General features: G+C 35.6%; 2 protein-coding genes and 1 pseudogene across 4 annotated transcripts; 1 reads left to right on the top strand and 2 right to left on the bottom strand.

Annotated features, from left to right (window-relative positions):
• Positions 1 to 66,008: 66,008 nt before the first annotated feature.
• Rdx (radixin) lies at positions 66,009 to 148,416 on the top strand. The gene is made up of 16 exons (XM_026392610.2): positions 66,009 to 66,472; positions 82,749 to 82,824; positions 89,821 to 89,904; positions 94,143 to 94,238; positions 94,764 to 95,038; positions 102,066 to 102,149; positions 102,356 to 102,502; positions 105,065 to 105,161; positions 105,871 to 106,034; positions 111,413 to 111,543; positions 123,292 to 123,452; positions 124,357 to 124,449; positions 127,294 to 127,536; positions 128,149 to 128,309; positions 145,898 to 145,987; positions 147,830 to 148,416. The coding sequence occupies exons 2-15, from the start codon at positions 82,813 to 82,815 to the stop codon at positions 145,962 to 145,964; spliced, it is 1,815 nt and encodes a 604-aa protein (XP_026248395.2). The 5' UTR covers positions 66,009 to 66,472; positions 82,749 to 82,812; the 3' UTR covers positions 145,965 to 145,987; positions 147,830 to 148,416.
• On the bottom strand, positions 117,810 to 118,412 carry LOC144254689 (small acidic protein pseudogene; annotated as a pseudogene).
• Positions 148,417 to 163,078: 14,662 nt separating the features above from the next.
• On the bottom strand, positions 163,079 to 227,543 carry Zc3h12c (zinc finger CCCH-type containing 12C). Of its 3 annotated transcripts, none has more exons than XM_026392539.2 (6): positions 227,423 to 227,543; positions 192,918 to 193,669; positions 174,632 to 174,771; positions 169,794 to 170,028; positions 167,664 to 167,770; positions 163,079 to 167,034 (listed from the first exon to the last, which is right to left on the bottom strand). In XM_026392539.2, exons 1-6 carry the CDS (start codon positions 227,444 to 227,446, stop codon positions 165,638 to 165,640), a joined length of 2,655 nt encoding a protein of 884 aa, XP_026248324.1. In that variant the 5' UTR covers positions 227,447 to 227,543; the 3' UTR covers positions 163,079 to 165,637. The 3 variants fall into 3 exon arrangements, with proteins under 3 accessions (XP_026248324.1, XP_026248326.1, XP_026248325.1); XM_026392541.2 differs by lacking the exon at positions 227,423 to 227,543 and adding an exon at positions 227,216 to 227,295; XM_026392540.2 differs by lacking the exon at positions 227,423 to 227,543 and adding an exon at positions 198,669 to 198,692.
• Positions 227,544 to 264,528: the final 36,985 nt, after the last annotated feature.

Genomic DNA, 264,528 nt, shown 5'->3' with positions numbered 1-264,528 from the left:
ACCATGAATTACATGGGCCCCACGACTAAAGATTCTATGATCATGGGCTGGGGTTTTGGCTCACTGGTAGAGTGCTCACCTAGCATGTACGAGGCACTAGGTTCAATCCTCAGCACCACATAAAAATAAAACAAAGTTATTGTGTCCAACTATGACTTTAAAAATATGTTTTTTTAAAAAAAATCTATGGTCATAAGAAACTTCTTACTCACAAAAGAAATGTACAATGATAGGTAATACTTATTGAGTGCTTACTCTGAGCCAAGCATTCTTCAAGGTGCTTTAAAAGTTTTGATTTATTTAATTTTTCACAAAACCCTTATAAAGTGGATATCTGCATCATTACCATTTTGCTGTTGAATAAACTGATGCATAGTATATATTTAAATGAATTTTAGTGCTACTAAAAGAAATAATATTAAATAGCTTTTGATATAGTAGTTTTATTAACATGCAATCAGCAGACATAATACTATTTTATATAGCATTCTACCAAAAAAATAGATTTATTCACCTTTAGATTCGAGAGGACAATGGAATAGAATCTACACTTTTCCTTTTCTATTTCCAATCCTTTGAGTCTTAAATACTTCTGCTGATGTATGTTTATGAAAAAAGAGAGAGGGTATTTATGTTTGTGATCTTGTTTCTGCCATTTTGCTCTAAGAAATATATATATATATATATATATATATATATATATATATATATATATCCTTTAGACTTGATTAATATGACTTATTGGTTTGGAGTTATTAAAATGCAAGCCAGATAAGAGCCCAACAATAAAGAAAATTCAGTTAAGGATTGCTGTGAGATAGTCAAGGACAGTCCTCAGGAATGCCATATTGATCCCTCTGGTTTAAGATTAAGCAACTAGAGAACAGTTGCCAAGTTTCCTTGAACTTGGCTGATAAAAAGCTTTGGCTTTTGGAAAAATAGTTTATTCTGTTCTAATGTCCTTTGTTACAGATGAGAGTTTCTAAATATTAGTTAACTGCAGAACCTCAGACTTTGAAGATGCTCTAAAGAAAGCATCTCTATCAAAACTGATTTGTTTGTTTTTTTCTTTTTTTCTAGTACTGGAGATTGAACCCACTGCCTCACTCAGACCAGGGAAGTGCTATACCACTGAGCGGCTTCCCCAAAGCTTACCCTAAATTTTGATGGGCATTTCAAATTTCCCAATTCTTTTTCAGAACCTTCTTCATGTAAATTAAAGTCACTCTGCATACATTTGGCCTATTAAGTTATTAAAAAGTTCAGCATTTGACAAAACCTTGTGTTGGTGAAACTGTGAGGAAATAGACACTCTGATACATTTCTAGTCAATATGCAAAACAGTCCAACTTCTTTTTAAAACAATACTCTTTTATTTTTACTTTTTTTAATTTGTTCTTTTTAAATATACATGACAGTAGAGTGTATTTTTTGAGAGAGAGAGAGAGAGTTTTTTAATATTTATTTTTCAGTTTTCAGAGGACACTACATCTTTATTTTATTTTTATGTGGTGCTGAGGATTGAACCCAGCGCCCCACGCATGCCAGGCGAGTGTGTTACCCCTTGAGCCACATCCCCATCCCTAGAGTGTATTTTTATATATTATACATACTTGGAGTATAACTTCATATTCTTGTGATTGTATATGATGTGGAGTTACACTGGTCATATCATCATATATGAATATAGGAAATTTACATCTGATACGTTCCACTGTCTTTCCTATTCCCACCTCTCCCTTCTCTTTATGTCCATTATTTTAATAAATGGTCCAACTTCTGTTGAGGGCAACATGAGAATATTTTTTAATATTCACTTGCCCTTTAACCCAGGAGTTCCACTTCTGAGAATTTATCCTGTGAATATCCACATAGGTGTTCTGTAACAACAACAACAAAAAAAAAATGATGTCTGCACAGTGCTACTTGCCTAGGACAGTCCTCCAGCTCTAAGGATGTATCTTTTTCTGTAATAGCAAAATATTGGAAAGACAATTCAATTGTTTTTTACTTTGTCATATTGCATGGTTCTATCATATTAAATCTAGAGCCAGCAAAAATTAAATCTTATCTGCGGTTGCCTAGAGTTGAGGGTGAGAGAATACAGACAGCAAAACACAGGAGGGAACTTCTTGGTGTGATGACAATGTCCTGCACAGAGATTGTAGTGATGGTGACTAGCATGTACACATTTGTTAGAACTGGTAGAAGAGTATGCTTAAACCATGAGCATTTTATTGTATGCAAATTATGCCTCAATGAAACTGATTTTAAAAATACATTTTCTTAATGCCATATCACCCTCCAGCTACTGCTCTATTTTCTATCCCTGTTTACAGAGAAACTCAGAGGAGTGAAATATCCTTTGTCTTCCATTTGGACTTTGTCATCATCACTTCTCTGAAGTTGCCCCAGTCATGGTCATTGTTGACATCTGCAGAGCAAATGTCATGGTCAGGTTTCTGGTCCTTGTCTCACTTCATGTCGCTTACAAATGCCATGCTTTGTTCATGAGCACCATTCCTAGTTCCACTGCAGTCTTGGTCGTTGCTCCTTCTCTGTCTCCTTTGCTGGTTTATCTTCATGTCCCCAGCCCTTCATGTTGAAATGTCTCAGAGATCAATCCTCAATTTTCTATTTTTCCCTATTTCTGTTGGGGGAATCTCATGCAGACTCTTGATTTTAAAAATCATGTCTATATACCTTCTGTTTACCTATGTGTTGCTGAAACATAAATTTATATCTCTAGCTCAGGCCTCTACTCTAAATTCCAAATATGATTTTCCAGCTGCCCATTCAACATCTCCATTTGGATTTCTAATAGGCATCTCAAATTAATATGTGAAAATGAAATGACTGATCTCCTCAAAAAAATAGAAACCTTTCTTCTCTCATAATCATCTCCATTTCACCTCCTGCCTCCATTCTCTTAAGTTTTGTGTTGTTGTTCCTGTTGTTTTGTTTGTTGGCTGGTGCTAGAGAATGAAACCAGGGTCCCACACATGCACTTGGGCTACCACTGAGCAACACCCTCAGCCCCAGTTGTCTGGCTTTCTTAGGTTGAAAATCTAGAAGTCATGCTTGAGAGCTCTCTTTATTTCTTATTCCAAACCCAATCAATCCATCAGCAAGTCCTGTCAGTTCTCTCCTCAGGCTATATTAAAATCAGACCACTTCTTACCCTCCATCTGCTCTCACCCTCTAAGTCGCTATTCACTTTTGCCTGGATGATTGCAATAGGCTTTTATTTTCCTCTCTCCACTCCTAGTATAATTTCTTCTCAACAGCCACAATAAACTTGTTATTAGGTTATTTAAAAATACAGCATTTGACAATGCATTGTGTTTGGTGAAGTTATGAGGAAGCAGACCCTCTGATATATTCCTGGTCAGGGTGCAAAATGGTCCAAATTCTGTTGAGGGTGATATGATATTTTTTTAAAATTACACATTTACTTACCACTTCTGGGAATTTCATCCTGCAGATGTCCACACAGGTGTCAGATCATGTCCCTCCTCTGTTTAAGGGGCTCAGTGGATTCCCATCTAACACAATGCAGAGGTAAGTTCTTAAAGACTGACAGGGCCCCGCATGATGAGCTCCCTCCTGCCTTTCCATCCTATTCCCCAGTCCTCACTGCTCCTAGCTGCTCAGGCCTTCTACCCCAGGCTTTTTCACTGCCTTCCTTTTGCCTGCAATGCTTTCCACCTGCATAGCCACAGGCTTCACTTCCTCACTTTTTGTTTGTTTTGTGTTGAGTTTACTTAGAATCCAAAACCCAGCTCCATTTCTGTGATCCTATTAAAAGTAAAAATTAATGGAAGGTCTTTCAGAAAGGCAGTTTTTGTACATCCAAGACAGCAACTGAGGATCAGTGACATGAATGGAAAGCTAGTCCTTGCTAGCCCACATAATTACTATTAAGGGACACTGGAACTTTCTTTCGAGAAAGAAATTGTGTCTAGGAGGATGATAAAAAGCCATGTAATGGAAAACATTGGGCTAAGTTAAATAAGCCAGACTGAGAAAATCAAGGTTCTCTCACATGTGGAAGCTAGAGAAAAATAAGGAAAAGCAGGGGAAAGGAATCAGATATCATAAAGACACAGGGAAAATGAGTGAAATAGAAGGAGACTGAGAGGCAGGGAAGAGGGATGGGAAAGGGGAGGAAATGCAGAATAAAGTTAACAAAGTCACACTATGTGCACATATAAATATACCACAGGGAACTTCACCTATAGGTGTGTGTGGGAAGCACCAATCAAGGATGAATAAATGGATGAGCACATGGAGGATTAGTGGAGTGAAGCAGGGGAGGGAGGGGACTGAAATGAAGTGGTTCAGATTCTATGCGTATTTGATTTTGTCAGGATGAGCCCAGCTACTATGTATAACTGTAATGACCTAATAAAAAATAAATATAACAAAAACAACAGTTATTAAAAGATTTTTATAGAGGAAAAAAGCCACTTAAACTCTTTGTATACAAGAACAGAGCATAAGGTTTCAAAGAGGCAAGTTAAGTATACATGCCATAAATTGAATGTGCCCTATCTTCCCCAACCCCCATTCATATATTGAAATCCTACCTCAAGTTGATAATATTGGAAGTGTCTCTGAGAGGTCTTGAAGTCTTGAGGGCAGAACTCTGTGAATTAAATTGGTGCTCTTATAGAAGAGACCCTTATAGGAGCTCCTTTGCTCCTTCTGCTATGTGAAAATAGAGCTAGAAGATGCCATCTATGAGAAAGCTTGCCCTCACCAGGCACAGAATCTCTTGGCATCTTGATCTTGGACTTCCCAGCCTGAAGAACTGTGAGAAAAATAATTCTGTTGTTATATGCTGTCTAACTTGTGACATTTTATTATAGTATCTTGAAGACCAAGGCAAAAATTTTAAAGGAAAATATATTAGAAGATATATTACCCAATTTGAAGATTGCAAACAAAAGCCATAATGAAGAAATACAGCAGCACTGGTCATTTTGCCCACTAGGTGGCGCAAGAGTAGAAAGAAAATAGACCCTAGCAGATACCAAAATTGCACAAAGGGGAATTCAAACTGTAAATCCACTGTGGCTTCCAAACCAGAAAAGTCCATTAGGCAGCCTGCCAGAATTTTCCCCAGTTGGTTGGAATCAGGGGAGGAGAATGAGCCTGAAATGAACCAATAAAGTAAACAGCAGGGTAAAGCAACATGCGATAGAACAACAAATCTGATTTTAATCTGAACCCAAAAGATTTGCTTTGGCAAATGTGCAAAATTTTGAACCTTAAGAAATAAGGTCGGTTGAGGGTAGATTTGTGATACTCTATTAGAAATAAAAGGTTAATAATTAATTATTTTAAGATTAAAGCTGAAAGACCATGGTTTTATGGTGAGCAAGTGTATACTTGAGGGAAAGAAAAAAATATTTAAGAGGTCTATAATTCCTTAAATAGCTGTGACTAATAATCAGATACATGAAGTAATTGAAATTTCTGCAAAATTTGATTGTTGTGATGCTAATAAAATGGATTGAATTAAATAAGTGGGATTATCATTCATGGAAAATCCTATTACCCTACCACTTTAAAAATGTTTTCTTATAATCATCATCAGAGAGAATCTCAGAGACAGAAATTGATGATTGCCCTTCAACTAATAAAAAAATGCTCATGTCTTGGGCTGGGATATAGTTTGGTTGGTAGAGTGCTTGCCTCCTTGCATACATAAGGCCCTGGGTTCAGTCCCCTGCACCACAAAGGTCATGTCTTAAGTACCCCTACCCCTTTGTTGTAAGCTTCTGTCAGCCACCAAGAGTCACCTGTCCCCTTTGTTTGAAAAGGTGGGTTGATTGTATTCTAGGTGGATAGAGTGTGGCAGAAAGGGGAGCTGAGGCTTGGTTGCCAGGAGAGGAAAAGCTAGGGTCATGATGCTCTGGAGAGCATCCTCGAATCCAGAGAGAGGGATGAGAAAGACTAAGGAAGCTCCTGAGATGGCTAAGCAGCATAAGGATCTCTGTGACTTTAAAATGGGACTCATTGTCTTAGCCCTTTCAGGCTATTATAGTAAAATACCTTAGACTGGGTAATTTACATAGAAATATATTGCTTTCAGTTCTGGAGTTTGGAGAGTCCAAGATCAAGGCAGCAGCAATTTGATATGGCCCTACTTTTCTTTCTTTTTTTTCTCCCCCAGTGCTGGGTATCAAACCCACGGCCTGGTACATGTGCTGTGTACCAGAAAAGCACTATACTACTGTGCTACATCCCAAACCCTAGATGGTGCCTCTTGCTGCATCCTCACATAGCCTAACGACAGAATCGAGGAAAACATGCTTTATTTGAGATCTTTTATAAATGAATTAATTCTATTTCTGAGGAAAGAACCTCCATGACTTAATCATTTCCCCCAAAGACCCCACATCTTACTACTGATACAGAAGGAACTAATTTTCAACATAAAAACCAACATTCAGGATACCAACATTCAGAACAAAGTCATAGGCTATTCTTCTACTGTGGTCCTTGGATGGAGAAGGAGAGCAGACTGGAGAGCTGGGTTTAACCAGGGTTGGGGCCTGGTTCCATGAGATGGACAAAAGAGTGTAATGTGTTCAAGGAGAGGAGTATGATTGATCATTGAATTCAGGTTGAATAAGGAAGTTGCCTGTTCCCAGTGCCAGGACTACAGAAGGACAAGGTCTTAAGAAGATAAGGTGGAACCTTGTACTGCTGGCCTCGGACAGCAAGCAGAAACTAATCTCTAAGTCAGTGACCCAATTTCCTCTGCCTTAAATAGTGCTTGGTGCAGCAGGCTCATTCTCGTTCTTCAGACATCCCTGATATCAAGTGCTGCCTGCATGATACATGATAGTAAGATTTATATGTACATTTTCTCATTTATCTCTCATGAGAGAAACATTTAATATGGAAAAAATAAATCTTATGAGGGTTAAATAATTTGTCCAAGGTCACATAGCCACATCAAGATTTAAAACCAGGTCTTTCTGATTCTAAATCCCCTCTTTTCACCTTAGCAACTTTTGGAAACATAAAATTTCATGAACTGAACAACAGTGCATTATGCTAAAGTTTTTGCAAGGAAGCCAAGGAAAAAAAGAAGAGATGCAATAAAAGTGGCTGTAGCCCTAGCTGTTGTTACTACTCTGTCATTTGTTGATGTATTTGTTAATGATTCCATATAATTCAGAATCAAATGTGCTTTTTGACACTAGGTTCAAATCTTAAAAGATCTTTCTTTAAGAGCCACTACCTTTCCTCTTCATATCTCCCTTTTTTTAAAAAATATTTTTTTAGTTGTAAATGGACACAATACCTTTATTTTATTCATTTTTATGTGGTGCTGGGGATTGAACCCTGTGCTTCACGAGTGCTAGGCAAGCGCTCTGCCACCGAGCCACAACCCCAGCACCCCCTCCTTCCCTTTTCTTCTTACTTTGTCCACAGATTCCTTTTCACTCATGGTCTCCTCACTTCTATCTTTGGCACACTCAAAACAAAGAATTAGAACCAAGTTATTATACCAGCACAAGAAGGAAGAATTGGCGTTGGACAAGCATAAGAGAGTCAAAGAAGGATGCTAGAAAAGTAACAGAATAGAACCCATAAGCATCCAGCGCACTCCTAAAGAGAGCCCCATATCAGAGACGTATGTATATGTGAGCAGGAGGTGGGGAAGCAAAGCCAGGATTGGAGAGGAAAGCCAAACAATAGTGATCCATACATAAAAGAAATGGAGTGTTGTGAAATTGAGAAACAGCTTGGGACCAAAAATAAAAATGTGATTAAAATTCTTTCATTCTGTTTTTGTTGTTTGTTTTTTGTTTCCTTTGCATCACTGAGGATTAAACCCAGGGTCCTCTACCACTAAGCTGCATCCCCAACTCTTTTATATTTACTTTGAGAAACAGTCTTGGTAAATTGTTGAGACTGGCCTTGAAATTGTGATCCTCCTTCCTCAGCCTCCTGAATCACTGGTATCACAGATGTGTGCCACCATGCCTTGCTCTGTCATTCTTTTAATAATATGAATGTTATAATTAATATTAAAGGTTGCATGTGCCTGTAATCTGAGCTAGTTGGGAGGTAGAAGGATTGCTTAAGCCCAAGAGTTTGAGGCCAGCCTGACAACATGTCAAGACTTCATATTAAAAAGAGAAAAACACCAAAGAGAAGACCCAAACCAATAAAAGAATAGAAATAAAAGATCCAGCTTGAAATCTCAAGTTTTCAGAAATGTTCTATTTGCATCTCTTTGCACTGCTACATAAGTGACTCACACACAAGAGGTCCAGAAAGGAACTAAATTACAGTGCTTAAAGAACAATTACCCTGGCCCCGTTCTAAATTGTCCTTAAATGAGAAGAAAGAAGGCTGGGATGGGAAAACCCTTATTCAGTCTGCATAGAAACTCCCATGAAAACAATTGGCTATGGCTTTGCCTATGCCAGAAACAGGGGGAAACTTGAACATTTTGCATTCTTTCAGGTTCAGTTTGAGGAGTCGTCAGGCCTGTGGACCCTGGGAAGTGTGATTAAGGACGCTTGCTTTGTCTTCTTACCACCCACTGCATGCATTGCAGTGACAGGCCTTGACATGTGTCACTCCTCCCAAGGCCAGGGAGGGCCAGAAAGAGTGCAAGGGTATCATTCCCTAGCCCACACAGTCCTCCCACTGCTATTTGTCTGTAGGACTAATGTGAAGTACTCGAAAATGCCAGCCTGTGCCTGGGGCTCCCTCTTGTCATCAGAGGAGGAGTGACACTGCAGAAGGGGCTTTCCTTCTCCCTGCACACGCAGGCCAGCTTCTCACTCTCCAGAACCCAGTGAGCAAAGGCAGTCTCTCAAAATTATATACATATTTTACTTATTTTAAAAAATAAATTTTGTACTTGATATAAGAAAATAAATGTATTTTCTTTTAAGAGTTAGGCACCTTTATTTCATCTAGATGGGGGAAAGCCAAAATATTTAATAATTGGTATTTAGGGAAAGAGGGAAGCTTCATTCCAAAAGAAAATCTAGCTGGTTCAAAGATTTAAATGCATATAAAGAAATCTAAAGGTACTAGAAGAAAACAGGGAAAGGATGCCCATGTATTATGTTAAACTAACCAAATGTGTGGGAGACCAACCTTGCACGTGACTGGGTCACACTCCCCGGATGGGTGCTGAGGCGCTCAGTCACAGAAACATGGCAGAGCTGCTCAGTCACAGAAACGTGGCAGAGCTTTCCCCACCCTTCTTGGGTTTGAGGTCGGTGTCTCCTGCATGGGTGTGTCTTGCTACAGCCCCATGGGTGGAGCTATGCTCACCTGTTCCTTTGTAATATAACCCCTTGCCCTGTTTAGGATAGAATCTTCCATGGAAGTGCCTTGTGTGCGTCCCCTTCTTTTACTGTGCCCTTGGGTGTGGCCTACCCAGGTGTCAGTCAACCTGCTGACAGTGGACATCATGAAGATAGACTCAGCCCCCTGAAACCTGACCCCTTGCCTCATTTGAATAGCTTCTCCTCAATAAAAGGGGTCAGCGCGTGCTCTTGCTCTCTCTCTTCCTTCGGACCCTTAAGGTCAGAGGAGCCGTCACAGTGACCCCAAAGAAAAAGGTATTTGTGTCTCTTGTGTGGTTATTTCGTGCAGCCCAGTTAGCCCAGTTCAACTGGAGTGACCCCTGAGCCTTTTAGATGCGAGAACAGAAACCCAGCACAAATGCTTTTCTTTTCCTTTCCTGTGGTAAACAAAATATGGCTCCCAAAGATGTGTCTACATCCTAATCCCCAGAACCTGTGGATGTTATCTTATATGGCAGACTTCGAATATGTGGCCAAATTAAGGATCTTGAGATGAAGATATTACTCTGGATAATCTGAGTGGCTCTAAGTACAGTCACAAGTAGCCTATAGGGCGGGAGGCAGAGAGGTGAACCCAGACTGGACAGCAGGAAGCACTGTGACCATGGAGGCAGAAACTAGAGTGATGCAGCCACATACCAAGGAATGCCATCAGCCACCAGAAGTGGAAGAGGCCAAAGCCTCAGAGAGAATGTGGCCCTGCCAACATCTTGATTTGGGACTAGTGAAACTAATTTTGGACTTCTGGCTTCCAGAACTCTGAGAGAATAAATTTGTCACTTTCCGACACTAATTTTGTGCTGATTTTCTCTAACAGCCCTAGTAAACTGATATACTCCTGGATTTACCCAAGCTCCACCAGAGTAACAGTTAAAGGCAAGAGAATGGTATGATTCATAAGAATAAAGAGAATAGCAGAAAAGGATTTTGATAAATATTTGGAAGATGGAAATTGAGTGAGAAGAAACTTACTTATCAGAGACTATTACAATCTGTGATCCTGGAGTAGGGGATATGGAGAGGACCTGAGTCACTTCACCCCAGAAACAGGTACAGGGGCACCAAGCAGGGGACGAGCGAGTCGTGGGACTGAACCTGGGGATGGAGTGGAAGTATAAACATGGGCCTTGGCTCCCCTGTCTCTGGCTCCTTCTCTGGTACTGGTCTGACATGAGCTAAGGGTGTTCTGAACCCTGTCCCCAGTCAGTGCCCTCAGCCCCACCACCCCTGCCTGAGCCTACATAAGTCACTGGGTTCACATCCTTCCTGGATGCAAGGGGCCAGAGAAAAGCCATGCAGGACCAGCACAGGCTTCTTGGCAACCATTCCTCATTTTGGAAGGAAGGTGTGCCTTCTGATGGTCTAACAGCGGTCTCTGCCAGACACTGCAAAGTACATCATCCTAAAATTTCCAAACAGTGGGAATAAAAACAAATAACTGAAAGTTTCCAAAATGAAAAACCAGGTCACATTGTGCCTGAGGATCAGCAGTCTTACTGGCATCAGACTTTTCGACAGCAATACAGAATTCTAAATAGAATAACACTCAAAATTCTGAGAGATATTATCTTGCAACCCAAATGTGATAATTGAGCTGAAAATTAATGTACTGGAGAATTTGAGGGAAAATTAAGAGTTTACCAAATTTGTTAGATTTCTTGGGGAAAATATAGTGATTGTGTGTAGAAAAAAACTAAGCAATTGGCCAATGGTAATGGGAATTAGCAATTATTTTATTTTTTAATTTTATAATTGTAAATTGATAAATTATAGTTGTGTATATTTCTGGGATAAAAAATGATATTATGTTCTAGGAATACAATGTGGAATAATTAAATCAAACAATTAACTGTCACCTCAAATGCTTATCATTTCTTTCTTTCCCTCCAAATCCTCCCAATACGTGGGATTGAACCACTGAACTATATCTCCAGCCCTTTTTATTTTATATTTTGAGCAGGATCTCCCCAAGTTGCCCAGGAGGATCTTGAACCTGTGATCTTCCTGCCTCAGCCTCCTGAGTTGCTGGAATTATAGGTGTACATTGATATGCCTAGCAAATAATGATCGTTTTTTTATGGTAAAAACATTTGAAATTTATTTTCCTACTGGTTTTGAAATTCCCAGCCCATTATTATTCTCTTTATTCATCACACTGTACAATATATCTCAAAGTTTTTAAAACAATGTATTCCTTTTATTTGTGACTTCGTACACTTTGATCATTACCTACCTATTCCCCTCACCATGGATTAGCAATTATTAATGTTAAAAAAGCACATGTTTCTATAAGAAAGAAAATATTATTATTATATCCTATTTGATTCAGTAGTAAATAAAATTTGGTAGATTCAACAATATAAATATCAGACTTGATTTAACTAAATATTTGATATAACTGCATTGGAGAAATGTGAGGCGGATTATAGTTGGATAAGAAATCAGAAGCCCCCCAAATTCCTTTCTAGGGTCATAATCTATGTGTATTTTTGATGTGTATGTGTGAAGATCATTGTACAAAGAAGGTTGTCACAGCATTGAACAAGAAATAGCAAAAATGGAGATAATTTCAAAATATCAATTGAGACTGGTTAGATAGATGGTGGTCAGATGGAATAAAAATGCAAGCATTTTTTAAAAGGCAGCCAGATCTGCTGACGTGAACTACCCCCAGTACTGAAAACAATCAAAAACAAAGTATAGATTCCTGGGACCAGTACACTGCCACTTGTGGGGAGAAAACAAATATATGAATTGGTACAAACACACACACCCACAAAAAAAAAAGATGCGTGCGAGCTCGCGCGCGCACACACACACACACACACACACACACACAAGCATTGAGTTTCATGTCTGCACAGACTCTGGAAAGATCCATAAGGAACTACTTGTAGTGAGTGACATCTGCAGAGGGCAACCTTGGTGAGCATGTCCGAAGGAGGTAGGGAACCTTCTTTCACCATGTACTACTTTGCCACGTAATGCTAGTGAACCTATTACCGATTTATTCAAATGCATATTTTAAAGGAAGGAAAGAAAAAACTTGATAAAATAAAAAAATGAAAAACAAAACATAGAATTAGCACCCTTTGTATCTCAGTATAATATACCAATCTTCTCAAAATGCCATTTCTAGCACCTTTCCTTTAGGTGGCAGCACGTGCTTGGTTTTATAATACCTAGCAGACTAGCCTTTAGTATCACATCAACAACTGTGTTTAGATGTCTTATTTTTCCTTTTCATCAGGAAAATTTTCTCAAAATATCAAAATATACATTTACAAAATTCATGGCCCAGAAATATTCCAAGTATGGTAATACAAAAACAAAACAAGAAAATAAAGTATACATTTTTATGATTATAAAACAGACAAATTGTTGACAGTGATTATCACTGGGTGGCAGGACAATTAACAGGTGAATTTGTTTTGCATTTTATATGCCACATTCTACAAGAAACGTGGTATTTTTGAGCACCTTATCTTCAAGTTCTAATCTTCACCATTGGAGCCTTCTTGGGTCCTGGAAAGATGGAATGGACTTAGGTGTTATCTGGCACTCAAATATTTCCAACATCACCATGCCTTTTAATTTCTTAACTGTGGAGTGAAAATAATGGGAAAAATTGAAGGTACACAAAAGGACTGACTATTGAGGGAGAGGTTTGATGGATGAAGGATCTTTTCAATAACCCTCAAATCCAAAAACAGATTTACCAAGACACAAATAAAGCTTACAATTCAGGATGCTTCCCACCACTTGCTCTAAACATTTTTCTAATTTTTTTTTGTACTATATCATTAAGCCCAGTGGTATCTTACCATTGAGCTATATTTCTGGCTCTTTTCTTTTTTATTTTTGAGACAGAGTTTATTTCTGGCTAGATGAATTGCTGAGGCTGGTCTAGAATTTGTGATCCTCTTGCCTCAACCTCATTGGGATTACAGGTGTGCACCACCAAACCCAGAAATTCTTTAAATATTCTTTTGTGAGATACTCTATTCCATGATTTGAGGGGGTTCTGAAGGTATACCCAAAAGCTCTCCATGGAACTAAATTTCCCAGCTCATGTTTTGTTCCCCAGACAGCGTACTTTGGATGTTCAAACTATTGTAGAATTGTTGACTAGAAGTAGGTTTTATGGAGAGGTAAAAACCCTCCCTGTTTCTTTACTCATAGAGTAGTTGAGGGCAAATTCTTTAGAGCTATTTCTGGTGGCTAGCAAAAAGTGTATTCTTATCTTATGTAGAGACCACAAAAAAAGTCCTCTTGTCCCCAGAAAGCTCCTGGGACAGGTAAGCAGATCCTGCCAGATCATCACATGGTGCATTGCAAGTTGGCTGTGTGCTGGACTGAAGAAAAAGAATTTGACTCCCCTCTGAAAAGATGCATCAGCATATTTATCTGTAAAACTGAGAAGACAACAAATAAGATACATGATATTTTAGTCAGCTTTTTTGCTGCTGTGACTAAAGGACCTGATCAGAACAACAGTAGAGGAGGAAAAGTTTATTTAGGGGCTCACTGTTTCAGAGGTCTCAATCCATAGACAGCAGGCTCCATTCTTTGGGGCCCGAGGTGAGGCTAAACAACAAGGAGGAACAGTGTGGCAGAGGGAAGCAGCTCACACGATGATCAGAAAGCAGAGAGAGGTCTCCCAAAGCCATACCCCCAATTCCCACCTCCTCCAGCCACACCCTGCTACTTCAGTTACCACTTAGTTAATCCTTATGCCAGGGGATTAATTCATTGATTGAGTTAAGACTCTCACAATCCAATCATTTCTTCTCTGAACCTTCTTGCATTGTCTTACAGGTGAACTTTTGGGGGACACCTCCCAACCAAACCAACACATGGTTTATAAATCCCTCACACAAAAATGCACAGAAATCCCAAACACAAAAATGCAAAACCAAATGAAAAGAATGAAACTTGAAAAAATAAGTCCTATATGATGTAGCAATTCCACTTCTGGGTATGCACCATAAAGATGAGACTTGAACAGATATTTCTACACCCATGTTCATAGAAGCATCATTTACAATATTCACAATAGCCAAAGGTGGAAGCAACCAAGTACACGTGGGATGGATGACTGGAAAAGCAATATGTGGCATATTCACATAATGGAATATTACTCAGTCTTAAAAAATGAATGAAATTCTGACACATGCAAGAAGAATCTTGAAGACATTACACCAAGTGAAATAAGACTGTCACAATAGAACAAATACAATATGATTCCACATATATGAGTTATCTAGAGTAGGCAGATTCATAAAGACAGGAAGTAGAGTGGTGGCTGCCAGTGGCTGTGGGCAGGAAGAAACAGGGAGACATTGTTTAAAGGACACAGAGATAGACAGTGGTGATGGTTGCACAACACTGTGAATGTATGTAATGTCATTGAACTTTACACCTAAAAATGGTTAACGTGGTAAGTATTGTATTATCTCACTATTATAAAAAGGGTGCCCCCAAAAGACTATCCAGACGGAATCAGGAAGAAAGGAACATTTCCCTTTGTTTTACCAATGTCTTAACAAGACAGGATTGAATGCTTATTCTAGAATCATTCTATAATATAGATGTTGATTACTTGTGGATATTGATAATAATTTTAAACATCTCTTAAAGAGACCCTTACTATGTTCGAGGGACCGTGCTAAATTAATTTTCAGAACCATCCTATGAAATAGATATTATTATGGTCATTCTAAGGTTCAATAAACTGAGGCTTAAAACATTTAAAACACATGCCTGAAGTTTGAGTGTGATTGAGCCCAATTTGTCTTTAGATTCATTTCAGAATTTGGTTCCTTTTTTTAAAATAAAAATTTTTGTGGTTGCTTTTGCCTTAAGCAAGATGCTTCTTTAAGAAATGTCTAATGATAGAAATCTGAATGAGAAGCATCTAAAGGACACTTAGGAGCTAGGATATAGCTCAGTGGTAGAGTTTGTGCTTAGCACAAGCAAGAACCTGCATCTAGATGTGAGTGATGGACAGCATGTCTTACAAAATAGTGCCTAAAACAAGGCCTTGGCAGGTAGGCCTTTATATTTTCCTCTGGAATTGTGTTGCTCAAGTCTAAATCCCAAGGTAGAACAAGAAAAGCACTAGTAACAGTGACAAGTCTTTCTCTTCATGTACAAATAATTATAAAACTTTTTTTTTTCCTTTGCAGTACTAAGGATTGAATGCAGGGTGCTCTACCACATTCCCAGTCCTTTTTGTGTTTTATTTTGAGACAGGGCCTGGCTAAATTGCCCAGGCCAGCCTTGAATTTGGGATCCTCCGACCTCAGCTCCTTCAAGTAGCAGGGATTACAGGTATGAGCCACCACACCCAGCCCTATAAAATACTTTTAAGTGCCCACTTGAGATGACTTTATAATGGTAATTCCTGACATTGTCCAATACTTTTTAATAATCATAAACTGGGCAAAACACAGATTTATTGATAATTTACAGGAATCCATCTTCTCCCAAAACAATTAATGGTATGCATTATGGCATTTACATTTCAAATATGTGTGCACATGAATTTATATGCATACACACACTCACACACACACACACACACACACACACCTCAGATTGTGATTGAGCACATGCATTTACCTCTCCTGCCTCCCACACTCCCATCAAAGTGACACAAAAGATTCTTTAAAGAAAATGAGATAAGAACAGCAATAGGAAATAAGAAAAAGTAACATCATCACACAAGAAGTTTTTGAGAAATTTCTGAAAGATACAAAGCACATGGATGGATGGATGTACAAGTACAAAAGAAGCTGCAGGCCAGGGCACAAGAAGTGAGAGTGTGTCTCCCAAGGGAGCCCAGAAAGTCTCCACGCTCCATCTATGCAGTGATGAGCTGTGGGGCAATCATCAGTGGCCTCATTACAAACTGGATTCAGTGCCTTGGGACAGCTGGGGTCTCTTTCCTTTGACCTGTGTACACAGAGCTCGGCAGCTGAGACTTTTGCCCTCAGGCTGAAAGCCAGGGCACTGCCCTTTAGAAAGCAAGCAATCCGTTCAGAGACGGTTCCCAGTGAAGGTCTTGTGGCCTAAGAAGAGACTTTAAAGAAACTGAATTTCTATCATAAACTCAGAAGGAAAACAAACTCAAAATGCATCTTTACCTCTCCTACTTAGGAACCTCAGGGTTCCCCAGCCTGCTTGCGTGCTCTTTTTTTTCCCCCCTTTTCTTTTTAACTGACACATACTCATTGTACATATTTTTGGGGAACAGGGTGATGATTCCACTCTTGTAAACAGTGTACAATGAACAAATCAGGATAATTATCCAACCTCAGTCTATACTCCTTCCCCTATCCTTCTTACCCTCTAGCAATCACTAATCTGCTCTCTTTGAGATGAACTTCTTTTGCCCACAGGAAACCCTCCAGGGAAGCCTTTCTGTTCACAAGCCCCACCCACTTGTCAGTCATTCCATTCACAGAAGAAGCTTCTGGGAGACATAGACCTAAACAACTGAAGAGGAAACCCACGGATCCAGTTATGCTAAATTAAGTTATCTATTTAGTTTTCAATTCATTGATAGAGATGGACAACAGTGGACATGGATTTGTAAGAACAAATACAAAAGTGAAAGCGTTAGACAAAACAACTTGATCATCCAAATATAGGAAGAAAACTATTTTGTAAAAAACCTAATCAACATACACAGAAATCAGTGACATGCCCAACATTTATACTAGCTCATTAAGAAAATGAACATTTAAAGTTATACAGTAAAATAAGGGCTAATTAGGATCATCAGAGGACTTTATAACTTACTACATTCTTAAAACAATTACAGTTTACCATGAAAAGCAGCAATCATGGGAGAACACAAGAGTTCTTGGAAACTAAAAATAAAAAGATCAAAGGAATTGCTAAATAATAGTTTAGACACAACTGAAGATCTATTTGGTAACCTGGAAGACAAAGAAAAGGAAGTAAAATGACAGAAAATATGAGAGAAAATTAAGACTCATAGAAATTAGTTCTAATATTATAAAAACATGGTCTTAGAAGATATAAGGGACAAAATAGGGGGAAAAATCCAGAAATAATAAACTAAAATTTTCCTATGGCAAAGAGCTTCCAGATTGAATATTCCCACCAATTACTAAGCAGAGGGAGAGGAAAAATAAACACACACATGTATATATCTAAAGTCATCCAAAAGAAAATCCTAGGGGATTAAAAAAGAACAATATTCACATTGCCATCCAATTATGTTTTAGCAACTCTAATCACTAAAAGACAATTCATTTATTAAACTAATATATATCAAATTTATGTTGTGTGCTAGACATTGTTTTAGGTCTTTGGAATACAAAAACAGAATATTCTGTGAATCAAACAGATAGAAATCTTGCCCTCACAGATCTTACATTCTTTTGTCAGAATGTCTTCAAAGTTTTAAGGGAAAAAAACGGATCTTGGAATTCTAAGCCTGGTCAAACTAATAGTCAAATGTGAGGATGAAATAAAGACATATTTAAACTTTCAAAAATTCAGAAAGTTCTTATACAAAAATAAAAGGGCCAGGTGTAGCTCAGTGGAAGAGCTCTTGCCTAGAATATGTGAGGTCCTAAATTCAATCCCCAGTATGGAAAAAATTTTTTCAAAGAAATAGTTCAACAAATTAAAAGCAATCTCAGAAAGCAAACAAGAAATTGCCATTTGAATATATCTCAGAAAAAGTCTAGAAATCCAGAAAAGGAGGATAAAAGGAAAAGTAGGAGACAGGAAAGGTGGGGAGGAAGAAAAGAAGGGAAGACCTTGAAGCCTAGAAGAATCTCATTTGAGCTGCAAATTTCCGATTAAATAACAGTACATTTTCTTCCAAATGGGGTTTATCCACACCACTCATTCAATAATTACATCTGGCAGTTATAGAAGACATATGTGTGAAACATTATGCTGAATTCTTTCTATGGATTATCAGTTTTAATTCTCAGAGGATGTGATTATAATGACAGCAGAATGTGAACAGACAAATCATGAATGTATATACATAAATGCACACACAGACATACATATGTAAAATTGAGAGGTGGACCCTCTTACACAGACAGGAATCAACAGATTCTACTATGAGCATAAATCCAGAAATAGAAGTTTTGGTGCCTTGTTTAAAGTTATAAAGAATAATTTATAATTTTTTTAAAAATTAAAACTAACAGATTAGAAGATGAAAGGGAACAGAGAAGTTGAGGGGAAGTACACACATAAGAAATTCTTTATCTTTTATAGATGGAAGTTAGTAGATGCTTTTTAAAGTTGATTAATTAAAAATGGAGCTGTAGGCATATTATTTTAAATTATGATGGTAACTGCTGTACCATCTAACAGCGGAAGCCACAGAAGTATATGTTTATGGAAAGTGGGCCTGGACTGGAATGGAATGGAAAATTTTCTTTTGTTTTTTTTTTTAAAGAGAGAGTGAGAGAGGAGAGAGAGAGAGAGAGAGAGAGAGAGAATTTTTAATATTTATTTTTTAGTTCTCGGCGGACACAACATCTTTGTTGGTATGTGGTGCTGAGGATCGAACCCGGGCCGCATGCATGCCAGGCGAGCGCGCTACCGCTTGAGCCACATCCCCAGCCCCTGGAAAATTTTCATTTTTAACCCTTCTGTACTGATTAATCTTCTTTATCATGTGCATATATAACATCTATAAAATAACAACAAAATAATAATAAACAACCTTAGTAGTGATAAATACATGTGTAAATTATGAATATTAAATAATAATTAAAGAGTGAAGACACATCCAATGATCTTTCCCAGAAACATACTAATGTTGAAAAAGGTGAGTTGCTTGTTCATAGCTTCTACCCATCCTCAATATTTCGCCAAAGACTCATGTTTTTTAGGAAATACATCTTAGATCAAAGAGAATTTATTTAATGTATTAATATTCTACATTTGAAACTAAAAAGACAATGTAAAGTTCTCCAGTTTTTCTGATTTAAAATTTGGGGAAAGCTGAAAATATTGTGTCCTAACCTTTTTGACTCTAAATGACTCAAAACGACTTAACTGAACACTTTGGACTTTTCAGAAAAGGAATTTATCATTGAGGATTACTCATCTGTCAGACTAGAATAAAATGTAGTTTTGTACCAGGCGACCTTCTTTAGCGGTTAATATTTATTAAGCCTGGGAAGGCGCAGCATTGAGGACAGAGTGCGGGTCAGAAAGCCTTTCTGACCCAGCACTGTCTCCAGCTAGCCGAGTGACCCAAGATTAATCACTTAATCTTTAAGTTCCTTCATTTGTAGAACGGGGATAAAGGAACTTCCCTCACCACTTCATGTTGTTTCTGAAGATCAGAAAGAATAAATCAAACCAAAGTCTTTTGAAATATTACAAAGTAGTATGAGATTACAGTGTACAATTATTTAGATCATAGATTTCAAAGTTGGAAGGAACTTGGAAACAGTCAAATTTCTTTAATTCACAGATTCTTTTTCCTAGTCTCTTTCTTACTAATTAGAGCTATTCCATGTACTATTTTTATTATAATTCTCACAATAGATATTGATTTAAAATTATATTCTTCAGGACTATGTTCTCTTCTAAAGTTATAAAGAATCACAGACTACTAAGGCTGCAGGGGACTTTGCCAGACATTTCATCTAATCCCCTTGTTTCAAACATGAAGCAATAGCAGTGCAAAGAGGGTGACTGGCCTAAGATAAATACGGGACAATGAACTCAGACCTTGGATTAGAACCTGGATACTCAGGTCCCCAGGAAAATAATCCTTTCCCATGTCACTGCTGAAGTAAGAGAGCAGCTGTTTGTAAATACACATACTCAATACTGCCCTGACAAGATTATACTAATTATTCCAACCATTTTTTGTATATTCAAAAGATCTTTCTTCCTTCTGAAAGCAATTATACAAGATCAATTAAACAAAAATATATTTTAAAAAGAAAAAACTTTTTAAATTAAAAAAGGAAAAAGGCTTGAAAATAAGTGTAAACACATACTCTAATATATTCTCTAAATAAAATTTCATATTGTATTGTAATAATTAGGCAGTCAAATTAATTACCAATATTTTAGTAAAATGTAATATCATTTAGTCCTTAATACAAACCCTTGGAAGAGAGTCAGATGTGCCTAAATGCTTAAGAATGCAGGATTTTAAATCAAATAGACTTGGGTTCAAATTCCAACTCAGCCATTTACTAGATATGTAAATTTTGAAAATGTATTCAACCTCCTAAACCTCAATTTCGTCAGCTATATTATGGGAATAGTAATAACAATTATTTCATAAGGTTGTTAAGAAAATAGAAAGTAATTCACATAATTCTATAAATAGGACCGCTCATTGTTATCACTTGGCGATTTTACTAATAGAGAAACTACCACCCATAGTGATTATTTAAGATTGCTCAGCTCATAAGTGGTAGAGCCAAAACTGGTATCCAGGTTTTCTGACTGTGCTATTTTCCCCTCACTACATGACCTTCCTACCCAGCACTTCATTAGCTCATCTTCACATTACCCTCCACCCTTCACCCCCTCCAGGGGTAAGATGCAGCTCAGGTATAGATCATTTGCCTAGCTTGTGGGAAATCCTGGGCTCAACCCCCAAGACCACAAAAGAACAAAAATACAAACAGGTAACCACGATCTCAGGAAAGATTAAAATATGTAAAACAAATCCTCCCCTACCCTGCACCCAGCTTTATGAAAAGTTCTAGCTCTTTCCACTACCAAAAGAGAGAGAGATTCTTTACTAAGTTGGACATCAGGACAGCTCTTTCAGTTGGTTTCAGATGATATGTCCTCTAAAAGCCCATGTCTCTTTTGGCCTGCCAAAGGTAGTCACTTGACTCCTAAATGCACAGATCCCATCCCATGTGCTGGGCCCATGCTGAGGGGTGGCCACCTCTCTGTGCTACACAACCCTCTATTGTGCTCTTATCCCTCCTTGCTGCCCCTGAGGAGTCCCATGAGAAGGCACATGCCTTCCTTCCCTTCCCCCAGCTCAGCTTTTCCGGCCAGGACTGGGGAAGCCTTTATCTTTTTTTCATCCTGGTGTCTGAGTACTGACCCTTCATGACTCAAATCCCCCTCAAGAACCATTGAGTTTTCCCTGAGAGGTATCATGCGAGTTTGATCCTGTCTTTTTTTGAATTCCTCAAAGCCAAGCATGAGTTGATATATTAGCAGTACTCCATAAATGTTTGCTGAAAAGAAGTGGTCAGGAAAGAAGGAGGGAAGCAAGCAAGAGAGGGAGAGAGGGAAAAAGGAGAGAGTAAGAGAGGAATTGATGGTTTTACTCATCATTGTAGAGTTCCTAAAACAGATCTAACAATGAGATCAGCTCCAAAAACATCTCAAAGGTATTCATACATTTATCTACCTATCGCTATCTGGAAGTTGGTCCCAGAAAACACATTTAAGATTTAGGATTAAGATTTAGGAGTGTGTGTGTGTGTGTGTGTGTGTGAGTGTGTGTGTGTGTGAGAGAGAGAGAGAGTGAGAGAGAGAAAGAGAGAGAATGTATGTTGAGTTTGAACCACAAAAGTCAAATTGCAACATGAAAGAAATCCAATATAGGGATGTGGAAAATTTTTATTTTAAATGTTTTATGTCAACTTGACTGAGCTAAGGAATGCCCAAAAGGACTGATGAAACATTTCTGAGTGTATCTATGAGGGTGTTTCTGAAGGGATTAGCATTTGAATCAGAGGTTGAGTAAAGAAGGTTGCACTCAGCAATATATGTGGGCACCATCCAATTATTTGAGGGCAGAGATGTAACAAAAAAACACAAAAAATGTGAATTTGCTCTCTCCTGCTGTTGTGGGCCATCGGGGATCCTGGTTCCCAGGCTATCAGATTCATTGGACTTACCCCACTGGCTTTCCTGGTTCTCAGGCTTGTGGATGGTATATATGGTGAGACTTCTCAGCCTCCACAACCACATCAGTCAACCCCCATAATAAATCTCATATATATATCATGTAGGCATCCCTTGGTGTTCATGGAGGATTGATTCCAGGACACTTCTCAACCCCCAAATGTTCAAGTCCTTTTTATAAAATGGCATAATATTTGCATATAAGCTATGCACATTTTTCTGTGAAGTTGTTGTTGTTTTTGTTTTTTAATAAAGCAAGGTTTATTTAAAAAGGGGTAACATAGACTTCTCCCAGGAAGGAGAAGGGGCCATAGCTGGTATCCTGATATTTTCCTGTGAAGTTTAAATAATCTCAAGAATACTTATGATACCTCATACAATGCAAATAGTTGTCATACTGCCCGGTTAAGGGATGTCCATGTTCAGTACAGACACAAATTTTTTTTCAAATATTTTACTTGGATGAATCTATAAATATGCAACTTCTGGATACAGGACACTGACTATAAATGCTATTGGTTCTGTTTCTCTGGATAATCCTAACATGGAGATTAAAGTCCTAATTTTTTTTAAATAGTAGTGACCAAGTTGCTATGTGATCCTGGGTAAATTGCTCTTGGGACTGTCAAAGTGGAGGTAATTCTAAAGGTTGTCATTCTTAAAGGCGTTGTGGACAATAATTATAATGATGCATGTATGTATGTATGTATGTATTTATGTTTGGCACTGAGGATTGAACCCACTGGTGTTTTATGACTGAGTGATGTCTTCAGTCCTTTTCATTTCATTTGTTTGTTTGTTTGTTTGTTTTGTGATAGGGTTCTTGCTAAGTTGCTGAGACTGGCCTTGAACTTGCATTCCTCCTGCCTCAATATATCAAGTGTCTGTGAACACAGATGTGAGCCATTTCACCTAACCATAATGCCTTTTAAATCATCAATTTCTTAAATGATCCCTAAAAGTGGCTGCTGTACTATCTGAATTTTCAAATTTTTACAAACTTTGAAATCCAAATTCTCTTATCATTTGAATTCTTTCTATTTGAACCTTCTTCCTAGCCTCAACTAGTATCTCCAGAATTCATAACTTTTAGTTATACGACCATCAATTCCCAATACTTCTATTTCTGAAATGGCTTTGAATCTGTTCCTGGCTTCTCTGTTCCTACTATGATGCCTTCACTTTCACTAATTCTCACTTAAGTTCAATAACCTCCTAACACTTAATACTTACCTCGCCAGCCAATCATTCTCCATTATGTCTGCTGAATCCTCAGACACTGAAGTTCAGACTATCCATGCCATCTATTCATGAGAGTATTTAAAAGTTCAGCTTTGGGCTACAGCTATCTTGGCTATATTCAATGTTCTTTCATCTCCAATGTCTTGGCTTTCTATTCAATTCCTAATACCAGTTGCAGACTCACCTTGTTTTAATTACCTGGGTAGACAAGCAACTCTTTTATGCTCTGCATTCTCTCTGACTTAACAACATTCTTGTTCATAAACTCCCCGTATCTGCAACTGTGGGTAAAAGATACCTTAAAAGGGGGGGCGGTTCCTGCAGGAATTAATCAGGAATAGAGTATTTGCCTAGCATGCCTAAGCCCTGGATTTGCCTCATTCTGGCCAGGATTGACTTGATCTAGATTACTAGCCACTCACCATGAGGAGACTGAGCAAAATTTGTCATTAAAGAGATGGTTCCAAAACTCAAATTATAACACGGCAGCCTCTAATTCCAGTGCCAACAGCAAAATATCATTGTGGTTATTAAGATTTTGTGATTTGAGTGGGTATGCAACATAGAGACTCTTCAGCAATAGAAAGCTAGTAGAAGGAAACCAAAAGCCTAGTCATTAAGAACATCCACCACTGGAATAGAAGGTGGGCTGGAAAGAATTGACCAAGCTATACGAGCAGCAATGGAGAAGATTATTTGGTGAGTCAAAGGCAGGAAGCCTAGACAGTCTCAATTGCTGATCCAGAAGTTGCTGGTACTGCCTTGGAGGTAGCTGAGGTAGTAGAAAGCCAGATTAGCAGCAAATTACACTCTTCAAGTTTTTACCTTAAAAAGCATGAATGCTCAGTGATAGAGTGCTTGCCTAGGATGCACAAGACCCTAGATTCCATTTCTAGCACATGCCCCCTGCCCAAAGCATACATATATATCCTTGTTGACAACTCCATTTGTTCCTTTAATAAATCATTAGGCATCAGCAATATGCCAGGCACAGTGTTAGTCACTGGGTACACAATGGAAAAGCAAAGCAGGCATGCCGACCTTCTCAGCAAGCTTTGTTAAATAACTTGGCATGTACCATTCTTCTTTATTGTCTTGTCAATATTAAAATAGGTTTTCAGACCAGCAGATGTGGCTTCTAGCCAGTACTTTTATGCAAACAATTCTCAGATGTGCCATGAATATGCGGCCAAGAGAACATTATAGCCTCCCTTCCTGCTCAAGAATAATGACACAATTTTTCAATAAATGACATCCTTCAAAGGCAAATTGCACACATTGGTAGTTTCTGGATGCTTTAAATTTGATAAGCAGTGTTTTTTAAAAAATTTTTTCAATTAATCATCCTTATATGGTCAGTTCAAAACAGATTGGAGTGTCAATCACCACAACACAGTATTCAGAAATATACCATGGATTTATACTATTAAGAGTCTTTGGTGGCCCAAAATGAAGTGATTATATTTTGTTGTACTTGCTTCTCACAGCAGGATTAGTAACAAAAATGTCTCTGAAAAAAAAAAAAACTTGTTCTTATCACTAAGAGTCAGTGTCCATCGAGACAGAACAATTACATAAATAAAAAGGCATGTCATTTTCTTGGCTTAGAAGACATGCATTGTTAATATGCCAGTTTTCCCTGAAACTAATTGGAAATTTATCACAGCTCAATAAAAATTCTCACAAAATTCTTTTGAAACTTGGAAAAAAGTTTAGAAGTTTGTCTGGAAGAATAAAAAATGCAATTGATAACCAAGGAGATACTAATATATAAGATTATGAGGGAGACCTTTGCCTGTTACTATTTTCTGCTTGTACACTCCTGCAAGAGTAGGCAGATGATCAATAAAACAAAATATTGAGTACAGAAGTACCTCCAAATATGAATGGGATTGGATTATATAATAAAGTGTTAAAAATAAATGTGTTATTCAGACAACTGGCTAGTCACTTGGAAAAAGAATAAAATTGGATGACTGACTACCCTGAACTTACAGATGGAGTAAAGATTTAAATATTTTGAAAAATCACATAGTACCAAAACCTTTTAGATGAATTTTTTTTTTATGATCTTTAAGTGAAGGAGGATTTGAAACCAGACAGTTGGCTATCCAGGCATGTGATCCTCTGCCTCCAATGGAAGGATTCCCACTGCAAGGGGTCTTGGTGTGACAGGGTGCACTGTGTCCTACCCGGGAAGCTGCAGGAGATCCCTTCCCCACGCTGCCCGTCCCCCCCACCCCAGAGCCTACACTGATGGCCTTGTGGGGAGCTCCCATGAGACTGGCTAACTAAAGAAGAAAATGTTCCAGACTGGACTCTTCCCCCATATACAGACACTAGCACAGTCACAATAGGGACTACTGTTGCATGTTCCTCCCACTGAGGGGAGGCTGTCAAGGACAATTGAGAAGGAAATGCTTCCAAGAGGCAGAACTCTAAATATCTTTTTGTTTACTTTCCTGGAAGGAGAAACAACCTTCAGATTTAGAATTCAAGTTGGGGAAGGTTTCAGTCAAGGGACATGTTAAAGATCCCACTGAATTGGAACATGAAACACATACTTTGCTGTCTCTTGGCAAGTAGAAAACAAAGTTTGAGTGTAGGCTGAGTGATTCATTCTGACTATAAAAGAGCAAGAGGGGTGGTATAGCAGCCTAACAGGGGCAGAGAGGTGATGCCCAGATGCGTTTTGCACTCCATGATGGTGTTCAAGTCAGTAGAAGACACTAGAGACAATGCAGGTAGTACCACTCAGGGCTCAGATCCCTTGGAAATGAAAATTTGGGTCACATCAGCAAATAAATAAGGCAGACCAGCAAAAGAACAAAGTGAGAGCCAAGAATCATTTTTGATGTGGCAAAGATAATAGCAATGTATTTTGGCTTACGAATTCCAGACTGGAATCAGGAAGCAGACTGACTAATTTTAACTTGCCAATATATCCCCATTTTAAGCACAAAGTCTGTTCACATTTCAGAGAAAATAGATCTTCTTGCCTGCTAATAGTTATACAGAGAAAGTTTATATCATCTGCTATTTTTTATTTTATTTTTTTTAAATCTTGTTCTCTCATCCTCTGCCTCTTGGCTCTGAAAGAGAAAGTTCTCTCTGTAACTCCCTCTGCAACTCTAGGATACGCCATCCTCCTATACCTGGAACACTTCCTTTCCCACCTGCTTCCATGACTATTTACCTACTGCTATTTGAGATTCAGCCTAACATACTGTCTAAGCCTCAACAGCATATTTCCATCAAAACTGACCACTTCCTCCTTACTTGCATCAGATGATAGCCAACTCTTCATATGCACAGAGTCAATCAATGGGGAATCAAAAAATATTTTTAACTGCATCTGTATTGATCATGTACAGAGTTTTTTCTTGTTATTATTCACTAAACAATACAACGATTTATATAGCTTTTATATCGTATTGGGTATTAAAAGTAATCTAGAGGTGATTTAAAGTATATGGGAGAATATGTATCATATATAGCACATCACTTTATATGAGAACTTGAACGTCCATGGATACAAAGGAATAACTGTACTTATAATATTAAATCCATAGTGGCAATGAAATATTTTTCATTTCATTCACATTCATCTCTGTTTAACAAATTTCCCTTTAACATTTCAGAACTTAGCACATAGGAGGTATTCAGTGATGCCTGTGGACTAAACCAATGAATTACCAGCGTTAGAAGCAGCAATATGTTCAGAATGAGAAAACTTTCAGTCATAAAACCAAATGAAACAAATATTCCTCTAGTTTCACCTTATCCTAAAAGCTTGTATTCACAAGTACTTAAAAGGAGCCAGAGCTAATTCTGTCCTTTGGAACATGTAAAATGCTTTTCAGACCCAATATTTAAGTAGGAAGGTCAGGTCAGCTTCCAGGCGTGTGGGTTCATAAAGATCAGAATAACAACCAATCATCCCTTTTCTACCTTTGGCCCTGGTCCATCTGACTCTCCCTTTCCTGTTCAAAGGGCAAGAGGAAGATGTATGCACACACAGCAGTAGTCTCTAGTGCATTTTTCGGGATCTGTAGCTACAGCAATAATTAAGGCTTGGAGGAGTTCAGTACTACTGCTCTATTTCAGTTTCCATTTGGGGTATAAACTTCAGTCATTCACAGACCAAATTCTTCTTCTTTTCCCTTGGTATAGTAAGTTGCTTGGTAAATACACTATACATTAATAGCATGTAAACTTCTGGGAGATTTCCATTTCCCTTCTTTTTCCTCAAAGTTACTTTTTATTCAGGAGGCCCATGCCCATTTTTATTCACCACCATTATCAGGAGTACATTGAACTTGACAGGAGTTTTGTGACTACACAAGTAGGATCACTGAGGGCTCAGATCCCTTGGAAATTTAAGTTTGAGTAAAGAACCCCAAGCAGCTAAAGAACAAGTCCCTATTTCAAATGGTCCTTAATTTTTCTATGTGTGATGGAAAGAGTGTATCCCAATTATCTTTGTACTTAACTGGCCAAATTTTAATTATTATTCCACTGTGCGTGGGACTACTCACATCTAGCTTTTTGTTCTATGTAGTTACTAATTGAACCAGATTTTCAATTCACATACTCAGGGAAACTCAGAGGTACTATTGGGAAGCTACATTAAAGCCTTTGGGATAGTGAAAGCTATTTTATGCACTAAAGAAGTAATGTTCCTTAGTGATCTGAGAAAAAAATTGCCATATTTTTCATGGTATTTAATTTGATTCCAGGAAGTTAGGTAAAGGGAGGGCCAGAGCTAATGTGAACAAATAGGGAATCTTAGACCTTTACCTTCCCTAAAATCAATACTGTTGCCTAATTGAGCAAGCACAGGAAATGCACTCAAAGTCAGAGAGACCCAGCTCTCAAAACACTGAAATGCTTTATTTTATCTCTCTCTCAAGGAAATAACCTACAGGAAAAATTCTGTTTTCCCCTCATGGCTTCTCTCAAAGTTAATTCTTCTCATAACAAATAATAGTTATAACGTGCTTGTATTTCTAAATTTCAGGTTACCCAATATCAACTATTTATTGTATATGTTTACATGGCAATTATGAAACACATTCACCATTTGAAACAGTAGTCATGAAACACATTTTTTGAATCTTGGAAAATCGATATTGATCAAAATGAAAGAGTGATCCTTTAATGACTTTCTAAATCACTTTCTCACTCCCTCAAAATCACTATTAAATCCTCAGATACCCTACAACCTCAAGGGAAATCTTCACAACAATAAATAATATGAACAGAATGGAATATTCTACAACTATGGAGCATTTGCTACGTGCAAGGCTCTGGGCCAAACACAGAAAATGGTGACTAAAAAAGACATCAACCTTACTCTTATGAAATTTACAACCCAGAAGAAGAGATTGACATGCAAATCTTTACATCATACATGTCTGACTGAAACTCAGAGTTTGATCTCATTCTGTTCTGAATCCATTTTTTGTCAAATTCCCTGCAGACCTTCATATGGCTGAATTCAATGTACAGTTTTGGGCCAATCTTAGTTCTCAAAATCGCTTGATACAGTTTACCACACGCTCCTTTTCTAAGCATTTCTTCAACCGATTTCACATTCTGTGATTTTCTAAATTCATATAGTTAACTGAGCCACTTTTCTAAATTTGTCACTTCTGTATCAATCTCCCTACTATAACGTTCTCTCTCTGAGAGTTAATGGGCTCCTCAAATTAAACATGTCCCAAACCAAATCCTGAATTCTCGTCTCCACTTCTCACACATCTGCCTTCCTGCTAGTTTTCTATATTTTACTAAATGAGATTCCTATTAATTTAGTTAATCAGGCCAAAAATCTTGGAATTATCCATAATCTTTTTCTTTTTCGATAAGTACATTTGACATACCAGGTAATCCTTTGGATTTACTTTCAACCTACATCACAAACTTACCATCTCCCGTCATCTTCACCACTACTATGTCAGATCACGACACCATCTTCTACCATCAGGATCTCTCCCAATGGATCTTTTTGTTTCTACTCTTTTGTCTTATTCACTGTGTGGCAGAGAGCCTCGCCCATCAGATCATGTCATTTCCTTATTTATACTTTTTCAGTGACTTTCCATAACACATAGAGTAAAATCTTCACCATGGCATACAAGATTCTACATGATCTGGTCTTTACCTGCTTCTCAGCTCAACTTCTCTTCTATTCATCAAACTATTTCTTGTATTTTCTCTGCATATTTCCATTTCAGGACCTTGGCTTTTGTTTTCCTCTGCCCAGGGTGTTGTTCACTGTATATTATCATGGATCTCTTCTTCATTTCATGCATGTCTCTGATCAAATGTCAGCTTTTCAGAGAGGCCAATCTGAAACAGCATTCCCTCTCCATCTATTTGTCCTCCTCATCTGCCTTGTTTTCTTTTTAGTTCTTAATGCCCCTTGACACTTTGTGTCGGGGGTTGTATAAATACGGTTATTTGTTCATTATGTGTCTCTCCTATAAGGACGTAAAATTCAAGAGCAGGGGAAACTTTGCCTCATTCATTCTTGTGCCCCCAGAGACTTTGGACAATGAGTGCCTGGTACATTGTAGATATTCATCAGATGTAATTTGCATAAACGAATGTAATAATAGTGTAAAGGGAAGTTGCAATAAGATACCACACATAGAACTAAGTTGTATTGGTATCAGTAAGGGCAGTGAAGAACACCAACATGCACTGTGGTAAGTGTCTATAAATTAAGATGTCAGCTACACAAATATAGGTAAGAGAGTTCTGTAACACTCTCTGGACAGTTGCACACCATTCTCCCTGAGTTGACCATTGGTGATAGGCATAAAAGCTCTATAGAATAAAAATGTTTTTTACATGGATAGCTTGTTTTTTTTTCCCCAGAGAAATGTGATCAGCAATATCTCATTTATCTGTGTAACAGATCTCTTAGGTAGTTGGACAAGAGAGATGAAAGGAGAAGGAAAAAGAAAGGAATAATACCAGTTTTGTCTCAGTAAAAAAGGCAATGAAACAGAGCAGTCTTGTGACAGATCCAGCATGATAGTGATAGAGCTAGACATGTAATTGATCTTCCTAATTTATTACTGATCTCTGCTTCTGGGACCTGAGATGGGAGGAAAAAAAGAGAAGTGTCTGCACATAAGAAGTTTCTTTCATATCTCCTCAACCCTGACTACCGCCTATAATTTTGGTCATGGCTCAAAATCTGCAAGGTAAAGAGGAGGAAATATGTAGAAGGAAAGGGTCAGTGCTCTATAAGTATTTATTGAATGGATAAATTAGTTGGTAAGAGAAAGGGGAACAAGAAAGGTTTTGTTGTGTGTGTGTGTGTGTGTGTGTGTGTGTATGCATATATCACACGCACACACACGTACAATTATAATAAGGGGCCATGTGAAAAAAATAGGATTTTTAATGAGTAGCATAGAACTGGAATATGGACTTTAGTGGAGAATTTGTCTCCATTTCTCGGGTCTCTGTGACTTTATTCTCAGTGACATTTACCTCATACTGATTTATGTAAAGTATGGTTTTTTCCCCCCAAAGGTATAAAGAAATACAAATATCATCTCACTCCAGTCAGAATGGCAATCATTAAGAATACAAACAACAATAAGTGTTGGCGAGGATGTGGGGAAAAAGGCACACTCATACATTGCTGGTGGGACTGCAAACTGGTGCAGGTAATATGGAAAGCAGTATGGAGATTCCTTGGAAATCTGGGAATGGAACCACCATTTGAATCAGCTATCCCTTTATTCACATTATACCCAAAGGACTTAAAAACAGCATACTACAAGGACATAGCCACATCATTGTTTATAGCAGCACAATTCACCATAGCTAAACTGTGGAGCCAACCTAGATGCCCTTCAGTGGATGAATGGATAAAAAAAAATGAGGCATATATACATAATGGAATTTTACTCAGCAATAAAAGAGAATAAAATAATGGCATTTGCAGGTAAATGGATGGTGTTGGAGAAGACAATGCTAAGTGAAGTTAGCCAATCCCCAAAAAACAAATGCTGAATGTTTTCTCTGATATAAGGAGGCTGACTCATAGTCGGGTAGGGAGGGAGAACATGGGAAGAATAGATGAATTCTAGATAGGGCAGAGGGGTGGGAGGGAAAGGGAGGGAGCAGGGGATTAGCAAGTATGGTGGAATGTGATGGACATCATTATCGAAAGTACATGTATGAAGACTTGAATTGGGTGTCAATCTACTTTATATACAAACAGAGATATGAAAAATCATGGTATATATGTATAATAAGAATTGTAATGCAAAAAAAACCCCAAAGTACATGTATAAAGACATGAATTGTCATGAGCATACTTTATATACAAATATATGAAAAATTGTGCTCTATATGTGTAATAAGAATTGTAATGGATTTCATAGTTGTGTATTTTAAAAAAATAAATAAATAAAAAGAAATACAAATATGGATATCATATCAGATGCAATTGTGTAACTTGTGCTTTCCCACTCCAGTCCAGGCAGATGCTAAGACTAAACTGACAGAAACCAAGCAGCATCCATTTGACTTGGTCCTCATAATTCCTTAAATGCAAAGGATGTTCTTGGGTGCTCACAAATGTTGTGCCCCGGGCTGCAGCACTCTGGGAGTTTCTTCCCCTTTGGTAGGGACCTGGGTTCCGTGGGTCCTGGTGCTCAGGTTGTTGCTTGTTTATTCTTTTCTACCTCAACCTCTCCATCTTCCTCCCAAGTTCACTCCCATCTCTTCCACCCTTCTGGTCCCCTGTCACTTTTCCCTATTTTTCATGCATAGCATGTCCAGCTTTCTCTTCTGTGACCTTTGGAAGTACTGTGGTTCTTTTCTGCAGTGTCTGGACATATTTATGTGATAAATTGCTATGACACAAGTACCAGGATATTGTGTTTGAAAAATTAACTTTGCCTTATTTTCTACTCATCGGGAAGGAATAAAGGATTGTGGAAGACAATGTGGAATGGCTATCAAAAGCTATTGCCAAATCTTTTATCCATTTATGCCTTCCCACTGTTCAGCCTGAAAAGCAGAATGCTTGTTTTTTTTTTTTTTTTCATTTCCCTTGCATATAGAGATGTCCCTGGGACCCATTTCTGGCACACAGGACATAATTGAGGCCTGTTGGTTGGGGAGAAGGGAATCTGGAAAATCTCCTCTCCTCTGAAAAAAGAAAAAAATGTAAGGCTGCTTTTTCGTCTTCCCCTCTATTCCCATTTTTCTCTCTTAAATGTAGAATTGATGGCTGGATCTGCAGTGCCATTTTTTTTTTTAACCTTGAGAGAAAAGTCAGGAGAGAAACATATACATGGTCTCTGATACCAACAAATTAAAGAACCAAAACCAGCAACCATGTAAAGACAGACTTCTTGTTAAGTGAGAAAACATAAACTTCTATTTGTTCAAGCACTCAGGGATGGCTTTTTCCTGTTATTTTTAGCTGTATTAACTGATGTATAGGTACATTCTTACCACCATACCACAGCTCAAAGAGAGAAGCCACAGCTTCCCAGATTAGTAGAGCTTCTTGGTCACTATTAGAGTGAAGATGCATTTATTTTTTAATTGAGACTAAGAGGAGGATAGAGCTGATCATCCTTCCCAGAGTATAAAATGCTGGAAAAGATGAGGAGTTATTTGATTCTACAAATAGTGGGGCTTTGAGTGGCTCCTATATAGTGCCATAGAGGGGCTAGGACCTCCATCGGGTGTTACCTGTCATTAAATGCTTAGCCCTGAGCAATAGAAAGATTCTATAGCTGCGTCTAAGATCAGTACAGGAAGTCATGGTAAAGGGCATCTCTCTACCTGAAAAGTGCAGTATTGCTCAAAGACATCTGAGGAGCAATTAGGAAATGGTCTCATGGGCCAATGAAAGGAACAAGCGAGACTCTGGCAGGACTATGTGTCCTGCTTACTTGGATGCAATTTTGTGCAATCTAATCATGGATGGAGAAGGGATGGCAATAGTTCTGAGATTGAATTTTTGCCTCTGCTAATAAATAACTGGTTACATTAGATTTAATTATCTAAATGTTTATGTTTTTTTATTTAAAGTGTTATTTTTTCCCCCATTGCTGGGAATTCAACCCAGGGCCTCATGCATGCTAAGGCAAGCACTTTATCACTGAACTACATGCTAAATCCTTCAATTTTGTCATTTTCTTGTAAATAAAAATTTCTGTTATTTAACTGGTATATTTAGACTACTTTTACTCCATTAATTATTGATGTAGATGAATTAAAATCTACCATCCTTTATACATATATAAATATTTATATATTTGTAGTTGGACACAATAACTTTATTTTTTTATATTTATGTGGTGCTGAGGATTGAACCCAGGGCTTCACATGTGCTAGACAAGCACTCTACCCCTGAGCTACAACCCCAGCCCTAAAGTCCACCGTCTTATACCTATGTTCTATTTGTTCCACCTTTCCTTTGATTCTTTTTTCTTCCATTCTGCATTCTTTTGGATTATTGGGAGTATTGTGACTCCATTTTATCTGCATTATTGGTTTACTACTTAAGCCTCATTTCCAAAAATATTTAGTGCTTACCCTAGAGCTTAAAATATACAGTTTAAGTCATCACAATCCTCCTTCAGATAACATTATTCCACTTCTTGTGTTGCACGAGGACCTCGGAGTCATGCATTTCCAATTCTACCCTTCTGTCCTTTGTGCTGTGGTTAGCGTATATTTTATTTTTACATATGCTGTAAGAACAAAATACATTGATACAACTGACTTCTGTTTTAAATAATTAATTATCTTTTAGAGCAGTTAAAAATAAGGGGAAAAGAGCCTAGTATCATGGCACAGTTTTTTAACCCAAGAGACTTGGAGGCTGAGGCAGAAGAATTGCAAGTTCAAGGCCAGCCTCAGCAATTTAGCAAGATCCTGTCTTTAAAAAAAAATGAAAATAAAAAGAGTTGGGGATGTAGGTCAGTGGTAGAATATTCCTGGGTTCAATTCCTGTACAAAAAAAAAAAAAAGGAAAAAAGAATTTAAATTTACCATAATTCATGCCAGAGCTCTTTCTTTTATTTATGTAATTCCAAATATGAGACAGTATAATTTTAGAATTAATCAGAGTATTTTCTTAAAATTGTATGATAAAAATTATTACATCATCCAAGGAATTCTTTAAAAGATAAAAACTGATAATGAATTTTCTCCTTTTCAATGTATGCATATATTAAATGATAGTGCATAGTAGAGCATTTTTCTTCTTTAAAAAAACTTGAATATTTTCACACCTGTAAATATATGCATGAAATTTATATGACATATTCATGGCATTTATAGTCAAGTATTTATATTAAATTATTAAGTTGTATTTTTTTAAATATCATTTTTATTGTTGTTGTTTATTTTTTATGTGGTGATGGGGACTGAACTCAGGACCTCATGCGTGCTAGGCAGGCACTTTACCACTGAGCTATCTCCCCAGCCCCAGTTGTATTTTTGTTGTTGTTGTTATTGTTGTTGTTGTTTTGGCACTAGGGATTAAACCCAAGGGCATTCTACCACCAAGCTATACCCCCAGCACTTTTTACTTTTTGGAGGCAGACTCTCTCTAAATTGCCAAGGTTAGCTTCAAATTTTGTAATCCTTTTCCCTCAGCCTCCTGAGTTGCTGGAATACAGGTGTGTGCCACCACACCTGGCCATAAAGTTCAAATTTTAAGACCCCTTTGGATTGCATGTTATCACTAACACCAACTGAAAAAAATGATTCAAAACAAATTACTTTGATGCTTTATATTGATTAGGCTCTTTAATTGTGGCCTACTTATATGGTATTATTAAATTCCACGAAAATAGCCTATGCGTTAAACTAAGTCAGTTAAACTGTCAAAAGCATTTTAAGAGTCCTGAACATCTGTAATTTCAGTGGCTCAGGAAAATGAGGTAGGAGGATCTCAAATTCAAGGCCAGCCTGGGAAATTTAAACCTGTCTCAAAATAAAATAAAAAAGGCTCAGAGGTAGAGTGTCCCTGGGTTCAATATCTAGTGCAGGGGGTAAGAGAGGGCTAAAAGTCTGAATAAGTGTTAAGACACTTGGCAAATGAAATACTTTGACATTACTTCCAAATTTATAGCACTTGTTTTTTGAATTCCCAACAAGCCCAATGGGAAAAACGTGATGGTGCTTCTAAGGGAGGCCAGTGATCTGTCATAACTGATCTCTAATTTTTACATGACATACTTAGGAGGGCTATATTTCAACTAATGAAATTCTGCAACCTAAGCTTTGTGTTTGATTTTCAACAACATCAGTTCCATGGCTACAAAAACTGAGATTATTTTAAACATGCCAGAGAAGTTCTGTGATCCTAAGACCATGATTTTATCTAGGAGTTAAAGAACTTGAGTTTGTCATTTTTGTTTCTTTGTGTCAGTGCTCCCAAACACTTGGAAGAGTCTGTAAAGCTTGAGTGCAGCAGCTGCATGGACTCCCACAATATTTGCTTAATTGTCATTTAAATGCAATTAACCACAGGCGGGAATGTAATTGTAAAGCTGCTGCATGCATGAGTTATTAGCATCTAATTCCCATTGGCAAGGAGCTCAACATTTCACTCAATTCCCAAAACCCATCCCTTAGTGTCTGTTTCCAGGGGCAATTTTAGATACCAATTTTATAGCAGTCGGGGTCCAGTCAGGAAACAAAAATCACACCAATAATTTGAAGAGGAGAAATTCAAACATCCTGCCTGCTGCAAAGGAACTTGACACAGGGTCTAAGCCAGAGCTAGTCTACAAAAGAGGTTCACCAGTGCTGAAGAGCAGATGGAGCAGAGATGGTCTATAAAAAGAGGGCCAGGAAGAATAGATTTGGGGCTGTTGATGACTGTCACTTTTAAAAATAAATACATTCAACAGGCATGGCACATGCCTGTTATCCCAGTGGCTCTGGAGCCTGAGGCAGGAGAATCCCAAGTTCAAAGCCAGCCTCAGCAATTTAGTGAGGCTCTAAGTAACTCAGTGAGACCCTGTCTCAAAATTTAAAAAAATAAAACAGGCTGCGGATATGGCTCAGTGGTTAAGTATCCCTGGGTTCAATTCCTGTTACAAAAATATTAAATAAATACATAAATAAATTCATGTATTCTTTTCCAAGTTCCTGGTGAGTTACAACATAAGCTGCAACCATTTTAAAATCAGTTTTTGCTATCACCTGGCCTTAAGTTCAGGAATTCAGATCGGTCCAGTACCAATGACAAAACAACCCCACATGAGAGAGTGATCACCCTTAACTTACAGTAATTAATTTTTCCTTGTTATTCTTTCTCATAAAAAAACTGATAGTTAGATAACAAATGTGGGACATGGAAAATGTGTCCACCTTGAAGAGGAAAAAAAAAATCATTGACCCAAAATAGATATGAGGGAAAAGTGTTTTATACAAATACTTGTAATGAGTATTGTGGTGGCTTTAAAGTATGTCATTAAATTATTCAACAGTCTTCAAATGGTGGAGCCTAATTCCCTGATTTCTAATGTATGCTGGACTTCATTTTTTTCCAGAAATAGTACATGATAGAAGGCACAGTGTGTGATTTCCTATGTAAAGTCACAAAAAGGCATTGCCACTTCTACCACTTGCTTTTTGGGCCACTCACTTTGAGGGAAGCCAGCCAGCATGTCATGAGGACACCTAAGAAGTTGGCGGAGAAGTCCATGTGAAAAGCTCCTGGGTTCAGTCCCTAGTACCACAAAAAAGAAAACAAAAACAAAAACAAAAGCACACCAAGGAAATTATCTACTGAAAGCTCTTAGATCACAAATGAAGCAGCTTCGGACAATAATTTTTATATAAATGATTTATTATCGATAGATTCTTGCAAAACATTGGCTCTTTCCAGTTAGGAAGATTTGAATTAGGCTATGCAAAAGTATCTGTCAATAATAGGACACCAGAGATCCAGTCTTGGTAAATGATGTTTCTTCATTCCCCTCTTCAGGGAATAAGAATGGCTGAATAACACCCCAGAGTTCAGGATTTGGTCATCACTAAAATTAATAATCTTTTTCTTTAAATTCTTCAGACTTCCCAGCTACTCAGGATGCCGAGGCAACAGGATTGCAAGTTCAAGGCTAACCCGAGTAATTTAGCAAGACCCTGTCTCAAAATAAAAAGGAGTGGGTTGTAGCTTAGTAATAGAGCACACCTGGCTTTAATCCCCAGTGTACCCTGTACAGAAACACACATAAACACACACACACACACACACACACACACACACACACACACACAGACTTGATGAAGAATGAGTTCTAAAGAAATAGCTAATTAGAAGATTTACATGTAGCTGAAGGACTTCTCAATGGATGTGCCATATATTAGGTTGAGAAGGGGTGCAGTTTCTTCTTTGGGCAGCTTCCTTGATATATCAACATATAAATATCCTTTTTGTTTTTCAGATGCTGATTGGTTTTGTAAGAAATCCTCCAATCTTTGGTCCAATGGTATATCATAAGCTCCTGTCGGAATTATGGGAGATCTCACTACTTATCTTTTTTAAAAATTTATTTATTTATTCCCCACTATTTATCTTTAAGAATAATTTGATCTCCCCAACCCCTTCCAGCATGGTATTACCTCATCTCCACTATGCCTAGTATTCCAGAATTCAAAGCCTCTTTGGTTCAACTTCTCCTGAGAGTGAACTTTGCTCCGGGTTTCTGCAGAGATAAGTAAGGGAGAGGTCAGAGGATAGGGGAGGAAATCTATGCAGACCAACTGCTCCTGTTCTCAGCTCAGCCCTGTACCACATTCTTCAAAGGTTACTGAGGGCCATATGCCTAAACCTGGAGCTTAGAACAGAAGCTTTTTTCCTTCCTGTTACCTTCTCCTTGTAGGTGCTTAGGTAATTGTTTAAGGTAGGATTTAGGTAGAAGAAAAAGATAATGCATACATTCAGCCCATCATATTTACAACAAATCTTTACTTTTTAAATTTCATCTTTTTTTGTCTCAAATATTTTTTGGTGTGCAAAGAGAGATGAGAATTTAAGCTGCATCTCACTCTGTACCAGATCTAACCAAAGACACACTATTTATTGAATGTGCTTTCTTTTCCCCTTGTTTGTTTTTGTGAATCAGAAATTGCATCACAAAAGTTAAAACATTTCCTCTGGGCCTAAGATGAGGCATGAAGATATCCAGAGGGAAGTTATTGAGGCATTGGAAATGATATGTGGGAGTGTATGGAAACATGAAAATGGATGGGAAGTGGAAAATGAGGCTGATAAAAAAAAATACTGGGTCAGGTCTTAAAGGATATTTTACACCATATGGAAAAATCAGACCTTATATGTAGGACAACCACATGATAATTATGACAAGTTAAGCCCAACATTTTAAAAGATACATATGAACCATGTCGTTACTAATTGATTAATCGACTTCCTTCTGGTACCCTTTTCAGCATTTATTTTTTCAGCTTTTGTTTTCCCAAGTACACTTTTTTATGATTCCATCAATGATTCATGCCTCTATGGTTTTCATTTCTTTTTGCATCTGAATGTGACCCCATTAAAGAGTTACTCATCTAAGTTATGCTAAGTAAGTTCTGTTTACATCCCTGGCTGACTAGGAAACTAGGCAGGGTATACACAGACTCAAAAGTATATAAGGGACACAAAGGTGAACCCTAGAGGCTGAAAAAAAAAAAGAATTAAAATATCAGAAGACACAGCCACAGCTGCATAATGCAGGGAAGACAGATTCTACACCTTAAAAAAGTTAAAATTTCTGAGCTATGGATGCAGCTCAGGGGTCAAGCACTTGCTTAGGATGTGGGAAGAGTGCTGATTCATGAAGCATGAAGGCGCTGGCTGATTCCCTAGCATCTCCCCCATGAAGAAAAGTTCAAGATGCCAAAACAACTCAGAAAAAATGTATAGTAGTTAATACTTACTACAATGTATTAGACACATGTCCTATTTTTGTAAATATGCAATGAAATAAGAAAGTATGACCTGTGCTCAGGAGAAAAAAGTGGTTAATAAAAACTGACTTCAGTGGACCCAGATATTGGATTATTGGAAAAAGACTTCAAAACAACTATTATAAATAAGTTCAAAGAATTAAAGAAAAGTATCATAATAAACTAGAGAATATCAATGAAGAAAATGAAACTACATAATTTTTAAAAATTATTATTTTAATTGTACAAATTTGTGGGGTATAGTGTGATAGTTCTATATAAAGTTCTATACATTATACAGAGTATAGTGATTGAATCAGGGTAGGTGACATTCTAAAGGTCTAAAACTAAAATCTATGAGATGGGCTTAAGATTTGAGATGCAAAAGGAGGCATCACTGAACTTGAAATAGAGCAATAGGAAACATTCAATGCAAACAACAGAGTGAAATAAGCAAGAAGAAAAATAAACAGAGCTTCAAATATTCAAAGTATAAGCCTATAGATCCAAGAAGACAAAGAGAAAATCTTGAAAAAGCAAGAAAAAATGGACAAGATTTTTTTCTTGTCTTAGTATCTAAGTGTGCTTACTTTTCTGATGCACTGTAGATTCAAAACTCAGAATGAAGAGAGATATAAAGTGACTCGTAGCTATATAGTGGTTTAAGTGACTAAATCAGTCAAAATAAACTTTTAAGAAAAAGATTTCTAGGGACAAAGGACAATCACAATTGACACACATCTAAAACAGCCCCAAAATACATGAAGCACAAACTGACCTACTTGAAAAGAGAAACATAATTAAACAATCACAGATGGAGTTTTCAGGACTCCTCTCATTAGAAATTGATAAAACAATTAGACAGAAAATAAGTAAAAATATAGAAGACATAAATAGAATCACAAACCACGTTGGCCTTTTTAATATACAAGAGCATTCTACCCCCAAATTACTAGAGTAAGTGGTATTTTCAAGCACACGTGGAACATTCTCTAGTAGAAACTATAAGACAAGAATATAAAGCAAGTCTTGGGCTGGGGATGTAGCTCAGTGGCAGATTACTTACCTAGCATGTGTGAGGCACTGGGTTCCATCCTCAGCACCACATAAAAAAAATAAATAAATGAAATAAAGGCTTGCTGTCCATCTACAACTATAAAAAAATTTAAAAAATATAAAGCAAGTCTTAATAAACTGAAAACGAATTAAAATCATGCAAACTATATTCCTTTGCCCACAATGGAATCAAATTTTAAATCAAAAACAAACAAACAACAAAGGACTCTCCAAATATTTGGAAATTAAACAAACATTTTAAATAACTATGACTCAAAGAAGAAATCACAAAAACATTAGAAAATATATTGAATTGAATAATGAAAATACAGCATGTCATTTAAATGCTTTTTATTTTTAGCACATTATAGTTATACATAATAGTGGGTTTCATTTAACATATTCATAAATGCAAAATAGCATAGTTTTCTCCCTTTCAATCCCCAGTAGTACTTCCCTCTCTCTACCCATCCTTCCCTCTGATCACCTTACTCTACTCTATTGGTCTTCCGTTTATTTATTTATTTTCAAATTGGTGCATTATAGTTGCATGTAAAATTGGAATGCATTGTGGTACATTCATATGTGCATCTAGTATAATTTGGTCCATTTTATTCCCTAGTTCTTCTAGTCTACTGATCTCCCTTATAATTACTTTTTAAAAAACTTTTATTAATGCTTATAATTGCACATAATAGTGGAATTTATTATGGCATATTTGTACATTCACTTAACATAATTGGATCTATCTCATTCCCCAGTTCTTCCATAGCTATGCCCTCCCCCTTTCCCCCTGATCTGCTTGCTCTGCTGTGCTGGTCTACCTTCCATTATGATTATTATTAATTCAATTAGTATGTTATAATTATATATAAAAACAGAATTTATTGTGGTATATTCATACATGGACATAGCATAATTTGGTAGATTTCATTCCCCAATACTTCCCTATCCACGCCCCTTCTCTCTCTCTCTTGATCTCCTTCCTTTATTCTATTGGTCTCTGTTGTATTTTAATGAGATTAGATTCCCCTTTTAAAAATTCCTCCCCCACACCCCATCCCCGCCACCTCTTTCTGTTACTTCCACATACAAAACATTCAATGCTTAACTTTCTGAGTCTGGCTTATATCACTTAGCATGACATTCTCCAGTTCCATCCACTTACCAGCAAATGGCATAATTTCATTCTTTATGGCCAAGTATTATGCATATATACCACATTTTTTTATCCATTCATCTGTTTATGGGCATCCAGGCTGGTTCCATAACTTGGCTATTGTGAATTGAGCTGCTATAATCACTGTTATGAACAACATGTCAATATGTATGAGGTGCAGCTAAGACAGGTTTACAAGGTGATTAGCTTTATATATGTCTATCAAAAAGGAAAGAAAGTCTAAACTTGGTAATGTAAGTATTCCCCTTAAGAAGCTAGAAAACTAAGGGTAAACCAAACCCAACGTATAGAAGGAAGAAAATAATAAGGATCAAAGAGCAGAAATAAATGAAATAGAAAAATAAAAAGGCAATAGGAAAAAGTCAACATAATCAAAAGTAGTTTCTTTGAAAACATCAACAAAATGAATAAATCTTCAGTTAGACTGGCCAAAAATAAAAGAGAGGACACAAATTACTTAAATTAGGAATTAGGAAAAACAAATCACAAATTATCATTATAACCTTTATAATAATAATAACCATTATACTACAAAAATTAAAAGAAATAGTTTAATTTCATGCCAATAAAACTGTTTCAAAAAAGAAACAGAATTTTTAAAAAATCTATAACATAGAGGAAAGTAACCAAGGAGTGGAACTGAGGAGGAGGGAGGGGGGAAAATGGCCAAATTATTTTGTTATATTGTGTATGGTGTGCATGTACGAATATATAACAACAAATCCCAGCACAATAATGCACAAATTAAAACTATAATAACTATAATTCACAAATAAAAAATAGGGAGAAAAAAATCTACATCAAGCAAAGAAATTGAATTTTCAATTAAAATCCTTTCAAACAGAAAATCCCAGACCCAACAGGCTTCACTCATTAATACTAACAAATGTGTGGTAGAAATAATACTATTCCAATTGAAAATAGAGAAGGAGAAAATATTCATTCCAATTATTATTATTGTTATTATTACTATTATTTCTTTTTAGTTGTAGATGAACTCAACACCTTTATTTATTTATTTTTATTTGATGCTGAGGATCAAACCCAGTGCCTCATGTGTTCAAGGCAAGTGCTCCCCACTGAGCCACAAACCTAGTCCTCCTTTCAATTATTTTATGAATAGTATTGATTTATCAATATTCCTCAATGCTAAATCTATATCACAAGAAAATTACAGACCAATATCCTTCATGAACATAGACACAAAAAGCCTTAATAGGATATTGGTAAACAGAATCCAGCAATGTAAAATTGTTTTAACATTCAGAAATCAATTATGCAATATTTCATATTAATAGAATAAAGGACAAAATTTATGCAATCCTTTCAACAGACACAAAAAAGCAACCAACTAAGCTCAGGATGCTTCTAGTAATAAACTCCTGGACAAATTAGGACCAGAAGAGAATTGCCTTAATTTAAGGAAGAGCATTTATGAAGTACCTATAACTAACATGATAAATGGTGAAAGACTGAATACTTTGATCCTAAAATCCACAAGTTTATTAATATGAAGGAAGAAGCAAGGGGAAGGAGGAAAGAATAAAAGAAACTTAAAAAGAACAGAAATGAAAGTGGGGATGGGCAGGGCACAAAATCCTTTAGACAAATCTAATACCTTTTTTAAAAATGATGGTGAGTAAGGTGGCTTAAGGGGGTGAAACACCTTCAACATTTGTAACCCCAAGCTCTATGCTGAGGCTCTGGGAAATAGAGCAGGGTAAATATGAGGACAGAAGTCAATGAGCAAAAAACAAAACAAATGTTCATTTGCATATTTCCACTTTTCCACATGGAAGCCTCATTTATTGTTTGTATGTTTAAAGTAGTTTCTACAATGAGCAATGCTCTGATTCTGTGCTGTTATGTGTCTTTCACTACATTCTGGTTGGAATGTGTGTATTGGAACATGCCCAGCACCATTATTAATTGCATTAGAGCATACTATACTAAGCCAGGACCTTTCTCATTTGGGTTTTGGTAATGACTGGTGTCTTACGAATAATCTTGATGGAGCATATATTTGGATTTGATTTGGAGGGAAGTAAGACTACCATCTGATCTATCCCATAAGAAGGGTTATTATTAGGTCTCTTATAATAGGTGTTCTTGGAACCTCTTAATTAACATTTTAATCAGGGCCCTAGGAGATATAATAGCCCAGCAATTTATAACCAGCTGATACTAAACAAGAGTCCTGTGCCATATGAGATGTCATCTGAATTCATAGCAAGCTTGGAGAATTGGAGAACTAGTCATAAACAGAAGTAACTTTGGTGAATACCTTCCTAGAGGGGTAAATACTAGCACAAATACAAAATGTGGCTGGAAGTGTGGCTCATTTTTGTACCCTGTAGCAGAAACACATTGTTAACATTTCAAATAATGATCCTTTCACATAGTCCATCTTGTTCATTGACCTTACTCAACCATTATTGCAGGGAGCATTGGAGTTATCTTTAATCTCTAAATTTTATTTCCAATCCTACTGCTAAAACCACTGTACCAACTTTTTAAACGTATTAATCCATGAGAAAGACAGGGATACAAAAAGGAATTGGAGTGCCAGTACTCAGTATGATTGCTTGAAGATCACCGTAGGATCCTTGCAGAGCAGAGAGGAAAATCTTTTATTATTATTATTACTTAGAAATAAATTTGATTCAAAATGAGTCACGAGTCTGTGGGAAGGAAAAATCAATTGAGTCCCCAGCTAGAACTGATGATCTGAGGGCTAATTCCAGAGAACAGACACATAAGTTCTAGAAGGAATGAAAAATCCTTCCTGAGATTCCACTAAAATCATTTGCTTCAAAGTAACATGGATCAGAAATCTGAGGAGCTGAGTCTAGCTTCTGGCCCATCTGCCCAGACAGTGTGGAGGCCAAGAAAAATAATTGGAACTGGGTACTTCACAAACTGCCAATTCAACTAGGCTAAAACTAGATTTTGGTGATATTAGGATACAAATTAAAAATCCGGGTTTTGTAAACCTATCCATTTCCAAGATCTCATATTTGCTTCCTTTTTTTTTTCAGTGTTTTATTTTATTTTATTCCAACCAAGTCCCAGCTGAATCAAGAGGAAAACCAATGTAACACACCTAAATTGGGATAAATAATGGAAATACTCCAGAGGCAGATAAGGTGGGATAGAGCCAAAGAATATGAGACTGAGAGAAAAGTGAGGAAGTAGGATGAGGCAGGGCTGTGAGCAGCAGGCCATGCTAACACCTTCCTTCCTAGGGATTCTTACCTTATCTTTATGCTCTTCCTTGAAGTTGTGCTTGCACAGTGGCCTTGGGTCAGAGGTGAAAGAGCTTTGTGATTTCCCATTGTCAGGGCAGGAGGAACAAATAAAGAATCGCCTCTGCGGAATTGTGGAATGTTTATTATCCTAAGAAAAGCATTTGTCTTCTCTCCAAGGGGACATCCTGTCATCTTATCTTAGAACTGCCCATGAAATAGTCTCAATTGTCTTTAATATTAGAGAAAACCAGGAGCACAGGACCCAATCAGGCAACCTGTCTGTGGGCACTCATCCAGCAGCAGTGGCTAAGTTCAAAAATCAAACCCTACACTATTCAGGCAATTAAAATGACCCTGAAACCAAGCACTCTTACCTGATCCCAACCCCAGTTCCTGCCCTGTCCTTTCCTCCTCCACCCTTCCCAGGCAGCAGCATGTCAGATGCTACATCCTTGAATAGAGTATCAGAGGTCAACTCTAGAGATGAGAAATGAAACTCATGGACTAATTTTTACTGTGAATTCCTAGTACATTCAAGTGGTACAACCCCACTTGCCTTAGAGTTCACTTTTTTTTTTTTTTTTTTTTTTTTTTGCTTTTCTGGCATCCAGTGCCTGGATTCCCTAATGGGACATATAGCTGCTTCCACAACTCTGAAATTGCCAGTGATTGATGATCTTTGAAAAAAAATCTGTTCTTATTTCTTTTTAAACTACACTTTCTTCCTTTGAGTTAGGATTTTAGCATTGTCTTTCTTTAATCTCTTCTGCAGAATCTGCAAATAAATATAAAATTAATGAAATTTCATTACTATCTTCTGTGACCAAGTAAATACTGTACAATCATACTTCTGGTCTTTTTCTTCTTTCCTTCCAATTTTTGATACTTACTTTGCAGAATAGCTTTCCAAAATAGCTTTCTAAAATGAATTTGGAAATGAAGTGCATATTTTATGTCTTTATCTCCCTGTTTTCACTAGTTCTTTGCAGTCTTGTCTGTAATAAACTCATGCTTTCAAACCAAAAGAAAACACACTCATAGAATTATATAGGATAATGTCTGAGCTGATGTTATCTTTATTTCATTAACTCATATTTGGAAGTTTGAAAAATGGCAATTTAATAGCTGTAGAGTCTAACTGACAAAATATTTCCCAGTTCACAAAGGACAGAACTAGAGGATTTTGTAATTAAAGTGCAAAAAAAAAAAAATTTGCAAAAGAACTTTTTAACCCTATGTGGATGGAAATTAAATAGTGAAAAGAAGTCCAAAAAACACAATGATATCTTCATCTCTAGCACAGATATTATATAAAAATTTATTCTTAAATTAAATAAGGTCTGTTTTTTTGGCTTTAACATTATGTAATTTTGTAACACTCTCACTGTATGCAGAAGATCATTAGCATATGTTTTATCAAATATGATACAACATAATTTTATGTTTTAAATAAACAGAAGATTCCTATTTCAATGACTTCTAAGAAGATTCATTGTTGGGGCTGGAGTTGTAGCTCAGCAGTGAAATGCTTGCCTCAAAGGTGTGAGGCACTGGGTTGATTCTCAGCACCACAGATAAACAAGTAAATAAAATAAAGGTCCATCAACAACTAAAAATAATATATATATATTTTTTAAAAAAGATTCATTGTTAAGTCAAAGACTAGGGAAAATGGCTACTACAAAAATCATTTTACTGATTGTGTCATTTTTCCTAACATAATATAGTTATACACACTTCTTTAATTTACAAATAGTGGAAGTTTACCAATCACATGTGAACCTTGGAAATTCTGTCTAATGTGTGCATAATAAACAAACGAATTGTTGTTTTAGACAAATACAGGGAGACTTTTAAGCCTCAGACTTTTGATAAATGGCAGAAGCCCACATAACTGCCGAGGACCAGTTGGACAGGAATTGGCAGCGATAACAAACAGAACAATGAAGGTCCATTATCATAGAGTTCACAGAAGAATGACTTGGCACCTGGCCAGATGTATAATCAGTCTTTTTCAGTCTTTATCACACAAGCCAATGGGTTTTTCCAAATAATAGTAAATTAGGCGAGGCTCTTACCCTTTTTTTTTTTTTTTTAAACTAAGAGGATTTCCTGACAATCTGTCTAGAAGTTCTGATAATATCTTTCTTTAAATGGTACATCGTGTATCTAAGATAAAATAATGATATTTGGTAGCAGCTTTTCAATTTGGGGATGTTTGGGGAATTTTATTTTCAATTGATTCTATTGACTTTTTTGTTAGTCTACATTGAAGTTGACCTTACCTTAGTCCAAATTCCCAAATGTGTGTGCTTTGTTCTAATAAATGAGAGCCATATTGTCATATGGCAGTCATCCATTCCATGATGACAACCACTGCTACCCAAATGTCACTTCCGCCTACAACTCCAGGTAGGACACGTGTCTTTGTAACCAAATACCTCTATTTATTAACACACTGAAGTTATTGCTGCTGCTTAATTAACACACCTCCAGTTTTAACTGTCCTAATTGTCATGATTTATCACAACTAAATTGGGAAAATAGTCCTCAAACGTAGATCATCTAAGGCTCTATTTATTATTAAATCTTATAAAGAAGTACATTTTTTATTTTTTATATTTATTTTTAGTTGTAGTTGGACACAATACCTTTATTTTATTTATTTATTTTTATGTGGTGCGGAGGATCAAACCCAGGGCCTCACATGTACTAGGCAAGCACACTACTGCTGAGCCACAACCCCAGCCTATATACTTTCATTTTTAATATTGCTAAAGAAATTATTTTTTAAATAATTTTAACAGACATTTTACTTTTCCTTTTTTAATAACTTTATTTTATTTATTTATTCATTTTTATGTGGTACTGAGGATCGAACCCAGGGCCTTGCATGTGCGAGGAGAGTGCTCTACTGCTGAGCCATAACTCCAGTCCCATAAAGAAATTCTTAATTTTTAATTCATTTTATATGTTCTTTGTAATTAAGAGTATAAAATATTTAGGAATAAATTTGACAAAACATGTTAAGACTTACATGTTGAAAACTATAAAACATGTTGATAAAATTTTTTTAAAAAATTAATGGAGAGATGCAATGTGTTCAGAAGTTAGAAGACAGTGTTATTAGGAATGGAATATAGCTCCATGGTAGAGAGCCTGCCTAGCATGCATGAAGCTCTGGATTTGAGCTCCAGTACCACAAAAACAAACAAAACCAGTGTTGTTTAAATTTCAGTTCTTCCCAAACCGATGTATATCTATTCAGTAAAATTCCAATCAAAAGTTTAACATTCTTTTTTTCTGGGGTGATTCATTGGATTATTCTAGAATTGATATGAAAATGAAAAGTACCTGGGATAGTCAAAACAATTTTTAAAATGAAGAACAAAATTGGAAGGCATATATTGCCTGATTCCAAAATTACAATAAATCTACAGTATTAAAATTGTGTGAAATAGGCATAAAGTAGCATCTCAGATCAACAGAATTGAAGAGAAGTAGGCTTGAATAGTTTTCCATAAAAGCACCAAGGCATTTCTTTGGAGAAATAAACATCTTTTCAATAAATGGTGCTGGAAAAACTAGAAAGATGGACTGCCCCCCCAAACACACCCCTCTCCCCCAAAAAATAAAGAAAAGAAACTCAACAATTACTTCACATCAGATGCAAAAATTAACTTCATCAGCTGAGGATGCATCTCAGTGGCAGAGTGCTTGCCTAGCATGCTCAAAGCCCTGGATTCAAGCTCCAGCACTAAAAGAAAAGGAAAAAAGTTGAAATGTATTATAGACTCAATGTAAAAGATAAAGTATAATAGCTCTAGAAAAAGACATAGAAGAAAATCTTAATGACTTTTGGTTTGTTAAAGAAGCCTTAAATAAGACTTGTAAAGCATGAAATAAAACAAACAAATAAATAAAAGGATCCAATAAATTGGACTTCATTGAGATTAAAACAAAAACAAAAAACAAAATTTGCTCCTTGAAAGACACTTAGGAAAATAAAATGTCAAGCAGGGCATGATGGTACACAATCCCAGCAACTCAGATGTTGAGGCAGGAGGATCCCAAGTTGGAGGCCAGCCTCAGCAGCTTAAGGAAACCATAAATAAATAAATAAATAAATAAATAAATAAATAAATAAATAGGCCTGGGGGTGTAACTTGGTGGTAGAACCCTCTTGGGTTTAGTCCCCAGTACTGGGTTTTGTGGGGTGGGGAGAAAAAAATCTTTGCAATACTTTAATAGACAAAGTTTTTTTTTTCTCTTAGAATAGAAAAATATCTCTTGTAAACCAATAAGGAGTCCAGTCTTTACTGATATGGGCAAATAATTGAAAAAACCTTTCATTAAAGAAGATATATAGTGGGGAGGCTGGGGTTGTGGCTCAGTGGTAGAGTGCTTGCCTAGCATGTTCAAGGCCCTGGGTTCTATCCTCAGCACTACATGAAAATAAATAAATAAAATAAAGGTATTGTGTCCAACTACAATTAAAAAATAAATATTTAAAAAAAGACAAATGAGCATATGAAAAGTTTGTCACTGGTTACTAGAGAAATACAAATTAAAATTACAATGAGATATGACTCATCTTCCAGAATGGCTAGAATTAAAAAGAATGAAAATATCAAGTGTTGGTGAGGATATAAAGCAACTAGAATTCTTTATATGTTGCTGGTGTGTATATACAGTGGACCAATCATTTTGAAAACCAATTTGGCAGTTTCTTAAAGTTGGACTTAAAATTTGACCCAACCATTCCATTCCTGGGTATTTATTCCAGAGAAATGAAAGCAGGAAGATCACAAGTTCAAGACCAACCTCAGAAACTTTGCAAGGACCTAAACAACTTAGGGAGACTATCTCAAGATAAAATAAAAAGGGCTGGAAATAAGGCTCAATCATAAAATACCCCTGGGTTTAATCCCTAGTATCAGAAAAAAAAAGTGCTTAAGTGTGGTTTAATAATATTTTATCATTAAAGCTTATTTTAGAGAATTGTGAAAAATAAAGAAAAATATTGAGCATGTTTCTTATCACTTGGGAACAAGAGCTGTTACTTTCATTTTCAGACTTTTTCATGTAAATATAAACAAAATAACTTGTTAAGATGGGATGATATTATATTTGTTTATATCATGATTTTAATTTAACATTATATAATGAACATTTTTTTCCCTTTTTCTTTGTATTTGTGTGTGTGTGTATGTGTATGTATGTGTGTGCGCGCGCTGCGGACTGAACCCAGAATCTTATGCATATCAGGTAAGCACTCTGCCAGAGAATTGGTTCCATGACATGCCCCATACCAAAACCCACTAGTGATCAAATCCTTTACATAGGATTGTGTGGTACTTGCATATAACATAGATACATCTTTTGGTATGCTTTAAACCAACTCTAGATTACTTATAATACCTAATACAATGTAAATAGTTGTTAGATTGTGTTAGTTAGGGAATGATGAAAAGAAAAAAGTCTGTTGTGTTCAGTATAGATGCAATTTTACCCCCAATTATTTTCCATGTGTGGTTGGTTAAATCCATAGTTGTGAAACCCACAGAAACAGAGGGTCAACTGTAAATTGTAAATCATAATTTATATAACATTTCTTGTTTGTGGATATTTAGGTTGTTCTCAAGTTTGCACTTATATGTAATAAACATCTTTGTAAATATGTATTAAACCATGTCCTTTTTTTTTCTTTTTTTAAAAAGTTTTTTTAGATATTGATGGACATTTATTTTATTGATTTATTTATATGTGGTGCTGAGCATTGAATCCAGTGCCTCACACATGCTAGGCAAGCACTCTACCACTGAGCTCCAGCCTCAGCCCCCATGTCCTTATTTTCTTATGTATTCTTAGAAATGGACAGATGATCCAGGAGTATGAATGTATTTAGGACTCCTAATTATATTCAGTTTGACACATGATGTCTAATTGTATTTTAGGATTATTTTACCAACTTAACAATGCTTTTATTCAAAGTGTATAAAGGTACATGAGAGAAACTATCTTACTATATTCTCCCAAGTATTGAATGTCTTGGAACTTTTAAATTCTAATACCATTTTTCTTTCTGTTTAAGGAAATTGCTTGAAAGAAATTATTTTTTTAGTGTGACATCTTATTCAAAAGATATGAGTCATCTTTTCAGAAAAATGAAAACCAAAGTATCACTTTTATGAGACAAGTAATGCCATAGTCATTAACATTGCATTAAACCGTAAGTCATATATTTCTTTTCTACTCTCATGAGCATGTTAATAATAATTTTATCTTTTGCTAATATACAAATTCTCTAGTATAAATAGTCTCTGATTCTGATACACAAACAAGTAAAAATTTTGTAAGATTTTGAAGGCATAGTGTGTGAAATGATCTATTCATTTTTTTAGTTTAATATTTTAAGCTCAAAAGTTAAAAAATATTAAGGTTTGCAGGTTTCCAGTAAAAAATGTCACTTGGTTCAAAGTAGTAATTACTTAGCCACATAGCAAGTATGATTTTATATAAATGAACAGTTAAAACTATGAAGAGTCACTCTGTTTAGAATCTAGATAGTTTTCTTGTTTTCAATTTTGTTATATCAGAGATAAAACAGAGACACAGTTTGAGTATATCTTCATTTTTATGTGTATCCTTCAGAATACTGAATCTTCTGGTTCTTTGATGATTCTGACCTCTTGCAAGGAATGGGATATATCCCTGCTGGTCAAAAGCCGTTGAATATTTAATTTCATATAGTCTGTGATGCTGGAGAGCCCTTGATTCTTAAGAGAATTCAAGTAGGAACAAGGTCCATGAGTCCAATCTCAGATCAGCTTTCAATGGGGATAGTTGGAAAAATAAATAGTAAAGAAGTAGACAATAAGTTACAATATTTGAAGTCAAAGACTGAGTAAATACACTATGGATGAAGTCTAGAGGCACTTGGTCAGAAAGAAAGAACCCAAAATGTGATTTAGAAGTAAATGATGTAACTATGGCATTTACAGGTAAATGGATGGAGTTAGGGAATATCATGCTAAGAGAAATAAGCCAATCCCCCCAAAAACAAAGAATGAATTTTTTTTGATATGTGGATACTAATTCACAATGGGGGGTGGCTAGGGAAAAATAGAAGTACTTTGGATTAGGCAAAGGGGAGTGAAGGGAAGGGAGGGGGTTATGGGAGTAGGAAGGTTAGTAGAATGAATTGGACATTATTACCCTTTGTGCATATGGTTACATGACTGGTGTGTTTCTACATTATGTACAACCAGACAAACGAAAAGTTATACTCCATTTATGTGTGATGTGTTAAAATACATTCTACTGTCATGTATAACTAATTAGAACAAATTTTTAAAAAAGGAAGTAAATGATGTAGCAAGGCATGGTAACACACATTATAATCACAGTGACTAAGGAGGCTGTGGCACAAGATCACAAATTCAAGGCCAGCCTCATCAACTTAGTGAGAACCTATCATAAAATAAAAAATAAAATGGGCTAGGGATGTGGTTCAGCGATAGAGCACTCCTGGGTTCTCCCCAGTCCTGAAAACTAAAAAAAGAAAGAAAGTTTTAAAAGGAGGAGGAAGAGGTAGTGGAAAGCATGTAGCTGGTGTATAGCTCAGTGGTATAGTGCTTACCTAGTATGCTCAAGGCCCTAGGTTCAGTCCTCAGTACTGCATTAAAAAAAGAAGCAACAAATGATATATGCATTCATTAGATATCACAATTTTTTTAAAGAGAGAGTGAGAGAGGATAGAGAGAGAGAGAGAATTTTTAATATTTATTTTTTAGTTCTCGGCGGACACAACATCTTTGTTGGTATGTGGTGCTGAGGATCGAACCTGGGCCGCACGCACGCCAGGCGAGCGCGCTACCGCTTGAGCCACATCCCCAGCCCTAGATATCACAATTTTTTATGAAATTGTGTTGAAGTTGGGAATGATAGCACACTCCCAATGACTTGCAAGCTGAGGCAGGAGGATCACAACTTGGAGGTCAGCCTCAACAACTTAGCAAGGTAGTCAACAACTTAGAATGACCTGTCTTAAAATTTAAAAAAATTAAATAAATGGGCTGTGAATGTAGCTCAGTGGTTAAGTTGCCCCTGGGCTCAATTCCCAGTATAGTAATTAAAAAAATAGAAATGATAACTGTAGGAATCTTCCTCTGATGCCTTATGTGCTTCTTGGTGCTTTTCATGCACTCAGTAAAAGTTTGCTGAGTGAACAAATGATGATCTTAGGGGAAAAATTTATCTTTAAATATATATATATATATATATATATATATATATATATATATATATATATGCATGTATGCGAGTATGAATATAAATGTTTGTGACTATGCATATATTTGTAATATATAATGTATATATTTAAAGTGGAAAATAAAAGAACTTCAAAAAAGGAGAGAGACCTTGGATTTGGATGTTACTCTCAGCACAACCTTAGGTGAGATTTCTGTGTGATGAATGAAGAAATGAACGTGAAGATGATCAGGCTGAGTTTCCCCTGAAATTTAATCCAATCACACTGAAGCCTTTTTTGGCCTGCTTCCTCTCCTTCTCCTGCTCTTTCCCATGCAGAGTTCTGGGGGAGGCTGGAAGGGTGGGAAGAAGAATGATGTCTCCCTTCTCAGAGGAAGTAGGCCTCAGAGGCTGCAGTACTGAGACTCAATGAAAGGTCAAGGAATTGGATTGCCTGGATCTAATTTTTACCAAGTGAGGGGCCAGAGAAAAGAAAGAAAACTCAAAAAGGCTGACCTAGTTCCATTTTCATTCCAAGAAAAAATGAATGAGTATTACAACTATCAAGCTTTTAAGTCAAAAAAGGTGCCCTCAGGCCAGGCACCAAGGGCGGTATAGAAGAAAGTTAGAGTTAGATTTGTATCCTCTGGGAGGAAAGAATGAATATAGGGGCCAGGCTAGAGATGACTCACATCCTCAGAAGTTTACATCAGCACAGAACTAAGACATCAAAGGCAGAACTAGTTTCTCCGTAAAACTAGATGGGTGTATTCTATTATTTTTCCATCAGATACTGATTTGTTCTCTAAGATCATAAAATTTCCTTTCCCGAGAATATCTTCTCATGATTGCACACTGCATTTGCATCCTTCTCATTATTAATGCCCGCAGTAACACAGCAGGCAAGCTTCACATGATTGCCTGAGTGTAAATCCTGGCCCCACCGATTACCAGCCCTGTTCATATCTCCCTCCATTTATTTCCTCAGAGGTAAAATTTAAATTAAAAAAAGAGAAAGACAAAGGGAAAAGGAAGGAAGGAAACTAACAGAAAGAATACCTTCCACCTGGGTTTGTTGTGAGGATTAAATGAAATAGTGCTCAGAAAGCTGTTAGAAAACAACCTGGCCTGGTTGCTAAATCTTGTTGTCACTAATTTGTTTTTGCAAGTATTTTCGATATTGGGCAGGTCATATGTAGGGGCTCACCGGCTTTCTCAGTGACAGATTAGCTTAGATTTAGAATAGTGTGGCAGAGACTGCTGAATGTCTACTGCATCCAGTGTCTCTTAGGTGCCACTTTGGATCTTTCAGTCCCATTTGTTTCTGGGGCTTCAGCCTCTTGTTCTGGCCTAGGTGTTGCTGAAGCTGGCCAGTTCTGCACCTGCTCCGATTTCATACAGATGCCATGTGATGGCGATTCCTCTCATGCCCATGTCATATGCCTGTTGATTCCCTCTCTGAGGCGTCTCTGCTGGGCTGAGGCATGAGATACCACAGGAGCTGTTCAGTGCCTGCGCACATACAATCGGAATTGCCAGGAAGCCTGTAGGGTGACCTCGACAGAAGGGAGACCGTGGTCGAATTTCTCCTCTCACCACACATTGACAGACTTCTGAAATATAATCATTGACACTTCCATTTGAGGACTGTCCTATCATTTTAAGCAGCCAGTTGTGTTTGACTCATTTGCAACCTTCTATAAAGACTCTAGTATTGGCTCCATCTCCTCCCCTGTCTCACCAGCTCCCTCCCCATTTCTGTTTCCCTGGGTTTTTATTTCCTGATAAATGCCAATCTGTACACATTTACTGCTATCTGTGGAAGCCAGGTTAAGATATTTATCACATCTATTCTCCCCTTTTTCTATGTAAGGTAGTACTGTCAATTTTTACTAAGCACATGGCTACTCAGAAAACAGTATAATTTCAAACTTCCAACCTCTCTTGCAGTTAGATTTGGTGATATATATATATATATATATATATATCATATATCACATACATATATCATATACATATATATATATATATATATATAACATATATCACATACATATATCATATACATATATATGTATATATCTATATCCAATGAAATATATGATATATATCATTTATATATATATGTATATATATATATCATATATTTCATTGGATATAGATATATACATATATATATATAATCAACTATATTATTATATATAATTATAGAGGGAAGCAATCTGGGAAATGTCCTTATCTCTCCCCCCTTTTTTTCTTTGGCAGTACTGGAAATTGAATTCGGGACCTCCTGCATGCTCCCAAGTGCTCTACCACTGAGCCAAATCTTCAGCTCCTTTTTAAATTTTTATTTTGAGGCCAGGTCTTGTTAAATTTCCCAGTCTGGCCTTGAACTTTGTGATCCTCTTGCCTGAGTCTCCGAAGGAGCTGGGTTTACAGGTCTGTGTCACCCTGACTTTTAAAAAATTTATTTCTCTTGGCTTTAACGTGAACACCATGGCTGGAGCTGGGCAGCGTTTTCTACCATGAGGTGGAAGCCACATGTTGGGGATGATGGAGCACAGGGATGGTGCTCCTGATGACTAGGCCTGTACTGTATCAGCTCTAGATTGCCTATCTGGATATAATTTTAAGGGAGAAAAAAATCTATCTTTTTAAAGACACTATTATTTTGGGCTTTTTGTCACTTTTTGCTGAGCGTGATCTTAACTGTTCAAGTAGAAAATTGGCTTTCTATATGAAAAAAATGAGGACAATGGAAGAAAAAATAGCATCAAGTAGCATTTTATATGGCTTGTTATATAGCAGCACTGGATTTAGAATGCTAGTCTGTCTGAATCTAAAGGTCAATGCTTTTATCATTTCATTATACTATTTCTTACAAATTTAGACTTTACGAGTCAGATATCCTGTGGTCTGATCACCCTTGAATTAAAGAATATTGATATTGCAGATTAGCATAGCAAAAACAAACAGTGTTCCCTGGTCAGGAGCCTGGCCTGTCAGTGCTTTACATCCACATTAATACATGTTGCTAATTACAATAGCATTTACTGTGGGTTAGGCCTTGTGCTAAGCTCTCCAAGTAGACCTCTCAAAGCCCTACAGAAATAGCATCATAAGAAGGATGGGTTACAGAGGGCCCCCACACTGGTCTGGGATTCTAGTTAGGAGGCTTACTCGCATTCAGGATTAAAATAGTGATAAATAGGAGAATTAGGAAGGAATGGCTTAAAAGATTCATGATTAGATAAGATTAATAGAATTTGATAACTGAGGTAAGTGGGGCCTGAACAAGTGCAGGGATACTTGCAATTTTCTGGGATGGATGATTGTTTAGAAGATGGTTTCACAAATTGATATGTTTGTATACAGCAGAAAGGGGAGGATGAGGATGAGGTGGAGGATGAGGATGAGGTGGGAGGGGAGGACTGATGGAAAAGGTTCCTCCCTGAAGTTCCTCCCTGGGCAGATTGAATTTGGGATGTTCCTGGGCACCAAGTAGAGATGCCAAGAAAGTCATGAATATATGAGGCTAGTAGAGAAGAGGAGTCAGTTACAGCATTTTGGACATGATTTTGTAATTTTCTGCTCATGAAATTGAATTTCTTGAGGGAGAAGTAGACCTGCTTATTTTATATTCCTAGCACTTAGCACAAAGTCTGAAACTGAGTCACAGGTTAAGTAAATGAATGCTTGAATTTAAATCAGTCAAAAAGAATACATTTTTTGTTGTCTCGAGTTAAGCCCTAATATATACATTGATTGCAATATGATCATAAGGGCTGGGGATATAGCTCAGTTGGTAGAGTGCTTGCCTTATATGCACAAAGCCCTGGGTTCAATCCCCAGCACCACAAAAAAAGATTTTAAAAAATTAAAAAAGAAGTGTGATCATAAACCTCAGCTGGTTTCACAGTACCATTGGTCTAGTTGCATTATATTTTAATAAGCTTCGTCAGGCCATCTGCAGAACCAAACCACCCTTCAAAAAGTTGTTCACTGGAAAAAATAAACCTCTCTCAAATTCCAAAATAGTTTATATCAGACCTTTGGCCACATAGGCCCTTTACTAGTTGGAAATGTCATTCTTACATGTTTCTCCTGAAGAACTTTCTATAATACCCTGCCATGCATCCTGCATGCCATCATGTCTATAGTACAATTGAGAATCAACGCCATCAGAGGAATGCAGAGCATGGAGGGACACTTCCCCAATTATTCAGTATTATGATGGTCACCCTCCTTTGGAATCAGATCACTATCCAGCTTAAGAAAGTATTTAAAAGAAGAGAACAGAGGTATAGCCCAGTGACTTGAAAAGGACTCCAGAGAATAACAATTTTATTAGATCAAGGATCCAAGTAAATTTGCAAAGGACCTAGACTCTGTCACCCTTCTTCATGTGAACATAGCTCCTAAATATTTATCAGCCTAGCCAACTCTGATTTAGACAATCCCTCCAACTTTAATTGTGATCATTGCATTTATAAATTAACTTCTTATGTAAAAAAGCACTTAAACATCTAGTTGTTAACTTATCACATCTCAAATTGTATAAAGCAATCCATTCAGGAAGAGCAGGACACTACTCTTCAGCTGTTTTAAGTAATGGTGGAATGTCAAGCAGTGAGGGGCAGAATCACAAATTCTTGTCATTTTACTGTAGTAATTTCCCTAGATATTGTACTCTACTACTATTGCCAAATACAATATTGAAGAATGTCAATGATTTTCTTTGTACTTTATAGATGTGTTATATTGCTATGCATTGTTGACTACATCAAATTGAGAGCAGTAGGTGGTCTGTAAGTAATATTAAACCTAAAGTCAGAAAGTCTAGGTTTTAGTTGCACATAAACTTCTTGGGTGATTTCACTCTTTCATCCATTTAACAAATATTTATTAAACACTTCAGAATTCCTTGGACTCTGTTCTATTCTAGAACACTAGGATGAAAAGAAATGTGTACTGTCCTTGGGTTTATAGGCTTGTAGTGTAGTAGGGAGAAGAGATACCAATTTTTAAAAATTCAGGCATCAACAAAAGGAGGAGTAAAGGGAAGGGAGAGGGGATAGGAAAAGGAAAGACAGTGGAATGAATCTGATATAACTTTCCTATGTACATATATGAATATACCACAGTGAATCTCACCATCATGTATATCAAGACTGGGATCCTAGTTAGAATAAGCTATATTCCATGCTTGTATAAGTATATCAAAATAGACCCTACTGTCTTGTATAACTAAAATGAACCAATAAAATTTTTTTAAAATGCCAATACTCTGACTACTATTATTGCAGTGGTTAATAAACCATCTTTCTTCTCTGAAGAAACAAGTGTTTATTATTTAGTACTACAATGAAAAGTTACATGGAGATTGTACCTGGGAGATTAGACAGGTTGAGTTACGATTCAGATGTGAAGGATGAATAGGTATCAATGAGGTGAATAGGGCTGAGGGAAAGCATATGCAAGGTCCTTACAACCTGGACATGGTAGCAGGCATGCTGTAGCAATTGTAGGAGGCCACAGTGACTTGATTTTGGAGAGTAAATACAAACCAATACTAGCAATGGGAAGTCAACCAATGGGGTGGGGTGAAAAGAAGGATATGTCAGAGGATCATGACTGTATTTCAACAGGTTAAATCTGAATGAAGTATTGAGAAGTAATTATAGATGGCATGGGTTGATGTGAGAAGAACACCTGAGAGGCTTTTATTGGAGTCCAGAGGGATAACAGTTGTGTGGCCTGGTTGGGGGTTGCACAGATATAAAAGGTTGAAGGGGCAGGAGATAAAATCATTAGAAATAATTAATAGTTTTGGTGTAAGACTGAAGGAGAGAGAGATATTAAGGATGATTTCTATTTCTCTGGCTAAGATTGGGAACAAGAAGAATATCAGCTATGAGTAACACAAAACTCTGGACATCTTAATGTCTGTTTTTGCAAAATAACAGGTTAAGTTTCTTTGAAGTCTTGTCAAGTTTTATAACACATAATTCAATCATCTTTCAAAATGAAGGAGTGGCCTAACTTGAGTGGGAATTCAAATGTAAATGATTAGTTATCTATTGCTACGTAAAAAAGCACCCCCAAACCTCAGTGACTTAAATAACCATTTATTATCTCAAAATTTCCCTGGATCAGGAATTTATGGCCAGATGCTGTTGGTTCAATGTTTCCTGTGGCACTGGGAATATTGGCAGAGGCTACTGTCATCCGAAGATTTAAGTGGGACTGGAAGACCCGTATGCTTCCATAGTGGCTCACTCACATGGTTGTTTGCAGAAGGCCTCACGGATGGCAGAAGGGCTCCATTTCTTACCATGAGGTCTCCATAGGTTGTTCAAATGTTCTCATTACATGGCATGTGGCCTACCCCAATGTAGGTGATCCTAGAGCCAATGAGGAGAATTTCTTATGATTTGGTTTCAGAAATCATAAACTGTTTCAGTCTATTCCTGTTGCTCTAACAAAAATACTTCAGTGCTTTTTTAAAAAATATTTTTTAGTTGCCAGTGGACCTTTATTTTATTTATTTATATGCAGTTCTTAGAATCAAACTCAGTGCCTTACACATGCTAAGCAAGCGCTATACCACTGAGCCACAACTCCAGCCCCAGTACTATGGTTTTGATGAGTGTTCCCAAGGTGTTAAAGGCTTGGTCCTCAGGGTTGTGCTAGTGGAGGTGTTTTAGGCCCTACCTTTAGGTGAATTTTAGGGATACACATTCAGATCATAGCATGTATACTATCAATTCCATTTTATTTTATTTGTTACCTGATACTCTACTTAGGAAGAGAAATATTAGGCTATAACCCTTAAAGATGTCTCAAATAATTTGCAGATATATTTTAAAATCACCACAGTAAAATTTAAATCTCACACACTTAATACTTCACAAAGTGGTGAGTATCTTTCCTTAATAGTAAATGGCACTGTTGTATAATATGATTCAACCAAATTAAAATAAAACTAAACTATTGCAAACTTCAACTAAAGTGCCAACATCCAGGGTGAATATTTATTTATTTATTTATTCATTCATTCATTCATTTATAATTCTCTCCCCCTTCCATATGTCATGGATAGTCTAACAAAGAACAAAGCTTATTTTTAAATATATTTTCAGTTGTTGATGGACACAATACATTTTTTAAAAAATCTTTTTCTCATTTTAGTTGTAGATGGATACAAAAATACCATATATATATACAATATATATATATGGTATATTTATGTGGTGCTAAGGATCGAACCCAGTGCCTCACACATCCTAGGAAAGCACTCTTGCACTGGGTTATAACCTCAGCCCCAATACCTTTATTTTATTTATTTATCTTTTTGGGTGCTGAGGATCAAACTCAATGTTTCACATGTGTTAGACAAGTGGTCTACCACTGAGCTACAACCCCAGCCCTACAAAGCTTATTGAGACATAAAGTCACTGATATTTGGGTCCACAATTATGAAATTTTATGGTGATTCTTGTACATACATGCTTCCTGCCTGTGTTATAAAATATATAATGAATTCTACAAATTCCACATTGCTCTGTATGAGAATCAAATATTTTACATTTAAATTAGATAGGTGAAGAATTTTAGATCTTGAAGAAAACTTACAGCTGGTATAGTCCAGCTCCCTTATTTAATCAATGAGAAGACTAATAAGAATGGGAGCGCAGGCAGGAGCGCACATACACACAGACTTTTTTCTCCTAGAGTTCTCAGTTTGTCACAGAAAGCTACTGTTGATGAGCTGGTCATTTGGTAGCAATGTTGGAGAGGTGATTCAATGCTCTTTGAGGTTGTCTTCTCGTCCTGAAAATCTATGATGTTTTTTAACAATATGTGGGAAAGGTAAAATATAGGTAACATTCTCTCTTTTAACACTGCTTGTAAGTATGTTACAGAATAGTCCATAAAATCTTTCAATGTCATTTTGTAAATTGTTGGAAAGAACTGGGAATAAAAACTAGTTTAATAAGATTCCCTTATTGAGTCTGTCTCTGCTTTGATTATTACATACTTCTGAAATTTATTGCTATTTTTTTTTACAAACTAAACTGTCTTTATTATGTAAACAGAATTAAGTCATAACTTTTACTCTGTCTTTGTTGAAGATATGGTCATATCTGTGGACACATGAATTATGTGCTTATCTAATTTGAACCTAGATAGGGAGAGAATAAAAGTAGGAATAAACCTGTGGTTTCCTGACTTGGGTTAGGTTCATTAGCCAACAGATCTCTATTGACTGTACTGAAATTTTATAGCTTATATCAGCAATTAAATGTGTATGGTTTACTAGGCATACAAAGTAAATGATAAGATAGTTGTATTGACTTTGTCTAATTTTACTGAGGGCTATTATGAACATAATGTGAATATGTACTTAAATGTGCAAGATAATATACATAGTATAAAATATCCTGGTTTCTAATGGAAAATTCTCTTGCATTTCTTTCTATGTATAAAAGTTTTTAAAAATAGTTGTAATTTTGCCTTGTTATAGCAATTTTTTTGGGGGGGTACCAGGGATTGAACTCAGGGGCACTCGACCACTAAGCCACATCTTCAGCCCTATTTTGTATTTTTATTTAGAGACAGGTTCTCACTGAATTGCTTGGTGCCTTGTTGTTGCTGAGACTGGCTTTGAACTTGTAATCCTCTGCCTCAGCCTCAGTAGCTGCTGGGATTATAGGCTTGCACCACTGTGCCCTGCTTAGTGTATAATTTTTGATGGAAAAACATTTTAGTATATTTAAATGCTTTAGACTAATTTAATATCTAACACTGTTTAAAGAACCTTGGCTTATACAAAACTGTATTTTCCAAAGAAATAGGTACAGGGACTGAGGTTGTGGCTCAGCGGTAGAGTGCTTGCCTAGCAAGTTCGAGGACCTGAGTTCAATCCTTAGCATCACATAAAAATAAATAAAATAAATGTATTTAAAAAAAAGAAATAGGTATAAAAGAAAAATCCATTTTAGCATGTTACCTATGTTTGTTTATTTAATGAGTATTTATAGGATGTCTCATTTGCCATAGTTCTTACAGTTCATGGATTTATAGCCACTGCACATATATATTTATCCCTAGATTATCCATATACACTTAAAGTCAGCATGTTCCCTACCTGCCTTTTTTTTTAAAAAAATTTAAAGTTGTTGATATAACTTTAATTTTATTTATTTGTATGTAGTGCTGAGAATCAAACTCAGTGCCTCACACATGCTAAGAAAGTTCACTACCACTGAGCTACAACCCCAGCCCCCCACTTGCCTATCTTGATCTCTTCAGTTCCCCTCTGTTGTGTACACACTCCCTGTTTACCTTACTGAAACCCACTGGAAACCCTGAAATCATTTCCACTTCTCCTTCTATAGTACAAAGTCTATCTCCAAATATTTTAACAGACTCTCTCTTTTTTTCACCTTCAACCTCCCAAGTTCAGATCTCATTTTCTCTTGCATGGGCTTTTGTAGCCAAGCTATCTACCTGAGGTGTCCCTGATGACCTCACTATCTACTCTCATTGTCCTTGAATCAAGAATTCCAGCTGGTTGCCAGTTACTTACTAAATATATAAACTATTCCTTAATACCTCTATGGTATTAATTAATACCTCATCCTTTTTCCTCAAGGTTGAAGGGTAAATTCTGCACTGCCCAAATGGATCTCAACTTACCTCTCTGGAACCTCTGGAAATAACACACTTACAACCAAGTATCAACTTCATCTTATTACTCAGTGTCCAAGGCTGGTTGTCTTTCCTCAGCTTCTCCTCTCATGGAACTTTCTAACATGCCTTCCTCTTATCACCTCACATGCTCCGGTATTCTCTTCTCTAGGCAGTTAATTGCCCTTTTTTTTCTGTCTTCCTGGATGCTCTGTATCTGACTTCACTATAGCTAGATTGACACCAATGTTTATCTTTCCAATTACTGTACAAGAGGACAGGAACCCAGTCTTATTCAAACTAACAAGGGGCCTGCAAACCAATGTTTGTGCTAGGTCAAAAACCTTCCATTTATAAACCATTCTTGCAAAAATGAAATATATATATATATATATATATTTTTTTTTTTTTTTTTTTTCTTGGAGGAATGGTGTGTGTGCTGGGCATTGGACCCAGGGCCTTGAGAATGCTAGGCAAGTGCTCTACCATTGAGTATATCTCCAGCCTTCAAGGAATACTTTTATATGTGCTGGTGAGGCAAATGCTTTTTTTTTTTTTTCCTTAAAGTTCACTTTTTAGTTTTAGCCGGACACAATATCTTTATTTTACATTTTATGTGCTGCTGAGGATCGAACCTAGTGCCTCATGCATGCTAGGCAAGCACTCTACCATTTAGCCACAATCCCAGCCCGGAGGCAAATGCTTTTATAACTATCATTGGAATTCCAGAATTCAGAATAAACCAATATATTGTGGTGAAGTACAAACAGGATTATAACAGACATATTAGTAATAGACTGATTTGAGTCTTTCTTTTAAAAACATATTATGGGCTTCATAAGTAGACTTCTTGTAATTACTGATTAATACCAGATTTTTTTCTGAAACACAATAGTTTTAGCAAATGTGATTCTTTTCCACTTTGAAATTTGAACTGTTAGAATGACAATGAGAAAGATAATTGTCAATTAAATCTCCAATATTTCATTAAAAGTGCATGTACTTGATATATGGAACAGTACAGAACAATAATGATGTGTGTAAGATGACATCTGAATCCATGGTAAACATGATCCTGACCATAAAATTCCACCAGCTCAGTTCACCACAATTATTATTAGAAAAGAGTGGCTTTGTTGCTTTTGTGTAATCAGATAAAAATATTTTTAACACTATAAAATGCAGAAAAAAAGAGATGGAAATAGGAAATAAAAATGCCCATAGAAACATCACCCAAAGACAACTATGAGGTTCAAGTTTTCTTTTTTGCTGATACTTCATGAATTTTTGAACATAATGGTGGTCATAATGCATGCATAGTTTCATAATTTATTTTTCCCCCACTTAAAATGTTGCCATGTTGTTATATATATTCATATTTAAAGTTGTTACTTAAAATGTTATAGAGTAAATCCAGCTATTTAGAAACTTAGTTTCCATATATTTTTGATCTTATAAAATATTGTGATATGGAATTTATGAATTAAAGTTTTTGCTCTACTTCAGATTATTTCTGTAAGAATCCCAGACATGGGATTGTGGGTGGTAAGATTTATGAATTTACTTAAAGATTGAATCACAATGCCAAATTGCTTTCTAAAGAGGTTATTTCAGTTTACATTCCCACTCACACTGTCTGAGATTACCATTTTTATCTCACCAGCCTTGAATATTTACTAATACCATCATCAACTGAAATGTTACAACTTCTGTTCTATTTGCTGTTACAGAGGACAGAAGAAAATCAAGTCTTTGGATGCAAATATATTTTTGGGTTTGGTCATAGTTCTGCCACTTCCTAGCAGGTTTACATTGGATAAATTATTTAATGCTTTTGAGGATCTCTTTATTCACTTATTTTTTAAGAGTTGACACTAGTTTTCATCCCAAACACAGGGTTGTTATAATCATTAAGAGTCCTGTGAAAGCTTTTCTCACCTGTACTTGATACATGCCCAACAAGAGTGAATCCTTCATTTTCAGTTGCAAAAGGGTGTTACAGACTTTTGATTAGTGTACTACTTATGAATTTTCATAATACTTTGACCATCTTTATGCGTGCAACCTGATGTAGAAGGCTGAACAATTACCTAGATAATTTTTGTGTCTCCGGAGACAAAGGAGTTGTCTTTTGGTGGTCTCTAAGAACCACATAAACCTGTTTGATTACAAAGCACACACCTGGTTCCCATCCTGGAGGAATTTGCAATCTAAAGGCGTTTGAGTGTTACCCTGGAGTCTCTTGGGGCTCTTAATTGTTTAGAAAGGTCTCCAAAGGGCAATGGTGGAAACTCACTGAATAGGAAACTTAGTGAAAGTGATCTGGAGAGAGTTCCTGGAAAAGCTACTGTCTCAATGAAGGCAAATGCGAAGGCAGGAAGGATATGAATTACTTGTCCTATAAAAGTTAAATACACTCTCGAGTTTTATTGGAATTTAAGGTTTATTTACAAAAGATAAACTAAAGCATTGCAAACCGGTTAAGCCAGGCTAATCTGATTTTGTGCACTTGTTGTAGCACGTTTTACTCTGAATCCCAGTGGAAATACCCAAGGGAGGCAGCTTGGAGAGTATAACACTGTTCCAGAAGTGAGAAGAGGCTCTATGTAGTCTGTTACTAACTGAAATGAGTGGACTAGAGTTAAGGCTCTCTCCAAACCTAAATAATTTACCTTTAGCTGCTCTTTTGAGTTTCTACTTCCAACTTTTTCTTCTCAACCCGCTCCTTTCAAGGGCCAAGGAATGTCATTGATAATAAAAATGATCACACATCCTGGCTTGGATCAAAACTCGCACTTCTGATTGGTGTCATATCCACTGAGGTTTTGGGTGAATTTATAAATTGCCTCCGAAAAAAGGCAAGCTTTTCCAGTAGGTTAAAACCTACCAAAATAATTTAAACGTTATTTTTTGCAAATACAAATTCCTCTCAGGTAGGCCCATTTCTCTCTCCCACTCCAGGATTTTCAAGCCGAGCGGCCAAGTAACGCGCCCCACCCGCTGCCGGATTCCCCCTGGGAAGAACGCCTCCCCGGGGGCGCTGGAAACGCCCTCAGTGAGTTCGCTGGCAACAGCGGGAGTTTCAAGTTTCCACTCGCGGGGGAGGCGGCGGGCGCGCTCTAAGCTGGGCGGCTCCTCTACCCTTTGCTGCAGGCTTCGCTCACGCCCGGGGTTTTCTGCAAGGATTTGCCCCTCTTGACGTGTGCCCGGATTCCCCAGGGGCCCCGGGCCCGCAGCCTCTTTCCCGCCTTAGCTGCCTCAGACCGCGGCCTGCGGCGGAAAGGCCCCGGGCGGGACGGCCCTCGCGGCTGCGGCGGGGTTGGCGCTCAGGCCGCCGCGCGAGGCCCGCTGGCCGGGAGGGGGAGGCGGGGGGCGCGGGGCAGCCCCGCCTTTCCCCCGAGGAGGCGCCGGGCGGCCATATTGCGGAGCTGTCTGCGGTGTCGGCGGCGCCTCTCCTCTCCAGCTGCCCGGCGCTCTCACCACCACCTCTCCCTCCCTGCCGCAGCCCCAACGCCTGGCGCCGCCGCGCAGCGCCCCAGCCAGTCGGCGCGCGGGCAGGAACCGCTCACTCTCGGGTAAGCCGCCGGCGCCCTCCCTTTCCTCTCCCGGGCTTCGCCGCAGACGTTGAGGTGACGGCGAGAAGTTGCGGGGCCCTTTGCTGCCCGGCGGTGGCGCCGGCGCCCGGGCCTGGCGCGCCTTAGCTCGCGCCCCGCGGGCCGAGGCGCCGCCGCCTTGTCGACCCAGCCAGGCCGCTCCCGGAGCGGGCGGGAGCCGCGAGGCCCGGCCGAGTCGTGGCGGGCCGCGGCCCCACAGTCCCACAGTGCCCAGTTCGGGCCGAAGTCCCCGGCAGCCGCGCGTTTCTCCTCCGGGCGCGGCGTGGGATCCGCCCTTAGCGTCGGCCTCGCACCCCCAGACCCGGGGAGGTCCGACTGGGCCGCGGGCTTGGGCCAGCAGGTCCATGGGGGTATTTGAAAAATACTGGTAATAAGGGCATGTAGGATTCTGTTTTGCCATGCAGGGAAGGCATTGATCAGAACTTCTCCCCGACCTCCAGTCTGAAAGTAAGAGTGTTGAATTACTAGACAGCGTGCGTTCCTCCCTAGTGGCACAAAGCTTGTTGCATTACAGGCTTTGGGGCGCCAGTTGCTCCCGCCGCCTGCACCCGCGAGGCCAGGCCCGCCTTCCCGCCGCCGCTCTACCTGCTGCTGCTGCTGCTGCTGCTGCTTCTGCTGCGGGGGGCCCTTTAACTTTCTTGAGCCCTTAAGCCGCCCAGTTTATTAGCTCAGCCCCCACCAGAAAAGTTGAGTACATCACAGTCCCCTTTCCTTTACCGGGTTCTGAGCTCAGTTCCCGAGCTAACTTTGAAAGGGGGCAATACGTTAGTTATTTCAGTTTAAATAGAGCACATCAGTTGCTACACAGATGTCATTTTTCTTTAAAAATCCCCAGGATTTGTTTTTCCTCAAAGAGTGGTTATTAATGAGGTTGAAAATATGTTAAAAAATCAATTTCATCAAAAAATAGATTTTAATATAGTTGAGATTTTACAGAAGACATGTTTAGGAGCTCCACAGCAGTCCTGTGTAAGACTGGCACGATGTAAATGTAAAAGTCTAAGATAATGAGGGTTTATTTGATAAGCGAGTACTTGGACATAGACATTGCAATCTATTGTTGACGGAGCATACAGTTTTTAGAACACTAAATACTCTTTCATATGATGGACGGGCTTAGAATGAACAATTGTCCCGTTCATTTTGCTGGATAAATAATGGCTTAGACCATTTGCCAAAACAGCATCATTAGATTTGAGGAAAGAGACTAATAATTTAGGATTGCAGGGTTTTTTTTTTGAGGAGGGGTTGTGTTGTTTTGTTTTCAGTATTTGCTTTTACCAGTATATCTTCTAGAGAAGATGATAATTAAAATATGACAATGTGGAGCACTTCTTTTGAGAAATTGTATGCTGTTTAAAGGATTGCAGTTTCTTAACCATTTTTAAACTATAGTTTGGAATTTAATAAGCAGATGATAGTGAGGAGTGAATAACATTGGAATTGAGACAAAATTTGATTATGACACTTAAAAATGTTAAATTCTTGCTATCATGGATCATATACATTGTTTTGTTCACTTCTTTATCCATACACATGAAGAACGTGTAGGAGGGTTCAGACATGTCATTTATTTGGTGTGGGTAAAATATGTTGAGTCTGTCCTACTTTTTGGAAATTGTGATTACTTAACTGGAAATTAAATTGATTATTGTTTTCCTTGTGATGGTAAGAAGTGACACACTTTGCAGTTTTTTCTGTCTCTTGCTAATTGTCAGTAGTCTCAGGGATTGGAACAAAGGTTTTTTTTTTTTTTTTTTTGTTTATTGCTTCACCATTCCCAACAACAGATTTGGACTTTTTAAAATATTCATTTTTATCTTTGGCAGGCTGTTGAAGTGAGAGTCTTTGTATATTTTGCTTTCAGTTCACCGTCTTTTAATATAATCAACAACAACATATTCTACAGTAGTAGAATCTGAAATGTTGAATGATGGTGGAAATATTGTTTTTTTTAAATTTATTTTTAACTTACTGCATTTTAACTTAAACCATTTAAAGATGAGGGCCAATTTTAACCATTATCTCTCGAAGACCAATAAGATTGTGAGGACTGGCTGGGTGTGGTGGTGCATACCTATAATCTCAGCTACACCAGAGGGCTGAGGCAGGGGGATTGCAAGTTTGAGAGCAGCCTCAATAATTTAGCTGGACCCTATCTCAAAGTAAAAAAATAAATGGGCTTGGAATATAGCTCAGAGGTAAAGCGCCACTGGGTTCAATCCCCAGTGCTACAAAAAACAACTGAAAAAAAAAATTGTGAAGACCCAAGCAGTACTGATGAAGACCATGTCTCTGTAGAGAATAGCTAATAGTCATGTCTTTTTTTTTTTTTTTTTTTTTGTAATGCTGGGGTTCATACCTGGACCCTTGTGCATGCTAGGTAAGCACTATCACTGAGTCATATCTTCAGCCCTTAGAGTATGTCTGGTAGAAGTTCATGTTACTGCTGTGTACCTGGGAAGTCTAGGAAGTCACCCTTTCTTGGATGGTTTGGACCCTCCTGTAGACCAAAAGCTGGTGGGCACTACTTTCTCCTATTGCTGGGTACAGGATCCAGTAGAGCTGGATTGGGTTGCTATAGACTCTACCTTTACAAGGTTACTTTAAGGTTCTTGGTATTTATTGATCAGTAAAGGCTGTTCTAGGAACTTCTGACTTCTATAGCCAGAGTATGTTCATCTCTTTGGTGTTAGAGGTGTTCACTCTGATCTCAGATGGTTCCTCCATCTCTAGGCTGTTTTAGAGAAATCCTGCCTGTTCTATTCATTCAAGTTCCTGGTATTTTTATTAAAATTTATATTAAATGTATATCTTAATGTTCACAACTATAATTTATTTTTATGGCAAAGTTAAAAAACCCAGAGAGATGTAAAGGGAAAGTTAAAGTTCTCTTCACTCTCCAAACTCCCCAAACGCTTCCAACCCCTTTTCCAGTCCTGTTTTTCATAGTTAACTATTGTTAGTAATTCTTGTATATATAGAAAATACCAATTCTTATGCAAGGATAAACATTCTTGATATCCTTTGTGATTTTAAAGTTTGTTAAAATAAGATTATATTGTAAAAACACTAAAATAGTGTTTATTAATTATGTTAAATACTAAATCGTTTCTCACGTTTTCATCATTGAATGAATTTATGAAATAGAATTTGCTGTACTTGGAAGTGTTTGTGTAAGTGCATGTGCAAATTTTCTTGACTAATGATTAAAGGTGAAATTCACTTTTTGTTTTTTTTCTAGAGTATGACTAGTAGTAAACAACAACAACAATAAAAACCACATGGTGTCCTTTTAAAACAAGGTTCCTAGCCAGGCATGGTGGCATATGCTTGTAATCCCAGCAGCTCAGGAGGCTGAGGCAGGAGGACTGTAAATTCAAAGCCAGCTCATCAATTTAGTGAGGCTCTCTGCAATTTATTGAGATCTGTCTCAAAATATAAAAAGGGATGGGGTTGTGGTTCAGTGGTTAAATATCTCTGGGTTCAATCCCTGTTACTGAATAAAATAAAATAAAATAAAATAAAGGTTCATGATTTCGGTTAGTGAAATGTCCATGTAATATGTGGTTGTGGTTGTTTTTGTCTGAAAACTATTAAGAATAATGATCTATGTGATTCACTATTTATTCATTCTATTTAATAGAGAACTCTAGTGTCAACTTCCTTCAAGAAATGGTTCTTTTGGATTGGGAGTTGTGTAGTGACCCCCCACCCCCCACTAAATAGCTGTTATATATAGCAATCCTTATAAATTCACTAACTTAAAATGCTTAGTTATACTTCATAGGTATTCTAAATTTGTGTATGAGTAAGTTTTGCATTTTTTCCTTCTGTAATATATTGGTGACTTTTTCACAGTTTAATTCTAAATTACAGGTACTAAATCAGATCCCCCACCTTGAGTACTGGGGGATTGAACCCAGTGGCACTTTACCACTGAGCTGTATCACCGTTTCCAACCTATTTTATTTCTTGAGACAAGGTCTCACTAAGTTGTGGAGGCTGCCTTGAACATGTGATGCTTCTACCTCTGCTTCCTGGATTGCTTGGGATTACAGGTGTGCTTCTGTGCCCAACTGTACTAAGTTTTAATTTATGTGTATAAACAAGGCAAATAAACTTTTTACATCGAGTAATCTAATGGTCAAGAAATGCTGGTTACTTTTCTTCATAATTTATATACATTTGAAATAAACTATTTTTGAGTTCTAGAAAGTTGATTTGTTTGAAAGAGAATTCTTGCTAGTAGCCATTTTAGAACAGGGGCCGGCAAACTATGGCCAGTGTACCAAATCCAACCTACATGTCTCTTGTTGTAACTGAAGTTTTATTGAAACATACATGCCTTTTCTTTACATACTGTCTGTGGCTGCTTTTGAGCCACAATGGCAGAAGCTATATAGCTCACAAAACCTGAAATATTTACTGTCTTTTCCTTTATAGAAAAACTTTGCTAACTCCTGAGTTAGAGGGAAAAAATATCATTTTGAAAGACTATTTTAGATACAGTATCAAAAAAGAAGTTACTGTTTTCTCCAAGATTATAGAATATATAAAGATAGTACCTTCTAATTGATACAAGATACTTTCCCCCTATGTTTTAGGTGATCTCTAAGGGCTTTCTGGACCTTACATTCTTTTTTCATGTGTGAAAAGTTGAAGTTAAATAGGACCGACTACAGGTGAATTTGTGAACAGTTTTTGGTTTTTAGCCCTTACAACATTTAAGATGCTTTGGATACAAATAGTAACATTTTCAAATTGCCTTAAACAATAAGGAAATTTAATATCTTATATGAGAAAGTCCAGAGGCTCAAGAATGGCTCAGTATTCTTGATAATTGCCAATCTGACTCGGGTGAGATGAAATCTTAGTTTTGATTTGCATTTCTCTAATTGCTAAAGATGTTGAACATTTTTTAATATCTTTGTTGATTGACTATTTATTCTTCTGTGAAGTGTCTGTTTAGTTCCTTAGCCCATTTATTGATTATTTGTTTTTTTTTTTTTGGTGTTAAGTTTTTTTGAGTTCTTTATATATCCTTTATCGAGGTACATGTGGTAAAGATTATGGAACCAATATAGGTCCCCTTGAAGAGATGAATGGATTTAAAAAATGTGGTATGTACATATATGATGGAATATTACTTAGCCTTAAAGAAGAATGAAATTATGGCATTTGCCAGTAAATGGATTGAGCTGGAGAATATCATGCTAAGTGAAATAAACCAATCCCCAAAACCCAAATGCCGAATGTTTTCTCTGATATGGGGATGCTAATTCACAATGGCAGGGGGTACTAGGGAAGAATAGCATTACCACCTTAGATTAATTAGGTAGAGGGGAGTGAAGTGGGGGAGGGGATGTGGAGGTAGGAAGGATAGTAGGTACAATGGATCAGATATTATTCCCTATGTACATATATAACTATATGACTGGTGTGATTCTACATCATGTATATCCAGAAGAATGAGAAATTATACTCCACTATATGTGAGGCATCAAAGTGCATTCTACTGTCAGTGTAACTAATTAAAACAAATCAAAAATAAAAAAGAATGGCTCAGCAATATCACCAAAGCCCAGTTTTTCTTCTAGTTCTTGCCTGTGTTCTTACCTGCTGACTTCACACTAAGGTCGCTTTTCCCTTGTCCCATATTGGCTGTTGTAAGGACTAGTGTCTTATTCAGATACAATAATAAAATGAATGAAGGGGACTGTGTCTTTTCCAGAAGTGCCTGCAAAAGATAATTCTTCAACTTATTGACCAGGATTGGGGCATATACCATATCTAACAAGTGATTGACAAGGGAAATGGAATTGCCCTTTCCTCTAACTCTGTTTCCATTAGACTGTTTTCCTTAGTCATATACTACCTGTCTTGAATTCTTTCTTGCCCCCAACCAAAATCAGATCCAAGATTGACCTGTCATACATAATCATACATAATTAAGTATGAACGTGTGCGCTCACATCTTCTTGGACACAAAATGTAGTTAAATTATGGAATGAAAAACATTGACTACTGTTTAAGTACTTGACAAATTATAGTTCATGAACTAAACCCCTCCTGCCTATTTTTGTGAACAAAGTTTTATTTGAACACACTACGATCATTTGTTTACTAATGTATGGCTGCTTCCTGCTTTACTAGCTACTTGAAAACAGAGATGATATGGCTTACAAAAGCTAAAATGTTTGTTTACCTGACCTTTTACAAAAAAGTTTGCTGACTCTTGCTTTAAGGTATTAATCATACATTGAGACAGAATCATGTGCCAAAAATTTTTTTTCATTTTAGGCTGGAAAAATGAGTAAGATATTAAGGAGTTCACTCCTTAGAGGGAATATAGATATGCCATATTGTATGTCTTTTTTTAAAAATTTTTTTTGTATATGTAGATGGACAGAATGCCTTTATTTTATTTGTTTATTTTTATGTGGTGCTAAGGATCGAACCTAGTGCCTCACGCAAGCTAGGCAAGCACTCTGCTACTGAGCTATAGCCCCAGCCCTTGTGTGTCCTAAAGTGTGTTACATGCTATGGTAGTGGTTTGTATAAAGTAAAATATTCATTTTAATAATGTTCCAACCATTCTTCTGTGATATGAGTTTTGGATATTTCTTCCTACTTAATTTTTTTTTTAAAGTCTTCCCATTGTTTGTGTAAATTGGTTGTCTTTCAGTAAGCTAACAAGAGTGGATGTATTTGTCATGAAAAATCTCCCTTTCAGGAGAAGTCTCAGCTATGGTTAATTGACTCAAGAACCCTTGGATCTTTAGGGAGTGTGTGAGATGGATTAAATTTTGATAGCTACCAGGAGGACTCTTGATATTTAAGCTGTTTGTAGGTTCTACACTTAGAAAAACTATATAAAGTTAGTTTATCAGTTAAGCAAAGGTAGTTTATATTCAGAAGACTTACTACTTATTATCTAGTCTATATACAGCATGATAATTATAGTTCTCATTAAATGTGTCCAGTTAACTAGCCTTTAAATTTATTTTCGTTGTTGAATTAAGTGGAATTATTTAAACAGTTTTGGATAGAGATAATATAGAATTGAATTTGGGAAAACTAGTTGTGAAAACCTTTTTTTTTTTTTTTTTGTGGTTTTGGGGATTGAACCCAGGGCCTTGCACCTCCTAGGCAAGAGCTTTATCACTATGCTATATCCCGAAAAGTTTTACTTTGAGTCAGGTCTTGCTAAATTGCCTAGGCTGGCCTCAGATTTGGCCCTCATTCTCCAGAATAGCTGGAATTAATAGGTTTGTGCCACAGCCTCTGGCTTAAAGCTTTTTCTTATGTTGTCTCAGTGTTTATTAGCTTCATCATTTTATAACGTTAAAATAAGAGGAAAATATTGCCCTTGACACCAATCAACAGGAAAAAAATGATCATTTTTTTTTTTTTTTGGTAAGCTTAATTCAACAAAAGCAGCAAATATTGAGGACTTATTGTGAGACAGGAACCATTCCAGCTTCTTAAAATGGAGGTTAAGGGTATTCATGATAGTAGAATTACCCTGTAGAAATGCTATATACTTTTAATAATATTTAATAAATGAATTAATGTTCTGTTTAGAAAAATCAGTTGTATCTGTATACAAATGGGTTTTTTAGAACATGTAAAGTGTAGAATTATTTGTGAGAATTTCTTCTGCTTTCCTGCTACATATGACTTCATGAACCTGTTTTTATTTTACTATTTTTAAACACTTACTGTATGAATTTTTAATGTTTTTACAAATGTAGAATGATTGCCTTTTGGCATTTGAAACTAATAATTACAAATGTATTATTTGCCTTTCTGTTCACCTAAGGAACAACACAGATATATTTTAAATTTATAAGACTCTTTTAGAGGAGAACCTAAATTCAGTGTAAAATTGTGTTTTAACTATCATAGTTCTGCTTTATATTTGAGTTTTAGAAATTTGCTCTGTATTTTCATTTTTTCAAAAATGTTGAATATTTGGTTTCCTTGAAAATACTCTTAAAGCAGATACCATGTCTACATTAGCTAGTACTTAATGTCTTTCTTAGAATTGCAAAATACCCTTACAGGAAATCAAATGATAGAAGTGATTATACCACTTAATCATATGCCCTTAACAACAAGTTTAGAAGTAGTCTTTCTTCTTGATACTAGTAAAGGAGAAAGCTTGAACAGCCTGCTTTATGAAAAGTGTTATTGTTTAAAATGAGCTTGTCTAGAATGATATCTTAGAAAAGAAGACGAGGATGGTCAAAATCCCCAGTACTAGGATTTTAGGACTCTGACTGTTAACTCACCTCATGACTTTGGGCAAGTCACTTATGTGAATCTTAATTTCTTTCTTTTCTTTTTTTTTAAAGAGGGGGGGGGGAGAGAGAGAGAGAATTTTAATATATATTTTTTTAATTATCGGCGGACACAACATCTTTGTTTGTATGTGGTGCTGAGGATCGAACCCCGGCCGCACGCATGCCAGGCGAGCGCGCTACCGCTTGAGCCACATCCCCAGCCCCGAATCTTAATTTCTTAATAGAAGGATGAAATATTGGAATACCTGTGTAGGACAGGAAGAGGAAGGGCAGTTATTAAGAAGATTAGGTAATATAGGTCAAGAATCTATAGAATGAGCACTACCCTTCTTGCTCTTGGTGTTACTTTTTTAACTTGGAAATGGGGCTAAATTTTTCTCTTTGCTTTATCTGGGGATCACATGGCATTTCATAGGCAAAAATGCACTGTTATTGGATTCAGTATTAATACTGAGATAAAAATATAATAAACATAGTCCTTTATATATTTTTTGGATCTGGGGTATGTGAGCTTGGTAGGGGGGCATTGTATCTTTACGAATTTTCTTCCATAATGATTGTAGGCAATGGTAGCATTAGTAGTACCAGAGACTGTTTTCATTAGAAATTGCAGATATTTTTTATAATACACTAAAATTCTCTCAAGATGACATTTATATTCATCTTTACTTACAAATTTGGTTACTAGATGCATTTGTAGATGCTGTTGTTTAAAGCATTAATAAAGAAGCACATGCATTACTATGGCCTAAATTTGTGTTTTTTATATTTCAATGTAACTGGTTTCTTTTGTAACTTAATGCATTATTTCCTGCACTTAAAAATCATTTTCTAAGAGGAGATCCATAGATCCCTAGAGTGTCCCATGCAGGGAAAAATACCCAAATGATAAAGAACTTCTTTTGCCAATGATGTTCCTATGTTGCTTTGACTGCCAGAGTTACCGTATTAGTTCAGTTTATGTTTGTCTTTATAGTACTGCTTTCCTCAATGAACGGCCAGAGTTCTTCTGAAAGTTTAAGGAGAGAGCATTTGATCAGAGATCATTTGAATCTCAAAAGGTGGAAAAAAGGTTTTGGGAAAAGAATATCTTAAAGGTAAAATTAGGCAGTCTGCTGTAAATTATTGAAGCTTCATTGTAAGCTATGTGTTTAGGAGCCTTAACAACACCTGCTTTACCACTTGGAATCTGTTGTGCCTCTCCCTTGTGAGCATGAGGCTGTTTTTCCATTGCATGAAGTACAGAGGAGGCTGTTTTATGGTCACCCTCAGAATTGAAGGACGAAAGAGAGAATGTTTTAAATGCAGCATTGTGTTTAAGTACATATTCATATGGGTACTTCTCTGGAAATGGAAAATGTACTTGGCAGCATCTGTTAAGACTACTTCCTATGTTGCTACCAAGATTGCACTTCATTGCTTTTTGGGGAGTCATTGTGGAAAAAAGGGTAAGATCATGCTAAGAAATTTAGGAGTGGGAAAGATTAAGAAAATTAAGAGTGAGTAGGAGTAAATTTTTTTCTTGATAATGTTATGAGGAAAGGTGCAAATATACAAGTATTTGATATGCAAATATAGATCTTTAGAATATAATAGTTTACATATTAGTACTAGTATTATTAGAGAGTAAAAGAAGACACTGAAAGATGTCTTCTTAATTAGAATGAAAGAAGACGGTGAAAGTATTTTTTGAAATTCTCATCTCTGTTATTTTAAATTAGGATTTAAAAGACCCTGATTAATATTAAATATGGGGTTTCTGTACTTCCAGATGTACTTTGTAACAGTACCTGTGTTTTTATTTGGTGGTGATGAGTGGCTAGTTACATGTTCTTACTTACCCTTATGAAAATATTGACACAGTCCTAGTATACAAAAACAAGCCCCTCTCCTCACAACTACAAAACCCTAGAGTAGCTATCTTGTTGTCACATAGTTTCCACATTACTTTGTGATTTTAATCACTGGCTATTATGCTGCTGAGAATATTTTGGTAGAGATAGCTTTCTTTTGTGTTATTTTCTTAGGGGTTTATGCTAGGAGCAGAATTTCCTGTTCAAAAAAGCTCTTTTAATATATTAGCAACTAACTTTCTAGAAAAATGGAGTCAATTGTGATGCTGCTAGTAATATTTATCTATTTATTTACCAATACAGTTTCCACAATATTATCATGTATAATTAACACAATTTGATAGTTTAATGAGTACATAATCAGTAATACCTTAAAACCATTTTGATTTGCAGTTTTAGTCAATAGCACAGTTGTCCAGTTTTTAAAGTAAGATTTGTTTGTGAAGTCTCTCACTTAAGTATTTACTGAGTGAAGTGTGTTTTACAAGCAACTTTATGGCTGTTGCATATTTTCCTATTAATTTTGATATTTCTTTTATCCTACCTATGTAGATTTTTAAAGTAAGAATATATTCATCTATTTTTATCATAATCTATATACCTCTTTAGGTATTTTTTTTCAAAATTAGAATTGGTATTTCTTGTGTTTTTGAAAAGTGATTAACATACTTAGATAATATTAAATAGTATTGTAAAGTTATAAGTCCAACTTCATTCAGTTTATTCACTTAGAATAATTTGTTCTTTCATTTTAAGAAATTTTATTTCAAAAGTTTTACATTTTAATTGTAGAAATTTACAAACTCATTCTAATCCCCAGAGATTCAATATTTTGCATTTATGTTCATTTTGGTCTCTCACATACTTTTTTAAAAAAGTGACAATATGCTATGGATGTTTTTATTTATTTATTTGCAGTACTGGGGATTGAACCTAGCCCTTCACTTGTGCTAGGCAAATGGTCTAGCACTGAACTACATCCCTATCCCTTATTTTGAGACAGGATCTTACTAAATTCCTCAGACTGACCTTGAACTTGTGATCCTCCTGCTTTAGCCTCTTGAGTAGCTGGGATTACAGGTATATGTAACCACTGAACCACATCCCCCACCCTTTTTTTTGGTATATTATTTAGAGACAGGGTCTCACTGAGTTGCTTAGGGCCTTGCAAAATTGCTGAGGCTGCCTTTGAATTTGTGATAATCCTGCCTCAGCCTCCTGAGCTGCTGGGATTATAGGCATGTGCCCCCATGCCCAGTATAACCTGCCTTTTTCCTCAGAGGTTTGTGCGTATTTTCCCTAGCCATTGAATATTTTCTGTAACACCTTGATTAGCTGCATTTTGATCTAGTGTAGTCTATACCGTGATTCACTTAACTAAAGTCCCATATGACATCTACTTTTTAAACTTGCACTATAATTAAAATCTTTGTAGTTAAATCATTATACACATTTTAAAATATTTTCCTTGGTTATATTTCCTTAAATGAGGTTATTTTTCACTTTTTTTAATATCAGAAAGAGGAAGACAGGCTGGTATATGATAGAGTTGTGGGTTTTAGGCATCCGAAGGATTGTAGCTTGTCCATTTATTGTCCATGTGACTTTTGGACAAGCTACTTTAAGAATGGACCTTGTGCTGGGCATAGTGGCATATACTTGTAATCTTAGCAGCTCAGAAAGCTGAGGCAGGAGGATGGCAAGTTCAAAACCAGCCTTAGCAATATAGCAAGGCCCTAAGCCACTTGGTGAGACTCTGTCTTAAAATATAAAAAAGGGCTGGGGATGTCATCCTGTGGTTAAGCACCCCTGGCTTCAATCCCCATTACATAAAAACAAAACAACAAAAAAGTGGACCTTGTTTTGTTTCTTCAATTATAAGGTAGCCATAATTTAATCTATTTTACTTTCTTCCCGTTTTTTTGTTAGTAAAAAAATCAAAGTATAAGAACATGAAACTATGGTTTATAAATATAAGGCATTGTTCTCAGTCACTTTATGTTCAATTGGCAAAGAGAGCCTCATTTTTCTTCAGATAATTTATGATAAACTGAAATAAAATGGGGAAGTGAAATAAAACAGGAAAGCCTAACATGATTTTTAAGAATGAACACAGAAGCTGGGTATGGTGGTTCATGCCTGTATTCCAGGGAGACTGAGGCAGGGGGATTGCAAAGCCAGCCTCAGCAACTTAATGAGGGCCTATGCAATTTAGTAAGACCCTGTCTCAAAAGAGAAAAAGAACTAGAGATGTGGGTCAGTTGTTAAGCATCCCTGGGTTCAATCCCTGGTTACCCCCCCTCCCCCAAACACTGATCTGAAAGTAGACATTTTTAGAAGCTTCATTTAGAAGATTCCATATTTGTGATGGCTTTTATTAGCCCTTCCCCCATTTCACAGTTTGTATAGATCAAGTACACTTGTAGGAGATTTTGTATGCTTAATTAGCTTGTGTAAGACCCTGGTTCTGTTTTTGTTGGCCTGTCATGTATACTTTTATGTCAGATGAGCTCTCTTATTAAGATTAAAACTTTAGTGTGGAGTATTTTGTTTGGAAGATCCTTTCCTGTAGAGTATAACATGAAGTAACTCTAACATCAAAAATCTGGATAAATTATTTCAATATTTACTTGCCTAGCTGTTTTAGAAATACCTTTTCTATAATCTGACTACTCTTAGTTTATAGAATCTGGCATATAATTAAATGTTTGCTTTCTTTATTCTTCCTTACTAATGAAATACTCCATTAGAGAGAGACACCAACCATATGGTTTAGAAAGTAGTATGATAGATGTGAAGCTCATTTGAATATCTGCTAACTTGCCCAGGGTGTGGTGGTAGGGAATGAGGTGGTAAAGGAATGTTGAGTAAAGAAATAAATGTAAAAATTGTTCTAGGATAGATTAAAGCAAAGGAATGAGTTAGATTGACCTCAGACTCCTCATCAGTGTAACAGATGCCAGAATAAACTAGTGTCTTCCAAATGCTGAGGGAATAATGGTCAATTTAGAATTATATTTGCAAGAAAAGAAGAAAAGGAACTATTCACTGGGAAGATAGAACAATTCTAAACCTAGATTCACTTAAAATAGCCTAAAACATAAATTAAAAGCTGGTATTTTAGAAGAAGAAATTAAGATCCATATTCATTAGTTGAGAAAACTTGATATGTTTCTACCAAATTTGATTAAACAGACTAAAATGAGTAGTAATAGACTATTAAGAAAATTTTAAGGGCTGGGGATGTGGCTCAAGCGGTAGCGCGCTCGCCTGGCATGCGTGCGGCCCGGGTTCGATCCTCAGCACCACATACCAACAAAGATGTTGTGTCTGCCGAGAACTAAAAAAAATAAATATTAAAAATTCTCTCTCTCTCTCTCTCTCTCTCTCTCTCTCTCTAAAAAAAAAAAAAGAAAGAAAATTTTAAAAACTTGGTTTAGCTTGATTTAATTTATCAAATGCATACAATACAGTGTATTTATACTTGGAACAGTCTAGAAAGAAAGACACTGACCATGTACTAAACATAAAATATCCTAATGAATTATTTGACTATAGAAGAATAAACTTAAAAGTAATGAAAAAAGTCAGCATTCTACCTAAAGTCCTCTAACCCTTCTATTTGAAAACTAAAAAACAAAATATTTCTCAGTAGTGATTAGAAATCATGGTTGGAAATGGAAACATTTAGGCAGGATACTTAGAACTGTATAAAAACCTAAGCCACTGAAGTGCTACTTAGAAAAAATGCTATAGTTTCAAGTAAGAGGCAAGGGTTTTTTCCTCAAATATTCCCCAGAAAAGAATTATATTTGTATTCTTAAGAAGTCTTTCATTATAAGATGCAGTCTTCTTTTTGAGCATGAAACTTCAAGAAAGGCACATTGATTTGAAACTCCATTAGTTCACTTGAGTTTGGAAAGCTCACAGGGCTCATCTAGTGAGTGATTTAAACATGGGAAAAGGCAGAGGAATCTAGATCTGATTTAGTTAAAAAAATAATAGTAATAATAAATGAAAACAAGAAAAAAAGAGTAGTTACAATGTAAATATATTAACAATTTTTCCTATAGTATAAATGGGAGGGTGTCCTATGTATAATTGTGACTTGAAATAAAAATTTGATCATATGATACACTGATTCAAAAATACTAATGTAATCTAGAAAATTACGGATTCAAAAAGTAGTCCAACTCTTAAACAGATACTTTTATCTCATGTATGTATAGAATTAGAATAAAATTATTCTGTGAAGTTTGAGATGAAGCAAACAATATTTCTGAATCAGTATTTCATAGATCACATTTTTAACATTTAAGTATACTAATAAATGTTATAGATGCACATTTAATTTAATATTCAAATCATAAAATTATTTTTGAATTTCTCACTGGTAAATTAGGGAAATCACTTTATATTTGGAGTTTTTCTATAATTGGACATACTTAGTTGATGATTTTAATGCCTGAACTAGTAAAGAAACAATATTGGAAATTACTTAGGTAAACTTGCAGTTGGAGGAAATAGAAAGTCAGCCCTCTGAGTAAAGCCAAAGCAACTAATGAGAAGAAAATGAGAAAAATTAATAGAAATTAACAAAATTAATAAAAGGTCAACGAAACTAAAAAAAAGTGACTCTTAGACCAACTCTTGACTTCTGGCAAGACTAATCAAACAAAAGCAGGCAAAATTAACAGGAATGAAAAGAAGGTCACAAATTTAGATCTAGTAGATAAAAAAAAATCCTAAGAGAATACTATGAATAGATTTCTAGAAATACATAATTCATTCAGCTTTGAAGAAAAGTAGATTTGGGTCTGGGATAGGGATTGAAGTGTTTGGCCAAGTCTTTTTTGAGATAAGCCAATTCGCCAAGAAACCCTGGAAATAGAGATTTGGGGACTAGTAGCTAATAGATTATGAAAAGCAAGTCCTTTTGGAGGCTGTTTTAATCAAGACCTGAGATGGTAAGGTGAAGGACTTGTGAAAACAGATTGTAGAAAAATTTGACTGAAATACATTTAGGTTATAAAAGTAGAGGAGTATAGATAGGGGAGTATAGATAGAACATGTTAAGAGGTGTGTGCTTCCAACTGAATTTCATTGCCCAGTGACTGATAAAACATACACTCGAGCGTGCACACATGCACATGCATCCCCCACACTAAAGGAGAAAGTTATCCCTAAAAAGAGGTTTATTGGCCTGTGCTTGAATAAAATTTAGGAAAATGACCTTATTTCAGTGTATATTAAGTTGGTTCTTGTGTAACAAAGTTTCTTGCCAGAGACATTACCTAGATAAGCTTATTCTCAGATAATGTATCTAATAGAACACTTCTGTAGTTTTCAAATTAAAATGATAATTTTTTGACAATAATGATTAAGAATTAGATATTTTAACAGATTTGCAAGGAGGGGAAACTTGGTTTTGTTAGATGTTTCTTAGAACATTTACCCTAAGATAATGTCATAATTCTTGATAAGATTTGTTGTCTTAGGGGGAGAAGATACAATTTACCATTGGTCTTCAGAGCAATTCTAAATTTCATTGAATGCTGCTAGCTTGCTGGTGAGCAGCATGAAAATTTTTAGTGTGCAAAGCTATGACTGTTTAATATGTATAGGTAGATAAGCTACATATATACTTTATTGAGATTTTAAAACTTTCAAGAATAATTAAAAAATTTGTAGTTACATTAGAATTTCCTTTTGTCTTTTAAAGTACAAAAAATGGTTGAAAAAATTCTTGACTTAATTCTTTAGAATCTGAATCTACTCATCCTCACTTTTACCGTCTTTTTCTCTATTAGTCTTATATAGGAATGAACCCAACACTGAGAGAGGCCCTTAGCAAACATGTTTCTTTGCTGTGTTGTCTGTAAATTAAAACTTTTAATAGATTAGCAAGTATCAGGTTTTAATCTTTCTAGGAAACATGAAATATTAGTAGAAGACATTAAAAATTAGAATAAATAAGAACTGTTACTTCTGGTGCTCTAATGTTTATCTTTTATATAAGCGTTAGTTAAAAACCTTATGTGAAAAAGATAATAAATTATTCTTTTTCTTTGACAGAAGGTGACAATAGAATTTATAGACGTGAAGAATTTTTAAAGAACGTAACAAAAAGAGAAAGAAAATGCCGAAACCAGTAAGTGAATTTTTTTATTACTTTTGATATAATTTACTTAAAAAGATATTATTAGCAGTAAGTTTTTTTGTTTGTTTTTTGTTTTTGAACTGGGCAAAATATCAAGAGAAAGTTGTTAGAAGAAAATGCTGTTACTATTACTTGTTTTAGATTAGTGTGGCTATAGCATAGTATTATGGGCAGTGAAGAACTGGTATAGATAACATTGCAGTTAAGGTTAAAATTCATGGGTTTTGGGGTAAAACTGACTTACTGTCATTTAATCTGGGTAATTTGTTAATTTAATTCAACCTATCCATGTTTTAATTTCCTTTTTATATAAAATGGGGTATACATAATTAGTTAACTTAAGGAGTGTGATGAGGATTGAAAGAATCTGGTACATAGTCAGTGCAAAAAAAATGGTAAGTTATTGTTAAGAGAAAATAATGAGAGGTTGGGAGGACCCATGCTTATTAAATTTTTTTTTTTTAATACTGGGGATTGAACCCAGCAGTGTTTTACTAGTAATGAGCAATATTCCCAGCCCTTTTTATTTTTTGAGACAGGATTTTGCTAAATTGCTGAGGCTGGGTTGGAACTTGTTTGATAAAATTTCTTCAGCCTCCTGAGTCACTGGGATTAAAGACATGTGCCATTGTGCCCGGCTGCATGTTTTTTTCTCAAGTGTTCTCACACACTAGTTTTTGATGCTGGTGATACTTACACTGATATTATGTAGTCTTAGTTGTATATCTTTGATCATTTTACTTGATTTCAGAATTATATGGTTCTTGATTAAGGTGTATGTATTCTTTTTGTCCTAGAGTAACTGTTCTTTTCACCTAAAAAAAAAAAAAATGGGGTATTTTTTTTTTTTAATAGTGTTCCTTTTGGTCAGTTAGCTTTTTAGAGAAATTGTTGGTTATGTTACTAGATTTTCATGAATATTGCTTTAAAGACTCAGCAGGTAACAGTGTGTTGTTGGTAGAAAAGAATAAAAGGAAGTAAAAGGTATAAAGATCAGAATTAAGAAGTAAAATTTTCTATTTGCACATGATATGATTGTTTGTAAACAGTTCTTATGAATCTATAAAACAACTAATAGACCTAGTAACTTAATTTAGCAAGATTGTTAGACAAAAAGTTATAGTAAAAATAAAAATAATAACAAAAATAAAATCAATGTTTTTTAAAATATATATAATGACAGCAGAGTTTGAAAAATGTAGTGAGAGCATAGAAAACATAAAGTACGTAGGAATAAACATACAGAGGCAAAACAGTCTCTGTACTGAAAACTTTTTATAAGAAATTAAAGATCTGAATATATGGAGAAGCAGATAATTTTCACAGTTTTGTTTATAAATAACTATTAAGGTGTCAGTTCTTCCCAGATATATTGGTAGTTTTAATTGAATTCTATTCACTTGAAACCCTGAAAACTTCTTTGGGTAAATTGATCAAATTGCTAAAGCAGTTTTAAGAAGGAACAAAACTGGAAAACTTACACACCTTCATTTCAAGACTTACTCTCAAGCTACAAAAACAAGACATTGTGGTAATTGTGAAAGGGTAGATAATAGAGTCAGAGAAATAGAAACACACTCACACACATTACATATTATAATCATAAGATTTTTGACAAAAGTGTTACACAGTTCAATGGGGAATTTTAATTATTTTCAACAAATGTTGATGGAACAAAGAGTTATCTGTACAGAAAAAACATGAGCATTAAATTCTTGTCTCATAATTTACTCTAGATGGATTGTAGACCTAAATGCAAAAACCTAAAGTATAAAACTTTCAGAAGGAAATAAAGGAAAAAAAATTTGTGATCTTGGATAGGGGAAAGTTTCTTGGATAATATACAGAAAGTTTGAACCATTAAGGAAAAAATTGGACTTTATCAAAGTTAAAACCATTTGTAGTCCCAGTGGCTCGGGAAACTGAGTCAGGATCATTGTAAGTTCAAAGCCAGCCTCAGCAACTCAGTAAGACCCTGTCTCCAAATAGAATACAAAATATGACTGGACATTCCCTGGTACCCCACCCCCCAAAAACAAACAAATAAACAAACCAAAAAACAAAAACCATTTGCCCTGTGAAAAAAAGAGCAATAAGAAAACAGCAAGACAGAATGAGAGAAAATAATTGCAATATGAAGTTCTATAGTTCCATTACTCAGTGTAAAAAAAATTGGGCAAAAACTTTGAACATATACTTTATATAAAGAAGCTATGTTAATTGGCCAATAAACACAAAAAGATTCTAAATTTTTTAGTTATCAGCAAAATACAAATTAAAGGTTCAGTGAAATAACATTTTATGCACTAGAAGGGGAGTAATTATATACTGATAATATTAAGTGTAGATAAGGATGTGGAACATCTGTTACCCTTAATGTATTTCTAGTAGGAATGTGAATGGTTATAAGAACTTTGGAAAACTCTTTGCTAATGTAATTATGCAGAGAACATTTATTTATTGTTCCTTATAGTGAAGAGTCAGATTTATTATTCAGGTCTGTGGTTGGTACATTAAAATATCTGGAAGATAATATTTTAATATATTAATAATCAGGGATTTTTTTTCCCTCAAAGTTTTTAGGTCAAAATATAACTGACTTTTTTCTCCCCACTCACCCTAATAAAAAATATGTGTATTTTTTTCCCCCAAACACAAAAGTTGGAGAAAGTTAATTTCGTTTTTGTGTTTTACCCCAATCTTGTTGGCCCAGCTTTATACTTAGTAGATATGTAACCTTGGTGAAGCATAACTTCGGCAGACTTGATTCATTTGTAAAATTGATTCGATAACAAGTGCTTTGATTACCTCCAAGAATTGCTGTTAAGATCAAATGAAAAGGATTTAAAAGCTGTCATATCGCACTTTTTAAAATTAAACAGTATTGTCGCACTTTTTAAAATTAAATAGTATATTTATAGGTAGCCATTTTTATATGTTACAATGTTATTATGTTAACATGTATTAAGTTTATTAGCATTATACTTAAATGAGTTAATATTTAAAAATTTATCTGCTTTAATGTAGTAAATACTGATGTATATATAACCCATATAACAAAAACTTTTTGAGTGCTTTGTAGTTTTCAAGAGTGTAAAATGATCCTGAGCCCAAGAAGTTTGAGCCTTAGCCTTTTAGGTATTATTATAGTATTTATAGTTGAAGCTGCCTCCAGCTAGCAGGAGGGGAAGCATGCCCCCACTGATTTATGCTTATGCACAGGAATAGTCTGTGTCTGTAGTGCTCATGTTCTATTGGTGACAGCTTAGTCACAAGGGCATACCTAGTTCCAAGAGACATTATAGCTTAGTAACTCTGTGTCATGCCATTAGTTAAAGGAGAAAAATCATGATACATTCAGAAAGATCAGTTGCTACAACTGAACAACCACTTATGGTTTAAAAAATAAAAATGGAGAAGGAATATACAGTAAAAACTGTTCTAAATGTGTTAATGGTAGAAACAGTCTTAAAATCAAGAACAAAATACATGTTATCATGGCTACTATTCAACTTTGAATAGCAAAACCTGTTGTACAAAAAAAGAAATCAAAAGCTTAAGTATAGGAAAGGAAGAAATGCTATTTAAAAATTTTAGGATTACTAAAATTTACTAACCTGTTCTTTACTGCCTATGAGCTAAGAATGATTTTTTTTTTTTAACATTTTCAGTGGTTGAAAAAAAAGGTCGTTTTGTAACACCTGAAAACTATGAAATTAGATTTCAGGATCCATAATAAAGTTTTATTGGAACACAGTATGCTCAGTTGTTTATTACCTATGGTTTCTTTGTTGCTCTAGGTTCAGAGTTAAGTGACTGCAACAGAGACTGTATGATCCTCTGAAAATATTTACCGTTTAGCTTTTTATAGAAAAGCTTGCTAATTCTTGCTTTATAGAAACACAAAGATTTAAAGACTCATTATAACAATTGACAAGTGAAATAATAGGATCAATATAAAATCAGTTTTATTCCTTAAAATCCCAAACAGAACAGTTTGAAGAGATATTTCATCAGATTTCACAGTCCTGCCTTTGAAACCCTTGAAACTAGCTGAGTTTCAGAATTTGGATTTTTTAGTATTTTAGAAGGGTGACTATGTATTATAATGTATATTACATTATGTCATGAAACTTTTATTAGTTCTATGGCATCATTAACATTTCTATAGAGAAATGTGTGAATGTCCATATGAAATGAAATGAATTAATTCACCATGAGTGATATAGTTCACATTACTTCATATCAAATTTTTGCTCAAAATAAACTAAAACTTCATTCTTGAATGCTTTTAGGCTGTCAAAATTATGGATTAAGGACTGTGGACCCATATTTACAATTGCTACAAAACTTTAATGTCCAGGGGATGAAAGTCTTATTATTTTTATGGAGAAACTATAAATAGTCTTCTTTCACAAAAGAGACTAAAAAACATTGAAGATGTCCTAAATCATTGCACACAAGAACCATAGTTGTGGGTAGAGTTAATATTGGAAAGATGTCAGTTCTTACCCTGAAAGACTAATGAATATAGTGTAGTTCTAAATTATAAATGTGGAGTTTTGAAAATTTACTGTTTTATTTGGAGGCAGGAACTAAAATACAGAACCAAAAATAGCCAGAACAGTTCTGTAGAATAATGAGGGGAGACTTGCCCTACCAAATATCAAGACTTATTTGAAGATATAGTAATTAAAACAGCATGATATTAGCAGAATAGTTAAATTGGCTGGTATAACAAAGATCCATGCCTGTACAGATGCTTGGTTTGTAACGGTCTTTGGGGAGTAAATAAATTATGTTGAGATTTAAAAAAATTTTCATAATATTATCCAATAGGGATTAAAAATGAAATTGGATCTCTTTCATCATAAGCAAAAATCAAAGAGATATAACCCAAAACCTTTAAGATGTAGATTAAGAAATGTAAGAATATCTTTGTGACACTAGACAAGGAAGTATTTGTTAACTATGGCAAAAAAGTGACGTCTGTATTTAAAACATTAAAATCAAGAATATGTGTTTATTAAAAAGAAGGACACCATAAAGAATACAGAATGACAAATAGGGAGATTTTTTTTCTGACACAAATAACTGAGAAAAGATTAATATACAAAGACCTCCTATTATAAGCATGAGAAAGAAACAAAACACAATAGGAAAATAAGACATAGATGTGAACAGACATTTCAAAGGTGAGACTGAGTGGTTAGTAATTAGCTTAGGCTTACCTAGATAACCTTTTATCATTTTTTGCAGTGCTGGTGATTGAACACAGGACCTCATATAGGCTAGGCAAGGGCTCTACCACTGAGCAACATCCACTCCCACTTTTAATTAAAAATTTTTGAAACAGAGTCTAAGTTGCCCAGACTGGCTTGAATTTGTGATCTTCCTGCCTCAGCCTCCTGAGTAGCTGGGATTATAGGCATATGCCCCACACCTGGCCAGATAATCTTTCTTAAGGTTAACTGATTGTGAACCTTAAGAGTACCTACAAAATTATTTTTTATCATGTAGTGCAATATAATCATGGGTGAAACACTAGAGCACAGGGATTATGGGGATCATTTTAGAATTCTGTATGCCACATATACAAACAGGTTTTTAACTTCATCAGGAATCAGGGATGCATATTTTAAGACCATATTGATATATCATTTCATATCTACTAGGTTATCATTAAAGAAATCTGCTAATACCCGCTATTAGTGAAAATGCAATCAATAAGAATTCTTAGGCACTATTGTAAGACTGTTTCTCATTACATGGTTAAAATAAGAGGTATGCATATTTTATCATCTGGGAGTTCTCTTTCTGTGTAAATACATGTAGAGGAATTCTGATGCATATGCATAGGAGAGTGAATAAGACTTCATAACAATGGAAACAATGTCCATTGATAGAAAAATGGGTACATAAATTGTTTAATCACTTGTAGAAGATGGTATAGCTGTGAAAATGACTTGTAACTACTCACAGAAATGTCAATCTTAGAAATATAATTGAAAAATCAAAGTATAGTGTACAATTTAAAATGTTTTAATTGAAATAGATCTGCAAATCAAAAGACTACATCATAGTGAATCCCAGTAATTTGTACAATTAATGTGTTTATTATAATTGAACTTTTCTAAAGTGAATATATCCATGTAACCATTGTCCATACTAAGAAAGAAGACTTATATTAGCAAGTGCTTGCAATTATAGTATAGTTGAAAAAAATCAACTTTTTAATTGATTATATATATGTGTACACAAACATGCATACACACACCTGTGAGTGATATAACTAGTTTTTAAAGATCAGAATGACATCCAGGTGTGGTGGTGCATACCTGTAATCCCAGTGACTTGGGAGGCTGAGGTTTTGTCATATGAACAAAACCAGCCTGGGCAATTTAGTGCCACCCTGTCTCAAAATAAATAAAAAGGGCTTGGATGTAGCTCAGTGGTAGAATACTCCTGGGCTTAATCCCCAGTACCAAAACCAAAAAGGAAAAAAAGAGAATGACAAAAAAACAAAATTCAGATTATTATTTACCTGTATGTGTTGGGGGTAGGGATGAGGAAAAGTAAATTGGCAAAGAAATACAGTGATATATGTAACAAGTTGTTATTTCTAGTTAAGTTGGATGTTAAATTTATGGACTTCATTTTTCTTTGTTTACATATGTTTCACATGTATTTTTATATCAATATTTTTAATAAGATTTTAAAGCAAAATACAAATAAGATTATTTTAAGAAGGATGAATTTATATGATTTGTTTAGAGAAGGCATTCAGGTAAAAGCCACACCACATATGGTGTTAAAGTGATTAAGACATGCAAAGGGGTATGAGGAATCTGATCAAAAGTTCTTATAATGTGAATTAAAGTTATAAGAGAGTTTTGAAACACGATAAAAGATTTTTCTCGTGCCTACTAAATAAGTAATTAAGTATATTGTCTTTCCTAATGATTTTCTCTTCTGTTTTTATTATAGATCAATGTAAGAGTAACTACAATGGATGCTGAACTGGAATTTGCCATTCAGCCCAATACAACTGGCAAACAGCTTTTTGACCAGGTATCATTTAATCACATGAAGCATGCAACTTTGATATCACATGTATGCCACTGCATACTATTTTTATGTGTGTGGTGCTGAGAATTGAACCTAGGCCTTCATGCATGTGAGGCAAACACTCTACCACTGAGCCATATCCCCATCCCACTAGTTTATACATCTGTTTTTTCCTGTACCATTATTGATAGTCCAACAGTGTAGCACCAGGAATTTTTCTCAGTACCTAATCATATAATTTGAACAGCTATAGAGAGATTCTTTATTCTTTCTCATTACTACATTTGTGTGATAGTACTTTTTAAAAAATTTAGATATTAAAACATACATAAAACCTAAAAATTGTATATAATGTGATGTCTAATTGAGTTTTATGTATATATACAATGTAAGATATACATTGTATAATGTTTAAGTCAGTTACACTCTCTGTCTCCTCATTTATCATTCCTTTATGATGAAAGCATTCAAAATCCTTTCTTCTAGCTTCAGGTAAGACCAGGAGCAGACTGGGTCCTCTCCAGAGTGGATAGCTGCATGGGTCAACATGCAGCAAAATCCCATTTTTAATTATTAGATTGAGGCTAGCTTCTTGGGGGTACTTATATTGAGTGCATGCAGTTCTTTCGTTTGCTCCTGGAGGCTGACTCTTCCTCTACTAGCCTCCTTGTTTAGCTTCTACTTGTGGGATTAAAATATTCATGTGCCCAAGGAATACTCAGAAATCTCTTATTAAAATTTTTGTTTATATTTTTTCTTTTTCTAATTCTTTAAAAAAATATAGTCTTTATTAATATAATAGTATATTTTATTAAAAAAAATACCTGTTGTAGTTATGCCCCTGGCATTTTAAAATTTTTAGGTATGTGATCAAAAGTTTCTGATCATACCTCCAGAAGAAGTAGGGAAAGAGCTTCTTTTGAGATTGGGCATACTAGGGAATTTCACAACTAAACTCTTCCCGATCGTCTTGAATATTAGTTGTGTAAAGTTAGTTAAAGTACTATGCCTTGTGCCCACTGTAGCACATCCCCTTTTAATCAGCCAGCATTGTGAATCTCACAAAGCATGGAGGCAAAAGCTGAGGTCGTCTATTTAGGTTCACGTTTCTCTGCTACTTTTGCCCTATATCTTTCCTGTTCTTGCTACCCTGAGCTTGAACATTTTCTGTGGCTTTGCTGGGATAGCCTCTCTCTTGCCAAAGTTATTTGGGATCTCCTTTTATCTGCATTAAATTTTTCATTGTTTGGCATTATTAGCTTTTGCAACATTAGTATGAATCTTTATATTCCATATGCTCCAAAAATGTGTTTGTTATGATAACCTTTAATATATTCTTAGCATAACTGAATTGTTTTTATTTTAAACATTTTTTTTATTTCTTTAATATATAATTTATTTTTGGTTATAGAAACAAATGTTAAGAAGAGAAAACTTCTCCACCCACATAAAACAATTTAATAGATGAGAGAACAGATAAATGAAGAACAAAAAATAGACATTTTAGATTTTGTTATAGTTTTAAAACTAATATTTAATATAATTTAAATATTTGATATAATTTGAAATCATTCAAATTTCAAACTTTGAAAACTTCAAAAAAAAAGTATGACTCTGTGATAAAATAAAAATACTGTATCCTGTATGAAATGAAAACCCTTGTTGGGTTACTTTTGATGTGGGTCTGTTAGTTTTTCTGATTCTAGCACCTGCTTCTGCCCATGGAGCTGGTGTGTGGATGCCACCATAGGTGAGAACTTCACCCACTGGCATGGGACACATCCCAGGTTCCAGAATCAGAATCCTACTTTACTGGCTACTACTATGTTTTAAAACACCGAGTGTTAAGCATACTGTGAAAATATTTTAGACAACCACTGCATAACAAAACAGCCACACTGAGTCACACATACATACTCCCTGAACAATACTGCCTCTTCCCCCTCCGGAATTGTTTTTAAGGTGAATTATAGTTCAGGTAAGGGAAAACAATTTCAGTATTGAAATTATAACCCCTCCCTAGCATATGATGAGTGGCCAGCCTTCAGGGATGCAACAAAGTTAAAAAAGGGAATCTTTTCCTTAGAAAGACCTGGAACTCCTCTTGCCTCTCATTTTTCCTCTGCCACCTTTTTTCTGAAACAGGAGTCAAGCTTCATAAGTTAAGGTATATGAGGAATCCAAAATGCCTCCCTCAAAAGAAAGTTAGAAAGGGAAAGAAGGGCAAACAAAAGATTTGATTTTAAATCCCCATTTTTACTCTTTTAAAACAAACAAAAAGCCTGGACCAGTTATCCCAGAAATCAGGAGGCCACAGGCACAGTTGGAATTCACATAGGCCAGAGAAGTTCGCATAGAGGAAAAAAAAAAATCTACTTCAAAGTCACTGGGTTCATTTGGGCTCCATGCCTGCATATCTGTAAGTTCGGGATTGGTGCTAGACAACTGAGGCCTACAAGTGCTTTTACTGCAGGGAGAAAACCCCACTGTTAGCATGTGCTCAGCACAGGGAGCTGTCCTGATTCAGGCAGTCTTCTTGGGCAGCCTCTTTCTTGCTGTGTTGTGAGTATTTGATGAATTGAAAGAGCAAACCATTCCAGGAGCAAGATTCTCAGGTAAAGAATAAAAAGCAGGACTCGTCTAATTCCCCTCTGACTCTGTCATGGGAAGTGGGCAAGGCATGAAGCACAAGTCGCAGCCTTTGAAAACAGGAAGATGCAGCCTAAACATTCCACTGTCTTGCCCGGCCTGAGACCAGGGAGGTCCGCTGCAGCCAGTGATTGGCTACTTTGGCCACTTGACTGCTTAACCTAAGCTCAGAAATGCATCTGCTGCTTCTCACCACCCCAGGGCTTTCTTTTCACTACATTTTCTCTGTTGCTAAAATGACAAGCAGGTGCAGAGAGGGAATAAAATCCTGTGAGTGGTATTTCTCCCTGGAGAGAAACTATTTTTTGTATGTAACATTTTAGTGAAAAATTTCAAATGAGAGTAAACTGAAGGATCAATTTGCTGTACTGAAACCAAAAGCCTGGAATATTCTAAGATCAGTTTTAAAAAATAAACAATGTTTATCATTTAAGAGCTGAAGTTAAATCTTAAGTTTTTAAAATGTTAGTGAACTCTCAATTCCCTTCATTTTAAGTATTTTATTTTATTTGAAGTATGTTTTAATATTCTTTTGTTAAGTGTGGGTATAATCCTGGGTGTATATGCTAGCTGCACTACTTTAGTATTCCAGTATTTTTGAGTACCTGCTATAGGATAATTATTCCATGAGAGGACCTGGATGTTAAAATAAAATAAAAAAAAAAATAGTAATCGCTGTCCTTAAGTGTTAGTGAAGGAGAGTAAATAGACACAGTACTAAAAACACATTTAATAATGGTAGGATAGAATAAGTGTTCTGATAGCAGAATAAAGTAATCAGAAACAAGTGATTAATTTATCTAAAAATTGAGAGCTTTCTGCACAGAAGGCATGTTAGTTGAGCTGAGCCTTGAATAATAAATTATTCAACAGGTGACAAAAGGACAGAAGAAACATTCTAGCAGAGAGTTAAAAAGCATGAGCAAAGGTGTAGAAGGGTGAAAGTTATGGCATGTTCCAAGAATGGTTTAATGCTTAGTGATCGTAGAACATAGACTATATCAGACTCTTTTCTAAGCACAAAAATCAAACTATTTGTCCTGAATACCAATAGGGTAATTCTAAGAATAAGTTGGAATAGAAATGTAGAATTATGACAATTGCATATTTGTTCTCTGGACTTGTTATTTGTTGAGGTTGTAATGGGAGATGAGGAAAAGAAAATACAAACAGGTGAATCAAGTATGAAGACTGAAGTGATAGTACAAAATTGAGTATATAGAAAATCCAAATTTAGGGCTGGGGATGTGGCTCAAGCAGTAGCGTACTCGCCTGGCATGTGCGGGGCGCTGGGTTCGATCCTCAGCACCACATAAAAATAAAATAAAGATGTTGTGTCCACTGAAAACTAAAAAATAAATACTAAAAAATTCTCTCTTTCTCTCTCTCCCTTAAAAAAAAAAAAAGAAGAAAATCCAAATGTAAGTTTTCAGACATGTTCTGTGAATATGTTCAATTTTTCCTTAGGAAATGCCTTTTTTTTATGGCAAAGGAATATATCTATACCTCTCTAGTTTTGTTCTAGTAAAGTCTAGTTTCTAGTGTCATTTAGTTGCCATGTGAATGAATTTTCTTTTTTTTTTTTTTTTTAGGTGGTGAAAACAGTTGGTTTGCGTGAGGTCTGGTTTTTTGGGCTGCAGTATGTAGACAGCAAAGGTTATTCTACGTGGCTTAAACTAAATAAAAAGGTAAAATGTGCATGATAAAATTAAGCTAGTAATTAAGTTAATTTGAAATTATTGTGAATTTGCTGGTAAATTTAAGTGTCTGCTTCTGAGTCCCTTTTATAGTTATCTCTGTTCATCATTGCAAGATGTCATATTTTTAAATTAAGCACCATCAACTTCATTTGAGTAAAAAGATACGCTCACTTCCTAGTTGAAAACTAGTATCTGCGAATTATATATTGTATAACTAAGTATTTGGACCTTGATTGGAACATCTGCAGGATAAGTGTCTCCAGAATATGAAAAGAAGTTTCCAATTTAGTTATTAAATCAGATCTGTGAGTTAAAAGCAGCCTTTATAACTGAGTATAGCATTGCTTTTCTCACATTTATTTGTTTACACATTTAAAATCTTACATAGTATTACTTGAAGGTTTGGAAGCTTTTATTTCACTTCCTCTTTTTTCCATAAAGAATTTGATGTGACTGGACTCAGTTGTGTTGAATTTGAGATTTTTATTGATTATACTTGAATTACTGTTCTAGGTGACACAGCAAGATGTTAAAAAAGAGAATCCTTTACAGTTCAAGTTTAGAGCTAAATTCTTTCCTGAAGATGTTTCTGAGGAATTAATTCAAGAAATAACCCAGAGACTTTTCTTCTTGCAAGTTAAAGAAGCCATATTAAATGATGAGATATATTGCCCACCAGAAACTGCAGTTCTTTTGGCCTCCTATGCTGTCCAAGCCAAGTATGGAGATTATAATAAAGAGGTTCATAAACCAGGCTACCTGGCTAATGATAGACTCCTACCCCAACGGTAAGTGAAACAAGCCTTTCTGTTATATTCTTTGAAAATTATATTCCAGAAATTTAAATTAAAATAATTGAGATTTTAAGTTGCCAGCTGGATCAGAAAGTATACTTTTAAAAGTTCTGACTCAGCCTCTCTGTAGATTTATGTGCTCTATAATTGCTTAAAGTTGATCTACCTCTTCTACCATCATTTCTATAGGATGAGCAGTAAAGTGATATGTTAATTTAGGCTTAAGGGAAGGATATAAACTGTTGCTGATTAGTAAATGTTCTTAAAACAAGCATATAGATGTTTTGTGAATGCTTTTGAGAATGATAAGTGGCACACTATGTGTCCTCCAACTTTTTAAAAAGGCTTTTTCAACTAGGCTTTCAGATTCATAGGTTGGTGCTCTATTTCTCTACAATATAGTGCTATTATCTTTTTTTTTTTAAATGATTCTTTTTAGAATATTATATATATCTTATATATATTAATAAATAGATTAGATATAATAGACATATATATATTAATTGTTGATGAACCTTTATTTTATTCATTTGTTTATATGTGATTTTGAGAATTGAACCCAGTGCCTTACACATATGAGGCAAGCACTCTACCACTGTGCCACAACCCTAGTCTTGTCTTTTTAATAGTAATTTTTAAATATGGCTTAGGAAGAAATCATTAGGTTTTGACAGGTTTTGAGAACTGATCATACCTTTTGCTAGTTATGTGACAGTAGATGCATAATCTAAAATATCTTGAGTCTCTAAATTGGTAAAATGAAGATAAATAATACTGTTCTGTTCAACTCCAGTTTATGAATACAGTTCATGAGTTGTACAGTTTTAATTGTAAAGTGTTATACCGTTATCTGGTAAGATTATTTATGAAATCTAGAAAACATAGTATCAAATGTTATATTTAAATATCACAGTTCTCCTTCCAAACTCATTTGATGAAGCTAGTATCACCCTGATTTTAAAATCAGACAAAGACACATCAAGGAAAGAAATCTTCATGCCAACATCCCTGATGAACACACATGCAAAAATTCTTAATAAAATACTGGCAAATTTCATACAGAAATACATTAAAAAGTACACCATGATCAATTGGTTTCATTCCAGGTTTGCAAGTTTGGTTCAACATATGGAAATCAATAAACATAATTTACCATATCAATAGATATAAAGACAAGAATCACATAATTATCTCAATAGATGCAGAAAAAGCATTTGACAAAATACAGCATTAATTCATGTTCAAAACACTAGAACAGAAGGGATAGTAGGAACATTCCTCAATATTGTAAAAGCTATATATGCTAAACCCAAGGCCAATATTATTCTAAATGGAGAAAAATTGAAAGCATTCCCGCTAAAAACTAGAACAAGACAGGGATGCCCTCCTTCACAACTTTTATTCAACACAGTCTAGCCAGAGCAATTAGGCAAAAGAAGAAATTAAAGGGATACAAATAGGAAAAGAAGAGCTATGCCTTTTTGCTGTCAACATAATCCTATATTTAGAAGACCCAAAAAACTCCACCAGATAACTTTTAGAACTCATAAATTAATTCAGCAAAGTAGCAGGATATAAAATTAATACCCATAAATCGATTGTGTTCCTATACATCAATGATGAATCAGCTGAAACAGAAATTAAGAAAACTATCCCAAAAGTACTATATAGACTTAATGCAATTCCTATTTAAAATTCCAATGCCATTCTTCATAGAAATAGAAAAAGCAGTCATGAAATTCATTTGGAAAAGAAACTCAGAATAGCCAAAGCAGTGCTTAGCAAGAAAAGTGAAGCTGGAGGCATCACAATACCAGACCTTAAATTATACTACAGAGCTATAGTAACAAAAACAACGTGGTATTGGCACCAAAACAGAAATGAGGACCAATGGAACAAAATAGAAGACACAGAGACAAACTCACATAAATACAGTTATCTCATACTAGACGCATGTACCATAAACATACATTGGGGAAAAGATAGCCTTTTCAACAAATGGTGCTGGGAAAACTGGAAATCTCTTTGTAACAATGAAATTTATTCCCTATATCTTACCCTGCACAAAACTAGTGGATCAAAGACCTAGATTTTAGACCATAAAACCTATACCTATTAGAAGAAAATATAGGCCTAGCATTCCATCACGTTGGCTTAGGAACCGACTTCCTCAACAATACTCCTAAAATACAAGAAGTAAAATCCAGAATCAATAAATGGGATGGTATCAAGTTAAAAAACTTCTTCACAGCAAAGGAAACAATCAAGAGCACAAAGAGAGAGCCTACATACAGAATGGGAAAAAAATCTTTGCCACCTGTACCTCAGCATTACTCTCTGGGATACATAAAGAGCTCAAAAAACATTAAAAAACCCAAATAATCCAATTAATAAATGGGCAAAGGAACTGAACAGACACTTCACAGAAGAAGAAATAATGAATGGTCAACAAATATATGAATTTATGTTCAACATCTCTAGCAATTAAGAGAAATGCAAATTAAAACTACACTGAGATCACATCTCAAGTCAGAATGTCAATAATCAAGAATACAAGTAACAATAAATGTTGGCAAGGATGTGAGGATAAACATACTTTCATACATTGCTGGTGGGACTGCAAATTGGTGCAACCACTCTGGAAAGCAGTATGAAAATTTCTCAGAAAACTTTGAATGGAACCACCATTTGGCCAGTTATCCCACTCCTTGGTATATACCCAAAGGACTTAAAAAAAAAAAAAAGCATATTACAGTGATGTAGCCCATCAGTGTTTATAGCAGCTCAGCTCATAATAGCTAAGTTATAAAACCAACAGATGAATGGACAAAGAAATGTGGTATAAAAGTACAATAGAATGTAAGCTATAAAAAGAATGACTTTATGACATTTGCCAGAAAATGAAAGGATCTGGAGACTCTTATGCTAAGTGAAATTAGCCAGTCCCCCAAAACCAAAGGTTGAATGTTTTCTCTGATATATGAATGCTAACACACAACAATGGGGGCAGAGGAAGAATAGAAATTCTGTAGATTAGCCAAAGAGGAATGAAATAAGGGAGGTGAGACAGGAAATGGGAAAGACAGTGGAATTAATGTTACTTAACTTTCATATGTATATAAATGCACCACAATGAGTCTTTATATCACATACAACCACAAGATTGCCATCCTAATTAGGAATAAGATGTACTCCATGAGTGTATGAATATGTCAGAATATACTCTGTCATGTATAACTAAAAAGAAAAATGAATATCTGTTTTTAATTTTGGTATCACACAAATCCCCAATGTTAGAAAGTAGATCGAGATCTTTCTTTTAGAGCTCCGAAAGAGGTTTTTACTTTTTGTAAATGCAAAACAGTATATTATTATTATTGACTTAAAACTTGTTTTGTACCATTTCCTCAAAGTACTGAAGCTCATTTTCGTAGCTACTAAATATAAAGACAAAACGACTTTGTCCACATTTGTTAATTTCCTTTGACTGTAGGCATTGGTGTTTATTTTTGGCTAATGTATAATTATTGTTATATGCTTTATAATGTACCACCAAGTATAGCACCTTTAAGATTTGGTTGTTACTATGTTCTGCCTTTTAATATTATAGAAATAATCTTAGAAAAAAGAATGATGCATATTCATCAGGAGAATCAGGAATATAACATTTTTAAGTCTCTATGTATATGAAATATTTGTAAGTCTTTGTTTGCTTTTGTTATATTGAAATACTGGAGATTGTGTAATTTGTAAAGAAAAGAGTGTTAATTTGGCCCCAGTTCTGAAGGTTCCCAAGATCAGGCTTTCATATCAGGGTGGCCTCTGTTATAGACCTCATGGCAGGAAAGTGGAAGGGAAGTGGGCTTCTGCAGAAAAGAGAAGGGTCCAGTGTCCTAGAGATGTAACTCAGTGGCAGAGTACTTGGCTAGCATGCACCAGTCCCCAGTACCACAAACAAGAGAGGAGGGGCCAAAGGGGCTAGATGCGTTATAACAACGTGTTGTTTGAGAACTTATACAGTCTCTGGAGAAAGATGTAAACCCCTCTTAACCCACCACCAATCAACATGGTTGAAAACTCAGTAAGAGTTTTGGTGAGGGCAAGCTATAGCAATGTTCTTCTGGTTTTAATAATTATTCCAACCCCCAATCCTCTCAGATATTTTTTTCCTTTTTTCTTTTTCTTTCTTTGGGATGGGTTCTTACTATACTGTCCAGGCTAGTCTCCAACTAACTCCTGGGCTCAAGTGGTCCTTCTGCCTCAGCTTCCTAAGTCCTAGAACTAGAGGTGTACAACACTGAAATTGGGGGTCTCAGATTTTTTTAGGCAGTGAATTAAGTAATAACTAATACCGAATTTCATTTCAGATAGGATTAGTTTTTACTTTTGAGATATAATTTATATATTAAAAACAGATTAGGTTTGAAGTCAGTACATAGGTTGAATTTTACAATAAAATTACCCTTAGAATTTCTCAAATGTTTATAAAACAATGAACATGCTTTATTTCAATAAGTACAACACAGGTAGTTGTTTTTTCATTGTTAGGTCAGTTTCCTGTTTGGTTGAATAATTCTTATATATAATAGTTTTGTGATTTAAATAATCTTTTAAATACTAAAATTGCACTTATAATTTATTTTAAATGCATGTGTGCTATAACTCATTTAAATAAGAAGAAAGATAGCTGAACAACTTTGGTTAGGATTGTTTACCATTGTTAGTGCAAATGTTCTTCAAGATTTTTCAGGTCCATTGTTTTTCCAGAATTGATAGTTTATGGAGGACTAATTCAAGCCATTTAAGCTAACGACACACTTGGGCATAAATTTTTAGATTATTATTTTTTTTTGGTTTTGAATGAAAAAAATACCTTCATAGTGATTGGCTTATTCCATGTCTGATGTATAATCCATTTGTTATTATCTAAGTATATGAGGAGGAATGAGAAATCACAGGGTTATTTGGTGACAATAAACAAATAATTTGATTCTGGTGGATTTTTAATTCTTATATTGAAAAAGTCCAAATAAGTAGTCTAGTCTGCCACAGTAGTTTAAATTTTGGTGATATGGATAATCAGCTATCAGACAGTATCAATTTCCTTTGAAATTTTTCCATGGTAGGTTTCTGTCTTGAAACCTACCATGGTGTTAGGTAATGACTTTTATGAAAATAAGGGGAAGAAAAAGTAAATTTGGGAGGAGGGTAAATTCAGTTTGATGTTACTGAATTTGAAATGTGGGTAGTATAACCCAAACATTGTTGAACCTGAATTTTTAAGTACAGAAGAAGAAGCCCTTCTAGAAGATACTGAGAAAAAAATGGGCAGAGATTCAAGAATATTAGAGGAGTGTTATACCATAGAAACTCTAGTAAAAGAGTGGTTTAAGGAGAGAAAGGTCAGGCACTGCCAGATAGTACAAAGTAGTCAAGTATGAAGATAAATTGTCTGCTGGTAATAGAAATTGGTATGGTCTTTAGTTAAGAATAGTTTCAGGGGGCTGGGGTTAGCTCAGTTGGTAGAGCATTTGACTTGCACGTGTGAGACACTGGGTTTGATCCTTACCTCCACATAAAAACAAATAATAAATAAAATAAAGGTATTGTGTCTGTCTATAACTTAAACAAAACAACAACAACAACAAAAACCCAAACAAAGAAGAGCTTCAGTATAGTGTTCTAGATTGAAGCAGGTGGTGGTAGATTGGGGGCAATGCCTGTTGGGTATGGAAATTAAAGCTAATAAATGTGGACAGTCCTTAAAAGAAGTTTACCTATGAAAAAGAAAAATATACTCTCTAGGGCTAGGAGAGCATGGGTTTCTAGACTTGTTCCTTTAAAGGAGGGAAAATGATTATTTCATTTGTATGTTCTACAAACTTTTAGTACCTCTTCAGTGTTCTTACTAGGCATATGATAGTGAACAATTATTACAGTAGGTTAAACCTCTGAGGCTACTGCATGCTTCATGGTGAGCCCAGAGTCCAGACAGCAAGAGAAAATGTGGAAATGTAAGTGCTCTGAAGAGTGACAAAACTGTTCTCCCCAAAAACAAGAGCTTGAAAGAGGATGCACAGAGAATATAATAGTCAGACTCCATTAAGAAATCTATTCTTAGGTTGCACCTGACTTGTCCAGGGAAGATTTTATACCCTATATTACTTTATATTGCCAAGAAATCCCTTGGTTTAATGCAAAATTTTTACATCATAAAACAATAGTGTTTTAATATTATAGTTTTTGAAATTCCCATAAACACATTTACAATAGATATTTTAAAGACTGCATTTAAGATAATTTAAACTATCTTGAAAATTTCATATTATTGTAGATTCAAATGTAATGTTAATTTAAAAAAATTCTGTGTGTTGGGTTGGGGATGTGGCTCAAGCGGTAGCGTGCTCGCCTGGCATGCGTGCGGCCCGGGTTCGATCCTCAGCACCACATACAAAGATGTTGTGTCTGCCGAGAACTAAAAAATAATATAATAATAAATATTAAAATTCTCTCTCTCTCTTCCTCTCTCTTTAAAAAAAAAAAAAATTCTGTGTGTCCTCTCAGCCTTCTCTAGTGGTAACATTTTGAAAAATTATAGTGTGGTACCAAGATACTGACATTGACACACACTACCTTATTTAAATTTCATGAATTTTACATGCTCTTATTTGTGTATATATTTAGTTATGTGTAGTTTTTTGTTCACATATATTAATTTGTATGACTGCTACCATGGTCAAAGTACTGAAAGGATTTTAGACTTTTTTTGGAGGGGGGCTACCAGAGATTGAACTCAGGGACACTCAATCACTGAGCCACATCTCCAGCCCTATTTTGTATTTTATTTAGAGAGAGGGTCTCCCTGAGTTGCTTAGTGCCTCACTGTTGCTGAGGCTGGCTTTGAACTCTCAATCCTCCTGCCTCAGCCTCCCTAGCCACTGGGATTGCAGGTGTGTGCTACCTCACTACTTACTGGGCCAGAAATCACAAAAGTATTAAAATAGTTTTTTTTCCCCCCCAGTGTTTTGGAACAACATAAACTGACAAAAGAACAGTGGGAAGAAAGAATACAGAACTGGCATGAAGAACATAGAGGAATGCTAAGGTATTTTGGTGACTATGTTTTCCTTCAAGTTAAAGTATTTTTATTTTATTTAAAAATTTTCAATACTGTTATGTATTATGCCCCCCCCCAATCATTTGAGTTTTATGAATAAAACATTAAATTTCAATCCAATGTATTTTTGTAGTTTTAATCTGATATTTAGATTCTTCCACTTAAATATATTACATTTAGCTTTATTTCAACAGGGAAGATTCAATGATGGAATACTTGAAGATTGCGCAAGATCTAGAAATGTACGGTGTCAATTATTTTGAAATAAAAAATAAAAAGGGTACCGAATTGTGGCTAGGCGTTGATGCTTTGGGTCTGAATATTTATGAGCATGATGACAAGTAAGTAAATCAACTGCATAATGAGCTAGTTGTTAGTCGGTGGTGTAAATGTCTATCAAATTATGTTCTGTTTGTAAAAATGGTTTCTTGACTTGGTTACCCTTACAGTTTTTTTGTTTTGTTTTGGTTTTGGTACCAGAGATTGCAACCAGGGATGCTTAAGAACTGAGCCAAATCCCCAGCCCTTTTTCATTTTGAGATAGGGTCTTGCTTAGTTGCGGAGGCTGGTTTTGAATTTGTGATCCTCCTGCCCTGGCTTCTCAAGCTACCAGGCTTATAGGCATTTGTATTTCCATTTTCTTAGCACCTTGCAGTTTCAAAAGTTCTACTTCTTGGTGTTTATCAAATGGGGTGACTTTTATTTGAGTTGTAGTTTATCTCATTTTGAGTTATATCTTCTTATCAAACATAACTAAAATCCATTCTCTCAATAGGTTAAGGATAATTCCTTAGATGTTATGATACTGTCAAATAGGTTAAAGTTAACACGTATAAGAAATCATAAGCAATGAGAAAAGTTATAATAGAAATATATATATTGGGTTTTGAAACATTTTTTGAATGTTTATAGGAATTGTTTTGAATATTTTGGACAAGAATAGAATATTAAGCATAATAAACAGTCTGATTATATTTTAAAAGTGACCAGCTTGTCAGTACTGGATTATACATAAATATATACACACACACACACACACTGTATATGGGCATATATCTGTATATATACTATATGGACATATATATATCTATATATCTATATCTATCTATCTCTATATATATGCTATGTATACATGTATGTAATATCATATAAATGTATCAGATTCTGATAGAACTTTTGGGGAATAATTGCTACAATTTTACATTATTACCAAACCACATAAGCATTGAAGTCTGTGTCAGTATTGCCTTCTCCTAAGGCATTGTTTTTTATTCTAGGTTGGCTCCAGAATTTTAGTTTTCAGATTATACCTGTCTAATAAAGTATATATTTCAAAGTCTATAATTATGACTCCAGAAAAGGAATTTTGCAATTTTTACTCTATACAAAGCAAGTTAGAATGCTAGCTATATAATTCACTACAGGAAATTTAGCAGGTTTTTCAAAGGCAGAAATTACCTTAAGACTAATTATGGATGGATTTTTATTTTTTCTCCTTTTAAAAAAATCTTTGAGCCAGGTGTGGTGGTGTATGCCTGAAAATCCCAATGACTTGGGAGGCTGAGGCAGGATTAATCTTGAGTTCAAAGCTAGCCATAGCAACTTAGCAAGGCCCTAAGCAACTCAATGAGACCCTATCTCAAAATATAAAAAAAAAAGGGCTAGGGATATGACTCATGATAAAGGGCCACCGGGTTCAATCCCTAATGCCAAAAGAAAGGGAAAAAATTTTTTCTACTTGTTTCCAGCCTCACAATATAATTCTCTCAATTATATTCTTGTAATTTTTTAAAAGTAGCAAATAAATGTAGCAAAGTTATACCTTAAAAGTATTGTGTTCCAGCTGGATGCTGTGGTTCATGCCTGTAATTCCCAGCTACTGAGGAGGCTAAGACAGGAAGATCATGAGTTTGATGCCAGTCTAGGCAGCTTAGTGAGATACTGTCTCAACATAAAAAGGACTGCAGGCAGGGGACAGTGGGTGTGGCTCAGTTGTAGAGTTATGGTTGTGTTTCTGTCACTTCCTTTTCAAGCAGCTTACTTTGATTTAGTGGGCATTAGAGGCTAGAATAACACATGCATATTGTGTAAAGAATGTTTTATGTAGAAAAAAACAATTTGCTATGCTGTAGTATCTATCTGCTTAAGTATTAAAGGTAGTACAAATAGCTAGAAATTCTTAGTTATGAGTAGCCTGGATGACTTCTTGGCTAGTGTAAGAGTCAGTCATTTCTCACTTATGTGATTTGATTGATAGTCTGAAAAAGTAAAATATATGAAAAAGCAGAAACAAAATTACTTACTCTAATCAGATTCCCTGTATTTTTATATGTAGGGTGATAAAAAGGGACAACTGTCATATAGAGTTTGAATTTTAGTTCTACCACTTATCCAGCCATTTGTGAACACTTTAGAGTTTTTAAAATTGAGATATAATTCATATACCATTACATTAATTCTTTCCAAGTATACTGAAAATCCAATGTTTTTAATATACTTATATATCTAAACATTTAACAAGAAGGTAGTAATTGATGTTCATATTCCACATGATGTTCATAATCCAATTTTTGCCCTTTCTTTCTTAAACATATTTAACTGAAAGTTGTAGTAGCTTAAAAACGGAATAAAAATCTAAAATAATATAGACTCCAAGAGACTTATTTCTATACTCTGATTACCAGATATTTTTTCCTACGTAATTTTAGGAAAATAATGCTTTAAAGGTTCATGACACATTTATAAACTCTGAGAGGTTATTATGTGATTCAATACGTCAAATTTCTATTAAAAAAACATTTTGAAAACATAACTCTTTAAGATTGCCAAACGCCCCCCAAGAATTGATTAACTTTTTCTGTTGTTTCCTGCCTTTAATTAAAGGGATGCTCTTACTTTTTAAGGTTAACACCTAAAATTGGCTTTCCCTGGAGTGAAATCAGAAATATTTCATTTAATGACAAAAAATTTGTTATAAAGCCAATCGACAAAAAGGCACCTGTAAGTAAATTTATGTTTTAACTCTTTAAATTTCTGCTACTTCCCTATGATGTCACTTGAAGAATGGCATTAATCATTTATTGAATTGCTTTTGAGGTACATTCTCTTTTTTTTTAGTTTTAACTTTCCCAGTGGTAAAGTAACAAATGTTTCACCATTTTTAAGAAACAATTTAAAAATTATTTGGTGACTGGAATATAGTAGAGATAGTTAACTCTGTTTATAGAGTTTTATATTATAAATTTTTTTTTCTTTCGCTTGGAGCCTTGGATCTTTAAACAGATTTTTAACATTTAGCTAATGTCAGGGATACTCTAGCATTCTATCTCTGCTAGTTATTGAAAACAAAAAGATATGGAGGACATTTCTAGGTTGAAAGCCACAAACAAGGACTGATTTTGACATTAATTGTGAAAAGCTAAACAAAATAATCTCCTCTTCAATGGTGGTAAGGAACAGGTGGTCATAGTTATTTGGAAAAGAAAAAAGAATGACATTTAAAGTAATGAGAGAATAAGATATTAATCTCTGTATAAAACTGGTTAGGCATGCAGAGGTAAGGAACTAGTAATTAGGAATTAGGAAATTTAATGATTTCTAAACTATGTATATATATTGACATTAGAATTCATACCTCATGTTGAAATTTAATAGATATGAAAGACACTATCTTTCAGAAAGGTTTTAAATCAGAATATTTTATGTTCAGGATTTTGTTTTTTATGCACCGCGTCTAAGAATCAATAAGCGGATTTTGGCCTTATGTATGGGAAACCATGAACTGTACATGCGACGAAGAAAGCCTGATACTATTGAAGTACAACAGATGAAAGCTCAGGCTAGGGAGGAGAAACATCAGAAGCAGTTGGAAAGGTATGAATTTATAGCCTTTCATTTTTAATTGGTACAATAAACTATCTAAAACTTAAGACTGCTCAGTTTTATTACTATACTCTAATTTTAGATTTTTATATTATTTCATTGTATTAAAATAGCATTATCACATTGTCCTTTTTATTTTTATTTTTTTAAACCTTTTTTTAATATTTAATATTTTTTAGTTGGACACATTATCTTTATTTCATTCTTATGTGGTGCTGAGGATAGAACCCAGGGCCTCACACATGCTAGGCAAGTGCTCTACCACTGAGCCACAGCCCCAGCCCCTCACATTGTCCTTTTTAAAAATGAATATGTATAATTTTCAAGGTAAAATATGTGACAAATATTTCTTGGAAAATAGCTTTTCATGACTTCAAAGATGTGTATTTTTATTTTTTTTTAATCAGTCATGCTTTTCACCTATATTGTTTGGTGCAGAATAGTTTAAAAATTTTCAAATGTGTTTTGCTTTTGACATATTTCTTAAGTTTTTAAGGGTAAGAATGTGCTCAACATTTAACTTTGAAATAATGTTAGTAACATCATAGAACTCAAGTTATTGTTGAGTAGAAAAACACCAGTAATTCCTACCAAAGACCCTGATCTTTTTGACTGTTTCTCTTAGTCTTGAAAGATACTATTAAATGTACATTAAAACTGAGAAATATTGAATAAAACCCTTATTTTTTTGTTTTGTTTTTTTATTTTTATTTTTTTAATAATTTTTATTGTTGGTTGTTCAAAACATTACATAGTTCTTGATATATCATATTTCACATTTTGATTCAAGTGGGTTATGAACTCCCATTTTTACCCCGTATACAGATTGCAGAATCACATCGGTTACACATCCACTGATTTACATATTACCATACTAGTGTCTGTTGTATTCTGCTGCCTTTCCTATGAATAAAACCCTTATTGAACCTAGAACTACATTACTCTTTCCAGCAACATAATTCCCATATCTGATTCTAGATTTAAACTGTATATTTTATTTGAAAAAATTTGGAGGCCAAACTGAAGCTAACTCTTTATTGTGGAAATCTTTATGGAACAATGTGATCATCTAAGAAATAGAGGTCTTAAGAAAATCAAAAACCCAAAATTGAGGAAACCTAGACATACATTTTAAACATTGGACATAATATAGTTTGTGTCTAGTAATTAAATGGCCCCTCTTCCAGATGTCACTGTGCTATTATAGTTCTGGTATTTGTATTTAATAATTTTTTAAAAATGTTGTAAGTAATTCAGATGTTTTATTATTTTTACTTATTTTATAATATTAACTCAAATTGTATGCCCTACAGAATCTGACTTTGTTAGATTTTGTGTGGACATGGACCTTAATAATTCCTGATTCCATTAACAAGGATACTAAATTGTATTGTTACTTTGGGCTTTGTCCTTTTTTCCTGCTGTCATGTGCCTTTGGATTACATTGTGGTTCTAGTCTTACTTTTTAAAAAGTTCTTTATATATTCTTATATTTTAAAAAATCATCATAAAACTTTTACTCTCTTCTCTCTTCAAAGTCTTCTATGCTGGATTAAGTGAAAAGTTACTTTATGTGCAGTTCCTGTATCTTATAGTCACCCCTCCATATGATGTCTAGTTGTTCTGCTGTCCTATTATTTACCTTATTCCTCAGCACATAGAAGTGGGCTATATGGAATCTTATTAGTATCATTTGGTGATAGTTACTCTAAAACCTAGAAGGAAGTGGAACACTTAAGTTTCTTTTTTGGCATTGTAATTCATGTTTCCTTTTTGGAATACATTTTATAGCTTTTCATCAGTAATTGTTTATTGACTGCTTTATGCACAGTGAGAGTTTATAACTTTATTATTCTAGTCATCTAAGGATTGACAGACTTTCAGAAATGGCATGCTGTATCTTCATTTATTCCCTGCTTTACAGGGAGAGAGAAATGGCAGCTGTATATGTGGAAACAATTTTGGTCAAGCCCACTGGTAAAGTAGCCAGCAGACATAACTTTGGGGAATGCTCAGAGGTGTGCTGCCTGTGCTGCTAGAATCACTTGGGCAAAAACAGTAGATGGGAAAGGGCAGCCAGTAGACCTCTTTCCCTACAATATCTTTGTTTTTGTGGCTGAATATTTTCCCCATAATTCTTTTATTGGCAATGAAAATGGTCTTGTTATTTATGTCCAAATTGAATGACTCATTCTGTCATACCTGAACATAATTTTCTATAGCTAAGATGGTTACTAAATTTAAAAACTGAAAACCTTTACAATTTGGAATCAGATATCCATATGCCAGTTGTAAGTTAGCTGTGGAAGCTTCTGTGTCATGGCTGGCTGCTTATGTCATGAGAACATAGCTGGTGTCATAAAAAGAGCATAGGCTTTGAAACAAAATAGATCTTGGTTTGAATCCTCTTCTAATTCTTGTTTAATAAGACTTTTTTGAGCCTGTGTTCCCTTGCTTTTATTAGGAAAGTAATAATCTTACCTTCAAAGGTTTTTTAAAGAAATAATGACACCTATATATAGGCATTTAGCAAAGTATTTGGTGTTTCTTAAATAGGAGCTGTTATAGTAATTCTTAATATTTTAATATATTCTAAGTTGAATGTAAATTTAATATTCATTTAGGAAAAATGTTAATGGGCCCATTTCATAAGCTTTGAAAAATATTCTAAAATAATTTATTTTTATATGTTAATACATAGTTTACTAATGTTATTTATGACCTTGAAATAGAACTGGGTCAAAATGAATATTTTCAAGCCAAACTCTGAATAAAATATCTACATCCATATTTGGAGTAATCACAAGAAGTTTTGTAGAGAAGGTGGGGTCTTAAAGGTTAGAGAATAGAGAAGATGTGAATAAATACATGTGTGAAGATAAGAAAATGCATGCTATGTTAAGGGACCAGTGAGTGGATCAAGTTAATTCTCCCTAGTAAATGGTGTGCAGCACAGAAGCAAAATTTCCCAGTTATTTATAAGGGAGACAGGCCTTCAAAAACTAGGTGTCTTGAAGTGTTAGCTGGTAATCAGGAGAGATAAGATGTGAGAAATGAACCTCACAAGAGTGCAGAGTAAATTAGAATGTTTAATGTTTTATAATTGGATTAAATGTGTGCTTGTGTTGCACAGTTATTTTGTTTTTCAGTAGGAAGATGATACTTACCCCTACTTTACTTATAGCCAGGTACAGTCCTTTTTATTTGCTTCCTTGTCTCTTTCACCTTCATCCCTAAAGAACAAATGAAACATCAGTAGGGAAAAGCTAAATAAAACCAGCACTTTTCCCCAGAAGGGACTCTAAATGAGAGAGCTGGACCTGAAAGATTTTGATGGATGAAATATAATTGTAGCTTTCAGATCTTGAGATGGTATTTGCACTGTGAGTCCTCAAGCAATGTTGTAGGGCCTAGAGGAGGAAAGAAGAGAACTGTCTTGGGGACTTGTGGTAGCAGCAGACATGACTGTGCAGAGGCTGGCAAGTGGTTGGGGTAAGCAGTGGACATCCTCAGGAAGAGGACAAACATGAGTAGTTCTTGCCCATATTAGCAGTTATTTGAAAATTGCTATGCCTTTGTTTTCACGGAAAGCTTGATACTTCTGCTGTCTGAGGATCACAGAAAGGGCAGCAGCCTCTAGAGTTGGGCAGCATCACACTCTTCTTTTCTCTAGGAATGGGCTGCATCCACACTCTTCTTTTCCTCAAGGAAATTAGGAAGCTTAAATATGCCCTTAAGCCTCCATCATTCAGACGTCTAGAAGGGTAGTAACCCCTATCTCTTTGAATTTCTTTGCCTGTTATATGCTTCATAGAAATGAATGTTCTGTAGAGTGAACACAAGTCCTGGAGTATAGTTATTGATTCTTTCTCCTAGGTTTTGAGAAAGTACCTGTAGGGACCCCAAAACTAAAGTGGAGTTCCCCTTGCCTGAATGAGCCTCAGGCCCTTAGTTCCTAAGTGGTATGAGGATTTATTAAGCCAGCAGGGGTTCTAGTGACTCTTCAACTTCATGAGTTGGCTTGGTGTAACTTGGGGTATGGCAACTGGGGTATGGCAACTGTGCAGTTAACTCTTATTATGCCTGATCACCATCATTGCCTGCCTTGCCCCTGACTGACTTGGGACAATACTATCTGCTCCCAAGTTGGACTCTTTCTCTTGGGGGTACACGATATTTGGAATCTGTAGGAATTTCAAAATGTATGTTTGTAGTTTAAAGGAAGAATACTTTAATAGTAAGACTTTGCTGAGAAATGTGGTTTTGTGTGTGATATTCAAGAATTGACACTAGATGGCAGTGATGACTTTTTGTGGAACATTAAAAAATGTTACAGATGAAATCATTTGTTTTTTAATTAACAAAAAGAAAATTATTCTCATTGAAATAATGATTTGAATATTGATGGAACTTGTTAAGATATAATTTCTCATCTGACTTTTATTCATCCTTTTGTTTTTGGTCTTCAGCATGGAGTCTGACCCAGAGTAGGCTCTTCATGGATATTTGATGAATGAATTTGGCCGTATTTTAAAGAATGTCTCATCAGACCATGACAGATGCAATTAAACAATTAAGGCGTGCTTTCCCACCAACAAGCTCTGATGATGATCTTTTTTTACAGCATTAGACACCTAGTATCATTCTAATGGCATTGTCAAAGGAAATAAAACTGATTTATCATCTTGAATGTAGGCATATATGGGTACTACCCCAGAAATTAAACTTGCATTAATTGATTTATAATTAATTATTTTAAAAATAGCCTCCCCAGTTTAAGAAGGGCTTATGCTAAAGAAGGCATTTTCTTGGGGTATGGCAACTGAGCAAAATAAACTCCATGATGCTGATGTAGCTTGCCAGAATTCACCCAATGAAGATGGTAACTCCTAATCTTTTTCCCTGACTCAAACCTGCCTTAAAGACATGATTTATGGGCTGGGGATATAGCTCAGTTGGTAGAGTGCTTGCCTTCCATTCACAAGGCCCTGGGTTCTATCCTCCAGCACCACACAAAAACAAAACAAAACAAAACAAAACATGATTTATACACAATACTTTCTAGCAGTTTTGTAGTTAAGAATCCTCCTATGATGTCTAAAGCCTTTAATGTTTTTCATAATGGTCATTGATCATCTTTATTATGATCTGACAATAAGAAGTACACTGAAATCCAGCACATGTATATATGAATGGGCATGAGTGTGTGTAACAGCACAGGCCGATATTTTTAACCATACCATATTTGAAGATAAGTTAATATAATGAAAAATTTTTAAATACTTATGCTGTAGTTTCTTATATGTTCAACATTAGGTTTCACACTATTTCTACTGATTTATAACATGGGAATTGCAATTCCTTCTAAGGGCACAGTTAGAGAATGAAAAGAAGAAAAGAGAAATAGCAGAAAAAGAAAAAGAAAGAATAGAACGTGAAAAGGAAGAACTAATGGAACGTCTAAGGCAAATTGAAGAACAGACATTGAAAGCCCAAAAAGGTAAGTTTCTTTTTAATGCTGTATTCAAAATTATTACTTTACTAACAGGAGTATTTCCTGACTGTTTTTATATGTTTTTTATGTTATTTAGGACAGTTACATTTAATTGACAATGCTTATGGGAATTGGATCATAAAGACATTTTAACTAAAGGCACATTGAGTTCTACAGTGCTCATGTTCTCTTTAATATACTTAATCACAAATATTTTTCATGTGTTACAGATGAATAGCTATTTACTATAGTAAGTAACTATTAATTTATAACAATAACTGTTCAGGGTTCCATAAGTAAAACCATATGTTCACTCCTTTAAACAAAAGCATTTATGCAGTGCTTCAAAGCATTTTCAGCTGTTCTGAGTATATACACTTTTAGAACTCACTCCTAAAAAAAGATTTTAGTGTGTTAGAAAACACAGCACACATTGTGGATATAGCTCAGTGATAAGAGCACTTGCCTTGCTATGTGTGAGACCCTGGTTCCAAATCCCCAAAACTACATTAGCAACAACAACAACAACAAAAGAAAAATCCACCATACATGTAAGATGTGTTATCTGTTTTTGGTAGTACAAGTTTTGGAAGAACTTAACTTACTTCCTAGGCAGCATGTAACCAAAATACTACAATATGGAAATGATACAAGGTTTTTTTGCTATGTAATTTATATTAAGTAATTGTAGAATTACTACTTTCATACAGCAAATAGTAGAAAGAGCAAAAGAAAAAAGATATTGAGCACAATCCAATGTTTTACTCCTTCCTAAACAGTAGGATTTCAGAGGCGAACATGAAATCTATACTATTTATAAAACCAAATTTAATAACTTGCTTTCCTAACAACTAGTAGCCATTGAGTTCTACTGGAAATAACCAGTAGTCTTATATAAGGCTTATTTTCATTCCTTATAGCAGCCTCCTATTGGAAGGAAATGCTTTTCAGGAGTATGTAGAATAATTTGCAAGGAGATAGAGCGGAGAGTCACAAAGATAACTCAGGATGATTAATCATTCCAATTCCAAGAGAATTGGAAATATTAATAGAAAAAAATAGGGTTTTATTCTAACCAGTAGAAACATTATTTCTCAGAGTTACAGAAGACCTGGAAACTAAATTATTCGAAGCCCCAAAGTAGTAAAGTATTTGTTTGCAGACCACAGCTCAGGGGTATAGCTGAGCAGTAGAGCATCTGCCTAGCATGCATGGAGGCCCTGGGTTCAATCCATAGCACTGCAAAAGGAAAAACAGTGTGCAGTGTACTAAAAGATGTTAAAAATGGAAAGTTTATAAACATTTATTGTACCTGTCTGATTTGAAAGATTAAACCAGCACTTTTTTTATTTACATAACACCTTTTTTGAGAGAACTACTAAATATTTCAAACTCATTTATTTAGGATGTATAATAAAAGTATTAATTTATATATGAAAAAAAAAAACAAAGAAGCACTGAAGAATATAAGCGAGATAGAACATAAAGAATATAGAACATCCTGTCAAGACAATTTCAAATCAGTCATCTTAAAGCAAAAGACACCCAATTTGGTTTTTGTTTTTCTAATGAAGCTTTTCCAGGCTGTCCTAAAATCCACGTGATTGTCTTGTAATTTATATTAAAATCTCATTCAAATGCAGTAAATTTGGCCATCTCTAAGTCATGGTATTTAGTAAATTGACCTGTGATTTTTTTGTGTGTGAGAAGAAACTTTATATTTCATTATTTCTTTTTGTTTTTATTGATGTTATTATTTTAGATGAATCATTAAATAGAAGCATTGTTCCACATGTAACATTTTAAAAATTATTTATCATTTTTAATTATTTTGAGGATATAATGGCAAATGATATTTGAATATAATACAGCCAGACCTGAATTCAGTTACTGTTCAAGCAAATATCAAGGTGAATTTTTCTTCTTCAGTAAGACAAACTATAGAAAAGAGTTGACATGTAATGATTGCATTTGGTCTGGATACTTTTTAAATCCCTTGCGTGTATTATACACGGTTCTAGGCATTAGGATATAGTACTGAACAGGAAAGGTCCTTGCTCTAATGGAGTCTATTTGTTACTGAAAGAAGAGGATGAAATGGTAAAATCATTTTTGTATAGTTTTAAGTGCCAGGAGGGAAGTAAGCATGATGTGATGAAAAGGAGTAGTTGTGGGTAGGCAGGGTGATATTCACTTTGGATATACATTGTTTACAATTAGGAGCAAAGTTTAATTCTGTTGTTAACTTATAATATGATCATAAGGAAGTCATTTCAACCTCTTGGTTTCCTTAGGTTCCTAAATTCATATATTAAAAAAATCAAAGCACTTTTCTGATAGATTCCTTAGGTGTTGTACAGATACTTTTTTTTTTTTGTGGGGGCAGGGAATAATCAGGGATTGAACTCATGGACACTTACTCTACCACTGAGCCACATTCCCCAGCCCTATTTTTTTTTATATCCTTATTTTTATTTTATTTTATATATTTATTTATTTTATTTTTAATGTGGTGCATGCCTCATGCATGCTAGGCGAGCGGTCTACCACTGAGCCAAAACTTCAGCACCCCCAGCCCTATTTTATATTTTATTTAGAGACAGGGCCTCACTAAATTGCTTAGGTCCTTGCTAACAAAACTTACTTGCTTTGCTTTAAAGTAGTATTCTTTTCTAAGGTTTAAAAAAAAAAAGTGATCCTTGATGAAACATTGCCTTAGAAAAGGAAAGTGTAAATCAAAACTGTGAGACACCATTTCAAATTTGTAGAGTGATTACAATCCAGAAAACAAATATTAAGAAATGTTGAACACAGGGTTCAGTGGCTCACGCCTGTAATCTCAGTGACTTGAGAATCTGAGACAGGAGGTTCATGAATTCAAAGCCAGCCTCAGCAATAGAGAGGAGCTAAACAACCTAGTGAGACCCTGTCTCTTAAAAAAAAAGAAAAAAAAAAAGAAGGACTAAATAGGGTTGGGGATGTGGCTCAGGGGTTGAGAGTGCCCTTGCATGCAATCCCAGGTACCAAAAAAAACAAACACAGCAACAACAACAAAAAAACATTGATGAGAATGTAGAGTAATCATCATACATTGCTGATTGGAATATAATATAGTATAGCCACTTTTGTAACTACTGTGGCAGTCCTCAAAACCGAAAGAGTTAATATAGTCTAGGAATTTCTCTCCTTAAGTTTGTACCCAAAAGAAATGAAATCTTACAACACAAAAACCATATACACATATATTAACATTATTTACAATAGTTAGTAGAACAGGGGAAACAACACAAATGTTCATCAGTTAATGAATGAAAAGATGAACATAGATATGAAAATTATTAATAAAATATTGACAAATTACCTGAAAAAACACATTTAAAAGATAGTGTACCAGGCTGGGGTTGTGGCTCAAGTGGTAGAGTGCTCTCCTAGCACATGTGAGGCACTGGGTTCGATCCTCAGCACCACATAAAAATAAAATAAAAAGATTTTATCCACCTAAAACTAAAAAATAAATATTTTTTTAAAAGAGTACCATAATCAATTGGTTATCAGCCCAGAGATACAATCACTAAATGTACTTCACCACAATAAAACTACAGACAAGAATCACATTATTATCTCATTAGATGCAGAAAAAGCATTTGACAAAGTTCAGTACTCACTGATGTTTAAAACAGTAGAAAAACTAGGAATAGAAGGCACTTACCTCAACATTGTACAGGCTATATATGACAAACCCAAGGCAAACATTATTCTGAATAGAGAAAAACAAAATATTTGCTTTAAAAACAGGAACAAGGAGAGGAATGAGCTATTTCATGCAAATGGACACCAAAAGAAAGCAGGAGTAGCCATACTAATATCAGATAAAATGACTTCAAATCAAAACCAATAAAAAGAGACAATGAGGGTTATTACATAATGATTAAGGTGTCAATTCAACAAGAGCAAATAATTCTTTAAAAATATATATGTGTGTGTATATATGTATATATATCCAATATTATAACACTCAAATAAAGCAACTATTAACAGACCTAAAGGTCAAACCAATACAATCCATAGCTAGGGACTTTAACATTGGACAAATCATCCAGACCGAAAATCAACAAAGAAACGGTTAAATTGCACCCAGTACCAAAGAGACCTAACAGAACATGCTATCCAATAGTTAGAGAATGCAAAACTTTCTTATTAGCATATGGAACATTTTTCAGGATAGATCATATGGCAGTTCACAAAACAAGTTGCAGCAAATTTTTTAAAAAATGAAATCATATTGAGTGTCTTTTCTGATCACAATGCAATAAATCTAAAAATAACAGAAAAATCTTTGGAAACTATATAAATACATTGAAGAACTCAAAAAAGAAATTAAAAAATAATTTTTGCCAGTGTAGTTAGTTCAGAACATGCTTGTGTTTATGTATCAGAATCAAGGCTCATAAGCAACCCAGCATATTTAAACCATGAAATGATGAAAATACTTTTTGAAACATAACACTGGTCTCTCTCCCTCTTACATTCTTAAATATAAGCCCTCACTTTCTATTTAAATCAACTTCAATGTGCAGTTCTACAGGCTAGATATTTGAAAATCAATGGTAGAGCTAAAATGCTTTGAGTGGAATAAAGCTAAATTTCTGTAAACCATGTATCTGTTAAATGTTTTACACATTGTCTTTTATAATGTTTATTTTGGGGGATATTGGTGGTTGAACCCATGGCACTTAACCACTGAGTCACATCTCCAGCCCTTTTTATTTTTTGAGACAGTATCTCGCTGAATTGCCGAGGCTGTTCTTGAACTTTTGATCCTCCTGTCTCTTCCTCCTGAGCTGCTGGGATCACAGGCATGCACCACCATTCCTGGCAGACTCATTATTTTAAATATATATATATAGGGTAGAACCTGTTTTAAAACAATGTGAAAAGTTAAAAAAGCAAAAACAAAATAATAAATAAATTTTGGGGGCCAGATATATGAAAAGTAATGCAAGACATAATCTGTAGCCAGAAATCACCTGTTTTAGTTGCTGTACTCTTAACAAATTGAAAATTGCAAAATGATAAGAGTACTTGGGGGTAAAAAGGTCCAGTGCATCAAACATATACTTAAGTATCTAGATAAATAATAGTTTGGCTCACAAACAGGTTTGATTCTCATCTTTGAACCTGTTACTTGGAAACATTCAGATTTTGGAAACAATTATTCAGAGATCCACTGACTAGCCCATAATGCAAATGTGTTAATCAATTATAAAAATCATTCACATAAAAACATGATTCTAATCTTCAACAGAAGCAATAAAATTAGAAGGTAATACTTCTTTTTAGTAATACGATAATCAAATAACCACACTGGAATAAAGACAATTTCTTATTTCTGCTTATTCAATAAACCCCTTCCTCTTTTTTAGATAATGAAAATAAATGTATCACAACCAAATATGGGAAACTGCTTAGTCTTATTTAGACCTGAAGAGAAAAATGAACTTTGGTCACATTTCCTTTAAAAAAAAAAAAATCCAGGTTTACATATTTCTAAATAGTCAGAACTAAATGAGCAGAAAAATAATTTCATATGTAAAACTTGGCCAAATTTTATCAAAATCCTAACATGCAATGTAATACAAATTGTATGAAGGCTGGAATTACAACATTCTAAATGTGTGACAGTTTTATTCTGTTCTAATATGTGTTAATCTATTATGTCCCATCATTCTATATAGAATTGGAATCCTGGAGCTTAATGGGTTAATGTACTTGTGCTTGTGTTGTTTTGGTCCAAAAGAGCAGAGCTGAATCAGTAAGAGTGAATGAAATATGTAATCTTTTTCCAACAATAATTTAGATTGTGATTGGCAGCAGAAATATTCTTGATGAATATTCTACTTTAACAATTAATTAAGGAATATATTTCATGAAAACATCACAGTATCAAATTTTTATAAAAGAAAAATATGAAGAAAAAAAAAACCCAGATGAAATAGCTATCACAACATGTCTTCCACAATGCATCTGAAGGGGTAAAAGGTGAGGTTAAAGGGTTGGTGATGTTAATACGAAAGGAAGTTGAATATCGTATTTATAATTTTCTACAAGTGTTACTCTTTACAAAATAATAGTCATGCCCATAAATGTATTGAATGGCATTTGAAAGCAACAGCTTTATAATTATTTAAAAGGACTTTTTACAAAAATTGTAATATTCCATAATCAGTCCTCCATTGTGCATTATAACAAGAAGGCTTACTTTTAATCAAAGACTAAGTGGGAATTAACAAACTGGATTTAACAAATATTTTATAATTGCTTTTTTGCATCTTTTTGTTTGGGGATCTTCCATTTCATCAGGGTGCCCAGTAGCTTCAAGTTCTTCAGATTCTTCTTTCTCTAACTCTGAATCACTTTCAGAATCATCTAGACTTTCAAAATAAGGTGAATATCATCATTGTCTCCAGCCACATCACCTTCTCCATCATGATCTTCTATCTCATTGAAGCCAAGTCCACAGTGTTGATAGTTTCCTGATAAATATTAGCTGATATTGAGACTCCAATTCTTCATTATTTTCTTATCTTCTTCCCCTTTTTGAAAATGAGATGTTGTTTTGTGATCTTCTGTAACAAGACAACCAATATGTGCTTTCTTGCCTGTACCCAGTAAGTCTCAAGAATTTTTGTTTTCTCCTTGTCCAAGTCTTCTGCCTCCAAATTGCTAGATCCAAGATCATTTCATGGGGAGGCTGAATGATTCACCTGTGTGTGGGAGATTGCCTGGCAGCACTCATTATTGTGTTGATCCTAACATGAAATGCCCAACACACTCACAGTTTTCTTCAGGCAGACACCAGTAGCTTGCAATCTGCCACTGTCTCAAACAGGATTACTTTGAGGCCTGGGCACAGTGGCACATGCCTGTAATCTCAGTGGCTCAGGAGGGTGAGACATGAGAATCCCGAGTTCAAAGCTGGCCTCAGCAATGGCAAGGCCCTACGCAACTCAGTGAGACCCTGTCTCTAAATAAAATGCAGAACAGGTCTGGGGATATGGTTCAGTAGCCACGTGCCTCTGAGTTTAGTCCCCGGTAACCACCCTCATCTCCAAAACAAAAACCAGCATCACTTTGAAACTGAAAGCCCCCTCTGGGCTTTCACCACCATCATCACCACTTTAAAAATTTCTCGAAGTCAAAATAGAGACACAACATACCCAAACCAATCAGATACAGCAAAAGTAGTACCAAAAAGGAAGTTTATAGCAATCAATGCCCACATCAAAAAAAGGAGAGATTTTAAAGAGCCTATCACTGCATTTCATGGAACTAGAAAAATAATTAAGCACAAGCTTATTAAAAGGAAAGAAACAGTAATGATCAAAGCAGAAATAAATGAAGCCTAAAAATCAATACAAAAGATCAATGAAACAAAGAACTGGTTCTTCAAAAATATGAAATAGACAAGCCTTAGCTAGACTGAGGACAGAAGAGTCAAATCAGAGATAGAAATGGAAGCATTACAACTGACACCATAGAAATACAAAAATCATTAGAGATTGTTATAAAGTATGTACCTGCATGTTTGATAATTTAGGAAAAATGAACAAATTCGTAGACACACACCTTCTCAAGACAGAATCATGAATAGAAAACCTAATCAGACCAGTAACAAATGAGATTGAATTACTAATAAAAAACTTTCCGTCAAAGAAAATCCTAGGACCAGAGGGTTTCACTGCTGAATTTATCAAACATTTAATCTGAATCTCCTTAAGCTATTCCAAAACAGGAAGGAACTCTTCCAAACACATTCTAAGAGGACATTACTCTGATACCAAAAAACAGAGAAGGACATAATAAAAACAGGAAAACTACAGAGCAGTTTGATGAACAAAGATGCAAAAGTCCTCAACAGAATTTTTGCCAGCCAGATACAATAGCAAATTTAAAAGATTATTTAGCACAGTCAAGTAGGATTCATCCCAGTGATGCAAGGCTGATCCAGTATACACAAATCAGTAAAAGTGATACACCACATCAACAGAATGAAGGACAAAAACCACACCATTATCTCAATTGAGGGAGAAAAGGAATCTGACAAAATTCAACATCGTTCTAATAGCTTCTAATAAAAATGCTGAACAAATATATAAGGAACATACCTCAACAAAATAAAGATCATTTATATTAAGCGAACAGTGAATATATATTGTATGGGGAAAAGCTTTCTCTCTCAGATCTGATACAAGACAAGGATGCCCATTTTTTAACATTTTTATTCAAGATAGTGCTGGAAGTCCTAGCTGGAGCAGTTAGGAAAGAGAAGGAAATGCAGGGCACCCAGATTGAATGAGAAGAAATCAAATTGTCACCATTTGCAGATGACATAATCTCCTGTATTGAAAACCTCAAAGACTCTACCAAAAACTATTAAAATTAATGATTTCACTGAAGTTGCATGATATAAAATTAACATATAAAATCACTAGCATTGGGACTGGGGATATAGCTCAGTTGGTAGAGTGCTTGCCTCACATGCACAAGGCCCTAGGTTCAATCTCCAGCAACACACACATACACACACACACACACACACACACACACACATCACTATGTGCTATATGCCAATAGTGAATTACCCGAAATAGAAATCAAGAAAGCAGTCCTGTTCATAATAGCTACAAAAGATAAAATACCTAGAAATAAATTTAACCGAAGAGATGAAATTATTTCTACAGTAAAAATTATAAAGAAATTGAAGAGAACCAAAACTAATGGGAAAAACATCCCATGTTCTATATTCTTCTAACAATATAGAAGAATCAATATTGTTAAAGTGTTCATTCTACCCAAAGCAATTTACAGATTAATTGAAATTCCTATTAAAATACCAGTGGTATACTTCACAGGACTAGGAAAAACAATTCTAAAATGTATATGAAACACACACACACACACCCCTACACACCTACACACCTGAATAGCCAAGGTTACTGTGAGAAAAAAGAACAAGAGACGTTACACTATCTGAATTCAAAACATTACAGATTTGCAGTAATCAAAATGGCATGGTATTGTCATTAAAGTAGAATAGCCTAGAAGTTAACCCACATATCTACAGCTAACTGATTTTCAATGTAGGTACTAAAAATACGAATTAGAGATAGTCTTTTTAATAAACAATGTTGGGAATATTGGAACCCACATGCAGAATTAAACTGGACTTCCATTTCTCACTGATTAAAAACTCAACCCAAAATGGATTAAAATCTTAAATCTAACACTCGAAGCAAATTTCAAGAAGAAAACCAATGGGAAATACTTCAATCCATTGGAATGGGCAAGGACTTTATGGACAAGATGCCAAAAGTTCAGGAAATGAGCAAAAGTAGACAAATGGGATTTTATAAAATTGAAAAGTTTCTGCACAGCAACACTCAACAGAATGCAGACAACATACAGAAGGGGAGACAATATTTACAACATATACATTTGACAAGAGGTAGATACATAGAATATATAACAAACTCCAAATAATATAACCAGATTTTAAAAATAGGCAGTAGATCTAAATAGACATTTAAAAAAAAATACAAATGGCCAACAGGTACATGCAGAAATGCTCAACATCTCTAATCATCAGGGGAATACAGATCAAAACCACAATGAAGTATCACCTCCAATAAGAATGGCTGGTATAAAAAAGACTCAAGATACCATGTGGTAACATGGATATGGAGGAAAGGGCACCTTGCACACTGTTGATGGCAATGTAAATTAATATAGCTGTTATGGAAAACAGTATGAAGCTTTCTCATAAATATTAAAAATAGAACTATGATGATGATGATCCAACAATTCTACTGGGAATATATTTGAAGGAAATGAAATCGGTGTGTAAAAGAACTATCTATCCTACTATGTACATTGCTGGACTCTTCACAATAGCTGAGAAACGGAAATAAGATTATCTAAGTGTTCATGAACTGATTAATGGAAGAAGAAAATGTGGTATGTAACATGCACAATCATGTCTTTTGCAACAACATCAATGGAACTGTTTCATTTTGTGAAATAAAATAAGTCAGGTACAAAAAGACAAGTACCACATGATCTCGCTCATGTAGAATATAAAAAAACATTTATCTCATAGATGTGAGTAGAATGGTAGTTACCAGAGGTCAGATACAGTGTGGAGGAAGGGATGAGGAAAGTTCCAACAGTGGGTACTAAGTTATAGTTAGATTGGAGCAAAAAACTCTGGGCTATTGTTGTAAAGTATGGTGACTTATAGATAACAGTTATGAACTGCACATTTCAGAAGCTAGAACAAAGGATTTTGAAAACTTTTAACAAAGAATTGTGCTTAGAGAAATAGGTGTGTTTACTATGTGCAGTACCATGTGCAGTGTACACGAATTGAACATTATGTTTTTGTGTATCAAAAATAAAAGCTTAAAAAATGAGTAATTCTAGAATTTAGCTGTGACAACATCCAGTGTTGTACACTTTTCATCTTTATAGCAAAATAGCCACATAGAATTTTTATATTCCTTTATCAAGAATTTAGAACCTAACTGAAGAGTAATTTTTCTTTTCCATTCATTTCATAACTCCAAAGTCTTAATTACAGTTACTTAAGCTAATTCTGACCATGAACAACAAAATTAAGAACAGTAGGTAAAAGCTCTTACATTACATACATTTGACAAGAAGTAGATACATAGATATAACAAACTCCAAATAATACAACCAGATTTTTAAAATAAGCAGTAGATCTATATAGACATTTTTCAAACAAAACATACAAATGTCCAGCAGGTACATGCAGAAATGCTCAACATCACTAATCATCAGGGGAATATAGATCAAAACCACAAACCTCCTGGCATATAGATTTTCAGCTTCTCCTCTTTTTTAATGTATTCAGTAAGGAAAAGTGATTCTCTCTAGACCATTGCACTCTCTTAGATAGCATTCTGTTATCTCTTTCATACAATGTACTTATTCAACAAGAATTGTTAATAATGTTTAAAGTTAGTAATTTTAAAATCATTTAAAAGCTTCCTGGTTTTGTGTCAGCAGTATTTTCCTTTCCTGTTCAACTCACTGGGATAAGAAAATTTTGTGTTCTTCACTGTTCAAGATTAAAATTTCAGTCAGTCATCTCCAAATAGCACTTGCTTTCTTCACATGCCTTAGGAATTGTGGATGCCAGTAACACAATTTTCAATAATTTGTAGTTCATGTAAGAACTTTTACATTAGATCAAATTCCTTGGGTTTACTTATCTAATAGATGTTGCTGATCCCAAATCCAGGGCCTTGTGCCTACTATGCAGGTGCTCTACAACCAGTATAATTTTATACCCCCACTTTTTTAAAAAATAAATTTCATCCCCCTTAAGGTCAAACTTTAAGTGAAAGGATTTTTAGAAAGTAAAGGTATGTGCTTCTAGCCTCATGACATAACTTGAATTAAAAACAATTTTCATGTCTTTGCATTTTTGAATTGCATCATAGATTTCTAAAAATTAATATTTCACTAAAATAAAAATGAAGTCTATGTGATTGATATATATTTACATATATATGTGTGTGTGTGTGTGTGTGTGTGTGTGTGTATTGATATATGTACTGATTTTTAAAACTAAACACATGAGATTCCATGTTACTATTTTAGTTTCTTTGGGTAATGAATAATTGGAATTAATCATTATTTGGGGGGCATGGAAACACATGTATTTGACAGAACTAGAAGAACAGACTCGAAAAGCTCTAGAACTGGATCAGGAACGAAAACGAGCAAGAGAAGAAGCTGAACGGCTAGAAAAGGAGCGTCAAGCTGCTGAAGAGGCCAAGTCTGCTATAGCAAAACAAGCTGCTGACCAGATGAAGAATCAGGAACAGCTAGTAAGGAATTATATTAGGTCTTAGAGAAAAAGAAAAAAATTAAATAAATGCGTGGCATGAACTTTTTAAAAACCATACCTGTGAAATGCAAACCAAAGGTATAGGGAACTTAATGAAGTGTGAAAATAAACCTAAAACTTATTTCTGTCTTAAAGAAAGCCTAGAAATAAAACAAATAAATACCTTTACTGCCAATAAGATTCTCATTTGCTTACACTTTTGGCAGGCTCTGCAGTAAGCCATCTGGCATCTTTTGTTCTAGATCTGTGTTCTGGTCTGTACATAACTATGAGCCGTATTTCATTAGATTTTTTTTTTGTTGTTGTTTAATGGACTTCCAAATAATGAGGGGCATAACACTTAAAATATCTATGGATTTAAGTATTAGTTCAGGTAATTACTTGCTATTTGCCTTTATGGCTTGTTTAGCCCCCCCCCCCCCCGTCCCTCCCTGTGAAAAGGGGAATGATATACTTAAGAGAGTTGTTGAGGAATCAGATGAGATTATTTGACAAAGTACTCTTAATTTAAATTATAAAGCATTATATAAACAATGTAGTATTTTTCTTTTGTAGGCTTTAGTGAAAGTTTACTGATAAAATTTTTTTAAAATAGCTGTTACAAATTTTAAGTTCCTATTACTAAATCAGGATTAACTACTCATCTATAAAAACTCATTCTATAGAATAACACTTAGTTTTCTCTCATTAGCTTATTATCTCAAGAACTTAGTATAAATAAGCCACTTAGAATCTTCAAGAAATATTGCCTTTTTAAAAACAGAAAAATGTACTTGAATATTTTTTGACTGAACATGTCAGATTATTCAAAATATATTAGGATTTTCTTCTTCTTTTTTTTTTTTTTTTTTTTTTAGTATTGGTAATTATGTTGTTCATTATAGGCAGCAGAACTTGCCGAATTTACTGCCAAGATTGCCCTTCTAGAAGAAGCCAAAAAGAAAAAGGAAGAGGAAGCAACTGAGTGGCAACACAAAGTAATCTATTCTTTATCCACTAATAAGTCAGCAATATACTAACTTAATAGAGATGAATATAAGATTAACATATATTCAGTACTTTGGGAACACAGAAGAGGTGATTAATTTCCAGGAACGAGCCAGTTTATTGGGGAAACTCATATACATTTAAGCTGGATATTGAGCAATAAATTTTGGGAAAAGAAAAGATTGAGTACAGTTAGTGACTGAAGAGGTGTTCATTCTAGATAGAAGGGAATTGAATGAGTATAGGAAGTATAGGCAAAAATAATGAATTTGAGGACAGTCAATAAATGACCAAAACATAGAGCGTAGATTTGGAAGTGTTGGTGATGTGCCTGGCAAATTGGATAGTTGAATTGTGGAAGGCTTTAAATAAATGGCCATGCTAAGACGAAATCATGGGGAATGTCTGTAGACACCAGGCTCTCAAAATTTCAAAACATAATTGTAGCATGATCAGGTATGATTTTATAACAATAACAACAATAATATAAAGGATGTATTGAATATTGGATACTTAAAGAAGTAAAGACCAAAGGTTGTGGCAGTGAAGAAAAAGAGAAATGGAGAGTTAAGAGACATTTTGTGGTGCACTGAAAAGGGCAGGATAACCAATTCTTGGATGTTGAATAGAATTAGAGAGTTACAGAGATGGTGATGCTGAGATTTCTAATGAGAGTTCTTTGTAGAGGAATCCATCATTGTCAAAAGTGAAAATCAAGCTTCAATTGAATGTGGGACATATGAGAGTTTAATGTAAACTTTAGAAGACATCAACTCTTAAATACAACTATAATGATTTTTTACACCCCAAAATACAGTTATATATCATAAAGTACAAAAGGAATTACTCACCAGAGTAATTTTTCTTGCCCAGGAGGGATAAGCCATCTGAGAAAATAGTGAAGAAATAAAAGACAAAGTCAGAAAAATGGTTTTAAATGCAGAGCTCCTGATAGGTCCAGCCCACACAGGAACTGGAGCTGACTGACAAGAAAATTGCTCTGTTGGTTTTATTTAAGGGGATATGTCAAAGGTAGGGATATGGTTTCAGATGTAGAGTCTTGCAGTCAACAGGTTGATTGGCATCTTGATAGGCTATACCCATCTCTGAGGTGGTGTGGCTACAACAGGTCACCCCATCTCCAGTGCTATGTAGGACTTGGCAGAGCTGAATAGGACTCACATGTATCTGGGCGATTTTATCAGCTAGATTGTCACTGGAAGTTTCCAAATATCAGATTTTCCTATTCAGTGGGCATCCATGCTGATTTAGTCCACATGTAGTCCAGGGATGGCTCTCAACAGTTACATTTGATGATGTTCTGTAATAAAATGTAATTATTATAGAAAATGTTTTTCTTTAATTTTCTTTGTAGCAGTTTAAATTTCATTGGGAAGTTTTGATACATTTAAATTTACATATAGGGGCTGGGGATGTGGCTCAAGCGATAGTGCGCTCGCCTGGCATGAGTGCGGCCCGGGTTCGATCCTCAGCACCACATACAAACAAAGATGTTGTGTCTGCCGAAAACTAAAAAAATAAATATTAAAAAATTTTCTCTCTCTCCAAAAAAAAAAATAAAATAAATTTACATATAATAGTACAAAAGGAATAAAACTGTTTTATCTTCTTATACTGCTTCATTATTACAATTTTATAGTTCCCATTTAGGGATGATTTATGAACTTCAGAGACATAAGCTTTTAAAAATCTCATATTGCAGATACAAGTCCTTTGAACTGTAGAAACTTAGAAAATGTACACAAGAAATTGCATTCCCAGAGATTAGGACAACATTATAAAGCATTAGTGCATATTTTCCTCTGTGTGTGTGTGTGTGTGTGTGTGTGTGTGTGTGTGTGTGTATACACACACATACCCATTTATATATTTGAAATGAGATCTTATCATACCTGTAATTTCATTTTAGTGAATTTTTATCTCATCTAAACAGAATTTTTCAATTTACCCAAAAAATCTTTTAGAGGTAATTTGCTGTGCCAGTGTTCAATTAGGACTTTGCACGCCTGCAGTACTTTTTTGCTCTAAGGCTCTTTTAATGTTGGACAGTCGTTTGTTTTTGATATTGATTTATAGAAGGAACCTGAAGAAATTGCTTCCTCTTGGTGTCATCCAACTTGTCCTTTTATACCCACTATTTCCCATAACTGAAAGTTAGATCTAGAAGCTTGAGGAATTAAATGCTGTTTGTATAATATTTCATAGGTGAGACTTCCATATAACATAGCACGCAAGAAGATCACAAAAGTGAGTAAAAGAGGGTGTTATTAATAATTATATAAGATAGCAGTGTAAAGAAGACTTTTCTAGACAAATCAGGACAATAGAATCAATCAAATCATTGGTGATATTGGGTATTTTATGTTGTTTCATGTCAAAAGGTTCTTACTATTTAGTTAACCCACCATTAGTGATTTTAATTGATCATTGGATTAGAGTTATGACAGATTCCTCCATTTTACTCCCATGTGGCTCAAATGTAATCTATTAGCCCTCTGCAAACAAAATAGTCAAACATTTGCATAATAATTTCAGGAGCAGTGGATAATCCTTGCCAGAATTAATGATTTTATTAGGGATTTAAAAAATTTTATTAGGGCTTTTAAAATTTTTTTATTAGAGGTTTGTAAAATAATGTTTTAAAAATTTTATCTCTTCTACCTGCTGGTATACTGTAAAAATAGAGTGTTCATCAGTAAGGACTATTTTCATTACTCTGAGATACAGTTTTTGCTAGAAAGGCAAGATAACTTGATTCTCTTAATTACCACTTTTCAAAGTAAGTTGCTCATGAATTTATTTTTAATGTTTAGGCTTTTGCAGCCCAGGAAGACTTGGAAAAGACCAAAGAAGAGTTGAAAACTGTGATGTCTGCTCCCCCTCCCCCTCCACCACCACCCGTCATTCCTCCAACAGAAAATGAACATGATGAACATGATGAGAACAATGCTGAGGCTAGTGCCGAATTATCAAATGAAGGGGTAATGAACCATAGAAGTGAGGAAGAACGTGTAACGGAAACACAGAAAAATGAACGCGTAAAGAAACAACTTCAGGTAATTTGTAATTCTATGTACATGTAAAATGTAGTTTATATTTTCTCTATCTTAGATGAATGTATCGAAAAGAACTTAAGATTTTTAGCAATCTTATTAGTGGCCAGTCTTATAATTGGTTGTTTGGCCAATTATTTTATTTCTTCCTTTGTATGACTCTATTATAATAAACTAGTTTGTTAGCTTGACCCATTTTAAAAGGTAAAAAATATTCTATTGCTGTGTTGAAAATCAAATGAATATAGTTTTTAAAGAGTAAAGTGCACATTGACAAGCATATCCCAATTAATTCCACTATTATGGACCAATAAAAATATTTTTAAAGTGTACATTGACTATACTATTTAATAAACTACCTTTAAGGTATTATATAATCTGAATTAAAATTTAAGGAAATTTAGAATAAAAAAATATCATGGTTGTAAGTGTGAAAATGAAAGGCCCTGATTATTCCTCCCCAAGTACCATCACCATTACAAAAAGTAGAGAAAATGATTTCACAGTGGAAATTTTAACATATTAAAAAGTCAGACTTGGTATATATGTATTTTTGCATCTTTAAACCATTTCCATACATTTTTTAATAGTCTTTTTTTTTTTTTTTTAATGTAGGCATTGAGTTCAGAATTAGCCCAAGCCAGAGATGAAACCAAGAAAACACAAAATGACGTTCTTCATGCTGAGAATGTTAAAGCAGGCCGTGATAAATACAAGACTCTTCGACAAATTCGGCAAGGCAATACAAAGCAGCGTATTGATGAGTTTGAAGCAATGTGAGAGCTGTTATTTTGCATACATGTTCTTCATAAGCTGAACCACCAACAGAGAAAAGCAGGCCTTTGCAGATGTGATGGAATGCATCCCACCTTGCCAAAGCACTTATACCAGTTTGACTGTGGTGGCTGAAAGACAAATTTAAGGAGAGCTCTTCAACATTAAGGCAGTGTGATATCATGCTCGGTTTTCTTTTTTGTTTGGGCCAGGGGATGGAGAACCATGTTCCATCAATTCTTTTACATTTTTCAGTTTTCATTTTTCTTTTTCTGTTGAACATTCAACACTAATTATCATGACTGACAAATGTGTATGTGTGGCTTGATCACTTTGTGCATTTAAAATAATGGTGAACCTTTCAATAAGTGTTTAGATGGAGCACTCAGTTTTCCCTTGCCTTTTTTGTGTTTAACCTATATACATTTCTTCATTCTCTTACATTTTCTCAGTGTGCCCTTCTCATATCCTGCCATTCCCATAGCCATAATTCTGCTATCATACAGGTCATTGGTAGTGTTTAAAATTATGGCAGGGTGAAGAAGTGTTTGATCACTGTGTAGATGATGACTACAAATCATGAAAAGGATTAGTACATTTAATAGTATAGTGTGTAGCTGATGATAAGTTTTTTAAAATAAAGTCCCAATTTAATTACATTATTGGATATTTGTTATTTGCTTACTTAATTACAGTCATTTTGACAGCTAAATTGATTGGTGTTTCATCTCCTGTAATTTTGGGTGGTTTTCTTTGCTAGTCACTTCACAGAGGTGTAGTTAGTTCCTAGGAGAAGTTATTGATGAAACACTACCTACAAATAAGTTGTCTCAAAAACTTGAAAAGTTTTGTTCTTTCATGAGTTGATTTAGAAAAAAAGGATGTCTAATAAAAGAAAGTAAACATTTGTTGGTAATTAATTTTAATCACTAAAAGGAAAATGACCTTTCTGGAAGGGCAGTATATAAAAACATCAGTCCCAGGAAGGGGACAGTAATACTACCTCACTATTACACCTACAATGACTGGTTTCCAACACCATGAAATGTGTAAGCTGTATGTTTATTATACATTAAGACAGTCTCAATCATGAAGGAATATTTTTGAGACTTCATTTTCCTTTAGAATATGTGAATGCTAATTTTTTAACTGACTTTTTGTTAAGTTGAACTGTGGGCTCTGATTTGTGTTAAAATTGTAAGATGTCACTGGTATACTATCTTCCTAGAGGGGTGTTATGTCTGAGGAAATGTGTGTCTTTGTGTGTGAGAGAAAGAGATGTTACCTTTATAGCATATAAAGAATGTCTATACCTTCATTTCTTGATATGATAGTTACATGATCATTTTAGCATTTTTGGTTTCTAAATCACTGTGCTTATTTTTTAAATCTATAACTTAAAAAAAATTAAATTTGGTAATCTTATTTTAGAAATTATAATATTTAGGCTATTAATTTCAATTATCTTACTAAATAAATTTTCCCAGTTAGAGATATTCTAATATTTTCTTTATTATTAAATGCCTGGATTTGAAGATATGGAAAGCCTTGTTTTCTCTGTGTGGTTCAGCTACTTTGCATTTGGTATTGTGCACTCAAATTTACATTTATTAAAATTGCCATTTTATTAAACATTTTTCATGCACAGTAGATTCAAGTTATGTCTGAAAATATCTCTTGTGCTTTTTTATTTTGCTAATTTTTAAAAGGATTAATCTGGGCAGACATTATGAAAAGGAAAGGTTTTGCTTAATATATTTTGGACTTGTAGGACAAAATATAACTGGTTAACCTTGAAGTGACTCTTGTACAGTGGTGTGCACATGCTTCAAAATCCTATGAAAGAGAATGTTTCTACTTGGTACACTAGAGGAGTAAATGGTAGACCCTACTGTTCATGCTTTGAAAAAATTTTTACTTTTCCAAAGCATTAAAGGAATTGCCATGATAGTAAAAACCTGGATTTCCATTAATTTTTCTAATTTTGAATTGTGTGCACTATCATTGCTACATCAGTTTGTTACAGTGTTGAAAAATTACCAGTTACATTTGCTGTTTATAATCTATTTGTAGATTAGGATTAAAATGGATTTAATCCATTTTTAAAGCTGTGTGGATTTTTTAAAACAGGAACAGCCATTTGCAATATGGATTTTCATAGTGATTAAACCAATATAACTTATCATTAGCAATTGAGCACATGTTCATATAGTAATGTAAAATACACTAATGAGTATTTGGTAAATTCCAATAGGCTTTTACCATTAGTATATTTTTGTGTTGTACAACTAAGTTACATCTCTAATTTTGGATAATATTCATTGGTTAACAATAAAGTAACAAAAGCTCATGACTTCAAGGTCCACTGTTGTTATTTAACATGAATTTCTTCTATATTTCCTGAAAATCTTAATCCCTATCAGAGCTCTGAATCATTGCATCTTAAAAGTGATAAGTGGACAGGAAGAAGTTTTAAAATCCTTGTAGATTTACTCATTCCCCCAGATTATACTGATATTACTATAGACATAATTGTGTTTATTCTGTGGAAAAATTAAATTGACTTCTGACAATAAAAGATTATTTAGGATTTTCTGTCATTGGCTCTTAATGTAGAGATTTTTTTTTCCTTGAGGAAGACAGTTTCTTTGTCAACAATTCATCTCATTATTAAACTTTTGATGTTCTTTAAAGAACTGGATGCTAAGTGCATTTATTTAAGCACATTCTTATTTTAAAGCCATATTACAGAGCAGATAACATAAATGTATAAGTTACTTGCCTTTTTAAAAGCAACTTACTAATTTTTAACAAATATTTTTTTAAATAAACAATTGGTAAATCTACTCTAAAAAAACCCAGGTGTCTTCTCAGTTCATAGTAGTACTTAATTGTACTTTATATTCTCAAGGGCTGGTAGTGATTTCTTTACTCTGATCTTGTAAGAAAAGAAATTTTTTATACTTTACACTTTCTTGGTTTTTATTTTTTAAAATACTAGGCATTGAACCCAGGGGCACTTTGCTACTGAGTTACATCCCAGTCTTTTTTTTTTTTTTCCTAATTTTTTGAGACAGGGTCTCACTGAGTTGCCGAGGGTGGCCTTGAACTTGTGCTTTGCCTGCCTCAGCGTCCAGAGTTGCTGGGATTACAGGCATATACCACTGAACCCAGTGGAACTTACTCTTTTTTGATAAGAAAAGTATCTTAATATTAGTGTCATGTATAAAAGAATTCCCCCCACATGTGATGTCCCAATTTTGATTACCTTGTACGTTCGGGATGTTTTTAGAAACAAAAATAAAATTAACTTTTTAAATTCAAAAGCATCTCGTTGTGTATATGCACAATGAAAGCTCACCTTTTTAAAAGTTAGTTTGAATCTGAAGTATAAGGAATTACTAACTATAGCATTAACTGATTTATAAATCAAAGTGTAGATATCATTAATAAAAATAAGGGAATACCTTTCAATGCAGAGATACATTTATAGGCAAATTCCTCTCAAATTTGTTCTAAATGAGCAGAAGAACTTTAACATTTTATATTTTCTTCTTCTTTTTTTTTAAAGTCTCAGAGATAGAACCCATGGGCTTAACCACTGAGCCACATTCCAGTCCTTTTTATTTTTTGAGACAGGGTCTTGCTTAGTTACTTAGGGCCTCTATAAGTTGCCAAGACTGGGCTTGAACTTGCAATCCTCCTGCCTCAGCTGCCCAAGTTGCTGGAAATACAGGTGTATATCATCATGCCTGGTTCTCTTTATTCTTTTAAACTAATGTACCTATCAAATATTCTAATGTAGTTTAACATTTAGATTGAAGGTGTCCTAGCAGATTTTGGAAGCTCAATAGTTTCTGCATATGTTTTGATTACTGCAAAAATATGTCCAGGCAGTTTTGATTTCTTGCATTCTACACTGATAGGAAGGAAGAATTGGCTCATAACAATGTTCCATGTCAAAGCTCACTACATTCTCATCCTTGGCTTTTCCAACTAAATAATTTTAACTCCCTATTTTTTCCCTAAGAGGACATACTTCTCAATAATATGTCGTCTTTTGAGAATTTAAGAGCTGCCAATTTCCCTCTGAAAAAGTTATGACTTCCTGCTTGGTACTTCCTGCTCAGTATTTTGACTTCTTTTAAGCCCTGTAATACAGAGTTTTCTGATTTGGGGAGATATATGTTATATATATTCACACACATATGTTTATAAATACATATACACATGAATGATAAATAATTAAGATCTATGTATAATTATAAACTATAGATTATGCTTATGTTTAATGTATAAAAATATATTATACATATGCTATATATATTATACATAAACTGCTTTACAAGTTCAAGTGTTCCATCATTTCCTGCAAAATTTTAATGTTAAAAGAGTATAACTAAGATAATTACCCCATGACACATCCTTTGAATCCAGTTTTATGTTTGGTTCTGGAGTTCCCTATCTACTCAGTTCTATATTCTTATTTGATAATAACCTTCATTTAAAATATTTTTATTAACAGTCTGCTACATTTGCCAACTTAGAAACAAGATTAAAATGAGTATTTTGGCAATCTTAATATTTCAATTTAGATTATATGCATTTATTACAATTTCAAAACAGCAGTGCCACATGTTGATTCATGTTATTTGTATGCCCAGATTCCTCCATGCTTATAGCTAGCCAGTTGCTTCCATTTGTGAAATTTATTTTTATTACTCTATTCTAATTATTTTTAATTTTTATTTAGTCATTTAAAAAATTGAATTGATTTTGATATTTATGCATGTCATAAAGTTTGCTCCTAAAAACAGTGATATTGGCTTTAGTTTCTCATCTTTACTAAAGCAATACAGACAAATGCCCATCTTCCTAGGGAAAATATGGCATCAAAATTTCTGTGGTTATTCATGTTACTGTCTTCAGAAAAATTCCTCCTGAAAAAATGTGGAATTGTTCTTGTACTCATGATATTCCTTTTAGTTTTTTTCAACTTAAATGTTTTGTCTTGTTTTACATCTAGAAATGCATGTATCTTAGAATTATAAAGAATGTTAATTTAATTATTTTAAATTTTAGCTGCTTTGGATAAAAATTAGAGTTGTGTCATTATTAAGGAAACAATAACATGAGGAAGATCAACTGCAGAAAAGATAATGACTAATAGATAACATAGTATAGGTTTCTCTAGCTTGCCTGTTCTCTGATAAGTTATTTTTAGAGGTCAAATTTTAAACCTGGATTAATAAAGATATTTTTAAAGATAGAAGACCCTAATTTTAAAAGTTTCTTTAACTTTATAGGAAGATTCATTTTATACCCACACTGAAAAACTGGTCTAGTAACTAGTAACATCTGTATTAAATATTGAAAAGATAGAGTTAAGAGTTTTCAGTTCAATCTTTATAGGTTTGTTGTTTTACAAAATATGTGTTATATAAAATTTACCATTTTACCATTTTTCAAGTGTTCATTGGCATTTAGTACATTCACAGTACGTTGTGTAATCATCACCACCATCCAGAATTTTTTCATCATTTCAACCTAAAACTCTGTACCAATTAAACAACTCCCCATTTTTTCCTCCTCCCTAGTCCCTGGTAACCACTATTATGTATTTTCTGTCTCTATGAATTTGAGGTTTCTGAGTACCTCATAAAAGTGATCTCATGTAATATTTGCCCTTTTGTGTCTGGCTTATCTCACTTAACTATTTTCACTTAGCATAATATCCAAGTTGCATGTATCTGAATTTTTTTGAGGCTGAATTGTATACATATACCACATTTTGTTTATCCATTCATCAGTCAATGGATATTTAGATTGTTTCCACACTTTGACTATTCTAATGCTGCTATGAATATTCGTCTACAAATATCTGTTGGATTCCCTGCTTTCAGATCTTTTGGGTAGATATGATTGTTGGATCATATGGTAAATCTGTGATAATTTTTTGAGGGCCTGCCATGCTGTCTTCCACTGCTGTCTACACCATTTTACACTCACACTGGAATGCACAAGTGTTCTAACTTTTCATATCCCCATCAACACTTGTTATTTCTGAATGTTTGTTTGCTTGCTTTTGATGTAGTTATCCTGATGGTAAAGGGGTTTCTCATTTTGTTTGCATTTTCATGTGGCACATTTCCCAAAGCATAAAAGATGTTAGGTATCTTTTCATGTGCTTATTGGTCATTGGTATGTATTTGTAGCCGGGATTACAGGTGTGTGCTACCTTGCCTGGATGTCATGTTCTTTAATGAGGGAAAACAGTTTGATGAAGTTATTACTGAAGACAGAGGCAAGGTAGCAGAGATGTTATAGACAGAGGTTAGAGTGTGTAGAACAGAAAATGTGAGTCACTGTGTACTGTTTTAGGATGATAAAACTAGAGTGTGTTGGGCCAGGAATTTGTGGAGCCTTGAATTCTGTGCTATGGTGGTTTGGTCTGATTTAAGGACAACAGGTGGCTTTGAGAAAGCACAGCTACAGAAAGGAAAAATAACACAATCTTACTTGAAATTCTTTCTGTGTAAGATATACTAGAAAATGCAGAGGATAAAGAAAGCCTGTAGAAAAACTGTATATATTATAATTAGCCCAAAGAAAGGCTGTGGCCAAGGAGATGAATATTACCACCCCTGAGAACTGAAAGGAAATATCTACAAGGAATTTATTCTTACGTTTGCTACATGTTAATAGTTTTTCTTCTGCTTATTTTCCAAATGACCCCTTTTGGAACACTGTTTCTATTTATCCATGACCTTTTAGGGGTGGGTTCTTGGTGAACTAGAAATAGAGACATCTAGGAACAAATGGATTTTATTCTGGATTCTAATTCTCTTTTTTTTTTCTTATATTCTAGTTCTGATAACTGATTTCAGAGTTGTGAATCTGATGATCTTTTTCAGAGCATTTCTCTGGAATCAGATATGGATGCTTTGATTCCAGATCTTGTCTTTACAGAAAATACATATAATAATATACTACCTGGGCTGGGGTTGTGGCTCAGTGGTAGAGTGCTTGCCTGGCATGTGTGAGGCACTGGGTTCTATTCTCAGCACCACATATAGATTAAATAAAATAAAGGTCCATTAACAACTAAAAAATATTTTAAAAAATATACTGCCTAACTATGGTTAATATCTATGAACTTTTGAATTACTAATTCTTATTTGTAGTTGAAAAGCTGTTCCTCTGTGGTGCATGTAACTATAGTTCTGTCAATCTTTGTGCTCCCAGATGATCCTAACAATGTGACTGGAAGAAACTTGTTTTGTTGTTGTTGTTGTTGTTACCACCAATTCTCTCAAGTTGCTGGTATGTACCACTGTGCCCAGCTTGAAGGGTTTTTTTCCCCAAGAGGTTTTTAGGGTTTAGAAAATCAGTTCTTTCAGATCATTATAAAAGGGGTTTTAATCAGCTAAACACAGTGAAGATTATCTTAGAACACACATACACAGTTATTTACTGGCTGCAACAACTTTGAACAGCTCATTTTGTCTGAATTTCTATGGGATTTTTAAAAGTTGAGAACTGTATTTGATTCTGCTCATCAACTTAGCTTTTATGCTACAGGAATGATTTGGTTCATCTGCTTATGTCTAAATGATATTTCAGACTTTTTCCTGTCTTTTGCTTGTTTTCCTCAGTTTTAAATGCAGACTAGTTCTCAACTTTTAGATTATAAAGGCTTTTGAATCTGGGTGGATATAATCTTTGGATAATCTAAGTTACAAACAGATAGTTCCTTCTCATTAACTTTGAAATATAATGTCTTACTTTAGTATCTAGAGTAAATGTAGAATTTGCAACATCCTCCCCCATGCTCCACCAGCTCACCATGTTCTACCCACAGGAGTGTCTGGATTATCATAGCCTCCATTCCATTTTCTTTATTTCTTCTCTTGCTCTTTTATAGTTTTTTTTTTTAAAAAACAGCTTTAAGCATGTAAATCAGATCATATGTTTTCTGCTATATATCCTCCAGAAATTTCCAATCTCAGAGTAAAAGCATATCTTTCTTAATAACCATTCATAGTCCAATGTAGTTTGGTCCCCTGTTGTAGCTCTTGGATCTCATCTGCTGATTTTCCCTTCTTTGTTAAGTAGAAGTCACACTCTTGTTATGCTTTAAACTAGTCAATCTAACTTCTGTCACCTCCAGGATTTTGCCTGAATGTTACCTCAGTGAGGCCTTCTCTTACTATCTGAGTTAATGTGGTGACTTCCCTCATATCCTACCCATTTCTTTTCTGTTGTTACCACATGCACCATCTGACTACAGAGTACCTGCCCTGTTATTGTTTGTTGTCTGTTTCCTGGGTGGGTGGGGGAGGGTAAGCTCCAGGAGGCAGGCACTGTACTCTGGGACAGTGATACATACTCAGTGCCTAGAACAGTGTGTGTTAAAGACAGCTGCTCACTGTTGGTTAAATGAACAGTTAGTTACATGATTAGGCACTCGGAGGGAAGGCACCTAGACTTGCTGAGGGCCCCAGGAAGACTTCCTGGAAGAGAATATCCCTAAGACAAGTCTTTGAGGATGAACTCTTCTTAATCAGGGGGTTAAAGACAGGAAAACTGTCCAGGTAGGAGTAACTATGTATGCACCCAAATCAAGGCACAAGAAGACGGGAGTGTCCTGGAATGCCCAATTTGTATTGAAAACGTGTGAGTTCTGATGGTGGTGTCATAAAACACTAGAAGATCATGAGGGGAGGAGGCCTGTGTTAGTTCTTTTTGAATAATTGAGCTTGGATACTGATGGAATGTCAGATTGGGTTCCCCAAAGAGTAAGTAAAGAAGCAGTGAGTTCAGTCCAGAACCTTGGTGAGCACCAGCACTGAAGTACTGTCAGGGCCGAGAGGGCATTTCAGGGAGAACCAAAGACAGGCCAGAGGCTCAATAGCCTGTGACCACCAGAGCCATGGGAAAAGCTGTCATGGTATTTAAAATGCACACAGGTTTGGGAAACAAGAAAATCATTGGAAAGAACATTTTTTTTCTTGGAATTAAAAGTTATCACTTCACTGTACAGTGTCTCCTGAAATGTGTTTTCCCCAAACCTACACGTGAATTCTTATACCCCAAAGAACAGAAAAATGCTGTCTAGCAGAGCCCTCTGTCAGCTCCAGATGCCCAAAGCTGATATGCTTTGGTACAAGTCTTATTCTGCACCCCTGCCCAAGTCCACAGGATTATTCCTAATGAAATGAATCTGTTTCCTTATTTACCTTATAGGTTAAATATGCTCCATATGACATTTGAATGATTTAATACATTCAAATAATTTCTTTGATTAAAGATTTATTATATGTTTGAAGTTAGGCTTTAGAGATTCATAGAAAAATTGAAACAGCATCCTTAGTCTAGCTGAGGAGACAGAAGAGAAATAATTGTGACAAACAAATAAACAAGAGATACAAAGAGCTAGGGATCAATCAGCCTCTTGCTAACATGGGCAAGGCTGGAGAGGTTAGTGCAGTGGTAAATTGTTATTCCCACTTCAACCTCGATGTCAGGCTGAGGGAACATCTCAGTTGGATGTACAGTTGGGAGTAACTTCCAGTGCTAGAACCCAGAACTCCAGGTGGCAGAGCTGGTAGGTTTTAGGACCAAAGCCAGCTCTACCACTGTGTATAAGGTGCTACTGAATAATATAGCATGATTGCCTGGAGCTGTGGGTTAGGAAGTTAATTTATAATCTGGGCTACTTTCAGAGATCTCAGGAGAGATTACTATGAATTCTGGGTGTGCTCTGCCCCTAACCAACCTTGGTGCGGGGGTGGGGGGTGAGGGGGTAAGGGAGGTCCTTCCATTTATTTATCTAAACATTTTAGTGCCTAGAGCCTACCAGGTGCAGAGTATTAGTCATCCAGGACATCACAGTGACTAGGCCTTTGCCCTAATGAACTGACCTTCAGAAGGAAAGACACAAAACACCAGCAAACAAAATAATAAGTCGCAAATTGTAGTATTAGGTCGAATTGTGAAATTGCCAATATTCAACCATCTTATCAAAGTGATTTTTATATCCATTTAATGCTACGAACAGGAAATAAGACATAGGAAAAAAGTAAAGATGAAAATCAGGGATTGAAGGTCAGGAAAAGCCTCTGCGAGATAGAGGTGTGTATGTCTAAGTTGTCACATGAAGGGAAAGAAGGCTATCTCCTCTTCTTCCTCTATCTAAAACAAGATGGTAGATGCAAATGCCAGAGGGGTAACTCGAGGTACACCGGGCTGGGAGTACTTTCTACCCAGGAGTCTCAGATCCCGTCCAAGGGGACGTGCTGTTAGCTCTTACGATGCGGAAGGCCCAGTGTTGCCATACCCTCCGGCCTTCCAAGATAAGCCAGAAAACAGCTTTCAAAGAAAAGCATTCACAGATATTAAGTCGAAACATAACTTTGTGTGAAATCTGCCAAATTTAACATGTCAACTATTTTGAAAAATTTAAAAAAAGCTTTGCAAGCCTCACCAGATACATCTGCTTGCCAGAAGAGGCCCATTAGATACCTTTACAATCTGTTGCAAAGTATTCCAGGCAGAGGGAATGGCATCAGCAAAGACCTTCAGGGCTGGGCTTGTTCAAGGAAAAGAAAGGAGTATGTCCAGAGGCAAGTGAACCCAGAGGAAAGTAGTGCAGAAGACGAATTTGGAAGGGGCCAGACCACAAGGAGCTTCCTAAGTCCTGGTAAGACATCTCTAGGATCTAGGCCAGATGTCTGCTGAGTAGTGTGACCCTAGGAGACAAAAATATTGCTGCCAGAGTTAAGCTAAGAAAAAGTAAATTCAAAGAAGATCGTGGGACAGATGGTGCAGATGTGTAAGGACAGAAGTACAAACTTAGTTGGTCCAGTACTCTTCAGCCATGTACCCTAGAGTCAGACAGGGCTGCATGTACCTGGAAGAAGGAGCACCTTTTCCTAATCCACACAAAGATGTCACAAGTCTGCTGGTGTCCTTGAAGGTAGGCGTATCCTTTCATTTCACAGTTCAGGTAAACAGCCTAAAGACAATCATGGTGGCAGAGTCTGCAATTGGATTCTGGTTTTCTTTGAGGTAGAAGAGTGCTTGTCCAGGCATGTGTGTATGTGTGTACAAAACAAATCACATTTCTAATTTAAAGCCAAAGGAGACATGTTTACATGCTCTTTGCAAGCTTTCAGTGTCTGCAAAACCTCAAAGTGAATGTATCCATTAATTAGAGGCCAAGATGAATATGTCATATCTTAAGTTTAAATTGAATGGAGAGCAGCAGTGAGCCCAAGACCAGACCTGTCAGGTGGAACATGGGTCTCATTCAGCTCTTATTGGCTAGGGCTAGTCGGGGGCTCTGCACTGCACAAGGGCAGGGGGACACAGCTCAGATACAAAGTTGAAATGTGTGGTTGATTCTTGCAGGGGAGAGAGAGCATCTTTTTATTATCTGTTAAATGCCCCCAAATCCAAAGAAGGATCTGTGCTCAAGAGATCTTAGAAACCTAGAGAAGTGAAGATGGTTGTGGAAAGAAGTAGGCTTTTGGGGGCACAGAGAAAATGTTTTAGTAATGACGTGAAGTCAACTGAGTCTGGAGGAAATCAAGAGGTTGTAGATGAGAGGGAAGAAGGCTCTTGTCTGGCAAGTTGAAGCACAAGAAAGGGAGCCAAGAGGAAGGTGGCCTCTGCCTGAGGTCCAAGAGATGAGGTTGGCGTGCCGCACTTTCAGCCAGGATTCCAGTCAGGAAAATGCATTTTTGCCTGTGGAATTAAAATTAACATTTTTAAGAGGAAAGTCACCATAGTTGCCTATATTTTGCTTTTCTAGATTGGTTGATTCTTTGTTATCAAAGTAGAGAAGGATTAGCAAACTACTTATGAAAGGTCCAATACTAAGTATTTTTTACTTGGTACCAAATCGTTTCTGCCTCAGCTGCATAACTCTGCAGCTACAGCATAACGGCAGCTACAGGCTGTGTGAACAGGTGAGCAGGCCAGTGCTCCAATGCAGCTTCATCTGCAGACACTTACATCTGAATTTCACACGAGTTCATTGTCATGAAAGTCTTGATTTGGGGGCAGGGGAAGTAAAAAATATTCTTAAATCATTGTCAGTACCCAAACAGGTGGGAAGCCAGATGTGGTCGATAAGACAGTTTGCTGACCCCTAAATTCAAGGATTAAAGAAGCAGTCTTGTTCCTCCTAGGGCAGTGGCATGGTTTTCTCAGCTATTTAGAGGTTTGATGTGATCATAGTAGGGTCTTATTTTCTTGCAATGAGGGGATTTTTCTTACACTTTGAAAAAAATTTCAGCAGAAATTTAAACTAACGTGCATCACAATTAGTTAGAGGGCTTTGTTATTTTTTAATTTGTTCTAATTTGTTACATATGACAGTAAAATACATTTTGACACATCATATGTAAATGGAATATAACTCCTCATTCATCTGGTTGTACATGATGTGTAATCATATATGCACATAGGGTAATAACATCCAATTTATTCTACTATCCTTCTTATCCCCATTTCCCCCTCCCTCCCTTCACTCCCCTCTGTCTAGTCCAATACATCTCTATTCTTCCCTCCCTCTTACTGTGAATTAGCATCCACATATCAGAAAAAATATTCAGCATTTGGTTCTTTGGGATTGGCTTCTTTCACTTAGCATAATATTCTCCAGTTCCATCCATTTACTGGCAAATGCCATAATTTCATTCTTCATTAAGGCTGAGAAATATTCCATACAGTCAATAGTTACTGTTGAATACCACAGTTTCTTATTCACTCATCTGTTGAAGGACACTTAGGTTGGTTCCACAGTATAGCTATTGTGAATTGAGCTGTTATAAACATTGATATGGCTCTGTTACTATAGTATGTTGATTTTAAGTTCTTTGGGTATAAATCAGGCAGGGAGATAGCTGGGTCAATGGTATTCCAAGTTTTCTTAGGAATCTCTGTACTGCTTTTCAGAGTGGTTGCACATTGGAGGGCTTTTTAAACACAGACTGCAGGATAAATTTCTCATTCAGGAAGTGTTGGTGGGGGGGGCACAAATTAGCATTTCTGACAGGTGAAGCCATGCTGCCATCTTGGGACCACACTTTGAGAGTCATGATTTAGAGAGATTCCAGCACCCACTGCTGCGAGATGACACAGCTACTCCTTTTAATCAGTGTCCTACAGTGACTATGGACTTTTCTCCAAAGATGGTGTGAGACTTGAAATTCGAATGGCTCAAAGACCAAAGCACATTGGAACCAAATTCATAACTGCTCCACCTATTAAGTATTTTCCCATCATTTTTTTGTTTGTTTGTTTTAAACAATTTAATTAAAAAAATAAAGATTACAATAGTGTTAGGGAAAGAAATGTGCCTAGGAGAAATAGAAAGGATATACTATATATACAAAAGAGATACCAATGTATCAGTTTTAAAAATAGTTCATTGCCAGTAGCTTTGGTATTCTTGATTATGTCATCCTTTGCTTTTTACTGTGTTTGTATTCACAAGCAATATAACTTCCAGTCTTGCACACACATGAACCTAACAACTTCATTACACACATACACATATTTTGATGTCTGTAGCTGTGGTTAATTCATTTTCACTGCTGTACATTTACTTAGGAATGTACTAAAATTTATCCATTCCCCTAATAGATGTGGATTTTTTAATTTTTAATTTTTATTTTTTTTTGCTACCAGGTATTGGACCCAGGGACCCTTAACCACTAAGCCACATCTCCAGCCCATTTTTATTTTTTATTTTTAGACAAGGTCTTGCTAAGTTACTTGGGGCCTTGCTAAGTTGCTTGCTAAGTTGGGGCTGGGATTACATATGCATGTACCACCATGCTCCACCTGTTTTCAGTATTTTAAAGAAATTTATAAACAATAAGATCATAACTACTATTGACTTTTATTCGTATCTACTCCTGCATATGAGCAATACTATTTCTATGGCAGAGCCCAAGGGAGGGGAATTGTCAAGTAGACTATGCCCTTCTCCATCTTTACTAAATAACTATCCAATTATTTCCCAAAATAAGGATTTACCCACACCTTTACCATGCTTGATATTGCTACACTTTTTAATTTCTGCCAATTTGATAGGTTTAACATAGTATCTTATTGTGCTTCTAACTTGCATTTTCCTGATTGCTGATGTAGTTGAAAACTTTTCTTATATTTATGAGACTTTCATTGTCTTTGGAATGACTTTTGTTTTTTTGCCTGATTTCTAGTAGCAAATACCATATTTCTACTGCTTGTTTACCTCTATTTGATCAGTTCAGAGAATTTCCTCCTATTCTGGTTACTAATCTTTTGACATTTAAGTGTTTTCTAGATGTCTCCTTCCATGTCTTGTCTTTTTGCTTTTTTTAATGATTTTTTTAACCATATCAGGGATTGAATCCAGGGGCACATCCCAGCCCCCCCCCACTTTTTTTTCATTTTAAGACAGGGTCTAAGTTTCTTAGGTGCTCACTGAGTTGCTGAGGTTGGCTTTGAATCCTCCTGCCTTATCTGCCTGAGCTGCTGGGATTACAGGTGTGCACCATTTATGATTTTTTGATGGATGAAAATTTTAAATTTTCTTTTAGCTTAATTTATAAATCTGTCTCCATATATTTATGGGGATTAACCCCCATGTGTCTTTAAGACATTCCTCTTCCTCTGGAGATCATAAAGATAATCTCCTATATTTTTATATAAAAGTGTTTGGCTTTTTTCCTAAAAGTTTGGTTATTTTTACATCTAACTCTTTAGCTCAGAAGAACTTTAGTGTATGGTTGATGTACTGATGGCTGCTTTTACCGCTGACCTCTCCCTATGGGCTGCATCCACTTGGCTCCTTTTCTCTGTTCTGTGACCCCTAGACATGTGTCCAGCCTGGGGTCAATACCTTTCTGTCTTAGCTACTACTGCCTTAGCTTTTTTAGATTTTAAGGGGTTAGTATCTGGTTGAGCTCTCTATAGAAGTTTGTCCACTTTATTTTGATGATAAGCTCCTAACTGGTTTTGGCTCTTTGTTCTACATAAATTTTAGACCTAGTTTATATTGTATGAGAAAACTTTGGAGACTTCTGGTAGAAAATGAACAGATTAGTTGGGAAGAAATTATATCTGTACAATATTAATCATAGTTCTCTCTCTCCATTTATTGATGTCTTCCTTAATGCCTTTAAGTTGTTATTTTTCTATCTTTTTAGGAGTTATATTTGAAAACTATTTTGTGACTAATGTAGAGAAATTCAATTTCTTTTTGTTTGCTTAGCTTAAATTAAGAAAATTTGCCCATTTTTGGAGATGGTGGCGATGGAGACTCTGGGGATTGAACCCAGGAGAGGATTACCACTGAGCTATGTGCCAACATTTCAGTCTTTATTTTCTAGTTTGAAGGTCTTGCTAAGTTGCTGAAGCTGGCCTCAAATTTGCCATCCTCCTGCATCAGTCTCCTGAGTTGCTGGGATTATAGGCATGTGCCACTATCCTTGGCTCAAATTCTAATTTCGTTTCTAATAACTTATAAGTTATCTTGGGCTTTTCACCCAGTCATCTTCTGCAATAATGAGTTTTCAATCTTTCTTCCCTTACTTAAGCTTTTCATTCTTTTTCTTATTGAGTTGACTGGCTGGAACTTCCAGTCTAATGTTGAACACAGGTGCTGTCTCACTTCTGACTTAACAGGTATGCTTCTAACATTATGCCACTAATTATGTTTGTTCTAGGTTTTTGGCACATGACCCTTATCAGATTAATGAAACGTTCCTTTATAAGTATATACTTATTTTTCTAAGAGTTTTTTTTTTTTTAGTTATTAAGGGAGGTTTTAAAACTTATTAAATGTAATTGCTATGTATATTGAGATAACTGGGTGCTTTAAAAATTTTGTTAACATCCTGATCTGGATATATTTTCTAATGTTAAGCCAAGTTTATGTTCCTGGAATAACTTGATACAACCATGCACAGCACTCCACAAATCTGGAGCCCTGGGTACTGGGAATATATTGCCCTCTGGTGTCTATGTCTCCCCACCTCAATCCCCATCAGTTGTTCTGTTGAGTAGCTTAATCTCATAGCACCACCTGGTGGCAATCTTTGGAAATTTCTGATTTCTGTCGACCTTGTTTTTCTCAGGGAAATGTATACATGCAGCTTCCTCTTATCACTGCTAACTCCTTTAGTTTTGTTTTCTTTCTTGTGCCTTTTATCCACTGTGCTCCCTCATCCTCCTTTATCTTACTCTTCTTCGTTTTCTCAGTATATTCATGGAAATCACTTCTCTTTTCCATTCTTTGCTCTTTCTCTCACAATTTGTCCCTTTATGAATCTAAATCTACTTCAGTAGTGGTTAATCATGGTGAGAGTAGAACCAGCAACTAAAGAAAAAATACAACTGTATAGTTTGATGTAGAATAAAGGGTCCGCTCTGCTAATTTCCTAAATCCTTGAAAATACTTCCCTTTAAAATGTTCTTAAATTTCAAATATTACTTAATCATCTTCTAATTAATTCTACCCAGTTGAACATCAAGCTCAAGTATTCAATTAAAGTTATAAAACTATTAATAAGTTTCATTGTATCTTTGTTCCTTTATTACCAGCTTTCACAAATTTGAGGTTTCTAAAGTATTTTACTACGCAGACTCAGTTTTTCATTATAGGTTAAACTACTTGGAAACAGAGCCACCATCTGTGACAGTTTTCAGAGGAAAACAAGCCAGCCCAGACGTGCTTTTGGTACATAATCTATGCAGAAGACAGAGACTGACTAACTGACTTCTGATTGTTTACCTACTAGTATGGAAAACACTGTAAGCATGATTCTCCCCGTCCAGGAACTGACAAACCAGTTGGCCAGTCCAGCAGCTTCTTTGTTGCCTTAGTCTTACTTTTGTTTTCTGGTTGGGCTGCATCTGAGAGCGGCAGATGAATCAACTAAGGAAGACAGAGTGGAGAAAGTGGGGCTCAAATTGCTCTCTGTGGCCCCTGGGATGCCAATGTGGCTACCTGGGAGGTCATTTTGTTTGTCTTAACCCACCCCAGTCCTGTGGCAGGCAGATAGTGTATATATTCAAAGATAGCAACTACTAATTTCAAAGTAGGCACCATAAAGTACTTTCTTCTATAAGCCTAGTTGTTACCTGAAGGAAATTCCAGCAGTGCCTTCATTAATCAAGAGAGAACTTGAAATAATATATAAAATCTACTAAAGCACAATACCCTGAAGTTCTGATATTTATGGCTTTGAGACCTGTTCATCTTGTGAAACTGATTGTGACAGTTGCTACAACTCTCAGGGATATTCTAGCACCGATTTTGAGGGGCAATTTAGTTACTCTTATTTCTATATTCTAATAGTGTAGTTTCAAATGTGAATTTATTTATTTATTTTTTTTTAAAAAGAGGCTAAAGATTAGGAAAGAGTTTAGTCTGGCAATTTAGTTACCCAGTGGCTCGATGATACTCAGAGGTGTTCCTGGCATTCCAAACTACGGAATAGGCAGTCCACTACCCACCCCTCCCCCATTTTATTTTCTTCTGTGTTCTTTTTCCAAATGCTTTCTAACTTTTTGATGTCTCTTTTGAAAGGTGGGGACCCAAGTTGTATGCCTTGTTCCAGATGCGATCTTGCCAAAGCAGTATAAAGCAGATGTAATAGGACGAAGGCTCCCTGACCAGGTAAGTACAACTGGTAGCTGTTGCCAGGGCTAGCCCACCCTCCCAGTAGACCTGCCAGGACACTGGGTCACTCTAGCTAAATGTGATATATTTGCAATAATACTTCAAGATTTGGAATAAGTGTCCATTCCGACAATACTATTTTTTAGATGTTTTTCATGTGACAGGAAGAAATGGTTATATGTGTTCACATAAGATGGGGAATTTTTAGAAATGATTTGCTTCTTTGGCCTTGAATTTTGGATTGCTCTGAAATGAAGTGAAGGTCATGTTAGAATCTCTGGCATCTCTTGGCACCACCAGCACTGTTTTAAAATCCACTCAAAGGGCTGTGACACACCCATCATTATTTGCTGTCACTCATTTTGAAAGGGGTGTAGGTGATTGTGAATTTATAATTCAGGTAGTATTTGAACTAAAATCCTTAGTTAAAAGACATTTAAAAATTTTTTTAGTTGTAGATGGACACAATACCTTTATTTATTTATTTATAACTTTTTATTCTATTTATTTATCTTTATAAATGCTGAGGATCAAACCCAGCACTTCACATGTGCAAAGTGAGCGCTCTACCACTGAGCCACAACCCCAGGCCTAACACACATTCTTAATGTTTCATAGATTGCTATGAACAAATTAGCTACTAATCTTTAAATCTTTATTTCAATGAGGAATTTTCATTTATGTAACACACTCCATTTTTTTTCCATTTTGTTTGATTAGAAAAATTCCCCAAATTAAAATTCACCTAATGTTTTGTAATCTTCCCTCATTGACTTTCATCCGTTATGTTTTTCCTTTTTAGAGTCAATCCTTTGAGTGAGTCTGATTCTGAGCTAGTGTCATCATAAGTAGGAAAAGACAATTTCTGCATGACTCACCAGGAAAGTCAAACTCAAATGACAGATTTCGAATTATACAGAGATGAATTTATGAAGAGAGCGAGGGAGTTAGCAATTGTCACATCCTTCAGCCTGAAATGTTATGTAGTTGTCAGCCTTGGAAGGGTTACCGGGCTCCTCCATGGTTGATTATAATGTTACTGACCCAAGAAAAAGAAAGGGACTTCTGAGTGTTCTTCTAGTCCTCTTGTCACCCTTAGGCCTTTCCCACAGTGCTGTCATCCCGAGGGGGCCTGTGGGATGATGGTGGTGAGGAATTAGAGGTGACATCTAGAGCCACAGACAAGATAGAGCTGACTGGTTTCTTCAGGATAGCACCCCCTAAGGTCCAGGACCAGATGGTATCCAAATTATTAATCAGCCCTGAGGCTGGCACAGCCGGTATATTCAGACCACAGACTTCTGGCTCTCAACCTTCAGGCCTGTCTTTTTTTCAGAGGTTTTAGGCTGATTTTAGTTTACAAGGCCAGGTAGACCTGACCTGTGTGTCCTTTCTCCTGGATTCTTGAAATGTGAAGTAGCCTGAGGCAAGATGGGAGCTGATATAAAAGGGTAAGCTCATTCTTGGGCACACATGCCCACAGGCTGCTCAACTACTTCTCTTAGGATTCATGTCACAAAGGTTTGTGACTGTGATGTGAACATGTTTATGCTACAACCTTACACCTGCCTCTAATTCTGAAACAATGCAAAGTCTGCTATGCTAGACTCTTTTTGAGCACCAAAGTCATCCTTGCTGGGTGGAGCCACCCCTATTCTGTTGCAGCCTGTGGTCATTCCATTCCCCTTCATAGCTCACTGACCAACACCCCTGGGGCCTAATGTGAACTGACAGAACATGGAGAAGGCATTCAGGATCATGATTTTGCAGTCCCATTCTGGTAATGACTGAGTTTTCTTCTTAGTGACTTTGCTGTCGACTTTCTGTGTCTTCATGCAGGTCCCTGGCCGCTCACACATGGCAAGCATTAGGATAAGGACATGCCAAGACAGCCCTGTTGTTCTGAATGTGTGCATTCCCCAAAGTCTGAATCTCAGCTGGAACTCGATGGACCAGTATTCCCTCAACCAGGATTCTTGCTGATGGTTCTTCTCCTCATCTCTGTTGCTGTTGGTTTTCCCTTTCTTGCTCTTTCCAAACCTGTCTCGATTGCCTTTCCTAGGGACAGACCTGAGGAAATGGGCCAGGACTTGGGACTTCTGCCTTGCACCCTTCAGTCCCAAGCCAGCATCCATGGCACCCGTCTTCAAGGCACTGTCCCCCAAATGCCTTCAGGCATCAGCTTCTGAGACCCACTGTTTCTGCATGATCAGCTTGTAAGGAGGAATCTACGGGGAGAATTTTCCACTTAAAAAAAAATGTGTGTGACTTTTTGGCTTCGATCTGAGAGTTAACTCAGTGGTGCACGGCTCTGTTTCCATGTGTACTTGTGTGGAATCGGAAGAAATTGATGCAACACACCCTTTCCTGTCTGGGCTGTTTGTATAATTGTATATAAATGTAGCAATAAATACAGTCTAATATCAGTGTGCATCTTACTTTCCACTCGACTCTGCATCCTGGTGGTAGGCAGTGACAATTATACTCTCAGGGAATTGGCTTCCTGATCAGTGGGGCCTGCCTGCCCCATCTTAGGTTCTGATCTCCTCTGATTTCACAGTGTTAGTCTGGAGTTGGGCAGTGTTTGGAGAAAGGGTTAAGGAGACTACAGTGGAAGGCCTGGGACATGAAGTGGCATTATTAATTCAAGAGATGGCACTGATCCTGGCATTTCAGGTTTGAATGCCCGAGAACTGAAGCTTAGAGGATTGGGTGAGAGTTTGCGATATGAGTCAGCTATTTTGATAGTCACTCATGTTCTTTAAGAATGTTTTCTGCTGCAGGTACTTGCAGGGCACAGAGGTCTAAAGATTTTCAGAAAACCCACACAAATATGACAACATGAAACAGAATTTTCCATCTGTCACTAAAGGTTTTCAAGGGTACTAAGTCTGATTGTTTTAAAGACAATCTCCTCCTACAGGGGACACGTAAGCAGATAATGCTTTATTTGGCAGATATAATACTGTTTGTCTAAAGTCAAGGAATATTTATTCAAACTGGTCTCTCACAATTCATTTTAAATCTCTGGTTATCATCATTTGTATGACTTAAGACCACAATCACATACTCTGTTGTGGTTTCTTACCAGATCTTTCCTTAATCACAAGCAAATTTGGCATAAAATTATTCAGTCATGAGGCAGGAAATGCAATGTAGCTGAAAGCTGGAAAGTCCTTCAGCAAGGGTTTGCAGCACTAGAAAGAGTACTTTTTGTGTATTAAATACACACCCACACACTGGAAGAGACTTAAAGAAATCATCTGGTTGAGCCCTCTGAGCCATTGAGCAGACAGTCTCTGCTGTCACCTCTGTTCTTACTTCCACCTGTTAATAGGTTCTTCAGAGAACCTGAGCCGCTGGGTCAAAGGATAAAGTCTGCCTTCCACAGCAGAGTCCCACAGGAGGCCACTTTTGAAAACCCTTTCTATGCGTAGCTTTTTCTGGCTGGGACTAGTGATACAAGAAGAAATTATTAGGAAAGAGAAGGGGAAACATATCCGTGGCTTCTGGTTATAGTGTCATAAGAGATAAGCCTAATTAGAGGTAATGCTGAATAATCCACAGTGGCAGAAGATTGAGGATTCTCAGCCTGTGGGTGTTAAAGCTGGGTGTGGGTTGTGGGCTCTGTTACTAATGAGTGGCTGGAACTTGGCTCAGTCACTCCAATTCTTGGGCCTCTGATTCCTCTACTGTAAAATGATATGTTTGGACTGATTTCTACATCTAAATTTACTTCTATTCATGAAGTCCTCCTTTGGGAAGGGTAGCCTATTTTTAATGCTAAAGAGCAAGTCATGAGATAGCAAGAATGGGCAATGAGAAGCAGAAGGGAGTGATAAAAAGACTGCTCATGTTCAGATACTTAAAAATGAATTGTCAAAATAATGACAAGTATCAGGTTGAACCTCTTCCAAGGAAAGAGGACATACTCAGCTCTCACTTTTCACATCCTGCTGGCTGGCTGCCTTTGTGTGTCGCTTCTGCACAGGACAGAAGGACTTCAGTCTCTGCTCGTCATTGGGACAGACAGGTGGAAAGCTGAAGCCTCAGAACAGGAAGCCACTTTCTTCACTCACAAACCACCAGAGCCACCAGACCAGGTGGGGCCATGCAGAGCATCCCTGGCCCTTATAACTGCTAGGCTTATGTCCTTGTCAAACTGTCTCCAATTGTCTATGAGCAAAGCTGGTCCATATCACAACCAAAGGGGAGGAAAGCTATTCACTTAAATCCCAAATAGTCCACATCTGCCCTTAAGGAACACATTCCCCAGCCAGTTTCCTTCCAGTGTAGGTCTGACACCAGCACCACAGCCCTGCCCTGGTGGTTCACTCTTCCCTTTCCAGGGAGATGGGATTTTGGTGAATTTGAAGAGGAGCCTGTGCAGCACTTTCCTTCTCTTGAATTTTCCTTTTGGAAGCCAGCTGCCTGCAGGAAGCCCACAGCTCCTCCATGCCATTGTCATACAGAGGCAGGCCAGGCTCCCACAGGGTCAGTATTAGGGAAGAAGCCCAGTTGCTACAAAGCCCACATTTTCCAGCGTGAGTTTTAGCAATGCTCCAGGGGATAGCCTTCACTTACTAAACTCTTTTGCTCCATTTCTCAGTTGACCTGGCACAGTGGTTCTCACTTTCATGTGCATTCGAATCACATGGAGGATTTGTTAAAGAAAGAAAGAAAGAAAAAAAAAAAACAGATGGTTGGGCTCTGTGCCCAAAGATTCTGATTGAGCAGGTCAGGGATGGGGCTCTAGAATCTGCATTTCTAGGGGCTGGGGCTGTAGCTCAGGGGTAGAGCACTTGCCTAGCACATGTGAGGCAATGGGTTCCATCATCAATCAGCACCACATATAAATAAAATAAAGGTACTGTGTCCATCTACAACTTAAAAAAAATCTGCATTTCTAGCAAGTTCCCAGGTAAAACTGAGGCTGCTCTATTGGACACTCCACTTATAATCCAGGAGCATTTGGCTGAGGGAAGGAGTTTTATTTCTTGTTCCCCTCAAACTCCAGAAGCACCAAATGTTCTCAAGGCTGGATGAGTCAGCTGGATGGCCTTTGCTAAACTGGGGCTGGCAAACATTCCTTGGTCGGAATGAGTAACTCTTACAAATCAATATCCTTTTCTAGTTCACAGCCTTGGGGAGAAAGAAATGGTTATGGATTATAGTCATTTTGGTTCTAAGAAGAACACAAGATAAATCAATGCCAGCTGTATGTCAGTCTTGAAATGGTGATTTTATAAAGAGAATCCAAAAGGCACATGAAGCTCTCCTTTGATAAAACCCTTCAGAACACAAGGCACAAATAAAAATTTAACTGGATTTTAATAAAGATGGAGCCAGAGAATTGTATAAATTTTTCTTAGAAATGTAAAAGACAAACATTTGTAGACCAGGGAACAGCATGAGAAATCCTAATAAATTGTACGTTCATCTGTGAAATCAGCAAAAGACAATCAGAGCAGCCAGCCCCCAACTGTCCCCCGGTGTTCTCTCTCAGGTTCTGGGCCCCCCTCCAAGAGTCAGCATCAGTCTGAATCCTAATGGGGTAGGTGTGTTTCATCTGGTTTGTACTTTATATAAGTAATCAAGTTGTTCAGCATGTACTCTTCTGTTCTGCTTCTTTCACTCAACTAACTTAAGAATTCCTAAAATTTGCTGTCACCCAATCTGCCTTGTGGCAGACCACATCACACCTTTCTCTGGTCTTTGACATCAGACTGGACGGTGGCGACCCAGCTAGTCCTCCCCACTTCCCAGCCCAGTGTGTCCCGGTGAGGCCACCCTGTGTCTGCACCTGGGCTCCAGCCCCCATGGGAAATGCCTTTCTTCCCTCTCTCCCTTTCTGACAATCAGAGGTGAGGCTGCATGCCCAGGCTGATGCTGGCCCACCCACCTGAGGCCCTTTCTTTGCTCTCGTTAGTTTGGGGAGAATCTTGCCCCCCATTTCCTGAGAGACTTCATGCTCACCCCCTCCCTTGGCTCCACAGTGGCACTGTCATTTCAGCTCATATTTCAAGGTTAGAACTAGTCACACAATTCCTCCTAGCTTTAAGGCAGTTGGGAAAAATAGGGAATATTCCATGAGAGTCTGAGTCCATTTTGTGTAGGGTTAGCAGGCTAACTGACCTGGGCACGTCATAAAAGTAAAGAGGTTTATTTGGCTTATGCTTGTGGTGGCTGGAGGGTTCAAACATCATGGCTCCAGCTTCTTCATCAGGGTCCCCCAGCTGGGACCCTCACAGAGAAACCAAAAGGGAGTAACCTACCCTTGTGAGAGCTACATCACTACTTTCCTTAGATGGTGTCCTCATGACTTAATCACTTTCCACTAGACCCAAACTTTTAAAGTGACACCACCTCAACACTGTCAAATCAAGCCTTAGCACAACCAACATTGGGAGGACAAACTCAAACCATATGCAAACCTTAGCAGTGAGCATTTGTGACTCTGCTACAGTGATCAAACTGACTTATCCTTGAGTTTGGGAGTGCCAGATTGTCCCTCTTGTACTTCTGCTCTTAGACACCCATGCACTCTGGTCCCTCTCCATTATTCTACAGCATGTGCTTTCTGTACACCCGGAGACCCACCCCCTCCCTCAGGAGACAAGTCTGGAGGACATATTTGATTGTTAGGATGGTGTGATTCTGGCATCTAGCTGGTAAAATCCAGGGATGTTGGGAAACATCCTACAATGCAATGATAGTCTCCCATCATAAAGAATTACCCAGCCCTAAACACCAATAGCAGTGTGGTTGGGAGCTCTGAGCGCCACTGTCCAGAGAACAGTTTCACCTATGCACAGGTCTTGCCTTGGCTCCATCTAGATTGCACCTGCAGGTGAATACAGTCATGGTGGACCAGGCCAGGCTGCACTATGGACTGTGGCCTGCTGCCCTGGCCCCTTCAGTGTGACAGATGACTAGAAGAAATGAAGTGCAGAAATGACCAGCTGAGGGGTGGCAGAGAAAGAAGCCTGAGTGATATTTGCAAACACTTCCCCAGGCTCAAAATACAGAATACAGCAGCCAGCAGAGCTTCTCACCTAGAGGATTCCTTCCTTCACCCCTGCTGTGGCTGGGTGGCAGGGTGCCTGGAAGAGGAACTGGCAGGCCCCAGTGGGTGTGCTCAGGACTGCTTACCCTGAAGTCCATGTGTTTCTTTGTTGCTGCTTTTTATCTGGTTGGTGATTGAGCCAAGCTGAAGGTGACCTATGTTAGCTTCTGTCATTGCTTTTCACTGTCCTCACAGTGGACTGTGCTTATGGCCCAAGGGTTGTGCCCAGTATTGGTCTGTTGGGCATTCTAACTCTACTGTTTTTCTGCTGTTTGACTTTGGACCAGGCATTACTCTCTGGACTTTAATTTCTATACCTGTGAAAGAATAAATTGATCTCTGTAACATATGTGTTCAATTTTTATTTTGTTTTTCTCCCTAAGTAAAATTTATAGGGCTCAGAACTCATTTTCAGTTCCTTTTGGTTTAACACAGCGATGTTGCTCAGGTATCCTGGTACCATAGGGCAGCATGCTCCCCTAGCCCCAAGGGATAGTTATCAGAAAGTGTCCTAAAGGCAGAAATGAAGAGACTTGATACAAATTCTAAGAAATAACTGTGCATGGCAACGAGGAGCAGGGTTAGCGGAGGGAATACTAAATGTAATCCATTTACTCTGAAAACATTTATGATCACCCCCTGGGGCCTGGGCACTGCTCTTTGCACCAACTATGCAGGATGAGCAGTTTACAGGGGTCCCTGCCCTTCCTGAGTGCCTCCTGTACCTCCTACTGCACCCAGCACTGAGGCAAGGGTCATGTGGCACCCAGCAGCCCTCACTGGCTGGTAACTCCAGGGAGGATGGGTAGATTGGAAATTGCAGTTTTTTCCTCCAAGCAAGCTGCTAGAGTAGCGAGTCTAGCAGCTGGGTGTCTTTCCCACCCTTTGCCTTCTCTCACACTCTGCCTAAGTTCAGGAGCATGGCAGGATGGTAGAAGGCAGGCTGGGGAAGGACAAGTAGGGGGTGTAAAGTACAGATGCCTGGGATGGAATACTTGTCTCCAAATTATCAGGAGTTGACTGGGCTATCAACTCCCAAGGCTGCTTCCACCTGGGTCCAAGGTGACTAACCATGTTTGTTTAGGCTGCTGCTAAAACAGGAGCCAGTTTTTTTTTTTTTTTTTTTTTTTTTTTTACTGGAGCCAGTATACATCTGCCTATACATTTTTGTGTTTTGCACCTTGATAACTTTCTTAGAGAATAAAATCCAGAGCAGTGCAGAGATTAAGCTAAAAAGATTAAGCATTCTATGGGAATCTTCGGGATTCTTTTTGAAAGAATAAATTCTGGTTGCTTATTGGAGAATGTATTTGGGGCTTGGAACTGGGAAGATGAGGCCTTAATGTTCCAGAGATAAAGGTCAGGGTGGTGACAGGAATAAATACTTGCTGGGCAGCAGCTCTGGACCAGGTGTGGTACTTCTTAGTGGGGTATTAGTTGTCACTCTGCCACTGGGCAGGGTGGCATGTGGTGGATGGCCATGTGGTAAAATCCTTGCACTGCACCGCCCAAGACAAAAACCTAGTTTCATTCTACTTCTGAACTGTCTCTGATTTCTTGCCCCTAGTCAGTCCTGCTGTGGGTGGGTCATTGCAGCAACCTCCCTACTGCTGACCCGCCCCTTTTTTGACCATCTTCCTCAAAATTGTGACCCACCATTTGCTTCTTATTTAAACATCTTTCATATATTTTGCTGGCCCCAATATTACTTATTTTCCTGGCCTGATTAAATTAGTGAGGCTGGTGCTAGAGGCCAAATTAGAGGACATACATGTGGTCAGAGCCTTCCAATGGAAAATTAAACAATTGTGCTGGCCACAGTAGATGCATCCGGCCCCAGATCAGGCTCATGTGAGACCTTTGTAAAATCTTAGTTACAGATCCCAAATCTAAGCTTTACATATAGGGGTTGCCTGGCCTCAGTGTACCTACAGCCTCTGCTTTGTAAACTCCATAATTTGGTCACTATGAACCTCTTAGTACTCAGAAGATGCTCTATCAATGCCTCCTAGCTTCTGGGACTGATTTCTTCTCACTTGTATGTTTTTCTGACCCTCAAAAGTAATCAACCTCTTTCCCTATCTGCCCAGAGCCACTGCCAACTGGATGATTTCAGTGTCTCTGAAAACTGCTGCCTGGGAAGAATGAGACAAAATTGAGAATGTTTACCTTCCCAGGTGACTCTGAATCAGGAAGAGAGGGTAGGGTGAGGGAAGGAATGGGCCACAGGGAGGGCAACTGCTTGGATGGGGGCTCTGGGGTTTGAAAGAGCCTGTCCCTCACATGCATCCCTGCCCCAGGGGCCAAGAGCTCTCCAGTCCCCACTCACATCTCCCATTGCTCTTGACACAAGCAATAAAGTTGAACTTGAACTAGAGCATGCATTTCGCTCTGCTCCTCTCTTGGCAGTCTTTAACATGTCTAATATGACACAATGTGCTTTGTCCTTGTCTTGTTAATTTGGTAATATACATAGAAAACCCATAAATCTCCTCTGGACTTTATTGAATAGCTTTTCACGTACTTACCAAATTATATTTGCTATCTCCCTTAATCTTTTCACATGCATATTTGCAATAATTATTCAAATGAATGATAATTACATCCTTGAAAAGTACAGAGCAAGACAGCTTTGAAGGCTGAGACAGTAAGAAAGCCTGAGCCCTGGTGGGCCCCCAATCCCTGAAAGGCGGAAGGGGAGCCTTCTGTGCACTGAGACTGGCTCATTTAAGCCTCTGGACAAGAGAGGGAAATGCATTTAAGCCTTGTATTTCCTATTCTTTCAATGTTCTGTCCCTCATTGAGCTCTCCTGGGGAACTGGGAAGGGAATCTATTTGGTCACCTAATTAAATATTCCTATTTCTAATCTCATGCTGAATTTGTGCAAAGAGAAAGCATGGGGAAATGCAAATGGCAGCTGCTTCAACATAAAAGGTGCTGTTTGCAGTGGGTATTGTCAGGAGATTGAAAGCAAAATGGGCCTTCTCAAAAGACCCGCTGGAAGGGCTCTATGTATGATTGGAAACATTAGAAATAAATGTTCTGCCTTTTACTCTCTGGAACTACAAAGAATTCTCAGACAAGGTCCCAGACTCTAAAACAACCCTCTATCACAGCAGAGAGCCAATCCATCTTGCTTACTGGAAGCACTAAGTGGGGCTTAGCTTTTCCTTGGATCCTGAACACTGTGCCTAGTCAGGGGGTGGTCATCAAAGGCTTGGGTCAGGTAGATTTCTGGGTAACCTTTCCTCTAATACAAGTGACATCTGTGTCATGACTGTCCACACATGAAATCAGAGTGTTAAAAGTGTGCAGGATTACTAAAGAAGAGAAATAATACTTCTAGTTTTACATTTTCTTCAGTCTTCCTCTGCTCCCATGTAAAATTATAGCATTTTTAAGTACGTGCAACTATAACTAAATTTTTGTAGAACTCATACTGAGGATGGTCAGGGATCAGTTCCCAATACTCCAGCTTTGGAAGGTTATGGAGACAGAATCAACCATGGGACATCCTTGAGCAAGTGCTTTACCCTTTCTGAGTCATAATTTTCTCATTTGTAAACTAGGGATAATGTTTGTTGCACAGGCTTCTTATTTAAATTATGTAACAATATAATACTGGACTTCCAGATATGAGTGGCTTACCTGACAGCTTAATGTCTCCAACTTGGAGAGTGGAAGTTATAAAATAGGAGGAAGTGGTTAAAGACAAAAACAGCTCCCCTATGTAAGCTGCTATCTTCCCAGAAATGTGCATTATCCCCCTGCTCCTTGGCTCTGTGGGTTCTTAGGCTAAGGGACTGACATGCTTTTCTAGAGTTTGTGTGATGTAGGAGTGCAGACAGGTTTGCTGGAATAAAAGTAGAATTCAGAAGGATGTCAGTAATGAAGTCTAGGAATTACTTAGCTGCAAGACTTCTTTTCTGAAATCATTGTTATTCCATTTTCTCCTATGATACATAGAAAAACTCTTAAACCAAGAAGACCCTGGTGACAGGATAGCAAGGAAATAGATTCCAAGAATTCCTTGAGCTGGGTGTGGTAGCACAAGCCTGTAATCCTAGTGGCTTGGGAGGCTGAGGCAGGAGGATTCCAAGTTCAAAGCCAGCCTCAGTAATTCAGCAAAAGCCCTGAGCAACTTTGCGAGACCAGTTCTCAAATAAACAAACAAACAAATAAATAAAAATAAAAGAAATTCCTTGAAGGTTAAAATGTTACTCTTTGAAATCCTAAAATCACTTCATTATTAAATATATCAAATTACATTGATTGTCAGAATTCATATTCTACCAGTATAACTACACTGAACTTCTGAAAGTTGTTATGCATTTAGACATCCTTTCATTTACATGACAATGGCTATCATGTAAAAAATATCCCATTACTTATGGAACACACACTATGGACTTGCATGTAAAAGGATTTTAGTAGTTTCAACTCATTTAGTCTTAACAACCCTAGGAGATGGTGGTGAGGGTTTTATTACCCTGTTGAGTGATTTGCCAACTTGCTGACATCAATGGAAGTGGGGTTCCTACTCTGAACTCTTAGGCTGATGATTGTATCTAGAAAGGAATACATTTTTAAAAGGTTACTTTAAAAATTTTAAAGGAAACCTTTAAAATGTTAAAAGATTAAGAAAATTCTTTACTACTTTTCAAACACTAAAGTGAAAACATTAACTCTATAAGGGTACCTGAGGCTGTAGTACAAATGCTAGTAAGTACTTAAGTCAAGAAAGGTTCAGGTACAGGTGTTTTGCTTTGAATAAATTCACCATTAGAGTTGTGTTTTACAATACTCCTCAAATATTACTTAACTCGTCAATATGCAGTAACCTTTTCTCTTCAGACAACAGTACTAGATGGGGAAGAATAAAGTACTAGCTCTAGTTAACACTGCAACCCAATCTAATGTTATCTTGGATTCTCAGCTCAGCCTCTCAAGTACTTGGACAGCCTCCCTACCTAACACTTATTTTGGATACGTTGAGTTCTCTGACAAGTCAACATCAATAATCAAGTCTTCTGACAAAGTCAAAATACACTGTATAAATCCATAAGAACCCAGTTAAACGGGTTAAGCTAAGACAATGAAGAAGGAAGAAAAGAATATCTGATAACGGAAAATAGCAATTTCATGGAAACGACAACAAGGAAAGCAAAGGTCTGAAAAGCAATATAGGAGGAAAAATCTGCTATCTGAAATAATATCTTATGCACTGATAGAACACGAGTATATTAAATCATGGAGATCCTTGGAACATCTCATTACTTACTTTGACCATAACTGAAATAGAGTGTTTTTACACGGACAGAAAATTATTAGAACAGTTGGGTAAGGAACATACAGTTTCTGAAATAGCTGGGAGAAAGTGAAAATCCCAGTTTCACTTCAGCAAGAATGGGATAGATGCAGCATTGTATACATTTGCATCTGTTCTTCAATTATCCTCATGCCCACTGCCATTACCATCATCCCATTGGTGACAATAAGCCTGTCAGACAGGCATGAACATCATTTTACAATTGAGTTTCAAAAAGACTATGAAAGATGATTTGCCCTGATTCTACCTATTGTGTGTGATATAGACATTACCATAGCAACGGGTGCAGGACTGGAATTGGAACACAATCCCAGCAACTGTCTGAAATCTTTTTCAACCTGTGGAGGTATTTCTCAGAAGCAGTGCAGTTTCCTACAGTGATTTAGGTTTTTCAGTTTCAACTATCAGAGAACTAAAACTTTCCATTTCTCTTCCTTGAGATCTATTCAGACTATTTTGTTTTAAATAGTCAACTTTTGATTATGCAGATTCCAGCCCTACTGCAAGGTGAACTTAAAGGCAGATGTACTGACCCTGGTTCTCTTGAGCCCCAAGCATGTATTGAGGCTTCACATACATTAGTGCTCAAACCTGATGCAGAATTCCAGTACCTATTATCCCACAAGAGGGGCCTTAGCAATATTTTTTAATCACTTGCCAGCCTTCATAATTAGAAAAAGGACACCAATGTCACCCAACATTTCTTAAAAACTCTATGGACAAGGTCACTATTAACAATCACTCGTCTTGGCCAGATACCTGATGACACTTCAAAATCACCACATACACACACCTTCGTGACTGACTAGAAAGAAAACACTCTCAACATCTTAAGTTATGACTAGTTGTCTTTGACATTTAATTTCAGTTTTCAGAGGAATTAATTTTGGTGCTAACATTTACATTGACACTGAACATGAGCTTACTTTACAGAATGCTCATAATGTTATTATCCACTGAATGCAGGTAAGCTGTGGACTACAGAAGGATAATGCTTTTATTTATTAGCATCTATGCTGCCATATGAGACCAATTTCTCTTCATGAAACAAAAACAAACCACCATAAGAAAAACGAATATTTTAATTTCTCTCCCTCAGTGGCAGAATCATATATCTGTTTATCAAGGATTTCCAGTACTTCCAATAAATTGCTTTTGGAATTGTAAAAATTCCATTACAGAAACACAGAGGACAGAGATAAATAGAATCACATCAGCTTATCAAATGGTTGCTTTAAACATATTCTTTAACTTACTTTTCCTGTAAGAAAAGTTTGCAGAATCAAATAGGGAATTCCACTATCAGCATAACTACTATGGGTTAGAAAACCAAAACTAAAAGGAAAAGATCAGATCAGTAACCTGGTACACTTGCAACAAAATACTAAGTCTGCAGAAGTTTGAATGTTTGTTACTATTTTACATAAGGTAGAAAATTTATAATTTTATGATTTAAAAAACCAAAGGAAATCAAAAACATATTCTTTATAAAACCAAAACATTACTCTTCAATATCTTTTTCCTTTGAGACATAAGCTGCTTTAGAAAAACAGGTGGCCAAGGCGTTAATGGTCAACATTTTTTTCCTGAAATACCCAGGCAGAAAAATTATTACATGATTTAAAAAGTAAAACTTTACAAGTTTTAACTAAATTAAAACATGCAGATATTTTCTTTGCCAAATGGTCAATAGAGAGCCTTAAATTGTTTTTAAATCTAAAGATTATTAGAGAAAAAGCCACTTCTAATATAACAGTACTATTATAACAGAAACAATAAGTAAGTTCACAGAAAGCATTAAAGAAACAAAAATAGACAAAACAATAAACACTGTTAAAAGGTAGAACTGTATTCCAATTTTAAAATAAAGCATAACTATTTAAGTGAATAGTAACTTTCACATCAATTTAATGTACTTATGATGCTTGTGCTGAAACACCATGAATGTGAACACTGTGAATGAGGATGCCCAGCAGTGTGTACTTCCAAGGAATTCAGAACTACACATTATCACATTAAGAATATCATTCATCATGGATAGCCCTATGGTGTCTAAAAATCTAAACATTTGGACAGAGACAGCAGAGATACACTGTTTCTTATAGTCACTTGTAACATTCACATTACAGATATCATTATATAGTCACAATTTTTAATCTTACAGAGAAAAACTAAAATGTGAAATTGTAGCCTGTTTATCTTCTTTAAAATCATTTTTAAAGCACAGATCTGTCAATTATTAGAGGCCAAAACTAACAGAAAAAACTGATAAATGCAGTTTAAAAATTTGTAGCTAATTATACGCTAATTTTCAAAATACAATAGTTTTTTTTTTTTGGTCCAAGAGGCCATTAAAAAACAAAAGATAACTTAAAGAACTCACACTTATCAACAGAAATACAAAGCTCATGAAAAAAATTTCAAGACTTATTATCTTTTTTTATAGTTTGTGTGTGTGTATGTGTGTTTAAACACAAGAAATATCTAATAAATAATGGTGTGAACATCTTAAAATCATAAATGCATTAAGGTGCTTTAATATGACTGTATCACAATCATCCTTTGAAGAACATCAATAACTATCTGATTTTTCTCTGAATGTCAGATGAAATAAATTATTATTTCTAATAATAACATATATCAGGATTTACTACTCACAGCGTCTGTTTTTCTCCCTCAAAGGCAGGAACCAGGAATGGCCCATAGGGCAAATCTGGCCTGCTGCCTATTTCTGTAAATAAAGTTTTATTGGAACACAGCCAACTCTTTTATTTCCATATTGTCCCTGGTTGTGTTTTTGCTATTAAGATGAAGGTGAGCAGTTTTTTTTTTTTTTTTTTTAAAGAGACCATTTGAAAGCTGGGGATGTAGCTCAGTGGTACAGCACTTGCCTAGTATGTCTCTCTCTCTCTCTCTCTCTCTCTCTCTCTCACACACACACACACACACACACACACACACACACACACACACGAGAGAGAGAGAGAGAGAGAGAGAGAGAGAGAGAGAGAGAGAGAGAGAGAGAGAGAGAGAGCATTTAATTCTCAAAACCTGAATTATTTACTAATTGATTCTTTTTATAGAAAAAGTTTGTCAACACTTGCTCTAGGGCATTTTCCTAAACCAAACAAAATAATGCACGCTACTTTGCCTTTATTAACACTCAGCTTTCTCTAATTCTAATATATATGTATATTTCAGCTTGTTTTTATAGTTCATCATATTTGTTGGTGGACTGGAAGCTCAACATCACAGATGAATTTTTGTCTTTTGGGACATAAGCATTATCTTTAGCAAAAAAATTGTTTTATTTCAGGTCACTCAGGCACTCTTTACGAATTATTACAGAATAATAAAAAAATGGATGGGTCACATGCCAACAGAATGGCCAGAAATTGTACATCTTATTTATCTTGAATAAGGAAGCTAGATAGAAAGAATAATAAAACCAAATATATAAAAGCCATTAAATCAGGCATGAAAAGGCTTAGACTTTTCAAAACACACACATAAGCACACACACACAGAAGCATCTTCCCACTTACCATAAAGAACTACAACATAAAGTAGATTTGTTTTATAAATATATTACTGTCTATATACATATAGTTACATCCACAAAACATGTTAAATAATCATTTGTATAATCAATACTACTTTAAGTTTTTTGTGTATTTTAAAATTACACATCTATTAAAATTATCAAAATAATTCTTTAAAAATATCAGGAATAAAACCAGTGAAGAGTTGCTTTCCTTTTAAGTGGTTCTAAATCCTATCATTGGTCATCCAGACCCTAGACTTGGTCATCTACAACTCAGTGAAACATTCAATTACAGAAATGTTAGCCATCAAAGGAACCCCCCCTCCCATTTTTTAATACTTCATAACAAATATGTATGTATGTGTATATGTATATATATAAAACACTCTTCTTTACTTATATTACATATTCTCATAAATGCATTTTCATAAAAACACAAAATTCAAGTTTCCACCAGTATCAAATATTTTATACTGGTGAGCATTTCTTTCAATGTTTAAGTCAATGACAAACTCTATCAGGATACAGAGATCATAAAAACGAGACCAAAAATGTCTGCATCACATGCAAGAAAGGAGGAAATACTAAGGGCCAGTATATGGCCAGTTGGATACTATTCCCTCTGGACTAAGACACAGAGACAACAGACTGGCTAATTACTGTATAAAGTACAGTCAACTGACAATTATTCAGGGGCAGAATATTCCAGTCTGAATTCTTTTTTTTTCCTATTCAGCTGACCATTATTGGCAATTTCACTACTTATTCACACACCTCTTTCTAGTTATTTATTAGCAAGTCTGATAAATAGGGATTATGAATTAGGGAGAAAGTTTTTGCTTAAATGAAGGTTTTCGATCAGCTGTAGATTTAATTTGACAATGAACTGCTTTTAGGTATTAAGATAAACAAGAGTTTGCTATACCCAAAGTCTGCCAATTATCTCATTTTGAAACTCTGAAAGCAACACTGGTGTTTAAAAAAAATAGGAACAAATTGTCCTTTTGATATAATAAAATGGCTATTTCTTTTTTTAAAATATGTTTTTAGATATTGATGGACCTTTTTATCTTTATTCATTTTTATTATTTATATGCGGTGCTGAGAATTGAACCCAGGGCTTCACACATGCTAGGCAAGTGCTCCGCTGCTGAGCCCTCCAGCCCCGAGAAAATGGCTATTTTTTTTTACAACTAATTATACTGGAAGATTTGTGGGTAGTTCAGGGCTACTCACTTCAGTACAAGTGATGGCAGGGTACATTATTTTCCCAAAACAATCATGACAAATAGCCACTAAAAATATTAAAAGGTCAAATTTAAAAAGTTATATCCATTTCACCTAAAATCTCATTTAAAACAATTTAGTAATATTTGGCTATCTTCAAATAATTAAAAAGCTACAAAGAAAACAGAAGCAAAACCTACAAGAATAATTTAAAAGTGATTTTTATACTATATAATCTAAGATTATGACTAACATAAAACATACTACACATCTGTAACCCTACTTTTGGCACGCATTTAGCCTCTGTATTTAAACTTGTTCTGTAGATAATGACTGACAAAATCAAGGAAAACAACTTCACAAGTGAGTACGGGTTGCTCAGACACCACTCAAAATGGTCTGTGTGGCGTCACCTGCATTACTTTTGGGTACAGATGCATGCCACACTCACTTCAAACACAACAGCAATAATTGTGTAGAACATCACTTTCCTGAATTAAGTTTGCTGAACATGGTTCAGATTATTGGATATGTCAATAATGCACAATGCCTTTTAGAAGCATTTACTGTATACCCAAATCCTACTTCATGCAACACACAGTGTCACACAAGTAGTGAAAATGTTATCCTAGTCAAAGATGCTTGGACATTATTTTCAGGCAGCATTTTACCTTTATTTTAAGTTCAGACTATATAAGTTTTAGGAGAAAGAAAATGCCAATAAATTTATTTAATATATTTTAATATATTATATAAAACTAAGACAGACACTTTTATTTACCTAAATTGTTACTTTTATTTTCTACCCTATTCTAGACCTCAATTTTACTTTAAAAATTTGTATTTAAATAAGGGATAAAATGTTGCCCAAAAGTCTAATCATAGTTACACATTTGTGTTTTTTACTAGATCTACAAATCAAAATAGTTCTTATAGTTAAAAAGATACAATTTGTATCAACAGTAAAAGGTACTTTCTGGTTTTTCAGGGCTTTACTTCAAACTACAGCATGTAGAATAATCCCAATGACCAGAGCATCCAGGCAGACTGTAAAAATAGATCTGAATGTGTCTGCTACACTAAGTAAAATCCAGAATCTAGAGGGAACAGTCAAGTTATGTCAATCACATGACTGACTGCCGCTGACTGCAAAATCTATCTTCTAGTCCATAGAAATGTAACTGCAACAAGCAAAACCCATGACTTTGAAACCAGAAATATCCCTTACTAATACTAGAACAGACTTTAGTCTGTATCTAAAACTACACTATTTGTGGCAAGAGTCTGGCCTTAATAATATAACAGGCCCCCCAAAAAAACTACCTTCAGGAAATGGAAAATATACAGTATCTTACAAAAATTTTAAGTTACCATTTACACTCCTCCATCACCACTTCTATAGTGCAGTATCAATAAATGTTGCATATCCTCAACACATAAAACCACCTCAGGCCAGCCTTGATAAATAGCAGGAAAGCTAGAGTATATTAAATATAAAAGTTGCATTGAGAATAATTAGATTCATTAAAAACAGGCAAGTACTCTGAAAGGGTTATTTATCCAGTATTGTTGTGCCCCCCAAACAAATAGACAGACATTAAAAATACGGGTTAATGGAAATCGAGGAATTCAATTCCATTCCTACTGTCTAGAAGCACATCATAGCTGGATAACAAAGCTCTAACCTGTAACAGTTACGGCTTTTGCCTTATTCATAAAAAAATAAAAATAAAAAAATGGAAATGATTTTTTCCATTGATTGCATCTGCTTTCTTTTAAACTGACCATATTAAGTTAACTAATTCTTAACAGAAAAAATCCAAACAAAAATACAACAGTGAAAAGTGCCATATTGTAAATCATTCTAATATATACTGTTACCCTTTTCAACATAAACCGGTAACTTACATTTTGTCTAAAATATAAAGTCAGTGCTGTAGTATATCTTTGTTTCTATAAATAATGATTATAGCACAAAGAAGCCCACTTTCCCCAAATAAAAATAACTTAAAAAGCTGTAAAAGATTCTAATTAAGCTTGGCTTGAAAAAATAGTTTGCTAGGTCTAGTCAAAGTTTCCACATTCTGAAGGTATTATAATTGCTTGCGATTGATAGATAAACACCAAGTTAATAAAACATGAAACAAAGATAAAAAGTGCTGCATATAAACCCCTGATGCACCAAAGATTAATATCAAAGATCACAGATACATCTATTAAATCAAACTGGAAAATTTTCCAGCCAAAGATATAGCTTTAAAAAGGAAATGTTTAAAAAAAAAGTTTGAATGTAAAGCAATCCCGTGATACTTCCACCAAGTGGGGCTATACATACAGATTCCATGATACAGTATTTCACATAAATGGATACTATTTAACCTCCTTGCTGAGAAGGAGATCACATGTGCTATTGTAGCAAACCTCCCTCAGCATTTGAGCTGAACAAAAAACTACTAAACACCACAATGATGCATCATCTTTCAATAACCCAGCTGTGATTTCTCCACTAAAATGGCTGCAGCAAGCTGCTGGGCATCTGTCATGTGAGGATTTCTTTTCATGACAATTCTCACAAGGTCAGGTGGGAAGATGTTGCACAAGTTGATATAAATCTTTTCCCGGTTGTCTTGGTACCTTGGAGGATCTTGTGGTATTCCACAATATGGTATTCTCCAGGTGGGCTCCTGCTGTTCAGGTAGGCTCTGGAAGGTGAACTGCTCGTAACACGGTGGTGTGGAGTTATCAGGCAAGGAATAAGTCTGCCGATACCCATAGGCATCCATTCCGAAACTCGGCCTATCCCAGCTTCCCAACCCTTCCTGACGGGAGTAAGGCTTTCTTTGTCTTGAAGGAGAACTGTCATAGAGTCTGGAATCAGAAATGCTGTCTATTCTGGTAGCCACTAGGGACCTTCCTAGGTGTGGTGTCTTCGAGTGTGCTGAACTTGGAGGAGAGGGGTAATCACCAGGACAGCTAGACCGGGCACCCACAGCAGGGTGCTGCAGATGCATAGCCAAGTGTGGAAGAGGAGGCTTGTGATGGAACTTTGGTTCTTCATGACTGTAACTTTGCACTCTGGTTAAGGGGTCGTGGAAATTCTGCAGGAAAGGCTGGGAATTAAGGCGGCTGTGAGGGTGCATGTGTTGACACTTCAAATTCTCTTCCAGCTGGGGGTCAGGAGAACTGACATAGGATCGGTCATTGTACCCCACATATGAGTCACTACTCCCACAGCTCATACTCCCTTCACTGCTGCAGTCAGAAGCTACAGAACTTATTCTATAGTCTGTGTCTAATGAGAAACGCCTTTCAGGACTTCTTGGGCCTGAGATACTCAGATTTGAATATGCATTTAACATGGAATAATATCCAATGTCAACAGGTGAGTCACATTTTGGATACTGTTCATAAGGCATTGGCGTTCCATGATTTTTGGTTGCCATCATCATTGGAGGATATTGTCCCTGTGGTCTTTGATCCTGAGGTGGGAAATGAACTCCAGATGGAAGGCCATTGCTTAAAGATGTAGTGCTTTGGGGTTTTGCAGTAGAAGTAGCCGGTATACTAACTAAGGAAGGTACAGACCTGGTTTCCAATTTGTTTTTGGTGGGAAGCTTTTCTTCTAGGTCTTGGTAGACTTGAGTCCTTATGCTTGGATCTGATTGCCTCTTTGGAGCACCTCGTTTGACGTCAGAAGTGCTATCAGCCTTTGTGCTACAAGGAACACTGTTGCTTTTCACCAGTCCTCCTTCATTTGCAGTTTTGGCTGCTGTATTTCTAGACATGGCACGAAGTTCATCAGCCACTGACCGCTGAGGCTGACTGCCCCTTTCGGGATGGTAATATTTGCACTTGTGTCCATAGGTACACTTCTTTCCTAAGAAGAGTAAAATTAGTTAGGTAAAGTAGCGTACCATCAGATTCTGAAAAATCATCATGGCACTAGTATTTTAACTTGTGAAAGAAAGCAGAAATGGGAGATGCGCTAAGTGTTATTCTCTGTTCCATACTCATGAGAAATGTCACTTTTTAGTCTTCATTTCTTACTAGCAAGAGCAGTAAGAAAGTTGGCCAAATGATTAGTGATGACCTCACAGCTTTTGGCTAATACCATATGTTATCAACTCATACTTGCCTCTTCTCTTCCAGTGGGACTATATAATCAGGTAGGAAATTCTGTTTAGAAGAATAACTGTGCTGCTATATTATAATAAAGCCATGCTTATCTAATTTGTGTCTAGATAGATGAATTCTAAATTTTTACCCACCTAAAAACATCGTATAGAATTAACTGAGTTTTCAAACCATATTTTAGTTCATGGCAATTCATATTCATATTGAAGCCAAATAGGTAAAAATAATTAAGGAATTTTCTTAAATTTAATTACAATCAAAAGAACCACATATTATGCCATCCAAAATTTTAAATGCTGACTTTTATTAACAAAAGTTTAACAATATATTGTGTTCTAAATATAAATGTTAAGTATTCATAAAGAAAGTTACCATATGGACACGGCTGCTTTTTGTGTTCAGGAACAATAGGTTTCTTCCTCAGAAAATTATCCAGACTTGGGCCATGTCTGCCAAGAGGGTCATCAGGGGGCATAAACCTAACATGGAGATAGTAAAAAATGATACTTAAATAGGAGGTTGATAATTTAATTCTAAAGATACTATACAAAGATTTATTTACTCTAAGATAATTTGAAGTTTTAATCCAAGTTTTTGATTCAATATTTACAGAGTAAAAAAATGACAAACACTACAGAAATTTCTTCTTTCTTAGAAACTAAAGTAAAATATCTTAAGCTGAACTTGTATGTTTTTTAATTCAAACAAATTTTGAATCTAGCATCTTTTAATTTTTTTCTTCTTCTCAGAGGAATGCTGGGATTTTTTTAAGGATTTCAGAAAGTGATTACAACAAAATTTTATGAGAGTTCTGTAAACATCTGTGTTGTGAAGTTGTATGAAGCAGGTGGGGAGTAAGATGGAGCATCTGAGGAAGGGAGGGGAAGAGAGGGGAATGCAGTGAGAACACAGGGACTTGTTGGACACCAGTTATGTGTCAGATACTTTACATGCAATAATCCCATGAAGTATTAGCTCCATTTTACAGATTAATAAAATTTTCTAATTTAGGTATAAAAGAATTAAGTAATTTTTATCTAGTGTCTCATAACATAGGAAATATTCAATTATGACTGACTGTTCAAAGTCTATTCTCTTCCTACTATAGTAAATGTACTTCTTAGATGAAATGGATAAAAAATCTTAAGGAAGTAAACTTATTATTATTTGGATTGACTGTACAATGGAGAAAAAAATTTATAGTGTGCATGATAAAAAGAAATTATGATTGAAGAATTATACTACTTGTCATGATACTGCTAGAACCTGAAATAAGCCTAAGTAGTTATCTACAAAATAAGAATAATGCAAGTAATGTATGAACTCTTAGGGAAATGACAAAATGGCTGAGTAATAAACAGTTGGCAAAAACAGTGTTTGCTATCATGAAAACAATGTATCAACATAAAAGTTAAAAAATAAAAGACCAAGTCACAACAACCACACAATTTTAATACAATTATTTTCCATGCTTTGTCTTTTTTGTTTGTTTTGTTTTCTTTTTCTTGTTTCTTTTTGTTGCTTTATCTTTTTAACATAAAATATCTTTCCATGTTTCTTAATAGCTTTCATAATAATAATTATGAACAGATGAATAATATTCCAGTAGGATATGCAATGTAACGTGATTGCTTTCTCTACTGCATCTTTAGCTTCCTTTGACTTCTTGCAATTATAAACAATACAAAAACAAACATACCTGGTCTTTTCTTTTTTCCTCATTATATATTTCAAGAAATGAGAATATTGGATTGAAAGGGCAAACATTTTTGAAACTTCTGCTAAATTTTGCTAAAATATACATCAGTTTATATGCATCTTTTAAAAGCATAAGGCACACACAAAAATATTTTTTGTGAATTAAATAGGTGAGGGGCTGGGGTTGTGGCTCAGTGGTACAGCACTCAGCCTAGCATGTGTGAGGCACTGGGTTCAAGCCTCAGCACCACTTAAAAACAAATAAAAAATAAAATTATTAAAAAAAGATGAGAAATAAAATACTTTTTAGATTGGTTTGCATTTTTTATTATTCAAAGATGATATTTTTCTTCATATTTATAAATATATTCATTTCTATGTAACATGCTGGTTCATGTCATTTGTCCATTCATCAACTTGTAGAATGTGACTATGACTAGAGTCTTATATTGGTTTTGCAAACTTTAAAAAATCATGCCTTTAGTAAGCTATCAATGCTCTAAATTGACTTGTGAAAAGTATCTTTTTTAGGGTGAAGATGGGAGTTCTTCACCCTCAGAGTTTAAACTTTCTTGGCCTCAGGTGCTCTGTTAGAGGTTTCAGGGAAGGGCAGGGGCCTGTCGTTCATGCAAAGCCTTCCATAGCACAAGTCTGCAGTTTTTCTGACTACCACTGGGGATCAGTAGGAGATCAGTTGTTGGAAGAAACCTGTCTCAGGTCTGGGCACCATAAAATAAAAAGGATTCTTAACAGCTGCCAGGTATAGTTATATTTTCAAGGAAGCAAGAGCATTGGTTTACTTACTTGTCATTGACAAAGGAATACATTAATAACCGCTCATCTATGAACTTCTTCCATTCTGGTTTTTCATTAGCCAAATCCCTGTAGTTATCATTGGACACAATTATACCATCTGACTCAAAAGCAAGCTTCACAATGAACCTGTCATCATAGCACACCACTCGCCTTCCCTGGACTCGCCGGGATGGCGTGAACACCAGGATTTTTTCCTTTTCCAATTTACGTAAAATTTCCTGATCTGCAAGAATAGTAAGGGCAGAATTTGAGGAATACATAAATATATAACATATAGATTGAAAACTTTCATACATTGTGAGTTTTTAATGAACTGGAATATAAGTAATCATTTAATTAACATGTAACCATAGTTGGTAGAAGTAGCAAAATTTGTAACTCCCTAGAATATTTTTTTTCCAGGAATTTAAGGCTTTAAGAATAGTAAAACAAAATAAAACAACAAAACCTGATCAGCATAAACCTCAATGTGATTGAGAAAATTCTGATTTTCATTCCATGAAGCTTTTACTAAAAGCCTGCTCTTAGCAAATTTATAGAACAGCTAAGCTATAGAACCAGCAGCATTACTGCTACAATGACACTCTAACAAAGAATATGAGTTGGGTTTAAGAGAGGGCAGAAGGTATTTTCCTCCCAAGTTTGTGTATTTTGTAGTTTTTTTTTGTTGTTGTTGTTTGTTTGTTTTTCTAACTGGTTGGTGTGATGGTAGGAGAATTTGAAAAGTAGTAGTACATGTAGTAGAGATAGTCAAGGGAAACCTTAAAATATAAAAGAAGTTCAATAAAAAGGAGGCAGAAAGCTCAAGAAAGTTGAAATAAGGTCAGAAATATTGGCTATTATATGTTCTGTGTCCTTTTCTCTGAAATGTGGCAACAAATAGCCAGTTAGTAATTAAAAAAAAAATCTTTTCAACAGACAATTACTACATGCCTACTCTGTGGCATGTGTTGTGCTAGGTATCAAGAACCACCAAGGTTAATGTCATCTCCTCAAAGAGGGCACAGTCTTACTGGATCAGGCAAACATGCAAACTAGGTAAGCAAAAGTATAATTGCCATTGCAGAAATATGAGCAGGCTCTACAGGAAGAGGAAATGGAGGAGTGATATGGGTTAGCTCTAATATGAATTGGATGATGGTCCTCACAAATGAATTCATTAAGACCAGAACTTGGTTTAAAAAATCAGCAAAGCAGTAATGGAAGATAAAAGGGTGTTAGAATTAGCAAACCATGGATAAATCTCAGATTCTCTCACTTCTTACATCTGGCAATCATAATCTCATTGAGACTGTTTCTTTATGTCTGCAAATGCAGTGGCAAGCCTATGAGGAGTAAACAAGTTAACATGAGTAAAGGACACCACATGGTGCCTGGCAAATTCTTAATAAACACTGTGCTCTTCAACTTAATAGAGACATGTAATTTTCGGATCTCTTTTAAAAAATCAGAGAAAACCAATTTGAAAGCAAAAGTCCAGACTCAATTATAAAATTCACTATATCACAATTACTGTGTTTCCCTCATAAAGATTTTGGGGACAGGTACCATGTCTCATTTATCTTTGTATCCATTAGCACCAAGCCCATGATATGAAACATATCAGTAGATGCTCAATAAATATTTATGTAATGAATGAATAAATGAGCTACTTGAAGATGTATACTCTGAAAACTTCCAGTGTATTCACTGTATTATGTGCATGAGTGATCCATGGTACCTCATTATTCAGGAGGGTATTTACTGACATCTGATATTCCTTAAGCCTTGATAAAGAGACTGCAAGAATAAATGTGGCAGCCTAATAATCAACACAATCTTGCTTAATCTGAATTTATAGAACAGCTAATGAGGTTGAAGGGACAATTAACTGGATGACACATAAATAATCCTAACCTCAATACAGGTTCAGTATAGCTGGTAAGTTAACATAGATAGTGCTTAGTAAGTATTTGTTAAAACAAATGGAAGAGCTGGGTGCAGTGGCAGATGTCTGTAATCCCAGTAGTTCAGGAGACTGAGGCCGTGGATCCCAAGTTCAAAGCCAGCCTCAGCAACTAAGGTAAACCTTGTCTCAAAATAAAAAATAAAAAACAGGCTAGGGATGTGGCTCAGTGGTTAAGTGCCCCTGGGTTCAATCCCTGGTATCATGGGAGGGGATGGGGGAGAAGATTGGCAAAAGTGCTAGCCTGAATCTGAAACCTTTAATAATATATATTTTTTTGCATTATTTTTGGTGCACTGTGAGCACTGGACTATTCAATTTATCAGGTGTTACCTGAATGAGGGCTTTAGTCAAGAAAATTATTATATTTGGAGAGAAAACACTTAAAAGCCTCTAATAACAGTTCTGGCATTTTACTAAGTAAAGTGCACATTGAATTTCAGAGACCTGGTATGCTGGTGTTTTTAAACCAAACTCAGCCACACTTCACATGTATATTATCATTATTCCTTCTTGATTTTTATTCTTTTCCTACTTAAGAAGCCTGCAAGTCATTCATATACTTAAACATTGAGCCAGGCACAGTAGCTGCATGCCTGTTATCATAGAGACTCTGGAGGCTAAGGCAGGAATATTGCAAGTTCAAGGTCAGCCTCAGCAAAGTAGCAAGACCCTGTTTCAAACTAAAATGTTCTGGGAATGTAGCTCAGAGGTAAAATATCCCCGGGTTCAATCCCCAGTACCAAAACATAAACAACAACCCAAAACCCCAGACCGTTAATGTGAAAGAATATGTCCTCTTAAAATTTCTGCTTAAATATTCTACCTATTATATCAATCAATCCTAATTTATGGATTCTTTTAACAAAATTATAATTTTTTTTCATTTTTTTCCTATTCAAGATAATATAGCAATGAATATCTTTGGTCATAATCTTTGCCTGTGAGCTCTGCTATTTTTGGGAGGTGGGGTGGGGGCGGGGAATTATTCCTAAAAGATGAACTAGTAGGTCTAAAAATACAGTAGCCACACCCACCCATCCTGGATATGTATGTTCCAGGACTCCCAATGGATCTCTAAAACCACAGATAGTACCTAATTCTCTATATTCTGCACTTTTCTGTACATACATTCCCACAAAGTTCAGTTTATATATTAGGCACAGTAAAAATCAATAATTAATAATTAAATAGCATAACTATAACAATATACTGTTAAAGTTATGTTGAACGTGGTCTTTCTCAAAATATTTTATTGTAGTATAGATTTCAGTAACAGCATATTGTTAAGTCAAGAACTTTCACCTTTTTACTTAGAAGAATTACTTTACAGCTTCTCTTTAGCATACCCAAATTGGCAGCATAACTCTTGAGCTTTAGGACTTAATTAAGAAAAATAAGGGTTACTTATGCACAAGCACTACAATAGTCAATCTGATAATCCAAGAAGGCTACCAAGTAAGAAATGTGCGGGCAGCACAGTGTTGATATGCTGAACAATGGGATATGATTCACGTTCTGGATAGGACGGAGCAGGACAGCATTAGATTTCATCACACTAGTCAGAACAGTGTACAAATTAAACAAATTAAACGTAGGAAATGTTTATGCATTCATAACAGAACTGCATTTTACGTTAAGAACATGAATTCTTTATTTGTTGCAGTTTTTCTTATATAATTGATGAATTCTTCAGAAAGTTTCTGCAAAGGTAAAAGCTTACATTTTTGATGTAATTACATCTATCTTTTCCTTCATAATTACTTCTAAAATTTTTAAATTTAGAAAGGCCTTCTCCCACTCAAAGACTACTTTTAGTCTTTAATGGTTTAATTTTTGACAATTACCTCTTCAACTATCTGGAATTTATTATTATAGGGCATAAGATAAAAATCTAAACAAGTATGTTTTTTTTCCAAGGAGTTATTCCAACATCATGTACTTTTAGCAGAATTATGCCAGCTCTCACATTTTTATGTGAGTCCATAGCTTTGGACTTCACCCTTGGCTGCCTACACATTTTATCATAATTTGACAATGACTTTAATAATTGAAAATAAAAAGAACACTTAAAGTAATCTACCCCTTTGGGTATATGATAGGTGGTCATTTGTTGTTGATTTGAAAAGTTTTATGGTTTCCTTCAGAGTTGCCTCACAGATTTTGTTAATATTAGAGGTGGAAAAAAGGACAGGAAGGGTTGGATGCTGATATTACAAAGGACATCTCTACCTGAAACTCATGCATTTAAAAATTATGAACTAATATAAAGTATGAATATAAATAGTTTATTGAGACTAGTCATTTTCTTCTTGACCAGACAGCATATTCTGTGGTCTTAGAGGTCTTTTTTAACTTGTAACCATTAGAACTTGACTGGCATCTAGTCTAATTTCTAATAGCATATGAGAAAAGTGGGGTTCAGAGGCTCAGTGTGCTCAAAGTTCTGTTGCTAGTAAATGGCAAAGGTAGAGAAGGCTTCTTGTCTCAGCATGTCTCTAGAAGTCAGAATTTTAAGGGTTGGGGTTTTGGCTCAGTGGTGGAGTGCTTGCCTAGCACTGGTGAAGCACTGGGTTCAATTCTCAGCACCTCATATAAATAAATAAAATAAAATAAAAATAAAGGTATATTGACAACTAAAAAAATATTTTTAAAAAGTCAAAGTTTCCATATAAATGAAAAAAAACCCCTGACTCATGTAGTGAAGATTAGTGTTCAGTTAATTAGATAATTTTCAAACTTGAAAACAATTTTAATGTCCCACACAAGACAATTGCAATTATATAGAATAAACAGAACTGGATTAAGAATACCTGAGTGTTAAGGGATCTACATAGGTATTATACAGAAGCTAGGAACAAATTGCCTGTAATGAGCTTACCTGTAATGAGAGCATCAGGTCGGGATTGCTCTTTTCTCCAAGCAGGAACAAAAACTGTAATATCTTTATGGCCTCTTTCCAAAAACCAATCCACTGCCAATTTTATTCCTCGGCAGGAAAATACTTCTTTGTTTCCATGGCTGAAAGATTATTTCATAATACTTAAAACACAACAAAACCTAAGTTCAATTAAATTAATTCAAGTTTATAAACAGAAACAACTGCATAATAATAATAGCAATATTAGATTTGAAAGTTAAGGTGAAGGCCGAGCTCAGTGGTACATGCTTATAATCCCAGTGGTTTGGAGGCTGGGGCAGGAGGATTTTGAAATCAAAGCCAGCCTCAGCAAAGGCAAGGTGCTAAGCAACTCTGTGAGACCCTATCTCTAAATAAAATATAAAACAGGGTGGTGGTGTGGTGGTGTGGCTCAGTGATTGAGTGCCCGACCCTGAGTTCAATCCCCAGTAGCAAAAAAAAAAAAAAAAAAGTGTGGGGGGAGACAGTTAAGATAAAGTTGCATTCCTCAAAAAAATTAGGATAACTTAGTTGAAAAATCAAGATCAGTGAGAAAACAATTAGAAAACTGAAGTGATTATTGTAGAAAATAAAGAAAAAAATAGGTTTCCAAATGTAAAGTTATAAAGATTAACTAGTCAAAAAGTTTACAAGTTCTTTTTGATAAAGAAAAAGCTTCAACCACAGAAAGAATTTTAATCAAATGTAAAAAAGTCACACAGAAAAAGAAATCTGTAAAAACAGTGAAATGGAATACTTCAGTTTCTAAAAATTTTTCCTTTTTAATAGTTCTTATGTATATTTTTCAATATAATGACTAAGTCACGCACAAAAAATTTTAGGTAACAAATGTAAAATAACCCCACATAGTCATGGAAAGGAAAAACACGTTCACAATGCTTTATCTCATACAAAAAAAATACTTTCTATATCCTGCAATGAAGAGATACCTAGTTTCTGTTCAACAATATTGTGTTGGACAAGGATTAATGATGTCAAAGGGCATTCAAAATTGGATTAGCAGTCTTAGTGTCTAAAAGAAAATGCCCAACTCAGGAGTCATTCAATAAGTATTTATCTAGCACAAGGTTCTACTTATACATATTAACCAAATAATTAAAATAACACTATTTTCAATCTTTTTAAAGAAAGAAGTTTCTGCTTTGAATGTAATTAACTGCATTCTTTACAGCTTAAATTCCGAGGGCTCCCTTTCTTACACATTATTTTATTTTTGGGACAAAGAAGGGCTGAATGAAATTATGTAGGTAAATGCTTCTGTTAACTTTTAATAGACATCAACCATTAGGAAACCCAAGAACCACTAACATGCTGTAATCATTTTCAGTACAAAACAAAAATTGATTCACCTGCTTCATAGATGTTAAAGACTACAAATACAAACACAAGAAATTGTGTTTCATGGTTTCACAGACCTGTTTTAATGGTTCAGGGAAAGATTAGAGGTGAAATCAGATTCACTGGAAGTTTCAAAGAATGGCATAAGGAAAGGAAGAGTGTGAGGTCACATTTTCTAGGTAAGAAGGGCTGCCTACTAGCCTGCAAATGCTCCAGAAAAAAAGGAACAAAGTGATGTTTGGTTTCATGGAAAATCCTGAAATTTAACCAGTCTCTGAAAAACTATAGAAAATGAAGGTATCTCTTCAGAGAACACATAGAGCGTATTCCTAAATACACTCAACTTGCTAAAACTTTACTATATTTTTGCTTTACTTTATTGTTTTGAAATCTATTATATTACGCTTTGCCAGTAAAATGATGATATTTGTTTTATTGAGAGTTGACAATTGTTTCTGCCTCTAAAGACAGGCATGCATAAGCAATTTCTTCCTGGTTATTTCATTCAATAAGGGTAACTGTCACATTTACTCACTGTACAAATAGAAGATTCCATCTTCTCATTAAAAAACTGTCATAAAATGTGTGAGACACCAGACCATTTACAATCATGGGACATAATTCTATAGATTCAACAATAGAAACTGTATCAATTCCAATAATAAATTTTGTCCTCATTATCCTCTCCTCACCCTCCACAAAGCATCACTGGGAGAGAAAAGGAATGAATAAGGATGAAAGGTGGTAAATAGAAAAATAAAAAGAGCCTGGATTTCTGAGCAGATGGACTCAAATCTATGTTCAATCTTTGTTGTATGAGAAAAAATAATTCCACATTTATGGAAGCAACTGTAGTGCAACTTTCTGTTGTTTGCAGTTGAACACATCCTTAACTTCCACACTAGGCAGACTATAAACCAAAGTAAACTGGCACAGCTGAATCAATACCAGGGAAAAGTACATAGTTTAAGGCAAATACATTTCTAGGGATAAAAAAGCTATTACATAATAGTAAAATCGGAACAATTCACAGGCAACTATGGTAATCATGAACTCATAATCTGTGTCAATAAGGCAAAAGTTCGCGGGATTACTAAAAGAAATTAACAAATTCACAATCATACTAATTGACAGGTGAAGCAGAAAACATTAAATAAGAATATAGATAATAGGAACAATCAATTAAAAACTTGATCTAATGGACATATACAAATCCTGCACAAATTCAGGGAATAGAAAATCTTTTTGTGAGCACATCAAAGCTTCATAAAATTGGCTTTATACCAGGCTATAGAACAGATTTCAACAGGTATCAGGAATCTGAATCATACATAAAATATCCTTTGACCACAATATGTTACTACGTTACAGACATGAGGTTCTAACAAAAGCAATTTAAATTTTTAACTTTAAAAGATTATTTAATTTGTAATAATAATTAAAGCTAAACAAATCTAAACAAAAAGAACTTTATGGAAAAAATGAAAATTAGAAACTTGTATTAAAGTATACAAGAACTAAAAAAAGAAACAATATAACATTTGCAGCAGCAGTTAAGACCCAATTTATAAAGATGGCTATCAAGTTAACATATAAAAGTACATTATATTACCAAACAAATTACAGAGAGAAGTTTTTACAGAACTTGAGAATCTGATCCTAAAATTGATATGGAAAAACAATGAAAACAATGCTGGGGGCTGGAGTTGTGGGCTCAGTGGTAGAGCGCTTGCCTGGCATGTGTGAGGCCCTGGGCTTATTCTCAGCACCGCATATAAATAAATACAAAATAAAAGTAAATAAAAGATCCGATGACAACTACAAAAAAAAAATAAGGTGATGTTACAAATCAAAATTGGTAAAAGATGGACTATTGAACCAATGATACTAGGACAACTGGCTATTCATATGGAAAAAAATAAAACTGTACTTTTAATTCTTTCCATATGCAAAATGTAAGTTGTAAGCAGATCTAAGATTTAAATATGAAAAGAAACATTGTAAAACTTTTAGAAGAAATGACAAGAGACATTCAGAGTAGGATAGGGAAGTACTTGTTAAATAAGACAAACAACCACGTACTATCATAGCTTTGAACATATAAAAGTTCTTTACCCAATACTCCATAATTTATAAAGAAATGTCATATTGGAAAAAGAGACTTGCAATCTGTACAAACAATCAAAATTCTAATAGTTAGAATATATTAAATATTCTTTTATATAAAAAACAGTAACCCAGTTTTTTTTTAAGGTAAAAGATATGAACAGTCAATTCATAGAAGAGGAAACCCAAATGACCAATAAACACATGAAAAGATGTTCAAAAGTGGAAAAATGCAAATTAAAGTCAAAATGAGACACTCCTTCACACCCATCAGATTGGTAAAAATAAAGTCTGCAAACACCAGATGTTGCCAAGAATGTGTGAAAGTAGGAACTCTTACTGTACAGGTGGGAGTATAAATTGATGTAACTATTTGGGAGAGCAATTTGGCAATACTCTATAAAGTTGAAGGCGTGCTTTCTCTAAAACATAGCAATTCTACATCCGGGTTTAGTAAAACTACACAGTAACCTAAAATTAGATTCAATGCAATTAGCCATTGGCTTTCATCCTCTGCCCAGCCTTAGATTTTTACATGGGATAGGCAAATGTTCCTCACTGCTAAAGGGAAGAGAAAGGCATGCAGGAGGGGTAGGTCCCCGAGTCTCCAAGATTTTCACAGCCAATCCTCCCTGATCAGGAAAAAAAATTAAAAGCTAACTAAGAAATTCCTAAAATGGCTGTTATTTTGGAAGTCCCTGTTAAACACCAAGACCCAGAATTATTCCTACTAAGATTTAAGTCCAAGCAGACAACCACCAGGTGGCTCCAAATTACAGAGGTAATTTGTAGGGGTCTTGGACATATCAGGAGAGGTTTGGGGAGACTGAACTTAATCAAATCTTACTGAGGCATGTTGAAAGATGTGATTAATGATATGTGCTAGATATAGTAAAAGAGACAACTATAGGAGGTACTAATGAAAAAATGACAAGAGTTAAGTCTGATAAAAATTATGAAAAACAGGATGTCCAAGTACAATGTTACTGATGCAATTAACTATCTGTTGGCTGTTTATTAAAAAAGAACCCCAGCTTTAATTCTATATAAGAACAAAATTCACAATAACTCTGTAGCCACTTATGGGCTATCTGCATACACTCAGGGATTTTTCTCCCCTGAGTAATGAAATTAGATAATATTATATTTATGAATTAGTATATTCCTTCAGACATCAATTTCTTTTTTTAACCTAAAAATTTAGCAATAAGGATGGTTGGTAAACCTTAAGTAAGTTCTTCTGTTGGGTGATTTCATTGGAGGACATTGTGGTTACCTTAAATTAGGTAGAAGACCCTGAATATATGCTGAAAAGTTACCCTCCAACTGTTTCGGTTTAGTGGGATACGGTTTCTGGGGTAAAATTCCAAATCTTCACAGCAAATTTTGAGTTACTGTTGATCAAAATGGGTAATATGAGCTTGAAGATCTCATCTGACTATGATACTGGCTAATAGTAGAAAAATATGAGAAGTCCAGAATGTTGTCAGCAGATCCCTTAAAAAAAAAAAAAAAAAAAGGCTTATTTACTCTGTTGTTTGGGACAGGTTCACCTATAAAAACACCACTTTGCAATGGCCAGAGAAAGGGTTGACTGAAGTAGAAAATTTCGTGTATTTACAAAAATTCTTAGAAAAACTCCACTCAAAAGAATTACTGATGTCTCTGCATCTATTTTATTTCTCAGGAGATAAAAGAAAGAGTAAACTGGACATCCACAAAACAAATTAGGAAAATGGATGAATAAACTAAGAGGAGATTAAGTTATTTGCTGCTTGTTAGCATTTGTTATATGCTGCTTGTTAGCATCAATCTAGGACCTTGAAGAGTGGGGTGATGAACTTTTGGATGGATGGATGGTTCCCAATGACTAAAGTGTCTGGGGATAACTTTCCCCTTGAAAAAGGAGAACTGCAGTCTTATTAGAATATTCTAATATGGATTTCATCTCTCAGACTCCTTTAAACCCAACATGGAAAACATAGATAGGGAAGTAGAAATGATGAAGAGGAAGGAACAAGGAGTTTGAAAATGTGCATAAGAGACTATCCCTAGAGTTAGGTTGGCAAGTGGTTGCACTGGTAACTTGGACAAAAAGGAAAACAAAAGTCAGGATATCAAACAGTTAAAGGAGCCTGAAACTACACTGCCATACAAACCAACTGATTTTTCATCTAGTTGTGAAGAACACAAGTTCTAACCCTTTGAAATTCCACTGATTCAATTACCTTTTATAAGTGATCCAGGACTATCAGAGAAACCATATGATGTGATAAGGGTACATAGGCCCTGTTTCTCAGCTGATATTACCCATGTTAAAATGTTATTTCCAGTGCTCTGGAAAGATCTGCAAAAATCTGCCAAGGGGTCTTTAGCATGTTTTTAGTTTACATATGAAAATGTGTACTGGCTGCTGCATGGAGTGTTGCTTCTGATTGACTGCCTGACTAGAGAACAGGCATGATGGGAAAAACGATAACCCCCCCTCACATAGCTGTGCGATGGCTGCAGGAAGCCAACTGCCTCCTCCAACATCTCTGATTGCTCCTCATGCCTTTAAAACTCATTGTGAGTCACTACAGGTGGCAGTGAAATCTTTCTGCAGGAGGTGATCTGGGGAGAAGTTATCCAATAGCAGCAGGGCAAGTCTTGCATTGATTTTTCCTCAGTTGCTCACTGAGGCATTTTCTAAATTAATGAGGATGGATTTAGAGCAGATTAGAATAGACTCAGTCTTCTCCACTTTTGTGGCAGTTTTATTACAGAGAATAAAAGCATAAGTGGAGGAGAGGTATTTTAGATGGTAATGACAGACAAGTTTTAAGGTACTGGCAACAGCAATCTAGTTTGGGAGACTGGAGATAAAGGTGGAAAGACAAAAAGAAACTTAAGACTACAATGTCACCTGCCCAATTAAAATTATGTACAAAGGGAGCAAACCCTTTTGGGGGGCTACCAAGTTCTTCTCTCTTAAGACACCTGCTTCTTTTAAGAGAGAAGACCTCTTAATGAAAAGTCAAAAGTTCACTACTATTAGAAGCCAGAACATTGGGAAAAGAAACAGTGAAAGACTGAGGAGGACACAAGAGATGCAACCCAACTATGAAGCTTTATCACTCCTCCAGGAGACTCTTCCCCTCAGGAAATAGGACAGGGAGTAACTAGCAAATGGTGCAAACTACTGAGCAAAACTGGCGTAATGGAGGAGCTTCAAAGCTGGGAATGAAACAACCTCATATATTTCAATGTGTTTCCTGCCTTGATCTTTGTCTGTCTTCTTGTGAATACTAGAGTCATGGATTTTGCAATTTCTGCTAACCTTTCTTGTTTTATCCTGGCCAGAAAAATAATCTGTTTCTCTTGACAGTTTATTCTACTTGTACTTTCTCTTCTGAGGTTCCTAAGCAAATAGGAACTGGTTAGAAGAGCATGTCTCTCTCTTGTCCTTAATTTGTGGGAAAGAGACCTGCTGTGTAAACTAAGGACTACCATATAGTTAGTGTTCATATAGTTAGAGACAGTATTTTGGGGGCTTCTGAGGAACAAGGTGCTTCTGAATTGGAAGTTGGTGAATATGTGCTCTTTTATACTGATAGTATAAGTGTATATAAGTATATATATATATATATAAGTATAGTATATGGAATGGCTTCATGCTATGGGCCAAATTTTGAAAAAAAAAAGGCTTTCTAACATTATTGGTAACTACAATGTCACATGAGAAATGAATCATTAATTTGAATCATTACAACTTCCCAAAGAAATTTCTGTATTTCATTGTAGAACTCATGCAGGGTAGCAAGGTAAAATTAATTTGTAGACTAAGCTGTGATAAGGACTACTAAACTTTGAACTGGGTTATCTAGAGCCCAGTTACTTCTATCCAGGGATGGCTACTCACAGTTTCAGACTTATGCACACTTCCTTATGATGTGGAAAACTGGAAACTAAGGGGAGCTAAAATGAACATAAATTATCTTGGCAAAAATTCTTCATTAGCTTTTATTACTTTGCAAGTTTATTTTTTTTCAGAAACCTAATAGGATTATCTTTAATTTATTCATATTGACTACTGTAATATATCTGAAAAGCATATACCTCAAGAAAAAGGCAATTCCATAATAAGTACAAATAAAATAGTATTTGCTATCTCCTGTAAGACAATAACTGCCACTATACAATTAAAATATACTTGCTTATTAATGTCAACATATTAGTCACTTACAATTGTTAATAGATGATAAAGGTGCATTTGGTAATGCCGAGAAAAATTCAAGGAACCACATATTTTAATGCAATCTGTTTCATTCTGTGATCTAGAAGATGGGAAAGCTGGGCCAACCACTCTATCTGCCTTTTCTAGAAAATGTAATTTCATGTATTACATTTTATTCAGTTATATATACAGATATCATTAACTAGGTGAATTGCAGGACAGGAAGTGTTATCTTAGAATTAAAATGTTATCTACTAGTGGTAGATGTGAAGAAAAACAGAAAAACATGGAGAAAACTAAAAAAGGAATGAAGGCATCTATTAAAGGAGACTGCCTCTTTTAATACTTTATGTGGCCTTGACAGGGGTGAGAGTAAGGGGGAGAACAAAGGTGTCTTATCAATTATCTTTTTTTTTTTCATCAAATTTCATTTTATTACAGTTTCCATATAATGTTTTAAAGAGCTTTGGAAATTATAGGTGATTTTTTTGCTTCTTTATTGTCTAAAATTTACATAATGTTATTTATATTATCTAAGAAAAGCTATCCCTAAAAAGTAAGTCCTTTTCACAGCATCTATAACCTAATTTAAAAAACTATATCTAGAATAGCATGTTTTAATATTCCAAATAGAGATGGCTTTTCAATAGTAGACTGACAGTGAAAATAACATACCCTCTAGAATTAGACATTATGTAATCTCTTTATTAGTTTAAGTCTTTTCTTTACCACATTTCTGTGATTTTAGGCAATTTCTTACCCAAACCTCTATTCCTCATATTCAAAATGAGGATAATCCTATCTGCCTTATAGGATTGTAAGAACTGAACAAAGTAATATATATAAAAAACCTAGCAAAGTATCCAACATTAAGAAACATTATTATATACAACCAGAGATATGAAAAAATGTGCTCTTTATGTGTAATATGAATTATAATGCATTCTGCTGTCATATAAATAAAAAATCAAAAATAAATAAATAAAAATATATTAACATCTGGGCATGGTAGCCCCCAGTACCCAAATAAATAAATTAAAAACATCAGCAGCTTGTTCTTATGATACCAGTGATTTTTTCATGTGAATTTTAAGTATTTTTATAGTTAATAGTGTAATAAATCGCATTATCTTTTATTCTTATATTAAAATTCCTGCTCATTTATTTTTATTTATTTATTTTTTCCTCCTCATTTCTTTATCCTCAAATTATTTGCTGGGCACCTCTTTTGTACATTATTCTGCCATCTGTGCCAGAAAACAATATTTTATTTTAAAAGGAAAAAAAACATTATTTCTTAATGTTTAGAAAATAGTAAAATGCTTGGTTTGGAATAAAAATGAAACCAATAAAATAAGTCTCTGTTTAATAGCTTTACTTTCACCAGAAAGTAAACTATCTTGTAGGGTAATATGGTTGATGTGTGGAGATGGATAAATAGTTTTAGTTTTCAAAAGAAACCACCGAAAGATTATGGCAGTTTGTAGGCTTAAAAAGAAAACAAACTTCTTTTTAATAGACCTCTGTTTATTTCATCTATTTAAATAAAAATCTGACCTATAAGTTTAATATATTCTAAAATGTACCTCTCTATATGATACTGTCCACTGGAGAATGAAATATAACTATAAAACTTCAAAGATTTAATAAGTCATTATATTAAACCACCTATCACGATGACACAAGTAGCAGAGTTTGTCAGTAAAGTGCCTAGAATGAAACCTATAAAGTAAAAAGTGTCAGTTTAAACTAGAAAATCATTTTTTAATTTTTAGAAACAAAGTTCTTCAAGTTCAGATATAAACAATTAAGGAAAGTCACAGCAGCTGGAAACAGTGATGCATAGTGGTGCATGCCTGTAATCTCAAGCAACTAGGGAGGCTGAGGCAGGAGGGTCAAAAGTTTGAGGCCAGCCTCAGTAATTTAGCAAGACTCCATCTCAAAAATAAATAAAAAAATAAAACAGGGAAAAGGTACACTGAATGCTATTGATAAAATGATAGTAATATAATATTAAAAAGTATTTAATGACAGTAAAGCACAGGTGCTCTTCAAATATTCGTTGAATTATTATTTTTCTTCAGTTTTTAGGTTTGATAATAAAGAAAGCATTTTGTGTATAAAAAGTGGTTTTAAGACCTCACAAATGCATTTTTCAATGTTAATAATTTTGAAAAAGAAATTCTCTTACACCTATCCTATGTGGAAATATGATAACATTTTATTTTCTGTCATTGGAATTCATACTGTATTTGAGAACCTATACTTATTTCCATGTTGCTGACTCATGGGCATCTAGAGTATTTTCTCTGGAACTGAAGGCTTATAGTCATTCATTCATTTATTTAGGCATGCCTATTTTGTTGCTCTTACAGCTACTCAACTTCATTGTTTCTGACATCTTATCCAATATACCAAGATCACTGTGAAGTTAAATCTAGTTCTCAGAAAGCTAAATACTAAACAGACCATCAGAACAATAAATTCATGTCATTACAGATAATTTAAATCAATTTTATCAAGTCATGTTCCAAACAGAAATTTCATGGTATGGCACAGATTTTTCTTCACCCAGATCCAAGTAGGTCACTGGCTTGATGTTGACAAGGAGAACATATCTAAGTATTTTTATTGTTAATAAAAATATCTTATTAACAAAAGTAGAAAACATAGACTCTGATTATGTTTTCCCATTTCTTATTATTGGTAACACTACTCAGGTGAAGGTCTGTGATCAACATTATTCACATGCAATAGGATTACTAAGGTAATGGTTTCCCTGATTAAAATTTAAATAAGCACATTTTGGAAAGTTGATTGCCCACTGGTCTCATAAAATATGTGATACTGATGACAACCAGAATTATGTACTTAAACAAGTTATAAAGGGGTATAATGAAATGTAACTAATATTGCGTTTGTCAGACTCTACACTGAAATAATTAAGTAACAAAAAGAAAAACTTGTTTTGGGGCTGGGCTGTGGCTCAGTGGTAGAGCGCTCGCCTAGCATGTGTGAGGCACTGGGTTCGATCCTCAGCACCACATAAATAAATAAAACAAAGGTATGGTGTCCAACTACAACTAAATATAAATAAATAGATAAATAAATAAATATAAAACTTAGTTTTGGTTCTATTCATAGCCTCTAAAGATTTTCTTTAAACCAGTAAGAGAAATGGGGCAGTGCTAACTAACCTGTAAGTAATATCTGTGACAGCCACGTATAGGGAAATAAACTGTCTTTTAATGCTACTTGTAGTAAACTGGGGCTCAAAAATCATTACAATGAAAGATATACATAATTTGAACCACATATATATGTAATTTTAAGTTACTTAGCATAGCACATTACTAAAAAATAAAAGGCAGTTGAAATTACTTTTAATATATATTTCACTTAACAAATTATTTTAACATGTAATCAACATAAAAGTTATTGAAATTGTTTGTTTTTGTACTAAATCCTTAAAATCTGGCATGTGTTTTACATTTACTACATATTTGGACTTGACAAATTTCATCAAGAATTCAATAATCACTTATAGCTAGTGGTTACTATACTGGGTCATGCAGGTATACTGCACTTAATATAGTTTTCTTCAGGAAGCCAAAAACAAGTTTGAATGAAATCTAGCAATTTTTAGTTTCTCCTGTAATTTAAACCAAATACTTGCACTAGGTGTGCAGGATGATTTTATTCACTAGAAGTCAGTGCTACACTGAGTAAACCAAAGAAATAAAGATAAACTTTAGAAACTAGGCAAGATGGCCTTAAATACTGATATTTAAATTTAAGAGTTCTCAAGTTCATGTACTTTCACAAAACAGATTAGGTATATGAAAGGCTTTGTGCTTTTTAAAAGATGAATCAGAAGCTTAAATCCTGATTATACAGATTCCTAAATTCTATATTTTATAAATATGTGGGCTTACTTAGATCACTATTTTTGATATGAAGGAAAGTTATTATAACTTCTGCATATTGTCTGTCATATTCTAACTTTAAAAACTTTCATCTGTGTTCAAACCTTAAGAAAATTACTTCAATGATTCACCTGAAGTGATTTTCTACATCCCAGCTGATGTGTAACTTTATATTAACACCAGCTCCAACATGAGTCTTTTTTGGGGGCTGAGTATAAACTTTCAGGCAAATGGCTGGTTTATTTCTCTGTTCTATGCCATTTCACTGGCATATAAAAGTAATCACACTTTCAGTGCATCTTTTCTCAGGAGTTGTCTACAATTTTTAACCTTTGTATATATATTTCAACTAGGTCTTCTTGTCTCCAGTCTAACTGATCAAATCCATGCTCTAAATTTCTCTAAAAATGATCTTTCCTAAAAGCAAATTTTTCTATGCCACTCTGATTAAATTCTTCTGGTGATTCTCTATCACTTAGAGAGATAATATAAGATAGATCCTACTGGCAAAAAATAGTCGCATGAATTATTAGCAAACAAAATATTTATCTTAATATTCTGCAAAAACATGCACCAAGAAGGCCTACCAATAGTCAGGAGACTTAATCTAACCCCAGAAGCCAAGGTTCACAGACCAAGATAGAAATCTTGCAATGATAGGGTGTGGGATAGTTGTTTCCTCAAATCAAGAGTAGAAGAAGGGCTAGGGATATAGCTCAGTTGGTGGAGTGTTTGCCTTGCATACATAAGGCCCTGGGTTCACTTCCCTACACTAAAACAAACAAACAAACAAATAAAGTAGAAGAATAGTGTACCCAGTTTCTATCCCAACATTCAACTACATAATCTGTACTTCCACCACAAATGTGTAGGCAGTGATGAGGCTTTTTTTTTTCTTATCCCCATTCTTATTTTACATAAAATTTGGAAGAAGTTGAAGGAGAAAATGGAGATCTAGTTAATTTTAATGCAATTATATGACTAGGTCATGGAAGCATATTGAAGAAATCAAACACTTTTAGGATTAAAGGGCTATAACATCAATTTATATTCCTACCCCTGATGGCTCACAAGATGGTACTTTCTTAATGACAAGACAAGTCAAACCTAAAACCACAGGGAAATTTTAAAAGCACTTGATTTTTGGAAAGAAAATATATGAAATTTAAACTAATGAGTACATGTGGGTAGAAACTAATTCTATATTCCACTGCTGGGCTATCCCAAGTTTAATAGAATCACAGATTTTGAAGAGCAGTGAAGCTACCTGGAGGAAATAATCACAATATCATGAAGAATTTAATTTTGGCAATATGGTAACTATTAACATGTTTTGCTTCTGTATCTTTATATCGGAAGTACAAAGTGGCATATCTATGGTATGAAGACTCTGCTCTATTAAGGAAAGAAACTTGTTTAAGAGAGCCTATCTGCCAAATTAATGAAATGTTTTTTCTCTAAGGCATTCAAATTAGCTGCTGCCTTTTGTCAGAATTTGTTAGTCTACCTCCACTAACTACAAATTCTATTCTGTTCCATATTTCAGAAACCCAAGCACTTCTTGAATTCCCAACATTTTATATGTAAGTTCAGGGATTTATCTAAATAGTTTCCTCTCTTTTGTAGTTTTTCGCAATTATGTCCTTGCTGATTCTATATCTAGCAGTGAATTGGCTATCACAAATATGCTAGACCAAATTGCAGGTATTGTCAATTTTTGGTGAATTGCTTATTCAAAAAACTATCAGTTTACCAGTGTGACACATTTTTTAAAAGATGCTAATAGAGCCCAGCATGGTGGCGCATGCCTGTAATCCCAGCACTGTGGTCCAGAAGGCTAAGGTAGGAGGATTGCAGAGTTCAAAGCCATCCTCAGCAATTTGGCCAGGCCCTAAGCAACTTAGTGAGACTCTGCTTCTAAACAAAAGAGAAAAAGAGCTGGGGTTGTGGCTCAGTGCTTAAGTGCCCCTGGGTTCAATCCCTGTTACCAATCAACCAACCAATAAATGACATTAATACATGATACTGATGAGAAGCATGTTCCCTAAGGCAACGTAAGATCCCTGCAATTTTGGGACCTATGCTGTTTATGTATTCTGGGGATAATTCTGGAGTCCACCTAGCTTTAAGAGCCCGGGTCTCTTTTAGAACACTGCAGAAATCATCATTGAAAACAATGGTGATACAAACCTTAAGTAAAAATTGAAATATACCACTTATAGTTCATAAGAATGAGACGGACTATTAACTCACTAAGCTTGTTAAATGTTGATTAACATTTAACTAAGTTTTTGTTATATTTGTTACTATATTCTGCATTTGGAAATTAGCTCTTTAATGTAATAATAAGTATATTTTATTGAGTGCCTACTACATTCCAAGCATTTGGTATTAATCATCTGTAATCCTAATAAAGTTGCAAAATAAGAATATCCCTTTTTATACTTTTGAAAACATAGGCTGGAGAGTTTAAACAACCTGAGAAACACAAGATAATATGCAGAGAATTAAATGTATTTTTAAAATACTATTTTGTAATTGTAATAAAATGTTGCTGTCTTCCAACTTTTAATTTATATCTTAAGACTCATGCAATTTTATGGTTAGCATTTAAATGAAAATAAAGTCTATCATATATCTGTTTGGGAGACAGAAAAGAAAATAGTACTTTGTTCTAAACTTACCCCAGATTTACTTATCATATATAATCTATTGTATGTATAATCTATTTTTGTATGTATAAATTAATTATATATTTAAAATATAGGTTTGCTAAGCTTATCATAAATAGAAAATTAATTTCAAAAGTATATTATATTTATGCAACATGAAATGGATGAAATTCTGTATTTTTGTTACATTAAGATTTGGGACCTGAAGTATATATAAATGACTTTGTTACCTTATAAATGGCATAATGTAAAAAGTTCACTGTACATTTTCATGAGTTCTGGCACTTTCAAAATTATGGACATGGTGCAACATTTTATTGTGACTTGACACTAAAATGCTGCTGTAATAAAACTTTCCTGTCAACTACTTTTCTCATGAGATGCCTAAGGCTCTCCAGTTTAAGTGTCAGATTAAAATATACGATGTAAAGAAGAAATGAATCTGCATAGTCCTATCTGTATAACAAAGGACACAGAATGAAGCCAAAATAACATGGGAGTAGAGGTTGTTTTCATAATTACATAAGAAAGGTTGTTTGAAATGTTTTAATTATGCCATCTACTTTGGGGATGAAGTTTTCCTGAAGAAAGTCTGTCAGATAAGCATAGTTTAGAGCTTTATATCAATTCTCAGTTATCAAATATTTCAACTTGGAACTAGGTTTTGATTAGGTGAGTTCATGAGGCTGGCCCAATATGACATCATTTACCTAAATGACATTCATCTTAAAAATTAGGTTTTTGGAAGTCTTATACTGTTTTTCCCCTCAAAAGGTTTGTTTTTGTCCATCCAAAAGTTTACTCTCTTCAATGTCAAATTCTGCATTTGTGCTTTTTTTTTTTTGGTTTCCTCCTTCATAATTTGACTTTCAAAATTGACCCATTATGTCCCAAATTTTCAATTCTGTGAGTGAAATTGGCATAAGTTGCACTCAAATAGGTTGAAAACACTAATCTAGAGCTTGTATAATTATAATAGTAATATAACATTGTTATGAGTTATATTGTAATATAACAATATAATTATAATAGTAATATAACATTCAGCTACTGGGCTTCTATCTTTAATACCATATGTATTGTTATATTACTATTATAATTATATTATTATAATTATACTACCTACTACATAATTAAACATTACATACTATAAATAAGTTTTTATAGGTGTTTCACTTCTGGGACAATGGGGCAAAATGGGTTAAACTCCTCTCTCACAGTATTGCTCTCTTCTACTCCTTCCCTTTTCTCCTGTTTATATAGCTTCATTCTCTATTTTTTTTTTTCTTTTTGGTACCACGTATTGAACCTAAGGGAACTGAACCACTGAGCCACACTCCTGGCCCTTTTTTATTTTTTAATTGGAGACAGGGTCTCCTTAAGTTGCTGAGGCTGGCTTTGAACTCAGAATCCTCCTGCTTCAGCTTCCTGAACTGCTGGGATTACAGGCTTGCACCACCATGCTCAGCTACAGTTTCATTCTTAAAAACAAAACCATACAAAATTCTTTCCTAACACTTCCTTTTCCTTGTCTTTCTCTTCCTCTGTCAACCTTTTAGAATAACAGTCTAGATCTAATGTCATTTCTTGACATTCAGCTACTGGGCTTCTATCTTTAATACCATATGCGTTTTTGAAGACGATGACTTCCTGGCTGTCATGTCCTCTGATCTTTTTTCACTACTCAGGATATTCTCTCCTTAAAGCTTCCTTCCTCTTTCAGTTTAATGACAATTTTAATGTCTGTTGGTTTACTGTAGCACTGATTTTTTTCTAGCACTAGGATTTTTTCTAACTCTATTGTTTCCCTGAATCATCACTTTCTTCTGTGTCCTGACCTATATGTATGTATGTGTGTGTGTATGTGTTTATGTGTGTGTGTATATGTGTATGTATGTATGTATATGTATATATGTATAAATACTTCTGATGTTTAATGGTTCTCAGAATAAGCTATACAGAAGAAATAATTGTGGCACCTCAAAATATATAGTTATTTTGGCCCTATCATCACTCAACTGAATGATACTCTTTTAAGTATGTTTTTAAACAACTGATCTTGTAATTCTGGTATATATCTATGGTTGTAGGTGTTTCTCAAAGATCTACATCCTTCCTTCAATATTCTCTGCTTTGGCAATTTCATGGGTTTTGGACTTCCATATTTTTTTAAGTAATCATTTAGTAGTTTTTGATTATTACAAGAAAGAAAAAGCCATTCTGTAGACATATTACCTTTAATACCTTACTGAAAGACTTTTCAAAGCCATATGTATAATTCATACCTCTAAGACATTTGTTAATCTCTCCATTGGAAGGGTTGCTTAGATTCTAATTGATCTCCAACCTTCTATTCAGCACCGCCAGATTATGGGTATAAGGCACTAATCAATACAGGACACTCCTCTACACAAAAACCCTCAATTACCCTTGGATTGTAAAGTTTAGCATTAAAGACTTGTAAGATCTGGCTAGAAACTGTGCGATTCAGTTTTTCCTCTTTTATTACAGGACAAAGAGTATAGACTTTGAAGTCAGACATATTTGGGTTTGAATAATGTTTAGCCTTGGCAAATAGTTTAAATCCTGTAAATCTAATTTGTTTATAAATGAAAGAAAGATAATTTTGTCTCCCTCTTAAGATTGTCTGGAGGACAACATATCTGTTTTCCTTATAGTTTATGTGGAAGAACTGTAGTAATTCTCAAAGTTCAGAGCTACAATGTCCATTACAGTAGCCAACAGCTACATGTGGCTACTGAACACTTAAAAATGTGCCTATTCCAAATTGAAATGCACTATATACACCAGATTTCAAAGACAATATAAAAAATTTATGCTATGTCTCAGTAATAACTTTAAATTGACTATATGTTGGAATGATATTTAGCTATGTTAGACTAAATAAAAATATATTTTTCAAATCATTTTAACCTGTTTCATTTTATTTTTTTAATGAGGTATTAGGAAATTTAAAATGACACATTTTATTTCCAGTGAACAGCACTTTTTGTTCTCCTGGTTAATATTCTAGGCTCTCCTTCTGAGAAACCATGTATGAAATTCTAAGTTGAAATGCTACTCAATTGTTCAGAATTTGTGCTTTCTTCGGAGTCTCCAGAGCTCACATTCTCTTGAAATGCCTCTTTTTCTACCTTCCTGGCATTAACTGAACCCATTGTTGGTTTTTCTACCATTGGCCATGGTACAGATGCACTTAACTGTGGGTCATTACTCCCCACAAGTTTGACAAGTTCTCTATTCTGATGCCTTTATATGTCTGTTTATTCTCTAGAGTACTGAACATTGTGGCAATTAATTATATATTGATTGAATTTGGATATACTTTAAATTTTGATGTGGTAGCTATTGCTTATAATTCTAGTACTTGGGAGGCTGAGGTGGGAGGATTGTAATTTGGAGGGCAACCTGGGCAATTTAGTAAGACTCTGCCTTAAAAAAACAAACCAAAAAAAGGCCTTTAAATTCATTTAGAATACTTCATTAGAAGTTTCATTTTTCATTTCCTCATGATTCCTAGAGAACTATTTCTGAATTACATTTCTTAACTGAACAAAAAATTTGTTCCCAAATCAATACTACTTTCTAGAAGAATTGGAGATTCTCCTTACAGTTATTTAACTTCATGTACAGGAGATTCCCAAATTGTTTAATGTCATCATACTTAAGTTCTTCATTTAAAACTAGTGATAACACCAAACCAGTAATGTACAATATTTCTTATGCCATAGTAATTTAGTCAGATAAAGAAAAAGACATATATGAGAAAAGAGAGTCTTTATTCAGGGATGAGTGAAAAGAAGATGGCTGAAGAAGGATTAACATTAAACTAATATTTTCTAAAGGTAATGTTGGAATGCGGATGATTATTGACTTTGATGAGCCTGAGAAGGGAAACAGCAGCAAAAGTAGAACAAACTTTTAAAGATTTTTTACTAATAATTTTCAGTACAATTTTTCTTACTTACCTCATTGCCACATTGCTGCCATCAATAACAACTGGTCTTAGATTTTCACCATCATCTGTTACAATCTCTTGCATTGGCGATTCAGACCTCTGAGATTCCAGGGAAGAAGTTTCCCGCATTATAGTGTTAATTGTACTAACTGTTTGATCAGCCTCACTTTTATTTCCCAGTTTGACAAGTTCTCCCAAAATATCATTGATTAAAGCATCAGTACCAAGTTTGTTTAACACAAGCTGAACCTGTTCTTCAGAATAACCCAACTTAAGTGCAAACTCCAGTTTTGTTTGGTATTCTCGCACCACATCAGGGGGTTTCTTCATTTCCTTGGACGGAGTCTGGGACTCTTCAGGTTTAAAGTCTTGCAAAATTTCATTGTGTTTGAGTAGGTGAGGCTCTAAGCAGGGAGACCTACATAATTGTCTGTGAGTCTTGGTTAACAAGCATGGCTCTACTGAAATGCTATTCAATTGTTCTGACTCATGATCAGAATTTGTGCTTTCTTCAGAGTCACCAGAGCTCACATTCTCTTCAGATACCTCTTTTTCCTCCTTCCCGGCATTAACTGTATCCATTGTTGATTTTTCTACCATTGGCCAAGGTACAGCTGCACTTAACTGTGGGTCAGTGTTCTCCACATACAGGTGGCCGAGGTCATGCCCCAGGTGATCCTTCAAGCCCATGAAGCTGTTACGTGTACTTGACTCCACTTTGCTGTTTTTTCTGTATTCCTGAATGCAAAGTACACCGTATTCCTATAGAAAAATGTAAAATATTCAGAATTTCATACTTATTGTTTGATTTAAGTCTTAATGGAGAAGTTAGTGAACTGTCAAACTATAGAACACCTAGTCCATATTCTGTTTATATCCTCTCATCACTCATAACATGCTTGCCAAGACCTCTCATGCCCCATTTTTCAAATGAAGAGGTTATGAATTAGAAAGGCCATGTAATTTCCTCCAAGGCAACAAATTAGTAATGTAACTGGATATTTTATTCAGTTTTTTCCTAACTCTTACACCCATCCTTTTCCCACTATACCAGAATGCTTCTCAACCGTAATGGCAGAAATTTTCCCATTTATATTTCTAGAATGACCTACAGAATACTATCAAAAAGCATATTTTCAAAATATTATGACAGGTTGAGTACATTTTTCCTAACCCTAATTCCTAAAAGTCTGTAAAAATCATTTTTTAAAAAAAGCGATGTAGGAAGAAAGGAGAACATTAGTTCATCATACTTGAAAACTTATCATTAACCTGGATGAAGCTTACTAATGTAAATTAAAGACATTTTCAAAATAATTTGTATATTGAAAAATATTCACATTTTATAAAATGGCCAATAAGGAATTACATAATTACAAAGTTAATTATGTTCTACTTGGAAGTGAATACAGTTTTGCCTTAATAATCATGATTTTGTGAATATTGAACATGGTAACAAAATATAATTTTTCACATTATGCTATTCTTATTAAGTGGCAGTGGTATTATATTCTGTTTCATTCCAGAAAAAAGAAAGAGTTCTTTTAGCCTATGTGCACTTATGGAAAGAATAGAAATTAAATACTTCACATAAAGTTAGTAGCAAATAATTAAGCACACCAAATAAATAATCTTATCTCAATTTCCTGAATTTTATGGCAGAAAATATTTCTGTATTGCATCAGATTAACAGTTAACTTGCATTTCATTAAAAAATCACCTCTGAATATTTTCCCTGTGGGAATATTTTTAATGATTAAAATGTTTTTGCTATTATACGATTTTTCCTTAAAGTCTATTGGAGATAATTTCCATTTCTCTATTAGGGATGGGTTAGAAAAATAAAGTTATTTTCTCTAGTGCTTCACTGTATGAACTACGTCAACATCAGTGGTTTATTGATTAAAGTAATTCTAGTGTTCTACCCAGGTGCAACATTAGTAAACCAGTGGTAGCTGAATTTGAGACTGTCATTAAACACCTATTTAAATAACCTAATAAAACTGGGAAAACATTTATTCTAAGGCTCTTCAACATAACATACATAGAAGAAAAGAGCTATTATATAAATGTTAAAAGAAAATGCAGAGTAATTTTCTGACAAGTCACAAATTTGAAAACATATCTAATAAACTTCATGAGTCAAGTATTTCAACAAAGTGAAATTTTATTAACTTTGGGAAACACTATAGATGAGAACATGGAATCTTTACAATCCACTTAAAATTCCCTCAGTGTAGAACTCCTACACACTTCTACAAGAGTTTCTTCAGAGTTTATTCTGAGAAGACAGATAACTTTAATATCACTGTTCTACTAATAGAACATTCATTAGTTTTAAAGCAACACCAAACTTTCCTAGTCCTGATTGCTCAACTGGTAAAAGGATATTCCTTAAAAGAGCTCTGTATACATTTGATCCATTGTGAGCTGTATTCATTTCAATTTCTTCTGTTAATATTGATATGTATATCCATATTATTATTTAGAATTAAGGAAGAGATTTTGAAAGCAAATCTTTACACCCTGTGATTTATTAACTACTGTAATATACTAACACCATAATGTAAGTAACAAATCACAACAGCATCCTAATAAAGGGATACAGTTAAAAGAAAAATCTACACTGTGGCCTTCGTAGAGCTCCCACCAAAAGTATCTTAAACAAGGAAAACCTATTGGAAGCTGGGCTGCCTGGCAACCAGAAGCTGGTTGCTAAGCTGCACTCCTTTAACATGCCATCATGAATGCTAGCACAGTGAAAGAATAATTTGGTATGAACAAAAGCCTATAAAAGAGACTGGGACTTAAGTGCGTCTGGTTTACCCTCTGAGAACAATGCAGCTGCCAAACCAATCTGGAAGCTCCGACATCATTGTTCTGTAAACCCCACAATCTGCTCTGACTGCAGGAAGTGCATTTAATGGGCAACATTTTTGATCTCTCCTGAAAAGTTTGGGTTTTGCATAAGTGCTGTTGTGAGATAATTCTTCAAGATAATGACTTGCTGACCAAACCCCTGAATTGAAGTAGGAAATATTATTTTATTGAGCTACAGTATTGTTGATTTTTAATTTTTTTGGGGGGGGATAACAAACAAAAGGAGTATCTTATGAAAAATACAGCCAGTGAGGAACACTAGAATAAAAAATTTTGTTTAAAGGATAAGTGGATTTTCATAATTTTTGACTTTCAAAGAAATAAAACCAGATACTATAAAGTTTTTAAATGGTAAATTAACTACTCTAAAAGTATTTAAAACTATTTCATCTTCAATCTAGTATTTTAAAAAGTACAAATGGTACTACTATATGGCTATAATGAAAAGATACAGAGAAAAATGGGGTGGTTTTTCAAAATTTTAGACCACTTAAAACTCAATGTACCTTTAACTTGTGATAATATATGTTATTTGTACATTTTAATAGAGTTTTTAATAATGTAAACTGTCCTAATCTTTAAAATGAACATTCAATTTAGTTTGATAACATAATTTAAAAAATATATATTTTGGTTGAACATTTTCTGTAATGCTAGGTCCCTCTTCATCATCTAGATTTCATTAGTTAGCTCAGAAAAAGTTATCTAATGCCATCTTGTACTAAACAAGCAGTTAAAATGATTTTTAGCTCCTACAAAGCAAAAAGACTAAATATAAGTAGTAAATGTAAGGGAAAATGAGTTCAATTTCCAGGCCTACAAGCCACATATATACTCTCCATCATAAAACACTTATTTAAAATAACCTGATTTATATTGAACCAATTGATAAAGATCTGATTTTTAAAACTTCAAGTTATGCTTTTCTACTCATGATTAGTAAAAGGTGCTCTTAATTTAATATGGAACATTTCAGAATTTGGCAATATTTAAAATCATTCAGTAAAAAAATTAAATGCTAAAGATTTAAAATATTTCCATAGACATTTGTTAATATAATGGGATATGTAAAACTTAAATATAATTATTGTTAAGTAAAAAATACTTTCCTCATTTCTAAACTACTTAAGCTCTGCATTTACTCAAATGCAAGTTTATGTAAGTCATCTTAAATTTAACCAAGAATTATCTTACAACAGCACTTATGCAAAACTCAATATTAATATTTAATATTACATAAGGATGATTTTCCTTATTTCATGGAGAAGGAGCATAGTCAAAGTTTTCATACATAACATAGACCAGTTTATACCCCACTCCCAGATTATCACAAAACTCTCAAACTTTATATCAGGCTCTATTATAACTGGCCTCTACATACTATATTCTTGAACACAAAAAGGTATTATGCAAAAAATAATAATCCCAAACAGATTTCTACAGTTTTAAATCTTTGGATTTCCTCCAGATATTGTTCTGGAAATTCAACTTTTCTTGTTAAAGGCTACCTAAAACCTAAGTAATAGTATTTGTTGAAAAAGAACTAAATTATCATGATAATTCTGTAGATGATGATGAAGTATAACAAATTGTTTTAATTACCAAAAAGAAGCTTTGTAATAGCTGAATGCAGTTTAACATATGGTGGTTACTTATTAGAAATTTATCACACATACTGTAATTCTCCCATTTAGTGAAGAGATTTTCAGAAATTTCTCATTCAACAACTTGGATAATACTTCATCTTAAACCAGGTAACAATATTATTTTTTTAATATTCTAAAGAGTCTCATGTTAATCAGGAATATTAGACCATAAACTTGCTAAATCAATTTATTTGTCTGTAATGTAAAGTTACAATGCCATAAAAGTAGGTTCTGGTTGTTATCCAAATGGTAATACTATGAGAACAATAAAAATAAAATAATGAATATGTAATAAATACCTACTGCTGTAGCCTCTGTGTATTTAATTACCATTGTATATGAGTGAGTGCTGTTGTCTGCATCCCCCTAGCTAACAAAGGAAGGATGTCCCTTTGAACAGATTGGTTAATGCTCTGGGGCAACAGATGTCTACTGGAACTGCAGGAGACCAGCAACTGGTGGCCTGCCCATCTTCTGAAAACTTTCAATAGACTTATGCATATGTTCACACAATAGGGCATGTGGTAGAAATGAAAACCTCTTTTTAACCCTTTATACTCTTTCTTTCTCTCCTAACTGACAGATGAAAAGTCTTTGTCCTCCATTCCCCATTACAGAACTCTTAAAATCAATAGTTCTTGGAATGACATCTTTAATCTAGTATCTGAAAATAATGCAAAAGAGGAAAAAAGGTAGGAGAGTAGAAAATGAAAAGTGTACATGAATACTGAAAGTGCTGACAAAGCAACTGAAATGCTCAATCATATTTAAAACCAGCTGTTTGAAACATCTTCACGTGTCAATCCATCTCCCTAGGCTAGACTTAACACAATGGAAAAATCTACCAAATCTGAGCATCATTTTACAGCACTTAGGTTTGACAGTAACTCCTTAAGAAACATAAGAATCTGACAAGAAGATAAAATATAAATTCACTGTTTATCACAATATCAGATTTTGTTATAACTTGTCTTTAAGCTCCATATGATTCCACGCCATGTCTAGTGCCTTGCAAATATCCATGAAGCTATAATTATTTGCAAAATTCCATAATATGAAAATGTAAAAATCTGATTCACAGACATATTTTAAAGAATTGAATTTTCTGTATGTTGGCATTATGTAATAGTTTATAGGTTTTCATTTGAGGTGCTTTTCTATCTTTCATAAATTCAAATTAATAATCTCTTTAGCAAAGTTAAACTTCCAAGGTATTAAGTAGCACAGATACTCACGTTAGCAGGAAAATACAAAGACATTGGTTTCTGTAGCAGCTTCAGCAGTAACTCTTTAACACAATTTTAGCTGCAGACTTCCAGGCAGGCAAGAAGAACAATGAATGGTTGAACAGATGGAATGGCAATGTCTTTGCTTAACCTATTACCGAGTGGAGTAACAGCCAATCATAGGCCAGAAAGCTCACAATTAGTTGGCCAGGCAGATGCAAGACAACCTCAGCACCCTGCATCAGGTTTGTAGGTTTCTAAGATAAGCAAGTTGATGTCATTCTTGGGTCTGCCCGGGGCAGCATGTGTATTAACGAGGGGTGTGCGACAACAATAGGCCATACAAAACTGACTAGTAGGCAGCTGCTATATGAGAGCAGAGTCATTAGGGAGCAGGCTGCCAACAAGAAACACCTGGCTTGGGCAGACTTCAGCTTTTCCTCCTTGTTTTTAATGCATGAAACAAAGAAACCAATTGTGTTTTAAAGCAGTAAAAGTTGCATGTTTCCAAAAAGTTGAGGCTATACACTAGTCTATTAGCTTTTCATTTTTATTTCAGAAATAAAGAAAATGAGGTGTGTCAAAGGAGCAATTAACTATTGTAGCAACCCTTTTCTCTAATAAATGAGGTAGTGGTGAAATGAGACAGAAGGTTATAGTAAACCTATTTCCCTGGCAATAGTGGGAAATCTGTATTTTTAAGTATTTGCTAATGTGTTGCAAGACAATAAAATTGAGGGGGGAATAGTGAGGGGGAGGGGGAGGGGAGGGAAGTAGGGGGAGGGGGAGACAGAGAGAGAGAGAGAGAGAGAGAGAGAGAGAGAGAGAGACCTTTGTGTAAAATTAGTCATGTATACTATACATTTAAACAAATCCATTTAACTTCAACCTAAGATCATGGAAATGGCCCATTTTATCTAGGTCAAGTAGCACTGTAAAATTCTTTATTATGGATACTAGTTAGAAATATAATTTTATATGCAAAATCTTTCATTGTTTTAATATACAGCATAGTATACCTGTTGAAAATATTTATATTTCATAACATTTATAACATGTAATATTCAAATTTCAGTTTAGAATAAATTAAGACTAAAAAGAAATATTGTGATATTTTTGAAGGGTCTAAAGTGTACAAAAATGTCCCCAAGGTGAGGAAGCTTGTTATCTCTGATTCATATCTGTTTCATATTATAGCACTATGTGCTACCTGCTTTTGAGGCCTGCTTGAAAAATTCTATTAAAATGTAAATGTCATAGGCATTGTGAGGATATTTCCCTATTAAAGAAAAAAGAATCTATAGCTGCCTTACTATTTATTTATTCGATATGAACACACACACACTCCTTTTTAAATCCAGTACAAACTTAAAGAGTGAAGGCAAAGAGCTGCCTTTAACATAAAATTTTCTGATACAGGCTGACTTACGTAGACTCCAGACCTTTTCATTAAATGACCCATGAACTTATCTAAACATCAAAAACTTAAGTCAAAACATCCTGAGGATCTACATCAATCTCACTTTAAAACATAAAATACAGACTTTACTCACAATTATGATCACTTGTGAATACTTGGAAAAGGTAATATTTGTTTGGGACTCCTGTTCCTGACCTTTTTGTGTTTACTAAAATGCAAATCACATGGTCTGTATTTAGTAAATAGGAGGAAAATCTATTCTATATGGTTAAGATTTTCCAGTGATCTCAAAAAACTATTCCTTATGCCTACTAAAACCTTAAAAATTATTGTTTCCAGAAAGAAAAGTAAAATATAAAGTATGATACTATAGATCACCATTTGCCTATATATTATTTTTCTGCAAAAGAGCTTTCCAAAGCTTTCCAAAATTGTTGGGAAATTTTTAAGTCTGCAAAACTATTCTTGAACTCAATAATTACTAGGTTCTGAATGTCAAACTAATTTCTAAAGCAAGAACTGATCTTTTTCTGCCAAGCATTAAATTAATGTTAGTGAAATACTTAAGTCCATGCTCCATATCATAAGCCAATAAAGATCAGGGTAAAGCATCTCTAACATTATAGTTTATTGTGAATTACAAGGTAAATTACACAGAATTCAAATTTCCCTTTTCGGGTTAAGCATATCACAGAAATAAATAAAGAATTTTATTTCTCCCTCCTCCCCATGGGGATGGTAGTTCTTCTTGAAAACTCATGAGTAAAAAAGGTGTCATCCCTGAAAGGAATGAGGTCAATGCTGTGACTAGTCCACTGTAATTCTTCGTAATACTGATGTGGTTAAATAAAATACAAATGAAAAACATAGTTTACATGGAAATTAGTTGCAACTAAAACCTAAAAACCTAAGTAGCTACATACTGACTAGAAAAGACAATAAGGTCACATTTATAAACTCATATTAAAACTTTTTTCTTTTGTATATAAAAAGGAAACTATTTAGTACAAATAGACAGTCTTCTCTTTTCCCTTGGGGTTTCTTCCTTCTCTTTATTCCTTGCTACTATAGTTACTACTTTATAGCTTTAATTCAGGAGGAGGAGGAATCTTCTCAGCCTGCCACAGTGAACACAAAGAATGAGAGAAAACTACCCAAGAGCTCAGCAGGAAGCCTGATCTATAGCACTGGATTAAGCTTTTTTTGCAAACAGCAAATAAAGGCAGCGATCTGAAAAAGCTAATCAGATCCTGCTGTGGTATTTAGACCATCTCAGTTGCTAGTATTGGATAATGTTAAGCACATTAAAACATCTGTAGGTGAAAAAAAGGGTTCCTTGGGCTTTCTTAGTCACATGGACCTAGTCTACTTCCCATTGACAGGCAAGTACAAACAGCTGTACTGAGCTCTGTTTGGGTCACTGCAATAAATGACTAAACACAGCTCCCACTTATGACAGGGAAAGAAAAAGAAAGGAACCAGTGTAGTTTGAGGAGTTTATTAAAATTTGTCAATGCCAAGTGTGGTTCTAACATGGGTTTTCTATTTTTTGTGAGGCATTAATGTTAAGAAGTGAGTTTGAGACTAGTGTTTGAAATCAATTCTCTTTGTCAGTGGTGACACAAGCTTTCTGGTACCTCTCTCTTAAGATTGGAATCATTTCCCTTTAACACAGAATCTCTTTTTACCTTAACAATAACACCATGGAATTAAGATTATTCCATTAAATCTTCCCAATTGTCCTCCAAAGGTTGAAAGATTTTAAACAAAAACTTAATATTTTTGAGATAAAAAAAAATGAATGAGCCAACCAAAAAAAAAAAAAAAAAGCTAACACATAATAATAGAGTAAAAGAATAGAACAAAATCAACTGAGCACTAATTCTCAAAGCCAGAAATTATATTAGGCAGCTAGATGGGTCATAAGATCTTTCATATCTAAAACTACTTTTCTGAGTATTATTTGAAAATTGTTAAAGGTTACCTTTAAATCACAAAATGATGCTTTTATGAATTAGACACATTGCTGTAGATATCCATAGCACCCCATAGCACTAGTTAAAAGAAAGTCATAGGATCAGCTGTGTCAAGGACTATCATCTGTAATATGCTAATTCCAGGATATTCTGTATAAAATTAGATATTTTCTTAATTTCCTTCTGCCACTCAAAACCACACCACTTTTCAGAGAAGAGGCAGGACATGAAAATTCCAACATTAACCCATATTTGGATCCAGCCCTGAATTTGATCCACTCAAATATATGCTAGAAAGACAGTTTTATCTTTAAACATAAAGATGTCAACTGTAACTAGAATAATATATTTAAAGTAAATCATCAAATATAAATGGTTTTATATTAAATCAAGCCCATAATCTGAAAAATATTCTTATTGGGTAGAAAAAAGCATATTAAAAATTGATAATAAGAAAGACAACAAAAGAAATATCAGAAATCATTTTAGTAGAACTTATATTTTGCTCCTAAAAATACTAAGTAATGCCAATAATAAATAAAATGGCAAGAAAAAAAGGTAAATTAAATATTAATTTAATACTTCTTTATTAGCAAAACCCAGACTGACTAGCTCTTTTTTTTTTTTTTTTTTTTTTTTTTTTTTTTTTTTTTAAACAGGGCTTGGAAAATTTATTGAAAGAATACAGAAGAGTTCATAGGATCAAAGGAAGAACTCAACATTCAAGTTTTGGGAAGGCCAGAGACCAGGTCAGAACTAAAGGTTTTGGCTGTGGAGCTTCTAGAATACCTCCAGCTGATGATTCAGCACTACCTACTTGTAGGCCTTCTTGTGTTCTCATTCACGATTCTAATTTCTGAGACAAGAATCTGAGCAGAACAGTTTAGGTCTTACACTCACTTCTTTGTCCAATTACTGTGGCCAGAGATATGTGGGGCCATGACTGGCAATCTTACTAGAATGATATAGAGATGGACTGGAGGTTCATTTCATGGAGTGAAATTAACAAAAGCAGAGAGGGAGAAAAAGGTAGGTCGACAAAAACAAAACATCAGGTATCTGCTACTAAATAACATTAAACATATTACAGGGAGATTATGGGTCCCATAAAATCCATCAAAATTACTTTTAAAAAGAAAGAATGTGTAAGGAGTGAAGAAATAAAATTTTAAAAAATAAAGAGCAATAAAATTTAATCAAAGTGAAATCCCTATTTCTGATTAGTTTTTCACATTTAGAAAAATAAAATATGTAATAAGCTCATGTCCTTGCAGAAAACAGGCACTGCTTGGTCTCAGTTTTCATGTCTGATCTATATCATATCTAAGACTGAATTTCTTTAAAGAACCCCATCACTGTTGCAATAGCACATTCTTGAATGTTCATTCACCTTTGTATGTTTCGGCTTCAACAATTTAATATATCCTCAATTCCAGTTAATCAAATCCCGATTATTTTTCTCTTCTCGAATTTCTCATTCTTACAGCATCCCTAAGACTAGATATGCATTCCCTCCTCAGGCTTAGATTACTTGTTTCTCTATTTTTCTCTTTTGAATAATTTGAATAACTCATAAGTATTTCCCTGACAAAAATAATTTTCAATGACATCACTCTTATGCTAAACAAATACTCAGTTGCAAATCCCAAGTTCCTGGTTCTCTGTTCTGTTTTCAAGGTTCCACAACCTGAGCCTCCTCTGGCCCTATAATTTTACTTCTCACTTCACTTAGGGGAAAGAACAGCAAAAGGAAGGCAAAGATGCTAAACTCGCCCCTAATATTAAGTCTTCTCTAGTACTGTCCCACTTACCCAGCCATATCTGTCATTCTAAACCCGGCTCAAGGCTTATTTTTTCCTTAAATCCTGCTTGGGTTAGTATAGTTTTTATTTATCTCCAATTTTTTTGAATTTCTGTAACATTGATGGTCTATATGGCACAATTTAGCATTTGGGTGCAGCCTCAAGCTTCTTGAGAACAGAAATATTCACTCTTCCATGATGGCAGTATGCTAATCTCTGGAAGACCCTTCAGTGCAAAATATGGCCAGTAAAAACCCAAGCCCCATGCAAATATGAATGCAGGCATTCATATGAACAAAAATGCTATCCAACTAGATTTTATTTTCCGTGTGACAAGGTGGGTTTATCAAAGAGCCTTTAGATTAAGGCTGGGTTCCTGTAGCCCTGGTGCTGCCACTAGAGCTGCTTCCAACACTCAAGGAAGCTCAAGCCTTTTAAAAAGAGGACAGGTCTTTTACTGTACTCTCCTTTGAATTTGACTTCCCAACTACAGCAACATCCATAATAACAACACTGCAGCTTCTGCCTCCTCATCTGAGTGTGACTTATCTGATGGGTAGCCTAGAAAGAACATGTGTGCAAGCAAAGCTCAGCTCCTTATACTGCATGTTTCTCTTCAGAATAAGCCACCAGTGGGAAGAACAATACATGGTTGCTTTCTTCTTTAGCATTCCCTGAGACTAAATGATTATATATTTCTGATTCTGGGGCTCAGTGTTACTAAGTCCTCTATCCTGTTCTCTTAGGTCATATTCCTTGACAGTTCTATGGACAAAAACAGCTGCTATTTTGGTCTCCTGCTATGGATCCTTTATTTCTTTATTGGTTCAGTACTAAGGAAGGAAAAAGACTGCCTCAAACTCTATTTTAAACAATAAAAAGTTTTGTTATAAATAACTCTTAAAAGGGGGGTAAATAATGACTATATACATGAACTTAGACCACTTTGATAATAAATAAGAAAAAAGTAAAAAAAGAAGAAAGGAAGATAAAATTTAGTAACAAAACTGACAATGTGCAGTGGTGCACACCTGTAATCCCAGTGACTCCGGAGGCTGGGACAGAAGGATCCCAAGCTCAAAGCCAGCCTCAGCAACTTAGCAAGGCCCTAGGTAATGCAGCAAGACTCTGTCTCAAAACAAAAAAGAAAAAGTGGGATATGGCTCAGTTGCTAAGCACCCCTGAGTTTAATCCCCAGTACTTAAAAGAAAAAAAATGTCACAGAAAGGTAGATAATGCTCCTCAAAGTCAAAATTCTTAAGGTTTATGAACATCTTTCAGTGCATGTCATCAAGAGTAGATAACCCTCTGTTTGGGGGTTAGAGATAAGTATAAAATAAATCCACAAAGGCAGTGTTATTTTCCTCTGGTCTAAAGATAAAAAAAAAACTCTTCTGTAGTCATTTACAATGACAATATAATCCATTATTATGAAATTTAATTTAAATATTTTTTTTTCCAATGAAAATATTTATATTCCCACTTAGTGGTTAAAAAATTCATTAAGTAAATAAACGTTTTAAAAAGCGGACCTTCAATTCCTAATAATATCTGTAAATGCCCAAGAAACAAGGAATTCTAGAAAGTGCAGGGAGTACAAATGGCATACAAAATGCAGATTTCTGAAGTAGTAATATATGGGAGGAGTGAAATGGAGAAAATCCATGAGGAAAAAATATATATATACTTTTAAAAGAAGCAGAAAGCATATGATATCATTCATAGTAACAAAACACTCATAATTATATTGAGAATAATTGAAACTATGGGGAAAAGATGAACAAAAATGCATAATTTATAAAAAATAAAATGTTCATAAGACATTCTTTGAATTTTAAAATAATAGAATGGTAGTTACATGACATCATATTGCTTTTACTAATGATAATGTTCACAACATCATCATCAAAGCCCAATAAGAACATAAGAATAAGTCTCATCTCTCCTTCCTTATGCCACTCAATAACATTCCTTACTTTCCACCTGGAATGTATTCATTTGTGAACATCGTATCTTCAGGCTGCTGCTATCATGTGAAGATTCATATATACATAGTCTTCTTTAAGTGTTCAATAATTGAACTTGACAAACTACTTTAAAACAGCTAGACCCAAAGCATTGTTAAAAAGTGAAATTGACAGGCTACAAAGAATGATTATATCACATTTAAAAGAGGGCTATATCATTAGTAGGTCTGTCTGTTCTTATTAATGGTCTAGAAGAGAGTGCAAGTAGTATATTAAATGCTTGTAAAGTGACTATGGAAAAAATATGATACAGAGCAAGCAATCCAAAAGGTACTTCAAACGCACTATAACCCAGTAAATTTACTTTGTTAATTATAAGCTTTATTTAAATAATAATTCTTACTAAGAATCAACATAGAAACCAGTTCCCTCTATATCAATTCTTATAAGATGGGGAAATGAAATGTTTGTGGCCTCATAATACTGATTCTACATAACTGCATACTATTGATTTTAGACCAGTGTTCTATTGTACAAGAAAAATAAAAAGCATTAAGAGGCTTAAAAAATGAATGGTTGTTTCAAAAAACACTCAATGAAATTAGCACAAAAACTTGCAACAAAATTTTTCATTATAGAGTTCTGTTAGATGTCAAAATTTAGATATTAAAAATTGTGAGCATTTAGAACAAGATTCCTTCTAAATACAAAACATCATATACTAGAAGTATGAATCATCTTGAAGAGCTACCAATGTAATTTAATTATAAACTTCTTTTGCTTTCCTATGTAGTTCTACACTAAGAAGAGTGCCTGGCACACAGTAGGTACTATAAATAAATATGTGCTAAATAAGTGACACCATTTCAATACTTGGGACAAAATCTTTTTTTTCCAGATTTGTTTACTTCTCTCACATACCCTACACTTCAGCCAAACTCAAGTAATTCAAGTAATGGTGTGGTTCTCTAAATTCTGGTTGCACGCTGGAATCATCTTGGGAAACTTAAAATATACTAATGCCAAGGGCTCACCTATAAATATTTAATTTTATTGGTTTAGGTGAAGTCTGGGCATAGGCATTTTAAAAGCTCCCCAGCTGATTCTAATGTGTAGTCAAGTTTAAGAATAATAACTTTGAGTTTCTTTCTCCACAGTTTCACCTGTCAATAATCCTATTCATTACTATTGAATATTTAGCTAAAAATCCAACTCTGTCATGAAGCCATTCCCAGAACACTGGCAAATTCATCTTTAAATTATTTGTTTTTCTTACAGGGTCTGGTATATGTTTACTAGTGCATAATTCTGGAAACAAAGCACCTAACATTTATTGAAAGAATGACATACAGTTGATCCCCATTATTCACAGATCTGTATTTGCAAATTTGCCTATTTGCTAAAATTTACTTGCAACCCACAAATACATACTTGTACACAAGCACAACTGTGAAAAATTTGAGGTGGTCAACAGACCTCCAGCAAAGGTTGAGCAACATGAAGGTATGCTTTCATATTTCAAGTCTTACACTATAAAGGAGGATCTTTTTTGGGTGGTCTATCTAGTGTTATCTTTTCCCCATTCTTGTTAGTAAACAGGCTATTTAAAATGATGAACTGGGCTGAAATATTATCTAGTGTTCCAAAGAGCCAAAAGGGCTGTGAGGTGCCTTATGGAAAAAATACACGTGTAACTTGGTTCAGGCATGATTTATACTGCTGTTGGCCATGAGTTCAATGTTAATGAATCATCAGTATAGTATCTTTCAACACACATATAACAAGAAACACACATATAACAAGGCTATATACTGATGAATTGATAAATATTCTGACCTCTACAGTAGTGCCCTTGATCTATGGTTTCACCTCCCCATGGTCAATTGCTATTAGAAAATATTGGATTGAAAAACTCCCCAAGGGCTGGGATTGTGGCTCAGTGCACAGTGCTTGCCTCGCACATGTGAGGCACTGGGTTCAATCCTCAGCACCACATAAAAATAAAGAAATAAATAAACAAAATAAAGATATTGTGTCCACTTACAACTAAAAAAATATTTTTAAAAACTCCCCAAATAAATTATTCATACATTTTAAAAAATATGACATGTTTTTGATGATGTTTTGGTGGTGCTAGGTATCAAAACTAGGACCTCACACATGCTAGGCAAGTGCGCTTACACCGAGTTACACTCCAGCCCCCAATCCATAAATCTTAAACTTTATGTCATTCTGAGTAGTGTGATAAAATCTTGCATTGTTCTGCTCTGTTGGAACTGGGATGTGAATTATCTCTTTGTCCAGAGTATCCTCACTATATACACCACCCACCCTTCAGCCATTTAGCTACTTGGTTATCAAATTGTCATGGTATCACAGTTCTTATATAGAATTCAGTACAATCTGCGGTTTCAGGTGCTCACTGGGGGTCTTGGAATATATCTTTCATGGGTTAAGAAAGGAACTGCTATATTTTCTCTAGCAGCAATGGTTCAATATTCATTAATTCATTGTTTGTGGGAATTTAATAGGTCAAAGCTATAAAGAATCACAAGAATTGACTAATTTCTCCCTCTCTTCAAAATACATATACATCTTATCCATAATTTTTAACATCAGTTTCATTCAACAAACAGGAACATCCTGGTTGCCACTCATTGAGGACAGAACAAGAACAAAGTCAAGTCCCCTTCTCTAACCAAGTTTACAGTTTAGTGTGTATGGAGGGGCATGGGAGAGAATGTAAATAATAAACAGGTGTTGAGTGACTGAACTGTTATAAAGAAACTTTGAATAACAGAAAGCTTTACTGATAAAGTGATATTTGTGCAAATACCTAATGAAGTGAAAGGAAACATGTAATAGGGTTATGATCTAAATGTTGGTGCCCTTGCAAAATTCTTATTTCGAAACCTAACACCCAATGGGATAGTATTAAGAGTTGGTGCCTTTGGGAAGTGATTAAATCATGAGGCCTCAACCCTCAATGAATGGGGTTAATGTCCTTATAAAGGAGGCTAAAATGAGTTTCCTTGCCCCTCATGTACCATGTGAAGACATAGCAACAAGTCACCATCTAAGAAAGATGAGCTCTCACTGGATACTGAACTTGCTGGTACTTTGATTTTGGAATTCCCAACCTTCAAAGTTGTGAGAAATAAATTTCTATTGTTTACGAATTACCCAGTTTAAGGAAAGTTGCCTTAGCACGGGGAAAGAATGAAGACAAACAGGCAATGAAAGTCTCAGATGAGAATGTACATGATGTGCTCACAGACAGCAAGGTGGCCAGTATGACTGGTGGCAAGTGAGCAAGGGAAGTAATCAGATAAGGCCAGAAGAGAAGGCCAAGGGAAACCAAATCATATATAGCACCTGAAGGGCACAGCTTTTCAAAACTTCAAATTGCATGTAAATCACACAAGGAGCTTGATATTCTGATTTATGAAGTCTAAGGATGGAGACTCCACATTCTAACAAGTTCATAGGTGATGCTATTGGTGCATGGGCCTAATGGGTTCCTGGGTCCCCATAGCAAGTAGTCACAGTAAGGACTTAGCTTTATTTTGAGATGAAAAACCACAGAAACACTTTGAGAGAGAAGTGATAATCTTGTTTCATATTAATCTCTTATAAACCTGGGTTTACTTCTTAATTTCTGATGTGTTTTATTGATCTTTTCCTATTTCTGTGCTTGTACCACAAATTAAGAACTATATTTGATAAAGGGGCTAAAAGCATGCAATGGAGGAAGGATAGCATCTTCAACAAATGGTGCTGGGAAAACTGGAAATCCATATACAACAAAATGAAACTGAATCCCTTTCTCTCACCATGCACAAAAGTTAACTCAAAATGGATCAAGGAGCTTGATATCAAATCAGAGACACGGCATCTGATAGAAGAAAAAGTTGGCTACGACCTACATGCTGTGGGGTTGGGCTCCAAATTCCTCAATAGGACACCCATAGCACAAGAGTTAACATTTAAAATCAACAAATGGGACTTACTCAAACTAAAAAGTTTTTTCTCAGCAAAAGAAACAATAAGAGAGGTAAATAGGGAGCCTACATCATGGGAACAAATCTTTACTCCTCACACTTCAGATAGAGCCCTAATATCCAGAGTATATAAAGAACTCAGAAAATTAGACAATAAGATAACAAATAACCCAATCAACAAATGGTCCAAGGACTGGAACAGACACTTCTCAGAGGAGGACATACAATCAATCAACAAGTACATGAAAAAATGCTCACCATCTCTAGCAGTCAGAGAAATGCAAATCAAAATCACCCTAAGATACCATCTCACTCCAGTAAGATTGGCAGCCATTATGAAGTCAAACAACAACAAGTGCTGGCGAGGATGTGGAGAAAAGGGTACACTTGTACATTGTTGGTGGGACTGCAAATTGGTGCAGCCAATTTGGAAAGCAGTATGGAGATTTCTTGGAAAGCTGGGAATGGAACCACCATTTGACCCAGCTATTCCCCTTTTTGGTCTATTCCCTAAAGACCTAAAAAGAGCATGCTACAGAGACACTGCTACATCGATGTTCATAGCAGCACAATTCACAATAGCAAGACTGTGGAACCAACCTAGATGCCCTTCAATAGACGAATGGATAAAAAAAATGTGGCATTTATACACAATGGAGTATTACTCTGCATTAAAAAATGACAAAATCATAGAATTTGGTGGGAAATGGATGGCATTAGAGCAGATTATGCTAAGCGAAGCTAGCCAAGCCCTAAAAAACAAATGCCAAATGTCTTCTTTGATATAAAGAGAGTAGCTAAGAACAGACTAGGGAAGAAGAGCACGAGAAGAAGACCAACATTAAACAAGGATGAGAGGTGGGAGGGAAGGAGAGAGAGAAGGGAAATTGCATGGAGATGGAAGGAGACCCTCAGGGTTATACAAGGTTGCATACAAGAGGAAGTGAGGGGAAAGGGAAAAATAATACAAGGGGGAGGAATGAACTACAGTAGTGGGGGTAGAGAGAGAAGAGGGGAGGGGAGGGGAGGGGAGGGGGGATAGTGGAGGATAGGAAAGGCAGCAGAATACAACAGACATGAGTATATCAATATGTAAATCAATGGAAGTGTAACTGATGGGATTCTGCAAGCTGTATACAGGGTAAAATGGGAGTTCATAACCCGCTTGAATCAAAGTGTGAAATATGATATATCAAGAACTATGTAATGTTTTGAACAACCAACAATAAAAAAAATAAAAAATAATAAAAAAAAGAACTGTAGATTTATAATATTGGGCACCCTACATGCACAAATCTTATAATTAATTCTTTCTCCTCATTTTCATATTTTTATCCTGGCTATTTTTGCATGCACATGCTTCTGCATACATTTGAAAATTGGTGACAAATTTTCCAAAAAGCTGTCGAAAGACTGATGAAGATTATGCTCCACCAATACTTGCTTAAAAAGTGCTACTGACTTACTAAAGTGTTTAATTAAGAACAATTCATTGAAGTTTCTTCATAGGGAACTTACACATTTCTTATTAAACTTAGCTTTAAATATTTTGCTTTTTGTTTTTGCTGCTGTGAATGGAGGTTTTTCTTTCCCCATTATATTTTCTAAGTGGTTATACTGTTGGTATCTACAATATACATAAAACATTAGTGAACTAGAATTCTTAGTGTTTCCATTAGTGTTCACTGAGGCTCTTGGGCGTTCCAGATGCATATAATAATACAGAATTATCTGCTTACCCTTCTCTTGCTTCATGCTTTTGTCTGAATGTTATAATATAAAAATAGCAAAGAACAATGGTTATTTTGTGTTGTTTCAATATTAAAAGGAGTGATTTAATGTTTTTGTATTACATACATAGTATATGTATATATGTATATTATGTATTTGAATATACACATATATATATTTGTCTTTATACATAAAAGACTGTGGGCAGATTAACTTCCGCACCTCTCAGTGTCCTCACCTGTGACAGAAAAAAGGATATAATAGGGTTGTTTTGAAATTTAATAACCAATAAACACAAACTCTTAAAACAGTGTCAGGTTTAGGGTAAGCACTCAACAAGTATTAGCTGCATGTAGTTATAGGTTCATAAACACATACGTAAAGCACTATATACAGTCTTTTAAAAAATAAAAAAATTATAGAAGCACATTTTTTCTACATGATTTAAAGAAAAAAATCAGGAATTTGGATTACAATAAAATGATCTATTAAGATGAGTACATAATTTTTTTCTTACTATGAATTTCATTACTAGAAACATGATAACATTTTAGTGAAATATCAGTATAAATATATATTTTAATGAGAATTTTTGTATCAATAATCTTAAAACTCAAATCATTTTCTGTAACTTATTTGCTTTGCTACAATACACTATTGTTTTGCTGACTTAAAAGGTACACGATATTTCATCCAAAACTATTTCTCAATGGTCACTGCCAAAGAGAGCTAAACTAATTTAGTCTTCTTGTTCCTCTATAGGCATCACTATTTCTTAAGACCTGATTTACTGATGTTTTCAGAACTTTCCCTAAATACTTAATTTTATAGTACAATTCATTCCAGCATGGATTCCAAAGGAAAGAGATGAGCAAGAGGGTGATTTTATAATTTACGGATATAAGAACCAATACCATACCATGTCCTCTCCCCTAAACTAACCAAGTAACTTGAAGAAGTTACTTAACTTCTCTATGTCTCAGTTTCCTTAACACTACTAGCAGCACAGGTTTATTATGAGGATAAAATTAGTTAATATAATAATTTAGAAATGTGCCTGTCACATAGGAAATGCAAAAATGTATATTTAAAAATATTTAGATTACAAGTAAAACTGTAGTTCAAAAAAGAAAACTCAATTTACACTATTTTATTTGATATAATTCTGAAAGTTCTCTCCTTTTTAATATAGAAGAAAGAATATTGTGCAGGCAGAGGCTATAATTGTGTCCACTTTAACTTTTCTTATCACACATTTAATAGAAACAAGAAATCAAGTGATTTGGGAACTCAAATGCCCTATTCTATTCCTTTGTTCATGGTTATTTACCATATGAATTTACAAAATAAATAATTTAGAACAATGTTTATCAAAGGGAAGGGGACATAATATCTAGTTCAGAAAACCTAAACGTATCTAACTGGAAATTAAGTGCCATAAAATATTTTGGCTTATGAAATAATTAGAAAATGTTACCAACTGGTTAAAAATGTAAATATAAAAATTGTTGACCATAGCGATTTAGAAAAAATATAGTAATTTAATGGTGGGCAGGAGTGAAGGGAAGAGACAAAAATGTAAGAGAATATAATAAATACCTGAAAGAAAATAAAGAGCTTCTTCTGTAGAAAAAATATTAAAACTTTGATTTTAGTTTAACAATACTGACAGTGTGTATTATTTTAAAATACATGGCTGTAGACAGAGCAGCCATTTTTCTCTACCTCTCCCATAATATAATTTCATTAATCTTTTAATTTCTAGTCACAGAATTTTCCTAAATAAAACTCTTAAAATTTATATACTCTTCAAAGTTAGCTTCCTCCAAAGATCTATAAATTAACAATTAAAAAGTTAAAGCTACTCTGATATAAAGGGGGAGACTCAAAGTGGGATAGGGAGGGAGAGCATGGGAGGATGATTATTTCTTGATAAGGAAGAGGGGTGGGAGGAAAAGGGAGGGGGAAGGGGAATAGCAAGGATAGGGGAGTGTGATGGTCATCATTATACAAAATATATGTAAGAAGATTTGAAGTTGGTATCAACATACCTTATATACAAACAGAGATATGAAAAATTGTGGTATATATGTGTATTAACAATTGTAATGCATAAAAGGAACTATTTTTATAAGCAAAAACTTGAACATTAAAAAAATTATACTGAATAAAAAAAGTTAAAGCTATAACAATTTTCCCCTAAAATAATTGTCACTTGACAAAAATTACTTGTGTTAAAAAAAATGATTCCTATATTGAGTTTATTTTATTGATGGTAATATAACTTAAATACAGAGCATTTTATAGATATTAGCTAGTTGATCAGATTTTATTTCAAAATTCTATACATTTTAAATGTAATACTTGGAAGAAAGGCAGGAAAATGGCAGTTATAGAATGATCATGTGGTCAAACCAAGTGAGAGGTTAAATGAAAACTAATTCATTTATTCACTCAAGAAACATTTATTTGAATGGGTACCATGAGAAAGGATTACTGCTAAGTGAAGGAGAGAGACTACAAATATGAATACAGTTGCCATGCTTAAGGAGCACATAATTTATTAGGAAAACCAGATAAATTAACATCTGCATAATACAGGGCATGCCAAAATTAATATTCTTTAAAGAGATATGTCATAGAGTACAAGAAAAGACATAGCCTCAGATGTAGGAAGGTTCTGCAAGGTGACATATGTGCAAATGACAGTGATCACACATTCCTATATTCACTATATGGTGTGTGTGTCTTTTGAAGGGGAAGAGTAGGGAAAGGCAATGATAAAAGAATTGTTGCCTACAGAGGAGCACTGACCAAAGATCCAGAGGTCTTGGAGATGATAAAACATATAAAACACTGATTAATATAGCTAGAGAAGTGGCTAGAAAGTCAGGATGTGGCTGGTTCATAGTAAGTCTTGAATACCATACTGAGGAATTTCAACTTTGGTAATGGGAACTATTAAAAGTTTTTTTTTTAAAAGGCAATGGTATATTGCTACCCATGTTTCAGAAAGGTAATGGGGAACTACTATAGGTTTCTGACATGTGCTTTTTAAAATGTTTTAGGACAATAACTCCAAATGCATTGCTTTTTTATTAGTTTTGGGCTGGCAAAAGGTGACCAATAGCTAAATTTATGCAGAGAAAAAATGAGATTCTTTCTAAGATAGAGTCAGTGAGTCTAGTTAGGATTTGATACCAAAGAAAAAGGGGAGTAATTAAAAAAAAACACCTGATGGCATCAAATGAGACAAACATTACAAATATATTACAGAATGACAGGGAAGAGGGCTTAAGTAAAGGCTATAATGGACACTGAGGGAGTTATTTCTTTTTTTTAATTTGTTTTAATTAGTTACACATGACAGTACAATGATCTTGACATATTGAGGGAGTTATTTCTATGAAGTGAAAAGAGGTGGAATGAATGGGAAATTATTCTTTACCATGTTTTTATGCTACAGACACCTTTCTCAGTCTATACACTTTTTTCAAAGTAATGCTTTTAAATATGTAAAACAAAAACATAGGGTTGTATTTCAAAGGAAGCCAATTATACTGAAGTATAGTCATTAAAATATTAAAAACTGCAACAGTGAAATATATGCCTTTTTATTAACACATTAAAATAAAAAGATGAAGCAGAAGATCTAAAAAACGATCACGATTTAGAAATAGTTAAAAATGCAAATGAGGGGCCAGGGTTGTGGCTCAGCGGTAGAGCACTTGCCTAGCACACATGAGACACTGGGTTCGATCGCCGGCACCACATAAAAATAAACAAATAAAATAAGGGTATTGTGTCCATCTACAACTAAATTTTTTTTAAAAAGTGCAAATGATACTTCAGGGTATTTACTTCAACTGGAATATGATTTCTGCTATTAATATTGGGCTTGTTGCTTACATTCATAATTGAGAGAAATGCTAAATTTCAATTAGAGGATATGAAAATAAAGATGTAAATTTTTCCCATCAGGCATCACAGAACCAATGGAACACAGGTTGAAAATGCCTGGTAAAGATATAGATTTTGCTGAAAAAGAGATGATGGCATATGTTAGGCAAGAAAAGATTAAGATACAGAAAGATATTTTGGGTGGTGGTGGTGGAAAGCAATAGAAGAGTTTCAAAAGAAGTCTTTTCTCCCCTTTTTTGGGTACAAAAACTTTAAAATAATAGTTTTAGTGCAGCAGGAGATGAAAGATATGTGCGTGCACATATGTGTATAAAAAAGAATAATAGACTATAACTTTAAAAAGAAAGGAAAACACTAAAGTAGGGAAAACAACAGACTTGGTTCTATCAGGAAACCAATGACTTTCTTTTATCCTATAATTCTCTGGTAAAACTAACCAGCCTTCAACCCTCAACTCTGTACTCTTCCCTAGTCTCCATAAGATTCAGTGGGCCAAGATGGAATGGGAGTAAAGAGAGACAAGGAAAAAGGCCTCTGGCAGGGAACTACCAGTCATGGGAGCAGAAGGTTAATTTTTTGCTGCTGTTCCACCTCCTTTTCTAAAGCCTGTTCACTCTTTCCCAGCACTGCAGATTCCTAGAGGCTTCACATTGCCATTTGGCAGTCTACTTCCATTCTTGTTACTCCTTCCAACATCTTTCCCACCAAAAATCCAAACTCCAAAAGAAAGATCAGTGAGAGTGTTAAGACACTTAAATGGTTAAAATAATTAAACATTTAAATGTGAAGAATTCTTGAGATAAGGAATATTCTGTGGATATTATAAGGATACTTAGATAAAATGATTGAGGAAATTGTTAAATATAAAATTTTAGTATCTACTATTCTCAACCTCCTTCCTTATCCTTGCACCTAACTTCCTGTGTGTGTATATATGTATGAGTGTATGCACACACATGTGTGCAGGAGTTAAGAGGCTGGGAGTTAGAACCAATTTACCCCACTTCTTATTCTTGGAAGAAAATTTTAAATCATTGGGTTTGGTAAACAAGGAAGTAAACATTTGGCAATTAAATGTATCAGTGTTCAAAACAAGAATTTCTAAAAATAAGTGACCATTTTATTTGACCTTCTAATTCTGAATGTCTTTCTAAGAGGTAACACAAAAAGTTGAATAAGAGACTATTGCACATTGAGAAGTATGAGAATTCTATATACTATAGGTTTACAAATGAAAATCATTTCAAGATTATGACATATGTATATCTATGTTGAACTATCTTGCTTACCCTAGGTACATACTATCAAGTAAGTCTCAATCTATTAAAATGCACATAAAAGTTAAGCACTCATTTGCTATCAAAGTAGGAAATAAACATTTATGATCTACCTGTTATATTGAAGACTGTGTAGGCAAAAGACTCAGCACCCAGTAGCACACTTGCCAAATTAACATTCTGGTTTCTGGCTGTCACTCAGGAGTTCCAAAGTGCTTTCTCCACCTGCCACATCTTCATTCAGGTTGCTTTCACAGCATGGGTGGGTCTAGAAGCTAAGTTGCAGCTGCCAACCTGGTACATGCTTCACAGCCAGCCAGGCCAGCAGAAAAATATCCTACCTCAACCAAATTCACAAAATCAATTTTCTGAAGTTTTTTTTTCCCTTATAAGGTGATTCCTTATTGTTTTTTTTTAAAAAAATCACACTTGAAAAAAATATACCATCTATCCTCTGGGGCTAGTCTCAGCACAGAAAATCTTTCTGATTTATGAGATCAGGATTTAACTCAAACATTAGCTGCTGCTTGCTCCTTGCTGATGTTCTTATTCAAAAGGGAGGTTTTAAAGACCCTAGGACCAGTCTGAGGCTCTCTCATTAATATATCAGAAGACCTCCAAGAATACTGAAAAGTACGTAACTTAATGGGGAAATAAAAGGGCAGTGTGTGATGCATTAGGAGTTTGTTATTTGTGTTACTTATAGGAGTCACCAGAATCACTACCAATCTCCATTCTCAAGATGTGGAGCTGGTTCTAAATGCTGAATTCTATGATTCTTTTGGTCAGTTTATTTTTCCCATCCATAAACAGGACAGGAAAGAGACGTTAATTTGTACTTCCAAAGCTAACCATCTTGGAGTAAGGGTGGGAGTTTTCAAAAAATACTCCCTGATACACTGTTAAACTAATAAAGAGAGCATAGTTGTCATCATGGAAAAGTCACAGGTACCTTCTCAACTTCTAATGCCCAGAAAACCTCTAGAAGGGAGTGCAACAGGACCAGAAGTGTGCAGATTAGTAGGGAAACTCCATTTAAGGACTCAAATGCTTTAAATACAAGCTAGGAAATCAGTTAATTTTGAAAGTTACACCATTCTGTCCTTACACAAAGAGGACAGAAGCCCTGACAATCCAAAGCATAAGATTTATTTTTCTTATTCACAGGCCTTCAGTGATGATGATGGTATTAAACTCTAAGGTACATAAATATTTAAACAACAGCAACAAAAAATATGACTCTTACTCAAGTACTGATTTAATAATTTACCATGAGATACTTGATTTCAAAGCTGACATACAGATATTTGCACTAGACCAACTTTTTCAAAGCCTTGAGAAAAATTCAAACTTTGAGAGTAGGGCATGATACATAAAAAATAAGTTACAAGCAGACAGATAACTCACATAAAATTCCAATTAACTCTATTGTTATAAAAAATAAAATTTTAGACTATTTAGAAATGGATCATAATAAAATGTTCACCTATGAGATGTGGCCAAACTGATAATCCATGATGTAAATTTTTTAATAGATATAAAAAGGAATTAAACATTTAAATCAGAAAGGTTAATATGAGCAAATAATTAAAAATAAAGCTGAACAAAAGAATAAAATTAAAGGCAGAAATAAATAAATTAGGAAGCAAAAATAAGTAAAACTGGTTAATAAGGATTAGAGGTATGGCTCAGTGGCAGAATGCATTCTTAGTATGCAAAGGCCCTGGGTTCAACACTCAGAATCAAAAACAAGTGATTTGGTGAATAAAATGAAGAGCTGGTTCTAAATGCTGAATGAATGAACAAATGAATGAGTGAATAACTTCAGAAAAGTATAACCAAGAGGTCAGAGAACACTACAAATATATAATATAAATTTAATATTCAATGAAATGGGTTAAATGTCAACATTTCTGCATAAAACATTATGTCAATAAATTAAGAATCCATAATCAAAGTTGACTTAAGCAGTTGCACCATGGAAGAATAAAAACTTTTTAAGATTTCTATATGACATTCCATTCCTGCCAAAGTATGTTATATCAATAGGTTCTATGAATGCGTTCTAGCAAAACCTCAAAGCATCAAGTCTCTCTTCTGTTTCTTAGATTATTCTAAGGCACCAAAGATGGAAGGCATCCCAACTAGTTTGTGAGGCTAGCATAACTCTGTTGATAAAAACCCACAGGTACCACCCAAACTTATCAAATATACATATACTCTTACTTATATAAAAAGTCCTAAATTCAACAAAAGTAAATTATATGGAGATTTTGCTAACATTAAACAACTTTTTTAACCAACTCATTACATGTATTGGTTAAATGCTTTTATTGGATCGATGTGAAAGATGTTATATCAAGAGTGTCTAGATTTTTGGTTTACGCAGCTGAGAAGGAGACAGTATTTACTAAGAAAGGAACAGATTTGGGATAAAAGTTTTGTTGATAGTTTTAGTTTCAGATACCAATAGAGCTCTCTACAAAGCAGCAGTGTACAAGACAGAAGTCAAGACTGAAGACATAATGTGGTAATTATCAGTTCACAGATGGTATTCTAAAATATAATATTGGATAGACTTGTTTTGGAAGAGTACAGAAAAAAGTATAGAAGCACACTTTTAATAATCTAAGGACAGGAAGGCACCATCTAGATTAGTGGCTACCATATTTTACTATAGTTTATATTTGCTATATCTAATCATTTTTTGGCAAGCTAAATTAGGATTTCAGCACAAAAAATATTTAATAAAAATCTCATGGTATCACAATGTGATTTGACAGTTTCTTAAAATTTTTGTTTCAGTTTCACTGCACTTTGGAGGCTTGTAAATTATTAGAAGCTTTTTTTTTTTTTTTTTTTTGAGAGAAGGGCAGTAGTTTTCAAACAGTTTTCTGCAAAGATGCATAAGGAAATTGGTAAGGGGGGGGCGCACAGGGACTCTCACTTTAAGACTTTAGTTGAATGAAGAGCTTTTTTTCCCAGAGGATATAAACTGTTGTCACTGACTTTTAACCAATTTTTTTAGATATGGCATAACAAGTGGACAACTGTGAAAAGAATAGGTCTCAAATTTTAAAATAGTGAGACAAGGATAGAATAATTAAATGGAATGAAAATAGTAAATTTTCAGCCTTACTGGAGTTACAATAGTTGACTATTTGCTCAATTAAAAATGAAGAGATATCTTAATATTAGAAATGTATAGTTGCAGACATTTCTTAAAAGATCCTTTAGGAGCTAGGGTATAGGTCAGTGGTTGAATGCTTACCTACCTATGTGAAGCCCTGGTTCAATCTCAAGAATCACCACCACCACCAAAATAAAAACAAAAAGACCTTAAGGCTTTAATAATTTAAGGTAATCCCCATTATATGCAAAGCTATTTTTAAGTTTCTTACATTTAACTATTATAGATATTGTTGGAACATGTTTATATAAGCAAAAGACACCTGTACTAGAAAATAGCCACAAGCATTTTGAAAAGCAGAAGTCTCATTAAAGTCAGAAGTAAGTCCTAAATGCTTCTAATTAATCAGTACTAGTCTCTGATTTAAGCCAATGAAGTAAGACAAGAAAAAAGGATAAAATAAAAATATTGAAAAAAACCACATACTAATGGGTCATTAAGTATCCTGAAAATAAAGAGACGCAATTGAAACAGAGTTGGAACTACATCTTAATAATTTATCTAATAGTATATTAAAAAGGATTCTATAAGGTAGCCAAATGGTTATATAAAATAAATAACTTTTTAAAAATCAACTACTAGCAGGTATAAAATACAGATGAATATCCCTTATCCAAAATGCTTGGGACCAGTAATGTTTCAGATTTTGAATGTTGTTGAATTTTGGAATATTTGTATACATATAATGAGATAACTTGAGGATGGGACCCAAGATTAAACATAAAATGAATTTATGTTTCATATTTAGTTTACATACATAATAAGTGAAAATCACAATAAGATGGCTAAGGACTTAGATACTTCAATATACATTATTAATCAATACCCACAATCATTATAGTATCATGATGATAAGTATTACTATAACCATTTTATAGGCAAAGAAACTGAGGCTTAGGGAAATTAATGAGAATTTGCGCAAGATCACATACATAACCAGTAAGTGTCCTAACAGGCATCAAATTCAATTTCTCGGACTCCACAAAATGAGCTTCTTAGCACTATACTCATGCTGGTATACCAAATGAACAAAAAAGACTGTGGAGAAATAGTGATGAGAACTAAGAAGTGAACGCTCATGTACTGCTGATAGATTACTAATTAACTTTCCTAGAGGGCAATTTTCATGATCACATCTTGGAATGTGTTAAAAATATACTTAGGTAGACATTGATTTCTATACACAGACATTTATCACACTGTTTATTACAACTAAAAAAACTGGTTATGATCAATTATTTCTTATATTGTTAGTGCATAGTTGTTCATAGTAGGCCTTAATAATTTTATTTCTGTGATACAGTTGCAACATATCTCTTTTTTCATCTCTAATTTTATTTGGGTCTTCTTTCTCTTTTTTTCTTGGTTTGCTCACAACCTAAATATAAAACAATATAAACCTGATCAAATTATAATACTTAAGATATGCTGAATGTCATTCAGCCAGTAAAAACAATTTCTTAAAAGAATACTGAATGACATAGGAAAACTCGTATGAAAAGCAAGTAATAAAACTATAATGCATACACTTTTGGGGGGTTGGGGGGATACCTGGGATTAAACTCAGGGGGTTGGGGGGGATACCCGGGATTAAACACCTGACCACTGAAACACATCCCCAGCCCTCTTTTGTATTTTATTTAGAGACTAGGTCTCACTGAGTTGCTTAGCACTTCGAGTTTGCTGAGGCTTGGCTTTGACCTCACAATCCTCCTGTCTTAGCCTCCCTAGCCACTGGTATTACAGGCATGCACCAATCCGCCCAGCAATGCATACACTTTCACAAGGATTTTTTACAATGAAATTTTTAAAAATGAAAACAAGAACACCAATATTTTACGTTACATATAAGCAAGAAATATAGATTATTTCACTATCATTTTGTACTTTTCCTGTATTTTATAAATGTGATAAAATGTGCCAAAATATTAAATTCTAAATCTAATTTAAAAGGATAAAATGAAGTAGTCAAAATAGTAAAAATGGATTTTAGAAAACACCTCCTCATTAAAACTATTTTTCCTATGCATGATAGTGCTAATTTAACACAATTATGCCCATGATTATTTATTACTTAAGCCACTTTTCTTAGCAAAAATAGAAATAATGTATTTTATCTAAAATAGATCATTTATTGCACATAGATCTGCACTAGACATTTTAAATTAAAGCAAAATTTCAGAAGTATTTAATTCACTAACTCAATGGGGCCAAAGAACAAGAACATAAACATTAAAAAAGCATAAGTCAACAACGAGGAGACAGCCTCAATTATATGGGAAAACTTCCCTGTAGATGTACAAAATAATAAAAATAAATTATAAAGTAAAAGCCTAGATTTCAAACAGACTAAATCTCAGAATAAGGATAAAATAAGCCCACCAATTTTGAATGGGAAATGAGTACAGATGACTAAGAACAAAGAACAAAAACTAATTTTAGCTTTATCCTAAAAGACAAAGTAATAGATTTGAAAGCCCTCTGAAAAACCTAAAATATAAGCTGACATTTTAGTAACAATAAAAGTAAACTTGATTTTATAGAAGTTTCATTATTGGCAGTTCCAAGCACTTGGAACATAACTGAGAGCCAGAGAAAAAGTAGAAAAACAAAACAAATAAATAAAATCTCTGTCCAATGAAATGAATGGATACTGCTAATTCATTTCATAATACTGAATTGTTCTTTGTGCTAAGTACTTTTACTTTCATTATCTTGAATTATGAGAAAACAACTCTGCAAAGTTAATGTGTTTCATAGGTGAATAATCAAAGAGATATTAAGAGTCTTGCCTAGAGTCACAGGTAGAATATGGCAGGGCCAGAATTCAACTGTGTATCTACCTTAGGTCACAGCCTTAACCTGCTCTCTCCATACAGTGTGAATATTCACTTCTCAATCTAGACTATTTGAACATCCTATAATCACTGCCTAGAAATTTTATTTCAGATATATTATTAGCTTCTTGTCATCCAGTTTCACAATCCACAGCAGATATCATCTGCAAATTAGAGGAAGGGAATGACAATGTCAGCAAGGAACAGCTAATATCAAGGAGAGAACAAAAATCACTGCTATGAATCAATATCAATAATTGATTCCTGCTACCTCATCACCTAAAATAAACAGCATAGAAGTATTGTTATTTAATTTAGGGTAAATTAGAAATCTAAATAATTCAGGTCAAGTTATTTAGCATCTCTAGTTCAATCACCTGCAAGGCAGGAAAAAAAAAAGTGCAGCATACACTTTATATAGTTGTTATCAAACTACATTACGTAATGTAAGTTCTAAATTATGCCTAGCATAGAGTTAAGGAACAATAAATATTAGCTATTGTTACCTCTCAAAATAATTTATATCACAGGATATATATTATTTGAAAACAGGAAAATACAATGTGAACTAATTATTCTTCCTTTTAAAACAGAGAAAAATGTTTTGCTCTTAAAAACTGGTATTTTGGAAAATTCATGTTTGTAATATTCTTACCTTGCTAAAGGAAGTAATCGAAGTTAATTATATTCTTAAAAGGCAAATGTATATTCCTCCTCAAGCAATCACATAATATATTCTAAGTTAATTTTTAAATGCCTGACTATCAGTTGTGTATTTGCTCTGTAACGATCATCATAATCATCATAACCATCTCTTATCCATTTATTATTATTATTGTTGTTGTTTGTCATAACCATCACTAACAGATCATTGGTTAATCCTCAGGACAAGTCTATACACTGGGTAATTTTTTTTTTAATAGATGAAGAGCAGAGACAGAAAAAAGCAGAAATGAGGAAGAAACAGCTCTTATCTAATCTGCAAGTATTATGAAGAAATATATAGTATTTCGAAAATGGGGAATTAAGCAATTACTTCTGAATTGCTTAATTTGAAAAACAAATGCTTGTCATTTGTTTTTACTTTAAAGTTCATGTACAAATTCTGCAAACTACATAAATATGAATGCAAATAATTGGAACAATCTTGACTAAAATATTTACATAACTTATTTCTGGGTGAGGAGATTTCACATGAACTTAAGTTTCCTCCATACTTTACTTTTCTTAATCAACACATCAGTACTTTAAAATATAGTACCACACGCCAGTACTTTACAATATAAGTATAAAAGTAAGCATTAAAATTAGAGATTAATGCCCATCTAACACATTGTCAAAGATTTTAAAAGTCAGTACTTAATGAGTGTAAACATGGGATGAAATCAACACTCTGACTCTTTGCTAATGGATATATACACATCAATACAACTTTTGGTTAAAAAAACCATCAAAAACTTTAAGGCTTATTCTCTTTGATCATTATTTCTTGGAATCCATCCGAAAAACATACTAAAGAAAAAAATTTTTACTGAGATGTTCATATCATTATAATATTAAAATATTGGGGGAAAAGCACACATGTCTAACTGCAATAGAATGATTAGATAAAAATAATCCATTGTTAGGAAGGAAATGTTTGAAATATTTTGAATGTCATAAGAAAATCCTTAGTTTGTTATATAGGAATGGGAAGGTGGAATTCAAAATGCTATCAACAATAAAATTCCAAGTATATAGGAAAATGTTATGTCTTTTTAGAAACAAACTCCCACGTAAGATCATTCTATTCTATTATTTAAACCTTAAAATAAAAGATTAATCTATTAACATTTATTATTATAGAGACCTTAATTTTTGTTTTAAGGAGAACTAAGTTGGGACTCTCTGCTAGTAATAACTGTGGACAAATGCTGCAGGCCTATAAGGTATATTAACATTTAAAGTTTTTTTTTTTTTAAGAACATTTGGTAGATTTAAGATCAAATGTAGAAACCAGAATCTCAATATTTTAGGTGTAAATGTGGAATAGTGATTTAATACACTTATATTATTTGCTGACCATCTTACAAACTATATCCCAAGATTTGCCTTCTTAATCACCCACTACTCCAATGTGCCACAAGCTTCAGATGCAGGTCCATCCACTATCTGCTTTCCTGCTACAGCTCCTTGACTCATTTACTTACTTGGAAATGGCTCCCACCCAGGTATATGCACATGAATCCTACCTTGTAATTTATCCCTTTAGAGGTCAGGGGTCTTACTCAGCACCTATACTGATATTAAATTATTTGCCAAGGGAACAAGATGAGCAGTAACTGGCAGATTCGTTTACAATAATATATTCCAAGGCTAAAAAGACAAAACTTTTCTTACATGTTTTTTAAAAAACTGCTATGTAATCAGAATCAAAGAATCCTTCTAGTTTATATATGAAAACCACTAAGCAGATATAAAATGATAACACCTTATACATATATTAATTAAAAAATAAATGTAGAAATCACTGTGGGCTGCTAGAATCAGGGCAAAGTAAAAAATGAGAAAAAATGTTTTAAAGATACAATTTCTATTAATCACTTGGGGTCCAATTTGGCAGATGCAACCCATCAAAACATAGCTCCAGAGAAGCCTGAAATATAGAATATTTTATTATTCTGGTAATTAAAACAAAAACTTAGTAAAAGGAAGTGATAAATAAAACTCCCATCAGCATACAAGCATTCCAAGTGTCTGTTTTCTATCCATTAATATTTTCCATTATACTACTTTCCATCAGACTTTGATTATTAAATGGGGTGCGTGTGTGTAAAATAATTATCTATTTCTTGTTGTTTTAAGTTTACTTTGGGCTATGGGAGTAGAGCAGTGGTAGAGTGTCTAGAATGTGGGAGGTCCTGGGTTCAATACCCAGGAAAAAAAAAATTCACTTTATTTTGCTTATAATGTTTAAGTACATTTACAATGCTAGAAGAACTGCAACTTACTTTGAAAGTAAACCCATTCTTTAAATAAAGATATTCAAACATTTTGAATTATGGATTCATTAGTCAACTATGATATTTTTATGGTACCTTCAAGGAGACTAAGTTAGGTAACTTAATATAGGCAGGCCACATTAGAAAAAAGGTGTATAGAGGGGCAAGTCTAAAATAGTCATCTTCCTGAGCTTGTCACAGTAAGATTTATTTTACAAATATTTAGTCAGCTATCTATATATTCAAACATCAGAGAATACAAAAAAAATTCAAGAATACGTACTAAAACTAAATGAATTTTGGCCTATGTCAGAGATGAAATAAATGGAACTCAAACCCTCTGTACTCCTGACTTTCTATGGTTTTTGGAAAGTCCAAAAAATGTATTTGAGGCGTATTTCCTATTTTCTGTTTACATTAACATGAGAAAATGAAAAACTCAGTGAGGAAATAAGAACTGAACAACCTTCCCAAATTTCTGAATATACAGTACTCAGGCCCAAGGATATCTGCATCTATTCTAAGGTGGTTAAAAAAAAAAAACAAAACACTGAATCAATAAGCGCCTGATGGGCCTGGAGATAGTCCAACAGTCTTGCAACCAATGGGAAAACTTTCCCTAAATCGAGATTAGTGTTTCATCTCTTTACCACAAAACACAATGCAGGATTGTTAACGGGTACCCAAAAGGCAAGAGGCGCAGTTAAGAGAACTCAGTACTTGGAAGCTACCTCTGTTTTTCAGGACTTTAAGCGGTAAAGGATGAAACAGTTTAAGGAAGAAAAGCGGGATTCATTTCTCCAAGTTATATCTATAGCACCTCTTTGTAAGGAGTTAAACATGTGAAGTAGCCGAGCTAAAAGGAACGCCTGGTGTGAAAGGGAACTGGGCTGGAGCCTGAGCAGAGAGGGAGAAGGAGGGACGCGGGGGTGAGGGGTCTTCATCAGGACCGGCCGAGTGGGGTGGTAGGATGGAGCGATGGATAATAAAAGCGAACGGCTGGGGCCGGATCCGAGATGTCGGCTGATGCCTCACCCCACGAGCGCGCGAGGGTCCGAGCCGCAGCGGCACAGCTTTGGGTCCGTTTCCACCGCGGACGCCGGAGCCCGCCTCCATGTTCGGCCGCCGTGCCCCCGGCCGGGAGGGAGCCGACCAGTGCCCTAGGCCGCGGGGCCGGACACCGGCCTCACCTCGCCCGAAATCCTGGCGGGACCGGAGCCGCCCGCAGAGGATGCGCTGGGCTTTCCGCTCCGTGCCACCTGAGTGGCGGGAGCTCGGCGACTCGACCTCGGGCAGTGCGACCCGCCTGGGCCTGGAGATCACCCGGCTCGGCCGCTCCGGTCCCAGCCCGGCGTCCAGACGCGGCCTCCCGGCCCCCTGGCCTCCCCACGTCCGTTCCTTCAGCGTCCCTCTCGCCGCCGTCGGCACCCCAACCCCCTTCCCGAGGACAAACCTGGGGGCCGCTACCGGGCATGGCCAATCCCGCGAGGAAGCGGCGAGCGGGCGGCGGGGCCCGCGGCCACAGCGGCCAGCTCGGCCCTCCCCGCGCCGAGCCGCGCCCGTCCGCTCGCCCTCTCAGCGGGCCCCGGAGCCCCCCTCTCCCGGCTGGCACAGCTCACACCCCACAGTCGCGCGCGCCGGGATCTGTTGCTCAACCTACTTGCAGTCTCTTCTCAGCAGCCATCACATGCTCTGGGAGCCGGGGCAGCCCCGGGGCCCTGCGGCAGGCGGCCGCCTTTCGCCTCAGCCCTGGGCCGCCGCGGCAGCCGCTAGGGCGCAGGGCAAGCGGGAGGCTTCCCCATGCCGCCCGCCCGCCCGGCCAGCCGGCCGCAAGCCGGGGCCCCGGCTCGGGCGCGCCCCCAGCCCTCGGCTCGGCCCGCCGCCCGCGCCGCTGCTCCGCGGGCGAGAGCGAACTCGCCTCGGCCGCCTGCCGCCTCGCTCCTTGCCCGCCCGCCGGCAGCCGCCGCCGCGCGCCGCTTCCTCCTCCCCTTCTCTCTTTTCCTTCTCCTTCGCCGCCTCTGGAGCCGAGGTTGGCAAACCAGCACCTGCTGCTGGAGATCGCCGAGAACTGAAACAGGAAACCCTGAGCCAGGGGGAAAACCCGGGAGGCGTGGAGAAGGGTGAGGGGAGTTGCTGGGACCTGTCGGGCTCTACCCGGCTGCTGGGGCCGCCCGAGGTTCCCGCGCCTCCTCCCCTCTCACCCATTCCCTTTCCCGGCCCAACCCAGGGGTCCCGACCTCCCCTCGCGGCTCCCGCAGAGCTGTCCCGAGGGTGCGCCTGGGCTGGTCAACACCTTCTCCGCCCAGCAACACGGATCATGCTCTGGGCATCAAGGGAATCAACGGGCCCCCTTCTTAGGGCATGTTTCCCGTGGTTGTTTATTTATTATCTATATTCTGCACCGAGGGGGAAAAAACCACACCCTGCATAAATAAGACCATTAAGGAAATTTAAGCAAATGAGGCTATTGGGATTTCACCCTCAGGAAGGACTTCTTTCAACAAGGAAATTGGCCTTGTTGGAAATGGCAATCATGTCAAAATCAAGGTTAAACCCAGAATAAATTCAGATCTCTTACAGGAGATGGAGAAGAAACAGCCTTCTGTACTGAGGTGGGCACCTAAGTTGCAAGTGTAAACAACTCTGAGAGCCGAGAGCCTTCCTATTCTATGAATCCAACAATCTAGGTCAACATTTCAGGAATGTTCAAATAATCTTATTCACCTGCCTGTGGAATAGTTACCAAAATCATCATTCCTAGCTCTGGGCAGGATGCTTCTGCCTCTGGAGAGAAGGGAGGATCCTAGTGGACTGTGTGGCTACCATGTGCCACTTGGTCCGTAGTTTGCTTTAAATGCCTTATCTCATTTAATTGTCACCATAGCCAGGTGAGCTGGATATTATAATCCAGTTTATTATAATAAAACAAAAAATCGACGCTGGAGTGTTTATCTGAGATTACACCACTTTTGATCACATTTTTCATCTGCATTGTTTTCAACAGGGTTTAGTAGATGACTTAAGCCTGAATTTTGGCTACTTAATGGTAGTGGTATCCATGATATTTATGGGGACCCAAACTTTATAGTTTCCTGTTTAATATTATTTACAGAAAAAAAAAATGACTTTATATGGCTCAGTTGAACAGCATGAATGCCTCCATCTCTTTGATTAGCATCTATTGCTCTTTTGTTATTGATGAGAGCCCAGGTAGAGCATCCTTCTGACTGATGCCCATGAGCATACTGGTTCTACCTGTAAGATGAAAGGAAAGTGTCGAATGGAGCCCATTTTCCACTTTAGTAGGCCAATCTTGAGGCTTATTTAATAAAATTGTAGACAGGAGGCTGACTTTTGTGGTTTACATTTTTTCGTAGCACCTTGAGGACCCTGGGAAAACTAGAAACCTGCTCTCTGCTGCAGGGTCAGATTTTATTGCCAGAAAGGGTAGGATGTTCTAGGAAAACAGCCTCTGTTCACTGGGCCAAACTCTCAGAAGTTTCTGGAGCAGAATTGGAGAGTAGCAGGGATTTAGGCTGGATTTGACAGTAAGTGACAACCTATGGCATGATTTTAGTGATGGCAGATAGTTTCCCCATTCCACAAAATACCACCCACACAGTGCCCTCTATCCTACAATTCAGTCCAACTGAGTTCCATTCAATATTGATTAAGCATGGTTAAAGATCAGGGCACTCTGCTTAGGTCCTTTGGAGGTAAGAAAGATGAATAATAGTAGTCAATAACTAACATTTAACAAATGCTTACCAAGTTTTAGATATTCTAAGTACTTTGCATGTGTGTGATCTTATTTCAAAACTCCTAGAGGGGAAAACTCATTCTTATTTCCATTTTGCAGATGAGAAAACTGAGACCATGATTACACTCAATAAATGATCAATAGCATAAGAACTAAAATTCAGGCATTCTGACTCCAGAATCAAGACCCATTATGTGAATAAAATACTGTAACTTTCCTTAGTTACCTTGTTATTTAGTTGGGAAGATAGAAAGCACATGGAAGTTAAAAGAAAACTAAGAAAATATAATAATTTATAAAAGTCTCAAATATGTGTCATGCTTAATAAATCTGTAAGGTAACAGAAAACAGAGGAATCACATCAGGTTGGTATAGGTAAAAAAAACAAAGAAGATGAATCTGGGCTTTGAAAATGAGGATTTGGTCTGGATTGTGGTATATGAATAGGATTTTGATAAGTGGGAGGATAAAGAAGGTCAGATCTATGGAACTGACAGCATAAACAAGGAATGCCAGGGAAATATGGGGGACAGGAATAAGAAAAAGGTAGAGAGGAAAAGTAGGACAAAATTACAGAGATTTGCAAAATGAAAGAGGGAAACACATACACACTAAGGAAGAGATTATGTATCCTATATACCGTTGGGAATCTGTGAAGGGTTTTGTCAAGAGATGATGTGGAGACTATCCTATTCTAGGAAGACCAACACTTTAATGGTTGTTGGTTATTGGATGGTTTGGAAAGGGGTGGGAAACAAATTTGAAAGCTCATATGGCAGAACTGACCTAAAATTATGGTATAGATAGTGAGAGAGGAGCGGAAGAGACAGGTAAGTGATCCACTGTGATTTAACAATCACAGAGGCTTTGTGAATGATTGAATGCCCTTGGGAAAAGGGAGAAGTCCAAAATGACTTAATGGTTGTGAATGTGAAACCTGAAGTATTACTGACAGGGAAAAAAGGTGGGAGGGCAAGGTAGAGGAACTACTCTTTTTGTATTTAGATCACTTGGCCTAAGCCAGAAACTTGAGATAATATTGAGATATGCACATGAAAATGTGACAGTATTATGTAGGAAAAGCAGATAGTTTGGTAAATTATGCCCTTATCTGCTATTGAGAAAGTAAGTATGAAACTTTAAAATGGTCTCTTTTATAACAAAACCCAGGTATGACTGTTCATCTTTGTAAACCAGAGTTGAAAAAAATTCTGATACAAATAAAATGTTTCTATGACTCTTGAGTTAAATGAACATTAGGGAATTCCTCTTATATTATCTTTTTCTTTTCTTGCCAGTTAATATTTATCTACAAGGAAAAGGGAATATATAGAGAAGAATTTTCATGAGCTCTGAGAATATTAAGATGATGGAAGGAAAGTTAGAAATTATTTCATGTGATCCCACTTTTCATTTTGCAAAAGGCAAAATTGAGAATAAAATGATAGTAAAGCTTCACAATAGGCATTGGACAAATATGGCACTTTTGCTATTAACAATTCTGGATAAAAATTGTATTTTAGTTTTATAATCAAGTAGGAATCTTAAATTGCAACTTGGAATTGCACATGATTAAAGGAGTCAAGTAGCCATGACTCCATAGAAGGCAAAATCTTGGGACAGCCTCACTAGTTAAAAGCACATACATTGGAAAGAACAGATACGGGGGAGAATGGTTGCAATAAAACACTTCTGCTTTTTAAAATGTAGCTCCCCAGCAGACTACCACACATCTGGTTTCACATTTGAGCCATAAAAGACAAGAGTTCTAGATGATTGTCCCATCCCACTGTGGCTGATTTAGTCTGGGGCTTCCAGTTTCCCAGCCACCTTATCTAAGACCTCTAGGTACTTCAAATGGCTCATATCTCAAGTTCAAAACTGTTATACAGCCCAGGAAAATGCTTCTAGTTCAATTCAGAGTTTTCCAGGTGCTATCCTTGGGAATTTTCTCATTGGAAATGTGTCAATGTAGTATAGCTACAATTGGGGCTGCAGAAGAGTTATTTCTCCTACTCTCAAGCCTCATGCTTTTACCATTTCTACCAAAACTTACCTTAGTTGAAACAATACCAGCAGTCCTCTTCATGTACCATCTCCAGCTCTTCAGTCAGCAACTGATTTCCTCTAGTCAAAGAAGTGCTTCACACACATAGCCAGGTGAATATTGTGATGTTCCATGCAGTGTCTTCTGTGTCTTCTAGAGAAGTTCTAGTTAATTTCCACAATCAGTAACATGTCTAGCTTCTTTTGTCATCATTATTCAACAAAAGCCTTAGCACATGCTGTGTAGAGGAAAGACACAGAGAGATGAAACGCATACTTTACCCATGAACTTCAATGACTGGCTAGAGCTGCTGAGTTATAAGGGAAAGGAAACTAGAGGACATGAGATATGTTCTGTTGACCAATCTCAGGGCTTCTTTCTTTTCATGGTTAACCACAAGATTCCATACTAGCAGCATGACTCTTTTTTCCCCCAGAAATTGTGGGAGGACACCAGATAAGGTTACCAGAGAGCCAGAATAGCAAGGTTAGTGTCATACAGTCATGCGCTGGATTTTCTACTTGAGCCTGATAGGATAGCTGCCCAACTTCACCAATTTGGTAAAGAGACGAATTTTGAGAACAATGAACTCCTAATAATAGAAGAAAAAATGCATATAAGATAGCACTTTGCTACTGAGGACCAGTATTGATACTGTGCTGCTATTTGTGTTAAAGAAAATCTCTGCTTACATAATCATATAATTTTCTAATGAACACTTTAAAAACTGGTAACACTGGTTGTCCATGGGCAGGAGAACTAGTAATTGGAAAGAAAGATTATATGAGAGATTCACATTTTACTCTATACTCTCTCCTAGTTTTTGAATTTAAAATTCGGTGCTTTGGCTTCATTAGTCAAAAACACTTTTAAAAGACTATATTTATTGATGACATGTGTTTTGTCCATGCCTTTCTGATAGTTTCTATAAATAACCAGCTGTTACTTTTTATGGTGACTGGAAGAGGAAGTTAAGGGAATCCTGTGAGTTGTACTGTAGAGTCCGGGGCTTCCCAAGCAAGGGAAAGATTCCCATGACCATGTAGAAGGGGAGATCCCATAATTGCTCAAGGATTCCCAGCCAGCATTATAAAATTAGTCACTGTCTTTACAACTTAGTTGTCAAAAGCTCTAAACTCAGATTCTATGAAGAGTTTTGATGGGAACTGCTTTAGCCAAGGGGAATGTTCAGGGATGTTCTCATGGACAGATTCAGGAAGGAAATTCAGGAGGTTCTGCATGGGTAAGCTGTAAGAATGGGGCAGATGGAGCTTGCATGATTTCTCATAATACTCATCCCCTAATATTGTGTGCATGTATGAATATGTAACAACAAATCCCACCATTATGTAAAACTGTAATGCACCAGTAAAAAGTATGGAAAAATACTCATCACCTAGACTTATATTTGCTTATGTGTTTGTTTTCCCACAATTTAATATCTATGAATGCAAGATCTGTCTTGCTCCCTGTGCTGTCCTCAGGTCTTCTGTGCCTGGTGGGTAGAAGGAACTCAGGTTGCCTTTGGACAAAGGGAGCACCTGATGACTCTCCAGTCTCTGATTGCTTGTTTAGGCATAATTCTGTTAAAAAGTAGTAAAGATAGGGCCAGGATTCAGGACTCCAGTCTCTGAAAAAGTGAGCAAGGTAAACTTTAAATCTCAAAGGAACTGGGAAATTAGAAAAGTACTCAAGAGCTGGGGATGTAGCTCAGTGGTAGAGCACTTGCCTGGCACTTGCAAGGCCCTGGGTTCTAGCCCTAGCACAGCAAAAGAAAAAGAAAAATACTCCAGCATGGGAGAGCAAGTCAAGGAGTCAAGTATTAAACTAGTAGAAAATGGAATGGGCTTGGTTTTAAAAAGAAAGAAAAGGGAGCTGGGGTTGTGGCTCAGTGGTAGAGTGCTTGCCTAGCATGGGTGGGGCTCTGGGTTTAATTCTCAGCACCACATATAGATAAAAATAAAAGTTCATTGACAACTAATTATATATAAGAAAAATGTAAGAAAAAAGGAAAAAACAAGGGTTCATGGAGGAGGATTTCACCAACTTTAAATGAAAAAAGAAAACAACCTTATGAACAAAGAAACAACAATTGGTGCAACAATAAAAGAGCAAAGTGAGTCCTATAAGAAGAAAGGCTGCAACTTACAGGAAGAGCAGGATTATCAGCAAAGCAGGCTTGCTGCTGAGTCACTGCACTGCCAGAGACTTGGGTAGTTGGGATGGACTCAGACACCTTGATGTAGTATCAAGATGGGCTTCAGAGTCTAGGAGGGGGGAAGACAAATAAATTTTGTGACTGAGGTCAAATGGCTATAGGGCAAACAACCAATCTAGATAGTTTCAAGTACTGACTTTCAACCATAGAGTGGAAGTCAATGGAAAATTTATACTATCAGCTGTTTTTGTTTGAACATTGAATATTTGGAAGATATTCAAAGACTATCCAGAAGATAGAAATGAGAATTCCAGCCAGGGAGGAGATGTTAAGAATATTTTCATAAATCCCTAAGCAAGTGCCAAAGGCCTAGATGGGACATGAATTTTCTGTGCACCTTGGATATTCAAATATCAATGATGTTTATTGAGCACTACTAAGTGCCAGGCACTGTTTGTATGTACCACTCCTTCCTTAGGCAGACTTAGAGAATACCTAAGCTGAAGGCAGTTGCTGCTTTCTTCTATTCTGCCAACTCTTCATCTTCTACTAATCTATTCTCTTCTCATCCCTCAGCCACACACATCTTCTTGATCTTGCTGTTCCTCTCTCAGAACATTCTTTCCATACTATCTACAAGGCTCTCTCCCTAATGTCCTTCATATTTCTGCTCAAATGTCACTTTATTGGGGAAGCTAACAACCCATCTAGATTATTAGTCATATCCTCTCTGGATAAACATTTTGGTCACTATCCATTTCCCTTAACCCTGTTTTTCTTTTCATTTTTGTAGCATTTTTATTACATATATACTTATATATATATATATGCTCCTAGAAATATATATATGTTTATAGGTATATATATATATATATGTTTATAGGTATATATATATATATATATACATATATATATACATATATATATATATATATATGTGTGTGTGTGCTTAATGATGTGTGTGTGTATTTACAAGGAGGCCAGGAGGATGCTTTTGGCTTTAATGTTCACTCAACACAGAATAAAAACTATAGGCTTATAATATTACCATGATTTTGAGGGCTGGGGAATGGGATCAGGATCAGAATATAAAAATAGTAGATTATGTCCTATTAATAAAGAAATGGCTTTATAGAGGTAGCAATATGTGAATGGAAATTTGTTTACTTGAAGGTGAAAATGAAATAAAATTTATTTGAACAAGGTAAAAAGAAAACACACATGTCATCACTATTGGGATACAGCACAGGAAACAGACAAGTGTAGATACGTAGATGAAGCTTTCTTCAGAGGTTCCCAGTGAGCACAACAAAGAGACAAAGGAATGTGAGAAGTCTGTAGTTCCCCAGATGTCTGCTGCCCATCATAACCAGCCAGATGTGGATTTTCTAGTCAAGTCTTAACTTACACCAGGGACCTTGGTTTCCTTTGGCTTCTGTGATGCCACTTCTATCCTGATCCCCTCCTTACTTCTCCTGACCAGTCTCTTTGGGGTTTTTCTTCTGTTCACTTGTACAAATAATTTCCCTCAGGCTCATTGTCTTTTGGCTCTACACAGATGCTTGGGGTTTCTCCTTTGGCATTAACTACTACCTATATTCTGGTAGATAATTGCCAAATCTGTCTCTGCAGTCCATAGTGCCTGACACTAAATGGGCACACAATAAAAACATCATTCATCTGTTCAAAATGAATAAACTGATTTTATTAGGTACCTACTCTGTGTCAGCTACTGCTGTACGTACTGAAAATTTTCCCTCTCTGATAGAGCTTATGTGGCATACTTAAAATAAAGGAATAAAGTGGAGCACAAACTGGCTGAAGGCTGGTTTGTGGATGGTGATGAGCGAAGACCTCTTTTAAATCTTATTTGAGCTGAAATGATGTTAAGGAGCCATGCAAAGCACATTGCAGGTAGAGTCAGTGGCATAAGAGGAGCTTCTAGATTAGTAAAAATTGGTGGCTCAAAGAAGAGAATAGAAGGCTGTGCACTGGAGCATGGTGAGGGAGGAAAGGCACTGGACCCAGGTAGGCTTGCACCTTGGGGCTGGTCCTGTGCTCTCCTATTTGCTCTGGACCTCACTTCCCATTTTCTTACCCCTGGCCATCCTCCCTTTTTACCTGACCTGCCTGGCCCTTGTAGGCATGTGCTTTTGTAACCCTTTCCTGTTCTTGGTCAATTGCACTGGCAGTTAGGAAAAGGTTTTGTACTTTTGTTTACTTCCTGGCCTTTCCGTAGATAGTCTGCTCTCTTTGCTTGCAAAACCTTTCCCCTAATAACTGTGTGAGAAAAGGTTCAGCTCAGCATCTCCTTCCATTCTAAAACCTTCTTAGATCTCATCTATTTTGGTTAGATGTCTCTCTTCTGTGCTTTCAGAGTTCCACTTATAAGTTTCAGAAAAGTTGAGTGTTTCCCCCAAATTATACAATATAGCCAGGATTAAAACCTATGTTCATAGTCATCATGCCTCAGAAAAACTGTTGGGAGAATTACGTGGGGTGATGCTTGTAAAGTGCTGAGTATGAGCCTTGACTTTTGAAAAACACTCAATAGAAGTAAGCTTTAATTCCAGACACAATCCCTGCCCCCAATATACTTATGGTTAAACCAGGGTTAAAAGTCTAGTTTACTTTACCCCAAATAAGTTGGAGAAAACAATCTGAATACCTAGAACGATCTTTAGTATAGTTCTAACTACTGTCATTTGTATCCCTTTCTGTAAAGTACCTGCATTTAACAAGTGATGGTGACATTCTCTGAAAAAGAAAATATTAAAAGGAAGAGCAGGTCTTGTGGGGAAAATGACAAATTTAGTTTTAGACATACAGAACTCAAAGGTGTTTCTGGAATGTCCAATTGAACTAGACAAATGGCAGCACAATTCACCCCATTACTTAAGCATTCTTCTTCTTTTTTTTTTTTTAGAGAGAGAGAGAGAGAGAGAGAGAGAGAGAGAGAGAATTTTTAATATTTATTTTTCAGTTTTCGGTGGACACAACATCTTCATTTTATTTTATGTGGTGTTGAGGATGGAACCCAGCGCCCCACGCGTGCCAGGCGAGCACATTACCGCTTGAGCCACATCCCCAGCCCAAGCATTATTCTTAATTCCCCCTTTCCCTCAAATCCACATCTAATTCAACATCCAGGCCTTATCCTGTCTACCTTTAAATGATCTCTGTAATAAGCCCTCTTCTCTTCTACCATCACCTGGATCACAAGTCTCACCATCTCTGTGCCTTGCCTACTCCATCTGTAAAATATGGATACTTATAGTGTTGACCTCATGGGGTTGTTGTGAAGCTTAAATGAGATAATTTATATAAAGCATTCAGAGTGCTGTTTAGCATTAGAAAAAAAAGAGGGAGCAAAAAGTAAAGAAAAGACCAAGATTGTATGGAAAAAGGAAAAAATGTTTCTAGAAGAAAAGTAGCTATCAGCGGTTAAGAAGATTGGGAACTTCCAAACACGTGATGTTTTGTTCTGTTAGGACATGTTTACACAAGAGTGGTAAAATAGAAAGTTGAACAGGGTTATTCCACCCAATCAGTTCATCAGAATAGTGTACACAACCATTATCTGCAGAAAGGTTGAGTCAACGGGAGACTCAGCTAGAATCTGCTTGACACAAACCACCTCTGTTGAGTCAAAACTGTATTTGCCAGGCCTCCTTGTAGGTTGCTGACAAGTCTGTGGACAGGCTTCCTTTGAGGTCAGTTTCCTACTCCTGTTGAATCAGCAGAGGCCAGAGAGAGATGTGACTGAGCCACCATGGCTGGCCAGGGCAGCTTTCACAGCGGGGACCCAAGATGGACTGGTTCTCCTCTGAAGTGACTGTGGGCTCTGGGTGTGGTGGGAACCATGACTGGCACTTACAATTTAGAGATATAGTTCAGTTGAGGAAAAAAAAGCATGATGCTTAAAGTCAAATGACTAGTTTTGAGGCCAACCAATTCAGTTCACATGTGATACACCATGTGAATAAGCAAATACATTTCTCTACTACATGATTTTTCTTTTGAAAAATGGATATGTTCATAATTTCAGGGGTGTTTGGTTTTGAAAGCATTATGATAAGTGTAACCATCTTGAAGCATCCATGTCCTGAATAACCTTTTTTGCTTAGTAGGAGAGACAGTTTTAATTGCATTATTAAGTTAATTGCTAAAACTCTTTTCTAAGATACTGCTTGGAGGGAAACTACTCTCTGGGAATAGGACAAAAATATAATTCCCACTAAAGGCTTTTTCTTCTCTCATAGGTAAAGAAAAAACGAATTCCTTAATACTAGTAAGAAATATTATGGGCCAACTCCGGCAAGAAGAATCTGTACTGTTCAATTATCTGCTATGTTTAGCACAATTTACTGTGATGAAAAGAAGTAGGATGAAATGAAGTAGACTAGCCAAGACTTCTCTTTTAAAAAAATTAGTTGTATAGTTGACAAATAAAAATTGTACTTATTTATGGTATACAATGTGATGTTTTATAATATGCATATATTTTGGAATAGCTAAATAAAACTAGTGAACATATCCATTACTTCACATACATTTTTTTCTTTGTGGTGAAAACATATAAAATCTACTTTCAGCAATTTTAAAGCATACAGTACATGTTTAAGGCTCCTCTTTAAGGAAGCAGAACACTTAAGTAGAAAAATCAGATAAGAAAATAGAGACTGAATAAAAGGAGGGAAAATCCAATGGAACAGGTTGATCTAGAATTTCCCAGATGTTCTTAGTGGATAGGAAGTATTCCCCAAATCAAACTCCCTGGACAGGCCAGTCAGTGTGAAGAAAAAACAGGCTGGAAGCCATTGCATGACGCAGGGACTGTAGGACAAGTAAGAACAAACAGCTGATTGCTGATGTCCAATGCACGTCAATACAATCAGTGCCTCCTGGAAAGTAGATTCTGGAATTCCGAAGGAGAATGCCCAAACTGAAGTTAAATGCTTTGGCTACTGCAAGACTCACCACTACCTTGTAGGCCAAAATGTATGTTTTTAGGCTATCTTCTCTTTTAACCTAGGAGAAACTGCCTTTCATCTCAAATTATAATATATATACCTGGAGTAACATGTCCAATATTATTTAAGGTAAATACAATAAAGTTCCCAGGATTCTGGTAGAATTTGTTAAAGATTATTGGAGATCTGACATTATCTCTAGAAGTTTTGGAGAACCAGACTTGGAGACTTTGGAGCCAGTCACCATGCTCAACATTACGTAGCACAGCTTTCCCAGGAAGAATCCGTGTCTCCGCTGATTGGCAGAAACTACAGTCTGTCGCATCTCCAGTTTGATTCTGGCACTAGAATCAAGAAGTGGCCACAGAATCACTGTGTCCACTGCTTTTGGAAAATGAATATAATTTATGTGCCTGCTCTTATCTTTGCCAGACAGACTCTAGGAAGCTCTTTCTTTTTTTATCATTAACTTCTGACCCCAAATCTGAGGTGAAAGCATTCCATCAGAGGAGTCTAGGCCATGTGCTAGCACCCCAGCTATGAAGGGTTCTGGGTAATCTAGTACCTGGTATGGTCAGCTTCTATAGCAAAGGGTTCTAAATGCTTGGGAGAGGGACATAAACATTCAAAATATACATAAGGTTTGTCTCTAAGAGTTGTTGACTTTGATGAATAAATCCTTCATTTAATTTATATGAGATATTTTGATGCACAACTCTTAAAATCCTAGACATTATCTTTTAGCTCTCAATTCTGTTTGGCAATTTCTGAGAAATCCCCAAGAAAGTGAAGACAGTACTGATTGCATAACTTTTGGTTAACAATAAACTAAACATACATTGGTGGTCCCATAAGATAACATCACTTAGTAACCTCATAGCCACCTTAGTTTGTGTAAGTGTACTCTATGATGTTCACACAACAATAAAGTGACCAAATGAGGCATTTCTCAGATTATAACCCCTCTTTAAGCCACACATGAGTGTAAATCTTTCTGAGGACTAATTAGTATATAATATTATACTAATAGTCAGTAGTATTTTTAGTTCAAATATATGCCAATAGTATTTTTAGTTCAAAACCTTGAACATTTACTAGCATTAAAAATCAAGAAATGGTTTTTATTATACAAATACAACTGTTAATATATTCAGTATCCATCCATAGAAATAATGAATAGATTGGCGGAAAAGCATGTCGTAAGACACTTTCACACTCAGATATGCCAAGATTAGATAGCATTAAAACTTTGATAATAGCAATAATAATAATTAAAAAATTAAACAAGGAAGGGGAGCATGAAATATTTTATTTGCTGTTAGGTTTTTTAATACTTCTTAAAATATACACATGTAGTAAAGACACTTCAATATTTTAGTTGCTGCTGGAATGTTTTTGTGGTCCCACATCTAGACTGTAATAACAAGTTCTCTTATCAAAGCTATCTAATAGTCATTTCACAATGCTCAGCAATGCTAGTTGTGACGCAGATGCATGCCTCATGTAAAAATTTCTAATATCTCTGGTTCCTGTACTTCCCCCTCAACTCCTAGTATAACTAATTTAGGAGTTAGGAAATGTATAAACAAGATGGGAATTAGACTATCCTCAAAAACCTGGGAGTTTTTTGTCCATATGCTTTCGGTTGTTCCATCCTGAGACCACATTTCCCAAGTGCTGTTAATGAAGGAATGAGTGGCCTTTCATTGGCTCTTACTCAGTCTTTGTCTTTCCTATGAGTCATTATTGTTTTCCAGCTATATGCTGTGGCCAGCTTTGCTTTAAATATGTCATTTTCATTCATTTGGAAACTAAAGAGCTGTGCTTTGCACCACGATCTTTGTGTGAGCAAAGCTAGCTCTGTTGGGCTAAATGCAGACACATGTTTGCAGCTAGTGTGAAGTGTCACAGGCTGCCAGTTTCAGAAAAACAGTCACACTGAGCATGTTATAGGTCCCCTTAAGGAGGACTTGAAGGATGGATGCCTGAGGCTAATAACATCTCAAGCTTTGTTTAAAAAAAAAAAATAGGCCCTTATCATTGTATCTGGGAGACAGAGAATGTGGCCTATAGAACTCCTTGTAAAAGAGTGCCACCCAGGATATTTATCCTGTAAGTGACTTATGGGATAGGCATCTTATAAGGGGTAAATGAGTTAATACACTCATAGCACTTCAAATAATGCTTAGTTATCAAGACTCTATTTTATGTATGCTGTATCTTTATTACAACAATGTGATCTTTATAACAACTCAGATAAGAAAACTAGGCCAGGGATATTAAATAACTTATCCAAAATCAAACAGCTAGAAAACAGTGAAGTCAGAATTCAAACCCAGTTCTGCCTATATCCAAAGCTTTGGTTACAAGTTAACTCAATCTAATACCTAGAATTATAGTCCTTTTATTTTTAACAGGAGAGGAAAAGTGTTATATTTTACCATGGAAAGGAAAAAGTATGAATTCAACAGAACTGCCCTCATGTGATGTTTAAAGAAAGGACTCCTCACACATGGTTCCAGAATGGAGTCACTCAGGTCTGGCCCAAAGCCATTTAATATTCTGATGAGGGATTCTGTTGACTGTTGTGTTCTTCAGTGTAGTCACACCCTCCCCCAAATTACTCACTATATAAATAATCCTGCAGGCATAGGAAACTGGATGTGTGATAATGAAGAGAGGAAATAAAGAATTAGAAATGTCAAGATCTGTTAACCCTGGGGCTAGTGAGAACAACCATGGAGCTGTCAGTAGATATTCAATAAATATTTTATTCATGAAAGACTTTAGAGGTTGTCTCAGAATGCTGTACACATAAAGCACAGGTTACATGCAAACAGAATTAAGGACTTTCAGATCCTAACACCAGTAATTTATGACTGCAGAATTCTAACAAGCATTTTGAAAAATATGTGGATTCTTTCAAGAAGAGACATGTGGTTGCACAGAGCAAAAAGAATTATTATGGTGAATTCTAGGAGGCCTAGGAGTCTATAGTTAGCATGCCCCCCCCCCCCCCCCCCCCCCCCCCCCCCCGGCATCTCATAGTTTTTACAACATATTTGAATTAAACTGTATCAACTTCTAAGAGTTGAATATCCTTTAGGGAGTAAGTGCTGCAAGGAAGAGGGAGTTGCCCAAGACCCAAGGCACTGTTCTACAGTGTTTTCTAGAGACTGTCCTTACTAGTAAGAGAAGGGTACCTCTCCACAAAGCAGCAGGTTGATCAGTTTTTTAACTTAGTGGGTAAATAGCACATCTCCAAAAGCCCTTGTTCTCCTAATTTCAGCCAGATTTCATTTCTCTGACTCCAAAAATAGGTTAATTGTGGCTCCTATGTTTTCCCATGGCAGCTTATGTGGTATTCCACTGTGGCTCCCAACAGGAGTAGATTTTGTAAGTAAGATTATATGTTTACCTCTTCAAGAGGTATGTGGGCTGCCCGTGCTGAGTTATCTCACTGCCTAGAATGTTGCTTGGCACATGGTAGGCACTTAGCAGATAACTGTTGAAATGACTGAAGTTAAGTCATACAGGAACAGGATTTTATTTTTGTATCAGGAATTGAATCCAGGGGCCTTTAACCACTGAGTCATATCCCCAGCCATTTTCTAAATTTTATTTAGAGACCAGGTGTTGCTGAGTTGCTTAGAGCCTCACTAAATTACTGAGGCTGGCTTTGAACTTGCCATTCTCCTGCCTCAGCCTCCTAAGCTGCTGGGATTACAGTCATACACCACCACACATGGCAGCAACAAGAAGTTTTACGAATGCTATGGGAGGGGATCTCCAATTGCAGTTGGCACAGCTGTTCATGAGTTGTTATTTAAAATTTGTTGCCTTTGGTTTATTGGATTGCAGGAATTTATATATTATCAGGTTTAGTTTTAAACCTGCTTATTGTGCATTTATTGTACTCTGGGCACTGTGATGAGTAAGACAGGGTTCTTACTCCTATGGAGCAGTCTGTGGGATAATGTCATAGTTTAGATATGTGGTGTTCCCCAAAAGCTCACGTGTGAGACAATGCAAGAATGTTCAGAGGTGAAATGAATAGATTATGAGAGCTGCAACCTAATCAGTGGATTAATCCACTCGAATGAATTAATTGTGTGGTTAATTCAGGTAGCAGGAAGGATGTGGTTGGAGGAAGCAGGTCACTGGGTGGTGTGCCTTTGGGGCATACATTTTGTTCCTGGTGAGCAGAGCTCTTGGCTCTCTTACTGCCATGTTCTGAGCTGCTTTCCTTTGGCCACACCCTTCTGCCATGATGTTCTGCTTCACCTTGGGCCCAGGGCAATGAAATCAACTGATCATTAACTGAACTCTAAAACTATGAGCTGAAATAAATTTATCCTCTAAATTGTTCTTGTTGGGTATATTTGTCCCGGTGATGTAAACCTGACTAAAACAAGTAGAGTGTATCTAAATAAATAACTATAACCCTGTGTCATATTGTAATACCAGATTCGTGGGACCCCAATAGATCTCCAGGAGCTGAATCCAATGCAATCACATAAGTCTTTATTGCAAGTTCGAGCCTGGACTCACAACCGTTCCCGATGCAGCAGTCCCAGAGAGTGAGTCCTGGTCCTTTGTTCAGTGAGATTTTATAGGTTTTGGGGGGATACTCTATGCATCACAACATCACACAGCAAATCATTCCATACCACGGGAAAATCAAACAACAACTCTTAACATTGATTAGCACATTCACTGGCGGGAACAAGTTGGGTAGGGGTGATTGGTTAGTACAAGAGGGGGATTCCTTTGAACTGATTGGTTTAGGCCACGAGGGGTGTATGGGCTAAACTACATGGTTTCCCAACATGTTATCAACCACCATAAACTACTGGGGGGTCATCTGGCATCCCAGGTATTTTCCCAGTCTCATGCTGATTGGTGATTGCTAGGGTGTTGCTGTGGGTCTTCACCTAGCCTGAGTCAGGGACACCTGGCACCGCAGGTCTCTCCTGTTATTTGCAGACAAACAACTCAGCAGCATGGTTATCTGCCTAGAAAGGCTCTGTGGGTTTTTACAAGGACAAGGATCATGCCCCCTTCCTTAGGACAGGCCTTCAGGTAGAAGCTGGTTTCTCAAAAATGGAGTCACATCCATTTCTCAATATAATCAATAGTAAAAGTGCTTACTCTGTATTAAAACTTGTTCTAAGTACATCATTTAATTATAACAATTCTATTAGATTAATATGGCTATTGTCTCCTGTTTGAGTCAGGTTTGGCATCCCTGTGACCAAAAAACCCAACAAGAACAACTTAGAGGAGGAAAAGGTTATTTTGGCTCATGGTATCAGAGGTCTCGGTCCATAGGCAGCAGACTCCATTGCTTTGGGCCCAAGATGAAGCAGTACCTCATGGGGGAAGAGTGTGGGAGAAGGAAGATGCTCCCTTCATGACACCAAGGAAGCAGTGAGGGAAGGGGTAAAGGGGCCCCAGGAGAGATGCAGCCTTCCTGGGTATGTTCCCAGTGACCCACTTCATCCAGCCACACCCCTCCTACCTACAGTCACCACCCAGACAGTCCATTTAAACTAGAATGGATTGATTACAGAACAGGTCTCATAGTCTGATCATTTTACCTCAGAATTTTACCCTGAATCAACACAGGAGCTTTTGGGAGGCACTTCATATCAAAATCATAACATTCCTTTTTAGATCAGGAAACTGAGACCCAGAAAGATTAAAAAAAAAAAAAAGTTGAAGATTACATAGTGACTAAGTGATTGAGCCAGGGGATAAATCAGATTAATTTGAATTCAGAAACCAAGCTAGAAACTGTTGCATTGTAGCACCCCAGTACAGAAGAGGGAGGGATAACTTTGGGGAAGGAGAAGAGGAAGGGAGGATGGATGCCAAGAAGCATCAAGGAGGGCATAGTCTTTAATGTAAAGTTGTGAGTTATAAATGGTAAGACGTCAGGTGGATGGGTTGGCAAAGGAGCCAAGAGCGAACAGCATTGGCAAGACATGGACAATTTAAAGTCAGAGTGTGATCAAGGAAATGAGATACTTCAGTACTGATTAAAGCAGAGCATGCAAGGCACAGAGAGGTTGAAGAGTGGACAACCTATCACGGGAATGAGTAAATCCTCAAAATTCAGTAGCCTCTGGCTTTGCAGGAGGTAGAATGGGAATTTTTAATTCTGCTACTCAGATTCTTGATGGTCATGTATCTGGCCAGAACTGTGGGCAAATTGAACCTCTTTTTAAAGATAAAGTTAGCCAGTCACAGATATTCACTATAATAGCAAAAAATTGACTAATACAGATTGCAAATGCCATGGATTGCTACTATCCTATCACAATCTCCAATATATAGCATAATAGTTGGTATATTGTGGGCTCCCAATGCTTTTTGTTGCATGAATGAACAAAAAAATAGGACTGAGAACTTATTACTAAGAAAAGCTTAGACTTAAGGAAATTAGAGGAAAAACAAAAAGAACTAGGGAAGTTGGGCTTATAAACTAAAAAAAATAAAATAGGACATAAGGACTGGAATGGCTATATTGTCTGATAATGGTTAGAGCTTTCACTTGAACAGGAATTGGAGGACCCAGAGAAGTCAGCAAGCTTCTGGGATACAATTTCAATTGACATGAAATAAAGGTGAGAGTATACACAAATTTCTCTTGAAGTAGCCAAGGTGTTCATAGCTCTGTTTTCTTTCTTAAAAAGAAATGTTACACAATATATAAGTATGGTCCTAATGATCTAAATGACTTTTAAATAGGAAATCAAATAGCAAATTTCTTATGATTATTTCTTGTAGATTATTTGATAAACATCTCACTTGACAGACTGTTTTGATTTAGGGCTATAATACAGCACCTAGAAGCACAGAGAACTTGCATGTCACAAAAGGTAATTTCTAAGTAACATCACTCTCAGTGAGGTAGAGGTTGCCTTCTCTGTCCAGGATCTATGTGTCAACAGTCTCTATGGCTGGCTGAGATCAATACATGCTTTTAAAAGTAAAAACAGTAGAGGTCAGACTGTCATTCTGTCATTAATATATAATACGATTCAGTATCATCTTGGATGATCATTTCTTCCTGTATACAGAAATAGATCAGAAAATCATAAGAATTAAAAAAAAATCAGGGGCTGGGATGTGGCTCAAGTGGTAACGCGCTCCCCTGGCATGCGCGGAGCGCTGGGTTCGATCCTCAGTACCACATAAAAATAGAATAAAGATGTTGTGTCCACCGAAAACTGAAAAATAAATATTAAAAAATTCTCCCTCTCTCTCTCTTCTCTCTCTCTCAAATAATAATAATAATAATAATAATAATAATAATAATACCGTGAAAAGCATCCACATCTATTAAACAAGTTGTCAAGAAAATCTTAGGGTTCTATTAATTCTCTGACATTACACATGAAAAGTCTTATTTCTCCTTCATTAAGATATAAAACAAAAATAACAACACAGTTATAAAGACCTTGGTATAAGTCCATGATAATGACAATTCTGTGGCATCATCTCTTCCTGGCTGATGTCCTGTCTGCTGGCCAGTGCGATATTCTTTCAGAGCATCACTTATACAGCCTTCTATCTTCAGACACAAATTTCCTTCTCTTTTAACTTGTACAATATCTGTTGGTCATGGTTTCTTTTCATATAGCTCGTACATATAGTTCACTTGACAATGATATCAAAACAAACCTTTCTATTTTTAACCTGGTAAAATCATCAGCTACTAACTTTTTAAATTTCTTTCTTTTCTTTCCCATCATAACCTCTTCTATTTCAGAATTGATGGAGAATGGGCAGGAATCGCCAGTGTCCCAGAGAAACACCTGTGATTTCTCTCACATGTTCAGTCTCAAACAATCAGATACATACTTGTCCTTCATCTCTTTCACCATAAACAAATCAATACCATTACTCAGCTCTGGTAGAATTACACATCAAAAGGTATCATTAAGATTTCCAAGGAATGTGTTTTGGATCCTCTCTGACATTTATTCATTGGTTAGTTTCACATAATTCTGCAAGTATGCTTGGTCAGATACTTCGTGAGGAATAAAGGATTCAAAGATGTCGCCAGCTGGCCAGGCTGACGAGATGAGCTTGGTTCAAAGGAGTTGGTTGTATCAATAACTATGAAAACGGCAAAGAAACTACACGAACACAAAAATACCTTTTTCTCAATTGCAGGGTCAGGATGACTCTGCGACCTCAAATATTGGTTCCCATGCTAGAAAGAGGGCAAGGGGAGCAAGAGAGAGAGCACATCTGCAATTCCCCTATTTATTGGAGAAAAGCCATTCATAGAATATTCTACTAATTGATTGACATCTTGGAAAGCCACACCCATCTCAGGTGCTCTGTGGATCAAAGGCCGAGCCAGAGAAAAGGCACACATATGTCACACAGCCCAATCAGGCAGTAACGTCAGGCCAGTCCCCTCATACGCTCAAATGTGCATAGCTCATACACACAGCCCATGAGTGGCTCGAGACACAAAGATTAATAAAAACAAACAAACAAACAAACAAACCCCCACAGTCTTCTCTGTCTTTTGAGAGTTTGTGATTTAGTGGGAAGATGAATGATTGTAGTGATATATAACACAGTTGGATGATCAAGAATGAAGATATGAAAAATTGTACTCTATATGTGTAATAAGAATTGTAATGCATTCTGCAGTCGTGTATTTAAAAAAATAAAATCAATAAAACTAAAAAAAATTAAAACTTAAGCATTAAAAAAAGAATGAAATGGCAAGCTCTGCTCAGAAAAATTAAAGGAAGTTTTCTGGGGAAGAAAACATCTATATTTAATGTTGAAGATTGGGTTAGAATTCACTTGGTAAACAATACAGGAGGAAGTGTTTCAGAAAGGGCGAGTGCCTGAGGTACAGTGGGGAAAATGCAAGTATATCATAATGGTTCCTACAAGAGGTGAATGTGAAGGAGTGAGTGAGGGGCTGGAGCAACATGAAGGACTTTGCTATCAATGCTTGAAAGCCATAGGAACTATTAAGAATTATAAGCAGGGAAGAGGCAGTGTAAGAATGTCATTGCAGAAAGATAAGTACAATTCAATTTAGACAGTGAATTGTAAGGAGGTAAGCCTGGGAACTTTCTAAGTTCCCTAGGCTAACCCCAGAGTGCTGGAAGGCTGGTGTGCAGAGCATTAAAATACTCCCTACCTGCCAAGTTCCCTGGGGGCACACCTGTAATCCCAGTGGCGTGGGAGGCTTAGGCAGGAGGATCATGAATTCAAAGCCAGCCTCAGCAACTTAGTGAGGGCCTAAGCAACTTAGCAAGACCCTGTCTCAAAATAAAATATAAAAATGGGCTGGGGATGTGGTTCAGTGATTAAGTACCTCTGGGTTAAATCCCTCCCCCACCCCACACAGTATCTCCTACCCAATGGCTAAGCATATGTTGCCTTCTGGAAGGGTTATGTCTGGAAGAAATGTCGGGGGTGAATTGGGGTACATTGTCTAGAAGGAAACATTAACACTGGAGTCAGAGACCCTGAAGAGACAAGAATGTCAGAACAGAATAGATGGGACAGAAATGGGTGAGTCAATTCCAGGAGAGGAACCAGCACCTGCAGGAGGCTTTTATATGTTCCTGTGTGCAGCTGCATATTTTCACACATTTGTGTGGGCAGAATGGGTTCATTAGAAATAACCAGCGTGTGACACACCAGAGATTTGTTAAAACACTGTTTGTGGTGATTGTCCAGCCAAGAAACATTACAAACCAAGACAGTGGCAAAGTTGATGAGAAAGAGATGGATTTTAGAGCTTTCAGTTGCTTTTCTGGGAAAATTTCCAGGATAAACTAACAGCTAAATGTACCTCTAGATAACAGAGTATACTAATATATAGTGAGGCATTATTACATGTTAAAATTTGAACTTTAATTTTGAGGACTGTCAAAGATAATGTTTTTAACTTCATTGTGATTAATAGAGATAATTTTTTTTTGGCAATAGACTCAAAGACCAATTGCTTATGGCCTTCATTCTCTGGTTCATAACTAAATCATGTTTATATCATGTAGAAGGATACTTATCTCCTTTCTTTGTATGGTAGGGGACATTTTCCAGGTCATCTGAAGTAATTTCAAAATGTGAACCTAGAAATTAGGAAGAAGTGGGTCTGGATAACCCTTGGAGGTTATCATCTGACTCGCCAGGAGACCACTAGAGCTTACCCTGGTTTTGTGTGGACATAAATAACCACAGCTTATATTGAGCCCACACAGCTTGGCCCAGAGCCACTTCCCGCCTCAAGAAGAAAAGGCTAATGACAGGGCATTAAAGATAAAAATAGTTGTAATGGAGGGGGCTGCTCTGCTATTCCCCTGTTGGGGTGGTTCCTGTGAAACATTGCCTGGTTCCAAAATCTGGGTATGAGAGATTCTGTGTCTTTCCTACCTAACTAGGTGTGTAGTGCTTTATGTATATACTGAACTAAGACAGGAGGTTGTATGAATATGTCCAAATGTTTGGTGTATGAAGACTCAAGCACTAGCTGGGTAGAAATCCTTTTCCGGCAATTCCTCTTTTGTAGGAATCTGCTGCAATAGCTTCTGAGGGCACCATAGTGCCTGAACTTGTGGCAGAGCACACTGTTCATCTCATAAGCCAGGGAGTAGAGCAAGAGAGGAAGAGGGAAAGTCTGGGGTCCCACAATCCTTTTGAGAGCATGCCCCCAGTGACCTACCTCCTAATAAGTCCATCCTTCCCCCCAACAGCACCTCCAAGGGACCAAGCCTTCATTACATGAATGTCTGGGAGACACTTATCCAAACCACTGCAGAAAACTACCCTGAGTCCTTATATCCTCCACATAAGGCCTCCCTCATTAACTCTTATAGTTCCTCCCCGTCTCAAGGTGACTACATTAAATCATTACCCACCTCTTCTAAAGGGGAACCTTCAAGGAGAACAAGGAAGGAAAAATGCAGTCTTGTTCTAGAGCAGGTATTCAATGTGTTAAACTTTTGTTTTCTGATTTCTTTATGAGAAATCAGTGGTAGAGTAGGAACTAAATGGTTCTGTGACAAAAGATAGTTACCCTAAATATTATTTCCTTAGGGAGTTTATTCAAATAAAATTACAAGTGACTAGTGGCAAGGTCTAGTCTGAGAACTGCTTGAAGTATACAAAACTTAAGGAACTCAGGCACATCACATCATTTTAAATTCATAAAATCAGAAGAAATAGACTTTACATACACTACTTTCGATTTGTGCTTCCAAAACCTTTTTCTGAAAGATGTTCAGTGGAAAACTGTACATAATAATGAAATCTTTATCATTGGTTATATAAAACAGGCATAGGGCTTCTCCCTATCTTGATTTATAACATTTATTTGATGAAACATTTAAAAAAATCAAATGCAATTATTTCTCAAGTGGCCACATGTGTAGTTTGACTTGCTCAGGTTTCAAGGAAAGATACTTCCAGTTACCCCCAAGTTTATTTATAAGGACCCTGAAATGCTCTGCTCTGATACTTGACTCATTTTGTTAATTTCCTTGCCCCATCTCCTTGTGTTTTTCAACTTTAACTTCCCTTGTTAAGACATAGTGAGTCCCTTTTAATATTTTTATCCACCTTTATATAAAGCCACAGAGGTCTATTATCTCAATCTATTCATTGCATAAGGGTTTTTAAAAATTATTTCTTGAAAAGTGGGATTAGGTACATAACACTTTTTTTTTTGTATCTGACTTTCCTCTTTCAGATAAAGGTAAAAAATGCCAGGAGGCTAGGATAAGAAAATACATATTAAATATTAGGTATATTTATATATTTATTTATACAGACATTTTATGAATAGGATCATATCATATATTCTGTTTTTATCAAGGACACCTATTTGTATACATTGTCCAAACTTTAGATTCCCATGCCTGAACTTTGACTATTCCATGTGACTCATGTTAAGACCTAGTGAGTCCTTTTTAACATATATTTTTTTAAAATGTGTTTTTAAAAAAAAATTTTTAGTTGTAGTTAAAAATTTCTATTTATTTATTTTTATGTAGTGCTGAGGGTCCAACCCAGTGCCTTGCATGTGCTAGACAAGTGCTCTACTGTTGAGCCACAACTCCAGGCCCCTTTTAATATTTTTATCCCCATTTATATAATTCTATACAGGTCTATTATTTGCGTCTGGCTTTTCTCCTTCAACCACAGTTCATGGAGTTCTTGCAAATTATTAGCTGCTCTTTTATCTATCTAATAGCTGGGTTGTATTCCTTGGGCATATTACAATTTACTCAGCCATCTTTCCCTCACCTCCCATATTGACGGACTTTCATTTTGTTCTCCTTAGAAGATGTGTTAGTCACATTCCTATCACTGTAATGAGATACCTGAGGCATTAACTTATGAAGATAAAAGGTTTATTTTGACTCACAGTTCTGGAGGTTCCAGTCCAAGATTGAGTGGCCCCATGTTACTCCATGCCACTTCCATAAAAACTGGAAGAAATGGGGGAGTTAGGAGGCAAGGAAAAGAAAGCAGAAGCTTAAGACAACTAATTAAAGATAAAAATTGAATAAAAATAAGTATAATAGAGAATTGAAAGTGACTAGAAAACTAGATAAAAACAGATTTTTTAGATCATTAAAAATGTTAAAAATATAAGAATAAGTAGTAAAGAAGGACAAAATAGTCTAAAAATCTTTAAGATAAAATAAACTATCATCTCTAAAGATATTTTAAAAATTATACAAAACAATACAATATGATAAAAATAATTCAACCAAGCCTTTCATTTTTCTCAATAAAGTAAAAAAGTAAAAATTCACGAGATTAGAAGTGAAAGTAAAAACAGAAATCAGATAAAAATTCTAGGGCTTAACATTGCAATTTGGGGACAAATCTCTTAAGATTTCCCAAATAAGGCCATGGTTAAGTCCACCTAAAGCTATAGGTGAAGAACAAGGGCTGCTGCCTGTTGTCTTGCCTGGAACAGCTGGGCCCCATTCCTGTCACCGTAATGACCCACCCAAGCCTCACTTGGCTAAGCAGTCTTGGTGTTGTGGGTCAGCTGTGTCTACATAACTTTGACAGCAGCTCTGTACAGCTCAGCCTGGCACACAAACAACGGGCCACAGGATAATGGACAGTGTGGCCAGAGGCTGGACTAAAGGACAAGCTTCCAAGAAACCAAGAAAGTGCTCCCCTCACCCTACTCACCCCATGCTCGGAATCTAACCCAGGGCCTCAGACCACTGAGCCACATCCCCAGCCCCATATACTTCAAAATGATTCAACTTTAAAAATAGTCAAATCAAATGATGTGTTTGAGGTTTTTAATTCACCTGTACATGCAGCATCATAAATTTGTGGTACCCAGTGATAAATCTATTAGTGGAAATGAGGGCTGGGGATTTAGCTCAGTAGTAGAGGGTTTGCCCGGCATGTGTGAAGCCCTAGGTTCCATCTCCAGCACCACAAAACCAACAAACAAATGAATCTACTAGTGGAAATGACTAATTCTAAGCATGTTTTCCTCTTGGGGTGAACTAATACCAGAGAAAGGAGGGTTGAAAAATTCTTGGAAATTCCAGATTCCCAGACTTTGCAGGGTGAGGCAGCACAGAAATCTAATTAGAAAGGCAGTTAGTGACTGGGATTCAGTGTGGGCATGAGAAAGATCCTGTGGTTAAGCTCTGTTCACCCATGTCTCACATTGGTTGACATGCAACCCTGGATGTGTGTTTTACACCACAGTGTTTCACTCTTAATGCAGTGACCTAATTTTAAGTGACTTCCAGTAATAAAGAGGTATTTACCTGATATAAATCTCAATGGCACTTAGACAACTGACTTGCAGTTCTCATTCTTCATGGAAATGTGCCAAATCATATCACTTCATTTGTGCATGTTATAGTATTTCAGATGGCTTTGCATATGCTGTATATGTAAAACTGTTTTCTGGAACCAAACCTATAGCTAAGGATATAGTTTTATGAGTTTTTCATGGAATTATTTAAAGATGCTTTCATGTAGGGATGTTTTCTTTTCAAATTTGTAATACCTGCTGCTCTGTTTTATCTCAGTTGATTGCCTGCTTCCTACTTCATTGATCATTAAGGCAAATGTGAAAGAAACAGCACAAGCTCTCACCAGCCCATTTGTCCACCTATGTTCATCTATGCCCAGAACTCTGCCTGCCCTAGGACTCTCGGTGAACACACTTCAACTTGGTATTGGAAGCTTTTCTCTCTTGCCAACTCAAATTTTCCATTTCTACTAGACCACGACAGTCAGCTTACAAACATGCTGATATTTCTGCATCTTAAAATTCCCCTACTACAGCACTATTTCTCTGACATTCTATAGCCCATTCTCACCCAGCAGCAAGTCATATCATGTTATTCCTGTTTCCCAGTATCTTTCATCTCAAATGGAGTAGAGGGCTAAGTCTTCAAAATGGACAACAAGTTCCAACATGATTCCCTCTCTCCTCACCTCATCTCTTTTCTCATTTGCTCAATTTGTTATTTCTTAAACATGCCAAGTGTGATTCCCAAAGGATGGGGGTGAACCTGAGGAGACGAGGAAAGCCTGAAATGGTAAGAGAATAGGGAAGGGTTGGGAATACAACTGCAGGACCAATAACTCTGCCTGACTCAGTCTATTGGAATGTGAGTTTACTTCTTAATTCAAGAAATATTCAGAAAATTTCATCTATGTGCTGGACTCTAGAGACATAATACATTCATTTATCCTTCCATTCAACAAAGCTAAATGTTGTCCCTGTTCATGCATCTCCAAGAAATCTTCATTTAGTAGTTAGGGTCCAGATGCAGGAAGCAGAGGCTTGGCCTCAGGATGTGGTGGGTGAAAAAACTTGTTGCACCCCCTCCTGGAAGGAGGGAGCAATTAGGAGGGGATCATTCAAGTAGAGACTGGAGTTCTGCTGGGTATCCCATCTTATTCACATAACACTTTGAACCTAGCAACAAGAAAAGCTGTGTTTTGATCCGTCCTTATGTGGAGATGTTGCTTGATTATCCTCTTACAAAAAAAGAATTAGGTATTGAATTCAATGGCAGTAGTTTTTATTCCCTAACCTTTGTTGCTAATGTCTTATCTGACCTAAAAACTGAAAGATTATTTTGACAATATTCTACTACTTTAAGAATCTCTGTCTTTGGTTAGCATATATTTTATTTCTGGTGGTAAGATTTATATTTTCAGCTGGAAATAGATTATGAACAGGAATCTTCCCTTCAATATTCAGTGACTATACCTACCAGAGTGCTTTGTACATAGATATTCAGTGGAAATCTCTTTTATTCCTTGTGTACTCTTGCATACCAGGGAAAAAGTCTGTCTTCTCTCTCTCTTGCACAATCCCTGCCTGTCTTTTTCTTAATTGTTTTTCTCTATTTACTAGAAACATTGGCAAAACTCAATCACAAAGTAGGATGTGGGTATAGAGACTCTCTCTTTCCTGGAGTGAATGTGAAATAAGTGTTGGTGGTTCCAGTTACTCTTCACACAAGCTTGATTGTGAAAAGAGGATGGAATAGAGTTTTGAAATAGGCTAGGAGTAACCTTACCACATGTACGGCCTGAGAGGTGTGAGTGGAGAGGACGAATTTGAGAATACAAGAAAAAGAAAGGAAATGAAGAATGATCAAAGAAAGGAATTGATGTACTGAGAGAATCAAGGATTTTGAGAGAACAAGGAAAGAAAGAGGCTTGAAGAGAGAGGTGAAGGCTTAGACCTCCTCCTAACAGATCAACAGGCAAGCCTGATGGAACTCTTGGCTGAGACCCTCACAAAGTGGGTCACAGGGGATAATTGCTTTACAGGACCTGGAATTAAAAATGTAGAGGTCTGGCCTACTACCTGGCATACAGAGGCACTTAGGGGCCATTTATTGAATCCATGAATCACTTGGAGGGAGATGTTTTTTTTTTTTTTAATTTATTTTAAAATAATTTCAGACTCTAAAATGTTGCATAACAGGGTTAGGGGTGCAGCTCAGTGGTAGAGCACTAGCCTAATATGCTCAAGGTCCTAGGTTCTAGTCCCAGTACTGTACAAAACAGGCAAAAAACAAAAGTTGCAAAACAGTGGGAAATTCCTGTTTTCCCTTGACTCATATTTACCAGATGTCAACCTATTACCAAACTGATTATTATTTGTTTTATAGTCTTCTCTTTTCTTAAGTATGCAAATATTTTTTTTCTGATATATTTGAGAATAAATTGTGATACAGTTACCTTTAACTCTAATACTTCAATGTATATGTCCTAAAAACAGAAACGTGTTCTTATAAAACTACAGTGCAATTATCAAAACTAGGAAATTAATATCAATCTAATGCTATTGTTTAGTCTATGACTTAAATTTATTTTGATGAAATTTTAATAAGTGAATTATATTACACCTGCCATCTTTGAATAGATTAGAAGAGATTTTTAAAAAAATTTTTAACTAAGATTATTATATATGTTAAATTTATTTTAGTTATACATGGACATGATATCTTTATTTTGTTTATTTATTTTTATGTGATGCTGAAGATAGAACCCAGTGCCTCACATGTGCAAGACAGGTGCTCTGCCACTGAGCCACAAACCCAGCCCATATATTTTTAGTAAAAAAGCATGGCTCTTCTTTCTTCAAATTAATAAAGCTTCTAACAACTGTATTTTAAATTCAGGGAAAATGTGGATTGATTTAAAATTGTTCACAGAGGTTATAGTAATAACCTATTAATTCTATTGACATAGAATTGCTAATAGCATTCTCAGTAATGGGGAAAAAAAGATGCCTGGGTCATTGTTTTGAAAGAAATCAGGATTATTTCAGGAAATTATTAATGTAATAATAGAAATAGTGGCTATTGCAATTCTCAATGCTCCTGGTAAATTTAGATTTTTAATTTCTAGCATGCAAAGTTGTCACCATGTGCCCAAAGAGGAGTATAGAGCTATGCAACCTCTATTGCATTCAGTAGTTCCGGTCACAGGGTCGAGGAGAAGGCAGGAGGGCCTGACTCTCTAAAGCTGAGAACATTGTAAAGCTCCCAGACAAACGGCAGAGAGCTCAACGTGATGGATGGGCAGCCATTTTAGGTGAGAAAGAATTGAGTGCTGCCTTCTTTTTGGACAGACTCACATAAATCCTTTTATTTAATCCCATCTTGAGGGAGTGTTTGTAGTCTGTTTGTCTCCTTATCTATTTATTTAGGATACAAAAGCAGTATACAAAATTCTTACTCTATTAAAACAAATATTATGAAATTGCCTTTTTTGGTAGGTTAAAATAACTGAATTAGCAGCAGTGTCACATAGTCTAATATGATTAAAAAAGGTACAACCTTATAAAAGATTCAGGCAATAGTAAATACAGAACAAAATGTTACTCCTGCTACCTTTTCTAAAGGTAAACAATGTTAGGTTTTTTTGAATGGTATCCTTCTTTTTCTAAATGTTTATATGATATACACAAGTGGGCTCATTCTCTTTGCACTGTTGTATACATTGTTCTATGGATGTGAGATTTTTTTCTATATTAGAGAATGTGTTCTGCCTCCTTCTGGTAATAGCTGCATAACTTTTCATATAATTATTTCATAATTTATTTAATCATTCATTTGTTAAATTCCTTATTCATGTGTATTCTTAATGCTTTAGTCAATACTATACATGTATTTTTTTAATATTTATTTTTTAGTTGTAGTTGGACACAGTAGCTTTATTTTACTTATTTTTATGTGGTGCTGAGGATTCAACCCAGGGCTTTGCACATGCTAAGCAAGCGCTCATGCTGAGCCACAACCCCAGCCCCTACTATACATATTTATTTGAACATGTGGATGAAATTTCTGTAAAACAGATTCCTAGAAATAGAATAACTGAGTCATAGGTACATATATTCAAAACTTATTATTGTTAGATTTTCTTACAAAATGATTTGCCAATTTATCAACTAACAGTGTCTATTTTCTTGTATCCTTGCTTTTACTAGGTGTTATAAATCTTTTAAATTCTTATAACTTATTAATGTTATCACAAGATAATATAACTTATGATAATATGTTTTTTCTTATTTATTAATGATTTCAGAAAACTTTAATAACTTCTACTGCTCATTTATATTTCTTTTGTCAATTCCTTTTTATAATCTTTAATTTGTATGTAGATTAAATATTAGCTCTCTATTCATTTTGTATTTTTATTTTCTACCAGTATTATCTTTTAACTTAATTTATGGTAAATGTAATCATATAGTCTTTAAGTTTTATTTAGTTCAATTAATCTTTTTCATTTTGAATTCTGGAGTTTTATAATTTAGGAAGAACTTTTCAATCTTAAGATCACATTTTTTTTATATTATATTGTTTTTTTACTTTTATCTCTTTAATACACTTTCCATTATTTATTGTATATAATGAGACATAAAGGTCTAGTTTTATTTTATTCCAAATAGATATTTATGTTAATATTATTTATTAAGTGAGTATACCTTTTAGTGATTATAAATGCCAAATTTATTGATTATACTAAATTATTATTCATATATGGGTCTGTTTTTGGACTTTTAAATTATGCTTTATATATCATATGTTTTTACATCCATTTCACACTGATATAATTACTCTACTTCAAAATATTCTTTTTAAAAAATTTAAAAATTTGTTCTTTTTAGTTATATATGACAGTAGAATGTACTTAGATATAGATACATGGAGCATAACTTCTCATTCTTATGGTTGTACATGACATGGAGTTACACTGGTTGTGCATTCATATGTGAATATAGGAAAGGAATGTCTGATTTATTCTACTGTCTTTCCTAGTCTTATCCCCCATCTTCCCTTCATTCCTCTTTATCTAATCCAAAGTACTTCTGTTCTTTTCTACTCCCTCTTATTGTGTGTTAGCATCTGTATATCAGAGAGAACATTTGGCCTTTGTTTTTTTGGGATTGGCTTATGGGATGGTATCAAACTCACAAGTTCCTTCATTCCAAAGAACACAATCAAGAGCATGAAGAGACAGTCTACAGAATGGGAGAAAATATTTGCCACCTGCATCTCAGATAAATCATTAATCTCCAGGAAATATGAAGAACTCATAAAACTTATCCCCTACCCTTTTCCCCAAAATACCCAATCAATAAATGGGCAAAGGAACTAAACAGGCACTTCACAGAAAAAGAAATAAGATCTATTAACAAATATATGAAAAATTTTCAACATCTCTAGCAATTACAGAAATGCAAATGAAACTATCCTGAGATTTCATTTCACTCCAATCAGATGGCAATTATCAAGAATACAAGTAATAATAAATGTAGACGAGGGGCTGGGGATGTGGCTCAAGCGGTAGCGCGCTCGCCTGGCATGCGTGCGGCTCGGGTTCCATCCTCAGCACCACATACCAACAAAGATGTTGTGTCCGCCGAAAACTAAAAAATAAATATTAAAATTCTCTCTCTCTCTTTAAAAAAAAAAACAAATAAATGTAGACGAGGATGTGGAAAAAAAGGTACACTTATACATTGCTGGTGGGACTGCAAATTGGTGCAATCACTCTGGAACGCAGTATGGAGATTCCTCAGAAAACTTGGAATGGAACCACCACTTGACCCAGTTATTCAACTCCTTGGTATATACCCAAAGGACTTAAAATCAGCATACTATAATGACAACAGCCATATCAATGTTTTTAGCAGCTCAATTCACAATAGCTAAGCCACGGATCCAACCTAGGTGCCCTTCAACAGATGAGGTGGATAAAGAAAATATGGTATACATACACAATGGACTATTACTCAGCTATAAAGTAAAATGCCAGTAAAATGGATGGACCTGGGGACTTCAAAATATTCTTACAATATCTAAGAGAGTTATTTCTTTTTATAATTCTTTAAAAATAATCTTGCCTGTTCCTCCATAAATTTTTAATTGTATGAAATTTAACATCAGCTTAAAATTAATACTATTTCTATTAAGTTTTACTAGGAACACATTAAACTTATAGAGTTAACTGGAGAAAAATGGACACTCACAATTTTGAGGTTTTTCCATCTAAAATGTATTATTTCTATACTTTGATGTTTTGAAAAAGTCCCTTTTTCTTTTTATGGCTTCCTTAATTGTTTTCTTTTACTCTTATTAACAGATTTACTCAGAGCTATTTTTCCTATTAAGAATGATGTTTTCTGGGTATATCAGGAAGGTCTTTTTTACAAGGGACATTTTCTTCCAATTTTAGTTTAGCTTTCTTAAGTTAAAAAAATTGTGGTAAAATGGATACATACCAACATATACAAATCTTAAGTGTTCAGTTCATTGTGTTTTTAAAATTAACTTTTTTAATTGACAAAAATTGTATATACTTAGTATGTGCATCATCATGATGCTTTGTAATACATATGTACTGTATAATGGATAAATTGGGCTAATTACCTGAAAGTTTTTTTTTTGTAGTGAGAATACTTAACATCCACCTTCAAACTTTCAAGAACATAATACATTGTTAATAACTATGATCATCATGTTGCACAATAAATCTCAAACTTATTCTTTCCATCTCACTAAAATTGTGTTTTCTCAACCCTCCTCCAACTACTGCCCATAGCCCCTGGTTATCAACATTTGGCTCTCTGCTTCTAGGAGTTTAATTTTTTTGTTGCTCTTTTTAAAATCAAATAATTTAAAACTGATATATATACATACAAATTGTACATATTAATGCGATACCAAGTGATGTTTTGACACATGTACACATTATATAATGTTCATATCAAGTTAAACATGCCTATCTTCTTTCAAACATTTATAATTTCCAAGTGGTGAAACATTCAACATCTTTTCTTATAGCTTTTTGAGATATACATACCTGTTATCTATATTCACCCTACTGTACAATAGCAACCAGAACTTCTTATTCCCGTTCAACTTGTACCCACTGATCAATCAATTTTTCCAGTCCTCCCTTCCCACTCCCTTCCCAGAGTCTGGTCATTAACATTCTTCTTTTTTTTTTTATTGGTTGTTCAAAACCTTACAAAGCTCTTGACATATCATATTTCAAACATTAGTTTCAAGTGAGTTATGAACTCCCATTTTTACCCCAAATACAGATTGCAGAATCACATCGGTTACACATTCACCTTTTTACATAATGCCATACTAGTAACTGTTGTATTCTGCCACCTTTCCTATCCTCTACTATCCCCCTCCCCCGCCCCATCTTCTCTTTCTATCCCATCTACTGTAATTAATTTCTCTCCTTGTTTTTCCTTCCAATTCCCCTCACAACCTCTTTTATGTAGTTTTTTTTTTATAACAATGAGGGTCTCTTTCCATTTCCATGCAATTCCCCTTTTCTCGCTCTTTCCCTCCCATCTCGTGTCTCTGTTTAATATCAATCTTTTCTTCCTGCTCTTCCTCCCTGCTCTATTCTTAGTTGCTCTCATTATATCAAAGAAGACATTTGGTATTTGTTTTTTAGGGATTGGCTGGCTTCACTAAGCATAATCTGCTCTAGTGCCATCCATTTCCCTGCAAATTCCATGATTTTGTCGTTTTTTAGTGCTGCGTAATACTCCATGGTGTATAACTGCCACATTTTTTTAATCCATTCATCCATTGAAGGGCATCTGGGTTTGGTCATTAACATTCTGTTCTCAGCTTCTATGAGATGAAATTTGTTAGCTTTTCCATATGAGTGCCATCACTCAGTACTTGTCTTTCTGTGCCTGGCTGGTTTCACTTAACATAATGATCTCCAGTTCCATCCATGTTGTCAAAAATGACAGGATTTCATTTTTTTTTAAATGTCTGAATAGTATTTCCATTGTGTATGTATACCATATTTTCTTAATCCATTCATCATTTGTTGATATTTAGGTTGTTTCCATTTCTTGGCTACTATGAATAGTACAGTAGTAAACACAGAAGAACAGATATCTTTTTGACATATTGATTTAATAGGGGATTGTTGAATCATATGGTAGTTCTTTTTTAAGTTTTTGAGGAACTTCCATACAGTTGGACATATTGATATCCTAGTTTACATTCCCAGGAATGTCTTTTTCCACATCCTCTCTGACACTCATCTTTAATTTTTTTTTGATAATAACTATTCTAACAGGTATTTGGCATTTTCTTATTACAGTTTTAATCTGTGTTTCCCTGGTGATTGGTGATGTTGAACATTTTTATGAATAGCTTTGGCTATTTGTATGTCTTCTTTTGAAAAATGTCTACTCAGATCTTTTGTCTTTTTAAAATTTGGTTTATTATTTGTTTTCCTGCCATCAAATTGCTTGAATTGCTTATATATTTTGAACTTTAACCCTTTATCAGATACGTGCTTTATTGAGTTTTGACCACTTCATTTACCTGATTCAGTACCACCCAATACAAAATATTTATTAATATAACTTCTCACACCCAATTCTATTCAATTTCTCCTCTGCCCAGAGACAACCACTTCCTAACTTCAATCTCCATTAATTAGTTTTGCCTGTTCTTAAATTGTAATAAACCAAATGGTAGTTATTCATATATGTTGTGAGTATAAGCAGTTACGCCTTTTTATTTCTAAGTAATATTCAATTGCATAAATATACCACAATTGGTTTATCTGTTCTCCAACTGATTAACATTTGGGCTTGTTTCCAGTGTTTAATTATTATAGATAAAAATTCCATAAATATTCTTATCTGTTGGTTGATTTTTCTATTCTTTCTTTTTTTCCTCTTTATTTTTTTTGTAAACGTATTTCACATATCTCTGGTAAATATCTAGGAATATAATTATTAGTCCATAGATAAAAATCTGTTTATAAGTTACTGACAAAAAATTCTTCAGGGTGGTTGTACTATTTTATATGCCCACCAACAATGTATGAGGGTCCCAGTTGCTCCTCACATTTGTCAATATTTGGGTTTAGCTGATCTTTGGGTAAATCATTCTAGTGTGGATGGGACTCTATTTCATTGTGGTTTTAATTAACTTTTCCCAGGTAATATTGAGCATGTTTCCATGGACTTATTGACTCTTCATGTTTCTTCTTTCATGAAGTGACTCTTCAAATCTTTTGCACATTTTAAAATTAGTTGTCTTCTCATTGTTGTTTAATATGTCTTAAAAATATGTTTTTAAGACATATTTTTATATTATGGATATAAATATGTTCTTTGCCATAAATATGCATGTGTATACACACAAGCACAGTGAATACATTTTTTCTCAACTGTGACTTGCCTATATTTTTTCTAAAGGGCACATTTTAAAGAGTAGAAACTTATAATGATGTCTTTTTTTAATATTTATTTTTTAGTTGTAGTTTGCCGCAGTCCGGCTGCAGCAAAATAACCGGGGGGTGACGAACAACTTGTGTACATTGATACAGCAGGAGTGGGAGCTGTTTATTGTAGGACAGGAGGGGTATATATACATTCCACACAGCTTATCTTAATTAACATAAACTAGATACAGCAGTCAACCAATAAGGAATCTCCACACTTAATGGCTTGCTGGCTCCACCTCACAAACCACTTCCCCTGGCAAAATGCCAGGCGCCATCTTGACTTGTTTACAGACCTTAACAGTAGTTGGACACAATAGCTTTATTTTTTAATTTTATTTTTAATGTGGTGTTGAGGATCGAACCCAGCACCTCGAATCTGCTAGACAAGTGCTCTACTGCTGAGCCACAACCCCAGCTTCAATACAATGATGTCTTTTGAAGATTAGAAACTTTAAATTTTGATGAAATTTAATATAGTAATATCTTAACTTTTTGTGTCTTTTCCAGGAAATACTGGAAGTCACAAAAATTTTTAAAACAATTTTCTTCTAGAATCCTTATAGTTCTGGCTTTTATGGTTATATTTATGATCTCTCTCAAATTAATTTTTGTATACAGTGTGAAAAGTGATATTCATTTCCTTCCAAATATCCTATTTTTTCAGAAGCACTATATAAGGAAACTCTATTTGACACATCTAGTTGACTTAATGTCTTGGTCAAAATAAATTGAGTATATATGTAAGGATCTATTACTGAACTCCTTATTCTGTCCACTGATTTATTTGTCTGTCCTATGCTCATAACAAACTGTCTTGCTTGTTGTAACATTATAGTAAATCTTCAAATCAGAAGGCAAATTTTGAAGGTTGTTTCTAATTCCTTTGTATTTCTAAAATATATATATCATATATTTTAGAATCTAATTCCTTTGTATTTCCATATATATCATATATTTTAGAATCATATATATATTTTAGAATATATACATATTTTAGAATATATATTTTTATATATTTATTTAGAATCATCTTGGCAGTTTCTATAAAAATTGAATTTTAATAGAAATTTTAATAGAAATTATATAGAATTTTCTAATTTTAATAGAAATTATATAGAATTCATTGAAATAATGACATCTTAATAATTTGAGTTTAATATTGAGTTTTCAAATATTTGTTCATAAACATTTATTTGGTTCTTTGATTTCCATTAGCAATGTTTTGTAGTTTTTAGTGAGAAATCTTACATGTTCTTGTTAGATGTATTTTTGGGTATTTAATTTTTTCATGATTTTTGTCAGTATTTTTTAGAAGTCTTATTTTTCTAAACTTTTGCTGGTAGCAGATACAATAATTAAACTTTTTATATGTGTCAGCATTTCTAATTTCACATATTAATTCCAGTCTTATTTTCTTTCTGGTAGATTCTATAAGGTTTTCTTTGCATATAATAATTATGTTATCAGTAAATAAAACAATTTCACTTTTTCCTTTCTTTCAACCTTCAGCCTATATTATTTTTTCATTGTATTGTTTTGGCCAGAATTTGTTTTCCTTATATTTCTCATAACTTTATTATATATATATTAATTTATGCCATGAGATTAATAAAATTTCATGGCTGATGTGTCTTGCATTGTGTCAAGTTGAATGATAGCTCTTTATTGTAGCATATACACACAACATAACTTTACCATCTTAACCATTTGTAAGTGTACAGTTTTGTGAAATCAAGTGCTGTCACATTGTTGTGATACCATTGTCATCATCTGTCTCCAGAAAATTTTCATCTTCCTCATCTGAAACTGTACTCATTAAACACTCATTCCCCCCCCCCAGCTATCCGAAGACAAAGCCATTCTATTTTTTCTCTATGTATTTGATGACTGTAGGCTCCTCAAATAAGTGAAATCATGATATTTGCCATTTTTGTGACTTATTTCACTAAAGGATAATATCTTCAAGGTTCATCTACTCATTCATTGATAGACACCTAGGTTGTTTCCACTTATTAGCTATTGTGAATAATATTTTGAACATTGGTGTATAAATATCTCTTTGGATCCCTGTTTTCAGTTCTTTTAGGCATATGTCCAGGTGGACTTGCTGGATCATATAATAACTCCATGTTTATTTTTTGGGAGAACTACTATAAAATATTCCACAGTGAATGAATCATTTTACATTCCCACCAGCAACAGACAGGGTTGCAATTTCTCTATATTCTTTCAAGTACTTATTATGGTCTGGCATTTTTTTTTTTGTTTTTATATCAGTCATCCTAACTGGTGTGAAGTAGTAACTCACTGTGGTTTGATTTGCATTTCCCTGTCAACTAGTGATGCTGAATATCTTTTTACATGCTTATTGCTCATCTGAATATCTGTGAAGCAATGTCTATTCAAGCCTTTTACTAATTTTTGAAACAGATTGATTTTTGTTGTTATAGAAATTTTTATATATTTTAGATACTAATATATTATCATACATGATTGTGTCCAATTCTGTAGATTGTCTTTTTACTCTACT

This window comes from Urocitellus parryii, chromosome 4 (assembly GCF_045843805.1).
Source record: "Urocitellus parryii isolate mUroPar1 chromosome 4, mUroPar1.hap1, whole genome shotgun sequence".
Lineage (NCBI taxonomy): Eukaryota > Metazoa > Chordata > Mammalia > Rodentia > Sciuridae > Urocitellus > Urocitellus parryii.
Note: the sequence above shows the minus strand (reverse complement) of the source record. Positions and strands in the feature narration are given on the sequence as shown.

What these genes read in the sequence shown, in the direction of transcription:
- Zc3h12c (XM_026392539.2), bottom strand. Translation starts at nt 227,446, where the DNA reads ATGGCTGCTGAGAAGAGACTGCAA. An exon ending in CTGCTGAGAAGAGACTGCAA is followed by an intron (nt 193,670 to 227,422) that starts GTAGGTTGAGCA and finishes ATTTTTCTATAG; the next exon opens with GAATACGGTGTACTTTGCAT. An exon ending in ACCTGATGCTCTCATTACAG is followed by an intron (nt 170,029 to 174,631) that starts GTAAGCTCATTA and finishes CTATTCTTGCAG; the next exon opens with ATCAGGAAATTTTACGTAAA.
- Rdx (XM_026392610.2), top strand. An exon ending in GGCTTAAACTAAATAAAAAG is followed by an intron (nt 94,239 to 94,763) that starts GTAAAATGTGCA and finishes TTACTGTTCTAG; the next exon opens with GTGACACAGCAAGATGTTAA. An exon ending in ATTGATGAGTTTGAAGCAAT is followed by an intron (nt 128,310 to 145,897) that starts GTGAGAGCTGTT and finishes CTCTTTTGAAAG; the next exon opens with GTGGGGACCCAAGTTGTATG.